The following is a 288,358-nucleotide window of genomic DNA, read 5'->3' as shown; positions in this document are numbered from 1 at the left end:
TCATGACGGAAATTTTGATAATATGCATGTGTGTATATGCCATTAAGTCGCAACGGCAAAGGCCTAAATCTTAAAGTCAATCTGAAATTATAACGTTAAAACTCACTCTTTTTTGTTCAGCTGCATCACTTTCAAAGCATGTCTTCTTTGGATTTTTTAAAGATTTAAGCTGAAGCATTAGGCGGTTTATTGTTTTTTCAAATTCTGCTTTTTCTTCCTAAAGATTATTAAGAGCTTGTTTTTAACTGAATATGTCGTTAAACATACACACACAAAACATATATATGAAAATAAACAAATACACAAGGCTAATTTTTGCACTTAAAACACTTCAGATCGAAGGCACATGGTGTTATAGACACCGATTCAGAAAGGGCTTTTTTAACCCTTGGCTTATAACAACATCTGTTCTCACTTGGAAAATATTTACATTTGAGTGGCAACCAAATTTGGCAGTTTATGGAAACTTAAAGTAGAATTATGATCACTGTTTGAAAATCTAGATCACTGCTAATTATGAACATAACAATAGTTAAGTCAATATTTCATTTATTTATGTCATTTATGGTCCTCCATTCTCATCGAGACACAAGGTGGACTATACAGTGTAAATAAATGCAATCAATGCCTGGGATGTCCAATAAATGGTACAATAGGCTAAACATTCCAGGAATTTGAAACAAGAAACATAATTTCAAATACAAAGATGAACCATTGCTGAAACAAAACATAATGATTTGATGCTGGAATTTTCCAGTAGGAGCTTAGCTACATCAACAGATAGTGCCCAGTAGCATAGTATACAGTCCCTGGCCCTTCATCAAAGCATCTTTCTAAGCCATTTCTCACAGCATAGCCCTGTTACCTGAGTAAAAAAAGCTGTCCTGAATAATTCACTTTTGCCCAGCTTGCAAAAAGCCAAGACAGTGGAAGCTCTCCTGACCTCTTCAGGCAAGCCATTGCACAAGGTGGGGCCACCACAGAGAAGGTGTACGTACAGGCAGCAGCTGATTTTGCCGTTTGCAGGGCTGCATCTGCAGAAGGCCCTCTGCAGATGAGCCAAGCTGCCATGGCGGAGCATGGGGAGAGAGGCGGTCCTGCACATACGCGGGGCCGAAGCCATGAAAGGCTTTCTAATTCATAGCCAAAACCTTGAATGGAGCCCCGTAACTGAGGAGTAGTCAATGGAGTGGCTGCCGAGTGGGAGTCATGCGCATGCTCCACCTAGCTCCTGATAACAACCGAGCCGCAGCATTCTTCAGCAACTGGAGTCTCTGAGCTGACTTTGAGAGGAGATCCATGTACAGTGCGTTACAGTAGTCTAGCCTCAATGTGACCAGATCAGCCTCATGAGTGCATGCTTCTACCCATCCGTTCCCAAGGGGCTCATGTTCAGAAACTCTAATTTCCTTTTAGCTAGTATTCATTCTCTCTTTACTTTTTTATCTTGTAACTTTGAGTCCTTGTCTGCATTTTACTCTGGAGTGGGGGCTGTAGTAAACAGAGTTGTTTCTTAGAGATCTTTGCACTGATTCTTCTCGCACCCCTGACTGCAAAGCCAGGGCTACCGCTTGTTGAGGCAGTTGTCCCCCTGGCCCAAGGAGAGATGCCTAAGGGGGGGGGAAACATCCAGGGGCGGTGGCGGGCAAGAGGAAGCTCCAGCACCCTACCTCGCAAGGTCAGTGGGAGAGAGGATACAACATGCACCTTCTCAACCACAGCTTCCCCGGTGGAGGCAGCATACCAGAGGGAGAAAGCCTCCTTGGTCAGGGGAGATGGACAGTGAACATTTAGGAAAGAGTTGCACTGCATAGAGGCCAAGGAAATACATTTTTGCCACCTTGATAAATCCAAAGGAATACCTTAAACTGTTCTTCTTTAGAACGGAGCTCCTTGTCCTTTTCTTTCAGCTGCTGTTGGAGCCGCTCTACAAGGAGTTCTGCTCGGGCAAGCCGGTCCATCAAATGAGCCACAGAACCCTGAAGATAGGAGAGTTATTGGATTGGAGTCAAGAAAAATGCAACACAAGCTCATCTAGTTTTGGAACAGAACATTTTCTACATGTCAATATACACACGAGAACTGTGCAGAAGTCTTTATGGATTCCTTAAAAACAAGGGCCCCAGCCCAGCCATTTCTGAAACAGGAATGGATACCACCCACACCTCAATGCGCGGTTCTATAGACAAGATGGGTGCTTGAGGGCTTTGCCTAACCTTATTTCCCTCTGACATTCCAACATCCTCATTCTCACAGAGCACGCCCTAGCTAAAAGCCTGTCCCACAATCAAGGACCATCAATCAGCTCTGATAAGTTTAGCCACTTCCTTGGAACACCTAATCATGATTCTAAATTCAATCTCCCACCCTGGAGAAACCCAATCAAAAGTACAGTTTCTTAGTGAGGCACCGGGAGCTAGCAAGCTACCTCTTTCTCATGTCCCAGTAGCAACAATCAAGGTCCATCCCAGGAGTTGACCTTTAAAGTCCTTTGTCTTACCAGGCTGCAGTCACTCTCCAGCCTAAGGGGCTATTTTCCCTATAAAAATACTGGCTCTGCCCCAGCCAAATTGTGCAGTATGGTGCACGCCTGTTACTGTTCCCTCAGAGAGACCCTCGGATCCTCTCCAGGCCAACTATGCAGGCCCTCTTACTCCATGGACCTCTTCTCCTCTGATGCTAACTATACCCCAAATCCCACACTCTGTTCCAAACTCTGGCTAATTTCCTAGGACTCTTTTGTGCTTGTGTAAACTGTTTAATTTGCCGTGTGTGTGTGTGCGTGAAGGTTTCCTCTTAAATAAAACTGATCTTTAATTTGAAGAACACCCATGTCTCGTCAGTTTCCTTGGGAAGGGACCCCATAAAAATTGGTGGAGGATCCCACTCATTTCCCCTCTCGCATAGCCTTCTCCTTGCTGCTAATTCACCCCCCAAATCGTTAGGAGACCACTTCCGGTAACACCCTCTCCATGGTCAAGCATATATAGACCAGTTATATTGGGAACATTAAGTCATCAAACATTTGAGAATTATTTGATGGTGAATTACAATGTATACAATGAAAGCAGAAGTCAAATCCTTTTTACAGTACTTACCCCAGATTTAGGGGCTGAATAACCATCAGCTCTTGACTTGTACATAGCCTGCGGAAGAGTATAAGGAATTTTAGTACTAGCTACATTTATTTCACACATTTTAAGCTACATTTTAAAACAAGCGTATAAAGGAATTTATAACAAGGCAATAAAACATCACCCCCTTATCCCACACCGGCTCAAAGTGCCAAGGGGGTGGCAACGTATGACTTACCATTCGTGGCTGTCGTACGGCTAAGTGTGTTGGGTTGGGGAAAGCAACGGTGAACTACCCTGCAAAAACTTCACTGCGAGACTCTGTGATCTCCCTCGACGCGCTATAGGGCAGAAAGGCCTGGAGGGGCACGATCTGCGGAGCAGCCGAGGGTCGGGCGCGACTGTGTGGCTTGGAATAAAACATCAAGAATAATTAAACGTTAGTGAAACAGTAAAAGCTAAAAGCCGAAGACTAAGGATCAGGTCAACAATTCAGATCCCACAGTATCCAACCCGTTACCCCATAAGACCCACAAAGCAGAGGGACAGAGGGAAGTTCTCCCCCCTGATGTTGCCCCAGCCACTGGCATTCAGAGGGCACGACCTCTGAACACGGGTGTCCATTTAGCCGCGCCTTTGACTTGGCAATTCACATTTCTTTAAGGTGTGAGAAACTGTCAAGATGGGCATTTCAATGAATGGATGTGGGAAATGGGGGAAACTGTGATACTTTCGGCAGTTGAGGAAGACCCATGAGTGTACTCACGGGGAGCAAATGGAAGTGTGACTGTGCGAGCGAGTGCAAGTGAAGTTGGAGGGGGCACATGAAATGAGGTTCACTCGAGCATGCCTAAGTACTTTGTAACGTGAAGAGAGCCTGCTAGTCTCTGGTTACAGAGGGGAACTCAAGAGCGATCCCTGAGACATGCAGACACGACTCTTAGGGATTTCCTTCTCCATCCTGTCTTCACCTTCTCCGTCTTGCAGCCACAGAGGCAGGACATGCATCCTGCATCTCTCGGCATCCGTCGCAGGTGGCTCAGCCAGATCCCCTCCCCCCAAGCTCTGAGTTTCGGTGTCTGAACAGAAAGTGAACCTGCTGGTTGTTTTCTCGTGGGGCAGCCCATTTCCAGCCCCCCCGGTAGGGGCTCTCCATGGTCTTTCCCAACTCTGCTACCAGAGGCCCTTTCTGCCAGAGGTGTGCAGGGCTGCATTAAGCCTTTTCTCCATGCTGCCCATGCCTTCCTCCTGCCCCCCATGCTCTGGGTGGCTGCATAGCCACACCCCCAGATGCCACATCCCAGAGCAGCATAGAGAAGAGTCTTGGGGAATCTTCCTCCTCCTCCTCCTCCTCCATCTCCCTCACGTGCACACACACTCTCTCTCCATCTTGCCACCCCAGAATAGAACCCAAATAGGAGGTCTTCTCATTAGTTGGGGGAATTAAGTTAAAGAAACACATTGAGTGGTGGGTAACTGGGATTCTCCATCTATGTTTATCGGGATTATTCCTTAGAGAAGTCTCAGATAAATCAGGCAGGTGTTCAACCGGAAAGGTTTTTTATTTACAGAGAAGTAAAAAGGGCAAACATACAAAAGCCACACAAAGCACGCATACCAGGCTAACTAAAAATCAAGGAGGAAAGGGGGAGGGCAGTAATTACGAGTCTTGAAGATAGGGCTCCAAGGAGACAGCAGCAAAAAGGCCAGCATTTCATGGACCAGTGTTTCACGGATCCAGAGCCCACACACACAGCACATGGCCGGGGCGCCCAGTTAGAGGGCGAAAAGCTCTGTGGGACAAGCTGTCCTCTTTGCCCCAAGAAGAATGGCTTGATGGCTTTCTCCGGAGGTGGACATTGGGCAGTTAGCATGGTTTTAAATAGGTTCGCAGCATTTTTTAAGGATTTGACTCTCTTGTTTCACTTTCAGCCTCGTTCTAACTATTCCTCTCATTTTTCTAACATTACCTCTTTTGAAATCAAATGGGATTTGAGGGGTAAATTTCCATTGACAGGAATCACTGAATTTAATAGATCAAGATGGGTAGCCGTATTAGTCTATCTGTAGCAGACAGAAATGAGCTGTGGCTCACGGAACCTCACACCTTACCACAAATGTTGTTAGTTTTATAGGTGCTACTGGACTCTTGCTCTTTTCTACAAGAGTTCACTGGTCCCAATTCCTACAACAATCTCAAGTCCTAGGCCTCACTCAGAACCAAGTTTGACTCACTCCCTTCTGGTTGGCTCTGTGATCAACCATTCCAGGGCAGAGTCCTTTATGATGTGAAGGAATCTCATTGCTACAGCATGAATAGAGTACATGTTTACCGAGCCAACATCAAAGTAGCTGACGTCACCCAGGATCTCAGCATCATTGGCTTCAGCCCCCTCCCAGCTCTAGATCAGCCTCAAAGGTTTGATGAGGTAGGTGATAGTACCCCCACACCCTTTCAAGTAACTCCTAGGGCCCAGAATCTCCACCCACACTGACTCTGTGGGGGAGTTCATCCCCCCAAACATTTTGGCTGCTTCCATTTCCCCATTCCACCATGTTTCTGAGACACCCACCCTGTCGAAATTGTCATTTAGCGCCCAGCTCGGAGGCTTCCAGAATTGGCATACAGCATCGGCACACAGACACCCATCATGTGCTCCCCTCTCCACCATCCAGTGCCCCCCTGGCCCCTCTCTTTCCACACACGGCTCTGCTTTGCCATCCTTCTCTCCACCCCCTGCCCCAGTTCTCCTGTCCTCCTTCCCAGGTCGTCTTTTTGGAATGGATTGCCCTGCACTGGTGGATCCATCATCTTTTCCTCTAGGATTAGTTTAGAAGTGGCTCTACCACCTTCAGGGCGTTATGTCCGAGCTGCCTGGTTCCCTTTTGGTTCAAGTGAAGCTCATCGTTCTTGTACTGCTTCCATATCTCCCATCAGCTTCTCCAGGTCAGCATCTCCAGCCTCAGGGGAGCCACCAACCCACACCCACAGTTTCTGTCCAATGGGCAGAGGACCAGGCATGTAGACCTCTCTGCAAAACATGGGAGAGCCCCAGCAACCCTCCTATCCTTCCCCTTGGTTTTTCACAAGTGTTTAAGGTGGAAATTGGGTGCTTACCTGTATCTGGATGTCAAGCTTAAGAAGTTGGACCACCACTATCACCACACCACTGTCACAAAGCCACTCCACCACACTGCTCTTTAACACACTGCTCAAACCACTCCACTCTCTCCACTCCGCTCAAACCACTCCACTCTCTCCACTCCGCTCAAACCACTCCACTCTCTCCACTCCGCTCAAACTACTCTCTCCACTCCGCTCAAACCACTCCACTCTCTCCACTCCGCTCAAACCACTCCACTCTCTCCACTCCGCTCTCCCCACATCACTCACACACCAAACCATACTCACCATACCACACTCATCATAAGACTTCACAATGGTGCACCTTGCTCAGCACAGGGCCTCACAATGGCCCACCTCAGTCAGCGCTGGGGCAGAGTGACCCACACTTTCTTGAATGTTTAAGATACTCAGGTTAATGCCAATAACCCTCAGTTATACCTGTCTGGCACCTAGAGCTGGTACAGAACACTGCAGTCAGAATGAATGAAAAGCAGATGGCACATCCAGGCCATGGTGGATTTATGCTGTTATCATTAAGAGGTGTTCTGCTCCAGCCACAGCACACAAGCACACTGTAACGGCAGCCATAAATGTGGTGTTTTGTATTGTATATTGAGAGTAACAGCTCTTTATTATGATAAACATCTTTATTGAAAACTGGAAGAAGACTAGACATGGGAGTGAACAGAAAAAAAACAGACATGGTGTTCGTTGTTCGTTGCCATCCATGAACAACAAACAATGAACATTGACAAACATGATCCTGTCATGTACATGTTCGTTGTTGGTTGTTCATGAGGGCCATCATGTGCTCCCCTCTCCACCATCCTGTGCCCCCCTGGCCCCTCTCTTTCCACACACGGCTCTGCTTTGCCATCCTTCTCTCCACCCCCTGCCCCAGTTCTCCTGTCCTCCTTCCCAGATCGTCTTTTTGGAATGGATTGCCCTGCACTGGTGGATCCATCATCTTTTCCTCTAGGATTAGTTTAGAGTTGCTTGTCTGCAGAGCGCAACACCCTGCAGGGGACGTAATGAAAGTGGCGGTCCCGCAGGTACACCGGTCCCACTCCGTGAAGGCCTTTAAACACCAAGGTTAACACCTTAAACTGGATCCAGGACTCCACTGGGAGCCAGTGCAGCCGGCACAGCACAGGATGAATGCGCGCTCGGATTGGTGTTCCAGTAAGGACCAGTTGTAACTTCCGGGTCAAGCCCAAGGGCAGCTCAGCATAGAGAGCTGCAGTAGTCTAGCTTGGAGGTGACTGTTGCATGGATTACTATGGCCAGGTCCCAGTTGCCTGCCCGGTTGAATATGAAAAAAGGCAGACCTGGCAACGGTAAGATGGATTGTCCAGAGTAAGTCAAATACAGCAGCCACCAGGATGGAGCTGAGGGACCTCTTCAGGCCGGCCATTCCTGCCCTCCTGCCCTCTTCAGGCCGGCCATTCCTGCCCTCCTGCCCTCTTCAGGCCGGCCATTCCTGCCCTCCTGCCCTCTTCAGGCCGGCCATTCCACATGGTGGGGGCTGAGACAGAGACTGCCCATATATGAATGGCTGTTGATCTTGCCCTTTCGCAGGGGGGCGCTTGAAGAAGGCCCTGCTTAGGTGAGTGAAGCTGCCATGGTGGAGCACATGGGGAGAGGCAGACAGGAGGGACCGAGGAGGCCACGAAGGGCTTTGCATGTGACAGCCAAAATCTTGAACTGAGCTGGTAATCTACGGGTAACTGGTGCCTGCCTGGCACTGTGACAAGAGCTCCCGGGTGCCTGAGGAACAGGAGTAGCATGCCTACTCAGCCTCCCTCCTGATAGTAATTGAGCTGCGATGCCATACCCCACCCGGAGCTGACTTTGAGGAAGGGCCTGTGTAGAGGGCATTACACAGCTGTCTCATCGAGATGTTGCTGTGGTGTGGATCCAGGGAGCCAGATCGGCTGTGTTAAGGTAGGGGGCCATCTGGGCTAAAGGAAGTTATTTTATTTATTTTATTTATTTTATCGTATTTATATTCCGACCTCCCCGCAAGCAGGCTCAGGGCGGATAGCAACATTAAAACATTTAAATCATTTCATTAAACATTAAACATAAAACATTAAAAGCACTATATAAAGATATTGAAAACAGCAGCACTCTTTTCTTGGTGGCGGCAACATCGTTGATTACAGAAAGTGCAACAGTGCAGTTGAGCAAGGCAGCAGCCTCAGAGCAGTGGTGGGCAGCTCTCATAGGGAGGGGAGTAGATGTTGTATCCTCCAGCCAGTGGAGGCCCAGCCTCAGCCATACGCCTGGCGGAACAAGGCCCGGCGGAAAGATGGTAGATCCTGCCAGGCCCTGGTCTCGGTAGACAGCGTTCCACCAGGTAGGAGCCAGGACTGAGAAAGCTCTTGCTCTAGTCGAGGCCAGGCGGGCCTCCTTGGAGCCAGGGACTGATAGCAATGTCTTTTCTCCTGATTGGAGGGTCCTCTGGGGAATATACGGGGAGAGACGGTCCCTCAGGCACGCTGGCCCCAGTCCGCACAGGGCCTTATAAGTCAGTACCAAAACCTTGAACCTGATCCGGTACTCCACTGGCAACCAATGCAGCTCACGCAATATTGGTGTAATATGCACCCTATTTGGTGTTTTCATAATGATGCCCGCCGCTGCATTTTGCACCAGCTGTAATCTTCGGGTCAGGCACAAGGGTAGGCCCGCGTAGAGCGAGTTACAGTAATCCAACCTAGAGATGACCGTTGCCTGGATCACTGTAGTTAAGTCACAGGTAGACAGGTAAGGGACAAGTTGTCTGGTCTGCCGCAGGTGGAAAAAAGAAGACCTGAAAAAAGAAGTTGGGGGAAAGGGTTTTCTATGGCTCCATTAATTTACGTCTCTACCAGCAGCACCAGATGAGGACAACCGCTTGGTTTTTAACCAAGTCTACCAGGTGCCTTTGAACCCCCTTGAAAGTGGGAAGCACAAAGTCCTTCAAGATCTCGTCCTTCCCATCCTCTATCGTTTGGCATAGGAACCGTGATTATAGGTAGTTGTGAGATGGTTCTGCTGGCTGGGGTGTGTGTGCAGGAGAGAAAATAATAAATCATACACTTAGCTTTATATTTGGAAAAGAAATGAGAGTTCTTTATGTAGGAACTCCATGCTCTGATAGGAAAGGAAGAGAAACAAATCCTACCTATCTAGTCTAAGGATGGACATGGATGGCAGGACAAGGCCTGCATCCGTGCTGCCAAGATGGAGGGAGAAGAAGGAGAGAGGTGTTGCCTGGAGCAATGCCAGGAAGAGAAGAAGTGAGAGGGAGGAAGTCAGGAGGAGGAAATTCTGAGAACAGCAATCTACATATCAAAGGACAGCCAGAGCAGTAAACAGCAAACAGTCAACGGAGTGCCCTGACCTCTCTATCCTTCTAACTCTTTGGTTTGTCCCCCTCTGAAACCTGAGGAAAGGGACGGCGCTGAGTCCTCCTTTTCCAACAGAACCATCTAATAAAACAGAAAGAACTGCTTTGTGGAGCTCCTTCTGTGGCTCTGAGCTCAGTGGGCTTTTCCTTAGGTGGAAGAAGTGGGCAGATGAGGGCCTCGTCTGTAGGAGGGAGGAGAAAGACGATTCCATGGATCTGGAGCCTGCCTGGCCGTCGCACCGGAGCAGTTCCTAAGGATGGTGCACTGCAAACTTTAATACGAGGACTTGTGCCAGGTCTGTTGACGTCCTGCTGTCTTCTGGGCCTCTATCAGGTCCTTCCACCATTCTTGTGTCAACCTGCAGGTAGAATTTGCAGAAGAGCTGTGCATCTTGGGGGGAGGAGGGCATCTCTTTCTCCTACCCCTACGGCCTCCTCCCTCCTCCTATACATACATCACGTTTAGTTCGCTTTTTTCACCGAGACACAAGACGGATGGTACAGTGTGAGCAAAATGCAGCCAAGATGATGGAGCATCCAATAAAAAGGGTGACAGGTTTGGACTGCAGAAATCTGAAACAAACCTGAAACAAAGTATAAGCATTTAAATGCAACATGCTAAGCAAAGCAGAAATTACACAGTAAGCACATTCTGATAGCAATGCAGAGAACGTAGCAGGATAGTCCACAGCCCCCACCCCTTGACCGGAGCATCTTTCTGAACCGTCTCCCTTCAGTACAGCCCTGCTACGTGTGAAGAGCCCTCCTGAATACCTCGGGTTTGCATAATGCGTGGAAAGCCCAGGGAGTGGGAGCTCTCCTGCCCTCTTCAGGCAGACCAGGGTGGGGGCTGAAACAGAGGATGCCCCTATCTGAATATATTTTTTTATTTTTTTATTTCAAATTTGTACTCCGCCCTCCCCGCGAGCGGGCTCAGGGCGGATAACATATTTAAAAAGTACAATTAAAAATACAATTAAAAGTTCATGTTCATTAAAAACAACACATTTAAAACAGGATGGTGGACAGCCTTCACAGGGAGGGTTTTACACACCCCTTTTTTCCAGGCCAGCAGAGGCCCAGCCTCAGCCACATGCCTGGCAGAACAACTCTCTCATGCAGGCCTGCCAGGCCTGATTTCAGCAGACAGAGTGTTCTACCAGGTGGGAGCCACGACCGAAAAGGCCCTGGCTCTAGTTGAGGCTAGGCGGGCCTCCTCGGGGCCAAGGACCACCAACAGCTGTTTGTCCCCTGATCGGAGTGTCCTCTGGGGAATATATGGGGAGAGACGGTCCCGTAGATACGCTGGTCCCAGTCCGCACAGGGCCTTATAGGTCAATACCAGAACCTTGAATCTGATCCGGTACTCCACTGGAAACCAATGCAGCTCGCATAAGAATGGTGTTATATGCACCTTATTTGGCACTCATGTAGTAACACGCACCGCTGCATTTTGTAACAGCTGTAATCTCCAGGTCAGGCTCAAGGGCAGCCCCACGTAGAGCGAGTTACAGTAATTTAGCCTAGAGATGACCATTGCTTGGATCGCTGTAGTTAAGTCACGGGTTGACAGGTAAGGGACAAGTTGCCTGGCCTGCCGCAGATGGAAAAAAAGAGGACCCAACAGCCACTGTGACTTGTGCCTCCATTTTCAGGGAGGCAGCCAAGATCACCCCCAGGCTCTTAACCCTCGGAACTGGCACTAACAGTGCCCCATCGATGGCTGAGAGCCAGAGTCCCGAACCTAATCCCCCGTGGCTCAAGTACAGGACCTCTGTCTTCGTCGGGTTCAGTTTCAGCCGGCTCTGCTTCAACCAACCAGTCATGGCTGCAAAAGCATGTTCCAGGATATCTGGGGCTGAGCCGGGCCAGCCATCCATCATCAGATACAACTGGGTGTCATCTGCCTATTGATGACACCCAAGTCTGAAACTTTGCACCAACTCGCCAAGGGGGCGCATATAGATGTTAAACAATAAAGAGGAGAGTATTGCTCCCTGTGGGACCCCGCACACCAAAGGGTGGCAGGATGACAATTTCCCATGTCCCGGACAGAACCCGGACTGGAAGGGGTCTGGGGCCGAGACATCCTTCAGGAAGTCCCACAGCTGTTCCACCACTGCCTGCTCAATCACCTTTCCCAGAAACAGGAGGTTCAAAACCAGGCAGTAATTGACCAGGTCAGTGGGGTCCAGCAATGGTTTCTTTAAAAGAGGCCTCACCACAGCTTCCTTTAATGGCCCAGGAAAAACACCGGCGCCTAAGGATAGGTTAACAGCTTCCTTTAATGGCCCAGGAAAAACACCGGCGCCTAAGGATAGGTTAACAATGGCCTCCAGAGAGGACCGTAGCCCCTCGGCACTGGCCTTTACCAGCCATGAAGGGCATGGGTTCAAGGGACATGGGGTGGGCCTAACTGATCGCAGGGTCCTGTCAATTTCCTCCCCAGAGAGTGGGCTGAAATGATCAAATATCGGCCCTGAAGACGGCCAAGGGGTCTCCAGCTTATTCACTGAATCAACTGTGGCTGGCAAGTTGCGGCAGCAAGACAAGATTTTATCAGCAAAAAAGCTCCCCAAAGCCTCACAGCTAATATCCAAATTCAAAATTTGACGGCCTTTCTCTGGCAAGGAGACCATGACCAAACCACATTAAACAATTTTGCCGGGCGTGAGCTAGCTGACGCGATGGAGCTGCATAAAACTCTTTCTTCACAGCCTTCACTGCCACCTCATAGGCTTTCATAAACGTCCTATAAGATGATCTTGCCTCTTCGTCCCGAGATCATCGTCACACTCGCTCAAGCTGTCTTAACTCCCGCTTCTTCTGACGGAGCTCCTCTGTATACCAGAGGAGTTAGCCGCGTTAGTCTGTAGTGGCAAAATCAAAAAGAGTCCTCTGACTCTTTTTGATTCTGTATACCAGGGAGCCCGTCTTGCACGGGGGCAAAGAGGGTGACAGGGGCCAATTTTGTCAATGGCTTCAGAGAGCCGGCACTGCCAGTCCTCCACCAGCTCATCTAATGAACCGCCGTGGAGCACTGGATCCCACAAAACATTCTGGAACCCAATCGGGCCCATAAGTTTCTGCGGGTGAGCATAAATCAGCTCACTGCCCTTGCGAGGGGGGAGGTGGTATCCCCATCCAAGCCGTCAGGACTGAGTGGTCTGACCACGGCACTGGTTCTCCCACTTCCAGATCTACATTAAACCCCATCCCAAAGATCAAATCTAGCGTGTGGCCTGCTTGATGTGCAGGGGCCGACACAAGTAGGGAGAGTCCCAGTGCTGCCATGGAAGACACCAGGTCCGCAGACTGCACAGAGGAGGCATCACCGAAATGGATGTTGAAGACCCCTGGCACCATCAGTCTGGAGTACTTCAAGGCCCACCCCGCTATCACCTCTAGCAGGCGCGACAGGCTATCTGCTGGTGCGCTAGGCAGTCGGTACACCAGACAGATAGCCAAACTCTCCTCGGCACTCCACTCTAGGCCTACACATTCAGTGCCAGAGATCTCAGGGGTGCGGAGTGGCCTGAAAGAGAAAGACTCTTGGGCAAGGATTGCCACCCCTCCCCCCCCCGACCTCCTATTCGGGACAGGTGGAGGACCGAATATCCTGGGCGGGGGGGAGTCAGTTCACCCAGGGCAACTGTTTCACCCTCCCGCACCCAGGTTTTGGTCACGCATGCCAGGTCCACATCACTCACCGCAGAGAGATCTTGCATCATTGTGGTCTTATTGTTTCTGGACCTGGCATTGGAACACATCAGTGTCGAAGGAAGGTTCTTTTTCCTAGCTGCGTCACCAGCGTTTCTCAGGATGGGACGCAGGTTAGAAGGGCACCAAGCCATTCCATATTTCCATGCCGTTCTCCACTGAGACCAGCTCCCACCGTCTTACCTCCCACGTCCCCAGAGGACTGGGATCTCTGACCCCGTGCTGGCCCCCCTCCCTATGTCCACCATCATCCAACCTACTCTCCATTCCCCACAACAACAACTGGTGAGCACAACATTAATTCATGCAACTGAGGCACTTCAAGATGTTCTTAAAGTAACTCAGGAACAGAGAAGGGTGGGGCTGAGAGGCTGGCTTCTCTCTCACAGGCAGGGAGCTGTTTGCTTTTCTCACTCCCTTCCTCTCTGGCAGCTCAGGCTCCTGGAGGCGGCGTTCTTAAGTACCTCAGGCACAGAGAAGGGTGGGGCTGAGAGGCTGGCTTCTCTCTCACAGGCAGGCAGGTGTTTGCTTTTCTCCCTCCCTCCCTCCCTGGCAGCTCAGGCTCCTGGAAGCGGCGTTCTTAAGTACCTCAGGCACAGAGAAGGGCGGGGCTGAGAGGCTGGCTTCTCTCTCACAGGCAGGGAGCTGTTTGCTTTTCTCGCTCCCTTCCTCTCTGGCAGCTCAGGCTCCTGGAGGCGGCGTTCTTAAGTACCTCAGGCACAGAGAAGGGTGGGGCTGAGAGGCTGGCTTCTCTCTCACAGGCAGGCAGGTGTTTGCTTTTCTCCCTCCCTTCCTCTCTGGCAGCTCAGGCTCCTGGAGGCGGCGTTCTTAAGTACCTCAGGCACAGAGAAGGGCAGGGCTGAGAGGCTGGCTTCTCTCTCACAGGCAGGCAGGTGTTTGCTTTTCTCCCTCCCTCCCTGGCAGCTCAGGCTCCTGGAGGCAGCGTTCTTAAGTACCTCAGGCACAGAGAAGGGTGGGGCTGAGAGGCTGGCTTCTCTCTCACAGGCAGGGAGCTGTTTGCTTTTCTCGCTCCCTTCCTCTCTGGCAGCTCAGGCTCCTGGAGGCGGCGTTCTTAAGTACCTCAGGCACAGAGAAGGGTGGGGCTGAGAGGCTGGCTTCTCTCTCACAGGCAGGCAGGTGTTTGCTTTTCTCCCTCCCTCCCTCCCTGGCAGCTCAGGCTCCTGGAGGCGGCGTTCTTAAGTACCTCAGGCACAGAGAAGGGCGGGGCTGAGAGGCTGGCTTCTCTCTCACAGGCAGGCAGGTGTTTGCTTTTCTCCCTCCCTCCCTCCCTGGCAGCTCAGGCTCCTGGAGGCGGCGTTCTTAAGTACCTCAGGCACAGAGAAGGGCAGGGCTGAGAGGCTGGCTTCTCTCTCACAGGCAGGCAGGTGTTTGCTTTTCTCCCTCCCTCCCTCCCTGGCAGCTCAGGCTCCTGGAGGCAGCGTTCTTAAGTACGTCAGGCACAGAGAAAGGCGGGGTTGAGAGGCTGGCTTCTCTCTCACAGGCAGGCAAGTGTTTGCTCTTCACCCTCCCTTCCTCTCTGGCAGCTCAGGCTCCTGGAAGCGGCGTTCTTAAGTACCTCAGGCACAGAGAAGGGCGGGGCTGAGAGGCTGGCTTCTCTCTCACAGGCAGGGAGGTGTTTGCTTTTCTCCCTCCCTTCCTCTCTGGCAGCTCAGGCTCCTGGAAGCGGCGTTCTTAAGTACCTCAGGCACAGAGAAGGGTGGGGCTGAGAGGCTGGCTGTTGATCTTGCCCTTCTGCAGGGAGGCCCTTTTGCAGGGGGATCCTTGAAGAGGGCTCTGCTCAGGTAGGTTTCTAGAAACATAGAGCAGAACCACAAGTGACAAAAGGCACAGATTGGACACTTGTCAGCTTCCCTCAAGTTTTGATGGGAAATGTAGGCATCCTGGTCTCGCCGCTTCGCTCTCTGACTGCTGTCCAATGGACTTTTCAACTGTCACTTGTCCAACATTCCGCCAAGCTGCCTACATTTCCCATCAAAACTTGAGGGAAGCTGACAAGTGTCCAATCTGTGCCTTTTGTCACTTGTGGTTCTGCTCATAGTTTCTCAGTTTTGGAAGTATTAGATACTGGATGTAACACCAAACTTTTGCAATCTGAGAGTAAATGGATTTTTGAGCTGAAGAGTTTAAGCCCTTCTGGATTGAATCAATCAATAGATTATTCCTGTTTTTTGGGATAGGATACCCCTTTGGTGATCCTCCAGCTTTGTTGGTCTTTACAAATGACCATTTGGAATTGTTTCAAGGCGGGTGTAAAGATTTCTAACTCTTTAAGCATCTTTGTAAGTATAAGTATTTGCCGGGGTGGTCTGATTGTTCTGTACATCATGTGACCAAGGGCGGGTACTATAAATAATGGGGCGGGTCGTTGAGCAGACCATCTGTCGATTAATTTGCGCTTGAAATTATTGTGGGGAGTGAGGAGAGATGGCATTGCAGAGTGAGTATAAATCCTTTGAATAGTGTTCTTGATTGGCATACGGGATATGTAGTTAGTATTCATCATTGTAATTTTACTTACCAGCCCATGAATACTAGCCCTGGAAGAAGAACCGAAACGGGAATTGAGAACAACAGCTGATGCCCGTCGGCTAGTTTTGTCTTATTAATTCCATTTCTGGACACATGGACTGCCTTTCCCCTGATTGCGCACTCTCCACCCTTGATTGTATATATATGAATTTGTGATTGCTCTTTGCGACGGACCTCTTTATTCAAGTGAAAATTCCGTGAATTGTGTTGCGCAACTTTGCACTTTTGCACTTTAATTATATAAAAATAATTTGATATATAACGATTTGCATTGCTCTCTGGTTTGTATTTCACGTGTTTTTTCCGGGAGCTTCCCTTTTGTTGTTGTCGCTATTCAGTGAAATAGAAACATAGAGGTGGAAGACACCCGCAAGAGTAATCAGGTCCAGCCTCCCACACAACATAAGACATTCACACCTATCCTTGCCCACCTTCCCCAGTGAACCCTGATCTATGCCCAGAGGACGGCACAAAAGCTCCAGGATCCCTGGCCAATCTGGCCCACAGGAAAATTCCTTCCTGTCTCCCAACTGGTGATTGGCATTACGCTGGATATCTAAGAAAGGGCCACGAGAACCAAGTACCGGCTCATCCCTTCCTGCCTTCCCACTCACAATCTGCCTAAATTCATACCGAGTCATAGAATCAGCATTGCTGATAGATGGCCATCTAGCCTCTGCTTTAAAAACGCCAAATAAAGGAGAAAGCACCACCTCCCGAGGAAGCCTGTTCCGCTGAGGGACCGCTTTAACTGTCAGGAAGTTCTTCCTAATGTTTAGCTGAAAACTCTTTCGCTTTGATTCGAACCTTTGTTTCTGATCTGACCCCTTGGGTCAACAGAAAACAACTCTGCTCCATCTTCTATGTGACAGTCCTTCAAATACTTGAAGAGGATTGTTGTGTCACTCCTCAGTCGCCTCCTCTCCAGGCTAGACATGACCAGCTCCTTCAGTCTTCCCTCATAGGACTTGGTCTCCAGACCCCTCCCATCTTCGTTGCCCTCCTTTGGACAGTGGTCAGACCACAGTTCAGGCTGAATCACCCATCCAGAAAGACCCCCCCCAAAAAAAAATTCAGTGCAAAAGAATAAGTCTTTCATCTGTGGGGGTCTGTCACTATCCGAGAGAAGCCGAGCACTGCCAAGGAAGCTGTGAAGTCCAGGGCTGGCCCTGATGTGAAACATTCAGTTTTGGATATTGAGTTCACCCAAAACAATCAGTCGAGGTGCCTCCAGGACCTCATCTGAGTGCACTTCTGCCAACTGTTTTGCCTCATAGTATTTACTTATACTGGGTTCTCATCAGCCCCCTTGATCTGATCTCTTTTGTCTCCAAGTCTGTAATTCGTGGCCTTTGGCTTTGATAAATAAAATTGGTGAGTCTCTTTTACCATTTAACTATATATTTTGGTTCAATTATTATGGGAAATGTTTGAAATAAATAATTTAATGTTGGCAATGCCATCTTTTTTATAGCACTGATTCTATGCATAATTGTAAGCTATGTTTGGGACCATCTTTTAACATCTTATTTGTCGAATCACTGGATGAAAATTTAACTACTGGAGTTTAAGTTCTTTGAACTAATTACACTAAGGTTTTTAAATGATTTATGAAATATTGGGATGTCTAAGTCATTTTGAATTTCATGTTGTGGTTTTGGTTTAAAATTTATATATAGCACTCCAGATTTTTTATAATCAATACATAATTGTGCATAATTATTCCATATGTTTAGTCTCGTACTCCTGTTTTGGCAAGATGGTGTCCTGAGCAGACACACCAGTACGGCACTCCATCTCTCATGTAGGTTTTAAGATAAATGATGTATTCTGAGCTTTGAACTCTGATAAGCTACACCTAGTTTGCACTTGTACTTTTTAAAGAGATTACCTTACAGAACTTGGTCTTTTTTGCCTCTTTGGACTGTTTACTTTTCTTCTCCAACCCCCAAAGAGGCTCCCCCAGTAAGTAACCAAATACAAAGAGTGGCAACCCAATTTTTATCAACTTTATAAACTGCAAAGTGACTTCGTGCTTAAATAGATAATGATAAATATTTCAAAGTATTACAAAAATCAATCCACATTCCACATTCAAGCTCTATTTTAATGGGGAAATTAGTGCGCAGCCTGGGTTTTAATGTAGTGTGGGTCTTAACCAACTATACCAGGGTCCCTCTCCAGACACTCGTGAAATAAAGAGGCAAACTAAATAACAATAAACGTGTCTTTACTGATAGTGTTTCGTATGCCTGAACTAGCACACACTTACAAGATTACACACAAGAGCTAAGAAAACAGAGTAGGAAAATAGAGACGGGTGCATTCGCGGGGAAGCCCACTTGAGAGCGATGGAACTGGGTGTACTCACAATCCCGGCGTGGAGCAAAGACGTAGCAGCGAGATGAGGTGGTCTAATGCCTGCACTAGACCCAAGGAAAGAGGCAGCAAGGAGTCTGGATAGGAATGGCACGTGCCCATGTGGCCTGGGAGACCAGCTTAAATACCCCAAAACGTACCCTGGGGCTGGTGCTGTTCCCAGTGGTTCTCACGGGTGAAACATAGGTGTTAATGGCTCTATATCTACCCTAGATGGGCCACTTAAGAATCTGAACATTTTATTGTGACACCTTGGGAAGAGGGGACAAAGGAGGGAGGGAGAGATCCGGGCTTGTTGAATGGATGTTCCAGCAAGCAGGGCTGGTCCTGATGTCATCAGCTCTGGAATGCGGAGGCTGCTTTGAGATGCGTCCATCAAGTGCTTAGGAGGGCTGGCACTTCGCTTCCGTTCCGGGGCGGCTAATATCTACATCCTCTCACAATTTTCTTTGTGCTAATAGTTTCGCATATATTGAATGTTTTCCTGTCTTCTTATGTTCAATCTCTAAACATGTAATATTTTTCAAAAGTTCTTCTCTAATTTTCTGTTTCTGTTTCTTCAAACCGGATGCAATAGATATCAACTTCCCACGAATAACTGCTTTCATTGCATCCCACTTAACTCGTTAAGCCACATTTTCTACTCCATTAAGTTCAAAATTATTTAATTTCTTCCTCTATTTGCTGTTTCACTAGTCCTGTATTTGCATGGAGTGGATTCTTCACTTTTTTTTTTAGTATTTGATTTATCGAGATATAAATTAGTTACTTAATTAAGTCCCCCCCCCCCATCACCACACTGCTCTCTTCGAAGGCCTGTAATTTGGAAAAAGTCTCTTCCAAGAAAGCCAGCTGCAGGGTATTAGGTGCATATATTGATGCCAACATTAAAGCAAAACCATTAAGATAGCCTTTCAAAAAAAGAAATCTACCTTGTGTATCAGAAGCTTTAACTTCAAAACACAGATCTCTTGCTACTAAAATAGAGATTCCCCCCCACACACACACACACACGCATGTTAGAAGCACCTCAGGCTTGATACTGAATATTAAAATGAGATTTAAAAATTGGATGCTTATTTGATCTACTGTGTGTCTCTTAAAGAAACACTATATCTGATTTTTATTTTTTCCAGTATGAAAGCAGGCGAGTGTCTTTGACTTTAATATTAATAGATGTAACTTCGATTGTATCACTATTGAGGTCAACAACAGCCATTCTGAGATCTTAACAAAAAATTTCCCTCCGCTAGACTAGAAGGATCCAGGCAATCCACCACACCCTTTGCCACGCCTTCTTGCCCCCTCCTATTTCTGTACCTGAGTGTACGCTGTCATCATTATTCCCATGCCTACATTTCACGGGAAAGAGAGTATCGATATCTACAGAATTTACCAGAGGGGAGGAGGAAGTTTGAGGGGATCTCCTCTTTATCACATTAGCACCCATTACTGCTTCTTCCATGATGTTATTTGTAGAAGACAAAATTGTAGGACATAAGTCTTCTTAACATCTTCTTTCTTCTTGAGGGACCTCCAGATCAATTAAAGCCCAAAGTGCTTCCTATAAAATTGTATTCGCTGACTTAGAGGAAGGATAAAGGTTTAGTTAAGACTGTCATCAAGTCCTGTGTTTCCAGCAAAAGATCCTTCCTGACAATTATTTAAATTGTGTCATGTTCCAGGGGAAATTACCATATTTTGCAGCATATTAACAGAAAAATCCACCAGGTCCTTCTTATCCATTCCTATACATTCTTGGGTTGCCACATTGCACCTTTGTTTTAGTATATAGAGATGCTAAAGCACCACCATGATAATTAAAGGATTGCCAAAATATTACAACTAGATTCATTAGAAAGGTGAGAATGATCAGATGCAGTTTCAAATTCAAGAAACAGAAATCATATATCCCTAAAGGAAGACTGAACATAAGGATTATCCAGGGAATTCAAATAATCAGCAAATTTTCCATTACCAAAAAATCCCACAGTTTCTTAAACCAGTTTAAACCAGATTAGGTTCATTCCATGATGTTGCAATAAGCGCCTTTGCCGCAGCCATCATAAAAGAGATCAAGATTTTTCTAGGATTTGATACAGAAATATCTTTCCATAGACCTAATAGAATAACTTCTGGTTGTAACAGGATTTTAAGGCCCGTGGTTTTAAAAATCTGAAAAGTGATCTTTTCCCAAAAGGATTGAATAATAGGAGAGCTCCACCAGCAACGAAAATAATTGCCAGAGTTGCCACATTGTCTCCAACGAGATGAACTATAGGTCTGCTTAATCCTATGTAATTGTACAGGAGAGAGATAATTTTGAAAGAGAGAAGCCGAATATTAATAGCTCTAGTAGAGTATACTCTAGACCTCCAAATACTTTTCCACTGAGCGTCAGAAAAAGACAATCCACATGATTGTTCCCAAAACTTCTGATATTTCCATGGTCTGTCCATCCTTTGATTGCAAAGAATCTGATACAATTTAGAAACAATACTTTTGCTCTTGAATGTCTCTCTACTCAAGATCACTTCAAATTTCATAAGATTTCTTTTTAAGAGCTTCTCTAATCTCTTTGCTTTCAATCAAGTGTTTAACCTAGAGGTATTGATACCACAGAAGTTTGATACTAGATTTTTCCTCCAATTTAGCTTTCTCCCTGATTTGGCCCCATTCAGTTACATCATATAGTCTATAGTTCTGTGATTCTCTCCACAGGCTAAATGGGTGCGGATCCAGCGCTGGGGGGAACCACTTTTGGGCAAGAAAAGATGTCACTGGTGAAAATTGAGGTGCTAGCCCTTTCCTATCCCTGTCCCATATACAAAGCGTAATAAGGCTTAAGACGTTCTGGATTTTAGGAGCGGGTCTCTCATTTCTCTCTCTCCAAACTAGGTCTACAAAGTGCCAGGGAGAGAAGTATGAACTCTCAATAGTAACCCATTGGATGTGAACATTTGGAAACATGATGGTAAGTAAATTTGCCAGATGGATTGCTGTATAATAATTGTATAATCTAAGAATAGCCAGTCCAGCCTCTCTAATAGGCCTAGCCAAACTCTTGGCTGACCCTGGGCTTCTTATGATCCCAAATAAAGTGGTTTAAGACAGATTGTCATTTATATAATTCTTGCTCAGAGAAAAACGTGGGAAGCATTCTGAAATGAAAAATATAAAGAGGAAGAACAAAAAATTTAATTAAGTTGATTCTTTTGTACCAATTAAGGCTAAGTTTCTGACTATCTATAAGAATCGCTTTAACCTCATTATCTAGATCATTATAGTCGCAGTCTTTTAAATCTTCTATTGAAACAGGAATTCTGATCCCCAAGTAGTTCCATGCCGTCTTAATGCATCTATAGGGTACCTTTTCCTTAAGTTTTCTTTGTAACTGTGGGGATAACAAAATGGGGAAAATGTCTGATTTACCAGCATTAACTTTGAACCCTGATATTTGACTAAAAGATGTTATGGTCTGTGATAAGGCATTCAGTGACTCTTCCGGGTTAGTGATATAAATAGCCATATAATCGGCAAACATATTCAATTTAAATTCTTGATTACCAATACTCACCCTCTGAATATCAAGATTGTTTCTAATCATTATTGCAAGAGATCCTATGGATAGAGCAAACAATATGGGAGAGAAGGGGTACCCCTGTCGGGTCCCGCTACCTAAGCCAACATCAGCTAAAAGAGTCCCATTCGCTAGGATTTGAGCTCTGGGATTTGCATATAAGGATTTTATCATTTGGCAAAACAAAGGGCCAAAGCCCATATATTCCAATAATTGAATTAAATACTGGATTTCTAATCTGTCATATGCTTTTTCTGTATCAAGAGATAAAATTAGAGATTCTATCAGAAATGACTTGCAGTGATTAATTATATTGATTGTCTTCCTAACATTATCAGCAATGTTCCTTTGGGGAATAAACCCCGTTTGGTCATAATGGATGTAGTTCTCTATAAACGAATTCAACCTGTTTGCCATAATGGCAGTGAAGATTTTCACGTCCTGATTAAGTAGTGAGATTGGTCTAAAAGACTCTGGAAGAGACAAAACTTTCCCTTTCTTAGGGATCAATATAATTTTGGAATCATACCAGGTCAGAGGGATCAAGCCATGGGACAGAACTGAGTTACGTGTCTCAGTTAAAGGATCTGCCAATATATCAATACATTTTTTATAGAAGTCAACCGTGAACCCATCCCTGCCAGGGGCTTTGTTCAGTTTTAGCTTCTTCACAGTGTTTACTACTTCTCGTTTAGAAATTGATTTTTCCATTAAGTCTCTATGTTGTTGTGTTAATTTCTGAATATTATTTCTGACAACATCAAAATAACTCTTAAAATTACATCTCAATGAGAAGGCTTCATACACCAGCTTTAGACTATAACTTAACAGCCATCCAATCGCCATGAAATGAAAAAAGTAAGAACTCTCTGCTATATGCCACACACCAGAATAGACTTTGAAACTTTCTAATGATTTGTTCCACCATAACCTTGTCACAAAAAGGAAAAAAGCAAACCTTAAATGATATAAGATGACAACAGTGTCTTCGCCAATAATGGGATCCCCCACCCCCTACCCACTCCCACCCCAGATCCAATTCCCCACCCACCATCCCCCTCTCTCCCTCCCCGACCCAACCTTAGAACAACAAAACAAAAAGTGCTCCCATCAAATTAGGAGCCACACTACACCCTCCTCAAGAGGTGTCTCCTCCAGGGACAAGACCACTGTCAAGGGGGGGGAACACCCTCTGCCTGGAGGTCCCTAACCACTTCTGGGGATGAAGCTGAGATGCCTCTTCTCCCCCACTGGTGTGCTTAAAAACAGAAAGGAAAGCTATTAAGAAGTGCATACATAGACTTCATCATCTACAGCATATTGCAGCAGGGAAGCCCAAAACATGTTTACTAATTATAGATACACAATCAGCATCACTGAATTTAGTCTCTCTTTCTTCTCAAGGTCCATTTTCAGGAAGATTTTCTTGCAGGGCGTCCATCCTTTTCCAAATCCTGGACCTCCAAGTTAAGGATCTCAAGGAGCTCCTTGCCAGAATTCGCAACCGAAGCTCGGATTCTCTTGCCTTGACGGATGACTTGGAAAGTTGTAGAAGATATCCATCTGTACCTGTTGTTCTCTTGGTTAAGCCTAGATGTAAACGGCTTTAAACCTCTTCGGTGGGCCTCTTCAAAACCCCGGGACCTCAGATTATTAAAATTAATTTTATTTTCCAAATCGATAAGCTTCGATTTGATCCAAGAGTCATCCGCCTACAAGTCTTTCATTTTCGACTTAGCTGCTATGCCTAGCTGCAATGCTGCATCTGCCGTTTCAGCAACTTTTTGAAGATAATTTTTGAACGCATCGAATTGATCAGGAATGGGATTACGCAAAGCTTCCATTCGTTTGGCAATTTTTCTTCCAGCAGGTCGATTTTGATAGCTATCTCATTCTCTTTGGCTTGCAGATCAGCCTCCCTTTCCCCCTCATTGCTAGCGGCAGCCATTTTGTGCATATTCTGTGCCTCACGGCCTGCGTCATTCTTGGCCGCCTCGGCTGGAAAAAAATCTTTGAGCGATGAGGAGGTAAGTTCAGCAGCCTTATTCTTGCCTCCCCCAGCCTTCCCCATCATCTATAAGTATTGTAGGTGCCTTTGAGCATCATTAAATCGGCAAACAGGGAGAGGACCGGTACAGCTCGAACTTCACGCGTCCGGTATCGACAGCGCAGCGCCCCGCCCCCCCAAAACTCTGAGTCTCATATTTGCGGTTCTTCAAAATGTACTGCCCGAGACCTCCTTTGTTCCTTGCGGCTGGGATCCTTGAGGGCTGAAATGAGCCTCTGGTGGCCTTGGCTCTTTTGAAGTCCCCTTCCAGAAATTGTAGGAAGTTTCTCATCTTTGAGTGTCTTGCTGGCAACTGAAAGTGAAGAGAAGGAGAGAGAGAGTCAATCAAAGCGCTGGGGGAAGGGGTGATGGGCCTTGTTGAAGCTAAATTAAGGAACCACCCAGAGAGGTGTTTTTTTCCTTACATGTTTTATTGTTTTATATCCTATTAATTATTATGGGTTTTTTTTTCATTTTTTCCTATTGTTTTCTGCGTTTTGTTCTGTGGCCATGGATACGAGATGTGATTTGATGCTGAGGTTGGGGTGACCCTCCCCCCTTAAAAATTATGAGTACCTGGGCCTTGGAAACCTCTTTTTGTGCCATGTCAACGTCCTGAAGGGGCAGATGTGTCATTTTTGTGTTGCAGTCTGTGGCTATGAACACGGTATGTGATTTGTTCGTGACTTTAGGTAAACCGCATGTAAAAATCTTAAGGAGGATCTGTACCTTGGAAGCAAGTTTTTGCTCCATTGCAAAGTCACAAAGGGGTGGGTCCCTGATTTTGGTGTTGCAACCTGCGGCCACGGACACGTTGACTGATATGATGGACAATGCAATCTCATACTGCAGCCGCAAATTGTATTTACCTAGGAGGCCAGAACACTCTCCGGCCACATTATACTGCAGTTTCCCTGAGCTGATCTACGTGAGCACTAGCTTCCGATTGGGCAATCGATTTAAAGAGTTGTTACTTACGTTTCTGAGTGAGTGCCATCATCTCACTGACCTTTTAAAAATAATTTCTTGGAATGCCTGGATCTTAAAAACAAAATAAAATCCAAATCTCTACAAAACTTGATTTTTGTGTTGCAACCTGTGGCCATGAACACATTGGCTGATATGATGAACAAACCGATCGGGCAATGTAGCAGCAAGCAGGATTCATCTCGGAGGCCAGGAACACTCAACTGCTGAATTATATTTAAAGAGTTGTTACTTACATTTCTGTGCAAGTGCCAGACTCTGTTTTTCCTTCTTTACAAGAAGATCTTGATGTGCCTGAATCTTCAAAACAAAACAAAAACCAAATCTCTATAAAGCTGATGCAATGTTGAAGTACGGTGCCAACAATAAAACGTGTTTATAACTTCAAGCATTAAAAACTAAAAATGTGAGCTGTATCAATGAATTTCATTGAACTCATCTTGGTTGGAAACAAGTTTGTGTTTAACTCAGGGTATCACAGAATCCCACAATTATTTATTTTTATACTGTCCACCTGAAAGCATTCAGATGTGCCCTTAAAACGTGTGTGCCTGTGTTGCCTGCCTGTCAGACAGCACACTGGCCACAACAAACGGTTATTTATTTATTGAGAAAGACGTTATGTTGCCTCTCCAGGGAACTGTCTTAGTAGGCTTTCAGAATAAAACCTAATAAAACATGAAACAATAATAGTGCATTAAAATTTAGCATTAAAACCCGCACTGGCATAAAAGCAGAGAGCAACTTAAAATGAATAACCATCTTCAGAGTAGGACACAATCCAAAGATGGTGTTCAGAGATCAGCCTCTTTAACACCATCTTAATTAAAAACCTTAATTAAAAACCTGGGTCAACAGAAACATTTCCCCATGCCCCAGACTTTTCCCCCTCCTGGGATGAAACATTAGGATCTTGTCCACCAATATGGGTGTGTGATTCTGAGACCACATTTTATCCTCCCACGACAACAGAAACATTTTGGCCTGGCACCTAAAAGAGAGTAAAACGGGTGCCAGGTGAGGCTCCAAGGGGAGGGCATTCCATAGGCAGGTTGCCAAAATCCCTGACTCGGATTGCCGGATCGGAACTGGCAGGCTGCACAATATAATAGGGGAGGAGGCGGTCCTTTAAGTATGGTGACCCGAAACTTTAAAGCTCTTTCAATTGTCTCTGGAAACAAATGGGCAGCCTCCTTTGGCACGGGAATGATACAGTTCTCTCCGCTGACAGAAGCCGGGCTGCTGTATTTTGGATCCATTGATGTTTTCAGGCCAAGGCCCTTGATGGAGTCCAAAAAACTCCTTTAAAAAAAGACACTGAGCTCCCTTGAAGTATCTGCTGTAAAAAATATCCCAGTGTGTAGAAAGGCACATTTTTTTAAATGTCCCACCTTACCACTACAGATTTCCCACCCCCACCCCGTGAGTCCTCACGGCTTGCGTCTCCTTTTCACTGAAGGCCCACTCACATTGTTGGGAAATCTTGTTTCCTGTAGGAGGATCTGCTGCCTGTTCCGCCTTTTCAGATCTTCCTCCTTCTCGGACCGAATATTATTCTATAAAGTTCAAGAAAAGACCATTAAAATGGGAGGATGCAAATCATACAGCTAGGTTTAACATCAGATACTGTTAAATTCTGATCGAGCTTACTGGAAAGTCACCAACAGAGGTTTGATAGCAGCAGCAGCTATTAAAGGTTTGTGCCATACTCAGCAATATGCCACCCCTCCAGCTAAGTAAGAGAGCACTTGTGTATATATATATGTTCATAGCTTAAGCATACTCTTCTCCCCTACAGTTTCTACTCCCACCATCAACATTATTCATAGTAAGTCCATAACCTGTAAAAATATTCAAAAAGCGTGATCGCTAATAACTTAAAAGATCAAGACCATACATTCCTTGCGATTTCACGAGAAGGCAAGGGTCTCTGGAAAAGTCAATAATGCTAGGAACAGTGGAAGGCAGTAGAAAAAGAGGAAGACTGCAAAAGAGATGGCTTGACTGAATAAACGAAGCTACATCCGCCTATTTGCAGGATCTGAGCATGTATGTTAAGTTTAGGATGTTTGGGAGGTCTTCCATTCATAGGGTCTTCATAGGTTATAAAGAAGTACCTTTGTGGGAAGTTGTTCATTCTTTTGAACACTTGGTTCCTCAAAGCACAGGAGTTTGCGGGGGAGGAGCATCACTTCAGGAAGCCTTTCCACCGTGTTTTCTGGCTTCCAATCTCTCCTGCCCTAAAAGTATTTAAATATGGAAGTTTAGCTTCTGATAAAACCAAGAGAGAATTATTGATGTTACATCGGTGCTATAAGACAGGCTAATTTTTCAACCGGTGAGTCTTTTAGAGTTCTTCTCAGTAGCCTAGGAATTAAAGACCTTTTATTCAATGGGGCTTAGGAGTAGTCACGGGAAAGGGGGTGTCCTTCCTTTATCCAGCCCTGTCCTCTCCCCTGCTCCATCTCTTTTTCCCTGACCTCCTTTCACATCTGCTCCCCCCTCCTGATTTTCCGTACCTTCACCTTTTCCAGCCCATTCTCCTTCTGTCCACCCCCACCTCCATTCTCTCTCCTTTATCTACCTCCCCACCTCCTTCAGCTGCAAAGTGGAATAAATGACAACAGGGCCGATTCCAGATGACTAACCTTAAGTCGCTTCATGCCGCCCTCTTCCGGATCGCGACGGGGAAAATGCGAAATATCGCGTTTCCTCGCGCAAGTTTTGCGCGACGACGCGCAAAACTCGCGCGAGGAAACGCGATATTTCGCATTTTCCCCATCGCGATCCGGAAGAGGGCGGCATGAAGCGACTTAAGGTTAGTCATCTGGAATCGGCCCTGATATTTCACAAGATAGTCTTGCGAGATCTTAGCAGTCGCTTTAGATTGCCCAGGCAAACACAGACAGGAGAATTTGGTCATCATGACTTTTTGTGTTTATTTTATCCCCCTCTCTCCCTAATTTTTTAATCCATATATGGGTGCAGGGCCACGACTAAATTATTTTTCTTTGAGGGAGGAGAAATGGGTTTAAATAGCTAAATATAGCCACTGATTTCCTCTTGAACTGTACAGGAATGCACTTTATGGAAGTCAAGAGATTAAACGTTTAAAGAATTACTTATATAATCTGAAGGATTTCATGACGGAAATTTTGATAATATGCATGTGTGTATATGCCATTAAGTCGCAACGGCAAAGGCCTAAATCTTAAAGTCAATCTGAAATTATAACGTTAAAACTCACTCTTTTTTGTTCAGCTGGACCGCTTTCAGAGCATGTCTTCTTTGGATTTTTTAAAGATTTAAGCTGAAGCATTAGGCGGTTTATTGTTTTTTCAAATTCTGCTTTTTCTTCCTAAAGATTATTAAGAGCTTGTTTTTAACTGAATATGTCGTTAAACATACACACACAAAACATATATATGAAAATAAACAAATACACAAGGCTAATTTTTGCACTTAAAACACTTCAGATCGAAGGCACATGGTGTTATAGACACCGATTCAGAAAGGGCTTTTTTAACCCTTGGCTTATAACAACATCTGTTCTCACTTGGAAAATATTTACATTTGAGTGGCAACCAAATTTGGCAGTTTATGGAAACTTAAAGTAGAATTATGATCACTGTTTGAAAATCTAGATCACTGCTAATTATGAACATAACAATAGTTAAGTCAATATTTCATTTATTTATGTTATTTATGGTCCTCCATTCTCATCGAGACACAAGGTGGACTATACAGTGTAAATAAATGCAATCAATGCCTGGGATGTCCAATAAATAGTACAATAGGCTAAACATTCCAGGAATTTGAAACAAGAAACATAATTTCAAATACAAAGATGAACCATTGCTGAAACAAAACATAATGATTTGATGCTGGAATTTTCCAGTAGGAGCTTAGCTACATCAACAGATAGTGCCCAGTAGCATAGTATACAGTCCCTGGCCCTTCATCAAAGCATCTTTCTAAGCCATTTCTCACAGCAGAGCCCTGTTACCTGAGTAAAAAAAGCTGTCCTGAATAATTCAGTTTTGCCCAGCTTGCAAAAAGCCAAGACAGTGGAAGCTCTCCTGACCTCTTCAGGCAAGCCATTGCACAAGGTGGGGCCACCACAGAGAAGGTGTACGTACAGGCAGCAGCTGATTTTGCCGTTTGCAGGGCTGCATCTGCAGAAGGCCCTCTACAGATGAGCCAAGCTGCCATGGCGGAGCATGGGGAGAGAGGCGGTCCTGCACATACGCGGGGCCGAAGCCATGAAAGGCTTTCTAATTCATAGCCAAAACCTTGAATGGAGCCCCGTAACTGAGGAGTAGTCAATGGAGTGGCTGCCGAGTGGGAGTCATGCGCATGCTCCACCTAGCTCCTGACAACAACCGAGCCGCAGCATTCTTCAGCAACTGGAGTCTCTGAGCTGACTTTGAGAGGAGATCCATGTAGAGTGCGTTACAGTAGTCTAGCCTCAATGTGACCAGATCAGCCTCATGAGTGCATGCTTCTACCCATCCATTCCCAAGGGGCTCATGTTCAGAAACTCTCATTTCCTTTTAGCTAGTATTCATTCCCTCTTTACTTTTTTATCTTGTAACTTTGAGTCTTTGTCTGCATCTTACTCTGGAGTGGGGGCTGTAGTAAACAGAGTTGTTTCTTAGAGATCTTTGCACTGATTCTTCTCGCACCCCTGACTGCAAAGCCAGGGCTACCGCTTGTTGAGGCAGTTGTCCCCCTGGCCCAAGGAGAGATGCCTAAGGGGGGGGGAAACATCCAGGGGCGGTGGCGGGCAAGAGGAAGCTCCAGCACCCTACCTCGCAAGGTCAGTGGGAGAGACGATACAGCATGCACCTTCTCAACCACAGCTTCCCCGGTGGAGGCAGCATACCAGAGGGAGAAAGCCTCCTTGGTCAGGGGAGATGGACAGCGAACATTTAGGAAAGAGTTGCACTGGACAGAGGCCAAGGAAATACATTTTCGCCACCTTGATAAATCCAAAGGAATACCTTAAACTGTTCTTCTTTGGAACGGAGCTCCTTGTCCTTTTCTTTCAGCTGCTGTTGGAGCCGCTCTACAAGGAGTTCTGCTCGGGCAAGCCGGTCCATCAAATGAGCCACAGAACCCTGAAGATAGGAGAGTTATTGGATTGGAGTCAAGAAAAATGCAACACAAGCTCATCTAGTTTTGGAACAGAACATTTTCTACATGTCAATATACACACGAGAACTGTGCAGAAGTCTTTATGGATTCCTTAAAAACAAGGGCCCCACCCCAGCCATTTCTGAAACAGGAATGGATACCATCCACACCTCAAGACAAGATGGGTGCTTGAGGGCTTTGCCTAACCTTATTTCCCTCTGACATTCCAACATCCTCATTCCCACAGAGCACGCCCTAGCTAAAAGCCTGTCCCACAATCAAGGACCAACAATCAGCCCTGATAAGTTTAGCCACTTCCTTGGAACACCTAATCATGATTCTAAATTCAATCTCCCACCCTGGAGAAACCCAATCAAAAGTACAGTTTCTTAGTGAGGCACCGGGAGCTAGCAAGCTACCTCTTTCTCATGTCCCAGTAGCAACAATCAAGGTCCATCCCAGGAGTTGACCTTTAAAGTCCTTTGTCTTACCAGGCTGCAGTCACTCTCCAGCCTAAGGGGCTATTTTCCCTATAAAAATACTGGCTCTCCCCCAGCCAAATTGTGCAGTATGGTGCACGCCTGTTACTGTTCCCTCAGAGAGACCCTCGGATCCTCTCCAGGCCAACTATGCAGGCCCTCTTACTCCATGGACCTCTTCTCCTCTGATGGTAACTATACCCCAAATCCCACACTCTATTCCAAACTCTGGCTAATTTCCTAGGACTCTTTTGTGCTTGTGTAAACTGTTTAATTTGCCGTGTGTGTGTGTGCGTGAAGGTTTCCTCTTAAATAAAACTGATCTTTAATTTGAAGAACAGCCATGTCTCGTCAGTTTCCTTGGGAAGGAACCCCGTAAAAATTGGTGGAGGATCCTGCTCATTTCCCCTCTCGCATAGCCTACTCCTTGCCGCTAATTCACCCCCCAAATCGTTAGGAGACCACTTCCGGTAACACCCTCTCCCTGGTCAAGCATATACAGACCAGTTATATTGGGAACATTAAGTCATCAAACATTTGAGAATTATTTGATTGTGAATTACAATGTATACAATGAAAGCAGAAGTCAAAGCCTTTTTACAGTACTTACCCCAGATTTAGGGGCTGAATAACCATCAGCTCTTGACTTGTACATAGCCTGCGGAAGAGTATAAGGAATTTTAGTACTAGCTACATTTATTTCACACATTTTAAGCTACATTTTAAAACAAGCGTATAAAGGAATTTATAACAAGGCAATAAAACATCACCCCCTTATCCCACACCGGCTCAAAGTGCCAAGGGGGTGGCAACGTATGACTTACCATTCGTGGCTGTCGTACGGCTAAGTGTGTTGGGTTGGGGAAAGCAACGGTGAACTACCCTGCAAAAACTTCACTGCGAGACTCTGTGATCTCCCTCGACGCGCTATAGGGCAGAAAGGCCTGGAGGGGCACGATCTGCGGAGCAGCCGAGGGTCGGGCGCGACTGTGTGGCTTGGAATAAAACATCAAGAATAATTAAACGTTAGTGAAACAGTAAAAGCTAAAAGCCGAAGACTAAGGATCAGGTCAACAATTCAGATCCCACAGTATCCAACCCGTTACCCCATGAGACCCACAAAGCAGAGGGACAGAGGGAAGTTCTCCCCCCTGATGTGGCCCCAGCCGCTGGCATTCAGAGGGCATGACCTCTGAACACGGGTGTCCATTTAGCCGCGCCTTTGACATGGCAATTCACATTTCTTTAAGGTGTGAGAAACTGTCAAGATGGGCATTTCAATGAATGGATGTGGGAAATGGGGGAAACTGTGATACTTTCGGCAGTTGAGGAAGACCCATGAGTGTACTCACGGGGAGCAAATGGAAGTGTGACTGTGCGAGCGAGTGCAAGTGAAGTTGGAGGGGGCACATGAAATGAGGTTCACTCGAGCATGCCTAAGTACTTTGTAACGTGAAGAGAGCCTGTTGTCTCAGGTTACAGAGGGGAACTCAAGAGCGATCCCTGAGACATGCAGACACGACTCTTAGGGATTTCCTTCTCCATCCTGTCTTCACCTTCTCCGTCTTGCAGCCACAGAGGCAGGACATGCATCCTGCATCTCTCGGCATCCGTCGCAGGTGGCTCAGCCAGATCCCCTCCCCCCAAGCTCTGAGTTTCGGTGTCTGAACAGAAAGTGAACCTGCTGGTTGTTTTCTCGTGGGGCAGCCCATTTCCAGCCCCCCGGTAGGGGCTCTCCATGGTCTTTCCCAACTCTGCTACCAGAGGCCCTTTCTGCCAGAGGTGTGCAGGGCTGCGTCAAGCCTTTTCTCCATGCTGCCCATGCCTTCCTCCTGCCCCCCATGCTCTGGGTGGCTGCATAGCCACACCCCCAGATGCCACATCCCAGAGCAGCATAGTGAAGAGTCTCGGGGAATCTTCCTCCTCCTCCTCCTCCTCCTCCTCCATCTCCCTCACGTGCACACACACTCTCTCTCCATCTTGCCACCCCAGAATAGAACCCAAATAGGAGGTCTTCTCATTAGTTGGGGGAATTAAGTTAAAGAAACACATTGAGTGGTGGGTAACTGGGATTCTCCATCTATGTTTATCGGGATTATTCCTTAGAGAAGTCTCAGATAAATCAGGCAGATGTTCAACCGGAAAGGTTTTTTATTTACAGAGAAGTAAAAAGGGCAAACATACAAAAGCCACACAAAGCACGCATACCAGGCTAACTAAAAATCAAGGAGGAAAGGGGGAGGGCAATAATTACGAGTCTTGAAGATAGGGCTCCAAGGAGACAGCAGCAAAAAGACCAGCATTTCATGGACCAGTGTTTCACGGATCCAGAGCCCACACACACAGCACATGGCCCAGTTAGAGGGCGAAAAGCTCTGTGGGACAAGCTGTCCTCTTTGCCCCAAGAAGAATGGCTTGATGGCTTTCTCCGGAGGTGGACATTGGGCAGTTAGCATGGTTTTAAATAGGTTCGCAGCATTTTTTAAGGATTTGACTCTCTTGTTTCACTTTCAGCCTCGTTCTAACTATTCCTCTCATTTTTCTAACATTACCTCTTTTGAAATCAAATGGGATTTGAGGGGTAAATTTCCATTGACCGGAATCACTGAATTTAATAGATCAAGATGGGTAGCCGTATTAGTCTATCTGTAGCAGACAGAAATGAGCTGTGGCTCACGGAACCTCATACCTTACCACAAATGTTGTTAGTTTTATAGGTGCTACTGGACTCTTGCTCTTTTCTACAAGAGTTCACTGGTCCCAATTCCTACAACAATCTCAAGTCCTAGGCCTCACTCAGAACCAAGTTTGACTCACTCCCTTCTGGTTGGCTCTGTGATCAACCATTCCAGGGCAGAGTCCTTTATGATGTGAAGCAATCTCATTGCTACGGCATGAATAGAGTACGTGTTTACCGAGCCAACATCAAAGTAGCTGACGTCACCCAGGATCTCAGCATCATTGGCTTCAGCCCCCTCCCAGCTCTAGATCAGCCTCAAAGGTTTGATGAGGTAGGTGATAGTACCCCCACACCCTTTCAAGTAACTCCTAGGGCCCAGAATCTCCACCCACACTGACTCTGTGGGGGAGTTCATCCCCCCAAACATTTTGGCTGCTTCCATTTCCCCATTCCACCATGTTTCTGAGACACCCACCCTGTCGAAATTGTCATTTAGCGCCCAGCTCGGAGGCTTCCAGCATTGGCATACAGCATCAGCACACAGACACCCATCATGTGCTCCCCTCTCCACCATCCTGTGCCCCCCTGGCCCCTCTCTTTCCACACACGGCTCTGCTTTGCCATCCTTCTCTCCACCCCCTGCCCCAGTTCTCCTCCTTCCCAGGTCGTCTTTTTGGAATGGATTGCCCTGCACTGGTGGATCCATCACCTTTTTCTCAAGGATTAGTTTAGAAGTGGCTCTACCACCTTCAGGGCGTTATGTCCGAGCAGCCTGGTTCCCTTTTGGTTCAAGTGAAGCTCATCGTTCTTGTACTGCTTCCATATCTCCCATCAGCTTCTCCAGGTCAGCATCCCCAGCCTCAGGGGAGCCACCAACCCACACCCACAGTTTCTGTCCAATGGGCAGAGAACCAGACATGTAGACCTCTCTGCAAAACATGGGAGAGCCCCAGCAACCCTCCTATCCTTCCCCTTGGTTTTTCACAAGTGTTTAAGGTAGAAATTGGGTGCTTACCTGTATCTGGATGTCAAGCTTAAGAAGTTGGACCACCACTATCACCACACCACTGTCACAAAGCCACTCCAGCACTGTCACAAAGCCACTCCACCACTGTCACAAAGCCACTCCACCACTGCCACAAAGCCGCTCCACCACACTGCTCTTTAACACACTGCTCAAACCACTCCACTCTCTCCACTCCGCTCAAACCACTCCACTCTCTCCACTCCGCTCAAACCACTCCACTCTCTCCACTCCGCTCAAACCACTCCACTCTCTCCACTCCGCTCAAACCACTCCACTCTCTCCACTCCGCTCTCCCCACATCACTCACACACCAAACCATACTCACCATACCACACTCATCATAAGACTTCACAATGGCGCACCTTGCTCAGCCCAGGGCCTCACAATGGCCCACCTCAGTCAGCGCTGGAGCAGAGTGACCCACACTTTCTTGAATGTTTAAGATACTCAGGTTAATGCCAATAACCCTCAGTTATACCTGAGAGCCGAACTGTCTGGCACCTAGAGCTGGTACAGAACACTGCAGTCAGAATGAATTAAAAACAGATGGCACATCCAGGCCATGGTGGATTTATGCTGTTATCATTAAGAGGTGTTCTGCTCCAGCCACAGCACACAAGCACACTGTAACGGCAGCCATAAATGTGGTGTTTTGTATTGTATATTGAGAGTAACAGCTCTTTATTATGATAAACATCTTTATTGAAAACTGGAAGAAGACTAGACATGGGAGTGAACAGAAAAAAAACAGACATGGTGTTCGTTGTTCGTTGCCATCCATGAACAACAAACAATGAACATTGACAAACATGATCCTGTCATGTACATGTTCGTTGTTGGTTGTTCATGAGGGCCATCATGTGCTCCCCTCTCCACCATCCTGTGCCCCCCTGGCCCCTCTCTTTCCACACACGGCTCTGCTTTGCCATCCTTCTCTCCACCCCCTGCCCCAGTTCTCCTGTCCTCCTTCCCAGATCGTCTTTTTGGAATGGATTGCCCTGCACTGGTGGATCCATCATCTTTTCCTCTAGGATTAGTTTAGAGTTGCTTGTCTGCAGAGCGCAACACCCTGCAGGGGACGTAATGAAAGAGGCGGTCCCGCAGGTATGCCGGTCCCACTCCGTGAAGGCCTTTAAACACCAAGGTTAACACCTTGAACTGGATCCAGGACTCCACTGGGAGCCAGTGCAGCCGGCACAGCACAGGATGAATGCACGCTCGGATTGGTGTTCCAGTAAGGACCAGTTGTAACTTCCGGGTCAAGCCCAAGGGCAGCTCAGCATAGAGAGCTTGGAGGTGACCGTTGCATGGATTACTATGGCCAGGTCCCAGTTGCCTGCCCGGTTGAATATGAGAAAAGGCAGACCTGGCAACGGTAAGATGGATTGTCCAGAGTAAGTCAAATGCAGCAGCCACCAGGATGGAGCTGAGGGACCTCTTCAGGCCGGCCATTCCTGCCCTCCTGCCCTCTTCAGGCAGGCCATTCCACATGGTGGGGGCTGAGACAGAGACTGCCCGTATATGAATGGCTGTTGATCTTGCCCTTTCGCAGGGGGGCGCTTGAAGAAGGCCCTGCTTAGGTGAGTGAAGCTGCCATGGTGGAGCACATGGGGAGAGGCAGACAGGAGGGACCGAGGAGGCCACGAAGGGCTTTGCATGTGACAGCCAAAATCTTGCACTGAGCTGGTAATCTACGGGGAACTGGTGCCTGCCTGGCACCGTGGCAAGAGCTCCCGGGTGACTGAGGAACAGGAGTAGCATGCCTACTCAGCCTCCCTCCTGATAGTCATTGAGCTGCGATGCCATACCCCACCTGGAGCTGACTTTGAGGAAGGGCCTGTGTAGAGGGCATTACACAGCTGTCTCATCGAGATGTTGCTGTGGTGTGGATCCAGGTGGCCAGATCAGCCGCGTTAAGGTAGGGGGCCATCTGGGCTAAAGGAAGTTATTTTATTTATTTTATTTATTTTATCGTATTTATATTCCGCCCTCCCCGCAAGCAGGCTCAGGGCGGATAACAACATTAAAACATTTAAAACATTTCATTAAACATTAAACATAAAACATTAAAAGCACTATATAAAGATACTGAAAATAGCAGCACTCTTTTCTTGGTGGCGGCAACATCGTTGATTACAGGAAGTGCAACAGTGCAGTCGAGCAAGGCAGCAGCCTCAGAGCAGTGGTGGGCAGCTCTCATAGGGAGGGGAGTAGATGTTGTATCCTCCAGCCAGTGGAGGCCCAGCCTCAGCCATACGCCTGGCGGAACAAGGCCCGGCGGAAAGATGGTAGATCCTGCCAGGCCCTGGTCTCGGTAGACAGCGTTCCACCAGGTAGGAGCCAGGACTGAGAAAGCTCTTGCTCTAGTCGAGGCCAGGCGGGCCTCCTTGGAGCCAGGGACTGATAGCAATGTCTTTTCTCCTGATTGGAGGGTCCTCTGGGGAATATACGGGGAGAGACGGTCCCTCAGGCACGCTGGCCCCAGTCCGCACAGGGCCTTATAAGTCAATACCAAAACCTTGAACCTGATCCGATACTCCACTGGCAACCAATGCAGCTCACGCAATATTGGTGTAATATGCACCCTATTTGGTGTTTTCATAATGATGCACGCCGCTGCATTTTGCACCAGCTGTAATCTTCGGGTCAGGCACAAGGGTAGGCCCGCGTAGAGCGAGTTACAGTCATCCAACCTAGAGATGACCGTTGCCTGGATCACTGTAGTTAAGTCACAGGTAGACAGGTAAGGGACAAGTTGTCTGGTCTGCCGCAGGTGGAAAAAAGAAGACCTGAAAAAAGAAGTTGGGGGAAAGGGTTTTCTATGGCTCCATTAATTTACGTCTCTAGCAGCAGCACCGGATGCAGGACAACCCCTTGGTTTCTAACCAAGTCTACCAGGTGCCTTTGAACCCCCTTGAAAGTGGGAAGCACAAAGTCCTTCAAGATCTCATCCTTCCCATCCTCACAGAGGTTGGACCGTAGAGCAGGACTTCTCTGGAAACTGTAGTTATGGCACCGACACAATGCAAGAGATCCATTTCAGGGTTTGAGTGAAGGACCAATCCCCGTATCTCAGAAATGGTCTTTTGTTTCATTTTCCACTCGACCCCTGGGTATGACCCCCACATAGGAATGTAATCTGCTTCTGGAGAGGAAACCAGCACTGATTATTAATGGAGAGAGGAAGTTTAGAGTATCTATTCAGCATTAGGGTTCACCGTTTTAAAGCAGTTCTTTTTGATTTGTGTGCTGGAAGAAACTGCGTTCTCTTGGTAGTCTGCATGGTTTTATAGCCAAGACAGGCAAGGACCCAGTGCGCAAGCAGTGGCCTTCAGAGATGTCAGGATCCCGTCAATATCCATTACTGTAACTGGGTGGAAATGGTCCGTAAGCAGGCCAGATGATCTATTAAGCAAGTCTCCCACCTATCACTGCCTATCACTGTAGGTCTTCCAATGGGCCTTCCAGCAGGCTCAATGCTTCTCCACAAGCCTTGTTGCATCTTGGGCACCCAAAAGCAAAAGAAGCAATCAAACATCAGCTCTGGGGTCAGGCCCTACAATCAGATAGGGCACAGATACAGAAATACCCAACAGTTCTGCAGCATGCTGATGCAGCTGACAGGTCTCATGGGCTCTCTGGTGTTTGCATGCACAGCTCCTTGACGCTCTCAGCTGGATGAATGAACTGCTTCCATTTGAAAAGCACTGAATTTAAGTTGGTCACTGATGATGTCAAAGTGCAGTTTCTTTGCCAACAGAGAGTCAAAACTGAAAATACTGGCTGGAACTAGAGTGGTGCTCCCTGCTAGAGTGGTCAGATCCAGTGAAAAGAACACCTCAGACCTCCATAAGAGGAGCCTGTCAGCTGTTGGGGGGGAGGGCAGGGATTGTCTCTTCGTAATCTCTAGAGCATAAAAGTGATTTTCAGCTCAAGGCACACGACTTATTGGGCTGTTTCAATGGTTTCTATCTCACCTTTCCACTGTTTAGGTCTTCAAGATGCTTGGTAAATATATCTCAACAAAGTGATTTTCAGTCCCAGCAGAGTGAGCTTCCACCCTCTCTGGTCCTTAGCACTCTGCCAGAAGGTGACCATGGAGGAGCCAGAGCACCTGGTTTTGTCCTCCGGAGATACTCCTTGAGGCCATCTCTGTTCTTCCCACAGCTGGACTCTTCACAAGAAGGGGTGGGCGAATTTGTCCTCCTTCCCTGAGATCCTACTCCTCCCAGTTAATTCAGATAACACCAACATGTAACAAGCTATGTCTACCACCTCGAATCTTTAGAGCAGATTCCTAAGTCAGGAAAGAGCAATGGAAAGAAGGCACTTAATAAATGTACAATTGATATGAGGAAAATAAATCTAAAGAGAGCTGCGAAAGAGAGTTTCCCAGTCAGCATCACCAAAACATATAACCCACAGTATATATTTTATTCTGACTCTGAGTCCAAGGGTGGTAATGATGTTAAAAAGCCACGGTTGTAGAAGGTTCAGCCACCTGTGGATGACATAGCAGCAGTTACAAATGTCTCCGTTGCTCTTAAGCGCTTTCATGAGTCCAGCTGGCTTTGTAGAAGTGGGACCCTTCCTCTTTTTCCTCAGCCGTCAGAGATCCTCCTTCAGGGAAGAGCCCCTCACACATATACAGTCTTGGGCGGGGAAGGGGGGCTAACAAGCCCAGGAATCTTCCTCCCTCTCAGCCCCTTCCTGATGTCACTGAGAGCCAAGCCACAAGTGACGCCTGACACAGGTTGGACGCTTGTCAGCTTCCCTCAAGTTTTGACGGGAAATGTAGGCATCCTGGTCTTGCAGCTGTAATGGAGAGCCAGGCTGTAAAACCCGGACGCTTACATTTCCCATCAAAACTTGAGGGAAGCTGACAAGTGTCCAACCTGTGTAAAGTGTCACTTGTAGCTTGGCTCTGAGCCTGCTGGTTGTTTATAAGCATCTTGAATGTTCTTGGCCATGTGGGTTGCCTGAGAGGAAAATCTTGCTGTAGAGCAGGGGTGTACGAGTGTACTTTCTGCGTGCTCCCAGTGCTGACGCGTGAACATCACCTCCGTGCCAGCCACAGCAGGGCCCCCTCATCGTGCCAGCCACAGGAGTGCCCCATGCTTTGCATAGGGCCAATTCTTTGAAAATCAGCCCCAAGCAAATGGCAGGAGCGCTCGTGTGGCTGGCACAATGGCGTCACTTCTGGAAATGACATTTTTGTGTTTGCCAGTAGCTTTTGCACCACATTTGTGCTCGGGGTGCCTCCTGGTGGTCGGCAGGTGGGCAAACTACTGAGAGGCTGCCTGCCACCTGCGGGCACCTGGGATCTGTGTGCTGGAGCAATGTCTTTTTGAATCTGCACAGCCAATCAGATCTCCAATGGTCAATCAGAAGCCCTTCTGGGCAAAAACCCCACTGGGCCCCACTTGGCGGGTACCAGGAAAGGTGTAATTGGGTGTTAAGGCATTCACAGGCACCATGTTGGGAACCTCTGCTATAGAGAGAAAGCTACGCTAGGCTGCCATTCTTTCCCGTCATTCATTATTGAATTAATTAAAAATGCGAAGGCGAGAGATAGGCGCTCAAATGCTGGAAGAGGTAAGCAGGCAGCAACCATTCAGTTAACTAAAATGATACTACTTTAAAAGCAAACCTGACAACAAAGAATGGTGAGCCATTGCTGTAGGAGGAAAGGGCAGACTTTCAGGAAAAGAAAAAGAAGAGTCCTGTGGTACCTCAAAGTCTAACACAATTTTTTCCAAGCAAGCTTTTGTGAGTCAGAGTTCATTCCATCAGATGCATGAAGTGTTCATCTGTTAGGCAGATATATTTATACTAACAGCTGCAAACAACAGAAAGGTAGAGGGGGGGATGTTAACCAGGTCAGCTTAAAACAATCCAAAGAAAAACTAAGCTGCTTATAAAACTGCACTCCTCCCAAAGATGCACAGCAAATTAGGATTAAGATAAACTCAGATCTAGTTCATGAAAGTGCAAGGCAAAACATGAGAAGCAGATCCAGCTAAGCCTTTTAGATAGTAGTAAAGGTGTAAAGTAGTAAAGCTACCTTTACCTTTACTATATAAAAGGCTAAGTGTATTTAAGACAACTCACTTCCTACCCACGTATGCCTCCAGAGGGCGCTGCTATGGAGGGAAGCCTAGAAGAGGAGGCTGTCCCTCCGCGAGTGTGCTGCAGCAAGAAGTCCAGGCTGGGATCAGGTGTGGAGCAAGGGGTAATGCCGCCCTCTACTTTCACCCTCCTGGGATCAGGAGCAGAGCAGGCGGCAATGCCCATCCCCGGCTGGATATTAGGGAGAACTTTTTCACGGTCAGAGTAGTTCAAGAGTGGAATCGGCTGCCTAGGGAGGTGGTGAGCTCCCCCTCACTGGCAGTTTGCAAGAAGAGGCTGGGTGAATCTTTGTCAGAGATGCTTTAGGCTGATGCTGCACTGGGCAGGGGGTTGGACTAGATGGTCTGCATGGCCCCTTCCAACTCTATGATTCTATGATTCTATTCACAGGACGACTTCCTGTCTGTGTTGTTAAGATGTACTGGAGCCGAGTTTAGCAGACAGAGGGCTTGTCCGCAACATCAGGTACAGAAAATGGAGTGAAATTCTTCCCTTCACTTGGCAGGACCCAACATGGGACTGAGTGGCACCTGTTGGCCCGTCTGCTTTGGCAAGGATTGTTCTGCACCCAGCCTCCATGTGGCTTTCTCAGCAATCTCAACTGTAGCATAATCAAAATTCACAGCTGAAATTCTCCTTTAGTTTTTTTGTCTGGCTGCTTGCTAAGATTCCTGCCCGCCTCTGTCTCTGGACTAGCTGAACACTCAAGATTCAATTGTGGCATCCATGATGGGAGGATAAGAATGACTGCTCGAAACAGATCACAATTTATAACATTTGTAATTTATTTAATTCATTAATGCTCACTAACTTGTGCTCTCTGTGACCGGAGGAACCTGAAAAATAAATCATGATGTAGGCTCCAGAAACTTAATTAAAGGATTCCATGTTTGGGCCATTAGCAGAGTCTATTGTTTGGCATAGGAAGCGTGATTATAGGTAGTTGTGAGATGGTTCTGCTGGCTGGTATGCGTACGGGAGAGAAAATAATAAATCATACACTTAGCTTTATATTTGAAAAAGAAATGAGAGTTCTTTATTGTAGGAACTCCATACTCTGATAGGAAAGGAGGAGAGACAGATCCTAACTACCTATCTAGTCTAAGGACGGACATGGATGGCAGGACAAGGCCTGCATCCATGCTGCCACGATGGAGGGAGAAGAAGGAGAGAGGTGTTGCCTGGAGCAATGCCAGGAAGAGAAGAAGTGAGAGGGAGGAAGTCAGGAGAAGGAAGTCCTGAGGATAGCAATCTACTTATCAAAGGACAGTCAGAGCAGTAAACAGCAAACTGTAAACAGAGTGCCCTGATCTATCTTTCTAACTTGCCCTCTGAAACCTGAGGAAAGGGACAGTGCTAAATCTTCCTCTTCCAACATCCCCTCTCACTGTCGCTTGGATCAGTCTATGAGATTCAGCTTGTCTTGCAGATTCTGAAAGCGAAGTTTTAGTAGCGGCTTGGTTAGGGTATCGGCAATCATCTCTCTGGATGGACAGTCAATCTTCTTCACGATGCCTTTCTGTTGTAGTTCTTTCACAACATGATACTTCGGATCTTGTACAACAGTGGATGTTTTCTCTCTGTGAGAGCTTGATTCAACTTTGATTTTCTTCATAGATCGTCACAGGTTATGAGATCTGCATTCCAGGATCTCCTAGTAGTATCTTTAGCCACGTTATCTCGTGGCAACATAGTCCAGCAGAGATCTATTCAGCTTCTGTTGAAGATTGAGCGACCATGTTTTGCTTCTTGCTTGTCCAACTTATCATTCCATTTCCACAGAAGAAAGTATGTCCACTGGTAGATAATCAGGTATTCAAGTCTTCTCTGTAGTTAGCGTCTGTGTACACAATTAGTTCAGATGTGCTGTTAGCTGGTAATTTGAGCTTGAAATATGCTGTAACTTTCAGGTATCTAACAAGTCTCTTGACTGCGTTCCACTCTTTGAAGGTTGATGCAGAAAACTAGAGTAGCTTGCCTATGGCAGCGCGATATTCGTTGTCTGTTGGTAGCTTCTTGGTATCATCTAGATCCTTTACGTAGCTTGGTTCCATAGGAGTAGCAACTGCATCTTCATGAAGGATATAAGGTCTTTGATCTTTTGCTCTTGGTTAATAAGGAAGCTTCCATCTTGTTCTCTGTAAAGTTGCATGCCTAGGTAGTGAGCGACGTTACCGAGCTGCTTGATCTTGACATGTTTGCTTCGGTGTTGTACAACTTCCTTGCTGTCATCTGGATTTTCAAAGGCCAGAACCAAATCATCTACAAAAATCAGCAGATCAGTCCATTTGCCATTCTTCTGGCTGGTGTATAGGCAATTCTCGCTTCTCTTGAATCCTGCTTGGATGAGTAGATTATGCAGTTTTAAGTTCCAAAATCAAGCAGCTTGTTTGAGTCCATAGATGCTGTTCTGTAGTTTGAACCCAAGGTGTTCTTGTCCTGTTTTCTCAAAGCCGGGGGGTTGCAGCATGTAGCTAGTTTGCCTTTTCCAAAGCGTAGTGAGCATAAAACAAGGAAGTCACCTGATTAATTCATTCAGGTATCTGTGGCCCTTTACCTGTACAAAGTCTAATAGCCTTTGAAATTATACAGTATTCACATCTCTGGTTAGTAGGGTTGCCAGGCCCTCTTGATCTCCCAGCGGGAGACTGGGGCCTGGTTCTCACCTTGCAGTAGCTTATGCGCGTGCGCGCAAGGCACGCACATGCGCTCCTGCAAGCATGATGACGTCACTTAAGGGAGTGACGTCATCACACGGCCCCGTTTTGACGCGGATTGGGCCCATTTTGGACCCCTGTGGAACTTGGGAGCATTCCTGCGCTCCGCAGGGGTCCACAACAGGCCCAATCCACACCAAAACAGAACCGATCCGTGCCAAAACGGGCTCAGATTGGGCCCGTTGTGGGCCCCTGTGGCGCACAGGCACACTCCTGCGCTCCACAGGGGCCTCGATCCAGGCCAAAACGGGCCTGATCCTGGGGCTGCTGTGCGCGGGGGCGTGCAGCACCACAGGGGGGCGCGCATGGAAGGTGCGCCCCCCCGCTGGCCAGGTAAGTGGGGGCGGGGGTGGGAGGGTGGGGATCCCCCGCCCGCACCGGGGGTCTGGCAGCCCTACTGGTTAAGTACATGACAATTTTCTAGATCAAGTCCATTTGCTAGGCCTTCCCTTTGCATTTGCAAAATATGTTTATAATTTGCACGTGAAAATCTTTCATGCCATTGCTGCAGACAAAGTTTACCAGCACAGGGCTGAATAAGATTGGCTTGCTCCTTGGCAGGCCCTGAATTACTGCATAGCACTCACTGGCTCTGTGACGAACTCACATGCAATTGAACAACGGCTAAGTCCTCCCCTTTGCCTCTCTGACCACGGAAGGCTGACTTCACTTGAAATCTGATCCATTCTCTTTCTCTCTCTGAAACAAATATTTTCTCTCCTGCTCTCAAAATGGAGCTTGTCTGCAAATTCAACAGACAGGCTTTTATCAATATTATGCAGTTCGTGCCTTGTATTGCATTCCTGCCTCAGAAAATTTACTGCCTGGGCATCTGAGACGGGTTTTCCAGCATCACTTAACTGGTTGAAGACATGCATTAACTTCCCAGCATGGTCGTCGAATGAGCGTGTCTCTCTACATTTTATATCTGCCAGTTCCCTTCTCCACTGACTTACAAAAGCCCAACCAGATCTCTTAGGCATAATAAATCACATTTCTCTTTGGCAGCTCTGGCACTACAGATCACTGCCTTTTGTTGCTCATCAAGGGTGCCGTTCATTAGACAGATTGCCTTCTGATCTTTAAATTCCCACTGGGGACTTGTAGGAGTAGGGGGTTCGTCAGTAATTCCCTCTAATATGCCATGAAGTTGGAGGGAGAGTTCCAAGGCTTCTTTCCAGGATTCATAGTTCCCAGGGGCCATTTCGTAGAAAAAGAGCAGGAGGGGCTCATTAGCATAACTCATTAGCATAACTCATCAGCATATGCCACGACCCTTGACATTACACCCGTGTCATTAGTATAGCTGATTTGCATATGCCACACCCCCTGACATCACCTATCCTGGCTGTTTTGGACCCAATCCTGGCCATTCAGGGCTGAAATTGGACCCAAAATGGCCAAAGGGGGCTGAAAATGGCCAAAAAGGTGCCCCAAATGGTCAGAATTGGGCTGCTGCTGAGCGAGAGAGTGATCCACCACCTGTCAGAGGCCCGATCCGGGTCATTTCAGCCCCAATCCAGGCTGAAATGGGCCCAAAATCGCCAAGGGTCAGGTGGGCGGGGCCACCTGACATGTGACGTCTTTGGGGAACTGCCGGAACTGCGTTCCTGCACGTCCCCCCTCGAAATGAGCCCTGAAAGTTCCCATTTCTTAGACACTCCAGTGGATGTGAGGCTTCAGGCAGGAGGTCCTTCCGGTTCAACCTCTCTTCCGAGGGAGCGGAATTGGAGTTCGGCTGGGAGTTGCTGGAAGATGCAGCCCCAGCTCCTTCATTTCTTGAGCTCATATTTTCCTATCGTTTCCTGAGCTTCTGTCAATTGCAGTTTCTCTGCTTAATTAGTAAAGCACTCAGCACAGCCTTAGTTTTGCTCTTTTCCACTTTTATGTTAGTCAGGGAGCAAAGAACTTGAGGCTGGTCCCATAACCTGACAAATAAATCATTCTGTAGGCCCCAGAAACCTCATTAGTGTCAGAGAAGCCCTGCATATCTGCCATGTATCTGATTGCATCTGTATCTGTTATATTATGGCTATACTGAGCCTCTGAGTGAGTGCAGAGAGGCACCTGATAGCTAATGTGCTGCAGTCAATTGTTTATCTCCACAGCAGAGATGTTTCCAAACTGTGTTACTCTGGGCCATTAGCAGAGTCTATCGTTTGGCATAGGAAACGTGATTATAGGTGGTTGTGGTTCTGCTGGCTGGTGTGTGTGTGCAGGACAGAAAATAATAAATCATACACTTAGCTTTATATTTGGAAAAGAAATGAGAGTTCTTTATGTAGGAACTCCATGCTCTGATAGGAAAGGAAGAGAAACAAATCCTACCTATCTAGTCTAAGGATGGACATGGATGGCAGGACAAGGCCTGCATCCATGCTGCCAAGATGGAGGGAGAAGAAGGAGAGAGGTGTTGCCTGGAGCAATGCCAGGAAGAGAGGAAGTCAGAGGGAGGAAGTCAGGAGGAGGAAATTCTGAGAACAGCAATCTACTTATCAAAGGACAGTCAGAGCAGTAAACAGCAAACAGTCAACGGAGTGCCCTGACCTCTCTATCCTTCTAACTCTTTGGTTTGTCCCCCTCTGAAACCTGAGGAAAGGGACGGCGCTGAGTCCTCCTTTTCCAACAGAACCATCTAATAAAACAGAAAGAACTGCTTTATGGAGCTCCTTCTGTGACTCTGAGCTCAGTGGGCTTTTCCTTAGGTGGAAGAAGTGGGCAGATGAGGGCCTCGTCTGTAGGAGGGAGGAGAATGACCATTCCATGGATCTGGAGCCTGCCTGGCACACAGGAGCAGTTCCTAAGGATGGTGCACTGCAAACTTTAATACGAGGACTTGTGCCAGGTCTGTTGACGTCCTGCTGTCTTCTGGGCCTCTATCAGGTCCTTCCACCATTCTTGTGTCAACCTGCACGTAGAATTTGCAGAAGAGCTGTGCATCTTGGGGGAGGAGGGCATCTCTTTCTCCTACCCCTACGGCCTCCTCCCTCCTCCTATACATACATCATGTTTAGTTCGCTTTTTTCACCGAGACACAAGACGGATGGTACAGTGTGAGCAAAATGCAGCCAAGATGATGGAGCATCCAATAAAAAGGGTGATAGGTTTGAATTGCAGAAATCTGGAAATGAGCAGAAATCTGAAACAAACCTGCAACAAAGTATAAGCATTTAAATGCAACATGCTAAGCAAAGCAGAAATTACATAGTAAGCGCATTTTGATATCAATACAGAAAACGTATTGATAATAAGGAAACTTCCATCTTGTTCTCTGTAAAGTTGCATGCCTAGGTAGTGAGCGACGTTACTGAGCTGCTTGATCTTGACATGTTTGCTTCGGTGTTGTACAATTTCCTTGCTGTCATCTGGATTTTCAAAGGCCAGAACCAAATCATCTACAAAAATCAGCAGATCAGTCCATTTGCCATTCTTCTGGCTGGTGTATAGGCAATTCTCGCTTCTCTTGCTTTTCTCCCTCCCTCCCTCCCTCCCTGGCAGCTCAGGCTCCTGGAGGCAGCGTTCTTAAGTACCTCAGGCACAGAGAAGGGTGGGGCTGAGAGGTTGGCTTCTCTCTCACAGGCAGGGAGTTGTTTGCTTTTCTCCCTCTCTTCCTCTCTGGCAGCTCAGGCTCCTGGAGGCAGCGTTCTTAAGTACCTCAGGCACAGAGAAGGGCAGGGCTGAGAGGCTGGCTTCTCTCTCACAGGCAGGCAGGTGTTTGCTTTTCTCCCTCCCTCCCTGGCAGCTCAGGCTCCTGGAGGCAGCGTTCTTAAGTACCTCAGGCACAGAGAAGGGTGAGAGGCTGGCTTCTCTCTCACAGGCAGGGAGCTGTTTGCTTTTCTCCCTCTCTTCCTCTCTGGCAGCTCAGGCTCCTGGAGGCAGCGTTCTAAAGTACCTCAGGCACAGAGAAGGGTGACGCTGAGAGGCTGGCTTCTCTCACACAGGCAGGGAGCCGTTTGCTTTTCTCCCTCCCTCCCTCCCTGGCAGCTCAGGCTCCTGGAGGCAGTGTTCTTAAGTACCTCAGGCACCGAGAAGGGCAGGGCTGAGAGGCTGGCTTCTCTCTCACAGGCAGGCAGGTGTTTGCTTTTCTCCCTCCCTCCCTGGCAGCTCAGGCTCCTGGAGGCAGCGTTCTTAAGTACCTCAGGCACAGAGAAGGGTGGGGCTGAGAGGTTGGCTTCTCTCTCACAGGCAGGGAGTTGTTTGCTTTTCTCCCTCTCTTCCTCTCTGGCAGCTCAGGCTCCTGGAGGCAGCGTTCTAAAGTACCTCAGGCACAGAGAAGGGTGAGGCTGAGAGGCTGGCTTCTCTCACACAGGCAGGGAGCTGTTTGCTTTTCTCCCTCCCTCCCTCCCTGGCAGCTCAGGCTCCTGGAGGCAGCGTTCTTAAGTACCTCAGGCACAGAGAAGGGTGAGGCTGAGAGGCTGGCTTCTCTCTCACAGGCAGGGAGCTGTTTGCTTTTCTCCCTCTCTCCCTGGCAGCTCAGGCTCCTGGAGGCAGCGTTCTTAAGTACCTCAGGCACAGAGAAGGGCAGGGCTGAGAGGCTGGCATCTTTCTCACAGGCAGGCAGGCAGGCAGGCGTTTGCTTTTCTCCCTCCCTCCCTCCCTCCCTCCCTGGCAGCTCAGGCTCCTGGAGGCAGCGTTCTTAAGTACCTCAGGTACAGAGAAGGGTGGGGCTGAGAGGCTGGCTTCTCTCTCACAGGCAGGCAGGTGTTTGCTTTTCTCCCTCCCTCCCTCCCTGGCAGCTCAGGCTCCTGGAGGCAGCGTTCTTAAGTACCTCAGGCACAGAGAAGGGTGAGGCTGAGAGGCTGGCTTCTCTCTCACAGGCAGGCAGGTGTTTGCTTTTCTCCCTCTCTTCCTCTCTGGCAGCTCAGGCTCCTGGAGGCAGCGTTCTTAAGTACCTCAGGCACAGAGAAGGGTGAGGCTGAGAGGCTGGCTTCTCTCTCACAGGCAGGCAGGTGTTTGTTTTTCTCCCTCCCTCCCTGGCAGCTCAGGCTCCTGGAGACAGCGTTCTTAAGTACCTCAGGCACAGAGAAGGGTGGGGCTGAGAGGCTGGCTTCTCTCTCACAGGCAGGCAGGTGTTTGCTTTTCTCCCTCCCTCCCTCCCTGGCAGCTCAGGCTCTTGGAGGCAGCGTTCTTAAGTACCTCAGGCACAGAGAAGGCTGAGGCTGAGAGGCTGGCTGTTGATCTTGCCCTTCTGCAGGGAGGCCCTTTTGCAGGGGGATCCTTGAAGAGGGCTCTGCTCAGGTAGGTTAGAGAAGCTGTCATAGTGGAGCATCAGGGGAGAGGCAGATATGAGGTCTGAGGCCATGAAGGGCTTGTTACCAGAACTGCTCTTTATTATAATGGGGAATTAGCTGCAGCAGTCTGTAACTATTAATATTAAGCGAGGATCATAACCTATGTTTACGGAGGTCCCGATCCCAGACACCCTAGTGAAAAAGAGGCAGACAAGGAGTAAGGTCCAAACACGTGTATTGAGTGTAGCGTAAGCCTAGCTTGCACAATCATACAAAGAACATACAAGGTCTAAGAAATACAGAGTAGGAAATACAGAGACGTTCGCATTAGCTGGTTCCCAACGATGATAGGGGGAATACTCACTTATCCTGAAGCGAAGCAGAGACACAACAGCGAGGTGGCCCAATGCCAGCACTGGGACCACAGACGGACAGCAAGGAAGTCTGGATAGGAATGGCCTAAGCCCCGAGTGGTCTGGGAGACCAGCTTAAATACCCCAAAACGTACCCTGGGGCTGGTGCTGTACTTGGTGGTTCTCACAGTCTAAAACAAAGGTTCTAATGGGCTACTGAATGGCTTGGATGGGCCACTTTGGTAATCAGATTGTGATAAGTGACACCTCAGGAAGAGGGGACAAAGGAGGGAGGGGGAAATCCAAGTGGGCTGAAAGGATGTTCCAGCGGACAGGGCTTGTCCTGATGTCATCAGCTTTGGAATGCGGAGGTTTCTTTGAGATGCATTCTTTAAGTGCTTGGGATGGTCGGCACTTAGTTCCTTCTCCGGGGCGGCTCCTAAGATATGCAGAGCGGGGCGAGGGGCTCTCGCTGCGGACGTGGTGTGCCCGCTTCGCCGAAATGGCTTCTCAAAGCAGTCTTCTTCCCAGGGTCTTCTGGCTGCCTGAGAACATGGATGCCGGCTGGGCATAGCTGGGGCTGGATAGCAGGCTGCCTGGTAGCGAGGGCAAGCTCGGCGACCGGCTCGCGGGAGGCTCCAGGCGGGAACTGACCAGGGAGCGCCTAGCCAGGCTCGCTGGAGGTTTCCCCGGCAGGCGCCCGGCTGCTAGCAGCGGCTTGGGCCCATATGAGGCAGGCTTCCATGGAGGCAGCGGGAACAACACTTTAAAACACAGTCCAAAGCAGGGAACAGGCACGGTCCGTGGCAGATGGCAATGCAGGCACGGGGCACACTTGTAGCAAGGTCCAAACGCACACAGGGAATTCCAGATATAGGTCAGGGCAGGGCTGCCCAGAAAGAGAGTCCTTTGTGCAGTTACCCAAACATGGAGTCAGTGAACTACACAGTCTATTGCAGCAGCAAGATAATTGACACGCAGGCAGGAAACTGACACGTGTATCAGAACACACACGTGCAAAGCAGTCTTTGGTGTAGCAGTAAAACAGCAACGCAGGAAACTTTAGCATAGTTCATAGCAGGCTTCAAAGCAGGGGAGGGGGCCTACTTGGCAACAATTCCCCCCCTCGGAGACCCCGGGACGTCAGGCGCGCGGGTCTCCGAACTTGACTTCAAAGGCGAGGTGGTCGGCAATGTCCGGTGGTCGAGCTTCGAGCGAAGAAGGAGTGGGAAGGGAAGGAGGGGGAGGCGTCACTCAAAAATTTAGTTTGGAGAACCACCTAACCGAATAAGTGCAATTTAGATCAGCCAATGGGCTGCAGGTCTCTGGGTTCACACCAGGGGGTGTGCTAAGTGCAATCGTCAGAATAAATAGTAATAATTCATAGCAATAGTAATTCATAGTAATAGGCAGCAATGATCAATTCATGCATATAAATAACAACAATTCATATTTGGGTACATTGATCAATTCATGGCGGGAGGTAATTCATACGGAATTCATGGTGGGTTAAAAGCATTAAAAACCAGGGGCAATTCATATACATGGATTAATTCATAAGCATAAGATTTAAAAGCAAGGACAATTCATGGTTCAATTCATGAATGCAGGGTTAAAAGCAATTCATACAAGGTAAAAGTGAAATGTGCAAGCAAGGCATAGACCAATTCATCAAGGGTTGAACAATTCATAGATAATTAAAACCATAAATACATAAATACATAGGATTAAAAGCAATGATTCGGGAGGTTAAAACCAATAAAAGCAGCAAGAGTAAAAGCAAGTGCGTGGAAACAATTCATGAGGGGTGAGCGGCGGAAGGGCTCATAGGGGGTCAGAAAAATAAACTCTGCAATTAAAAGACCAACTCATATAGTCAGATTAAAACCAAATTCATAGACTAGAACTGCCTCGGCGGAGGGAGTCGGGTTAGGAAGGCAATTCAAGGTTAAAATCAAATTCATAGGGATAAAGTTCATGGGCGCACTTGCAATAGATAGAGAGAGGGACTAGTTCGGGGCTAAATTCATGGGAGTAAAATTCATGGAAGCAATGGGAAGAAATTCATAAAACAATAGAGCAACAAAGATCACAGACGGCTCAGTCCGCAGTACAGCTGCTGGACTGGGTTGCATATTTACAAGAACAAGCAAGCTTAGTCCATGTGCTCCAAAACACACTTCCACCCCCCCTTGCTGTCTGCGTCAATCCACAGAGCAGGGTCGGTGAGCGGCGAGAAGGGCTTCAGGCACACAGTTCTAGTCCTCATGGAGGTGGCGCTGCTGGCAGTTGTTTGGAGACGGGCCGTGGGCTGAGAGGCAGAGAGATATGTCCCCCCCTAGTCCACAAGAGGGCCTCGGAGCGGCGTCCGGCAGCAGAGCGTCCATGGGGCCGGTGCAGGATTCATACACATAGTAATAAACATAATCATAGTCCATACCGGCACAAGCAATAAAACAAACAAGGGTTAAAGGAGGGCGCCAAGAATCACCATTAGGGCAAGAGTGGGTCTGGATTGTATCGATCCATGCGATAAGACAGCTGGAGTTGCTGGAGCTGTCGGCGGCTCCAACAGCCCAAATAAAGTAATGAGGCACATAACAAAACTTGAAAGGCCAAAATAACGACGATCGGGTGCAGGGCCAAATTGTAAATTCCAGTGGCAGTGGGGCTCCAACCAAAGAGGGTTTCCCACCACGAGTGCTCGCCGGTGGTCTTAATCCGCTGGACAAGATCCAAAATCTCCTTCCCGTTGTGGGACACAACCAACGCAATGGTGTCCCCGTCCCTCTGGATGCTCTGGAGGGTGCGGTGGAGCTGCGGGTGGGCCAGGAGCTCGTGGATCAATTCCAGACCGATGCCAAGGGCGACAGGCTTCACATGCCGATAGAGGGAGGGTGCCACCAGGATCTCTTCTTGGGTCCAGACCGGTACCGTGTAGGTGAAGTCGCAGGCTGCCACCGAAGACAGGTTGCAAAAGCAGCGATTGACTCCCGGGATCACGGGCTTCAGCTGGAACGAGTTCAGGACCACGAAGTCGCAGGCCGTTCGCACGCAGGCACATCCTTTCCCAATGTAGACCACAGCGGAGCTGTTCTCCTGGACGACCTCGAAAGGGCACTCATTGAGGGCGTCGATTTGCGGGGCTACACAGGGATGATGAGGTGCAAAGGCTTGGTCCTGGCAAATGAAGCCGGTCTGGTCTCGATGCTGGCACCCTTGGAGGCTGACGAGCTGCCATCCGGTCGGGGTGAAGCGGGCCCAATGGTCGGGGTGGCGGGCGTAGAGGACTTCGGTGTCGCTGACTTGGAGTCCCAGAGGCACGACTGGATACACATGGAATGACTCGTGCGCACTGGCCGTTAATAAAAATAATTTAAGCTCCTGGGTGGTCGGTGAGAATGAGGAATTTACAAGAGACCACCAGGATTCAAGCTCCAGTTCTATGGGTGACAATTTGGGCATAATCAATCTTTTAATTTCCAGGGGCAAATGCCCATCCGTGGCTTGCCGAATTAGCCCCATGGCCACAGCCTGATTTAGTTGTTGGGCTTGCATACATGCCATGGCTATTGACACGTTGCGTTCAAAAGACTGTGTCCCTTTGAGTAGCAGAGAAAAATCTCTTTCAATCTGACTCTCCCAGTTAACTAAAATGGAGCTGATCTCATGTTGCCCATTCGAAATGGAATTTAGGGACTGCACCACCGGTTTACCTAAGTCGGAGATGCTAGTCGTGACATGGGCAAACTTATTAGCGAGAGTCTCAATATTGACCGAATCCATGATTGCTAAGCCTCCGGCTGCAGGAGCAGTCCAGTCGGCAATGCTTCGTCTGGCACACGAGAGAGAGGGGGAGGGATCGATCCACAGTTGTAGCCATGCATTCCAACCCTTGCTACCGGCCTCCAGATAGGGAGCGCACTGCGGCAGCCTCTGGGTTACATTTAGTTCAGCTAAGTCTATGCGGATCTCTTTTAAAGACATTTGCGGGCGGACTAGAACTCTCTCTCGAATGTCAGTCTTCAAAACATGGGAGCCCACTATATGCGTGCCGCCTTGGCTCAATTGTTCATTGCTGGCAATCAAAGGGTCAATTTGGATGGTGTGGGTCTCCTGGGTCCGGATCAGCAGGGAGTAATTGCCTGGTTCATGAGTCAAATTTACAAAGAGCAGCCCAAGCCGGTGAAATTTCTCTACTAGGGGCTTGGTTTGGCATTCGGGCGTCTGTTGAACCAGTATCCAATCGGGCGGGCCGTGTTTGGCTAGGTCTTCCTCTTTTACAATCCAGGTCAAGTTCTCCCAGTGCTCTATAGCGAAGGAGAGAACTGCGCCTGAAGGGGGCGTAATAGTGACTGATGCAGGTTCAATGGCAGTAGTGCCTAGTAGGATGGTCATTCTGAAGGGGTCTCCTGCCTTCCATACTGCGGCCGACACTAGGATAACTTCACAGTATGGTCCGAAAGCCTCAGTGACAAATGGCGAGGTTTCGAAGTTGGCAGGGGTGGTATATCTGTCTACCACCGGGACTGCAGTGGGGGCTGGCTTGAGACGGGGAAGAAACATACAAGGAATTGGAGCAAGTGGTGACACTGTGTCAGTAGGTGAATAGCACACTAGCTCTTGGGACAGAGTTTTTACTCCCACACATAAAATAACAAGCTCTGGGGGTCGGATCCACTGCTCTTCGCAACTGCGGAAGTTTGTGCGATCCGTGGGGGTGGTCCTATTGCTCTGCTGCACAACTTTGCAGACCATCATTTCATTCCCTGCCAGGGTATTTATACATCTCCAGTGAGGGTAGGGCATTAATTTGGACGGGCGTCCCTCTATTAGGGTGCCTGCCAGCACGAGCAAACACAGAGTAGCCAGGTGCCTCATTTCCTGGCCTTCCTTTTCCTTTCTGTGGTGAAAATGTCCTGGGGAAACCTGCGGATATAAGTACGGGTTCCCTGAGTTTATTGCAGCAAAATGAATGAAGTGAAGTAGGGAGAAAGAAACGGGAGGGCGTTTTTCTGCCAGCACTGTCTATTAGGCGGGGTTCGAACGAGAAGTCCCAGAGCACTAAGCGAGCCTTCCAGCTTGTTGCTCTGGGGAACTCCTGTGCGAAGGTTTCTTTCTAAAGCGTGTATATTTCAGAGGGGAAACGTCTTTACGTCGAGCGAGGGTCGGCTGTGCGTTAGGCGGGATTATGCAAACTTGTCCCAGGGGTCCCTGGGTGCCTAGGCTATGTGGCCTTCAGGTGCCCCTTGCTCGGTGGCGGGCTACTTTTATTTTGCGGGCTGAGAGCTATCTGTCCGGCTCGGCCTGGCCTTGCCGTTTTAAAACGAAAAAAAACTAGAGAGCGGTTTCCATTAACTATAAGGGTTGCTGCAGACGGGGGCCCTCGCTTTAATTTTCAAAAATAGGCCTTCGTCATATGTTTGCAGGACAACCAATTTTTTGGGGGGGGCTCCCTCGGGAGGCCCCATTTTCTAGTTAAAAGAAAAAGGTACACTGGGCAAAAAGAAAAATACACTGAGCACAAAAAAAAATACACTGAGCAAGAAGCATACGGGTGTGGGGTATTTTTAGGTTGCCCTTACTTGGAAGGCCTGGCAGGGCTTTGTTAAAACTTCAATATGTCTCCCCCCCTTCTTTTCCCTTGTACGGTACGGGCAAGGGAAAAGATTACGTGGGGCGGGCGGCTGCTGGCGGAAAGGGCCGAAGTGGAGCCGAAGGTGCTCGGCGGCGTTTATCGAAAAGCGGCGGAGGCGGCCGAGATCTGCCGGCGCCACTGGGTCTGGGTTATTCAAGGGTCATCTTGGCGCAGGGGATTCTGGCTATGTAAATGAGGTACGCTGCCCCTTGTGCGTGGCGAACGCACCCCAATAACACATTCCAGAGGTAACATATTTACAAAATACTGGCGGGTCTTTTACTTTTGCACTAAAGCGTACTAAGTGGTGGCGCCGTATAGCAACTCACCATGACGGGTATGAACATTAGTAAAAGAGGGATGTTGGGCTATCTGGGGGACCTTTTCCAGGGGAGGCACGGCCCTCAAAGCCAAAGCCGACCATCATGCGAAAGCGTGGGTCTGGCAGGTGAGACCCCGAATCTACGTAGATGCGGGATCTTCACCAGCACGGCGGGTGAAATGTTTTCAAATACAGAGATCACCTTTATTGGTGTGTCTCCAATATTGGAAATGCATTCACTTTTGGGCTAAAGCCTCTCCAACCACCCTCACACAGCAAATCTCTTTTGCCTGTGCAATTTTTTTCCGAACATGCGGCTTACAATCCCATTAAGAATCACTCTCGGTGGTGGTCCTACTTGGCTTTGATTGCCGTGTCTCCTCCTAAGGGTCCCAACTGTGGGGCCCGCCTAATGAGGTCAAAGAATAGAATTGGAAAAACTTTTAACATTTACACCGATATCTACATATTCTACTATTTCTTTTATTCTAAAGCTACAAAGGTCTGGTCTAAGGGGACACACGGTATCTCTGGCCCAGGGTGGAGGGATATCTGGCGAATCACTGGGCAGAGGGGGGCTGGACTGGTGGAGGTTCCCCCAGGGTCGTACACAGGAGGGGCGGTTTGCAGCGGCTTCCCTTTCCATTCTTTTAACTGAGAGGCATGAAAGTATTTTAGCCACGTTCCTCCTGTCCTTCTCTGGATGGCTACCTGATAGACCGCTGGGGAGACTCTTTTTGTGATAGGGACTGGGCCTTGCCACTTGGCTGCTAGTGAGTGCGCCTTTTGCGAAAACTTCCTGTACAGAACGAGCTGTCCTTCCTCCCACTGCCTGGGGTTCCTGACCCATCCCAATTTGCGGTCCATATCCTTCTGAGCTGTGCCCAACTTCTGGGCCACTTGCATGTGGACGGCGTGTATGGATGAGAGCAGGTCTTGGACCCAAGCATCATTAATCACTACAGGCTGCATATCGGAAGGGAGCTGCGTATCTAGCCAGAAGGCTTCCGGGAGCTGCATTCTTCGCCCTGTCATTACCATATGGGGTGTGAGCCCGTGAACTGCGGTAGTGCCTCTAATGGCCATTAGGATTATGGGGAGTTTTTCATCCCAGTCTCTCCCGGAGGAGCGAACCATCTTGCGGAGAGCCTCCTTGAGGGTCCAGTTGGTTCTTTCTATGGCGCCTGAAGCTTGAGGGTGGCCGGCTATGTGGAACCGTTGCTGGATGCCTAGTGCTTTGCAAAGCTCCTGTGTAACTTCTCCGATAAAGTGTGAGCCTAAATCGGAGTCCATGACTCGCACAATGCCCCATCTTGAAAAGACATTGTTGAACAGTAGTTTGGCTGTGGTGGCTGCATTGTTGCGCTTGCACGGAAACGCTTCGACCCATTTGCTAAAGGGGTCTATGACAGTGAGGCAGTAGCGATTGCCGCGAGCAGTGGGGGGAAGGGGGCCGATAAAGTCAATTTGTATGCGAGCCCATGGTCCATCAATTCTCTGATGCTGGAGGGGAGCTCTAGGTCCGGTGGGGTCTGCATTAACCATAGCGCAGGACAGACAGTTGTCTACCCATTGCGCTACTTCAGTGCGCATGCCAGGCCACCAACCAACCTCTTTTACCCTTTCCAGAGTCAGATCCTTGCCTCGGTGTCCCTGCTCGTGGACAAACTGAATTAAGTCAGCCCTAACTTCCAATGGCACTACCCAATGGCGTTCGCCGGCTGCATCTACTGCCCAAACTATGCCTTCCTCTTCTCTGATCATGAGTCTCCCTGTCTGATCCCTTCCTGCGGCTAGGAGGTCAGTTATTTCTGGGTCAGATCGCTGCAGTTGTGCTAGGTCTAGTGTTCCTGCGGTTCCCTGAGCTTGGCTGCGGGCTTGTGCCCGAGTGGTGACAGGGCGGAGGGGACAATCGGTGGCTGGTTCCGGTGGGGGAGCACTTTCAGTGGCGGCTGCCTTGGCTGCAAGGTCTGCCTGGTCATTCCAATAAGCGGTCTCTGAGTTCGTCTTCTGGTGTCCCTTGACATGGGTCACCTGCGTTGGGCCTGAGCGAGACTGGAGGAGTGCTGCTACTTGCTGCCATAGCTGTAGGTGGGCTACGGGTTTCCCATCGCTAGCTCTCCACCCCTGATTCTGCCACACCGGGAGCCAGACCGTGGCGGCTTTGGCCGTCCAATCCGAGTCTGTGTAAATGGCAAGTGGGCTTTCTGGGGGCTCAAACTCAAGCACTGCCAGAAGCGCTTGCACCTCAGCCGCTTGGCTGGAATGGGGGCGGGCTGGACCTTTGAGGGTATGGGCGTCGCTCACTCGCACGGCGCCGTAGCCTGTCCGAGGGGAGCCTCCAACGTGAAAGGAGGAGCCGTCACAGAACCAGCATGTGAAGCCGTTCTGTCGGGCTTCCTCTAGCGGGACTCCCCAAGTGACTGGCCAGACAACCTGTGGTGGCGGGTCCAGGGGGCACTCGTGCTCGGTCCCGGTTACCAATAGGCCATAGGGGGCTGGTGGCTCAGTGGTTTCCTTTTTGAATTCTACTCCGCGGTTGACCAGGGCCAGGGTCCACTGGGCTATGCGAGCGTTTGAAACTTGTCCGTCTTGTATCTTTCCCGACAGGATATATTTGAGGGGCGTGTGAGTGGTTTGAACTATTGTGCGTGAACCTCCTATGATAAATTCCCAATGGGTCAGACTCCAAACCAGAGCAAGGCATGTCTTCTCGCATGGGCTAAACTTAGCTTCTACTGCGGTTAGGTTGCGAGAGGCATAGGCTACTACTCTAGCGGTTCCTGCTTGCTGCTGGGTGAGCGTGGCTCCTATGCTCTTGTCTGATACTGCTAACTGGATAAAGAAGGGCTGGGTAACATCTGGATGGGCTAGGGCCGGGGCTGCGGCCAGACTGCGCTTTAGCTCGGCTAAGGCTGCCTGTTGCTCCGGTCCCCACTCCCAGGGAGTGTTCTTCTTGAGGAGAGCATAAAGGGGGCGAGCTTTGTCTGCAAAGGACTCGATGAAGTCTCGGGAGAAGTTAAAAGTTCCTAGAAGGGCTCTGAGGGAGGGGACATCGGTGGGTGCAGGTAGCTTGGAAATGACCTCCATTCGCTGGGCGTCCGGGGTGCGACCCTCGGGTCCCAGGGTCAGACCCAGGTACTTGACGCTGGTCTGAACCAATTGGGCCTTTTCCCTGCTAGCCTTGAACCCAGTCTCGCGGAGGAGTTCCAGGACTTCCCTGGTGATTTGGCGGGCTAATTCTTCCGTGGGGGCGTGGACTAAAATGTCATCCACGTAGCTCAGTACGTGGGGCCTCGAGGAGGGCTGGAGGCGTTCCCACATCTGAACTACATGGGCATGACAAATGCTGGGGCTGGAGTGGAATCCCTGGGGGGTCCGCTTGAATGCGTATTGCTGGCCGCGGAAAGTGAACGCGAACTTGTACCAGCAAGACTCATGCAACCGGATGGAGTGGAAAGCATTGGCCAGGTCTATGACCGAGTAGAACCGGGACCCAGCGGCAATGGCCGTTAGGATCTCATTATACTTGGCCACAACCGGGGCAACTGGAGGGGTGGTGGCATTCAGGGCACGGAAGTCGACCGTCATTCTCCAGGTCACTCCATCTGCTTTCAGAACTGGCCACAATGGGGCGTTGCAGATGGACTGCATCGGGAGTATGACGTCCCACTCAAGGAGTCCTTCTATAGTCTTGGCTATCCCTGCCTCAGCTTCTGCTGGGTACTTGTACTGTCTTTGGGGAGGGGGGTCCTTTCCTTCAATTAGGACGCAGGCGCCCTTCACTATCCCACACTCGGCCTTGTCTGTCACCCACACTTCGGGAAAGTCCTGAACCCAGGGGTCTCCTGTGATGGGGGCGAGAGGAAGGGGGGCCTTGAGGGCTGCGCACCGATGGACTGCATTGACAAAGTCTGGGCCTCCCGGGATGCGCCACAGGAGCCCGTTCGCTAAGTCAATGGTCAGTCCCTCGGCACGGAAAAATGGCATGCCCAAAAGTCCATCGTCTTCTCCCCGGTTTGCGCACGCCGAAATCCGGGTGGCCAGGTTCCCAACGGAGAGGGGGATATCCTGCCAGACCGGGGATTCCTGCGTGCCGCCTCCAAAACCGGCGAGCTGCATGGTTGTGGGGGTCTGGGTGCCCTTTGCAACTAAGGTGGGCCGGAGTATATTAAGTGAAGCTCCGGTATCTATGAGGAGGGTGGCAGGCTTCTTCTTTTCCCCGGGAGTCCCGATCCCTGCCTTCACTGTCGGTCTCCCCCATGTGTCCGGCTTTAGTTTGGCAACTATGCCCACGGAGGGAGACTGGGACTCGGGGCAACCCTATTCTGATCCTGCACCCTGATCGGTAGAAGCGGCGCTTCCTCTAAAGGGGTTGTTGGGGCTCGGGCGTTCCCGAACCGCAGCTATCGGGGGACTCGAGAAGGGAGGGTCTGGCGGCAAAGGGGGCGCCGACGGAGGTACTGGGGGCTGCTGCTGGTCTTCCCATTCCATGATCGCTTTCATTAGAACGGACGTGGGCTTTCCATCGAATAGCTCCATGTTCGCTCCAATGTTTTTGAGGCGCATCCATAGTTCCCAACGGAGGGAGTCCCTGGACTGGGGCGTGCTGCCGCGGTCCCGGTAGCCCTCGTGGTCACCCTGCGATGCTCCCCAAGCATTAGACTGATCTGGAGGTGGGTAGACCTGATGGTGGTACGGGTGCGATGCTCGCGAGTGAGAAGGGGCTATGGGTGCATCCTGTAGTCGGGGCTCGTGGGGTCCTTGCTGGGAGGAGGAACTGTAACTCGGGGTAGGCGCAAAGGAAACTCCCGGACGGTAGTCCCTCGGTCCCCTTCCCCGGTTAAAGCTACTGCTCCTTCCCCTCAGGATCCCTCCCCTTGCCTCCGGATACGGGCTGCGTCCCTGTGGTCGGTACTGAGAGTGGGGGCCATGATTGGCATAGGTAACTGCACTAATCGGCTCGCTTTCCTTTCTACGAGAGGCCGGGGACTTCACATGGCGGATGGCGCCGGTCTCTCGCAACAGGCCAGCAATGCTCCTGATGCGGGATTCCAGCTCTCCCCATGTAATGCTCCCGGGCTCGACTCCTGCTAGCGCTAGGCGAGTGGTGCTGTTGAGTCCATCTATGACTGCCCTCCTGAATTCTAAGTCGTCGAAGTCCGGCATGTCGCTCAAATCTAAATCTACCTCGTCTGCTAGTTCGGCTAGGAGCTGTTTCCTGGCTAAATATGCCTCTGGATCCTCTCCGGGTTTTTGAGACTCTGCAATATACAGGGCTTTTAAACTCTTGGTGGGCCACAGGAAGGCGCACAACTCTTTCATGGCACCATACTGACTGCGAGTGGCTAGTCTCCGGTTAGAAATAAATGCGTTGAGGGAGGTGACTATTTCGGGGCTGGCACAATGGCGAGCCAGTTGAGCTACATCGGAGCCACTGGCGGAGGGCTGGGACATGGTCACGTGTGCAAACCATTGTATAGCTGAGTCTCGGTTCAGGGGTCCCATGCGGTCCGCTATGGCTTGGAGCTCATCGGGCCTCCAATTGCGGGTCTCCTTAACTATTCGGTCTGTCTTCCTGCCATCATCGTCTGTGGTGACAATTTCCTTGGTAGCTATCGGATGGAGGGGCTGTGGAGCTTCCTCGGGCTGGGGCGAAGGAGGTGACCAGTGGTCGGTACTACCTTTGGGGAGGGCCAAGAGGGCTGCGGGATGCACGGCGGAAATTACGGCCTGCTGCATTCCCAGGTGCTGTTTTAGGGCCTCTAGCTCCCTCTTACAAGCGGAGTGGTCTGCTGCGGCTATCTTTGCGACTTTCTGCTCTGCCATGAACTGGGCAGCATGGGTTAACTTTGCGATTTTCTCCTGACCTTCAATTACTGCGTGCTCAGCCATATCGGCACGAGCGGTGGCTACTTCAGCCTTGTGCTGGGCGTCCTGGAGGGCAGCGGCTAGTCCCTGCTTCTCCAGCATGAAGTTAACGCGTTCTGAACGCCACTCGGCTGCTTTTTCCTCATGTTCCTTCTTTTCTCTCCTTAGCTTTTCTATCTCCTGTTCCTGTTCTTCCTGAGCTACTTGGAGCTTATTAATTAGGGACACGCTGTCCTGTAGGGCGGTGAAAAGTGCCCAGGCTCCATACCTATCCTTCTTACTTGACCTAGGTTTCTCCTTTTCGCAAAAATCTTGGAAGGCGCTTCTGACTATCTGGAGCGGGTCGGGTCCCTTGAAGGAACCGGCTTCCCAAGGGCAATCTCCCTTCTTAACTAGCCACTTCTCCAGGCGGGGCACGGTGGGGGCTGCCCGGTACATTTTTTTCTTTTTAGTTTAAGGCTGATCTCGGGGGAGGTTAAAGAGTGGATCAGCGACACCAGGGGTGGGGCGATTAAAGCTGCTCAAGGGTTTTAACAACTTCTTCCTCTCTATGTCCCTTTTGGGAGGTTTATCCTTCCCTCAGGTCCTCAAGGGTTTTTACCAGGGGGTTTTAAGGTTCTACTTTTAGGTTCACAAGGGGATTTTTAAGGGTTCTACACTCGGCTCTTCTCCACCGGGGGAGAAGGAAAATTCCTATTCCCGTTTTAAGCTTGCCTACAAGCCACGGGACCAGGAAAAGCTTACTGGCTCAGAGGGTGCTCTCAAGCTCTCTAAGCCCAAGAACCAAAAACGCTCGCTGCTTCCAAGCCTCTGCTCAGAAGCCAAAGCTCAGGGGTCTCCCAAGCCTATACTCAGAAAACCAAAGCTCAGGGGTCTCCCAAGCCTATTGCTCAGAAAACCAAAAAGTGTTCCCAAGCCTCTGCTCAGAAACTGCAACTAAGGGGTCTCCCAAGCCTCTGCTCAGGCAACCAGAAATGCTCCCAAGCCTCTACTCAGGAACTGAAGTGCTTCCAAGCCTCTGCTCAGAAGCCAACAATGCTCTCAAGCTCTCTGCCCAAGAACTAAACTCAAAGTGTCCCCAGGCCTCGTGCTCAGAGACAAACGGTTAAACTGTCTCCAAGCCTCGACCAAAAGACTACAGCGCTCAAGGACTGCCTCTGCACGTCCCCAAGCAAAATTGCTCAGGAGTAAAACCACGGTACTCCCAAGCAGAAACGCGCTCAAGAGTTCTAACAACTCCCAAGCAGGGTGCGCCCAAGAGTCCCACTGACTCCCAAGCGAGGTGCGCCCACGAGTCTGACTTAAAACTCGCAAGCGGAAAGGTGCCCAAGAGTCTTCCTTAAAACTCCAAGGCGAAAGGCGCTCAAGAGTCTAACTTAAAACTCTTAAGCACGGTGCGGCCGGCTGCCGCGGGGCTTCAGGAACCTGGCTTTAGATTCCCAAAGCTAAACTGACTGAACAACCAAACGGACTAACGATCCCTTCACGTTTCCTCCGGAGCGGGGATTGAAGCCTAAGTGCTGGCAGGAACGGGGTTTGGACGGGCTTAGGAGAGACGGGGGAGGGCAGAAGAGAATTTTATATGTGCTGCTTCAGGATATATATATCTATAGAGCCTACTTCTGGGATCCCACCCACATAGACGCGTTTAGGCGGCCCGGAAGGTGGCCAGGAACTTCACCAGTTCAGAGGTCCTCACCCACAGTACACCGGTTATAACGGCTGGAGGGCCTCGCGGTGCACCACAAAAGGCAAGTAGTCCAAAGCTGGCTGAAGGAGGAAATGGGGAAAAGCCAACCCACAAGATAGAAATGCTCGCTAGAGCCACACACACTCACACTTTTAATTCCCTGAGCTAAATTGCACTCTTTACACTGAGGTCTGGAAAATTTTCCTCTAAGTCAGTTCGCCGAAAACACGCGTGTCGACTCACGTGCATTCACACGAACTGGGTTATGCCCGCATTCTCCACCAGTAAACTGTTACCAGAACTGCTCTTTATTATAATGGGGAATTAGCTGCAGCAGTCTGTAACTATTAATATTAAGCGAGGATCATAACCTATGTTTACGGAGGTCCCGATCCCAGACACCCTAGTGAAAAAGAGGCAGACAAGGAGTAAGGTCCAAACACGTGTATTGAGTGTAGCGTAAGCCTAGCTTGCACAATCATACAAAGAACATACAAGGTCTAAGAAATACAGAGTAGGAAATACAGAGACGTTCGCATTAGCTGGTTCCCAACGATGATAGGGGGAATACTCACTTATCCTGAAGCGAAGCAGAGACACAACAGCGAGGTGGCCCAATGCCAGCACTGGGACCACAGACGGACAGCAAGGAAGTCTGGATAGGAATGGCCTAAGCCCCGAGTGGTCTGGGAGACCAGCTTAAATACCCCAAAACGTACCCTGGGGCTGGTGCTGTACTTGGTGGTTCTCACAGTCTAAAACAAAGGTTCTAATGGGCTACTGAATGGCTTGGATGGGCCACTTTGGTAATCAGATTGTGATAAGTGACACCTCAGGAAGAGGGGACAAAGGAGGGAGGGGGAAATCCAAGTGGGCTGAAAGGATGTTCCAGCGGACAGGGCTTGTCCTGATGTCATCAGCTTTGGAATGCGGAGGTTTCTTTGAGATGCATTCTTTAAGTGCTTGGGATGGTCGGCACTTAGTTCCTTCTCCGGGGCGGCTCCTAAGATATGCAGAGCGGGGCGAGGGGCTCTCGCTGCGGACGTGGTGTGCCCGCTTCGCCGAAATGGCTTCTCAAAGCAGTCTTCTTCCCAGGGTCTTCTGGCTGCCTGAGAACATGGATGCCGGCTGGGCATAGCTGGGGCTGGATAGCAGGCTGCCTGGTAGCGAGGGCAAGCTCGGCGACCGGCTCGCGGGAGGCTCCAGGCGGGAACTGACCAGGGAGCGCCTAGCCAGGCTCGCTGGAGGTTTCCCCGGCAGGCGCCCGGCTGCTAGCAGCGGCTTGGGCCCATATGAGGCAGGCTTCCATGGAGGCAGCGGGAACAACACTTTAAAACACAGTCCAAAGCAGGGAACAGGCACGGTCCGTGGCAGATGGCAATGCAGGCACGGGGCACACTTGTAGCAAGGTCCAAACGCACACAGGGAATTCCAGATATAGGTCAGGGCAGGGCTGCAGAGAAAGAGAGTCCTTTGTGCAGTTACCCAAACATGGAGTCAGTGAACTACACAGTCTATTGCAGCAGCAAGATAATTGACACGCAGGCAGGAAACTGACACGTGTATCAGAACACACACGTGCAAAGCAGTCTTTGGTGTAGCAGTAAAACAGCAACGCAGGAAACTTTAGCATAGTTCATAGCAGGCTTCAAAGCAGGGGAGGGGGCCTACTTGGCAACAGGCTTTGCATGTGATAGCCAAAGGCTAACTGATGCCCACCTGGCACTGACAAGAGCTCCAGAGTGACTGAAGAATGGGGGTAATGTGCATGCTCCATCTAAAGTCAGTGTTATTATCTCCACAATACAGCTGGGGAACTGGGCTGAGAGGAGTAGCTGACCCAGGGCCACCTGCAGAGCTCACGGCAGGAGTGGAGTTCGAATCAGCAGAGTGCTGATTTGTAACCCAACCACTATGCTGCAGAAGATCATAGACAATGTCTTGTCTGATCGTCATTATAAACGGTAAATTGTATCAATTCATATGCTATGCTACCTGATTGAGTCTGTTGTATAAAAACGCTTTTAACTTGTAGATCAGACATATGAGAGATTTTTGTTTCTCTTCTTGAGCAAATTTCTTCATATGGCACTATCTTATGCCTTTTAATCAAAGGACCATCTCTCTCAAATCAACATACTTCCCATTTATTGAAACCTCCTTGCTTTAATACAGATTATTAAAATTTTCTCTACTGACCTCTCAGAGGAATCTCATGTTCCAAGCTCCCTTTGCAGCCTCAACATAGCTTGTGTTTGCAATTCTAGAAATTGCCCCAGGGCATTTTGGAATCCAGAAAGATCTGTGAGCCTCTGTGGGCAGACCATCTTATAGGTACACCCACTTTTTGTTGGGTGTTGGGGCCATATTCACCCTTGCCTTCAGTGAAATAGAAACATAGAGGTGGAAGACACCCGCAAGAGTAATCTAGTCCAGCCTCCTACACAACATAAGACATTCACACCTATCCTCGCCCACCTTCCCCAGTGACCCCTGATCTATGCCCAGAGGACGGCACAAAAGCTCCAGGATCCCTAGCCAATCTGGCCCACAGGAAAATTCCTTCCTGTCTCCCAACTGGTGATTGGCATTACCCTGGATATCTAAGAAAGGGCCACGAGAACCAAGTACCGGCTCATCCCTTCCTGCCTTCCCACTCACAATCTGCCTAAATTCATACTGAGTCATAGAATCAGCATTGCTGATAGATGGCCATCTAGCCTCTGCTTAAAAACACCAAATAAAGGAGAAAGCACCACCTCCCGAGGAAGCCTGTTCCGCTGAGGGACCGCTTTAACTGTCAGGAAGTTCTTCCTAATGTTTAGCTGAAAACTCTTTCGCTTTGATTTGAACCTTTTGTTTCTGATCTGACCCTTTGGGTCAACAGAAAACAACTCTGCTCCATCTTCTATGTGACAGTCCTTCAAATACTTGAAGAGGATTGTCGTGTCACTTCTCAGTCGCCTCCTCTCCAGGCTAGACATGACCAGCTCCTTCAGTCTTTCCTCATAGGACTTGGTCTCCAGACCCCTCCCATCTTCGTTGCCCTCCTTTGGACAGTGGTCAGACCACAGTTCAGGCTGAATCACCCATCCAGAAAGACACCCTCCCCCAAAAAACTCAGTGCAAAAGAATTTCATCTGTGGGGGTCTGTCACTATCCGAGAGAAGCCGAGCACTGCCAAGGAAGCTGTGAAGTCCAGAGCTGGCCCTGATGTGAAACATTCAGTTTTGGATATTGAGTTCACCCCAAACAATCAGTCGAGGTGCCTCCAGGACCTCATCTGAGTGCACTTCTGCCAACTGTTTTGCCTCATAGTATTTACTTATACTGGGTTCTCATCAGCCCCCTTGATCTGATCTCTTTTGTCTCCAAGTCTTTGTAATTCGTGGCCTTTGGCTTTGATAAATAAAATTGGTGAGTCTCTTTTACCATTTAACTATATATTTTGGTTCAATTATTATGGGAAATGTTTGAAATAAATAATTTAATGTTGGCAATGCCATCTTTTTTATAGCACTGATTCTATGCATAATTGTAAGCTATGTTTGGGACCATCTTTTAACATCTTATTTGTCGAATCACTGGATGAAAATTTAACTACTGGAGTTTAAGTTCTTTGAACTAATTACACCCAGGTTTTTAAATGATTTATGAAATATTGGGATGTCTAAGTCATTTTGAATTTCATGTTGTGGTTTTGGTTTAAAATTTATATATAGCACTCCAGATTTTTTATAATCAATACATAATTGTGCATAATTATTCCATATGTTTAGTCTCGTACTCCTGTTTTGGCAAGATGGTGTCCTGAGCAGACACACCAGTACGGCACTCCGTCTCTCATGTAGGTTTTAAGATAAATGATGTATTCTGAGCTTTGAACTCTGATAAGCTACACCTAGTTTGCACTTGTACTTTTTAAAGAGATTACCTTACAGAACTTGGTCTTTTTTGCCTCTTTGGACTGTTTACTTTTCTTCTCCAACCCCCAAAGAGGCTCCCCCAGTAAGTAACCAAATACAAAGAGTGGCAACCCAATTTTTATCAACTTTATAAACTGCAAAGTGACTTCGTGCTTAAATAGATAATGATAAATATTTCAAAGTATTACAAAAATCAATCCACATTCCACATTCAAGCTCTATTTTAATGGGGAAATTAGCGCGCAGCCTGGGTTTTAATGTAGTGTGGGTCTTAACCAACTATACCAGGGTCCCTCTCCAGACACTCGTGAAATAAAGAGGCAAACTAAATAACAATAAACGTGTCTTTACTGATAGTGTTTCGTATGCCTGAACTAGCACACACTTACAAGATTACACACAAGAGCTAAGAAAACAGAGTAGGAAAATAGAGACGGGTGCATTCGCGGGGAAGCCCACTTGAGAGCGATGGAACTGGGTGTACTCACAATCCCGGCGTGGAGCAAAGACGTAGCAGCGAGATGAGGTGGTCTAATGCCTGCACTAGACCCAAGGAAAGAGGCAGCAAGGAGTCTGGATAGGAATGGCACGTGCCCATGTGGCCTGGGAGACCAGCTTAAATACCCCAAAACGTACCCTGGGGCTGGTGCTGTTCCCAGTGGTTCTCACGGGTGAAACATAGGTGTTAATGGCTCTATATCTACCCTAGATGGGCCACTTAAGAATCTGAACATTTTATTGTGACACCTTGGGAAGAGGGGACAAAGGAGGGAGGGAGAGATCTGGGCGTGTCGAATGGATGTTCCAGCAAGCAGGGCTGGTCCTGATGTCATCAGCTCTGGAATGCGGAGGCTGCTTTGAGATGCGTCCATCAAGTGCTTAGGAGGGCTGGCACTTCGCTTCCGTTCCGGGGCGGCTAATATCTACATCCTCTCACAATTTTCTTTGTGCTAATAGTTTCGCATATATTGAATGTTTTCCTGTCTTCTTATGTTCAATCTCTAAACATGTAATATTTTTCAAAAGTTCTTCTCTAATTTTCTGTTTCTGTTTCTTCAAACCGGATGCAATAGATATCAACTTCCCACGAATAACTGCTTTCATTGCATCCCACTTAACTCGTTAAGCCACATTTTCTACTCCATTAAGTTCAAAATTATTTAATTTCCTCCTCTATTTGCTGTTTCACTAGTCCTGTATTTGCATGGAGTGGATTCTTCACTTTTTTTTTTAGTATTTGATTTATCCAGATATAAATTAGTTACTTAATTAAAGTCCCCCCCCCATCACCACACTGCTCTCTTCGAAGGCCTGTAATTTGGAAAAAGTCTCTTCCAAGAAAGCCAGTTGCAGGGTATTAGGTGCATATATTGATGCCAACATTAAAGCAAAACCATTAAGACAGCCTTTCAAAAAAAGAAATCTACCTTGTGTATCAGAAGCTTTAACTTCAAAACACAGATCTCTTGCTACTAAAATAGAGATTCCCCCCCCCCACACACACACGTTAGAAGAACCACAGGCTTGATACTGAATATTAAAATGAGAAGGAGAAGACTAGAAGGATCCAGGCAATCCACCATACCCTTTGCCACGCCTTCTTGCCCCCCTCCTATTTCTGTACCTGAGTGTACACTGTCATCCTTATTCCCATGCCTACATTTCACAGGAAAGAGAGCATCAATATCTACAGAATTTACCAGAGGGGAGGAGGAAGTTTGAGGGGATCTCCTCTTTATTACATTAGCATCCATTACTGCTTCTTCCATGATGTTATTTGTAGAAGACAAAATTGTAGGACATAAGTCTTCTTAACATCTTCTTTCTTCTTGAGGGAACTCCAGATCAATTAAAGCCCAAAGTGCTTCCTATAAAATTGTATTCACTGACTTAGAGGAAGGATAAAGGTTTAGTTAAGACTTTCATCAAGTCCTGTGTTTCCAGCAAAAGATCCTTCCTGACAATTATTTAAATTGTGTCATGTTCCAGGGGAAATTACCATATTTTGCAGCATATTAACAGAAAAATCCACCAGGTCCTTCTTATCCATTCCTATACATTCTTGGGTTGCCACATTGCACCTTTGTTTTAGTATATAGAGATGCTAAAGCACCACCATGATAATTAAAGGATTGCCAAAATATTACAACTAGATTCATTAGAAAGGTGAGAATGATCAGATGCAGTTTCAAATTCAAGAAACAGAAACCATATATCCCTAAAGGAAGACCGAACATAAGGATTATCCAGGGAATTCAAATAATCAGCAAATTTTCCATTACCAAAAAATCCCACAGTTTCTTAAACCAGTTTAAACCAGATTAGGTTCATTCCATGATGTTGCAATAAGCGCCTTTGCCGCAGCCATCATAAAAGAGATCAAGATTTTTCTAGGATTTGATACAGAAATATCTTTCCATAGACCTAATAGAATAACTTCTGGTTGTAACGGGATTTTAAGGCCCGTGGTTTTAAAAATCTGAAAAGTGATCTTTTCCCAAAAGGATTGAATAATAGGAGAGCTCCACCAGCAACGAAAATAATTGCCAGGGTTGCCACATTGTCTCCAACAAGACGAACTATAAGTCTGCTTAATCCTATGTAATTGTACAGGAGAGAGATAATTTTGAAAGAGAGAAGCCGAATATTAATAGCCCTAGTAGAGTATACTTTAGACCTCCAAATACTATTCCACTGAGTGTCAGAAAAAGACAATCCACATGATTGTTCCCAAAACTTCTAATATTTCAATGGTCTGTCCATCCTTTGATTGCAAAGAATCTGATACAATTTAGAAACAATACTTTTGCGCTTGAACGTCTCCCTACTCAAGATCACTTCGAATTTCATAAGATTTCTTTTAAGAGCTTCTCTAATCTCTTTGCTTTCAATCAAGTGTTTAACCTGGAGGTGTTGATACCACAGAAGTTTGATATTAGATTTTTCCTCCAATTTAGCTTTCTCCTTGGTTTGGCCCCATTCAGTTACATCATATAGTCTATAGTTATGTGATTCTCTCCACAGGCTAAATGGGTGCGGATCCAGCGCTGGGGGGAACCACTTTTGGGAAAGAAAAGATGTCACTGGTGAAAATTGAGGTGCTAGCCCTTTCCTATCCCTGTCCCATATACGAAGCGTAATAAGGCTTAAGACGTTCTGGATTTTAGGCGCGGGTCTCTCATTTCTCTCTCTCCAAACTAGGTCTACAAAGTGCCAGGGAGAGAAGTATGAACTCTCAATAGTAACCCATTGGATGTGAACATTTGAAAACATGATGGTAAGTAAATTTGCCAGATGGATTGCTATATAATAATTGTATAATCTGAGAATAGCCAGTCCACCCTCTCTAATAGGCCTAGCCAACCTCTTGGCTGACCCTGGGCTTCTTATGATCCCAAATAAAGTGGTTTAAGACGGATTGTCATTTATATAATTCTTGGTCAGAGAAAAACGTGGGAAGCATTCTGAAATGAAAAATATAAAGGGGAAGAACAAAAAATGTAATTAAGTTGATTCTTTTGTACCAATTAAGGCTAAGTTTCTGACTCAGTCTATAAGAATCGCTTTAACCTCATTATCTAGATCATTATAGTTGCAGTCTTTTAAATCTTCTATTGAAATAGGAATTCTAATCCCCAAGTAGTTCCATGCTGTCTTAATGCATCTATACGGTTCTTTTTCCTTAAGTTTTCTTTGTAACTGTGGGGATAACAAAATGGGGAAAATGTCTGATTTACCAGCATTAACTTGGAATCCTGATATTTGACTAAAAGATGTTATGGTCTGTGATAAGGCATTCAGTGACTCTTCCGGGTTAGTGATATAAATAGCCATATAATTGGCAAACATATTCAATTTAAATTCTTGATTACCAATACTCACCCTCTGAATATCAAGACTGTTTCTAATCATTATTGCAAGAGATTTTATGGATAGAGCAAACAATATGGGAGATAAGGGGTACCCCTGTCGGGTACCGCTACCTAAGCAAACATCAGCTAAAAGAGTCCCATTTGCTAAGATTTGAGCTCTGGGATTTTCATATAAGGATTTCATCATTTGGCAAAACAAAGGGCCAAAGCCCATATATTCCAATAATTGAATTACTGGATTTCTAATCTGTCATATGCTTTTTCTGCATCAAGAGATAAAATCAGAAATTCTATCAGAAATGACTTGCAGTGATTAATGATATTGATTGTCTTCCTAACATTATCAGCAATGTTCCTTTGGGGAATAAACCCCGTTTGGTCATAATGGATGTAGTTCTCTATAAACGAATTCAACCTGTTTGCCATAATGGCAGTGAAGATTTTCGCGTCCTGATTAAGTAGTGAGATTGGTCTAAAAGACTCTGGAAGAGACAAAACTTTCCCTTTCTTAAGGATCAATATAATTTTGGAATCATACCAGGTCAGAGGGATCAAGCCATGGGACAGAACTGAGTTACGTGTCTCAGTTAAAGAATCTGCCAATATATCGATACATTTTTTATAGAATTCAACCGTGAACCCATCCCTGCCAGGGGCTTTGTTCAGTTTTAGCTTCTTCACAGTGTTTACTACTTCTCGTTTAGAAATTGATTTTTCCATTAAGTCTCTATGTTGTTGTGTTAATTTCTGAATATTATTTCCGACAACATCAAAATAACTCTTAAAATTACATCTCAATGAGAAGACTTCATACACCAGCTTTAGACTATAACTTAACAGCCATCCAATCGCCATGAAATGAAAAAAGTAAGAACTCTCTGCTATATGCCACACACCAGAATAGACTTTGAAACTTTCTAATGATTTGTTCCACCATAACCTTGTCACAAAAAGGAAAAAAGCAAACCTTGAATGATATAAGATGACAACAGTGTCTTCACCAATAATGGGATTCCCCCACCCCCTACCCACTCCCACCCCAGATCCAATTCCCCACCCACCATCCCCCTCTCTCCCTCCCCAACCCAACCTTAGAACAACAAAACAAAAAGTGCTCCCATCAAATTAGGAGCCACACAACATCCTCCTCAAGAGGTGTCTCCTCCAGGGACAAGACCACTGTCAAGTGGGGGGGGGACAACACCCTCTGCCTGGAGGTCCCTAACCACTTCTGGGGATGAAGCTGAGATGCCTCCTCTCCCCCACTGGTGTGCTTAAAAACAGAAAGGAAAGCTATTAAGAAGTGCATACAGAGACTTCATCATCTACAGCATATTGCAGCAGGGAAGCCCAAAACATGTTTACTAATTATAGATACACAATCAGCATCACTGAATTTAGTCTCTCTCTCTTCTCAAGGTCCATTTTCAGGAAGATTTTCTTGCAGGGCGTCCATCCTTTTCCAAATCCTGGACCTCCAAGTTAAGGATCTCAAGGAGCTCCTTGCCAGAATTCGCAACCGAAGCTCGGATTCTCTTGCCTTGACGGATGACTTGGAAAGTTGTAGAAGATATCCATCTGTACCTGTTGTTCTCTTGGTTAAGCCTAGATGTAAACGGCTTTAAACCTCTTTGGCGGGCCTCTTCAAAACCCCGGGACCTCAGATTATTAAAATTAATTTTATTTTCCAAATCGATAAGCTTCGATTTGATCCAAGAGTCATCCGCCTACAAGTCTTTCATTTTCGACTTAGCTGCTATGCCTAGCTGCAATGCTGCACCTGCCGTTTCAGCAACTTTTTGAAGATAATTTTTGAACGCATCGAATTGATCAGGAATGGGTTTACGCAAAGCTTCCATTCGTTTGGCAATTTTTCTTCCAGCAGGTCGATTTTGATAGCTATCTCATTCTCTTTGGCTTGCAGATCAGCCTCCCTTTCCCCCTCATTGCTAGCGGCAGCCATTTTGTGCATATTCTGTGCCTCACGGCCTGCGTCATTCTTGGCCGCCTCAGCTGGAAAAAAATCTTTGAGCGATGAGGAGGTAAGTTCAGCAGCCTTATTCTTGCCTCCCCCAGCCTTCCCCATCATCTATAAGTATTGTAGGTGCCTTTGAGCATCATTAAATCGGCAAACAGGGAGAGGACCGGTACAGCTCGAACTTCACGCGTCCGGTATCGACAGCGCAGCGCCCCGCCCCCCCCCCCCCAAAGCTCTGAGTCTCATATTTGCGGTTCTTCAAAATGTACTGCCCGAGACCTCCTTTGTTCCTTGCGGCTGGGATCCTTGAGGGCTGAAATGAGCCTCTGGTGGCCTTGGCTCTTTTGAAGTCCCCTTCCAGAAATTGTAGGAAGTTTCTCATCTTTGAGTGTCTTGCTGGCAACTGAAAGTGAAGAGAAGGAGAGAGAGAGTCAATCAAAGCACTGAGGGAAGGGGTGAAGGACGTTGTTGAAGCTAAATTAAGGAACCACCCAGAGAGGTGTTTTTTTCCTTACATGTTTTATTGTTTTATATCCTATTAATTATTTTGGGGTTTTTTCCTTCATTTTTTCCTATTGTTTTCTGCGTTTTGTTCTGTGGCCATGGATACGAGATGTGATTTGATGCTGAGGTTGGGGTGACCCTCCCCCCTTAAAAATTATGAGTACCTGGGCCTTGGAAACCTCTTTTTGTGCCATGTCAACGTCCTGAAGGGTCAGATGTGTCATTTTTGTGTTGCAGTCTGTGGCTATGAACACGGTATGTGATTTGTTCGTGACTTTAGGTAAACCGCATGTAAAAATCTTAAGGATCCATGAGGATCTGTACCTTGGAAGCAAGTTTTTGCTCCATTGCAAAGTCACAAAGGGGTGGGTCCCTGATATTTGTGTTGCAACCTGCGGCCACGGACACATTGACTGATATGATGGACAATGCAATCTCATACTGCAGCCGCAAATTGTATTTACCTAGGAGGCCAGAACACTCTCCGGCCACATTATACTGCAGTTTCCCTGAGCTGATCTACGTGAGCACTAGCTTCCGACTGGGCAATCGATTTAAAGAGTTGTTACTTACGTTTCTGAGTGAGTGCCATCATCTCACTGACCTTTTAAAAATAATTTCTTGGAATGCCTGGATCTTAAAAACAAAATAAAATCCAAATCTCTACAAAACTTGATTTTTGTGTTGCAACCTGTGGCCATGAACACATTGGCTGATATGATGAACAAACCGATCGGGCAATGTAGCAGCAAGCAGGATTCATCTCGGAGGCCAGGAACGCTCAACTGCTGAATTATATTTAAAGAGTTGTTACTTACATTTCTGTGCAAGTGCCAGACTCTGTTTTTCCTTCTTTACAAGAAGATCTTGATGTGCCTGAATCTTCAAAACAAAACAAAAACCAAATCTCTATGAAACTGATGCAATGTTAAAGTACGGTGCCAACAATAAAAAGTGTTTGTAACTTCAAGCATTAGAAACTAAAAATGTGAGCTGTATCAATGAATTTCATTGAACTCATCTTGGTTGGAAACAAGTTTGTGTTTAACTCAGGGTATCACAGAATCCCACAATTATTTATTTTTATACTGTCCACCTGAAAGCATTCAGATGTGCCCTTAAAACGTGTGTGCCTGTGTTGCCTGTCTGTCAGACAGCACACTGGCCACAACAAATGGTTATTTATTTATTGAGAAAGACGTTATGTTGCCTCTCCAGGGAACTGTCTTAGTAGGCTTTCAGAATAAAACCTAATAAAAACATGAAACAATAATAGTGCATTAAAATTTAGCATTAAAACCCGCACTGGCATAAAAGCAGACAGCAACTTAAAATGAATAACCATCTTCAGAGTAGGACACAATCCAAAGATGGTGTTCAGAGATCAGCCTCTTTAACGCGATCTTAATTAAAAACCTTAATTAAAAACCTGGGTCAACAGAAACATTTCCCCATGCCCCAGACTTTTCCCCCTCCTGGGATGAAACATTAGGATCTTGTCCACCAATATGGGTGTGTGATTCTGAGACCACATTTTATCCTCCCACGACAACAGAAACATTTTGGCCTGGCACCTAAAAGAGAGTAAAACGGGTGCCAGGTGAGGCTCCAAGGGGAGGGCATTCCATAGGCAGGTTGCCAAAATCCCCGACTTGGATTGCCGGATCGGAACTGGCAGGCTGCACAATATAATAGGGGAGGAGGCGGTCCTTTAAGTATGGTGACCCGAAACTTTAAAGCTCTTTCAATTGTCTCTGGAAACAAATGGGCAGCCTCCTTTGGCACGGGAATGATACAGTTCTCTCTGCTGACAGAAGCCGGGCTGCTGTATTTTGGATCCATTGATGTTTTCAGGCCAAGGCCCTTGATGGAGTCCAAAAAACTCCTTTAAAAAAAGACACTGAGCTCCCTTGAAGTATCTGCTGTAAAAAATATCCCAGTGTGTAGAAAGGCACATTTTTTTAAATGTCCCACCTTACCACTACAGATTTCCCACCCCCACCCCGTGAGTCCTCACGGCTTGCGTCTTCTTCTCACTGAAGGCCCACTCACATTGTTGGGAAATCTTGTTTCCTGTAGGAGGATCTGCTGCCTGTTCCGCCTTTTCAGATCTTCCTCCTTCTCGGACCGAATATTATTCTATAAAGTTCAAGAAAAGACCATTAAAATTGGAGGATGCAAATCATACAGCTAGGTTTAACATCAGATACTGTTAAATTCTGATCGAGCTTACTGGAAAGTCACCAACAGAGGTTTGATAGCAGCAGCAGCTATTAAAGGTTTGTGCCATACTCAGCAATATGCCACCCCTCCAGCTAAGTAAGAGAGCACTTGTGTATATATATATGTTCATAGCTTAAGCATACTCTTCTCCCCTACAGTTTCTACTCCCACCATCAACATTATTCATAGTAAGTCCATAACCTGTAAAAATATTCAAAAAGCGTGATCGCAAATAACTTAAAAGATCAAGACCATACATTCCTTGCGATTTCACGAGAAGGCAAGGGTCTCTGGAAAAGTCAATAATGCTAGGAACAGTGGAAGGCAGTAGAAAAAGAGGAAGACCGCAAAAGAGATGGCGTGACTGAATAAACGAAGCCACATCCTTCTATTTGCAGGATCTGAGCATGTATGTTAAGTTTAGGATGTTTGGGAGGTCTTCCATTCATAGGGTCTTCATAGGTTATAAAGAAGTACCTTTTTGGGAAGCTGTTTGTTCTTTTGAACACTTGGTTCCTCAAAGCACAGGAGTTTGCGGGGGAGGAGCATCACTTCAGGAAGCCTTTCCACGGTGCTTTCTGGCTTCCAATCTCTCCTGCCCTAAAAGTATTTAAATATGGAAGTTTAGCTTCTGATAAAACCAAGAGAGAATTATTGATGTTACATCGGTGCTATAAGACAGGCTAATTTTTCAACCGGTGAGTCTTTTAGAGTTCTTCTCAGTAGCCTAGGAATTAAAGACCTTTTATTCAATGGGGCTTAGGAGTAGTCACGGGAAAGGGGGTGTCCTTCCTTTCTCCAGCCCTGTCCTCTCCCCTGCTCCATCTCTTTTTCCCTGACCTCCTTTCACATCTGCTCCCCCCTCCTGATTTTCCGTACCTTCACCTTTTCCAGCCCATTCTCCTTCTGTCCACCCCCACCTCCATTCTCTCTCCTTTATCTACCTCCCCACCTCCTTCAGCTGCAAAGTGGAATAAATGACAACTGATATTTCACAAGATAATCTTGCGAGATCTTAGCAGTCGCTTTAGATTGCCCAGGCAAACACAGACAGGAGAATTTGGTCATCATGCCTTTTTGTGTTTATTTTATCCCCCTCTCTCCCTAATTTTTTAATCCATATATGGGTGCAGGGCCAGGACTAAATGATTTTTCTTTGAGGGAGGAGAAATGGGTTTAAATTGCTAAATATAGCCACTGATTTCCTCTTGAACTGTACAGGAATGCACTTTATGGAAGTCAAGAGATTAAACGTTTAAAGAATTACTTATATAATCTGAAGGATTTCATGACGGAAATTTTGATAATATGCATGTGTGTATATGCCATTAAGTCGCAACGGCAAAGGCCTAAATCTTAAAGTCAATCTGAAATTATAACGTTAAAACTCACTCTTTTTTGTTCAGCTGGACCACTTTCAGAGCATGTCTTCTTTGGATTTTTTAAAGATTTAAGCTGAAGCATTAGGCGGTTTATTGTTTTTTCAAATTCTGCTTTTTCTTCCTAAAGATTATTAAGAGCTTGTTTTTAACTGAATATGTCGTTAAACATACACACACAAAACATATATATGAAAATAAACAAATACACAAGGCTAATTTTTGCACTTAAAACACTTCAGATCGAAGGCACATGGTGTTATAGACACTGATTCAGAAAGGGCTTTTTTAACCCTTGGCTTATAACAACATCTGTTCTCACTTGGAAAATATTTACATTTGAGTGGCAACCAAATTTGGCAGTTTATGGAAACTTAAAGTAGAATTATGATCACTGTTTGAAAATCTAGATCACTGCTAATTATGAACATAACAATAGTTAAGTCAATATTTCATTTATTTATGTTATTTATGGTCCTCCATTCTCATCGAGACACAAGGTGGACTATACAGTGTAAATAAATGCAATCAATGCCTGGGATGTCCAATAAATGGTACAATAGGCTAAAAATTCCAGGAATTTGAAACAAGAAACATAATTTCAAATACAAAGATGAACCATTGCTGAAACAAAACATAATGATTTGATGTTGGAATTTTCCAGTAGGAGCTTAGCTACATGAACATATAGTGCCCAGTAGCATAGTATACAGTCCCTGGCCCTTCATCAAAGCATCTTTCTAAGCCATTTCTTACAGCACAGCCCTGTTACCTGAGTAAAAAAAGCTGTCCTGAATAATTCAGTTTTGCCCAGCTTGCAAAAAGCCAAGACAGTGGAAGCTCTCCTGACCTCTTCAGGCAAGCCATTGCACAAGGTGGGGCCACCACAGAGAAGGTGTACGTACAGGCAGCAGCTGATTTTGCCGTTTGCAGGGCTGCATCTGCAGAAGGCCCTCTGCAGATGAGCCAAGCTGCCATGGCGGAGCATGGGGAGAGAGGCGGTCCTGCACATACGCGGGGCCGAAGCCATGAAAGGCTTTCTAATTCATAGCCAAAACCTTGAATGGAGCCCCGTAACTGAGGAGTAGTCAATGGAGTGGCTGCCGAGTGGGAGTCATGCGCATGCTCCACCTAGCTCCTGATAACAACCGAGCCGCAGCATTCTTCAGCAACTGGAGTCTCTGAGCTGACTTTGAGAGGAGATCCATGTACAGTGCGTTACAGTAGCCTAGCCTCAATGTGACCAGATCAGCCTCATGAGTGCATGCTTCTACCCATCCGTTCCCAAAGGGCTCATGTTCAGAAACTCTAATTTCCTTTTAGCTAGTATTCATTCCCTCTTTACTTTTTTATCTTGTAACTTTGAGTCTTTGTCTGCATCTTACTCTGGAGCAGGGGCTGTAGTAAACAGAGTTGTTTCTTAGAGATCTTTGCACTGATTCTTCTCGCACCCCTGACTGCAAAGCCAGGGCTACCGCTTGTTGAGGCAGTTGTCCCCCTGGCCCAAGGAGAGATGCCTAAGGGGGGGGGAAAACATCCAGGGGCGGTGGCGGGCAAGAGGAAGCTCCAGCACCCTACCTCACAAGGTCAGTGGGAGAGACGACACAGCATGCACCTTCTCAACCACAGCTTCCCCGGTGGAGGCAGCATACCAGAGGGAGAAAGCCTCCTTGGTCAGGGGAGATGGACAGTGAACATTTAGGAAAGAGTTGCACTGCATAGAGGCCAAGGAAATACATTTTTGCCACCTTGATAAATCCAAAGGAATACCTTAAACTGTTCTTCTTTAGAACGGAGCTCCTTGTCCTTTTCTTTCAGCTGCTGTTGGAGCCGCTCTACAAGGAGTTCTGCTCGGGCAAGCCGGTCCATCAAATGAGCCACAGAACCCTGAAGATAGGAGAGTTATTGGATTGGAGTCAAGAAAAATGCAACACAAGCTCATCTAGTTTTGGAACAGAACATTTTCTACATGTCAATATACACACGAGAACTGTGCAGAAGTCTTTATGGATTCCTTAAAAACAAGGGCCCCAGCCCAGCCATTTCTGAAACAGGAATGGATACCACCCACACCTCAATGCGCGGTTCTATAGACAAGATGGGTGCTCGAGGGCTTTGCCTAACCTTATTTCCCTCTGACATTCCAACATCCTCATTCTCACAGAGCACGCCCTAGCTAAAAGCCTGTCCCACAATCAAGGACCATCAATCAGCTCTGATAAGTTTAGCCACTTCCTTGGAACACCTAATCATGATTCTAAATTCAATCTCCCACCCTGGAGAAACCCAATCAAAAGTACAGTTTCTTAGTGAGGCACCGGGAGCTAGCAAGCTACCTCTTTCTCATGTCCCAGTAGCAACAATCAAGGTCCATCCCAGGAGTTGACCTTTAAAGTCCTTTGTCTTACCAGGCTGCAGTCACTCTCCAGCCTAAGGGGCTATTTTCCCTATAAAAATACTGGCTCTGCCCCAGCCAAATTGTGCAGTATGGTGCACGCCTGTTACTGTTCCCTCAGAGAGACCCTCGGATCCTCTCCAGGCCAACTATGCAGGCCCTCTTACTCCATGGACCTCTTCTCCTCTGATGCTAACTATACCCCAAATCCCACACTCTGTTCCAAACTCTGGCTAATTTCCTAGGACTCTTTTGTGCTTGTGTAAACTGTTTAATTTGCCGTGTGTGTGTGTGCGTGAAGGTTTCCTCTTGAATAAAACTGATCTTTAATTTGAAGAACACCCATGTCTCGTCAGTTTCCTTGGGAAGGGACCCCATAAAAATTGGTGGAGGATCCCACTCATTTCCCCTCTCGCATAGCCTTCTCCTTGCTGCTAATTCACCCCCCAAATCGTTAGGAGACCACTTCCGGTAACACCCTCTCCATGGTCAAGCATATATAGACCAGTTATATTGGGAACATTAAGTCATCAAACATTTGAGAATTATTTGATTGTGAATTACAATGTATACAATGAAAGCAGAAGTCAAATCCTTTTTACAGTACTTACCCCAGATTTAGGGACTGAATAACCATCAGCTCTTGACTTGTACATAGCCTGCGGAGGAGTATAAGGAATTTTAGTACTAGCTACATTTATTTCACACATTTTAAGCTACATTTTAAAACAAGCGTATAAAGGAATTTATAACAAGGCAATAAAACATCACCCCCTTATCCCACACCGGCTCAAAGTGCCAAGGGGGTGGCAACGTATGACTTACTATTCGTGGCTGTCGTACGGATAAGTGTGTTGGGTTGGGGAAAGCAACGGTGAACTACCCTGCAAAAACTTCACTGCGAGACTCTGTGATCTCCCTCGACGCGCTATAGGGCAGAAAGGCCTGGAGGGGCACGATCTGCGGAGCAGCCGAGGGTCGGGCGCGACTGTGTGGCTTGGAATAAAACATCAAGAATAATTAAACGTTAGTGAAACAGTAAAAGCTAAAAGCTGAAGACTAAGGATCAGGTCAACAATTCAGATCCCACAGTATCCAACCCGTTACCCCATAAGACCCACAAAGCAGAGGGACAGAGGGAAGTTCTCCCCCCTGATGTTGCCCCAGCTGCTGGCATTCAGAGGGCACGACCTCTGAACACGGGTGTCCATTTAGCCGCGCCTTTGACTTGGCAATTCACATTTCTTTAAGGTGTGAGAAACTGTCAAGATGGGCATTTCAATGAATGGATGTGGGAAATGGGGGAAACTGTGATACTTTCGGCAGTTGAGGAAGACCCATGAGTGTACTCACGGGGAGCAAATGGAAGTGTGACTGTGCGAGCGAGTGCAAGTGAAGTTGGAGGGGGCACATGAAATGAGGTTCACTCGAGCATGCCTAAGTACTTTGTAACGTGAAGAGAGCCTGCTAGTCTCTGGTTACAGAGGGGAACTCAAGAGCGATCCCTGAGACATGCAGACACGACTCTTAGGGATTTCCTTCTCCATCCTGTCTTCACCTTCTCCGTCTTGCAGCCACAGAGGCAGGACATGCATCCTGCATCTCTCGGCATCCGTCGCAGGTGGCTCAGCCAGATCCCCTCCCCCCAAGCTCTGAGTTTCGGTGTCTGAACAGAAAGTGAACCTGCTGGTTGTTTTCTCGTGGGGCAGCCCATTTCCAGCCCCCCGGTAGGGGCTCTCCATGGTCTTTCCCAACTCTGCTACCAGAGGCCCTTTCTGCCAGAGGTGTGCAGGGCTGCATCAAGCCTTTTCTCCATGCTGCCCATGCCTTCCTCCTGCCCCCCATGCTCTGGGTGGCTGCATAGCCACACCCCCAGATGCCACGTCCCAGAGCAGCATAGAGAAGAGTCTCGGGGAATCTTCCTCCTCCTCCTCCTCCTCCATCTCCCTCACGTGCACACACACTCTCTCTCCATCTTGCCACCCCAGAATAGAACCCAAATAGGAGGTCTTCTCATTAGTTGGGGGAATTAAGTTAAAGAAACACATTGAGTGGTGGGTAACTGGGATTCTCCATCTATGTTTATCGGGATTATTCCTTAGAGAAGTCTCAGATAAATCAGGCAGGTGTTCAACCGGAAAGGTTTTTTATTTACAGAGAAGTAAAAAGGGCAAACATACAAAAGCCACACAAAGCACGCATACCAGGCTAACTAAAAATCAAGGAGGAAAGGGGGAGGGCAATAATTACGAGTCTTGAAGATAGGGCTCCAAGGAGACAGCAGCAAAAAGGCCAGCATTTCATGGACCAGTGTTTCACGGATCCAGAGCCCACACACACAGCACATGGCCGGGGCGCCCAGTTAGAGGGCGAAAAGCTCTGTGGGACAAGCTGTCCTCTTTGCCCCAAGAAGAATGGCTTGATGGCTTTCTCCGGAGGTGGACATTGGGCAGTTAGCATGGTTTTAAATAGGTTCGCAGCATTTTTTAAGGATTTGACTCTCTTGTTTCACTTTCAGCCTCGTTCTAACTATTCCTCTCATTTTTCTAACATTACCTCTTTTGAAATCAAATGGGATTTGAGGGGTAAATTTCCATTGACAGGAATCACTGAATTTAATAGATCAAGATGGGTAGCCGTATTAGTCTATCTGTAGCAGACAGAAATGAGCTGTGGCTCACGGAACCTCATACCTTACCACAAATGTTGTTAGTTTTATAGGTGCTACTGGACTCTTGCTCTTTTCTACAAGAGTTCACTGGTCCCAATTCCTACAACAATCTCAAGTCCTAGGCCTCACTCAGAACCAAGTTTGACTCACTCCCTTCTGGTTGGCTCTGTGATCAACCATTCCAGGGCAGAGTCCTTTATGATGTGAAGCAATCTCATTGCTACGGCATGAATAGAGTACGTGTTTACCGAGCCAACATCAAAGTAGCTGACGTCACCCAGGATCTCAGCATCATTGGCTTCAGCCCCCTCCCAGCTCTAGATCAGCCTCAAAGGTTTGATGAGGTAGGTGATAGTACCCCCACACCCTTTCAAGTAACTCCTAGGGCCCAGAATCTCCACCCACACTGACTCTGTGGGGGAGTTCATCTCCCAAAACATTTTGGCTGCTTCCATTTCCCCATTCCACCATGTTTCTGAGACACCCACCCTGTCGAAATTGTCATTTAGCGCCCAGCTCGGAGGCTTCCAGCATTGGCATACAGCATCGGCACACAGACACCCATCATGTGCTCCCCTCTCCACCATCCAGTGCCCCCCTGGCCCCTCTCTTTCCACACACGGCTCTGCTTTGCCATCCTTCTCTCCACCCCCTGCCCCAGTTCTCCTGTCCTCCTTCCCAGGTCATCTTTTTGGAATGGATTGCCCTGCACTGGTGGATCCATCATCTTTTCCTCTAGGATTAGTTTAGAAGTGGCTCTACCACCTTCAGGGCGTTATGTCCGAGCTGCCTGGTTCCCTTTTGGTTCAAGTGAAGCTCATTGTTCTTGTACTGCTTCCATATCTCCCATCAGCTTCTCCAGGTCAGCATCCCCAGCCTCAGGGGAGCCACCAACCCACACCCACAGTTTCTGTCCAATGTGCAGAGGACCAGGCATGTAGACCTCTCTGCAAAACATGGGAGAGCCCCAGCAACCCTCCTATCCTTCCCCTTGGTTTTTCACAAGTGTTTAAGGTAGAAATTGGGTGCTTACCTGTATCTGGATGTCAAGCTTAAGAAGTTGGACCACCACTATCACCACACCACTGTCACAAAGCCACTCCACCACTGTCACAAAGCCACTCCACCACACTGCTCTTTAACACACTGCTCAAACCACTCCACTCTCTCCACTCCGCTCAAACCACTCCAATCTCTCCACTCCGCTCAAACCACTCCACTCTCTCCACTCCGCTCAAACCACTCCACTCTCTCCACTCCGCTCAAACCACTCCACTCTCTCCACTCCGCTCAAACCACTCCACTCTCTCCACTCCGCTCTCCCCACATCACTCACACACCAAACCATACTCACCATACCACACTCATCATAAGACTTCACAATGGCCCACCTTGCTCAGCACAGGGCCTCACAATGGCCCACCTCAGTCAGCGCTGGGGCAGAGTGACCCACACTTTCTTGAATGTTTAAGATACTCAGGTTAATGCCAATAACCCTCAGTTATACCTGAGAGCCGAACTGTCTGGCACCTAGAGCTGGTACAGAACACTGCAGTCAGAATGAATTAAAAGCAGATGGCACATCCAGGCCATGGTGGATTTATGCTGTTATCATTAAGAGGTGTTCTGCTCCAGCCACAGCACACAAGCACACTGTAACGGCAGCCATAAATGTGGTGTTTTGCATTGTATATTGAGAGTAACAGCTCTTTATTATGATAAACATCTTTATTGAAAACTGGAAGAAGACTAGACATGGGAGAGAACAGAAAAAAAACAGACATGGTGTTCGTTGTTCGTTGCCATCCATGAACAACAAACAATGAACACTGACAAACATGATCCTGTCATGTACATGTTTGTTGTTGGTTGTTCATGAGGGCCATCATGTGCTCCCCTCTCCACCATCCTGTGCCCCCCTGGCCCCTCTCTTTCCACACACGGCTCTGCTTTGCCATCCTTCTCTCCACCCCCTGCCCCAGTTCTCCTGTCCTCCTTCCCAGATCGTCTTTTTGGAATGGATTGCCCTGCACTGGTGGATCCATCATCTTTTCCTCTAGGATTAGTTTAGAGTTGCTTGTCTGCAGAGCGCAACACCCTGCAGGGGACGTAATGAAAGAGGCGGTTCCGCAGGTATGCTGGTCCCACTCCGTGAAGGCCTTTAAACACCAAGGTTAACACCTTGAACTGGATCCAGGACTCCACTGGGAGCCAGTGCAGCCGGCACAGCACAGGATGAATGCGCGCTCGGATTGGTGTTCCAGTAAGGACCAGTTGTAACTTCCGGGTCAAGCCCAAGGGCAGCTCAGCATAGAGAGCTGCAGTAGTCTAGCTTGGAGGTGACCGTTGCATGGATTACTATGGCCAGGTCCCAGTTGCCTGCCCAGCTGAATATGAAAAAAGGCAGACCTGGCAACGGTAAGATGGATTGTCCAGAGTAAGTCAAATGCAGCAGCCAGCAGGATGGAGCTGAGGGACCTCTTCAGGCCGGCCATTCCTGCCCTCCTGCCCTCTTCAGGCCGGCCATTCCACATGGTGGGGGCTGAGACAGAGACTGCCCATATATGAATGGCTGTTGATCTTGCCCTTTCGCAGGGGGGCGCTTGAAGAAGGCCCTGCTTAGGTGAGTGAAGCTGCCACGGTGCAGCACATGGGGAGAGGCAGACAGGAGGGACCGAGGAGGCCACGAAGGGCTTTGCATGTGACAGCCAAAATCTTGCACTGAGCTGGTAATCTACGGGGAACTGGTGCCTGCCTGGCACTGTGGCAAGAGCTCCCGGGTGACTGAGGAACAGGAGTAGCATGCCTACTCAGCCTCCCTCCTGATAGTCATTGAGCTGCGATGCCATACCCCACCTGGAGCTGACTTTGAGGAAGGGCCTGTGTAGAGGGCATTACAGCAGTCTCATCGAGATGTTGCTGTGGTGTGGATCCAGGGAGCCAGATCGGCTGCGTTAAGGTAAGGGGGCCATGGGGGTAAAGGAAGTTATTTTATTTATTTTATCGTATTTATATTCCGCCCTCCCCGCAAGCAGGCTCAGGGCGGATAGCAACATTAAAACATTTAAAACATTTCATTAAACATAAAACATAAAAAGCACTATATAAAGATACTGAAAACAGCAGCACTCTTTTCTTGGTGGCGGCAACATCGTTGATTACAGAAAGTGCAACAGTGCAGTCGAGCAAGGCAGCAGCTTCAGAGCAGTGGTGGGCAGCTCTCATAGGGAGGGGAGTAGATGTTGTATCCTCCAGCCAGTGGAGGCCCAGCCTCAGCCATACGCCTGGCGGAACAAGGCCCGGCGGAAAGATGGTAGATCCTGCCAGGCCCTGGTCTCGGTAGACAGCGTTCCACCAGGTAGGAGCCAGGACTGAGAAAGCTCTTGCTCTAGTCGAGGCCAGGCGGGCCTCCTTGGAGCCAGGGACTGATAGCAATTTCTTTTCTCCTGATTGGAGGGTCCTCTGGGGAATATACGGGGAGAGACGGTCCCTCAGGCACGCTGGTCCCAGTCCGCACAGGGCCTTATAAGTCAATACCAGAACCTTGAATCTGATCCGGTACTCCACTGGAAACCAATGCAGCTCGCATAAGAATGGTGTTATATGCACCTTATTTGGCACTCACGTAGTAACACGCACCGCTGCATTTTGTACCAGCTGTAATCTCCAGGTCAGGCTCAAGGGCAGCCCCACGTAGAGCGAGTTACAGTAATTTAGCCTAGAGATGACCATTGCTTGGATCGCTGTAGTTAAGTCACGGGTTGACAGGTAAGGGACAAGTTGCCTGGCCTGCCGCAGATGGAAAAAAAGAGGACCCAACAGCCGCTGTGACTTGTGCCTCCATTTTCAGGGAGGCAGCCAAGATCACCCCCAGGCTCTTAACCCTCGGAACTGGCACTAACAGTGCCCCATCGATGGCTGAGAGCCGGAGTCCCGAACCTAATCCCCCGTGGCTCAAGTACAGGACCTCTGTCTTCGTCGGGTTCAGTTTCAGCCGGCTCTGCTTCAACCAACCAGTCATGGCTGCAAAAGCATGTTCCAGGATATCTGGGGCTGAGCCGGGCCATCCATCCATCATCAGATACAACTGGGTGTCATCTGCATATTGATGACACCCAAGTCTGAAACTTTGCACCAACTCGCCAAGGGGGCACATATAGATGTTAAACAATAAAGAGGAGAGTATTGCTCCCTGTGGGACCCCGCACACCAAAGGGTGGCGGGATGACAATTTCCCATGTCCCAGACAAAACCCAGACTGGAAGGGGTCTGGGGCCGAGACATCCTTCAGGAAGCCCCGCAGCTGTTCCACCACTGCCTGCTCAATCACCTTTCCCAGAAACAGGAGGTTCTAAAACCAGGCAGTAATTGACCAGGTCAGTGGGGTCCAGCGATGGTTTCTTTAAAAGAGGCCTCACCACAGCTTCCTTTAATGGCCCAGGAAAAACACCGGCGCCTAAGGATAGGTTAACAATGGCCTCCAGAGAGGACCATAGCCCCTTGGCACTGGCCTTTACCAGCCATGAAGGGCATGGGTTCAAGGGACATGGGGTGGGCCTAACTGATCGCAGGGTCCTGTCAATTTCCTCCCCAGAGAGTGGGCTGAAATGATCAAATATCGGCCCTGAAGACGGCCAAGGGGTCTCCAGCTTATTCACTTAATCAACTGTGGCTGGCAAGTTGCGGCAGCAAGACAAGATTTTATCAGCAAAAAAGCTCCCCAAAGCCTCACAGCTAATATGCAAATTCAAAATTTGACGGCCTCTCTCTGGCAAGGAGACCATGACCAAACCACATTAAACAATTTTGCTGGGCGTCAGCTAGCTGACGCGATGGAGCTGCATAAAACTCTTTCTTCACAGCCTTCACTGCCACCTCATAGGCTTTCATAAACGTCCTATAAGATGATCTTGCCTCTTCGTCCCGAGATCATCGTCACACTCGCTCAAGCTGTCTTAGCTCCCGCTTCTTCTGTCGGAGCTCCTCTGTATACCAGAGGAGTTAGCCGCGTTAGTCTGTAGTGGCAAAATCAAAAGGAGTCCTCTGACTCTTTTTGATTCTGTATACCAGGGAGCCCGTCTTGCGCGGGGGCAAAAAAGGCGAAAGGGGGCGATTTTATCTATGGCTTCAGAGAGCCGGCACTGCCAGTCCTCCACCAGCTCATCTAATGAACCGCCATGGAGCACTGGATCCCACAAAACATTCTGGAACCCAATCGGGCCCATAAGTTTCTGCGGGTGAGCATAAATCAGCTCACTGCCCTTGCGAGGGGGGAGGTGGTATCCCCATCCAAGCCGTCAGGACTGAGTGGTCTGACCACGGCACTGGTTCTACCACTTCCAGATCTACATTTAACCCCATCCCAAAGATCAAATCTAGCGTGTGGCCTGCTTGATGTGTAGGGGCCGACACAAGTAGGGAGAGTCCCAGTGCTGCCATGGAAGACACCAGTTCCGCAGACTGCACAGAGGAGGCATCAACGACATGGATGTTGAAGACCCCCGGCACCATCAGTCTGGAGTACTTCCAGGCCCACCCCGCTATCACCTCTAGCAGGCGCGACAGGCTATCTGCTGGTACGCTAGGCAGTCGGTACACCAGATAGCCAAACTCTCCTTGGCACCCCATTCCAGGCCTACACATTCAGTGCCAGAGATCTCAGGGGTGCGGAGTGGCCTGAAAGAGAAAGACTCTTGGGCAAGGAACAGAGAAGGGTGGGGCTGAGAGGCTGGCTTCTCTCTCACAGGCAGGCAGGCGTTTGCTTTTCTCCCTCCCTCTCTGGCAGCTCAGGCGCCTGGAGGCGGCGTTCTTAAGTACCTCAGGCACAGAGAAGGGTGAGGCTGAGAGGCTGGCTGTTGATCTTGCCCTTCTGCAGGGAGGCCCTTTTGCAGCTCTTGATCTTGCCCTTTTGCAGGGGGATCCTTGAAGAGGGCTCTGCTCAGGTAGGTTAGAGAAGCTGTCATAGTGGAGCATCAGGGGAGAGGCAGATATGAGGACTGAGGCCATGAAGGGCTTTGCATGTGATAGCCAAAGGCTAACTGATGCCCACCTGGCACTGACAAGAGCTCCAGAGTGACTGAAGAATGGGGGTAATGTGCATGCTCCATCTAAAGTCAGTGTTATTATTTCCACAATACAGCTGGAGAACTGGGCTGAGAGGAGTAGCTGACCCAGGGCCACCTGCAGCGCTCACGGCAGGAGTGGAGTTCGAACCAGCAGAGTGCTGATTCGTAACCTAACCGCTTAACCACTATGCTACAGAAGATCATAAACAATGTCTTGTCTGATCATCATTATAAACGGCAAATTGTATCAATTCATATGCTATGCTACCTGATTGAATCTGTTGTATTAAAACACTTTTAACTTGTAGATCAGACATATGGGAGATTTTTGTTTCTCTTCTTGAGCACATTTCTTCATATGGCACTATCTTATGTCTTTTAATCGAAGGACCATCTCCCTCAAATCAACATACTTCCCATTTATTGAAACCTCCTTGCTTTAATACAGATTATTAACATTTTCTCTACTGACCTCTCAGAGGAATCTCATGTTCCAAGCTCCCTTTGCAGCCTCTATCAATAATATCAGTTATTCCATTCCAATAATGATCAATCACATCTCTATCAAAATACATAACTATAATTACAAAGATCATATCTCCTGCTTGACAGCCATAATAGTCCATTTGATGTCAGCCCATGATTTATATTGTACTGTCTCTTCTATCCCTTTCTTGTAGGTGTGCAGAAAATAAATGCGCCAATGGGAACGTTGCTTCAGGTAAGTCTTAAATATGAAAAAGCAACTTCTAATCCTTTTTCTTTTTCAGGTGGAGCTACAAACAAAACAGGAGGAAAGTGTATACGTTCCTGGCCCAACAAAGGGGCTGGCTAATTTTCACACATTTCATATGAATACTTCTTCAGGGGCCATGTACCCAGTCCACCATGAACTAAGCAAAATCAAAGGCAAAAAACTCTCAAGTGCTGATCTTGGTGCACCTCAAATTTCTTTGCAAAGATCCGCAGCTGAATGAGTAGCTTATATACTAGAAAACACTCTCCACCTTTGCTGATACCAATAAGCCTCCCTTCCTGTCAAAATTTCTGAAGAATACTCTATCTGAAGTGATGCTTATTGGGAAGACAGAGATCTTGAAGGACATTGTACTCTCCACTTTCAATGGAGTTCATCTGACCCTTGCAGACTCGGTTAAGAGCCTAAGGGTTATACTTGACTCAGTGTTATTTCTAGAAAAACAAGGCTGCGGCAAAAAATGCTTTCTACAACCTCACTCTATCCTGGAAGATGGCTTCTTATCTTGTCATGGCTGACCTGGCCACTTGGATCCATGCTGTGGTAACATCAAAGCTTGACTATTGTAATGCTCTATACATAGGTCTCCCATCTAAGTTAACGAGGAGGCTCCAATTAGTGCAAAATGCTGCAGCTCGACTGTTATCAGGAGCGAGCAGGAGCATGAACCTCACTCCCATCCTATAGTCGATTACCATGCGCAGTTCAAGTTATTAGTAATTACATACAAAGTTCTTCACGGCTTTGGTCCGGCATACCTATGGGACCTCCTCCCTCCCTATGTTCCTCCACGGCAGCTTTGCTCATCTGAACAGGGTCTCCTGCAGGTGCCCATACACCGGCTTTCTCAGTGATGGAATGACTTGCCTGAGGAAGTCAGAAGAGCCCCACTCTCCTGGCTTTTTGTAAACAATGCAAACCCAAACTATTCAAAAAGGCTTTTTACTCAAATGAGAGGGCTGTATGGTAGGGATAGGGTCTCAGATGCTTTGCTAATGAGTTAGGGGCCATAGACTTCATCACTATATTGCCTTACATATTATCTGCTGCTTTAAACATGTACTCGTATGTACTACCAGTGCTCCATGTTGTCTGTTAGTTCTAGAATTATGTTCTGCTTCTGTATTTTTCTCTGTAGTGGATTCTTGCTAATGCTGTTTTTAAAACTTGTATCTATTTATCCTATGGCATTGTTTATGGAAATGTCCTTGATACTGTATTGAAATGTACTTGATGCTGATTGTACTAATCTCATAATGTGTAATCTGCCTTGAGTCTCAGTGAGAAAGGCGAACTATAAATGACATAAATAAAAATCTGCATCCAATCTCTAAAGAAAGTGCTCTGCAGATGTGGGCTCCGTGCCACAGAAACATTATTTGGCCTTACAAGCTGATAACATTGTGCTAGTCTATGCTTTGGACATTACACAAACATGAAAAAGGGAGTCTAAGCAGGCCCGTTTCTAGTCGCTTGCCCACTTATGGTGGCCCATTTGCCATCTGCTAAAGTCCATTCCTTTTCTGTAGTGGCTCTCACCTCGTGGAAGGGATCTCTGAGGAGCGGAGGGGGTTCCATCTTTAAAAGCTTTTAGAAAGTACCATGAAACCATTTTATTTCTGAGAGCTTAAGTTGTAGCCATTTTCTTGTGGAGGAGGGTTAATCAGATTTTATTGTATTTTGAATGTTTCGAATATTGGAATTATAAGCAACCTTGACGCACAAAGGAAAGGAAGGGTATAAATATTTTAATAAATAAATAACAAAAAGTGAATCACTCTCACTTCTGGACTCTCCCCCAACATGCCATAGCATCCTCAGGTGCTCTCAGAGAGGTACCTCCAGATAAAGTGTCTGTTTCTTTAAGAGGAGAGAGTAGAATTGGAAAAGAGTATCCCTATTTTCTCCTCCTTTTTACTGTCTTCCTGGCAACTGAAAGTGAAGAGAGAGAGTCAATCAAAGCACTGAGGGGAGGGGTGATGGATGTTGTTGAAGTTGAGGAACCATACATAAAGATATTGTTTTCATTACATGTTTTATTGTTTTATAACCTATTAATTACTTGGTTTTCTTTTTCTTCATTTTTTCCTATTGCTGGATTGGAACTGGCAGGCTGCTCAATATAATATGGGAGGAGGCGGTCCTTTAAGCATGGTGCCCCAACACTTTAAATACCTTTGAATTATCTCTGGAAACAAATGGGAAGCCTTCTTTGGCACGGGAATGATATAGTTCTCTCCGCTGACAGAAGCCGGGCTGCTGTATTTTGGATCCATTGACGTTTCCAGACCAAGGACCTTGATGGAGTCCAAAAAACTCCTTTAAAAAAAGACACTGAGCTCCCTTGAAGTATCTGCTGTAAAAAATATCCCAGTGTGTAGAAAGGCACATTTTTTTAAATGTCCCACCTTACCACTACAGATTTCCCACCCCCACCCCGTGAGTCCTCACGGCTTGCGTCTTCTTTTCACTGAAGGCCCACTCACATTGTTGGGAAATCTTGTTTCCTGTAGGAGGATCTGCTGCCTGTTTTGCCTCTTCCGATTATCCTCCTTCTCGGACCGAATATTATTCTATAAAGTTCAAGAAAAGACCATTAAAATGGGAGGATGCAAATCATACAGCTAGGTTTAACATCAGATACTGTTAAATCTGATCGAGCTTACTGGAAAGTCACCAACAGAGGTTTGATAGCAGCAGCAGCTATTAAAGGTTTGTGCCATAGCAATATGCCACCCCTCCAGCTAAGTAAGAGAGCACTTGTGTATATATGTTCATAGCTTAAGCATACTCTTCTCCCCTACAGTTTCTACTCCCACCATCAACATTATTCATAGTAAGTCCATAACCTGTAAAAATATTCAAAAAGCGTGATCGCAAATAACTTAAAAGATCAAGACCATACATTCCTTGCGATTTCACGAGAAGGCAAGGGTCTCTGGAAAAGTCAATAATGCTAGGAAAAGTGGAAGGCAGTAGAAAAAGAGGAAGACCGCAAAAGAGATGGCTTGACTGAATAAACGAAGCCACATCAGTCTATTTGCAGGATCTGAGCATGTATGTTAAGGTTAGGAAGTTTGGGAGGTCTTCCATTCATAGGGTCTTCATAGGTTATAAAGAAGTACCTTTGTGGGAAGCTGTTCGTTCTTTTGAACACTTGGTTCCTCAAAACACACGAGTTTGCGGGGGAGGAGCATCAATTCAGGAAGCCTTTCCATCTTGTTTTCTGGCTTGCCCTAAAAGCATTTAAATATGGAAGTTTAGCTTCTGATAAAACCAAGAGAAAATTATTGATGTTACATCGGTGCTATAAGACAGGCTAATTTTTCAACCGGTGCGTCTTTTAGAGTTCTTCTCAGTAGCCTAGGAATTAAAGACCTTTTATTCAACGGGGCTTAGGAGTAGTCACGGGAAAGGGGGTGTCCTTCCTTTCTCCAGCCCTGTCTTCTCCCCTGCTCCATCTCTTTTTCCCTGACCTCCTTTCACATCTGCTCCCCCCTCCTGATTTTCCGTACCTTCACCTTTTCCAGCCCATTCTACTTCTGTCCACCCCCACCTCCATTCTCTCTCCTTTATCTACCTCCCCACCTCCTTCAGCTGCAAAGTGGAATAAATGACAACTGATATTTCACAAGATAATCTTGCGAGATCTTAGCAGTCGCTTTAGATTGCCCAGGCAAACACAGACAGGAGAATTTGGTCATCATGACTTTTTGTATTTATTTTATCCCCCTCTCTCCCTAATTTTTTAATCCATATATGGGTGCAGGGCCACGACTAAATTATTTTTCTTTGAGGGAGGAGAAATGGGTTTAAATTGCTAAATATAGCCACTGATTTCCTCTTGAACTATACAGGAATGCACTTTATGGAAGTCAAGAGATTAAACGTTTAAAGAATTATTTATACAATCTGAAGGATTTCATGACGGAAATTTTGATAATATGCATGTGTGTATATGCCATTAAGTCGCAACGGCAAAGGCGTTTTCAAGGCCAGCAGAGGTGGTTTGCCAGTGCCTTCCTCGGCAGAGTCTTTCTTTGCAGTCCTCCATCCAAGTACCGACCCGGCTTAGCTTCCAAGGTCTGATGAGATCGGGCTGTACGATTTCAGTCCACAGCCCAAATTTTAATAGCCAAAGGTAATTTGAAAACATGCCAGAGACTTTACAAAAGAGTTAGGCTATCACTCAGTTTCTTTTCTTCCTAGACTTAATTCCAGTCAGAGAGAAGGCATCACCTTAATCTCCTCTGCCCTTGGATGATCCTTTTCCACCCAGCCATTTTCTTTCACATCTAACAATAAAACTGAAACGTGTTGGCCCCAATCCAATCCCAGTTCAGGAGCATCATAATTGTAGCAGTTTTAGGGTATAAAAATATAGTGCTCAGGACACCTAGATTTTGAAAAGAGTTTATCCTACCTGCTGCCCAGTGATTTCACAGGTCTCTCGAAGACCTGAGATGGCTCCTGCCCCGCTTCGTCTTTGGCTTCTTCTCAAGCACAGTAACCCCCAATCATAACCAGATTTCAAGGGCCTGAGCCAATCTGAAAGTTTTTACTTACCAAGTATCCATGTTAAACAGCCTTATTTGACTGTAGTATAGGTAACTCTAGTATACAGGTAACCCCCCCCCCCCAGTATTGATTCACCTTATTCTTGGGTCACCAAGCAAACCACTGCGGGGGGTGGGTGGGTGGGTATGGATGTATATTCTGTAAACACACACGAAGAACATGCATACAATTAAGGTCTAAATCTTAAAGTCAATCTGAAATTATAACATTAAAACTCACTCTTTTTTGCTCAGCTGGACCACTTTCAGAGCATGTCTTCTTTGGATTCTTTACAGATTTTAGTTGAAGCATTAGGCTGTTTATTGTTCTTTCAAATTCTGCTTTTTCTTTCTAAAGATGATTAAGAGCTTGTTTTTAACTGAAAATGTCGTTAAACATACACACACAAAACATATATATGAAAATAAACAAATACACAAGGCTAATTTTTGCACTTAAAACACTTCAGATGGAAGGCACATGGTGTTATAGACACCGATTCAGAAAGGGCTTTTTTAACCCTTGGCTTATAACAACATCTGTTCTCACTTGGAAAATATTTACATTTGAGTGGCAACCAAATTTGGCAGTTTATGGAAACTTAAAGTAGAATTATGATCACTGTTTGAAAATCTAGATCACTGCTAATTATGAACATAACAATAGTTAAGTCAATATTTCATTTATTTATGTTATTTATGGTCCTCCATTCTCATCGAGACACAATTTACACATACAGTGTAAATAAATGCAATCAATGCCTGGGATGTCCAATAAATGGTACAATAGGCTAAACATTCCAGGAATTTGAAACAAGAAACATAATTTCAAATACAAAGATGAACCATTGCTGAAACAAAACATAATGATTTGATGCTGGAATTTTCCAGTAGGAGCTTAGCTACATCAACAGATAGTGCCCAGTAGCATAGTATACAGTCCCTGGCCCTTCATCAAAGCATCTTTCTAAGCCATTTCTCACAGCACAGCCCTGTTACCTGAGTAAAAAAAGCTGTCCTGAATAATTCACTTTTGCCCAGCTTGCAAAAAGCCAAGACAGTGGAAGCTCTCCTGACCTCTTCAGGCAAGCCATTGCACAAGGTGGGGCCACCACAGAGAAGGTGTACGTACAGGCAGCAGCTGATTTTGCCGTTTGCAGGGCTGCATCTGCAGAAGGCCCTCTGCAGATGAGCCAAGCTGCCATGGCGGAGCATGGGGAGAGAGGCGGTCCTGCACATACGCGGGGCCGAAGCCATGAAAGGCTTTCTAATTCATAGCCAAAACCTTGAATGGAGCCCCGTAACTGAGGAGTAGTCAATGGAGTGGCTGCCGAGTGGGAGTCATGCGCATGCTCCACCTAGCTCCTGACAACAACCGAGCCGCAGCATTCTTCAGCAACTGGAGTCTCTGAGCTGACTTTGAGAGGAGATCCATGTACAGTGCGTTACAGTAGCCTAGCCTCAATGTGACCAGATCAGCCTCATGAGTGCATGCTTCTACCCATCCGTTCCCAAGGGGCTCATGTTCAGAAACTCTAATTTCCTTTTAGCTAGTATTCATTCCCTCTTTACTTTTTTATCTTGTAACTTTGAGTCCTTGTCTGCATCTTACTCTGGAGTGGGGGCTGTAGTAAACAGAGTTGTTTCTTAGAGATCTTTGCACTGATTCTTCTTGCACCCCTGACTGCAAAGCCAGGGCTACCGCTTGTTGAGGCAGTTGTCCCCCTGGCCCAAGGAGAGATGCCTAAGGGGGGGGGAACATCCAGGGGCAGTGGCGGGCAAGAGGAAGCTCCAGCACCCTACCTCGCAAGGTCAGTGGGAGAGAGGATACAACATGCACCTTCTCAACCACAGCTTCCCCGGCGGAGGCAGCATACCGGAGGGAGAAAGCCTCCCTGGCCGGGGGAGATGGACAGCGAACATTTAGGAAAGAGTTGCACTGCACAGAGGCTGAGGAAATACATTTTCGCCACCTTGATAAATCCAAAGGAATACCTTAAACTGTTCTTCTTTGTAACGCAGCTCCTTGTCTTTTTCTATGAGCTGCAGTTTGAGCTGCTCTATCAAGTGCTCCGCTCGGGCAAGCCGGTCCGTCAAATGAGCCACAGAACCCTGAAGATAGGAGAGTTATTGGATTGGAGTCAAGAAAAATGCAACACAAGCTCATCTAGTTTTGGAACAGAACATTTTCTACATGTGGAGAAGTCTTTATGGGTTCCTTAAAAACAACGGAGTCTCATATTTGATGCTCCTCAAAATGTCCTGCCCGAGAGCTTCTTTGTTGGGCGGGACTGGAAGTCTTGAGTGCTGAAATGATCCTCTGGTGTCCTTGGCTCTTTTGCAGTCCACATCCAAAAATGGCAGGAAGTTTCTCTTTTTTTACTGTCTTCCTGGCAACTGAAAGTGGAGAGAGAAAAAGAGAGTCAATCAAAGCACTGAGGGGAGGGGTGATGGACGTTGTTGAAGCTGAGGAACCATACATAAAGATACTGTTTTCATTACAGGTTTTATTGTCTTATATCCTATTAATTATTTGGGTTTTTTTCATTTTTTCCTATTGTTTTCTGCGTTTCGTCCTGTGGCCATGGATATGAGATGTGATTTGATGTTGAGTTTGGGGTGCCCCTCCCTCCTTAAAAATTATGAGTACCTGTGCCTTGGAAACCTGTTTGTGCACCATGTCACCTTCCTGAAGTGGCAGATGTGTCATTTTTGTGTTGTAGTCTGTGGCTATGAATACGATATGTGATTTGCTAGTGACTTTAGGTAAACCTCACGTAAAAATCTTAAGGATCCATGAGGATCTGTGCCTTGGAAACAAGTTTTTGCTCCATAGCAGTGTCATGAAGGGGTGGGGCCATGGACATGTTGGCTGATATGATGAACAAACCGATCGGGCAATGTAGCAGCAAGCAGGATTCATCTCGGAGGCTGGGAACACTCAACTGCTGAATTCTATTTAAAAGAGTTGTTACTTACATTTCTGCGCAAGTGCCATCATCTGCCTGTCCTTTTTAAAAAGATGATCTTGAAGGGCTGGGTTTTCAAAACAAAACAAAACCCAAATCTCTATAAAACTGATGCAATGTTAAAATACGGTGCCAACAATGAAACGTGCTTGTAACTTCAAGCATCAAAAACTAAAAATGTGAGCGGTATCAATGAATTTCATTGAACTAATCTCGGTTGGAAACAAGTTTATGTTTAATCACAGAATCCCACAATTATTTATTTTTATACTGTCCACCTGAAAGCATTCAGATGTGCCCTTAACACGTGTGTGCCTGTATTGCCTGTCTGTGAGACAGCAGATTGGCCAAAACAAATGGTTATTTATTGATTGAGAAAGATGTTATGTTGCCTCTCCAGGGAAATGTCTCAGGCGGCTTTCAGAATAAAACCTAATAAAGACATGAAACAATAATAGTTCATTAAAATTTAGCGATAAAATCCAGCACTGGCATAAAAGCAAAGAGCAACTTAAAATGAATAACCATATTCAGAGTAGGACACACTCCAAAGATGGTGTTCAGAGATCAGCCTCTTAATTAAAAACCTGGGTCAACAGAAACATTTTGGACTGGCACCAAAAAGAGAGTAAAATGGGAGCCAGGTGAGGCTCCATAGGCAGGTTGCCAAAACCCCTGACTCTGATTGCTGGATTGGAACTGGCAGGCTGCACAATATAATACGGGAGGAGGCAGTCCTTTAAGCATGGTGTCCCAAAACTTTAAAGACCTTTGAATTATCTCTAGAAACAAATGGGAAGCCTCCTTTGGCACAGGAATGATACAGTTTTCTCTGCTGACAGAAGCCTGGCTGCTGTATTTTGGATCCATTGACGTTTCCAGACCAAGGACCTTGATGGAGTCCAAAAAACTCCTTTAAAAAAAGACACTGTGCTTCCTTGAAATACCTGCTGTAAAAATTTTCCCAGTGTGTAGGAAGGCACATTTTTTTTCAAAGTCCCTCCTTACCACTATAGATTTCCCACCCCCACCCCGTGAGTCCTCATGGCTTGCGTCTTCTTTTCACTGAAGGCCCACTCACATTCTTGGAAAATCCTGCTTCTCATAGGAGGAGCTGCTGCCTGTCCCGCCTTTGCTTGATATTATCCTCCTCCTTGGACCGAATTTTATTCTGTAAAGTTCAAGAAAATACCATTAAAATTGGAGGATAAAAATCATAGAGCTAGGATTAACATCAGATACTGTTAAATTCTGATCGAGCTTACTAGAAAGTCACCAACAGAGATTGCCCATTTCTGCTGCTCCACTTGGAGGTATTGTGTGCACATGCAGAAGCAGAAAGAGCAAAACTCTGCCCACAAACAGGTTAAAATAAAGGCAGGAGCTCTCCCTCAGCAGCAGCTTTCTGAGCCCATTTCCACTCTTTTTTTATAGAAGTCAATCCCAGAGTTGGCATGTGTCTGTATGGAGCAAGGGTTATTTCTGTAGATAACTTCATAAAAGAAGTAACATGTAGAGTGACCCACAGTCACCCCTTTCCCTCTCCAACCCCTCATCTTTTCTCCTTTCCACCATCTGGCTTACCAAACGCAAAATGGTTAGCAGCATAACCAGAGTAAGGGCTGTTAAGGAGCTTCTCAAGGAAGTCTTGCACTCCCCAAGTAAAGATACCCACTTCCACTTGAACACAAGCAATCGTTCCTCCACTGGTTTTCCACTGCACAGTCAAGCACAGTGACCCCCCAATCATAACCAGATTGCAAGAGCATGAGCCAAGCTGCAAGTTTGTACTTACCAAATATCCATGTTAAACAGCCTTATTTCCATGTTGTTTAGGTAACTCTAGTATATAGGTAACCCACCCAAAACTTTTAATACACCTTATTCTTGGGTCACCAAGCAAACCACTGCGGGGGGTGGGTGGATATGGATGTATATTCCGTAAACACACACGAAGAACATGCATGCAATTAAGGCCAGAATCTTGAAGTCAATCTGAAATTTTAACATTAAAACTCACTCTTTTTTGCTCAGCGGGACGAGTTTCAGAACATTTCTTCTTTAGATTTTCTACGGATTTTAGTTGAAGCATTAGGCTGCTTATTGTTTTTTCAAATTCTGCTTTTTCTTCCTAAAGATTATTAAGAGCTTGTTTTTAACTGAAAACGTAGTTAAAAATACACATGCAAAACATATATACGAAAATAAACAAATATACAAGGCTAATTTTTGCACTTAAAAAACTTCAGATAGAAGGCACGTGGTATTATAGAAACCTATTCTGAAAGGGCTGTTTTAACCCTTGGCTCATAACAACATCTGTTCTCACTTGAAAAATATTTAAATTTGAGTGACAACCAAATTTGGCAATTTATGGAAACTTAAAGTAGAATTATTATCACTTTGAAAATCTAGATCACTGTCAATTATGAACATAACAATAGTTAAGTCAATATTGCATGTGTTTATTTCTTTATGTTATTTATGGCCCTCCATTCTCATTGAAACACAAGGCAGATTATACAGTGTAAATAAATGCAATCAATGCCTGGGATGTCCAATAAACCATACAATAGGCTAAGAATTCCAGGAATTTGAAACAAGAAACATAATTCCAAATACAAAGATGAACCATTGCTGAAACAAAACAATGATTTGATGCTGGAATTCTTCAGTAGGAGCTTAGCTACATGAACAGAGAGTACCCAGTAGCATAGTATACAGTCCCTGGCCCTTCATCAAAGCATCTTTCTAAGCCATTACTCACAGCATAGCCCTGTTACCTGAGTAAAAAAAGCTGTCCTGAATAATTCAGTTTTGCCCAGCTTGCAAAAAGCCAAGAGAGTGGAAGCTCTCCTGACCTCTTCAGGCAAGCCATTGCACAAGGTGGGGCCACCACAGAGAATGTGTATATACACGCAGCAGCTGATTTTGCTGTTTGCACGGCTGTATCTGCAGAAGGCCCTCTGCAGATAAGCCAAGCTGCCATGGTGGAGCATACGGTGTGAGGTGGTCCTGCAGATATGCAGGGCCGAAGCCATGAAAGGCATTCTAATTCATAGCCGAAACCTTAAATGGAGCCCAGTAACTGAGGAGTAGTCAATGGAGTGGCTGCCGAGTGGGAGTCATGTGCATGCTCCAACTAGTTCCTGATAACAACCAAGCTGCAGCATTCTGCACCAATTGGAGTCTCCAAATTGACTTTGAGAGGAGATCCATGTAGAGTGTGTTACAGTAGTCTAGCCTCAATGTGACCAGATCAGCCTCAAGTGCATGCTTCTACCCATCCATTCCCAAGGGGCTGATGTCCAGAAACTCTAATTTCCGTTTTGCTGGTATTATCTCTTTACTTTTTATCCTGTTTATACTTTTGAGTTTTTGTCTGCATTTTACTCTGGAGTGAGGGCTGTAGTAAACAGAGTTGTTTCTTAGAGATCTTTGCACCAATTCTTCTCGCACCCCCGACTGCAAAGGCAGGGCTACCACAATCCTTGTTGAGGCAGTTGTCCCCCTGGCCCAAAGAGAGATGCCTAAGGGAGGAAACATCCAGGGGCAGTGGCGGGCAACAGGAGGCTCCAGCACCCTACCTCACAAGGTCAGTGGGAGAGAGGATACAGCATGCACCTTCTCAACCACAGCTTCCTTGGAAGCAGCATACTAGAGAGAGAAAGCCTCCCTGGTCGGGGGAGATGGACAGTGAACATTGAGGAAAGAGTTTCACTGCACAGCGGCCAAGGAAATACATTTTCGCCACCTTGATAAATCTAAAGGAACACCTTAAGCTGTTGTTCTTTATAACGCAGCTCCTCACCCTTTTCTTTGAGCTCCTGTTGGAGCCGCTCTACAAGGTGTTCTGCTCGGGCCAGCCGCTCAGTCAAATGAGCCACAGAAGCCGCACAACCCTGAAGATAGGAGAGTTATTGGATTTGAGTCAAGAAAGATGCAACACAAGCTCATCTAGTTTTGGAACAGAACATTTTCTACATGTGGAGAAGTCTTAATGGGTTCCTTAAAAACAAGGGCCCCACCCCAGCCATTTCTGAAACAGGAACGGATACAAACGGTGAAGTCCCCGGCCGGCTCAGGCTGCTCTGGAAAGAGCAGACCCAATTATGTGTGTGGAACCACCCACTGCCTATGAAACACTTTTCAGCATGTTAAGCGACTCTGTCTTTTAAAACTGAAGTATAAACGTACTCAACTTTTAAGGAAGTTGAAACCTTGTCAGTCTTTTGTCTGTATGTCTCAAACACTTGAATGAATAAGGTTTCTTCCAAGGGCTATTGTGCACAACCCTGAATATTACCTCAGTTTTTAAAAATTAAGATACATGATTTGTTTTTTATATTTATTTTACTTCATTCATACCCTGCTTTTATCCCCAAGCAACCCCCCCTCTCCCCGCGAGCAGTCCATCCAGGCTTCAGATATATTTAATAACTGCTTATGAACTGAAGTCATAAGCCCCTTTGACTCTAATGCACTTCTTGCCGCAGTAAGCCCAACCTCCTAACAGAGAGCACAGAACTCATTGTCAGCTCCTGGCCAGGAGACTGGAACGCACATCTATGTGGATGGAATACCGAGGAATAGGGTGTCACTTTCTCCTGCCACCCAAGCCTCAACACATGGTTCTATAGAAAAGATGGGTGCTTGAGGGCTTTACCTAATCTTATTTTCCTCTGACATTCCAACATTCTCTTTCCCATGGAGCATGCCCTAGCTAAAAGCCTGTCCCGCAAGCAAGGACTATCAATCAGTTCTGATAAGTTTAGCCGCTTCCTGGGAACATCTAATCATAAATCTAAATTCAATCTCCCACCCCGGAGAAACCCAATCAAAAGTAGTTTCTTTGTTAGGCACCAGGAACTAACAAGCTACCTCTTTGTCATGTCCTGATAGCACCAATTAAGGTACTCAAACCTTTTGTCCGTCCCAGGAGATACATTTAAAGTCCTTTGTCTTCCCAGGCTGCAGTCACTCTCCAGCCTAAGGGGCTATTTTCCCTATATAAATACTGGCTCTGCGCCAGCCAAATCGTGCAGTATGGTGTGTGCCTGTTACTGCTCCCTCAGAGAGACCCTCCGGTCCTGGTACCAGGACATTCCACCAAAGACTTAAAGGTCGCTGTGGTTCAACAGAAACCTTTCAAAAACAAAATCCAACGGGAGGCTGCTGAATTGGAATTCATATGCAAATTTGACTCTGTCAGGATGGGACTGAATAGAGACTATGAATGGTTATCACATTATCACAGGTAACAGATTTCCTTTACAGAGGCGTGGTCTGGGGGAGCCCAGTGTCGCCTGGTGTGGGCTTTTGGGGACCACAGCTCTCTTTGTCAGACGCATCTGGCAGGGAGAGCTGTGGTTATCGAAGGCTTATACTACATAGGAATTGGATACTTTCCAAACAAACACGGCAAACTGACTCCACACCAAAAGGAGATGTTTACATTTACTAGCAAAGGAATGTTTGGGTTACCTCCACGCTAATTGCATCCTGTCCCCTTGTGATATATGTCCCCTTCTTTCCCTCTCTCCCCTCCTCTTCTGTATGTGGCCAGTTTGGATCAGGCATCTGATGAAGAGAACTTGATTCTCGAAAGCTTATGGTACAATAAAATTGGTTAGTCTTAAAGGTGCTACTGGACTCTTTTTGATTTTGCTACTACAGACTAACACGGCTAACTCCTCTGGATCTTCTCCTTTGATAGTAACTATACCCCAAATTCCATTCTATTCCACACTCTGGCTAATTTCCTAGGACTCTCACGTGGAAGCAGCTAAGCATGTAGAAGGTACAATTCTGTAAAAGTGGTCCCATTTGCTGAACTAGGACAAAAATAAAAGGGAATTACTTTTTGTAATAAACAGAATGTTGCTTAAAAAAATCAAGATAGTAGTTTGTGAATTTTTTAAAAAATCCTTAAAACTTTATATAGTCTGTTCACAACAATTTTCATCCTGTAAGCAATGCTTAGGAATGTAAGCCTAAGTACCAAACAGTGCAATCCTAAGAACACTTTCCTGGGAGTAAGCGCCATTGAATAAACCTGAGTAGAATGCTGAGTAGACCTGTTTAAGATTGCTCTTGAAGCCTATTAAGAACTGTCAGTTGATTTTTCCTAAGAGGATCTGTTCTTTGCCCAACATTGGGGAGAACATTTGTCTTTAAGGACTCAACCGGATGGGAGTTTCCACGTTCTTAATTAAAGCAGTAATTCACTTGCAAAACCCCTATGAGAAACACAAGTGTCCAATATGGTTCACATCAATCACTTGGAACACCCTTGGACGAAGCACTGCATCTGCCGAATAGTCTATGCCCATTTCCTCTGAATGAATCTTAAAAGTAAATCCCAAAACATCTGCATAAGCCTCAAAGCCCATAGAAGTGATTAACACACAAAATGCCAATCCTGCCCATGTTGATTCATAAGTAAGGCCCACAGATTCTAGACCTGTGCATGTAGGATTCCTGCCCTAGCTACAAACTAGGCTTAATTCTGAGAACGTAATAGGAAGACTCTGGTTTGGACATTTCCTGAGACGTTCTCCCTGAACCTTGGGGGTTTTCACTGCTCTGTTTATTCATCTGCCTCACTGAGGTGTTGGTATTTTATATGCACCACCAACATGACAAAGCCACTGAGGATGCAGGCAGAGCCAAAAACCAGGAAAGTGATGCCCAAGAATGGATTTTTGCCCCCCCCCCCAGGAAAGTGTGCTAAAGATGACCTGCTTGCTGCCGTGGAAAGAAAGGACGGGGTAATTGTAGGTGATATTGAGGGAGTAGTTGCCCTGGGGCAGTTCTGTGGAGAAATTGCCCAGGCGGACACGGGAGAAGAGTTTGCAGAAGGTGGGCAAAGCGGCGATCCTCATCCAGACAATGAAGTCCTCGTTGACAAAGCCCGTGTTGTTGGGGTTGCCTTTGCCCAGACAGAAGGGCAACTGGGCTGGTTGGCGCGCCCTGGCTCTGTCTCTGAGGGCCCAGGTGCCGGAAGTAGCAACCCAATCGCTCTGCCTGGGCTCTGGGGCGGCTTCGCTTAACCCTGCCTGGCTGTGCTCCCCTTTTGCTCCAGTGGGAAGGCGCCGCGTCTCACTTCGGTTGTGGCGCCCACACCGTCTCCTGCGTCCCTCCCGGGGAGCTGGCAGTGGCCCTTCCTTCCCTTTGGGCTCGGGTCCTGCCGGCAGCAGCGCCCTGGACTGGGCGGACCTGAGGGAGCCTCTGCCCTCCCCTCGGGGCAGCTCCAGAGGGAGGGCCGGGAGAGGCGCCACAGACGCGAGTCCAGGCAGGGGCGCCTTCAGACGTGAACCAGAGGCCGCCGCCGCCGCCGCCGCCGTGCCCCGGAGCCGCTTCTTCACCTGCGCCTGAAGCGGGGCGCCTTTCGCGGCCCAGGGACGCTGGGCTGCGGCCCCGTCAGGCTCGGGGGGCTCCGGGCCTCCGCCTGCGGGCCCGCGCTCCCCCGGGAGGCTGCCTGGCCCTTCTGGGCCGCTGAGGCCCCGGCGCCGAGGAGAGGCCCCGAGGCAGAAGGCGCCTCACGGCTTCCGGGACGAGGCCTCCGCTGGCGCCGCTGCTGGCGGGAACCGGTCCGCGATCCCTGGACGGGAGACGAGCCTCGCTGCGGACTGAGGGTCGAGCCGAGCCTCGCGGGAAGCGGCGCTTCGGACCGGGGTTGGCCTCCCACCGCCCCGCCCTTCGTCGCTCCCGCAGCCCCCCACACCTGCGCAGGTGAGGCGGGGCGGGGCGGCCTCCCGTGGTGCTCCTCGCCTCGCGCGCGCCGCCCCCGCCCCCCGGCCGCCCGCGCTTTTCTCTCGGCCCCAACCGTCGCGGCCTTCGCGGGCAGCAGGGGGCGCCTCTCGCGCGGGGCGGATTTCTCCTCAGCGCCTTCCTCGCCGCCTCGGGGCTGCTGCTGGATGGCGCCTTTTCTGGCAAGGGCGCGTCGCCGGACGAGCCATGGTGGGCAGGAGGAAGCGCCGCCGTCGCTGGTACCCCCCCCCCTCCGCCCCCTCATATCGCAGTCTTCATTCCCTCCCCCCCCCCCGGTGAACATCCATTTTATAGCCTGCCCTCAGGACAACGTAACGGGCGCTCAGAGCCGCGCGCGCTCTTCTCGGGCTTTCGCAACAGCCCTCATAAAGAGCTCCCGGTCCCTGCTGGCTCTCTAACGGGGCTTTGGTTTTGGGGCGCGACTTTCTGGACAAACGCCGACTGGAGTGGGAGGTGGGGGACCCCTGCGTTTTGAAAACGATGGGAACACTATGCTGCTAACCTGGGGAGGTAAAATAAAATGCAGTTTCAATAAAGCTGAGGTGTGTGTGAAATGACCTAAAGCAGAGCTCTTTTAGCCCTTACTGTATATGGCTTAAATATATAGGGGCAATAATGAAACACCAGAGAGACGACATTAAGCAAGATTCTTCCTATTTTAATTTCTGCTTAAGGCAATAGCCGCATGAGCAGTACTTGACAGATTGATAGATGGATGGAAAGTCGGACGGATGGATATAACCCATTCCGTACATAATCACTTGTTACTCATGGCTTTATCCACCAAACCAATGTGCCTTGAGCCCTTCTAAGGAAGAGACAATAAACTATTTCCTTTTGTTCTGAAACAAAGTTGTTCATGTGCATTTTGTGGAAGGGGAAGCAATTGGAATTACCTCAGATCCCTATTTTACCTCCCCAGGTTAGCGGCACATAACCCAGCATAGTTATTTATATTAACCTTGGCTTACTGACCACTCACAACCCAGACCATAGCAAAATCCACTCAGTGAGGGTGGGGCACCAAGAAAGCATCCAGCTGTCACAGCTCCCCTTTGGAGACAAAAGCCAGGTACAAACAAACTCAAACAAAAATGTAAAAATAAATAAAAACTTTGACTATCAGATGGGAATTAAGCAAAAATGTCAGCAAATGGTTGGTGTTTGGCTGCATTTATGCAGCATTGCCTGAAATGCAACCATGCTGCTAGCCAAACCAAAGATTCACCCAGAGGTTAAAAATAAAGTCACATGTATCCTATGCATTTTTTTAATATAGTAATTCAAGGTGCAAAATTGCTATCAGTGTTCATATATATATATACCGATACAATTGCTATCAGTATATGTATACATATATATGTATGATATATATGTATATTTGAAAAAAAAGTCCAACTGGTGAATAAGCATGAAATAGAACTGGTAAATATCTGTTGTTTGACTTGGATCTCTCATATATTTTTGAAGGTCATTGATGCTGATGTAAGCTGTTAATTGAAGTGACCTCCAAGGGCTGCTGCAAGATAGGAGAGCACCAGAGCCAAATGCTACAACGAAGAGCCAACAGGTTTGGGTAGCATATTTTCAAGTCACATTTCCGTTTCGCCTTCAACTTCTTTATAGGTTTTAATCTTATAATAAATGGATAATCGTTAGAAATTCAGTAGCTCATCACCATGTTGGTTAGTTCTGACAATAGCATTGCTCTGTCTGCTGACGTTAGTGCTGACGGAATGGCATTGTGTGTGTGTATAGAATATTGGTAGCACTTTTGTACTTTGAATTACTATATACAAAAAGTAAAAAAATTCGTAGGATACATGTGACTTTATTTCTGGTGAATCTTTGGTTTGGCTAGCAGTTTTGTTATGCCCGGTGGAGCCCTTTTGGTTAGTGTGAAATGCAGCCATGGCTAAAGGCTTGCATGTTGGGTTATAATGTGGACTTGATCCTTAGGGACTGAAAGGTGCCACATGCTCCTTTGGAAGTGAGGCAGCTTTGGATTTGGTTTCTCATAACCAGTTACCATGATGTGTACTGTGATCGTGTCTCCGTCTTGTGCCTTTGTAGTGCTGCTATCCCAGAACCTGAATTCTGATGATCAGGAGTTGGTACTGAAGGCTTTGAAGCATGTGCCTGAGAGCCAGCTCCACAAAGATGGACTGAACACACTGAGACTCTCTCTTGTGAGAGGAAACAGCAAAGTTGTCCATGCAGCCAGGAGAGTATTGAGCAGCTGGTGTATGTGAACCTAACTGATAAGGAGGCTGTGTGGGAGTTAACCAAACAAAACCTGATGCTGTGCAGTGAGTACCCTGCTGCCTGGCCAAGAGCCTCTCCCCCTCCCCCCGTACCTTAGCAGATGGCTTCTTTGGCAGCTTGGGAGGAGTTGAGGTAGGGCAGGTATAGGTTCATGCCCTACAGGGAAGCTATACAAAGCCTTTGCTAGCTTCGAGGTGGGGTGGGGGTATAAAAAGTTGAGTTACCCCTGCGCCTCTGAAAACATGAAGCTGTCTTATACTGGATCAGACCATCATTCAAGGTAAGTATTGTTTACGGATACTGGCAGTGGGTCTCCAGGGTAACAGGCAGAAAAGTGTTTTCACATCACCTGTTGCCTAGTCCTTTTTAACTGGAGATGATGGGGATTGAACCTGGGATCTTCTGCATTCCAAGCTAATGCTCTACCACTGAGCAATAACCTCTCCTCTTTGCTGGGTTTAATGGCTGAAGATAGACTACCCTCCACCTCCTTTGCCCTCTGATGTGGGGACCTCCCGGTGGAGAATGCTAAGCCATCCTTGTTTATCCTTTGTTAGATGGCACTGAGATACATCTGATTGGCTAAGTAAACCTCTGAGTTATGAGGAGCCTGCTGCACGGGTCAGGATGACGTTGGCCAGTTTGTTTCCCCCTCCTCATCCCACCAATGAGTCCACCCAGCAGGTGAGTACAGATGGAGGTGTGTATGTCCATGTGGTTGGCAGTGAAGGCTGTTTTGAAGAATTCTCTCTTAGAACTTTTCCAATGCCTATGTGCCAAGATACCATGATGATGATGATGATGATGATGATGATGATGATGATGATGATGATGATTTATTTATAGTCCACCTTTCTCACTGATATCTAAGACAGATTACATAATGCAAGTGAATACAATATAATATATTGTAATCTAAGCTTGGACATTCATAGAGCAAAAATACTGTAGCTAGGATATTCAATGAAAACAGATACAATAGAGTATATTAGCTGCAAATTTGAAAACTAGCAGAAAGCCAAATACATGGATTAAACCTTTCTGAAGTAAAACATAAGTAATTAACATGACATCTTTATCAGCATCAAACTACGCAGCAGGAGCACATTTACATCAGCAGGCAGTACGCAATAGCCTAGTCTATAGTCCCTGTCTCTTACCAAGGTAGCTCTTTGAGCTATTTCTTATTATAGCTCTCCTGAATAATTCAGTCTTGCATAGTTTGTGGAAAGCCAAGAGAGTGGAAGCTTTCCTGACCCCCACAAGCATGCCATTCCACAAGGTGCCATGACAGAGAAAGCATGTGTACGGGGAGTTGTTGATTTAGCCCAGCTGGAGGGTGGTATCTGCAGAAGGCCCTGCTCAGATGAGTGAAGCTGCCTTGGCGGAACGTAGGGAGAAATGAGGGCCAAGGCCATGAAAGGCTTTGGAAGTAATATTCATGAGCTTGAATTGAGCCCAATAACTGATTAATAACTAATGGAGCGACTGCAGAATGGGAGTGATATGCATGCTCTGTCTGTCTGTTCAGCATTCCCCCACATCAAGCATGTTGCTATTACTGTACTGAATAGTTTGGCTTCATAATACCAGAAGTGGCCTCGGTTTAGAAATGGGAATACATATCCAGCAGGGCATGTTTGCAGCATTTCCGAGAGCACCGCTTTCAGTTTCTCAGAGGCTATACTGTGTAGCTTTACTTCAAAGCAGCCCCACCTCCTTTCCACAGAGAAAGCAATCAGAATCCACTATGGCAGTTCAAAAGTTGCAGGTATCTTTAGGGGAATTACATGTCTGGGTCAGGATATTTTTAGTCAGAATATACAGTGAGGACTTTGAGAATGCCACTGTACAATATGGCTGTCTCTCAGAATGTGCCTATTAACACCATACAAAATCGTACATTATCTCCCCTAACTTTTCCCTGTAGAACAGAATTGACATCTCTACCTGCATGTGAATTGCTTTTGATAGTGGATTAATCGTTACACGTCTCCATGTGATCCTCAGCAGATAATGAAGGTTCCTATACATCCACAGATAGAGTGGAAGATGGACAAGAGGTACAGCAATCTAATCCTGACTCTCAGGGTAAGTACAAATGTGAAAGTCTGGGTATTGTATTACGTAATTAATACCATATTTCTGTTTTTGCTTGGGTGCCCCCCACCTTTACCTTTGCACCCCACCCTTGTCTTCACCATTGCAAAGTCAGCATTGCACTGGTTTTGTGAACTCCTACCTCGTTCATTCCATAACAGGAGATGAAAATGGTGTGGTGATCTACCTGCCAATGATCCTGGGAAACTTCAAAACAATTCAGGCTAACCTGTATGTCACTCATTCTTGACTTGACTTGACAAACACCTTATTGTGTAGATACTGGGCATCAGACAACTGTACGCACATTAGATACTGTGATGCTACTATAACCATGTCCCGCCACACTTTTTGTACAAGGGAGTGTTTGTATCACATTTCTTTCAGTGCAGATGATAAAAAACTGTGCTGTGATATTCATGCATCTATTTCGTTGCTGGTGCGCAAAAGGAAAATTAGGTCCAGTTGTAACTCTTTGTTGTTCTGAACAAATGCCTTTCACATTTCAAACATCAGTCCAAGAGTATGACTGGCATGGCAGTTTGAAATGTGAGAAACTTGTCACTTCGTTTCATTACGGTTTTGTCTGCACAGTGGCCACTCCCCTTTTCTTTAAACATTTTCTATGAATGGAATATTTCAGAGCTTGTTCAAATTGTTCAGCAGTTGTTCAGATTGTCAGCAAATCATGCTGTATCCCTGCAAAAAGTGTCAAATTTCATGACACGCTGTATCCCTGTAATTTTAACAAAGTCAATTTACCAAGTATAAATCCTCCACACATGACCTCCCCTTACTGCTTTGCATAATATTAACAATTTATTGCTATTTCACGCAAAACAGAGCTGCAGAGCAGGGCAATGTACTAGTGATATCCAATGCTGAACTCTTCCCCAGCAGCTCGTCTTGCCGATGCCAGAAACATGAACAGACCCTTTGCGTTGCTTCATGACATGGCAGAGAAATTGATCACACAATGTGAGGGGGAGGAACCATCGAGAATCATATCAGAAGTTATCAGGGGTTCTCGTCAAAACAGTGTCACGCTGCTCCCTCTGCATCACAAGGCCTCATCGAGACCCTCCACAGGCTGACACTCCTCCTCCTGCATCATCTGCCCATGGAAAGTTTCTCTGAGTGCCAATGTACATGGCACAGAAAACAGCAGTAATCTCTTTCCTGTGGGTGGTAAAGGTCTGTTGCCTCCAGTTAAGTATGGTTGCATCACGCTGTTCGGAGGTTGCCCTGTGCATAGGTAGAAACTGTTTTTCTATTTTCTATTGGTAATATTGTTGGTAGAGAAACAGGTATTCAACTTGTTCCCCATGTGGTTTGACTGGTTTTGTTACAGTAAAGCACAATAACTACAGTTTTCTGGTTTTAAAAAAGATCTTTTTCAAAAACTAGGTAAGGCAAACAGCGTACAGTGCTTAGAAAACATATTTTCTTTCCAACATTCACTCGGTAATAAATAACAGTCATGTAATAAGAAAGATCTAAATAATCAAGGAACATTGGAATCTTCAACTGTTTACAGTATAATTCCTCCCTAGAAGCTGAGGGTGCAGTACTGGCTGAGGCACTTTCCATGCAGGCCACTTTTCTTTCAAGTTGGGCCAATTAGTAAGAATCTTGTTATTAACTCATAAGGCTGTATATGTATCCAACTTTAGTTTCTCCCATTTGATTAGCAAATCCAAGTGAAAATCTTGCAGTTTATCTAGATTTCTTGCAGCAGAAGCAAAAGGGGTTATTCCCCATGACAACTTTGTATTCAACTTATCCCAGCATTGTAAAAGATTATTCATTACAAAATTGTTACTCTTCTAGAACTTTCCCTTTTCTGTTTTCTTAATCTGCAAGTGATGAGAAGACACTCCGCAATCCATGCTTGCTCAGTTGCAATTTCAGAAGGGTCCTCAAGTTCTAACACCCATCTGCTGGTCCAAGATGATAGTGCTGCAGTGTGACATAACTAAATATTAGGTGCACAACAAGGCACCCTAAATAAGGACCTGAGGAGTTTGGATTGGGTTGCTTCTAGTTTAGGGAAATTTCTGAATAAGCATATCTATGAACCATACATGAGATGGGATAATCACCTTATCCTGAAAGACTTTTATTGCATATGGTATATGAGAACCCCCTTTGGTAAAGAAAGAATTTTAAAATTGCTGCAACCACTCTTTGGGCATTCTCAATTACATAGGAAAGCTGAGCTCTTCATAAGCCAGATGATTCGGAAAACTACTCCTAAATAATTGAATGTTTTAACTTGATCATTCTCATGACTGTCAATCTGCCACCTGTACTTAGTATATTTTTTGGAGAAAAAACAATTTTGGTCTTGGAGAAATTGATTGTTAACGTCTCCTAGTAAGGCGTAAATGTCCAAAGGGCTCTTCTGAGCCCTGCATTGGAGTATGATAGAATGATCATTGTCTGCCTGTAATAGTGTGGCAGTTGGTCTGTTTGCCAGATTGGGTGGATGGAAATCTGGATTGGTTAAGGTTTGCACCATAGAATGTATATAAAAATTAAATTACAAGGGAGCCAGGATTCATCTTTGCTTCACGCCTCTCCTGACAGGTACCAAATGGGACAAATAACCTGATGGGTTGCATCTCATTGAAAAATAATTGTTTTCATGTAGTGTATGTATAAGAGAAAACAGTCTATGATCTATTGAAGAAGCTTCTAGTTTTAACTGTAGTCTGTCTCGTGAGATATTGTCAAATGCCATTTTGTGGGTGACAAAGGCTGTGTAAAGTGACCAGGCAGTATATTTCTCCACCAGATGATGTAAAATCAGACACTGATCTATAGTGGAGCAACCACTACTAAATTAAGAACCAAGAAAGTTAAAGAAATCCCAATCCATGGCCCAAATATTAAAATTACTAAATATAGAACATAAATATATATCAATATACAAATATAAATGTATTTATTACAGGATAATGTAAAAAGTATTACAGGTCCAAATATAACCTCAATTCAGATTAAAGTGAGACAAAAAACTCAATCAAGAACCTGATGTGACCTTCACCAAGCGTGTTTCGGCCATGTGGCCTTCTTCAGTTGTCAAGGATTACACAGTAACTGCAGACAATGCAATAATATGACAAGAATTGATAAATAAAAGCAATATAGGACCAAGTTGGAATTATGCTAGAAAGGGGGGCAGGGAGAAGAAAATTATTGATTATTAAACTTGGTGCAATATTTTTACTACTTTTACTATTATAACATAAACATGTATTTTTCTTGCAAAAATTATTGAAAATAATTTATTTCCAATTAATATCAATAACTCAAGGCATCAATAACACAATATGTACTTTAAAAACCTCATTTGGAATCACCTTCAGCCCTAGTCAGGTACATGTGTCTTCGTTGGTAATTCAATTGTGTACTACTAAACTACTACTAAAAAGCTATTAAAAGCGGTACAAACTACTAAATTATTACTATACTGATGTTTAAAATGGTACAAACTACAAAACTCCTATAAAGCAGTTTAAGAGGGTACAAGCTACAAAATTACTACTAAAATCTATTCAAAGGGGTACAAACTACTAAACTACTACTATAAAACTGTTTATAACTCTTTAAACTACTACTACTTCTATAGGAGTTGAAGGAAGATGGTATCTCCTCATTTTTGCAGGCCAGGGAGCCACTCCATTTCCTCATCGGCTGTAATAGAGAGGGTGATGAGGGTAGAGAGGGTGGAGGTCTGGGCATTGGTTCTGGGATTGGGGGCAGAAGAGGAGGAGGGGAGGGAAGGAGGGGGTGGTGGAGGGGAGGTTTGGGGATCAGGAAGCCATTCCATTTCTGAGTCATCACTGGAAATGGAGTAAGGGATGGGGACAGAGGTGGAAGTGGAGGAGGGAAGAGAAATGGGATGTGGCCCCGGAAGCCACTCCATCTGTTCCACCCAATGCCATCTTCTTTTCTGTTGGGATATGAAATGTGGAAAGCATGGAATTGAGAAGTCCATGGGGCACCCTGCAAGGAGTAAGTCTCTACCAGCCCTCTGCCTCTCTAGCTCTCCTATTAGCCCTCCAGACATACTTCTGGAAACCTCTGCCTACAACTTCCTTCTTCAGGTCAGGAAGCTGTTCATTAGCCTGCTTCATCTCCAGTAAAGCTGCAATAGCTATTTCCAGACTTATCTGCATGGACACACCTGAAGAGAAGCCCTTAAATGCTTTTGAGATTATGTCTGGAAAACTCCTCTTTGGGATAAATATTTATTGTGCATATGCTCCCCCACCCTACACAGATATTGATAAACAGTTAACTGAGCCATTTACATTTCATAACAAACTTTTCTTAACCAATCTCAAATGTTAGGTAAAGTTTTAGTTTCCCATTATTCAGTAATCCATATTCTAGCAGCTGTCAGTTCAGAATTGAAATTCTGTACTTTTGTTGGGGCATAAAAATAATTTCTCTGCCAATGTGCCCAGTAAAGACACCACATACAATCAAATGAAGTTGATATGGGGCCTAATAAACCTACCTCTAGTGTGGGTACCTTACCTAATGAGCTGTCTGAGGCATGCTACCCTGCTCTACTTCCTAGCACAAGGTGGTGTTCATGCCCCTGAGATTTTGCTAGCCTGCCTACCCAAGGGATGTCCAGGGGAGCTGTAATTCCACCATCCTCCCCCTGCAATGGTCAAACTAGCTCAAAGTGATGATGGCCCAGCACGAAAACTTCACCATGTGGGTGACATTGCAAAAGTGTCCTCAGTGATTGCAAGACAACCCCAAACAAAACTGCCTGGTGCACCCAATGATGACAAACTGGTCCATCAGGGCTTTAAAGTTGTCATTGATGAACTTCTGGAACACCATGGGGTGTTAAAGACAGGCCAAAAGGCATCACCAGGTATTCGAACTCCCCATACTGGGTGCAGAATAGAGTCTTCAACTTGTCCCCTGTCTGTATGCATATCAGGTTGTATGCCCCACAGAGATCAAGTTTGGTTTAAACTCTTCCCCCTTCAGTTGCTCCAGCAACTCTGGAAACAAGGGTAGCGGTCATGGACTATGATCCTATTAAGAGGCCAATATTTGTTACACAGGGGCAGCTCTTCACTCTTCTGTTTACAAACAAGACCGGTGCCGCCATTGGGGAGGTTGATGGGTGTATAAAACTCCGCTGTTGGTTCTTGGTCAAGAAGTCCCTCAGTGTCTCTCATTTTGACCCAAACAGGGAATATAAGCACCCAGCAGTCAGGGATGCTTCTGGCACCAATTTGATTGTGCAGTCATAGGGCTGATGTGGGGGGAGCTGATCTGCCCCCTTCTCAAAGACATTCTGGAATTTAGCATACACTGCTGGAAGAGTCAATGGGGTTGAGAGAATAGTGGCCTTCAACATGGTTGGCAGGGCTTTGTGGGGGCATGGGTTCCTGAACCGTATCTCCTGCCTGCCCTAATTGATCTCTGGGTTATGCATTTCCAGCCAAGACATCCCTAACAGTAGGGGGAACAAAGGCACACAGGCAGTGTCAAAGCAGAGTAGCTGCCAACGGTCTTGAATGTACATAGCCAAGGGTAGGGCCCATGACAGGACCAGATCGCAGAAGCTGCCCGTCAGTGGCCTCAACTTGCATGGGGGGGGGTCACTTTCCAGTGCAATGGGACCTGCTGCTGTTCGGCAAAACTAGCATCCTTATAAGAATGCGATGCCCGCGAGTCCAGCATTGCCTGAGTCAGTATCCAGCAGTCAGGGAACTGGAGCTTTACTGGGAACAGGAGGGGTCAAGGACCTGCACTGGGTGGGGAGGCTTTCCAGATTCTGCTGCTAGCCCCACATAGCAAGGCCCGTTCCAACTTGGGGCATGGAGTTTAACACTTGCTTCCAGGGCTTGAGCAGCAGCTTGCACAGTGCCCTTTGCTGCCACGATATAGGCACAGATTCAAGGAACAGTGCCTCTCCTTCTCCCTTGACAGCTGCGATGGAGCAGCCCCCAGCTGCATTGGTACCCCTGCTATCTCTGGGGGCAGGGGCAGGCAGAGGGCCTGAAGGAAGCCTCCGCTCCACTGGTCTAGGGTGAGTCCCAAGGTGGGCCTGTGTCTGGTTCTTCAGGCTCCCGTCAATTTGCATGCAGATCTAGATCAGAGTAGCAAGAGTTGTGGGAGGGTCCACCTGAGCCACTTTGTCCAACACCTCCTCTAGGTACTGGTCAGTCAGAGCAGCCTCATTCCACCCCAAGTCTTGGGCCAGTAGCTGGAATTCCGTGGTATAGTCTGCCACCAAGCCTCTCCCCTGATGTAAACGTCTGAGGTAGTGATTAGTCCACTCCTCCTTCTGAGGGTTGGCAAAGTCTGCACTCAAGTGGTTTAGAAAGTCTGAAAAGCTTGTCAGCAATGGGGAGCGGGATGGCAGCAGCGGAGTGGCCTGATCGGCTCCCTTCCTCTTTAAGAAGCTCAGAATGAAGCCGACCTTGGTCTTATCATTAGGAAAATGCCTTTCCTAAAGCTTAATGCACAGCTTGCACTGTGTCAAGAAAGCAGAAAAGTCTTCTTGAACACCACCCCCAACATCACTGGGGAGGCTAATGGGGTATTTTCCTTGGGGGGGGGGGTGCAGCAGGAGCTGCAACAGAAGCAGCAGGCCCGGTACCAACAGCTTGTTCTTGAAGCACAGCTACAGCATCCGTCAGTTCCTGTATTCGGCCTTGTACTGCTTGATTCTGGGCAGCTGTGTTTTCCTTACTGCTGCTAATTGAAGTGGATGCAAACTGCACTGGTTGCCGGGCTCCAGTATCAGGTTATAGGGTCTCTTCCAGTCTCTCTTAATAGCAAGGCCAGGGAAAGTTCCAAAGTCAGGACATTCAAGCTGAGCTTAGGTCTTCCAATAATCAATCCAGGTAGTGTCAGCAGGTCAGCATCTCAATGTACACGTTGCCTCATCCGGAGGCTTTATAGTCTGCATGCCCATACATCACGCAACTAGCCAGCTTCTCAGGCACAGTCCTGTAAAGACTCATGTTCACTGTCGGCTGGCAGGTGGCATTGAGTCAACAGGTGTGCAGTGTGCCTTTCTGCATGTAATTCTGTCTTTAGTCTTCTACGGCATTCTTCTCATGTATTTTATGCCATCACTACCAAACAGGGAGATTTTGGTCTCATCACTCCAAATAACACTGTCCCATTGTTCCGCTGTCCAGTTAACATGGGTTTTAGCCCAGTTTAATCTTTTCAACCTTTGTTTTCGTGGAATTCTAGCATTAAGACCAAATTCCTCCAGTCTGCATTGAACAGTCCTTGCACTCAACTTCACATTGAATTGCGCCATTTCGTTTTGTATACACCCTGATGATTTTCTTCTGTCACCTAGGCTCAGTCTCTCAATTCTTCTATCATCCCTTGCATGTGTGTGTACCTTTTCCTTCCTTTACCAGTCTGGTTTTGTAGTGACTGAGTTGCCTTATACCTCTTCAGAAATTTAGAAATGCCACCTTTGGTTTCCACCAATTTTTCTTCTAATTTCTTCATAACTGTAGCCTTGTTCACTTAATAGTACTATTTTACATCGTTTTCTGGGTGACCAGTCAACTCTTTGTGCCATTTCTTTAATTTTACTACGTTTTACAAGATCACTGAAGGAAAGAACACAAAACAAACCAACCAACTTGATAGCAATCACATGACACACTGACAAATGACCTCCTCTCAGCTCCAATACATGACATCAATAGCTGAATCCTACTGTGACCTGATTGGCTCATTGCCAAAACAAGATGACACCTGATTGGCTCTCTAAAGACTTATGCTCATTGGCTACATTCAAATGAAGGAAAGCTACTTCATATCAACGTAAGCAAGTTGTGCTTCCTTTTCCTGGTTATTTGGCTATAACATTTGATAGAATACAGATAATTGAACAACCTTTATTGTATTACATTCTTGATTAAATTCTTTCCATTATTATATAATTTTATGGTATTACTCCCCAAAAAAGTGGTGTTATGAGCCATCAAACCTCAAAAATGCACTTTTTCCGAAAGGTTTCCACAATTTTGGCCAGTAGTATAAAACATTAAAATCTACTACAAAAATACTAAAAACTACTACTAAAATCAAACCACTAAAAACTAACTGCTACCAAAACACCAAAAACTACTATAAAACAACAACAATTATTCCTAATTCTACAGGAGCATTATTTTTGAGGGCTGGGGAGCCACTCCATTTCGTCATCTGCAGTAAGGGAGAGGGTGATGTGGGCAGAGAGGGTGGACAGTTGGGTGCTGGGATTGGGATTGGGGATGGGAAAAGAGAAGAGGAGGGAAGGAAGGGGTGGTGGAGGGGTGGTTTGGGGTCTGGGAAGCCACTCCATCTCCTCCTTGGTATTAAGGGAGAGGATGATGTGGGCAGAGAGGGTGGACAGTTGGGTGCTGGGATTGGGATTGGGGGTGGGAAAAGAGAAGAGGAGGAAGGAAGGGGTGGTGGAGGGGTGGTTTGGGGTCCGGGAAGCCACTCCATCTCCTCCTCGGTATTAAGGGAGAGGATGATGTGGGCAGAGAGGGTGGACAGTTGGGTGCTGGGATTGGGATTGGGGGTGGGAAAAGAGAAGAGGAAGGAAGGAAGGGGTGGTGGAGGGGTGGTTTGGGGTCTGGGAAGCCACTCCATCTCCTCCTTGGTATTAAGGGAGAGGATGATGTGGGCAGAGAGGGTGGACAGTTGGGTGCTGGGATTGGGATTGGGGGTGGGAAAAGAGAAGAGGAGGGAAGGAAGGGGTGGTGGAGGGGTGGTTTGGGGTCCGGGAAGCCACTCCATCTCCTCCTCGGTATTAAGGGAGAGGATGATGTGGGCAGAGAGGGTGGACAATTGGGTGCTGGGATTGGGATTGGGGTGGGAAAAGAGAAGAGGAGGGAAGGAAGGGGTGGTGGAGGGGTGGTTTGGGGTCCGGGAAGCCACTCCATTTCCGAATCATCGGAAATGGAGTGGGGGATGGGGATAGTGGAGGAGGAGGGAAGGGAAGAGAGTGGTGAAGGGGATCATTGGGGGCCCGAAAGCCACTCCATTGGCTCGCTTTTCCTCCATCTTCTTTTCTGTTGGGATATAAAATTGGCAAGGAGAGAATTGAGAAGACCATGGGACACAATGAGGAAAGATCACCTGCAAGGAGTAAAGCTCTATCAGCCCTCTGCCTCTGTAGCTCTCGCATCAGCCCGCCAGACATATTTCTGCAGACTTTTGGTGTTGGGCTTGGGACTGGGGGTGGAAAAAGAGAAGAGGAGGGAAGGAGGGGATGGTGGAGAGGTGCTTTGGTGACCGGGAAGCCACTCCATTTCTGAATCATTGAAAATAGAGTAGGGGACGGTGATAGAGGTGGAGGAGGGAAGAGAGTGTTGGAGGGGATGGTTGGGGTCCGGGAAGCCACTCCATCTCCTCCTTGGTATTAAGGGAGAGGATGATGTGGGCAGAGAGGGTGGACAGTTGGGTGCTGGGATTGGGATTGGGGGTGGGAAAAGAGAAGAGGAGGGAAGGAAGGGGTGGTGGAGGGGTGGTTTGGGGTCCGGGAAGCCACTCCATCTCCTCCTCGGTATTAAGGGAGAGGATGATGTGGGCAGAGAGGGTGGACAGTTGGGTGCTGGGATTGGGATTGGGGTGGGAAAAGAGAAGAGGAGGGAAGGAAGGGGTGGTGGAGGGGTGGTTTGGGGTCCGGGAATCCACTCCATTTCCGAATCATCGGAAATGGAATGGGGGATGGGGATAGTGGAGGAGGAGGGAAGGGAAGAGAGTGGTGAAGGGGATCATTGGGGGCCCGAAAGCCACTCCATTGGCTCGCTTTTCCTCCATCTTCTTTTCTGTTGGGATATAAAATTGGCAAGGGGTGGTGGAGGGGTGGTTTGGGGTCTGGGAAGCCACTCCATTTCCGAATCATCGGAAATGGAGTGGGGGATGGGGATAGTGGAGGAGGAGGGAAGGGAAGAGGGTGGTGGAGGGGATGGTTGGGGACCCGGAAGCCACTCCATGGGCTCATCTTCCATGGGCCGCCATCTTCTTTTCTGTTGGGACATAAAATTTACTACTAAAACTCTAAAAACTACCTACTAATTCTACGGGGTTTTTATTTTGGGGGGCCGGGGAGCCACTCCATCTCCTCGGGATTGGGATCGGGGGTGGGAAAAGAGAAGAGGAGGGAAGGAAGGGGTGGTGGAGGGGTGGTTTGGGGTCCAGGAAGCCACTCCATTTCTGAATCGTCGGAAATGGAGTGGGGGATGGGGATAGTGGCGGAGGAGGGAAGGGAAGAGGGTGGTGGAGGGGATGGTTGGGGCCCCGGAAGCCACTCCATTTCTGAATCGTCAGAAATGGAGTGGGGGATGGGGATAGTGGTGGAGGAGGGAAGGGAAGAGGGTGGTGGAGGGGATGGTGAGAAGAGGAGGGAAGGAGGGGATGGTGGAGAGGTGCTTTGGTGACCGGGAAGCCACTCCATTTCCGAATCATTGAAAATAGAGTAGGGGACGGTGATAGAGGTGGAGGAGGGAAGAGAGTGTTGGAGGGGATGGTTGGGGACCCGGAAGCCACTCCATGGGCTCATCTTCCATGGGCCGCCATCTTCTTTTCTGTTGGGACATAAAATTTACTTCTAAAACTAAAAACTACCTACTAATTCTACGGGGTTTTTATTTTGGGGGGCCGGGGAGCCACTCCATCTCCTCAGGATTGGGATCGGGGGTGGGAAAAGAGAAGAGGAGGGAAGGAAGGGGTGGTGGAGGGGTGGTTTGGGGCCCCAGAAGCCACTCCATTTCTGAATCGTCAGAAATGGAGTGGGGGATGGGGATAGTGGCGGAGGAGGGAAGGGAAGAGGGTGGTGGAGGGGATGGTTGGGGGCCCAGGAGCCACTACATGGGCTCGCTTGTCCTCCATCTCTGTTGGGACATAAAATTGGAAAGGGGAGAATTAAGAAGACCATGGGACACAATGAGGAAAGATCACCTGCAAGGAGTAAAGCTCTACCATCCCTCTGCCTCCCTATCTCTCCTGTCAGCCATCCAGACGTATTTCTGCAAACTTCTTGAGATCTTCTGCCTACAACTTCAATTCACGAAGCTGAGGCCTAGCCTGCTTCATCACAAGTTATGCTGCAATACTTCCTCCAAAATTACCTGCAGGGACATACCTGAAGAGAAGCACTTAAATGCTTTGAGATTATTTTAGGAAACTCTTCTTTGGGACAAATATTTATTTTGCGTATGCTTTCCCCACATAGAAATTGACCTTGGGATTCATCCTAGACCAGTGGGGCAGAGGCTTCCCACAGCTCCTCTGCCTGTCCATGCCCCAAAAGCGAGCATGGAGGGGGCAGGGGAACCCTTGAAGATGGAGGCTACTTGACTGCGGCTGTCTTTCAATGCATGCTAAGAAAAGCTGCGGGAGAGTGAGGCTGGGGTGGCCAGGCCTGGGGGGCTTGATAGCAGGGGATGGGGGGTGAGTACACACAGGGGGGATCGCTTGCGTGCATGTGCAGAGTGCACATGCTCTGGAGGACTTGCTTGTCATGCCAGAAATGACACATGACAAGAATAGTGAGAAATCCATACATAGGCATCTGTTTCTGAATCTCTACAAATGAGAGCCAAGCTACACGTGACATTTTTCACATGAAGGACACTTGATCGTTTTCTCACGTCTTTCTGGGAACTGAAGTCCCTCTCCCCTGCCACTTTTCATTCTGTTCCTTCCCCTCTGTTAGAATCGCTGCCTGAAGAGACTGAGAAAGCCAGCGGCAGTGGCAGCTTTTGCAAATCATCTTGCTTGTAATTTACCCGAAAGACAGTTTTTTGCTGAATAAGTTGCATCTTATGATCCATAGAAATAAGCAGTGTAGCATTTAAGCCTTATCCCATTGCTTTGGAAAAATTAGGGCTCTAACTCTATTCCATTCCATATTTGTTAACTAGCATCAAATATTGATAAAGAAATATTGTTGGTCTTGTTCTTTGTATAGATTAAATCATAGTTTCCAAAAATGGGGGAGAGGGACTCTGAAATCCTCAGTACGGCAGGGTTATATTCGGATATCAGGAAATGTTGTGATTGTACATACTGCTGTTCAACAGAAGTTGACAAATATCTAGACCTCAGCTGAGAGAATGACAAAAACTCATCATCATAATTTATCTATTGGTCCAAAGTAAAAATCCCCCTATCTGGTCCAACCTCCCAGAGAAAAGATTTCCTCCTAATTTTTAAAACTGTATTGGGCCGTTATGTTAATTTAGCAAGTAAAAATGGGTGAATTTGATATTGCCGTGTCATCATGTGCCATAGGCTTGGGCAATAATTCTTCCTGTAATGAAACCAGTAGAAGCATCCCATTCAACAGTACAAGTACAATAGCTGTTCCTTGGTTGATATTCAGGTATTCTGATAATTCAGTCACCATTTGAGTTTTAAAATGTTCTGCATTAAGAAGAGAAACACTAAAAGACCACATGCCAGGAGGTCTAAACCAGTATGAAAATGGAAGGGCTAGAACTGGGAGCATTATCAGAAATAATTGCATCTGTGTCATAGGCTATAATCTGGGGCATCAAAGAATCTTAGACAAGATAAGAAACAAAAGAGATGAAGCAAGAAACATATAATCTGTATCCCTTGGATGCGTGTACCCGGGCAGTGCTTCCGTGCTCTGCAGCAGCCTGACTTGGCCCGAATCCAATGGCTATGGAGCATGGGAGCACTGCTGGGGTGGTGCAATGGCCCCTGGAGTGCTCTTGTGCTCTGCTGTGGGCCTAATCAGGCCTGTTTTGGGCTGAAATTGGTCTGCGGTGCACAGGAGTGCGCCATGCCACCCTAAGAGCATGCCCTGGGAGGTGCATTTCCCTATCTCCTGGGTGCCTGCCAGTGGTGAGCAACCACTGAGGGGTTTGCTACCTCCTGCTGATTGCTCAGCGATCAGTGGACAAGGGGGCAAATCCCCAAGAGTTTGGGAACTCTATTTGGGAATCTCATTTGGCCACTAAAAGAGACTTATCTAAAACCTTAGCATTCTTGGTTAATTCTATTAACCTTGGACGGTGAGTTTCCCCCCAAAACCTGAAAGCTTGCACCTGCAACCCTGGTTCATGCCATGATTGACCTATGAAAGTAGAAATTGGAGGTGCAAGCTTGGCATGCCAACTATCCCATTTTTGAAGTGAATTTAAAAGGAAAGTGTTACCAACAACAGAGTTTGGTCATTCCTTTGGATTATTCCAAAATATTTCAGGCAAGGTTTTTGAATAAACAAAACGCTGCTCTATGTGTATCCAATCTAAAGTCAGAATTGGATTTAGGTTTTTTAATAGACCTGCTGGGAGTGGTGCATCTCGATATAATTTTAGATCTGAGTAACTTAGGGCTTACTCAGTGTGTTAAAAATAATTCTAGGTTTTTTGTTGTTCCATACAAAGTCATTAAAAGATTGTTGAACTTTCTTAAGAAAAGAGTTTGGGAGAGGATTTGGGAAAGTTCTAAAGAAAAAAAATAAATTTATGTAGAGTAAATGATTTAACTACATTTGTTCTCTAGCCAGGAAAATTGTAGATTGTTACAATGCTTAAAGATGATACAAATGACACATGTCCAGGAAATTATGTTTAAACAAATCATTTAAATCAAGGGGGATCTTGATCTCCAAATGATGCTAGAATGTGGAGAGCCATTTGTAATCGTCGGCCTTCTTGATTTAGAAGGTAGTCGCTTGGGAAAGATGTGTGGGAAATATTTCTCTTTTATTTTGGTTAACTTGAAGTCCTGAAATTGCTGAGAATTGAGTAAGTTCTGTGTCAACAGCCAAAATGGTTTGTAATGGGTTAGATAAGTATCATATTACATCGTCTGCAAACAGGCTGAGTTTCATCTCCTTATCTTATACTTTGATACCAAGGATTTTGCAAACAGGCTGAGTTTCATCTCCTTATCTTATACTTTGATACCAAGGATTTGGGGGTTCTTGCGGATAGCTATGGCTAGGAATTTAATAGAAAGTCTAAAAAGCAATGGTGAGAGTGAACAGCCTTGTCTGGTGTCCCATGACAGCAGGAAGTCTTTTGAAGATAGGTTGTTTATTCAGATTTGGGCTACTGGAGAGAAATAGGGGTCTTGAATGGTGCGTAAAACACATCCCCCATATTCCATGAGACTCTGGAGTGAAATTAGGTATTTAGGCTCTAGTTTGTCAAAAGGCCTTTTCTATACCAATTGATAGTATAAGAGATTCAATTTTATTTTTCCTGCTTTAATTTATGATGTCAAATGATTTACGGATATTATCTGTTGTATTTCGTTTTGGCATGAACCCTGTTTGGTCTTGGTGAACATAATGTGTGATGAAAGAGTTTAACTTATTAGCAATGATGGGTGTAAATATTTTTGCATCTTGATATATTAATGACATTGGTTTGTAAGAACTTGGGTTAGTTAGCTCCTTATCTGGTTTTGGTATGACTACTATTCTGAAAAGCAGCCATGATTAGGGAACCCTGCCAGAGAATAAGACATCATTGCAAACCTTGACTAGGGGATCTATAAGGATATCTGCATATTTCTTGTAAAACTCACTTGGGAATACATCTCTGCCCCGGGATTTGTTGTTTTTCGAGCATTTGATAGCAGTTAGAAGTTCTTGAGCTGTGACAGGGACTTCCATTAGGTCTCTGTGTTCTTTTATAAGTTTTAGAAGGGCTGATTTAAAGATCAATTACTCCCCAATCTGATGCGAGTTTGGATTGGAAGATGCATATAGAACCTTATAGTAATTAACAAATACGTTCAAAATTTGAGAAGATTTTGTTACAATTTTTTAATTAGGGCCAGTAATGTGGTTGGTAAAACTTGAGGATTTCTTTTGCTTGACTTTCTAGGCTAAAAGGTACAAAGACCTGGGATGAGAATGCCAATACTTCTGTTAGAAGTTTCCAATGTTTCCAAAAAATTTCTTCTCAGTTAGCAAGTTTGTATAGCTATTCTTTTACTTACTGTCAATTTATGCATTTGTTCCAAATAGGTTATTTTGGAGATTATTTCTTCTCTGCCCTTTCCTTTTCCCTTTTATAAGAAGAGGCCAAAGATATAATTTTTCCCCTAGTCACAGCCATCATTGCCTCCAAAACAGCCCCAGCGCCAAGGTTACCTGCGCCTGAGGCAATCCTTGCGCATGTGATGACATCATCGCGCAGTGCTGCCGGGGCCATTCACCGGCGGGTGGCTGGAGCCGTGCGAGGAGGCCTGCCTCCAGCACCCCCTCCTGCCCCGTGGCACCTGTGGCCCCCCGCCTCACGGCCTCAATGGTGGCACCGGCCCTGCTCCCAAATTATTGCAGAAATGACTCCACAGTCAGTATTATCTTTAAAATATGTCTATATAGAGGAGTTTCTAAACTTACAGTATTGTTATATAAGAATAAAGTGTTGAATCTCCACCCTGCAGTATTTGTATCATCCTTGCCCATTTTTAGTACACAGTCTAACCAAGGATGATCGGATCATATCTTTTGGCCAATGGATGTAGAATGAACTAGATCAACTAGATTTCTAGAAATTAAGATGTAATCTATTCTGGTATGAATATCGTAGTGTACAAAAAATAGTCTGGTTCCTTAGGATGTTGAACTAGCCATATATCTTCCAATCCAAAGTTGTCAAAGATTTTAGTTCAGAAGGACTTTTAGCAGTATTTGTCAAATATGCTCTTCACCTGGATCTATCAGTTGTTATCAACTATGAGATTAAAGTCACCGCCTATTAAGAAATCACCCATACCCAAAGTGATTAATTTAAGCGATTAATTTCCTTCAAAAAGGAAATTTGATTACAGTTTGGGGCATAAAGTGATGCAAGAGTAATTTGTCTTTCCCCCAAAGAACCCGTAAGAAAGAGATAATGACTTTGTGGGTGTAATTCATTTTATTTAAGAGAGAATCTACAATTTTTGGAAAGTAGGATTGCCACCCCACCATATTCAGTGGACCCAGCCTCATGAAATTACTGGGCGAACCATGAAGTCTTAAAAATCTGGTTAGAACCAGGCTTAAGATGTGATTCTTCAAGGAATACAATGTTTGGTCTTAATTTAGTTAGATTAGTTTGAATTCTTTTAAGTTTAATTTTATTGTTTAGCCCTTTATAATTTTAGCCCTTTAACAATTTTATTGTTTAGCCCTTTATAATTCATAGATAAGAGTTTAACTTTATTAGCCATTGGCAAATTCATTAATAAGAACAGGAATCAAAATTTTTAACCATGTTAGTAATGATCGTATTGATAAATTGATTGGCTGTTGAAATTTTTGGGAAAATCACTAAAATTACTTGTAATTTGTAAGGGAGGACCATTTGGATGCACCACTCCAGCTGTATTCGTTGAAGGAGGTTGTGATTTCTTTGGGGATATTTGATAGCAAGAACACTGTTCCAAGAAATTAATTTGCAAATAGGATTGACAGTAGTCACCAGTTAAAGAATGTTAATGAACTCATATCTGCTCGGTAGTGGATTAAATAAAACAGAAGGAAAAATTTAAATCGTTTGTTAAAATAGAATATACTTCTCAATTCTATCAATGGCCAATTCCTAACCTTTTGTATTAGGAATAAATAGTGGAAGGAAGACAGTAAAATAACTACCTTTAGATAAAATTTGGTTAATCTAATGAATAAGTAACCATAAAAGTTGAGGTGACCAACAGGTCAAAAATATTGCAAAAACACCCAACAAGACTGGCAACATCAAACATTAGTAATAAACAATCATATTACTGAATAAAGAATTGAAAGGAACAGAATAAAACAATCTTTTATAACTAATAATAGGCTGACCCAAGCCCTCTTGGCTGTTAAGAGTAGTTCTCAACTAACCCACTGTGAAAAAGGAAATTTAACAACATGAAAAAACTAAAAAAAGGAATGCCCATGGAAGAAAACTCAGAGCACTATATTCAATCAGGAGAAGATAATCAGTATTCAGATTATGCGGAAGCCTGTTTGTTCCAATTTGCCCATAGATTAAGATTTTCTCCCATATTTGGAAAGGGATCATTTCCCCCTATTTTTATGTATTCATCTGGACCCTGAAGATCTCTGTCTGGTGTCAAGATATCCTATTTTAATTGCACCTCTGGAAAGGTATGGATGCTGGGTAAGATGGTCCTCTGAATTAGCCCAAAGGGTAAAAGAAATTTTAACCCTTGGAAAGTTGTCTGAATCTTGCTGACCATCTGCGAATTAGATGGTCATTTATGATCCCATAACCAATTATGAAAACCTTATACAAGAACTAAAGCCACTTCTCTTTTATCCCCATAGTACTCCTATCTATGAAATTATATAACATCTCCAAAACATGGTTTAATTCAAGTTATGTGCCAGCAAAAAAAGAGTTAACATATATCAATAGTATCTGATTTTTGAAGAAAAGAATAAACGGAAAAGTTCCGCTTCAGTTGCTGACCCAATAAAGAGAATACAAATACTATGCAATAAGAAGGAATATGCTAGAGAAATATGGCGACGATTCAAGCAGCAAAGGTCAAAAATACATCCATTTTTCGGAAATTAATTACTGATACACTCTCTGGAATCAAGCCCTTAATATCTTCCTGTATACCGCCTGACCAGTGAACCTCTTTTTTCAAAGAGTTATATGAGGATGCTGTGCAGAGTTCATTTCCATTACCTATAGACCATACATCTAAATGGCCCCCTGTAATCTCACATGAGATCAAATCCGACATAGAGCGATTGAAAAATACCAAAGCACCAGGATATGATGGTATTTCACCAAAACTTTTGAAAGAAAATAAGACTAGTGGGCCTCTTTTTTGGCCCCTCTTTTTACTTATATTGATGACTAAGGCTGTGCACCTAAACAATGGGGTCTGGCCATAATATTTCCCTTTTATAAAAAGGGTAAAAGCGAATCTATCAAACTACAGTCCGATTAGTTTGTTAAATATTATTATTAGTAAATTGTACGCAAGGCATCTCTTAGATGAATTTTAGATTAGCTTGGTCAAGAGAATGTTTTAGTAGTAGAGCAGGTGGGTTTTAGATCAGAGAGATCAACACTTGATCAATGTCTGATTATTCAACATCTTATTGAGAAATACTCATCCAAGGGAGTAACTTCACTATATGATTTTTTGTGGATTTTAAATCTGCATTCGATTCCATATTAAGAATTCAGCTATGGGACAAATTGTCAAAGTCATCCATAGACAGAAGACTCCTATATTGTTTATGGGAACTGCATGATCAAACTCTTTTAAGAGTTAGATGTAGCAGACAAGGGCATCTTACTGAGCCTATTCAGCTTAGACAAGGATACTTACTAGCTCTGATTTTATTCATTTTTTTATATAAGCAATTTATCTAGCTAGCTTAATACTCCTGAACTCCATCCCCCTAAACGTGGGAGTGATCTGTATCAATGCTCCTGTATGCTGATGACACAATGCTACTTTCAAGAACTCGGGTAGGTCTTAGGAGAGCTCTTAGGAAGCTTTCTTCATACTGCGAAAGTAAATTCCTTACCATCAACTACCAGAAAACTAAAATAGTAGCTTTTGTGAATACACCAAAAAATAGATCATGGTCAATCGATGGTCATCAGATTGAGCAAATTAAATTTTTTAAATATTTTGGAGTAGTTATACAAGAATCAGGTTCTAGGATCAGTCACAGTAAATGTACTTCCAATCAATGTACTGCCAATCAAGGAGGAAGACTAGCAAATACTATCACAAAATTCTTCCTATCACAAGGGCAACGTTGTGTGCCTGCAGCCCTTAAGCTATTTAGGGCTAAAGCGGTGCCCCAGTTATTGTATGGGACATTTGTAGGGCCTCCCACCTGATGTTTCGCCCCACAAGAAAGAGTGCAATCTAACTTTTTAAGGACAATTTTACAGATCCCCAGGCATGTATCTAATGTTAGGGTAAGACTGGAGACAGGTAGCATTAAAGTTGAAGCATGGGTATGTATATCATCCATATACATGTGGCTGAAGGGACATTTTAATCCCAAAGGCCTACTCCCATTTATAAACAGAGACCGCTTTTAATCTAAGTCTTGGCTTAAGTCTGTTCAGAGTCATATTAGTAGAATTGGCTTATCTCTTCAGGTCCTCCTATCCTGTAGTTATGATCAGGCAAAGAGATTAGTAAAACAGGACAGAGGATATAGAACACCAAACTGATATTGCTAGCTTACAAAATGAGTATGTGTGGTCAATTTTTCAAAATACTGTGAAGCAAGCAGTTTACTTAACATCCTTAGAAATAAATAGGTTCAGAAGAGCATTTACTCTGGCGAGGTGCCTGGCCCTTCCTTTTGCCATATTGGAAGGCAGATATAATCTGGAAAGACTTTGCTCCTGTCTGTTAAAAGAGTTGGAAACTATAGAGCATATGTTTTTTAGCAGCCCATATTATAGGGAAGTTTGTAATGAGATGATCATACCGTTATTAGGTAACTGAAAAAGCTAGACTTGATTACCTTCGGTCTGATAAGAATGCCAAGTTTACCTATCAAGTAGCCAAATAGCGTTTGGTGATATTCAGGTCTTGGAAATTTTAATGTACTGATTTTAATTCCAATAGTTTTATTTGTTCTGTTTTTATGTTTTGAATTCTCTTTTAGTACAATGATGTTATATGATTGGTCAAAAGACTGTAAATAAAGAAATGAATGAATATCCACGTGTGTTGTAGTATGTTATTGGGATTCCCAGACATGGACTTTGGGATCATGCCGGGGAGTGGGCGAGGTGTAAGGAAAATGCTCAAACAGGCTTCTAAAGGTAAAAGTTTGATACTTTGGTTCAGGCTCTTGTCTTTGCAGGCCTGTGCTAGGCCTCTTCTGAGAAAAACATACCTTAGCCTGCTAATTGGATACACTTGTGGGTTGTTCAGTTCTCTTGAGAAGATGTCCTTGAGGAGCTTGGAGCCTGGTAGCTGAAGTCATCTGTAATCTGCACTCCACATAGTTTCTCATGCTGTAATGTCAATTAAATGGCTGATCCCTGAATGATTCCTTGGTTTGGTGGGCTGACCACCCCAAGAACTCAAGAAATCTCATTGTCTCTCGGCAAAGTTCAATACCTTTACCTTCCAGCCATTTTTGCCTACCACTGTGTAAGAAGAGGAGCTTCTTAGCTCCGTGCCACTCTGTCATAATAATAATAATAACATTCGCTTTATATACCGTTCTTCAGGACACGGCCACTCAGAGCAGTTTACAAAGTATGTTATTATAATCTCCACAATAATAATCACCCTTTGAGATGGGTGGGGCTGAGAGAGCTCTAGAAGAGCTGTGACTGACTTCAAGTGGAGGAGTGGGGAATCAAACCTGGTTAGATTAGAGTCCCGTACTCTTAACCACTACACTTGAGGCAGGTGCCGCGAGGCCGGAGGGCGTGCCAGGGCGGAGGTGCTTGCCGCTGAGCTGGTGTGGCTGGCCCACAGCTGCTGCAGCTGACCAGCCCCACACCGCCGCTGCTGCCATCACATGCCCCCCGGCTGGGTGCAGCAGCTCCGGGCCACGCACGGCAGGCAGCATAGTCGGCGTGCGGAGCATGGGCAATCTGTGCGCCGCCCCAGCCACCTGCCGGCCAATGGGCCCGGCTTTGCTGCGTGATGACATCATCATGCAGTCTGGGGGTGTGTGTGCCACCCATGGGGGGAGGGGCTGCGGGCGCCAGAAACTCTGGCACCAGCAGTGACTATACTACACCAAACTGGCTGGCCAACAGAGCTGGCTGGCATGGATGGACTCTTGGCTAATGCCTTGGTAAGAACAACCAGCTTTGGAACCAAGTCAGATAGCCAGCTTGCATTATTTAGATTGCATTCAGAATAGCTAAGCTTTATTTGTTTGGGTGCCTTGCCTAAATGTCTGTCAAGAGTGATTCCTGCTTTGCATACTCTCCTATGTTCTTTAATAAACTACAATTATAAATTTTATCTGCCTGTCTCCAGAGTTACTTGCCAAAGGTATACATGCAGAGTGGACCTGAGGCTGAGGTTAGCATTTTGATTGGTTCTTGAGGATTGAAAATGGCTGCTGCTTCCATCTGTTGGCAAGCGGGCGTGAGCCTTTTGAAGGACGGAGGAACTCCTTGCCTGGCAAGAAAGACCTATTTTCTTTTTCTGTCTGCCTCTCAGATGGAAACTCTGGCCTGGACTGGCAAGAATAGACTTTTAATGTACCTTTAGTGAGAGCTATTAATTTGGAGTTGATTTAGTGGGTACTAGAGAGATACATTTGTAGTATTTTAGTTAGTTAGGTTTTAGTTTGAACAGTAACGCCCTATGTGTTTTGGACCTTGCCAGAATGTTTATTCCACTAATCGAGAAATTTTATTGCATGTGGAATAGTGTTTTAATGTTTATTTATAATATTTTTATTGTTTTTAAACTGTGTTATAAATTGTATGTTGTTACACCGCCCTGAGCCCGTCTAACAGGGAGGCGGCCTAGAAATGCAATAAATAAATGTTGATGAAGGGTGATTACTTCTAGTTTATTGTCTTTTGGTTTATTTGTCAAAGGTGTGCACACAGTCATAGGGACCAGGTGGCTTCTTATGTTATGGACTAGAGTCCCCCAGGTACTCTTGGAGGTCTTGAGCTGACTGGTTTCAGTAGTTGGGCTAGAGTGGGGGGGCTTCTAGCTCTATACACCAAGCCACTTGACCTCTCATTGGGCCAGCACCTTTCAAGCCTACTTCCACTCTGCCTTGCTACATACCCTGCGGTGTGGTGCTCTTGCTGTGCCCAGCCATACATTCATCTTTTGGCTTTGTCAAATGCTTCCTGTTCTGGACCCATGTTTCCTCTTCCCCTTTGGATTGTCTGCTGCCTGGAAGTTCTGACCCCTGCTTTGGGATGTGGAACCCTTGCCTGAACCTGCACAGAAAGGTAGCTTACTCTGCCCTCTTTGGCCTCTCACTTCCCCTTCTTGAGTGGAGTACAGTGCACAGAGTGTGAATACTTTGGAATATCTGACTCATGATTGTTAGAGACTTGTTGAATGGTCAGTATTATTTTGACTGCTTGAGGCGGCTAGTTCCCCAATCTAGAGATTTGTATTGCACTCAATTAACTTTGTTCTGATTTCACTCTACCCTACTTCACAGTAGTTCTTCAATGTAGAGAGCTGCCTTAGAACTGTTGCATTGGGTTACTGCTCAGATGGGGCAGCATTCATTTAAGCAAAGGGTGGAACCAAAGCCAGCACCTCCTCTGCCATGACAGGAGAAGGGTTTTTTTCCTTACGTTCAGGCAATTTTAATGTGGTTTCAGGTAGAAATAAAAAGTGGATCATATTCACACACACACACACACACACACTATTGGCTGGTCTCCCTAACCACACATGATAATGACAGCCAAGTGAGCTTAGTGTGTATAGGAGCGAAAAGAAGGTGGCCAGGCACAAATTCCCTTCATCACCTCTTCATGAGAGCGGAGAAAGAATTGTTCTTAAGGCCCCGATCTGAGGAAGAGGTGGGTGAACAGTTCTCTGCCCTTCCCATGTCTCTGTAGATGGGCTTTGTCACCCATTTGCTACTGTGGGAGAAACTGACATGCAGTTTATACATCAGGATGCTCTGGAACATCTGCAGATACCTGTAATCCAGGGAGGTCATTGCTCTGTGTAGGCCAGGACAGTGTAATCTGAGTGCAAGTGGCTCTCTAGGATTTCAGGCAGAGAAAGCCTTTTTAGTAGTCTGGCTACCCAAAACCCTTTTGGGGACGGAACTGGGGACTTTGCACATTCAAAACAGATGCTCAGTCATTGAGCCATGGCCCAGATTCAGAGAAACCCTAATAGTTTCCTCTACTCCCAATCGAACTTGCCTGAGCCCTTTGGTACTGAAAAATGAGTCTGAAGGGAAACTACATTCCTACTGCCAATTGCTACTTTGCAAATGAAGAACCCCCTGGTGGCAGGTGTGTATTTTTATAAAGAAATAAGCCAGCTGAGGTAGAGCCAATCAGCAGCCAGTGAAAGATGGAGGGATGATATTGGTGAGAGGGCAGAAAATCATGGCTGGCTTGACCAATTAAAATCCCTGCAGAAAATGAGGGTATCTCACATGAAGGCGCCATCTCAAAGATGCTGTTAGTGCAACCCATGTGGCCTCTGTGCCCAAACATGAGCCCTTTCCCTCATGCAAATGGTGGCTGTTAGCTCACCAACCCTAAAATGCAAACGCAGAGAAGCAGGCCAAGGCGCTTCTGTGCAGCTGGTATGGCAGCCACAGCATGGACACAGTAGCATGCATGTTAACAGACAGCTGACCCAGGCAGAAATCCAACAGAATGGTTCTTTAATGTATTCTCTAGAGAATATCTGAGCTTCACAGTATGAAAATGTCCAAAAGCAGAAGTCCTCAATTTCTCTTAAGGAACAGGGAATCCACTGGGCCTCCCAATGACCACTTCAGCTGCTCACCCTCTTTAACCTTCCCAGTAGCAGGTACGACACAAAGAGGCTTCAGGCCCTGCAGAGAGAGTTCAGGTGCCTACAGGCGCAGCCGCTTGATATCTTCGCTACGGAAATCCATTCGGAGGGCAAGTACTTGGCGGACCTCCGCCGGAGTGAGGCGCCAAGTCAATGGGCCCGAGTTTGGTCCCCAGTAATCCAAGATCTCAGTCACCTAAAAAGGAAATAAGGAAAGTGAATTTTTTAAGAAGAAGAGAGAGGGCTCTGCCACCTGCTCCCCCCAAGCAGAGTGGCATGCTTCAGGTGGCACCAAATATAGCACTTGTGCCCTAGAAACCACCAACAGGTCAGAAGTTGGCCTCTATGAAAGGCTCGAAATAAAAAAGAATATGCACCCTGCATGTGCTCAGAATCACATGCTCTTCGACCGGTCTGAAAACCAGCAAGCATGTGATGCAGGAGGCCTTGGATGCAAAAGGCCCAAAGCCAGCATTTGGGACCTGAATGCTGCATCTGATCCCCTCCCTCAGCCAGACACTTGCAGAAAGCCAAAGCTGGCCTACCCTTTCCAGGTTAAGGATGGTTGCCATTTGGGAGAGTCGAGCAAATTTGTCACGGATGGTCCATGTGGTCACTGTAGTGAGATAGGCGATCAGCGATCGCAGCTCTTTGTCAAACTGCAGGCCGCCAAGCTGGGAAAATAGAAAGGCACTCCCCTCAGAGAATGTCCCACACTTCAAGGAGAGAAACTTGCCATGGGCACGCACAGCAGCTAGTCATCTTAGCAAATCAAGGCCCAAATGGCCACACTGAGTGCTCCACTTAGTTCTAACTGCAATGGCACACAAAAGCCTCCCTGTGTGGTTCTGCTCATCACGATATTTGCTTTAGTACTCAAACCATTTGAAACAGACTCTTGCAAGGACAAGAAGAAGGAAGCTGGGAACAGTGGCAGTCAAAGGGCTGTGAGATGGAGAAGTCATGGTGATGGGCAGTCCCCAGAATCTTGGCTCTCAGAGGGCTAGGAACTTGGTGATAATTTGAAACATGATATCATTAGAACCCCAAATCCATTAGTCCCACAAATGCTCTGGCCATCTTCTCCCCCCTCTCTGTCATGCTTAATGTCACACACAAAAGATGACTCAACAATTTCACGGAGACATTGTGCTCTCTGGCTGTGTATGACTTCTTCAAAGGAAGCTGTGATCAGTACTCAGCAGAAATTATGTTGGTTAAATAAAACTTTTAAAAATCCTCCACTCTTGTATGGGTTTTCTGGAGCACATTTTGGGAAAAGACAGAATTGGGAAGAAATGGCATGAGAATGAGCCCTAAACCACAGAGAGTGACAGGAAGCTGAGCAAGAAGTGAAGCCAGGGCCTACCCAGTTTCCATCCAAAACCAGTTCCAAATGATTTCTTACAAGTTCAATGGAAGCAGAAAGGGAAAGGCCTCATGATATGTTAGTGCTTGTGCAGCACAGAAATCACAGTCCTAAGCTGCTGCCTTTTCAGGGCCAGGTTTGCCTTATTATTGTTACGATTCTTCCTTTCTACCCTCATCAAAGCCACAAAGCTGTCTCAAAGATTAAGAACAAACATAGTACAGACACTTCCTATAACCTGTTAAAACCAAACAAAAGGCATCATTAAAACAAAGAAAATGCACAAGGGAAAACATAAAAACCACTAAAAACAGAGCAGGAAAGAGTCATCACTGAAGGAACAGAAAAAATAAAAACAAAAAAGTAATCACCCACTGGTAGTAGATGGCGACAGAAGGGGATTTGCTAAACTGGCATGACTCTCCCAGCCCTACGGGAGCCACGGTTGACATTGAGCATTTTCACAACTGAAGAGAAAGGGCCTAACTATTTCCCACCTGCTAGCTCTGTCCTGCTGCACAGAGATGGTGATCAGAGGCAGGAAAATTGACCCTCCCTCTCCTAGGATTCTGGGCACCAGAATAAAGCCAGCTTTGTCCATCGAAGAGCAATGGCTGAATGGTGGTTCCTAGAAATGATGGGAGGGCTCTGCAGGGGCAGGAACCACCCACTAGCTCTTTCTGACCCTCCTTACCCTGCTGAATGTAGACTTGAGAACCACTTTCTCCATCTCAACGGCAATGAGTGTGGTCATCAGGCTGGTCAAGCTGTCGTAGATCACTGGTGACAGTCCCAGCTGCAGATGGAGAAGAAGGCTTTGATTTGAAGATTATGTGGTGCAAAAGAGCAAGTAAGAATAACCCTGTCCCAGAAACAGGAACACTTAAGGGCTGGGATGCTATGATGCCCAAAGTGGCTACAGAAATGCATACAATCTGCTACCCAGGACAGTTTCTATGGCAAGAGAAGCCTAACCAAAGGGAGCATGAGTGGAGCATGGGGGTTGAGGCTGTGGAGCAGCAGTTCTATGGGTTGCAAGGGGAAGGCGGCCCATGGGCAGGAGACAGAAAAGGACAGGGGCAGACTGTCCCTAGCCAACATAGTTCCAAAGCCTGGCCTAGGTAGGTGAGACCAAAGAGGACAGGCCTCAAATAAAGGTGGCACTGCCTACTGAGCCGCCCCAAAGCCTTGGGCTGTCCCACAGGCCTGTTGAAGTCTCAGGTCTGACTCTGGTCTCGGGGAGACACTTTTACAAGCAGACAACTTGGAGCTCCACTTCCAGAGTGGCAAAAGGACTCCCAGAGGGAAACCAGGAGCTGTTGGATGAATGAATGACTCCTCCTCCTCAACTAGAATCCTTTAGCATGAAAGCAGCAGAGGGTGCCTGGTTTGTGCGGTGTCATTTATGCTGTGGCTGGCAGCAAGTGGGCTAGGTCTACCCTCTAGATCTCCCTGCCCAGTTCCAAAGGGGGAGAGTTCAATAGTCAAGTTCACCCTGCGTACAAGGACCAGCAAAAAAGGGCCCCTTCCCAAACAGCTCTGCCTCTTCTGCCCAGGGAAGCACAGGGAAAGTCACTGCAGAAGAGGCTCAGAGGGGCTGAGGCCTGTCCCTTCTCCCACCTGCAAAGTGCACTGTGAGCACCTTGTGAAGGAGGCCCAATGGAAGTGGTGGAGAGGAAGCACTTTGCATTGACCTGACTGGTTTTTCAGGGTCCCAAACACACCTTGAATTCTGTCATTTGTTGCTCCAAGTTAAGAATGAACTGCTGGACCCAGGGATCATTGGCTTCATAGTCGTTGAACTCTTCCTAAAACGGAAACAGAATGCAGATGCAGACATCACCGACTCCCACCAAGCCACTACATTGTCAGGCATTGTATTGCTTGATATGGTAGTTAGAGGGTTGGACTATGACCTCGGAGACCCAGGTTCAAATCCCTACTCTGCTGTGGAAGCTGGTTGGTTAACCTTGCAAGCCAGTAAAACAGATTAAGCCTGGGTGACCTTGGATCATCACACACTCTTAGTTTAACCTATGTCAAAGGGTAGTGTTAATGATACAAAATAAATAATTAGCGCCTGACTGACTATTATTGTTCCACTTTCAGGACTACCCATTTCCTTTGGCAGGCATCTGACGAAGAGAACTTGATTCTCGAAAGCTTATGCTACAATAAAATTGGTTAGTCTTAAAGGTGCTACTGGACTCTTTTTGATCATGTATTCAGTAACAGAAGGGACGAGACTGGCAATCTTTAGTTTAAAACAGGGGTCCCCTGGGCACTATGGTGCCAGTCAACAACTTTCCTGACACCCAAGTGGCTTCAGATTGGCCACTGGAGATTTGATTGGCTGTACAGATTTTTTAAAATATTGCTTTGACAACAGCTGCAATTACAGCACAAGGATCTTCACTGTGTGACTGGAAGTAAGCTGTAACAGGCATTTTGTGGCTTGCTCTGTCTCCTACAGAAGCCATTTTGTAGCTGCAATCACCACATGGTGGCAGCATTCCAAAGGTGCCCACAGGCAAAAAAATGTTTGCCCCCACCCCACCCCCGGTTTAAAGTGCTTTATATTACAGGAATTTAAGTGCTTTATAGTACAAGAATCCAATAGAAAGTTCACCAAACAGATGCTTAGAAGAAAAAGCCTGCTGGTTCCATGACACCATGCGTCGGTCTGTGTCACTCAGCTTGCCATTCAATCAGTCAGCCTTTGTTCTGATGTGGCACCTACTTGCTTGTTCCTCTCTCCCTTGCTTGCTCGTTCACCACCCCGTTTTGCCCCTCAACCTTTCATCAGTTGCTCAACATCCTGTAGCCTCTCAACCAGGGCATGTATAGGCCTTGCACCACTGTATATCTTCTGTATCTTTTTTAAAAATGGCACTCTGTTAGCTACCATGAGCTTTTGGGAAAGGCAAGGAGGGACATTCTAATAAATTATTAAAAAAGTAAAAGACACTGTTTGAGATATATTATGTTCTGAGGGGGATACCCATGAAGTTTCTGTAGCCCAAACACTGGTTGTTGCCAGCTCTTTATTACAAAGTGGCACGAACAAGGTCTCATAAGAAGTAATAAATTCACAGAGCAGCAGCCTGCCCAATCATTCTTGTGTGCTGGCATAAATCAGTGCATCGTTCGCATTGGGATTCCTGGCAACTATTCGCCTCTATCATTTCCCTTTTTGCAAAGGGAAATCTCAAACAAGCCCTTTAAAAACCAGCCATTCCCTTCTCACACTGGGTATTTCAGCATTCTTCCCACCTCTTTAATATAACTTAAGTTGAAAGACTGGATTTTTCTTTTTGGAAGAGCTCTACTTGATTTCATACTGAGCCACATTTGACTTTGGAGCTACCAGTTGCAGGCCCCTGCCCTAGGCACATAAACCATTACCTGCCTCATTCCACACTTTTCATGAGAAACAGTATCTTGTGCACCAAGAAAAGAATGCACACTGGCACACTGCCTTACAGTTTTAGGTGGTTTGGATTCCTCTGTAAGTTGCGTAGGTGCAAGGTGTGTGGTCCCACATCCCCTTCTCCATGCTATTCTGGAGAGCCAGGATAGCTAGTTTGGTGTAGTGGTTAAGAGCGTGGGACTCTAATCTGGACAACCGGGTTTGATTCCCTACTCTTCCACTTGAAGCCATCTGGGTGACCTTGGGTCAGTCACAGCGAATCTAGGAGCTCTCTCAGCCCCATCCACCTCACAGGGTGTTTGTTATTGTGGGGATAATGAGAACATACTTTGTAAACTGCTCTGAGTGGTGTTAAGTCATCTTATAAATCGAATGTTATTGTTATTATTATTATTCAAGTGCTTCTGAAGTGCAGGCGGCAGGACTTACCTCCTCGATGTTGTGGGAGACGGACAGGAAGAGATTGATCCAAGGTTTCACTTGCGGTTTGATAGCCGAGGTGGTGAGCTCATTTAGCCCTTCCTGGAGGCGAGAAGGGGAAAGTGAGAACAGGCCAGCCGTCCCAGGCAAAGGGCCACATGGAATCCAGGAGTCCTCTGGCTAAGTAAGAGCTGTGACCGAGGGACCTGGCGACATGTTACAATTCTGCTGCAACACAGACTTCTCTCTGTCAACACAAATGTCTGGCGTGAACAACCAAACTCAGAAGGTGCTCTTTGTGGAAGGCTTCCAACTGAAGCAGCAGCCTAGTGAAAAACGTGGGGAGTTCCCCTGCCATTGTAGCCTAGGAAGGACAGCCCCCTTTTCAAGAAACTCCAGAGGGAGGATGCCAACATACAGACTGTCCGAATGCAGGCCCTGACCTGGTCGGGTTGCCAGCCTCCAGGTGGGTCCTAACTAGAACAACACTGCCACCATGATTATCTAACTACACTGGTGAAATCATAAATTAGTCATAAAACTCATGAATCATATAATTCAATATTTCAAACATATACCAAATGAAACTGTGCCTCAGCACTGGCCCTGCTGGCTCCAAGGGGAAGCATTTGTTGGCCCTGCAATAATAAGAATTCACTTTGGCATGACGTATTTTGGACTTTTCCACTATTAATGACTGTATAACTTTGAAAACAGCAATTAGAAAAAGTTTTGTGGGGCAATGTGCACATTAAGAAATGTATACTCTACTGGAGCACTGTGCACTTTAAGAACTGTATTCTGATAGGATGATTTTTTTGATGTACCACCTGTTTATAGGTCTATGTGAAGATTCTTTGAGGGTACATTTGGCACCTACTTGCTTTATCTTGAATGATTCTTTAATGGTATATGTTTGAAATACTGAATTATATTTTTCATGAGTTTTATGACTAATTTATGATTTAACCAGTGTAGTCAGATAATCATGATGGCAGTGTTGTTCTAACTAGGATCCTATTCTGTGATTTTTAGTACTAGCCTCCAGGTAGGGGCTGGAGATTTCCTGCAGTAACAACAGAGGCCAGTTCCCTGGAGAAAATGGCTACTTTGGAAGGTGGACTCTGGCATTATATCCCTCTGAAGTCCCTTTCCTTCCAAAATCCCGTCCTCCAAAGACTCCACACCAAATCTCAAAGTATTTCAAAAGAGGGAGGTGGTACCCCTATGGCCTTTGGGATGGCATTGCCAAGGCCCTTGCTAGCACCCTTAAATCTAACCATTTGGCTCGAGCCAGGTGCTGAAGCTTGTCATCTGGGTACTACAGCCAGAGTGTAGCTCCAGTGCCTTCTTAGCCAGTGCACAGGCAGTTTCTCTGCCCAGAACAGATAACTCGCATGGCTTCCCTGAGGTCTGCATCTCACCCTGTCTCGGCCCATCTGCTTCCAGCACTGGCTTCCTTCTGCTTGCCTGCATTTTTTCAGAAGTGCTGCAGTTTCCATCCTGGTACCGCAGTCCTAGCTGAACATGTCACATCTGCTTTTGTGGGGGCAGCCCAGCATGCCAGCGTGAGATTGATCCATGGGAACTGGCCCCAGACAAGGAAGCTCTATTCAAATGCTATGAAGATGTAGCCAAAGGGCCTTTGGGCCATCTGAAATCTTAGTCTCTCTGAAAGACTTGGTCTAGGATGGCTTGGTGGAACATCATTTTAAGTGCAGCATTCTGGACTTCAGCTAAGGAGAGAAAATCAGTTGGGGAGATGGGAACTACTCCCCTTTAGACCCCGTCTGGGCTTTGCACACAAGGAGTACATGCACATTGTCACATGTGCAAGAGAGAGACAATGCATCAATGGGCACCATTCCACCCACCATAACTATAGGTTAGAATCATAGAATCATAGAGTTGGAAGGGGCCATACAGACCACCTAGTCCAACCCCCTGCCCAGTGCAGGATCAGCCTAAAGCATCTCTGACAAGTATTCCTCCAGCCTCTTCTTGAAAACTGCCAGTGAAGGGGAGCTCACCACCGCCCTAGGCAGCTGGTTCCACTTTTGAACTAGGTTGGGCAATGCTTGCTGAAATTTCAGAAGACAGAGAGAGGAGGGCCTAGTGAGGGCTGAACATGATAGTCCCTGCCCCTCCCCATGGTGACCTATGTAAATTTGCTCATTTGTGTAATGTATACAGGTGGCAAAACTCTGCTGGGTGCAGATTTTTTTATCTTTAGTATGAGGAATATCAAGCTTTTATAGGCTTTGGAGGACAGCCTGTCTAGGGCTTTGTCCAGTAGCAATGTTAGTGAAAGAACATTTCCTTTTAACCCTTTAATATTCAACAGCAAAGCAAACAGCCAGTTCTGGCTTTCCTCCACCTTACAAGAGCTGGATGGGATTCGGACCAGTCAGGGAAACATCACCTCTGTGTCTACTAGCAGCCCCGATTTCTAAGCAGCAACTTTGTTGTGTTTGTTGTTGAGGACAACTAGCCTCGAACTAGCATGGACAGCACTGGATTAAGAGATTCCTGGAGATCTGGCGGTGAAGCCTGCTGAGGGTGGAGTTTGGGAGAGAGAGGGAGCTCAGAGAGGATGTGATCCATAAAGTTCACCCTCTGAAGCTGCCATTTTTTCCAGGGAAACTGACCTCTGTAGTCTGGAGATAAGTTGTAATTCTAGAACTTCAGACCACACCTGAAGGTTGGCAACGCCCTGGAAGTACCTATTGTTTTGTAACTGATCCTTGCCCCCATGGCAGCTATTTTGAGGTGGTGCCTGTTACCCTGTCTCAAAATTTCACAAGCACTTGTGGGGCAAAAAGGTTGAAGACCCCCCTGGCCTAGATAGGCCCAGGCAGATCTTTGCTGCCATGATGCTTTGAAAAGAGAAAGTAGAAGCAGACCCTTTTTTGTGGGAAGCTAAAACCTTTACCTGTTGACACGTTCTGTGCCATCTGAGCATTCCTCTGTGCAGAATCTACAGAGAGGAGTGGTCTGTAGCTGCTGGCTTGCCTAGTAAAAGGCTGAGGCTGCTTCGCACATCTTCTGGCTCAAAACTACAAGAACAAAGCCAAGGCCAGAATCCTCAGCCACAGCCGCTCCCCTCATTCCAGGCTAAAGTCTCTCTTGACCACTACATTGCCTTGAGGCCCTTACTGCCAGTGCTTCAGCCTGCCCTCCCACCCTGGTCTGTAAAGCATCAGGTAGTCTGCAAGACAATGTTGGGTTCATTGCTCGGCTATCAGCAATGCTCAAGGACCACAAAGTTTACCTGCAGCAGGTCTCGAAACTTGTGGGAGACGGCAGCCATATCGGAGAGGCAGCTGTCAATCTTGGGCTGCGCTTGTTCACCCCCAAAGCCTTGCTGAAACAGCTTTGCACAGTCACTCTGCAGAGAAGCACAAATCCAGGGGCTGGAGTTATTGGAGAGCCAGTATGGTGCAGTGGTTAGATTGTCAGATGAGGATCTAGAAGACACAGGTTTGAATCCCCTCTCTGCTATGGAAGCTTGCTGTGTGGCCTTGGGCCAGTCACACACATTGTCAGCCTAATTTACCTCAAGAGATTGTTGTGTGGATAAAATGGCAGAGAGGAGAATGATGTAAGCTGTTTTGGATCCCCATTAGGGAGATGAAATGAAATGCTGCCCTCAAGTCATAATTGACTTATGGCGACCCCCTAGAGGGGTTTTCATGACAAGAGACTAACAGAGGTGGTTTGCCATTGCCTGCCTCTTCAGCCCCCGTCTTTGTTGGAGGTCTCCCATCTAATTACTAACCCAGGCTGACCCTGATTAGCTTCTGAGATCTGACAAGATCAGGTTCACCTGGGTATCCAGGTCAGGGTCATTAGGGAGACAGACAGGGTATAAATGTAGTGTGTGTATACATGTATGTACACTAGGTATTTAATCCAGCAGTTTATCTGAATAAACATTTTACTTCTCCATTTTTTTGGTCTGTGTTGTAGGTGCTGATACCCATGCTAAACTTTGGGGGTGGGCCAGCTTTGAAATATAAGGAAACAAAACAGTGTTCTTAATTTAGACTATGGAACACTGTTGCTTTTATTAGCAGGTAGGTGGATATTCTTCGGGCAACAAGAAAGCCTCTGTAAAGCTAGAGTATAAACAGTGATAGAAAAAGTGGCTGCTGATGGGGGAAGGTTCACACACCGTACCTCCAGAGTCTTCTTCAGGGTCATGATGTTTTCACTGCACACCTCCACATTGTTTAATGTCACCTTTAAAAAGAGAAAAGGAGAGAAAACATCAGAATATGCAGTTTTCCATCCTTGGTACATTCACAAAGAGTAACATCTACCCTGCAAGCAGCACAGGGCATAAAACCCCTCCTAAGACTTGCCGCCAGCAAGCTGAGGGCCAGGAGATCCATTCCAAATTGCCTAAACAGATGTTGCTTACTGGAAGAGAGTGGACTGGCCATGGAGATGCTAGCCTGGGGGCAGAAGTTCAGTGGGGGAGGTGCTGGGAGACCGTGCATGCGCGTGCACTTGTGTTTTTGCAGAGAGAAAAAAACACACAGAGAGAGGAAAAAATTAAGGGTGGAGAACAGGACTTGTATCAGCAGTTGTCTCTCTTCTTTCTTCCCCAGAGGTGGTGAAGAAGCCCATTATGCTAAAAAATAATGATCACCCAAGGCAAACTTCATTGTAGTGGTGGTTCAGCAATTATGAACGATTGGTTTAAATTTGGTTTAAACAGTGGAGGAGAGGCAGCCCTCCACATCTGAGGACTGCGACTTCAGGACACGAAAGCTCTGCTTGCTGAATGTGACTTGAAAATGCTTGGCTGGCTGACATGAGGGAATAGTGACATGTTACTATTACAGGGAAATGCAGAGCAATCTTGCTGCTGTACATACGGGAGAGGGAAAGGCACTCGCGCTCTCTTGGCATTTCCTAGTACAAAACCTCATGCTCTGCTTCTAGAGACCACAACCATCCTGGCTTCCAGGTAGAACCAACCCTTGTGCCAACCCTGCTATCATCCTGACATCATGGATTCTGGCCAATGAGTCCTTGCTCCTATTTCTCCCACCATGTCCTCAGCCCTGTGAAAAACATGCAGAATTGTGTGCCCACCAGAAAGGACTGCTTGGCCTCATCTGTGCTCTCGATGCCTTTGGTATCGAACTTGCCCTGCTGAAGGCTGCTGTGCACGAGGCTCACTGCGCTGGTCACACCCCTCTGGAAATCCTGGAAAGTGGTGGCTGGGAAGCCCATCTTCAGCTTGTTGCATAGAACCTCCCTGAGAAAGGCAGGAGACATCACCAGGATCAAGATTCTCTCCCTGCCCTGGGACAGTCAACCTCTCACTTTGGGATGACATGAACGGATGATGGAAGGAAGGGCAAGGGGGCTACATCAATGTCCTCCCAGGCATTAGATAAGGGGAAGGAGAAGAAATATATTATCTCTTGCAGCAATATTCACTCAGTGGCTTGGGACCCATATATGGCTCCTCTGACAGTTGTCCCCCAGAGTGACACCCGCCCATGTTTCTAGGAAGTAGGAAAAGCCCTTGCCTGGTGGGGAGTTGTGGCTGGCAGCTGCTTCCCACCTTGAAACAGCCAGTACCAGATGAAGGGGTAAAGATGTTTGCCTCCCTGAGGAGCAGGTTTCATGCCAGGGATGGAAGTAAAGGTGACTCCTTTGGTGGACGGTAATTGCAAACGTGGCTCTCCATAAGCCACAGAGTAAGTACCATTGATCTACTCAGAGGAGCATATGTGGTTCTCCCCTCTACCCTCACAACCATGTGGGGTAGGGCATTAACAAGACAAGAGATAATCTGTTATATACTGAAGCAAACCCACACACTTAATTATTTGGGGGTGTTGGTCCACAAGGGATTGAGCATGCTCATTTTTCACACAGGCTAAGCTGGGACACAAAGAAAGCGAGGTTGCCTGGGAGGCATGTGCCACTAGCACTCTCGCTTGCTTCTCTCCGTTCCCAACTCACATACCTGAAGTCTGACTCCAGCTCGGTGATGGAATGGTTGATCATGGCGCAAAGGCAGTCAATGCTGGAACTGGAGAGGGCCCTCCCAATGCATTTCTTCACTATATAGAAGACATCATCCACCATGCTGGAGGTCAGCTGGCCCTTCTCACATGTGTCCATAGCCACTGCCTGGGAGAAGAGTCAAAACAGCAATGACTCACCTCGGCTATGATTCACCATGGGCCATTTCCTGGCTTCAGAGACCCGACAGGTCATGTAGTGCCCAACAGACAGCCTCACCCACGGCCCACTCATGCTTCCATATCCTTTGATATCCCCCAAGAAAAGGGAATCTGTTGGGCATGGAGGGAAACTCCAAGGTGTCGTCCCCCCTGCCCGCAGCTGTACGTCTTCTGTGACATTCACGCTGCTGCAGAACTTGGGTAAGAAACCCACCAAGCCCTCAAATGCCAGACATTCCAAGTGCAGTTCCCCGTATCTCTTTCCACAGGGAGCTGCTCCAGTGCTAGGTGGCAATGCTCAGAATGCCCAATCCACTCCCCGTCATCTATGCCATGCTTAAGAAATGCTGAATGCATCTCAGAATTATTCCCCAGGCTGTAGAAAGAGGCTGCAACTCTAAGCAGCCATCCCCACCTTGTTAACCGTCTCTCTCATGAAATACTCTTCCATGGTGATATAGTAGCCAATCAGCTCCTGCATGGTGCGGCTCAGTAAGCAGTTGTTGAGCAGTTTGTCCAGGCACTTCTGGTGCTCTGTGGAATATAAAGGGAATGACAGCCACTGATTAAGAAATGGTGTCATTCATTGTGCGACCCATGCAGGCCCTTATGAGAAGTTCCTTGTCCAACTTTGTCCTCCTGTAATCAGCAACACATCTCAGTAGGGGTGTGTGTGTGTGTGTGGAGGGGGAGCTCAATGAAGAAACTGGCAGGAGGGTGACCAAAAAAGTAAAACAAAACTCAAAATCAAAATCCCATGCCAAATAAACTTAAGAACTGTGCTGCTGATTGTGTTAAAATTTGACCTGACCCCAAAAAGGATTTTTTCAGTGTGGACAGAGAAAAGTACTGAATAAAACATGGACTACACACAAAGCACTTAATATTTCGGCTGGAAGTGCACAAAAGTAAATTTGCAATATTCCTGGACTTGCATATTTTCAACCATCTCACTTCTTAATATCAGTACACAATTTACCTTCAAGCACCATCACCTTGCAGAACCTCAGTTCACAATGAAAAGTCAACCGTGACTTCAGGTCCACCTTGGGGAGGGCCCTTTCTCTTTCCCCAGGACGACACTGGTATCTTCTCCTTCACCACAGTTACAACCAGAATGTGCAAAGAGCCGAACGATGCCCCCACACCATACCCAACCAAGGAGTCCACGCTTACCCACCAGAGAAGGTCACTCCTCATTAGGGAGAGTATTAGGACCTTGTAGAAGCCTCTAGGACATTTATTTATTTTTATTTCAAATTTGTATTCCGCCTTCCCCGCAAGCGGGCTCAGGGCGGATAACAACATATTAAAAATACAATTAAAATACAAGTAAAAATGCATATTCATTAAAAACAACACATTTAAAACAAGATGGTGGACAGCCTTCACAGGGAGAGTTTGTTGCCAAGCAGGCCCCCTCCCCTGCTTTAAGGCCTGCCATGAACTGTGCTAAAGTTTCCTGCGTTGCTGTTTTACTGCTGCACCAAAGACTGCCCTGCACGTGTGTGTTCTGGTACACGTGTCAGTTTCCTCCCTGGGTGTCAGTTACCTTGCTGCTGGAATAGACTGTGTAGTTCCCTGACTCCATGTTTGGGTGACTGCACAAAGGACTCTCTTTCTGGGCAGCCCTGCCCTGACCTGTATCTGGATTTCCCAGTGTGTGTTTGGACTGTGTTACAAGTGTGCCCCGTGCCTGCATTGCCATCTGCCACGGACGGTGCCTGCTCCCTGCTTTGGACTGTGTTTTGTGTGCTGTTTCCCCTGCCTCCATGGAAGCCTGCCTCATATGGGCCCAAGCCGCTGCTAGCAGCCGGGCACCTGCCGGGGAAACCTCCAGCGAGCCTGGCTAGGCGCTCCCTGGTCAGTTCCCGCCTGGAGCCTCCCGCGAGCCGGTCGCCGAGCTTGCCCTCGCTACCGGGCAGCCTGCTATCCAGCCCCAGCTATGCCCAGCCGGCATCCATGTTCTCAGGCACCCAGAAGACCCAGGGAAGAAGACTGCTTTGAGAAGCCATTTCGGCGAAGCGGGCACACCACGTCCGCAGCGAGAGTACCTCGCCCCGCTCTGCATATCTTAGGAGCCGCCCCGGAGAAGGAACTAAGTGCCGACCATCCCAAGCACTTAGAGAATGCATCTCAAAGAAACCTCCGCATCCCAGAGCTGATGACATCAGGACAAGCCCTGTCCGCTGGAACATCCTTTCAGCCCACTCGGATTTCCCCCACCCTCTTTTGTCCCCTCTTCCTGAGGTGTCACTTATCGCAATCAGATTACCAAAGTGGCCCATCCAAGCCATTCAGTAGCCTATTAGAACCCTTGTTTTAATCTGTGAGAACCACCAAGTACAGCACCAGCCCCAGGGTACATTTTGGGGTATTTAAGCTGGTCTCCCAGACCACTCGGTGCTCAGGCCATTCCCTATCCAGACCTCCTTGCTGTCCGTCTGTGGTCCCAGTGCTGGCATTGGGCCACCCTCGCTGCTGTGTCTCTGCTTCGCTCCAGGATAAGTGAGTATTTCCCCTATCATCGTTGGGAACCAGCTAATGCGAACGTCTCTGTATTTCATACCCTGTATTTCTTAGGTCTTGTGTGTTCTCTGTATGCTTGTGCAAGTTTAGGCTTACGCCACACTAAATACACGTGTTTGGAACCTATTTGTAGTCTGCCTCTTTTTCACTAGAGTGTCTGGGATCGGGACCTCCGTAGACATAGGTTAAGATCCGCGCTTATTTTAAGTTACAGACTGCTACAGCTAATTCCCCATTATAATAAAGAGCAGTTCTGGTAACAAGTTTTATACACCCCTTTTTTCCAGGCCGGCGGAGGCCCAGCTTCAGCCATATGCCTGGCAGAACAACTCTATCTTGCAGGCCAGGCGAAAAGATAGTAAGTCCTGCTGAGCCCTGATTTCAGCAGACAGAGCATTCCACCAGGTGGGAGCCAGGACCGAAAAGGCCCTGGCTCTAGTCGAGGCTAGGCGGGCCTCCTTGGGGCCAGGGACCACCAACAGCTGTTTGTCCCCTGATCGGAGTGTCCTCTGGGGAATATATGAGGAGAGACGGTCCCGTAGATACGCTGGTCCCAGTCCGCACAGGGCCTTATAGGTCAATACCAGAACCTTGAATCTGATCCGGTACTCCACTGGCAACCAATGCAACTCACGTAAGAATGGTGTTATATGCACCTTATTTGGCACTCTCGTAATAACACGCGCCACTGCATTTTGTACCAGCTGTAATCTCCAGGTCAGGCTCAAGGGCAGCCCCGCGTAGAGAGAGTTACAGTAATCTAGCCTAGAGATGATCGTTGCTTGGATCACTGTAGTTAAGTCACGGGTTGACAGGTAAGGGACAAGTTTTAGACTACAACTGGGTATCTTCAAATTATTTGGGTCACTCTTTAATGTTTTGCCATGTGACTTTCCAATACTGACCACTTCTTGCTCATGACAAGAACCTGAATAGCAGCATTCTCCCCCAAAAGTACCAAAGACTAGTAATTTCTTGGAGAATCCTCTCTTACAGAATCTACGACCTCTCCATATGACCATCTGACTGCAGCTAATAGGCATCCTGGTAGTTTTGCTTACAACAAAGTAAGAAGAGAATACAAATTCTAGTGTATGGTGAAATAGCCCCGCCAAAATGTCATCTGCTGCCAGAGATTATTTCCTAAGGCAAAAGTCTAATATCCAACCGACCCAGCTCCTGCTTTTTAGGTCTCTGTGACTTTTGTCAGGATAATTTGCAGTAGATGAGGAAAAATACTTGGCTCTTACAAAAAAAGGGCAAAAAAGAAATGTTCAGAATAAAGGCCGGAAGTAACGTCTTAAGAGCAGGTTGCTACACGGATTAGAATACAGGAAGCTGCCTTATATTGAATAGGACCATGCGTCCATCAAAGTCAGTACTGTCTATTCATTCTGGCAGTGGCTCTCTAGGGACTCAGGCAGAAGACTTTCACATTACCTGGTTCTTTTACCTGGGAACTTCTGCAAGCAGCTTCTTTGTCACTGGACTGCAGTTCCTTCCCTCTAGAGGAACTGACAGATAGAACAGTCTTGTCCAGTGAAATAGACTTGCAGGAGCGGACTCCTTAACTGTTAAGCCAGGGGTCACCAAACTTTTTAAAGCTTTTGGGCACCTTAGGAATTCTGAGGCAGAGAGGTGGAGGCAACCACAAAATGGCTGCCACAGGAGGCAAAATCAACAACAAAATGGCTGCCACAGGAGGAGGAGGAGGAACCACATACACACAGGACACCTAAGTACAGGGTAGAAGTGAGGTATTTTAAAAAATACTGCAAAAGAGGAGTGAGAGAGTGGGTAAAACCAACACTGTGACAGGAGCTACTGCTAACATAATTTTAATCTGCGAAGCGAACCAAATCTTCAAAGGCCAATCAGAAGACCTGCTGGGCAAGAGCCCCATACACATTCTAAAAACACTTGGTGCGTGCCAGGAAAGGTGTCGGTGGGCACCTGGCGGCCTCTGTATCATGCCATTAAAAGGTACGCCAAATTCACAACTTGTGGCAAATGTTTGAGGTTTTTACCTTGCTTTACCTCCTCTGAGGCCGAGGAATCTCCCACTTCAAAATCAGAGACAATACGGCGCTTAATGAACCTGAGGTACAATTCACTTCGAGCGTTCATCAGGGTGACTTCTGTTAAAATTGGGTCGAGTTCTCTGCAGGAAGCCAAGTAAGTGTTACCAGCACAGCCACGGAAGGAGAACAGCATTTCTGTACAAACTGTCTGGCAAAATAAAGCCTATGCAAAACTTCTGGGCCACTTATAAGAATCACAAGATCTCAACCTCTCACATGAAAATGACATCCCTAAACTTCATGTTTGCAAAGTCAGATTTTTAAAATGGACTATGATGTGTTCAAAAGACCGCTCCTGGACTCTGTTGTTACAATTCACCATCCCACTCCTTTTCTTATAATAGTGCTAATATTACAATATAATAGTGCTACAGTATGGCCACAACAGAAACACAATGTCAAGGGAAGACCACTGAGTTGGTGCCAGTGTTGGGTAAGCCATCTACAGTCATCCTCAAGTATTCTCAGCATCTGCAAGTCAACTGTCGGCAAAATAAGCTTCAATCAATCAGCATTCCAATCGATAAGTATTTCAAGCTTTGCAGGCAATACACTTATCCTTTAAGGCACGTTTCCTACAATTTTGTCAAGAAAAACTTCCCCCTTCCCACCTCTGTCAGAGATCATGCTGGACAGCAAAGTATAAGGGCAGCATTATTACCTCCTGGGAAAGGGCCCTGAATGAGTTTCATACAAATGGGCCTGTCTGCCTCAGAGCCTGTGCAAGATTTAGAGCAGAAGCGAACTGCAGTAGCTCCTTAAAAACCAACAAGTTTTACAGGATATTTCAAGAGTCAAGCTCCCTTGTCAGATAATTGACTCTCAAAAGCTTTTACCCTGGAAATCTTGTCAGCATTAATAGGCTATTGGATTTGAATCTTGCTCTTCGAATGCAGTGCAGACACACACAGAGCTACCTACCTGAATCTGTGAATTATTTAGTAACAGGACATGCAGCTGAAAGAGAGAAGGACAGAAAAAATTATCAACGTACCTTGGCTCAATTTTTTCACCAGCTGAACTCCTCATCATGCTGTTCTGAACCTGTTGAAACTGCAAGCAGAAAAGAAAGAGAAGTGCCAGAAAATAAATCTTGCCATTAAAAAAGTGTAAAATCCCATTAGAGTTTAGTAGTACCTTTAAGACTAACTATATTGTAGCATAAGCTTTTGAGAGCCACAGCTCTCTTCATCAGATGCAACTCTCGAAAGCTTATGCTACAATAAAGTTGGTTAGTCTTAAAGATGCTACTGGACTCTGCAATTTTGCTACTGCAGACTAACATGCCTAACTCCGCTGAATCTATAACCAGGACTCATTTTGAGGGGGAACGTGCAGGAACGCAGTTCCGGTAGTTCTCCAAAAAGGTCATATGTCAGGTGGCCCCGCCCAACTGATTTTGGGCCTGTTTCGGCCTGGATCGGGGGCCCAAAATGGTCAGGATTGAGCCTCTAACTGGGGACCATTTTGGGCCCAATTTCGGCCTTGAATGGCCAGGATTGGGTTCAAAACAGCCAGGATAGGTGATGTCAGGGGGTGCAGCATATGCAAATCAGTTATGCTAATGACAGACTTCTGGTGATGGCAAGGGGCGTGGCATATGCAAATGAGTGGTGCTAATGAGTTCCTGCAGCTCTTTCTACGAAATGACCCATCTATGACCATTAAAGAGAAATGGTCTAAGAGCCCAGAATGAGAAGCAAAATGGCACCCTCTGTGACAGAGCAGTACAGTACTGGAAGATACTATTCACAGAGGCTGGAGAATCTCCTGCCACAGAGACAAGGGCCGGAGTGGCTATCCAGGCAGAAGAGCAAAAGGCTGGACTTGATTCACTGATGGATCCCTTCCTTCTTCAGGATTTTACTGGGATGTTCTTCAGCCACTAACCACCCAAGATCACACCAGGTCTTTCGGCAATCTCCTGCTCTGTTAGCCACAGGATGGAAATGGGGAACAAAGGATCTGAGCCCAGCAACACACAAGGAGACACATATGGTCTGTCCTCAGCCAGCCTCCTGAAAGCATCAACCCCAGACTCCCCCCGCCACAAAGGGGTCTTATCAACCCTGCAAATCAAAGGAAAGCATCACAGAATCTGACTGCGGTAATTTCCTGCATTTCTTGCTCAGCCCACACTGACGATCCCATCACCTGTTTGTGATAGTCTCTCTGCTGGATAAATTTGTCCACGACCGTCTCTACTTGCTGGTCACATTCTACTTGCAAGTGTTTGATCAAGGTGTACAGCCTGCCTGGCCCATAGTAAGTCTCCACAATGGGTTGATGGGACTCCACAATACGTGCGATTCCTGTAATAAAGCACAGTACCACAGGCTATATTCAGTCCTGGGACAGGGATCTGGAACCAAACCTCCGGGCCAGATATTGACCTCAAACGTTTTGCATCCTTCCTCTCTTTCCAAGGTTATGCAATGCTCCTATTTAACTGGTGCCGTTCCTAAAGCTACTCTTCAAGAACCACATGGCCAGGGAGGGTCTATCATATTTACCTGGACCTCTCCAGGAACTTCCTTTCAGCATGGGGAAATATGATCAAATAAAGGGACAGCCCCGGGAACTCTGACCCTTCTTCTCTGACACAACAGGAGGGGCAAACCAGACCTAAGAAGAGCCGGTCAAAAGGGATGAGCGGAATAAAAACTCGCCACAACTACTGCTCCAAAGCCATCATTGAGACCGTGCACACTTACCCAAACAAGCACTTTTTCCTTCTGACAGCATGATCTGTGGATAACTCTTTCCCAATTTGGGAGACACTGAACCAAAGGCCACGAGAGACATGCCAATAATGCTTGAGATGTAAATGTTATCTTTCCCCCCATCTCAGAACAGAATCGGTGTTTGGGGGACACAGCCACAATGGCAAAGGTCTAACCAGGGTAATTATTAGTGGGAATCATTGCAATTCCAACCATGCAATGAGAAGAGTTTGCTGCCTCACCCCTATTTTGGGCAGGGAGGAACAGGGGATTCGCCAGGTGGCGTCAGATAATGAGGCTACGAATGGTGAAGGAAACCTCAGACATCCATGTAGTATAAGCATGCAGGGCTCAGTTGCTGGGGAAGGAGCAGGAACAGAGCAGGCATCCTGTGCTATCTTAGGGAAATAGCAGGTTAGTGACTTTTGAGAGGACTGAGGGAAATATCCCACGAGACAAACGAACTCTCTTTCAATAGAAAAGAACAACAGTCCAGTATCACCTATGAGACTAACAACATTTGTGGTAGTGTATGAATTTTTGTGAGTCACAGCTCACTTCTTCAGATACCTTCAGGGTAACATAGTTCTTTTAGTCCATACTGTAAATATTCATAATTTGTTAGATTTCTTTTCCTTACCTACAAAATCAATAAGAATGAAACTTTCTAAGGAAAAGACAATAAACTTACTACTTTCGTTGTGAAACAAAAGTGGTTTGGATCACTCCGGGGAAGTAGTCGAAATTACCTGAGATTCCTATTCTACCTCCTACTGAAATTGCAGCACATCACTCAGCATGGTTATTGATTAACATTGCCTCACTGACCACCGGTAACTCAAGCCAGAACAAAATTGACTTGGCCGCTGCTACTGGAAGTGTGACGAGAGATGGTGAGAAGCATCGAAAGCGCCTGGTTGTCACATCTGGATGCCAAAAAGACACATCTAACTATGAAGTTGTTGATATATAGGCAAAAAAAAAAGTGGGGGTGGATGGTGAAGAATGTGTGGACTTAGCCAGGCACACGAAGAGCAAGCCATGCCCTAGCGGCACTGCCTGTACCTCAGGCATCCTGTGTAACCTTAATGGCAGATAACCAGTCCAGCAGGCCAAGCAAAATGGTCTGGCAAGCTGCTGTTCAGCTTACATCTGGGGGGGGGGTCACCTAGCCTTGAATTAGGTGATTACCTTCAAAGAGGAGGGTCAGCGTGTCTGCAAAGATAACAGCAGCCCTGCGGTCACTCATGTCTGTCTTCATCACCAATTGCAGGTTCTCCTCTGCCTTATCAGACACCTGAAGAAGAGGGGGAAGGTATATGGCCTGCTTTGTTCCTGCGCAGCCCTAACCCGCAGCCATGCCCATCCCACTTTCCCCACAGGAGATTGCTCTCCTCTTACGGTATGCCCATATAACCAGGAAGGCAAGTCAGGAAACCTGGCACAGGATAATAGCTAGAGGCAGATAGAAAACAAGTGTCCCATACTGCAACCTAGAATGACTCCATAGAGAAGGTTCTGGGGGGAAACAACTTTCCCCCTCTGCCTTCCCTAAGCAGGTCATTTGCATAGCCCCAGTTCTGGGAGACAGAGCTGGTCAGCAAAGGGGTTGCAGGAGAACTGGGCCGTTTCCAGACAGCTTACCTGCACCTGGGACGTCGCACCATGTTGCGGGGAAAACATGATATTTCACGTTTTCCCCGCAACGTGGTGCAACATCCCGGGTGCAGGTAAGCCGTCTGGAAATGGCCCTTGTGTGGTGTAGTGGTTGGAGTATCTGACTGGGACCAGGAAAACCCAGGTTCAAATACACAGTCAGCCGTGGAAGGTCTGAGCAATCTCTGAGAACAATCCAGAGCATGCAAGTCTATTATTCCATTGTACATAAAGACACCTGGATGGGGAAAGGGGGGTGGCTTTGTACAAAAAATTGTTTTAAAAGTAAAGTTAGCGAACTAAAATATGTTTCAGCAATTACCGAAAGAGGTGGACCAAAATAGTCCTTGCCTTTAAAAGATACTGGCCCCTCAACTTCCCTGCACCAACTCAAGGGGCAAAAAAGGGCAGCACCAGGGGGCAGCCAGGGCAGTGGACTCTGTTCAGCTCCCGAGGCTATGCCGCTGAACTGCTAGAACAGGAACAGCGCAGCTTAGCCATGCCGCAACAAAAAAGCTCAGAATGACTTCCAGCTGGGGAGAAAGCCACTGCTGCTGGTAGAACTGGTAGACTCAGCCTGCGAACCGTGCTGCTTCCAAGTACCTGTTTACAGAGGTAATCTGAGAAGTTGCTCAGTCCTTCTTCATGCAAGCCCAGCAGGGGGAAGATCTTGAAGAAGCGTTCCACCTGGGGCAGGTCTCCCTGCCTTGTGGCTTCGTCAAATTTCTCGGTCACAATTGCTTTCAGACGCTGTTCAGCCTCCTGCAGGAGCTTCAAGTTGGCATCAATTATACTGCCTGTCCAAACACAAGAGCCTGTCTCAGTGCCATGTCAGTCCCTCAACTCTCAAAGCAGGTTGAAAAATTAAAGCATTTTTTCCTGCTTTTACTAAAAACCATGTGGATATGGGCTCTCGAGAGTGTGAAAAGAGACTATGAGCTGATGGAGATGTATTTCCTCTCCCTCTAATGCAAAGCTCAACTAAGATGTCTAGATTTTTTAGTACAACTGAGAGAGAGAGAGAGAGAAAGAGAGAAAGAGAGAGAGAGAATGAATGAATGCGACATCTCTCAGGCCTACAAGCAGCTCTTAAGACGGCATCCCTGAGAATCAGCAATGCTTTATTCTGCTTAGAGAGTGGTCACGATCTCAATAAAGGAAAACAATCCTTCAGTCAGGGTTTACAGCTCACAACAGGTTTAGTGTGCTACAGATAAATATGCAGGAGGAATTTTGAGAGCAGTGAGCTGATGAATGTGAACCTGGGGGAAAATGTGGGTTCTAATTCTGACTCTGCTATGAAGCTCTCTGGCTGGCTGGGTGTGGTTGTGAGATATCTCCCAGACAGTCCTTGAAAGCAGAGCGAATAAATAAGTTAGTAAATAAAATTAGGTACCCTCTCGGCCTTGCCTGCTGAGTTCAATGACTGACTTGTCCAATGAAAGATAGCGATGGATATGAGCAGCTGCTTGCTCGTAATCTTCATTCCTTAAAGCCGTCTGGACTCCATCCATGCAGAACTTCAGGTCCAAAATGTCATCTGCTCTCTGGATAGCCTGATAGAGGCGGTTCTTCAAAAAGAATTAAATCAAGTGCTTAACTCCACCTTAAAGGCTCTACTAACAAGAGGGGTGTCTGGTGGTAAGAAAGAAGCAGAAGAGGCTGATGTGGGTTGGGCGGGTAACAAAGCTGTACTCAATTGCATTTGATTTGTAGATGGTCCACACTAAACTCACAGGATGTAACTTATCAGAGCAGAAGACTGTTCCTAACGTTTTGCAAAAACAGGAGTGCCAACAAGACCTTTCTCCCCAGAACTCACTTTGCCTAATAACTTTGCAGACATATTTGCAATAATTGGGATAAATCAGTGGACTTCTTGAAATTTCAGAGCAGGGCCTGTCTTGAAACTGCACAGAAGTCATCATTAAAAGTCAGCATAAGTACATGAGAGGAGGATAAAGAGGTCTGACCTCCACAAAGGAGATCAAAGAAATACCGATGAGGGAGGAAGGAGGCAGGCTGAGTGGAACACTGTGATTCTCTTTCTGCTGCCTCTTGTACCGCCGGTTTGCAGACCAATTATAATTAAAGAGCCAAGCTATGTCAAAATTTAGATTAAGCAATGAATAGAGAACCATAACTGACACATCCTACTATATAAAAGGCTGTGTTCCAGACAACCCACTTCCTACCCTGGTGTGCCTCCTGACGGTGCTGCCATGGAGGGAAGCCCAGAAGAGGCAGCCCGCCCCTCCGAGTGTCAATGTCTGCCCCTCACCTTCACCCGGCCAGGATCAGTCACAGAGGAGGAGGCAATTCCTGCCCCCCTTCACCCTGCCAGAATTAGGTGTGGAGCAGGTTGCAATGCCTGCCCCTCTTTACCCAGCCGGGATCAGGTGTGGAGTAGGACGCAATGCTTGCCCCCCTCCCCTTCACCTGGCTGGAATCAGGCGTAAAGCAGGAAGCAATGTCCGCCCACCCTTCACCCGGACGGGATCAGGAGCGGAGCAGGAGGCAATGCCTGCCCCCCCTTCACCCAGCCAGAATCAGATGCAGAGCAGGAGGCAACACTTGCCCCTGCCTTCACCCAGCCGGGATCAGTCACAGAGCAGGAGCAATGCCCACCTGCCTGCGCTCCCCTTTATAGAGCCCATTGTATTTTTCCCACAATGGGCTTTGTTACTAATTGATTAATAATCTATGAAGTTTCTGTGGCCCAAACACTGGTTGTTGTAATTCTTTGATCAGAAGCGGCACACATGAGATCTTACCATAACTAATAACACCATAACTTACACAATGCACGATTGTTTTGGAATGCTGGCATAAACCCATGTGTGGCTGAAATCCTGACATCTGTTCACTTCTATCCTTTCCTTTCTGGAAAGAATCTCTAAGAAGTCTTTGCTTCACATTCTGGTTGTTGTAGGATCCCACCTACCCCTTCAATATACCTTAAAAGATTTTGTTTTAGTTTTTTAAAGAGATGTGTTCAGTTCTGCACTAAGCCACATTTCACTCTTATGTCCTATACCACTCAGAGATAACCCCTTAACACACAGATTGTCGCTTGTAATGCCTGATCCACCTGATTGCAGCTATAACAGACCCCCCCCCCTCCACACACACACACACATGCACCTTTTGTATTTCAACATCCCAAATTCTTGCTTTGTCTGGTTACCTTGGCAAGATCAAGCTGCCGGACTTTGCTGCTGACGTTCTCTGCCAGATTGCAGGTGAAGGTGATTGTTCCAGCTAACTGCTTAGCGTCTCCTTCTATCAGCTGCAAGTTGGGACTGGAACACGAAAGGCAGGCGAGAGTGGGTAGCATATTGGGGAAGGGGGAAAATAATGATAAACAAGCGCAAATTCAATTTGGCAGCCTTCCAGTTCTATATGTGCCAGCCCTCTCTGGGACTTGTTATGTGTTACTAACCCAATGCGATGAAGGGCAACCATCTTGCTCTCGACACTACTTTGTTGGTCCAATAGCATTTCAAGCTCTTCCTCCACTGCTTTCTGGAGAGAAAAAAAGAATTGGAAATTTAATCAGTTGCCAAATTATATAAATTCCAGAACCCAATGGGATAACCACAGAAGACTCTGTATTAGCTAACAGCTCCTGAAGAGTGGGACACACTACTGCCCCAGGAAGCTTATTTAGCTTCCCCCTTGGTGGTGTTGATATGATCTGCTTGGCTTTTTTATTAGATCTGGAATCCCTGTTTATCTGCTAAAGTTACTGGCTCTATTTTTAATCTTTGGATATTTAGTTCCATTCTATTTAAGGGATGAGGGAGAAAAGTAAATGGGCAGGGGAAGAGAAACAAGGCAGTTTTTCTGCTATTGTGGTTTAAAGAGATGTTCTTTGAACGTGGGTATTTTGATATGGGTGGTGGTTGTAAAAGACTACCCAGAAATTAAAACTGGTTCAGAATTTAGCAACCTGATTATTGTCAAGAGCTAGCCAAGGGAAAACATCTGACCTATTTTAATATAGATACAATAGCTACTGGATTGTTTCTGAGTTCAATTAAAGGTGATGGTTTTGATCTTTAAAGCCCTTCACAGCCTAGACCGACATATCTAAAGGTCAGTATCTATGCATATGTCCCCATGCAGCCACTTTAGTCTTCAGGTTGATGATTACTCCCATTTTAGCTCACTCTACATTATTAATTAATTTATTTAATTTATACCCCACCTTTCTTCCCAACGGGGACCCAAAGCAGCTGACATTGCTCTCATCTCCTCCATTTTATCTTCATGCCAACTCTGTGAAGTAGTGTAACTAGCCCAATGTTATGAAAGTCCAGTAGCATCTTAAAGACAGTAATTTATTCTATTAGTATGGGGATTCAAACCTGGGTCTCTAACCAAGGGGTCACCAACCTTTTTGAACCAATGGGTATCTTTGGAATTCTGACACAAGATGATGGGCGCAACCACAAAATGGCTACCATGAGAGGTGGAGCCACATGCAAAGGAAGCCCAAGTACAGGGTACAAAAGGACTGATTTTTAAAAAATACCCTGAAAGGAGTGTGAGAGAGAAAAAACCCAACCCAGTGTCAGTAGCTACAACTGATATTATTATTTTATTTTGCACAGCCAATGAGAAGCCCTTCTGAGCAGAAGCCCTACCTGGCTCCACCAACTTTCTAAGAACACTTCTTGGGTCCCAGGAAAGGTGTCAGCAGGAACCATGGAGACACTGTAACCAGAGCTTTTTTTCTGGGAAAAGAGGTGGTGGAACTCTCAAGAGGGAAATGAGGGAGAAACACATGGGCCCCCTTACAAAACGGCCATTTCCTCCAGGGGAACTGATCTCCGTCTGGAGATCAGGGGGCGGGGCCACTGGACACTAGAGGTACCGGAACTCCATTCCACTGTGTTCCCGCCAGAAAAAAGCCCTGACTGTAACACTGGCTCTACTAGAGGCTGTGGTTTCTTCTACAGTAGCTCCTGCTAACAGCTACGATGGCCCTTTTGAACCTATTCTTGTGGATGCGGCCAGGAGAAAAACAGCTGAGCGCACTGTCTAGAGGACTCGTCCTCCAGTCGTTAAACCCTTTTCACATCACTCCCTGAATTAACATCTCATATAAGGCATGCTCAGACACCAATGGCACAAGCCCATTACTTCTTCACTCAAGGAGTCATGAAATTGTGTCGGAAAGAGAACTGGACAGATTCATCAAACAAAAAATCCATCAATGTTTACTAGCTGATATAATTAAAAGAAATCTCCATGGCCAGAGACAGGGGACATCAGAATAGCAGCTCTAGGGCTAGAGGTAACCTGTTGCCCCTGTGCTGGACCTGATGGGCTAAAGGACTGATTTACGAGAGCACTTTTTATATTCTTTATCTAAGAAAATGATAGTCTAGCAACTGTGTTGCTTGAGCGGTTTTCTCAGGGGACTGATGCATGTTGAGGGCAGCTCAGTGGTAGAGCTTCTGTATAGTCCATGCAACAGCCCTAGTTCAGTCTCTGGCATGTCAGAAGTCGGAAAACCTCCTCACCCAGAGGCAGTAAACCTCTGTATACCAGTGCTACGAGGATATCTCAGATCTCTGTGTTTTATTTGTTACCTCTGCAGGGCTACTAGTTGGCCACTGCGTAAGGTTGCACTAGATCGACCACTGATCAGACCTAGTGCAGCACCTCTTATGTTCAACCACACTGGCTTCCTTTCAGGAACATGGAGGCGACATATGTGGCAGAAGGGATGCCTTGGTCCTCTGATGGGAGTGCAGCAGCTTTTCTTCCCCTGATGCTGCTATTGTGCAACTGTTGAAAGGATCAGGAGAACAATGCTGGCCCGACACATCCAGGAGCCTCTTCTCTCCCACATGAAATGAATGCATGAAGCTGAGCTAGACTAATCATAGATTCATAAGGTTGGAAGGGACCTCCAGTCCAACCTCTGGCACAATGCAGGAAATTCACAACTACCTCCCCTCACCCGCAATGACCCCTACTCCATGCCCAGAAGATGGCAAAACATCTTGGGGCCATGGATAATGATCTACCAAAGTCAGAAGTGTCAATTCTGACCGGAAGCCTCTTTCAGAAAGTAGGTCTTTCACATCACCTACTATCTGACCCTTTCTCGGTGATGATGTCCGAGATTGTACCTGGGACCTTGTGCGTGCCAAGTGGATGCTCTACTGCTCATCTCTGGCAGTGGCTTTCTAGGGTCACAAACAGAAGTGTCCTGTGCACCTACAGGACCTACCTACCTGTGATCCTTGAACAGGACATAGCAGGGACTGAAAGGAGGTGCTCTACGGCTGAGCCTCAGCCCTGCCTGAAATCCAGGCTAAACCTTTCTGAGGTCAGGACTTACTGAAAAGAAAGCATGCCTAGGATGCCTAGACTCCGAGTGACTTCTATCGCAGAGGCAAGAGTTTTATTTGCTGGCCTCCTACTTGCATGCTTGGGCTGCAGTGCAGTGTACACCTCCTTGGAAGCAAGGTCCAGTGATCTAAATTACTGCTGACACACCTGCAGAACTGGGATGTGCCCCACTAATAGTGCAATCCTATGAAGCCCTGCCTTGTACTCTCAGACCCTTGGGTCCATGAAGACCCTTGGGTCCTTGTCTACCTGCCTTGGAAACAGCACTCCTGGATCTCAGGTGGAGGGCGGTTTTCACATCATCTCCCACCTAATGCTTTTAACTGGCAATGACGGGGATGAGTGAGATTGAGCCTAGGGCCTTCTGCAAACGAGATGCTCTGCTGCTGAAACACAGCCCTGCAAAGGAGCAATTGAGTTAGTCTGTTCCTGATTCTTTTCATGGGAGGTGCCGGGGACTGAATCTGGGATCTTGTGCATGCAAGATCCCAGCCACAGACCCACCACCCCTGCAAGTCAGCGACAGCGTCAAGGGATTGCCGCACCTCTTCCGCGCACAGGCGGCTGTAGGCTGCCTCCAGGTCGGGCAGGTCAGTGAGCGCGCGGATCTCCTCCATAGGCAACGCTGAGGAGGACCCGCCGGAGCGAGCCAAAGACGGAGCGGCAGGCGCCGCCATCTTAGCACATCACATCCGGGCCCTTGGATTTGAAGGCAAAAGAGGCGGTGCCCTAAGCAGAGCCTCGAGGAGGCGACGTCGCGTTTCATGCCGAGGCGATAGAGAGGAAATTCCTAGAGCTACTCCGTGCTGAGGCAGGCGAGCCGGCGCGTTTGAGCGCGGGCGCTGTGGGCGCTCAGGCATCGCGACGGGCAGCCTGCGTTGCGCGCGCGGTGTGTGGAAGGACCCGGAGCTGGCTGAGGCGATGGCGGGCGTCTGAGCGCGGGCTGTGGCGGCGGCGAGGTCTCGGGGAACAGGATCCGCTGCCATCCGCGCCGCTCTTGCGGGGAACGCCGCCAGAGTCCCCGCCGGCGGAGTCGGGATCTCCGGCAGGGCCGAAGGGGGCGGCAAGGCCCGCGGCTTGCAGAGAGATCAGCGCTGGCGGCCGTTACTGAGCGACGCCAGAGCGGGAAGAAGCGAGGCCCTGCTGCGGGCCCACGTGCGGCCTGCGCCTCCGTGCAGAGAAAGAGGGTCTGTATTGCTGGCCGCGGCGCCCGAGCCCATTGCTGGAAAGTAAACCTCGCGGAGTTCACTGCGGCTTCTTCCCCAAACGCGTGCCTGAAGGGCCTGGCAGCCTCCAGGGGAATTCGGTCACAGAGCTCACCGGATTTCTCCCGCTGCAGACTCCGTCCCCAAATCCGTATGAATTCCCCAGACCGGAGTTGGCAACCCTACTGCGCTATTGATTGTTACTCCAGTCTAAGCTCATTGGTTTCATTTGGCTTAGGCTGGAATCGCTCTTCTTAAGATTGCCCTTGTAGTTGCTGCTCCCGGCAGTGGATGCCTTGGAGAATGCTTTGAATGCATCCCCACTCCCCCCTTCGAGTGGCTGCCCCTGGGCTGTGAGCACTCCTGCCCAATATTTTTTTGCCCCCGCCCCTTCCAGGTTCACAATCTGCTCTGGTGTAGAATGAAATTAGAATGTATTTTTAAATACTTGTTTAAGCCGGACTTTCTGGAGTATGGGGGTATGACTGGCACCTTTTAGGGGGGAGCTAAGTCCTGCAGGTGGAAATTGGTGTAACTTTATATCGGAATACTAACACTTTTTATTTTATTTATTAATTTATTAAACTTTTAGTATGCTGTCTCTGCAAGCAGACTCAGAGTGGAGCACAACATAATAGTATAACATAAGACTAAAACAATGGTAGCAGTTACAGTTACATTCAACATCAGCTGAGCACACACAGTGCATCCCCCTTTTCTAAATATCAGGGCCTGTGGGGCAGGGTGACCATCCACCTGATGACAAACTAAATCAGGAGGGCACAGTGGTATTTTTTTTAAAAAATAGCACTGTGTTTAATTACACTTTCATTCTGCTTTCCCTCCGAAGCTCAGGGCAGTATGCAGATTGTTTCCTCCATTTTATTCTGGTGATGACCCTGTGAGATAGTTTAGACTGATGAACAAGAGGGTCTTTCCAAGTTCCCCCAACAAGGTGCAAGAATGAATGGGAATTTGAACCTAGATCTTTCCAGAGCCTAGTTCATCCACACGTACCTGATGATTTTTCAAATGGTCCTAAGAGAATTATTTTTGCTTAAAACGTAATGTTGTTGAGACTGTTTTTCATGGATTTATTTAGGCGGTGACTCCTATTATGGATGCTGTTTTTTTCCTTCCAGTTCGTGAATCCCAGCTTCACTGCATTTTGTTTTACTACGAATCTTTGCTGTTAGACCCAAATTCTCTTGTTATATTTTGTAACCCATTTGCTGATTGAATAGTTTTGTTTTGCTTTCCTGTCTTTGCTGTTAGATTCAAATATTGTTATCATTCAGATGTTGTGGCCTGGTTATTGATTAACTGAATAGTTTTATCATATGTGTAATCAATCTGCCGTGTGCCTCAGTGAGAAAGGTAGACCGTAAGTGAAAATAAATAAAACAAAATCAATAGCAAATAAATCTTAAGAGCTGCAAAAGACTGGTGGGAGATGGTCATAAAAACTAATGTTAGCAGAGGTCAAGTGTTTCTGTAAGGTTTTTTAAAGCTTGGTTTTTGTTGTAAGCTCAGAAGCAGGACTCTTCCAGTTTTTCTGATCATTGAGCTCCTAAAGCTATTTGGAGTCCTGCTCAGCCCTTTCAGGAAAACTTTGCTTCCTTTGATATGATCATTTCTACTTTTAACAACGGGCTAACCTTGCATAACCATTTTACTGCGCAGGACTGGGAAAGAGCATCTTATTTTGACTTTTTAGACTTGGAAACATTCCTGTGAGCCAAACCCTGAAATATTTTTGAGCTAATGTGCATTTATCTAAGATTGTGAGTACTTTTCGCATAAAATATGTAGAACTGTTCGATGTTTTTGTTTCTACCAGGTGGACTGAGGTCAGGTGAATCCATAATCTGTCGCCACCATGTTCCTTTACAATCTGACTTTGCAGCGAGCCACTGGTATCAGCTATGCTATCCATGGCAACTTTTCAGGTACTGGGCTTAATGTTACAGTGTTTGTGTTTTCTAAAGCTGTATATTGTCATTATTCTTAAAGCAGCAGTGATGTCAAAAGGAGGAGAGCGGAAGGGGACAAGAAATGGATGCCAGGGAACACATCGGCACCACACGGGGGTTTGCTGGCTTGTGGAATAGGAGATTGAGAGTATTTGATGCATTAGGATGCTGGAGCAAAATGCTCTTCAAAAGTCATGTGGTTGTTTAGAGGACCACCAGCCACAAGTTCAGGAATGTGACGTCCTGATTTCTGGTCTGCTCAGGCCTGCCTTGTAATTAGAGAACAGCTGTTCTTATGTTCTCTGTTTTGTCTCTTGCAGTAATGAAAACGTCTTACACGAGAACGCTCGAGTGTAGAGAGATGCAGTATTAGCCAGGAAGTATAGTTTAAAAATAAAGTCTGAGGCTCTGTCAATTTCACTTCTCTACAGAGGCTGCAAAGATGGCTCTTCAGAATGTTTGTTAATTTCCTCTTCTCTTCCCTGATGGGGAGGTGAAATCGACAGGGCCTTTGGGGAGGCAAAGGGGAAATTAACAAACCCTCTGAGGAGCTATCTTTGCAACTCTGTAGAGAGGTGAAATTGATCGAGCCTTTGGCTCTGTCTTTTTAAACTATGTGGCTAGCATTGCATCTCCCCACGCTTGAGCATTCTCGTGTAAGATGTCTCGTGCAGAGAGGCTCCCAGTCTGTTGGGTGCCTTGGAACTCATGTGCAGTGTGAACAGTGAGGTCCTTAGATGTCAAGCACTGATGCCTTCTGATGCTCCTTCCTCATGGCAGTCCTCTTTGTCTTTAGTTACTAATTAGCTTTTCTTTGTTCCCTGTAGGTACCAAACAGCAAGAGATTGTCGTTTCTCGAGGGAAGATCTTGGAATTACTTCGCCCTGATCCAAACACTGGAAAGGTTCATACCTTGCTGACGGTAGAAGTGTTTGGAATCATCCGTTCCCTTATGGCCTTCAGGTTAACTGGAGGAACCAAAGACTATATTGTGGTGGGCAGTGATTCAGGACGCATTGTTATCCTGGAATACCAGCCCTCTAAAAATGTGTTTGAGAAGATTCACCAGGAAACCTTTGGCAAGAGTGGCTGTCGCAGAATTGTCCCTGGCCAGTACTTGGCTGTGGATCCTAAGGGACGAGCTGTCATGATCAGTAAGTAGGCACAAAATTAATGAGCGGAAGGCTGAAAACATGGTCAAGGAGCTATTGAGGAAGTATTTTACCCATATTGCACCAGGATGGGGCTTGGGAAGATTGGCTTTTCCGAACCCAATTAATCTGCTGGTGGCTGCAGTGATGTTTTAATCACTGGTTTCCTAACTTGCTGTTAGCTACTGTGCAATGCAAACTGGACGTGTTCTCAACCAGCCAGTGTGACGAAGAACTTTGAAGCCAGTTGTAATTCTGAATACTTCCTTATTTCCTTACGGTGCATGCTTCTGCAATTGTAGTCTTAGCTTGGGTTGTGTAAACTGAGCTAGATCCAGTGGCTTAAAAGTAAAAAAGACAGCCTGGCTCCAGTTGGAAGAGAGGCAATTGAGTTCCATCCATTTGGTGCAGTCAGTTTCCCTTGGCCTGAAATGATGATTAGGTATTCATGTCTCTTCTCTGAAATACTCCGTGAAGACATTGGATCCATTTCTGATCAGGTTCACATTGTAAGTACAGGTTTTCCATTTGTATGCATCTGCCAAAAAGACAATACTTAGCAGAAAAGCCGAGTGGTAGATGCAAAGAAGGAATCAAATAAAATGAATGAATGGGAGCGTGCAATTAAGTGTTAACAATAAAAGTGGCTTATAAAAGCTGTCCCTTTAGCTTAAGTTTATAATGAGCCTCTTGTGATGGTATAATAATTAGGCTAAGGAAGTACCTGCTTGCCATGAGAACGGGGGTACGTATGTGAGCAACAGAACACTGCCCTTCCTTTACACAGGGTTGCCCTCTGGTGACTGCATGTGAATAGCGCTCATTCTGTCTAGCCTTAGAGAAATGGTGGTGCTGTGTCATTCTGCAGAGGGTTGCAGGGCTTGCAGGCTGCCCTTCTTACTGTTAGTTTGGGGCCGTGCTTATTTGCATAGCTAGTTTGCCACTCGGGCATGCAGAACTCCTGGTGTGGAAGGTAATGTTTCCTTTTTTTTTTGACTGTAGGTGCCATTGAGAAACAGAAATTAGTTTATATCCTGAACAGAGATGCCGCGGCTCGACTCACCATTTCTTCTCCATTAGAAGCCCACAAGGCGAACACCTTAGTTTACCATGTAGTTGGAGTAGATGTTGGGTTTGAAAATCCCATGTTTGCTTGCCTGGAAATGGATTACGAGGTACTAAGAAGATGGTCTCTCAATTAGTACAACTTAGCCAAATGTTTGTCTGCTCTGTTCGTCTTGTCTTACGTGCAACTATTACTTAGAAAAACTTTGTTCCATCTTTGCATGTTAATTGTCCAAGATTTTCATTATTAGACTACTCATGCATCTTTTTGTATGCTAGTTGTTGTTAATAATGTTTCTTTAATCCTGTAAAATAGGTATCGGTAAACTTGACTTTCTGATGATTGCCCTTCTAATAGCAAAATACCCTTTTATTAAGTGAGCACACAGCTTGAGTTTGCAGTAGCAGCTTGACCTTAAGGCTTGTGGTAGGTCTTCGTGAAGAGAGGTGTTACAGTGGAAAAAGCCATTAGTGTGTCGGACCAGAGAGACCAGGGTTCCAATCCCTCTTCTGCCATGAAGCTTACTGGATGACCTTTGGCCAGGTGCTCCTTTGTCAGCCTAACCCTCTGTGCAGGGTTGTTGTGCGGCACTGTGAAATGGCAGTGTGGAGAACCATGTGCATGCCTGAGCTTTTAGGAAGAGCAGGATAGAAGTGAGATTGATAGACATTTTATGAACCTTGAGATCAAGGGATTTTCCTTGGGATGCTTGTTTTTGTGATACTCACGTTACGTGACTAAACATCTGTGGGGCAGAGAATCATCTCACACAAGAGTTCTTAACGTGTGTTATATATTATATTTCTGGCAACGTTTAGAGAGGTTAAGAATTCAACATGGCCTTTTTGAGGTGAGGAGGAGAGAAGGATGTGTATGGCTTGCAAAGTTGAGAGCTGTAGGATTCTCTAGTTGCTAACTGCAAGTTGAAGCTAGATAGGGAGGGGGGAATCAGATTGCATACCTGAACACAGAGCCTTGCTACACCACCAAGTTCAGTAGCAACAGATGCCAGGAAGTTTAGTACAGCCTTCAAAATAAGGTGTGTGTTGGGGGGAGTCCCCCTCTCCTCCTCCTCCTCCTCTCTGCTCTGTCTCTGCTCCATTCTTTTCTTGACCAGAAGAGCATCAAGTGACAGCAGCCCCTGAGGAAACAGCAGAGCTCTGAAGCATGTGTCATAGGAGAGGAGAACATCTCCATAATGCTTTTGAGGGTCTTAGCAGAAGCTCAGTGCATTATTTTGGGAGCTGCCATTCTTGGCCACGAAGGGCATTAACAGGTAGGCAGCTTTGGGAATGATGGGAGCCTAGGTGTGCTTGTATGAAGGCAGCTGGTGCTTTCATTGGGTGAAGGGGTGAGTGTTACATTGGAGGAGATCTCTTATTCAGGCTTATCTGTTGTGTGTGTGTTTGTTACATATGTATGTTTTTAAGTTTATGTAGATTTCAAGTGTTCCTGTCTCTTAGTCAAACGGTGAAATTGATTTCTAGCTGATTTTTAAAATTCTCTAGGAAGCTGACAATGATCCCACAGGAGAAGCAGCAGCCAATACCCAGCAGACATTGACATTTTATGAGTTAGATCTGGGATTGAACCACGTGGTCAGGAAATACAGTGAACCCTTGGAGGAACATGGCAACTTCCTTATAACAGGTACCACCTTTTCCAATAAGCCAAAATTGCTGGTGATAATTTCATGCTTTGATCATACTTGATTTGATATTGGAGTAGAGATGTAAAATTTTAGGAAATGTTTGGAACAGTGATGAAATTTTTTTTCTCCCCCTGGAAAAATGGACATTTGGGGAAGAATTGAAGTATACACAAAAATATTTCTTCAGTGGTCTCCCAGATTTCCATATTTTTCCATGAGGGGAAGAAAAGCTGCTTATGAGTCTGGGACACGAGCAGAGTTTGGAAGGAGGGGGGGGGTGGTCCTCAGGCTGGCTTACCTAGCTGTTTAAATGTGGCTGAAGAGAAAATATTTTCTGTTAAACCCTCGCTCCTTTATGTTTTCCCCCTCCCCTTTCTAGTATAAAAAAAACTTTTTCTAATTCTGTGAGTGATCAACAGGAGCTTTCAGTTGATTTCTCATAAAACGTTAAATGTTTTTTAGTCCCTGGAGGTTCTGATGGTCCCAGCGGGGTGCTCATTTGTTCTGAAAATTACATCACCTACAAAAACTTTGGTGACCAACCAGATATTCGATGTCCTATTCCTAGGAGAAGGGTAAGAATCTCTTAGACAATCTCTAGGCAGTTGGAAGAAAGAAATTGGGAAATTTGTATGCTATGCATTCTGACACACACATGAACCGAAAAGTGCAGAAAGCCTAAAGTAATAGATTCAGTTTTTGCTCACAAATATACCTTGGAACCCTTAGTTGCGGCATTGGGGGTTCGTGTCTCCTGTATGCCTCTGTCTGCACCTCATCTTACCAATCCTTCACTTTCTTCACTGGTTTGTGAGTTGTGTCAGTCCCTGGCAGGTGGATCCCTCAAGTCCCTCTGTAGTGAACACATGTTGGTTCCATAAGTACTAGCTTTATTAGAATCCATACAGTTCAGGTCTGCACTCCATCATGGAGTTTGACAGAAGTGACAATTCGGATCAGGCAATCTCTATTATACTTCATTTTCCCGTGCTTCAAACAACTGTTAGAGTTTTGGCGCGCAAGCTTACATAAGTTCTGCGAGAACCAACTTAGTTATGACTATGAATCAGACAACAACGATTCCCAGCATCTGGGGAGAGTAGCTGAAACTGGCGTTTAGACACTTCAAGGTTACGGCTAGCCAAGACGTGCATATTTCTCTAAGATAAGGGAGAGGCCCTTGCTTAGGTCCTCAGTAACATCTGCACTACAGTTATGCAGGAAGAGAGAGAGACAGAGTGCATATAAATTAATACACAGCAGCCTGGCTTTATCATAATGGCAACAGTAGTCAATGACAAGTGTCAGCAACACAATCATGGCATGTATGTAGACAGACAGACACGACAAGTTGACTCAGAGTGTGGAGTGTCCATGATGTCCTCCTCTGATCATTATGCTCTTAATAAAAAAAACCTCTCTGGAATCTGAAACTGCATTGAAAATGTATCTAAAGCTTCCATTTGCTGATGTCTAGTTAGTTGAAGAGAGGTCTTTAATACTTTATTAAAATACATGTACCCAGTCTTCCTCAATATGGCATGTGCAATAAATTCCAGTCTGTCATTGCACAACTCAGCTGGCCCTTAATAATAAAAGGGCTTGGGCAGGTCTCAATCCTTTCTGCAGGTAGAAGTTCTTAAAGAGCTGTGGGTAAAGGGGAGGGTGCATCTGAGTAGCTGATCTTGCTTAATCCTGGCTCACGTTCTCCCCTGGGAAAGCAGCCACATCTGAGGTTTAAGCAGAAGGTCTTATGACAGTGGCTTTAGCTCCCATAAGGATGGAGGAGCTGCTCACATCTGCAGCACAGATGAGTTTGCATCTTTGGGAATAGGCAGCAGCCTGATGTGATGAGGTTATGTCTCTTCTCTGAAGTTTGCCGTGGAGATGACATTCCCTTCTGATCGAGCTGCCATAAAACAGTTGCATTGGAAGCGAAAGTTTACTGAGAAGTGTTCCTGAACGCTTGCATGAGAGTCTTGCAGAAGTGAGGATAGTTTCATGCCAGAGAGGTACACAAATTAGAGTAAGAGAAGTCAAAAGGGGGGGGGTAAGCAGCAGGAGATGAGTTTTTGTGGCACAAGTGGAGTGAGGAAGGGGGATGTGAGGAGAGTGGGGAGGTACTGGTGACGGATGGACAGTTTTTATAAAGTGAAAGGACTAGATGCTTGATCTTGATGTGGAGTATGTGCAGAGCTAGTACAAAGAGTGAAAACATTGGCCGTGGTGGGTGAAAGATGAGGTTGCCAGAGGAGTCTTGCATCTAATGGGAAGAAAGAAAGAAGCCAGCAAAATGGTACAGAGAGAGAGAAATTTTGGAGATGTTCAAAAGGAATACATAGTAGGATTCAGTGACTTGCTTGGTTGATATAAGGAGAATTAGTTAAGAGGAAACCAAGTACCTCAAAGATGATTGGGCAGTGGTTGATCTCCCAGTAATGCTAAAGAAAAGTACTGGAGGGAAAGGAGCTTGGTAGAAAAATTAAATAAGAGTAAAGTCGTCCTGGAGAAAGTGTTTGGCGACTGCAGTAAGAGCTGGATTCTGCCAGGAAGAAGGATGGGGAGGTGGTGAGAATAAGTCCCTCACCCAAAGTGTTAGCGTGGCAGGCAGCTTTGAGCAACGATACAGTCAGGCTGCTTTTTGCCTTTTGGTGCCTGATGCCATGTTCCCTGTGACAGAATGACCTGGACGACCCTGAAAGAGGCATGATCTTTGTCTGCTCTGCTACACACAAGACCAAGTCCATGTTCTTTTTCCTGGCTCAGACAGAGCAAGGTGATATCTTCAAAATCACTTTGGAGACTGATGAGGACATGGTGAGTCTGGACAAGCCTTTTGCTGGGGTTTGAGTGGGAGAGAATCTAGATCGCTTGACTGAGCCAATCCTATTTGACTCACACAATAACATCTTGGCGGTGGTGGTTGTTGCAGGTCACAGAGATTCGACTGAAGTACTTTGACACCGTTCCTGTTGCTGCTGCCATGTGTGTCTTGAAAACGGGCTTCCTCTTTGTCGCTTCTGAGTTTGGCAACCAGTAAGGAAAATCTCTTAATTTCCTTATCTGGCTGTGTCGAATGTTCCAGTTTGGCATTCTGCAAGCATACGTACACCCTTAGCTGCCCTTAGGACTCCCCTCCTTCAAATCTGGTGATTGTTAGTGTGGGGGAAGTGGAAGAGTAAGAGAAGGAAGCCCTGCATTCCTGCATCCTGTCATGGGGGAAATGAGGGGATGAGTAGCTAGTGGAAGAGCTGGGGCAGCTGCTGGAAACCTGGGTTCCCTGTAGGTTTTAAAATTCCTGGTGGTCTGCATATGACTTGCTTCAGACCAGATACTGAGGTCGGGGTGTGAGTGTAATCCCAAGGGTCTACAAAGTAAGGACGGACTTGACAGTCAGCCCCAAATTTATGGTTGGCAGGATGTTGCCTCCCACCCAAAGGGGAAAGGGATATGTCTGGCCCCTGACTTTGGGTTGTAGTAGAGCTGTAGCCATTCAGGAGGATGCTTTAATAAAAGGATACGGGATGATCATTCATCTCTGTGCCTAAAGAGAAGAGCTTGTCCTTAGTTATTCACAGGTGCTTGGAGTGCCTTGGGCATGCAGTGCTGATCCCCTTCTCCAGTCGTACTCAGGAGGACGATGGGGCTTTTTCAGTGTTGCTGGAAAGGGCTAGGGGGCACTTAACATGGGCAAGCCTTCTGCTGTAATTGAATGCTAAAAATGTTGCTCTTTGAGTTTCAGAAAATAAAATCATTAACATTTGTTCAGCACTTGCAGAATGGGCAGGACTAAAATTGTAGTTAGTTTCCATTTTAAAAACGGTGTTTGGCATGGCCGCTGTTCTTGCACTGCACCTCCAGAGAGTTGGTCACCTCATGGTGTGGCACTTCTATAACTGGAAGGAAAAGAACAAAGGCTGTACAGCTCCCTGTACTGTTTGTCATGCCTAGAAGCAATTGGACGAGGGCTTTCAGTACAAACCCCGTGCACTTCCAAGCAGAGCTGCTCCAGTCTAAGCCGATCCAATCAGTGGGCTGAGACTGAAGTAACTCTGTTTAGGATTGCACTGTTAGTGCTTTCCTTACTCAAGGCGTTTTGTTCAAGCAAGCAGAAGCAGTCTTAGCTCTTGCCCAGAACTGAAATAGTAAAGTGATTGCTTGGATCCAACCAATTTTTCCATTGGTGAAAAATGGAGGGGAGGCTGCCCTCTTTGACCACCAAAAAGGCAGTGCTGGAGCTCATGGGACCTACATGGACAGAAGCCATGTGAGGTAGGGGCTGGTAGTAGGAAAGGGAATTGAGAGAGACAAAGTGGGGGGGAAACTTGGCTGGAGCCAATCCATTGTGAGGCTTTCCTTCATTGATAGCACTCCTGCAGTCTCCCTCTTAATGTCTGCCCCCCCCTCCCAAAGTAGGTAGTCATGGCGGTCCATACCCCAAACCAGCATCCGTGTAATATAGACCAACCAAAATAACACAATATAGTGTGCAACCTTTAGCACAAACCAGAACTTTTAATCACTCTGGATGTTGTTCTTAAAAAGGGAGCAGGATCTGTCAGGTCTCTTCATCAGAATGCTTTGCTAACCTCAGTGGGTGTAGGATGTAGCTAGTTGCTCTTGGCATGCTGGGAATGAGAAGCAGAAAACAGAAGACTTCCGGTTGAAAACTTAACGAGTAGCTGATCAAATATGTCTTTCATTGGTAGTTACCTGTACCAAATCGCTCACCTGGGAGATGATGATGAGGAGCCAGAGTTTTCCTCTGCCATGCCGTTGGAGGAAGGAGACACTTTCTTTTTCCAGCCACGGCCGCTCAAGAACCTGGTGTTGGTGGATGAGCTGGACAGCCTGTCTCCAATATTGTGCTGCCAGGTATATTGGATTCTAGTTTGCTTCTGTCCTGTATCCGCTGTGATTAGGCTGCTGCATTCACTATTGTCTTCATATGTTGAGCAGTGCCTAATCAGCTGTACCTTGGCATGACTTCCTGGGGCTTCTGAAGCGCCATGCCTCTTGGGTTTATTTTGCTAATTGTGCTTCTGTGTCCCTCTTGTAAGGTGAGCAGGGATGTGTTTGGCATTTAGTTCCTTATTAGAAGCCTCATGGCAGCAGAAGTACAAAAACAATGTGTTTTGGAGAGTGATGTGTCCTAGATCACCCATTGAGCTGAATGGCTGTGTGAGCTGTTGAATCTGATCTTCATAGTCCTAGTCTCCCCCAGATCTTTGTTTGCCATCTTAATTTTTCTACAGGATTTTCTGAGGGCCTAGGAAAGGAAGCAAGATTGGGTCTATTTATCCTTCAGTCTGCATGGAGCAGCATTATAAATCTGCTAACTTAACTGATGTAGTTCTTCCATCCCTGCCAGTTCTTGGGACACTTTGCTAGAAGTGGGTGTCTGAAGGGAGATAATTCTGTCACAGCAGTAAGAGACAGCCACTGGCTTCTCTAAGTACAGATAACCAACGGGACAAAAGATTCAAGAACAAATCTAGAAGTTGGCAGCCCTGAAGCAAGTAGCTGTCTTAAATTCATAGTGCTGCACAATATCTGGCAGATATGAAAGTGTGCAGGGTTAGTTCAGTGTGCTCATGCTCTGCCATAACCCATTAAATGGTGCAGCTGTATTCAGATTAAGTTTCAGTGTCTGGTTGACATTTTACAACTTGCTCTCCCCAGCTCTTGTTGTGGGAGAAGTTGACTTGGTGACTGACAGCCATTTACCATGGTATTGTGTGCTACTTCCTGGGAAGTTGTCTGTCCAGCCAGTTGCAATATGACTTTTCCCACCAATCTGTGAGTTGATACCAAAAATCCCTGTGCAGTAGAAGTGGTAAAATATGTCTCATTATGTGGCAGAATGACAGATTGTCTAGGCAGTTGCTGTAAGATTAATTTATAGTAAATGTTTGAAGCCATCTGATGATGTGGTTAATTTTAACAAAGCCTTGAGCTGCTACTGAAAATATTCTCAATCTGCTCACACTTTCACTGTGTACAATAATAGTATTATAATAATTCATATGCCATTCATAACCATTAGAGTAAAATGTGATTTTCCAGTATGCTGATCTAGAGGGAACAGCTGATTTTAGTGGGGCGTTCCCCCCCCCCCCCGTTCCTTAACATTGGATCTGTTTGGCTTTGTTGGCAGATAGCTGATCTTGCTAATGAAGATACACCCCAGTTATATGTGGCCTGTGGAAGGGGACCTCGATCATCGTTGAGGGTCCTCCGACATGGACTTGAGGTAAGACTCCTAGTGGTTGCTAAATATCTGCCATATGTTTTGTTGCAAGTCACGCAGCTGTAGGGCGACAGCGTTAAGGGATTCTTTTTTCCCCCCTTCGGGTTGCATCTTTATTCTGTCGCTCCTGTTGAACAGACAGCATGGCCTGATATTTTAATCTGCCCAAATCTGGCAGGAGCGTTGGGGTGCAATTATTTTCCACAAACAGATCAATGCCTTTATGAATTTGCTTCTGGATGTTCATCTCCTGTGAGTTGTGGCTACCTCTGTGTTAGCTGAGAATGAATTTGCTGATTTTATTTTGAAGCTGGTCACCATAAGCTGGGTGATGTACAGTTGAGAGAAAGTCTTAATTTATGTCCACTGTTTGTTTTCCCCCTCTTCAAATGTATATGCCCTTATCATGACCCATCTAGACAAATTGCCAAGTTACACCGTTAGAAGTTAGGCAAGACCTATAGCTTGACTGAAAAGCACGTATTTTATAAGTAGAAGGTTTACTCCCTGACATCTCCCATGCAGAGGCCCTGGCAAGAGCAACTGGGGTAGACAGTACTTTGCTTGGTAGGCCAATGGGCTGATGGTACACAGCAGCTTTCTAAGTTTATAGTGGTGCTCATGAATGGGGGCTGTGGCTTCAGTTCTCTCCTTTGCAGTGCCAACCACTAGGTTGCTTTATTTGCTGTAGAAAATATCTGGTCTAAGCTTTGAATATCAAATGAAATGTTTTACCCTCCTAGGTATCTGAGATGGCCGTCTCAGAGCTGCCTGGTAACCCCAATGCTGTCTGGACAGTAAGAAGACATGTTGAAGGTAAGAGTCTTACTGTGATATAAGATGCCAGGAAAAGGTCGTGCCAAATTAATACACTCGACATTCAGAGTCGGGGTCCAGAATTTCGCTGGTCATTTCAGAGCCATCTTACTTAGTTCAAACTGCCGGCAACCCAGAGTCTAGAGAGTGTCCGCTTCTCCAGATCAGTTATCAGGACTAACTGCTGGCATTAAGTTTAAAAATGCAAGTTTAAGTCCTGTTTTTAGAAGTAATTGGAAATGTGATGTGGAAATCACAAAGCAGGCCAGTGAGTGTGGAGAGAGATCTGCAGTTTGTGAGGTTTGAGAAGCTGTTTGCAGATCCTCTGCCTGGAATTTCTCTTAGTACGCGTTGGCATCAGCTTCCCGTTATGTGGACTACAAAGAAGCACGTGTTGTATGAAAGGAACCGTGTTGGCCTGTGCTGGGGCAATTCTGGGAAACGGCTGGTGATGTGATGTGTTCTGTATTCTGCTTGGCAATGTTGCTGTTGAAAGTCACGGGCACAGATGTCCTTAGCTGCTTTTATTGCTTTATCACTGACATTGGATCAAGTTCCGAAGCCCGCCCGCCAGGAATTGCCTCTGTGGGGCAGCCCTTGGCTTGCTTAACCAACTTCTGTTTCCAGCGCCCAGTTCCTGAAATCAGTGCCAAGCCTGATGAAACTGTGAGCTGAATTCCAGAGATTGCTTCTTAAGGCAGGTTGCAGTATGATGTGGCTTGGCCCGACAGTGGAAGAAGGGGCATTTAGTGCCTAGGCTTTCACTGGTAGCAGTTATTTCTCAGAATGCCTTCATGGACAGCCAAGAGAGAGAAAGAAATGGCTTAATTGCAGGTGGGATTTTATGAGGAGGGGCCATTGCTACGTGGTAGAGCACCTGCTTTGTATGTGGAAGGTGGCTAGTTTAATCCTTGATTTAAAATAATCTCGGGTAGCAGGTGTTCAGATAGTCTCCTTGGGATTCTGGGCATTACTGTCAATCAGTTGATAGTATTGAGTTAGGCAGACACTTGGTATAAAGTGGCTTTATAAAGCATACCGCCCATGTTAATTTTTTTAATTGCAAGAAATGTAGTGTCTTGTTCCAACAGTTTTGTTTAAGTAAGAGCTGAAGACAGCAGTTCTTCCCTGTTGATTTCATTTGGAATTTTATGTTATTCCACTCCTCCCTTTCCATATAAGAAGTATTTGTAGTTACAAAAAAGGGGGAAAAGGCTTAAATGTTGAACCTAAACAAAATAAACCTCCCTAATTGCAAATGCAGAAGGCATATATGATGGTGTGTGTATAACTTGTTCGTATGCTATTTATGACACCATAATTGGGTCACGCTTTGGTGGCTTTTATGCAGGACCTATGTGTTGCTATCGAAGCTTTTCCCAGCTGCAGCCCAGCATCTTCCTCAGAATATTTTCAGCATTTCAGGCCTTGATACGCAAGAATTGCTTGATATCTACTTCCTTGTTGATGGCCTGATAAGGCTGCAGAAAGTTATGTTATGGTTTCCTCTTCTGCATTTGCTGACTTTTCATGAAGCAGAACCTGTTCTGTACAGATTTCTTTCTCATGTGATAATAAAACTGTAAATATGTTGCATGTAGACTTTAGCGTTTCATAAATAAAGATGCTGGCAGGCCCAGTTCTTACATTACCGTATAATGGTGTAGAGATACCCCATGAAGAGACTTTTCATTCGCCAGGTGTTGGAATGTGTTTCATGGCCATGCTTAAACATCAGTAGTTTGCTTTGGCATGGAATGTACCACTGTTCCTCATCTTGTAATGGATTAAAGCAGCAGAAAAGTAGTACGAAATTACATGGTCAAATTGGTTCATTGCTAGCATGTCATCATGTCTGTGTACCTGTCCTGTAATTCTGAATTTCCTTCTTCTCCCATGTACAATAAAGCACTTCAAGACAAATACTAACCTTGGCTGGTATGTGGTGCATCATACTACCAATACCAAGCCTTCTTTTTTCTTCCACAGGTGGCTGGTGGTGGAGGTGCTGATTCCCTCCCACAGGTGTGTACCTACAGCTAGGGGCCTTTGCACTGTGGCACAGGTTGACCAGGAAAGAGAGAGGCAAAAGGCTCTTCTGTGTTCTTACCACAGACACAGTCCTATCAAACTTTCTACACATGGGCAGGCATGAATATTTGTGCCTTTTATTGCCCTGCCTACAGACCTCAGCCTTTCCTCTGAGGTTTTGGGATATTTCCATCTGTGGTTGCTACTGGCAACAAGCAAGCCTGTTTGGGCAGCCTGAAAGGGAGTTGTCCTTGTTGGGATCTCGGTCCAAGTGGGAGCCGGAATAGGGCCGCCCCATTCTGTCGGCCTGCTTGTGCTGAGAGCTCAGGCATTGTTTGAATGCTACGAATTGGACTTACTTGGCCATGTTGGTCTGGAGTGGGAGAGACAGTGGGCTTGGCAGGTTTTTTTTAACTCACCTGGGAGAGTCCTCACCACTACCCAGGTGGATGGGAGGCAAGGGTACGTGCCTGTATGGTGGTGATTATGGTGTGTTTGTGCATGGCACTCCCCGCCCCCCAGGTGTTTTGAGTTGGTGAACTTTTCCCCTGGGGGCTTCTGTGCTATGCTTACGCCAGTGTCCAAAGTAAAGGGTGACCTGGTAGTAAGAGCTGCAGTAGAGGAAGCATGATGAGGGATTAGCCTCAGATGAATAGCCTCTTCCAGCCCTTCCTCGTCCAGGGCTACACTAGTTACTGTGCCAGTAACCTGTATAGTCTGAAGTGAACACCAGATCTCTAAAGGTGAAGTTAATCTGTATTCGGGATTTAATTCTGGGTGAGCGTGCCAGTCTGTCTTGTATCACCAGGTGTCTCAAATCTGTCAACCTGGGTTCTTGCTTTAGTTAAGCAGCCAAGATTAGACAGATCCCTGTAGTCTCTTGTGATTATTTTGCATTGTGTAGCTATCTTATTCAGTCATGCCAGAACTCTGGAATTTCTATACCTGCTCATGGATGACAGAGAGCAGGAATTCCATTAGAATACTGCCTAACCTGCTTCCAAGCGATAATCTTTGCTGAGCATGTGGGGGGGGGGGTGTTCCTTGTTTGGGGTAGTTCAGGATTCCATGACCTCCCATGACCATAATGGGGTTGCCTCAAAATATTTCTGACCCTGTATATGTAGCTGGATCTGGGGTTCTGCTCTGGATGTGGTGTTGTTGGGGTAGGAGTGTGCCATCGTGGCAGTGGTGGGATAGGGGGTGGGGAGAAGTAGACTGTGCAAGTAGCTACCTAGCAGAAGGTCAGCCCGTTTGGGGCAGATCATGGCCTGGAAGATACCTCCCCCCCCCTCCATTTACATCGCTCTCAGCTCCTTGGTGAGAGGAGAGTCCTAGAATGTCGGGGCTGGGGCATTACGATAGCACCTGAGGGCAGTGGCAGCTGAGTGCTCCGTTTGTGTCTGCAATCAGGTGAGCTGCCTTTGCATTGGGCTCTGTGGAGGGTGCGGAGGTAGTGCCAGAGGTGGACTGCACCTCTCTGCTTTTTGGAGCAGGCCTGCAACAGCCTCCCTTTTTTGTTATCAGCTGCTGGGCTGCAGGACGTGGAAAGCCTCATGGGAGCTTGGATGCAGAATTGGGGGTCATGAACCAAAGAGCCAGTTGTATATAGGAAAAAAGGGCAAATAGAAATATTTTAAATAAATGTCAAAGAAAAGGGAGCCAGGAAGTTAAGACTAAAAGAAATGCTATTTAAAATTGCTACTGCAAAGTCTTTGTGCTTTGTTATAAACCCCATCTTGGGGTGGTCTTCCATTCTCTGTGCATTCACAGATGTTGGGGTAAGAGTCATAGCATCAAATCTACAGCAGCAGCAACAATTTCTTAAGTTATTCTGGGAAACCTAATTCAAGGAGGCAAAACAGCGTCCAGCTCTACCTTGGTCTGTAAATGAGGCGCTCTGCGTGCAAAAGGATCTCTGCTGTTCTTGCAGTCATCATAATAGGCAATTCCTACCAAGGACCTGTGGCTGGAGAGTCCCTTTCTAGCTCTTGCACCACACCACCGTTGCTAGCACTCTTGTTGTCTTTTAAGTAAACCAAGGAGGAAGTAGACGATGCCCAGCTTCCTTTTGTGCTCCTTGCTTGCCTGCAGTAGCACTCAGCACAGCTGGGCAAACTGCTCAAAGGGTCCGTCATCCTGGAAAGCAGTGTGAACCGCATTTTCAGTGGGTTTAGGCCTCCATACCACACGTTCTGGTGGTGGGGGCTGCAGAGTTATATGGCTAGTTGCATCTGGATTGAATGGAGCAGGGTAGGCCCCTTTTAAGATTCGAGCATCAGCATTCTAGCTTAGCACGCACACTTCTCATTTTGGGGTAGGCTAATCCATTTACGTCCAGCTTACTGTTGGTAGCCTGGATGCTGCCTCCTGCCTTGTCACTGCCGATCATTGGCTCTAGTTGAAATACTTGTGTGTATGTAAGCTAATGCATCCTCCTCAGCAGCCAGAATTACTACAGTTGCTTTCAGCATGACAAAGGAAAGAAGCAGCTACCTGGTGTGGGGAAGCAGAGGCTAACTGGACTGTGGGGATGAGCGCACAGCACCCTTAAATGTCTCCCTCCTGCTGTTGGATGAGATTTGTGCTGTTTTTGCAGGCATCAGTCACCTGCCTGCCTGCCCAGTTTCCTCGCCCAGTTCTGTTGCTGTCCAAAGAGAGATGGCCGTTTTGGTCCCACTGTCTTCTTAAGCCCACCTGATTTCCCAGTCATGATTACTCTGTGAGACACACTCTCCCTTGCAACCTTGCTTGTCATAGACACTACACCAGGGTTTTATTTTTGGGAGAGAGAGAAGTGTTTAAAGAAGAAATCTGAAGATTATATCTGGGCCCTGATATTTAAGGACGTCCCACTCCCATGCCTACCTGACCACGGGGTTCATCTTGGAGGCTCTACTTTGGGTTCCCCCCCCCCATCTGAATCTGGATGGGTGGCAGCCTGAGAAAGGGCCTTCTTGGTAGTGGCACCAAAATTATGGAATTCCCTACTCAGGGAGATTAGTCTGTTCCTGTCTATCATCTGCCAGCACGTGAAGACTTCTCTAGCGTTCTTACTGACCCTCCCATCCATAAGGCTTTGTGTTTTGTTTTTAATTGTTTATATATATTTATGCATGGATATATTTCGCATTGTTTTCATGGGGTTTTTTTTTGGCCCCACTGGGGACCCTGTGCTGGGTGAGAAGGCAGCTTAAAAATGGTTCAAATAAAGTTAAAAGTATTCTGGATTGCAGTGGGTAACTCACCCTGTGATTTAAGCCCCCCCCCCCTTCACATTTTTATTGGGAAGATTTCCGTATAATATAACTTCCATTGTGTACTCTGGCTGACTTATAAAGGAAAACAAAAAAGACTGACCCCTACTCATGTGCCAGAGGTGTAATACAAAAACAGCAATAAAGCAAATATTAAAAGGATTGCATTTAACATTATAGCTCAAAATGGGTAAGGATAAAATACATTGTCTAGGCAAATAAATAATAATGTCTTCAGCCAGTTATACAGTAATACAAACACTCATCAAAATGGCCAAGCACACATTAAGTATAATGTGCATAATTAATTTTGATCTACAGTTGGGTTTTTGCTTCTCAGCAAGTGAGAAAAAAACAATTCTGCTGTTGAGATAGAGCCTTCTGTTTTAGTACTTTGGGCCTCCCTTTTTTCTTACCTGATCAGAGGAAACGGATATGTCGTTGTGGGTGGGGTAGGAACTGTTTCACTTCTATACTAATCTGGATGTTTTTGAATGCCAGCCAAATGGGATCACTGTATAAATGGAGACAAGGTCAGATTTCTCATACGGTACCATCTCTTACTTCCAAGTGTATTGATTTATTATCATCTCTTGTCATTTGCTCTTACTGAAGAGGCTGATCTTGTTATCTGCAGAATATTTTGCTTGAACTTCAGAGTAGAGATAGGACCCATCAACCTCTTTGATTTTCTTAGTGAGTGGGGTAGAAAGGCCGCCGTTGATACGTTCTGGAATCCGACTTGAACCCTTCTTATGAGCTTCTGCGTAGTGATGTCTAGGATTGTTGCAGCATTTGAAGAATGTTTGGCTGTGTTTGCTTTTTTCTTGAGCCCCTAATATGGATGACCATTCTCCCCTCCCCTCTGCAATTAGATGAGTTTGATGCCTATATCATCGTGTCCTTCGTCAATGCCACTCTGGTACTGTCTATTGGAGAAACGGTAGAGGAAGTGACGGACTCTGGATTCCTGGGCACCACACCCACCCTGTCCTGCTCATTGCTGGGGGATGACGCCTTGGTGCAAGTAAGGGTGCCTCTTATCCCCTTGTCCGTTCTCCGTTCCCCCCCCCGCTCCCCTTTCATTGTGTGTCTTCCAAGGCTTTCCCGATGTTTCAGCTCATCAGATGAAAACACTTTACCGTTTCAAGTGTTGTGCTGTTTTGCTGTGGTGATGTTGTCATCATCTTTACTCTGACTGGATAACTTCTTTCACTCCTTCTCCCTCGCCTCGTTCTGTCTTTAAAGACACTACACATACAAAACTGTTAGGAATACTGATCTGCAAGCAGGCAGGCTACAGGGAAAAGTTGTAGGATCACATCTGACCTTGAGATGGATGGGTTGTGAAAGTGAAGACCGATCAGCAAGTGAGGTGGCATTTTGGGGTTGTAATTGCTGTCACGGGGCTCAGCGGGCTTTTCCGTATGGGGTTTTTCCCCCATTGTTTCTGGCCCTGTGCAGCTTTGATGTATCGCCTGAGTTCTGTCTGCGTGGTCAAAATAACTCTGTTAGAATTGCTTCCCATACTCTTTCAGCTTCTGCACGGTGAAACTTGTGCATCTGCTGCAGAATGGATTCTCCTCTGGGTTTTCTGCTTTCTTCTCCCTGCACACATAACCAAGTTAAAAGATTTTTTTGGGCTGAATGTTTTCTTCAGTGTAAGCCCCGGCCCTGCTTTCCTCCCTCCCCTTTGTCCCCCTGAGTCCTGATTGGTTGAAAAGCCATGTGTAACCACACTCCCCCCCCCCCGCTCTTGGCCCTTGCCCTTTAAAAAAAAGTCATTATAGTTTGTGTTGTGTATGTATGCTAACCTCAGCTGTATGAAGTAAATCATTTCATCAACTCAAGGTATTTAGGATAACCTTTTTGTACAGGAGTCTCTTTGTTTCCTATTTTTTTAAAATAAACAACTTTTATTAATTATAAACAGAAACAATAACAATAAACATTAAATTGCCAATACATGGAGTAATATATTGGTTATACAAGCTTGCAGGTTTCGAAGAAAAACATTTAAAACACTTGCTTACTATAATTTGTAGTTCATATACCACAAGAATAAGTCACAGTATATTGTTTCCTATTTTTTTTAGTCCCCCCCCCCAATTTTAACAACATCACCTCAACATTATTTTTTTTAAAAAAAATTAAAAACTTTCAGTGTTGGAAAAACAACAACAACCCTGCAATGGCTAACAGAAACTCTGCAGAGAGCCCTGAATCCTGCTTAACATTTCAGCTTCTCTCCAGAATGCCTCAGCCAGTCAACACACAGAGATTTTGTTAAATTTGAGCTCATATTACAGCATCCAGTCATTGGCAAGAAAAAAACACAGGTTGGAGTAGGGGTTATCCACAACCCTCTCTAACGTCCAAACATTACAACGTTGTAATGCATGTGCAAAAAACAAAGTTCCCACGCTGATGAAACCGCTGACATTGTCTTCCCCACAAAAGCCACAGGAGAAATAAGGCATTTTTCTAAGTGTAAGAATAAAAACCAGACGACACCCTTTGACTCCCTCAAGTGCAGAATTATAGAAGCCCAGAGCAGATCTCATCTCATGGGCCACATAGCCAGAAAACTCACTGTAAGTGAGCATGCGTAAAAGCCGGTGGCTTGCTCTGATATAAGTGAAGGAAGAAGGCTTGTGTGACCCGTTCTTTGGGAGACAGCAGGAGCGTCTTCACATTTATTTTACTTATTTATTTAACTTATATCCTACCCTTCCTGCGAGTGGGCTCAGGGTGGCTTCCAACAATATTCCAATAAAGATACAATAAAAAACCCAGATAACACCGGGGGTGGGGTGTGTGTCAGGTGCCATTGATCAGGCTACTATAAAATCACTATAGACCACGGGCACCGCCATGATGTAAATCTGGGGTGGCTGCAGAAGGAGGGCATGGCGATCAGAAAGGGGGACACAAAGCTGGCTCCTAATCAAACGCCTGGCAGAACATCTCCGTCTTACACTTCTAACTATTTAGAAGGAATGGGCAGTTGGGCATTTTTCATGATTGTCTTTATAGTATCCCAGATGGAGCCTAGTAAGTTTTACTTGCATTGTTGACATAAGCCATGGAATTAGCTGCTAAGGCGATCCCTGTTTTTCTCCCTTCAGGTTTATCCTGATGGCATCAGGCATATCAGAGCAGATAAAAGAGTCAATGAGTGGAAAACGCCAGGCAAGAAAACTATTGTCAAGTGTGCTGTCAACCAGAGACAGGTGGTGATAGCGCTGACAGGTGGAGAACTCGTCTATTTTGAGATGGACCCGGTATGTGATCGAATGCCATCTGGAAATGTGATCTAGTCTCTGTAATGGCAAACAGAACAACTCTTCAGACATGCAGTTGCAACAGGGTTTGCGTAGAAAGTAGTTCTCGTCTGCATTTCAAGCAGAAGCTCTGTGTTGCCTTTTGCATTGTGAACAGTAATGGCAAATCTGTAAAGAGCCCTGTTAAAATGAACGGGAAGTTAAAAAAGATGTTGCTGCAGAGAGCAGTCTAAAATGTCATGTTTTTATTAAAAAGCTTATTTCGCTCACGTGCTGGTGTAGGGACATGTCCAGAGAAACTCCTACCACAGTAAACTAACCCGTGGTTTTTAGAGTGCTCCACAATTCTTCTGTTTCTTTTCCCAGCTGGAGTAGCAGAGGTGACTTCAGCATTAGATCTCAGTACCCTGTTACTACAGTGTAGGTCTGTCTTGAAACAGTGGGTGCTTTGTCAAAATGTGCATCTTCCCACACCAGTCAGGGCAGCTGAATGAATACACGGAAAGGAAGGAGATGTCTGCTGATGTGGTGTGCATGAGCTTGGCCAACGTCCCCCCTGGAGAACAGCGTTCCCGTTTCCTTGCAGTTGGGCTGGTGGACAACACCGTCCGCATCATTTCGCTCGACCCCTCGGTAAGTGCGGCTTGAATTCACTGTGTGTGTCTGTGTCTGTGTGTGTATCTTGTTCTTTGTGGCTGCTTACTGTAAAATTTGGTTTTAGAGTGGCAGGAGGTTCCAGGATGGCATCGTCACAGGGCTTGTTTTTCTAGATGAGGGAACAGCGGCAACTTCTTTTGGAGGCTTCTTTAACGGAATATACTTTCTCCGCAGAGTGCTTCTCAACTGGCAGTCTATGTAACACTGGTGGGGGAGCAAAAGTCTAGATGAGATGCGGGATTTTTTTTTTTAAACAATTACTGAGAATTCACTCTTCCTCGAGCCGCATCTCCACCTGCAAGTGTAACTCCTGGCTGATTCTGCTGGCCGTGGATTATCCATCTGTGACCTTTTGGCACGCTAGTAATAGCCTTGGATGTTCCTCCTAATCCTCCATTCCCCCTGCGCACCAGTAAGTGTGTTTGATGTGCTGCTTCCTGCCGACTCTACTTGGATCCAAGATGCTTCAGCCCCTGCCCTCATCCCCTCATCAGTTTAAGTCACAGCATTGTACCAATTCTCACAGCATCCAAAGAAGGCTGCGGGTGTGGTCTCCAAGTATATTTTAGTCAGCAGAGCCAGCCTACGTTTTCCAACCCATGAGTATGTATAGGAGTTCCATTTGTTGCTGGGTTAGACGCATGCCCCTTTCTTCTGTAGCTGGAACTCCACATCGTCTTCTTGGCTTCACCGTTGTCAACTGAGGTTGGGTTTGTGAACCCAGAAGTAAATATTAAACAAGAAACTTATTAATTTTAACTGAAGGTACATTCATGAATGAAACTTTGTCTTGTAACTTTTATGAGTCTATTTTATTTGTCTAGGAACTGATTATGAGCTATGTTATGATTTAATGTTTTACTTACATATCTATAACACCATTTACATCATTATGTAACTTAATCACTCCATTAGTAATTAAAATTATTATTTTTGTTTGTATTTTAAAGCCATAGCAATAAAGTAAACTTCCCACAATATATAATAATAAATAAATGTGTGCTGTCAAGTCACAACTGACTCATGGTGACCCCAGGACCATGGGGCTTTCAAGACAAGAGGGGGTTTGCCATGGCTACCTTTCTTGGGAAAAGTGGGCTTTTTGTTCCTATCGTAAATGGGACCCAGGTCTTTGACAAGAATGTTTGGTGGAATGTAAGTTATGAAAGGTGAAGCATTGCCCTAAGGGACAGACCCTCAATACTCGTGTGCACAGTTAGTGGCCTCAACAAGATGTATCTGTTTTGATCATATCATGTTGAAGGGTGGGAGAGCACATCCCCCCCCCCCCCGTATAAATGTTGGAACCTCAGGCAGGAGGCTTTGATCACCCCTTCTTGCCAAATACTGGCTGTGAATAGTTGGGGAGGTTTTTTTCACAGGAGGAGAAGTTCACGTGTACAGTTCTCCTCGTCTTTCCATCTGTCTTGCAAAGAGTGACGCGCCCTTTCTTCCGCAGGACTGTCTGCAGCCTTTGAGTATGCAAGCCCTTCCTGCCCAGCCAGAATCGCTGTGTATTGTTGAGATGGGCGGAGCTGAGAAGCAGGATGAGCTGGGGGAAAGGGGGTCCATTGGCTTCCTGTACCTGAACATTGGCTTGCAGGTAAGGAGTTGATTATCTAGTTCTCTTTGCAAATAATTCCTGCCTTAAAAGGAAGGAATCATTGCTGAGTACTTGTTACAGGGGACAGCACTGAAGTCATTGACCTTTGCCTTTCCGCCATTCCAAGTTCCAGACACCCCCATTCCATGCAGTAAAAATCTAGTCTTTTCTCCATTCTCTTTATATCTCTGCTCCATGTCCATGTCAGTTGCTCCCCTGAATTCTTGGGGCAAGGAAGTGGCTGAAGTTCCTTCTACTTTAAGGCAGGCTTGTACCCCAGCAGAAGCAGAACTATTCCGCTTCCTGTCTCTAATAGAGATCTTAATAGCGAGGGCTTGATGTGTGATCTACAGATAGATGGCTGTTGTGGGTTTTCCGGGCTGTATTGCCGTGGTCTTGGCATTGTAGTTCCTGACGTTTCGCCAGCAGCTGTGGCTGGCATCTTCAGAGGTGTAGCACCAAAAGACAGAAGTCAGAAGACAGAAGTTACTTCTGTCTTTTGGAGCTACACCTCTGAAGATGCCAGCCACAGCTGCTGGCGAAACGTCAGGAACTACAATGCCAAGACCACGCTAATACAGCCCGGAAAACCCACAACAGCCATCGTTCTCCGTCCGTGAAAGCCTTCGACAATACATCGATCTACAGATACTTTGCAGGCCATATTCTAAAAGGTCCCTGCCTCCTTTCTTAGTTCGTAAAAAGAACAAAGCACGCTTCACTCTGTGTCTGTATTTGATGATGCCACAATAGAAGCTGGGGAGGATCCAGCGCTGGAATTAGGAGGCGCAGAGATGTTGGCAGAGCACGGTCATGAACTCACGTGGGCCATCTTCTTTCTTCCTTTTCTCTCTGGGGTGCTGCTTGGCCTTCCCAATCCAGAACGGTGTACTGTTGAGAACTGTCCTTGATCCAGTCACTGGAGATCTTTCCGACACAAGAACCAGGTATCTTGGCTCTCGCCCTGTGAAACTCTTCCGGGTCCGCATGCAAGGACAAGAAGCGGTGAGTGAGGAGGGAGCTGGAAGGCAAGCGTGGAGTTTGGTTTCTTGGCCAGGTGAAAATAGGGGGCAGGGGAGGAACAAGCTAGAGACTTTTATGGACATCTGTGTGTTGGCCTGATGATGAACTTGGATCCATTTGCTTACAACTATATATTTTATTTGCCTCTGTGGCATATAGAAGAAACGTGTATGTTTCATAGTGGATATTTGTAATGAGGCAAATTTTGGGAGAAGAGGTGATCTCTCAGCCTGCTTCTCCAAACTATTAATGTGCAAGGAGGAAGCTCCCTGTATCTTTTATTGGGTCGGAGGAATCTACATCAGTTACATGCCTGACTCCTCCCCTTGTGGCACAGTTATTGTATAGAGGTGCTCTGGGACATAAATGTAACTGATTACATCGTGCAAAGTCTTGAAAGCTCTGTGGTTATGTCAGTATTGTGGATCAGCTGTTCTGAAACTACTATAGAGGGAGAAACTTGGCTGTGTGTGGGCAGATTTTGTGTGGTTGGAAAAGTGCTTAAACTAGAACTTGTCATGGTGGTGTGTCAGTCAGTGCAAGTCCTGTGTCCCAGTTTTGTGCCCTTTGTATGGTGTGTCTGTTGTCTCCATGTTCCTGAACTGTCAGTAATTCTGTGACCAGAACAAATTCTAATTTTTTTGCCAGTTGTACTGTTCAAGTCTTATATACTAATTTTGCTGAATGTTCAAAGTACTTCAGATAGGTTATACTTGAAATCCTTCCATCAGCCCTTTAGAATGTTTAAGAAGTCTTATCCTCATAATTGGTGGGCTGTGGCTGAGCATCTTTCCTAAGTACAACAGTGAGTTCATGGCTGAAGGAGAAATTAATTTAGGGATACCCCAGGTCTTAATGCCCATGTAACGCAAAAATTATCTCATGTACCTGGGGAAGCAGAATAATGCACACTGAATTGGCTCCAAGAAGCAAGAATCATGGCTAACCTGGCAGGCTTTTTTCCTCCTTCCCTAGTTTGTGGCTACTGAGCACTGCTTTGCTGATTTCATTGTGTTCATTCAGGTTTTCAATCTGGCAGCATTTGGTGATAAAGTTGTAAGGCATGTCCTTGGCATACTGGTTAGAATATGTTGAAGTTCATCCAGAAATTTCTCTCCTGCTTCTGGTTTTGGAGATGTGTTGGTGGATTGCCAGCATCATGGTTTTTGCTTTTGGGCTCTGCTGGGTTGGCCGAGGGGAGGGCCTTGGGCAGACGTCTTTCGTACACAATGTTTGGTTGAGATGGCTTGCCTCTTGCTTCCAGCTGAATTTGCTCTCTGTCCTCCTGGTCTAGGTGCTGGCCATGTCAAGTCGCTCATGGCTGAGCTATTCCTACCAGTCCCGCTTCCACTTGACCCCTCTCTCATACGAGACATTGGAGTTTGCTTCTGGCTTTGCCTCTGAACAGTGTCCAGAGGGCATTGTTGCCATCTCCACAAACACACTGAGGTATGTATCGGTGGAAAGGGAGGGGAGGGGGAAGAGTAACTGGGACCAGCATAAATCTACTTTCTGTCCCCAACTGCTGTGCCAGCAGGGGACTTGGTATTTGGAGAGATCTACGTATGCAGTAACAACATGTCAGAATCCTCTACAATGTGAAGTTGGTTCAGTGTGGTCTCCTTTGCAGACAGCTGCGCATGCAGCCCCTGTGTGTCATTCAGGCACACCTAGTCAGTCACTTGGAGGGGACTTTTACACACCACTGATGGCTAGGCAAGTGTGAAATGGCACAGTTGGTGAAGGCTCAAATTACTCCTCTGCTTTTCCTTTATGGCTGTCAAGTGTTTCTCAAATAGCACCCCTAATTTCCCAGCTCCACTCCCCAGTCATTGGTTCTGATTTCAGAGTGTGGTGGGCACTGGTCTTCAATATTGCATGGGGGTTGCCTGGCACTTGTAGGTACCAGCAGGACCTTGTAAAATAATTGTAAAATAAACCTGCTTATGCCCTCTGTTGTAGGAGTGGGGCAAGGTTCCCATTACTTGGTAGAAAACGTCCAGGATCGTATTAACTGCCAAATTCATCTTAGCACCATAGTTGACTGCCTATCAAGGAACTTGCATTGGTTGCCGGGGTGGGGGTGGGGCGATGGTTTGTCAGCCTCTAAAATCACTCCACTCCCCAAGATACAAGGACAGATGGACTCACGTTCTCGCTGTATCTGAAGTGGGCTGTGACTCACGAAAGCTCATACTCTGCAACAATTTAGTTGCTACTGGACTCTTTTTTTCTCTGGCTACAGACAGATTAACACAGCTACCTGTTTTAAAAATAGAAGCTTTTCTTTTAGTTCTGCTTCATCGGAGGAGAGTATTCTGTAGAGTTAGCTCTGCCGCTTACTCAGAGGGGTAGAACCATGCTAGTTTCCTTAAGCATGTCTCATGAATAGTTGGACAGTCTCATTTAGGGATGGCCCCCTCAGTTTTCTTTGAAAGGAACTTTTTAAATTCTGTTTGCATAATGGTGAGTATAGTGTCAGTAAATTGCAACTAGACTGTACCGACTGGCTGGAAGCAACACGTTGAGTGAGTGAGTGTGAGTCCTTCTGCTAACTTCTGATCACATTTTTGATCCCATAGAATTCTGGCATTAGAGAAGCTTGGAGCAGTCTTCAACCAAGTGGCCTTCCCCTTGCAATACACTCCCAGGAAGTTTGTCATTCACCCCGAGAGTAACAACTTGATCATCATTGAGACTGACCACAATGCTTACACAGAGGCCACAAAAGCCCAGCGGAAGCAGCAGATGGCGGAGGTAAAGGGAATGCTCCTGTGTGCCAACGGAAGAGCAGTGACCGCTAGATTCTATGACCCGGAGTTCTGTTTGCTTCAACACTGTGCTGGTAGACTCCATGCAGGCTATATGATGCTGGTGGGGGGCGGGGAGGGGGCAAATCTTTCCAGTTCCTTTGCTGGCTCCTTTTATGGCAAAGGCCCCTTAGCACTCATGGTCATGTCAGCTGGCAAAGCCAAGTGTTCCTTGACTTCTTGCGGAGGGAACTGCTTCTGGATATATCGTTGGTAACCTTGGCGAGAGGGGTACGTGTTGCCTAACTTTAATGTCATACCTTCTGACTGCCTGATCAGGAATGTCCAATTTGGAGTACTTCCTGTCATTTCACAGCTCAGTGTAAGTCGTGGATTCCACTTTCCTAGAGGATTTGTATTGCGTTGAACCAGGAGATGCTTCAGAAGCCTGGAATGTGACGAGAAGTTGAGAGTTCCCCCTCAGGGTTGTTCACTCACCTGCCGAGGAGGCACTGTCTTTCAGCCCTGTCCTCCCCTTGAAGGAAGGCACAGCCTGTGAGACTCTGGGAGGCACTGAGGGCTTCCTTCTGAATGAGACAGAGGTTCTCTGGGAGGATGCAAGACTCCCCCACCTCCCTGACTTGGCCTTAAATGAAGGTTGCCTGGAGGAAGATGCTTCCTGACCACCAGTGATGTTGCTGCCTTTTGAATTCCCCACCTGGCAGATTGGGGTGTGCCAGGCTCACGTGGAGGATGGTGAATCTCTCTAATAAGCGAGTGCTGTGGCTGGAGGTTACGGCACAAAGCAAGGAGGTGTGTGTGTAGGCAGTCGCATGCAGTTGGCTGAATGCAGACAGCTCTGGCTTCTTCTATAGGGATGATAAAGAGTACCTTTCACCCTGTTCTGTATTCTCTCTGCTTTCCCAGAGGGTTCATGCTCTAAGGCATCACACGAAAATACTCTGGCATTCTACCCTGCTGTTCTTTCTGGACAAAACGTCGCTCTTTGCCAATGCACTGATTACTTCGGTGTAACCTTATTGGCTTTTTGGTCAGACTGCTCTTCTCTGATCCTTTGTGTAAGAGTGTCATAGAAAGTGGTGATTTGTTCACTGTAATTTGAACATCGCGTGTGTGTGTTTGATTCCTCCATATCATAGGAAATGGTAGAAGCTGCAGGGGAGGATGAGAGGGAGCTGGCTGCAGAGATGGCGGCAGCATTTCTGAATGAGAACCTTCCGGAGTCTATCTTTGGTGCCCCAAAGGCAGGAAACGGGCAGTGGGCATCAGTCGTCAGGGTGATGAACCCCATCCAGGGCAACACTTTGGATCTAGTCCAGCTGGAGCAGAATGAAGCTGCCTTTAGGTAAGGAGGAGCCCGTGCCACGGAAGGGAAGGGCCTCTTTGAATACCGCCCCTTGTGCTGAATGGCTGACTGGAGCGTACGACTTGTCTGAGCATGCCCGGTAAATGCATCAGTCACAGAACGATTCCTGGCGTTGCCGTCAGACGGTAGCTGTGTCCATTCAAAAGAGCAAACTGCATATTTCCCCCCCTGAGAACATTCAGCACAATTGGATCATGATAGAGTAACGGACAGTCCAGGCACCTGTCTGTTGTTTGTGTTTAACAATGGTGTTTCTGTCCCGTACAAAGCGCTGAGGCTTTCCAGAAATCCTCTTCCTCCCTTTTTTTCTTCGAAAGGATCCTTTGCTGGGTCTGCCCAGAAGAGGCAGATCTGTTGATCCCTTTTCCAGTCACGCTCTGGATTGTCTCGTTCTCAGTGTGGCTGTGTGCCGCTTTGGCAACACTGGTGATGACTGGCATGTCCTGGTGGGAGTGGCGAAGGACCTGATCCTGAATCCCCGCTCAGTCGCCGGAGGGTTCGTCTACACCTACAAGCTGGTAAACAGTGGAGAGAAGCTGGAGTTCTTGCACAAGGTAAGTAAGTGCCTGATGGAGCTGGGCAGGGTGGGGTGGCGGCACGGGAAAGAGTAACCGCCAGCCTTCCTTAGAAGCGGCAGAGCACTGGGCAGGGTCCCGCCTCCTCTGTTCGCATGTTGCTTTCGCCTAGTCCGGGTTTGAGGCACGCTGTTGCTGCTGCGTAAGGGAGGGTGTCTGCATCTGCCACTCAAACTGCACTTGAAATGCAGAGATCCACCACTAAGTCAGACTAGAAGGACTAATGGTCTGACCTTGTAGAAGGCAACTGCATGTGATTGTATATAGAAAGATTTATATCCTATCTACCAAAGAAGTTCTTGAGTCAGCTGCAAAATCTGAATTTGGCTTATTTGACACTATCCAGACGTTTGGGAAATCGGTTCTCTGTCTGCTGGAGGCAGGCTGTTGAGAAGAGGGACTCCGCTGGGGCTTGACTAGCTGCCTTCTCCCTTCTGCATTGTGAATGGGAAGGATGGTCTGTTATTCTACAGTAGCAGCATCAGTCTTCAGACCGCTGGTGGCTCTGAGGCTCCTACAGCCTGCCAGTGGGCTCTCTGCTTCCCCTGCTAGTGCGCTGAGGGTGTTTCCCTGCCCATACTCATAGGAAGGAGTTGGCTGTCAAAAGCTTTGAGTTGGTTTTGCCGCAGTCCTTGGCATGAGTCTGTCCCGGTTGTCTAATACCCACTTCTCCTGTTCAGACCCCAGTAGAGGAGGTTCCTGCAGCTATTGCCCCCTTCCAAGGCCGAGTGCTAATCGGTGTGGGAAAACTGTTGCGTGTCTATGACTTGGGCAAGAAGAAGCTGCTCCGAAAATGTGAAAACAAGGTATTGCCTTTGGTCCTTGAACTGGGGAGCCTGAAGGGCAGGTTATTGTTCCGCCCACTTTGTTTTTCCTTCCTTGACACAAGCGAAAGGAAGCAGGACAGGAAGGGCTGCTTTGGTTTTCATTGCTGCCTCTGCCTGCACATTAGTTACTGTTGTTCATCTACCAAACAGTGTGGGCGTGTGCCACAGCTGCTTTCCTTTCTCCACCAGTGGAGGATATCCTTTTAACACTGGGTTCCACCTCCTCCTCCTCGCTTTGCAAGGCGGGGCATATGCAGATCTCCAGAGCTGAAGGGAACACTGAAGCAGCACTTTGGAGACATGATGTTGGAATTCTGTGCACAGAATGCTGAGAGCCAGCTTGGTGTAGTGGCTAAGAGTGCGGGACTCTAATCTGGAGAAATAGGTTTGATTCCCCACTTGAAGCCAGCTGGGTGGCCTTGGGTCAATCACAGCTTCTCGGCTCTCTCTCAGCCCCACTCACCTCACAGGGTGTTTGTTGTGGGGATAATAATAACATACTTTATAAACTGCTCTGAGCGCAGGGTGGCATATAAATGGAATATCATTATTAGGAACTGAGTGGCTGTCACATCCAAGTACTTCCACTTCAGTTGCTGATCCCAACTTCCTGCTGTCTAGTAAACTTTAGTGCAGAAAGACATACAGGGAGGTTTTCCTGTTCTGTCCTTGGCTCTCCTTAAAACTTGAGAATGTCTCCTGCAGAGGTGGTTCCTGACTTGGGAGTGCCAGGACTGGGGCTGGGGGCCAGCATATGTAGAAAGAGGGTCCAGAGAAACCACACACCGTCCAGAGAAGTCGTTTCCTTGCTGTCTGCCCAGCCATAAGGGCTAGCCTTGAGCCTAGACAGCAACATTGTTTGGGTGCCCTTTGTATGGTGTGGGGGTGGGTCAGGAATGGAATTTGGGAACCTCCCCACCCAGGGCAGAAGGTGCATTCAGCAGGCTCTTGTGATCTAGTCCCCTTCACGGTCTTTATTCGTAAGTCTGGCTTGCTTTCCTTTGCACAAGCACATTGCCAACTACATCTGTGGGATCCAGACCATTGGGCACCGGGTGATCGTTTCAGACGTCCAGGAGAGCTTCATCTGGGTGCGCTACAAGAGGAACGAGAACCAGCTCATCATCTTTGCAGATGACACCCATCCGCGCTGGGTCACCACTGCCTGCCTCCTGGACTACGACACTGTGGCCGGAGCCGACAAATTTGGCAACATCTGTGTGGTGAGTCTTGCCATGAGGCTGGGTGGGAAGAGCTCTCTGTTGTGCTGCTGTCATTTCCATGGGATGTCCACTATGAGAAAGGGGGGGGGGTGCTGGGGGATTGCCAGGCCCTTTGCTGTTGCCCAGCTGTGAGCCAGCAAGGCCTTGGCTTCTGCTGGCTTGAGGGAGGCCTGTTCTTGCTGCACCTTCTTGAGTGATTTTCCGTGCGCACCTGGCGACCTCTTGCCCTTGCTTGCTGTGGGCCTCATATCGGTTTATCCCCCGACGTAGGTGAGGCTGCCTCCCAACACGAACGACGAGGTGGATGAAGACCCGACTGGCAACAAGGCTCTGTGGGACAGGGGGCTTCTCAACGGAGCCTCGCAGAAGGTGACTGGGGGGGGGGCAGGAAGCGTTCTGTGTGGAGGGGGCGGTTCTTCCTGGATGGGCAGTTGCCAGGTATTGATGAGAGCAGCATGCTTTTATTTTTGCAGTGTTTTAAAAAATGCAAAAATCATGTGGAGCCTGGTTTCAGGAGTGAGAGCAGCAGGAGCCTCTGCAGGGCTTTGCCTTTCATCTGTGGCCAGGAAAAGCCTTTTGAAAATGCATGTGCTCCTCTGCTGCTGCTACGGACAGATTCCCTGGCAGCTTTTGCTCCCCTGAAAGACTGCATGCATCTGGGGTGGCTTATTTCAAGGGGTGGCCTATGCATAGGAGGTGTGCCACAGCTGTCCACTGAAGCGCCGCTTGTCTGACTTTCAGGCAGAGGTGATCATGAACTACCATGTTGGAGAAACAGTGCTATCTCTGCAGAGGACCACGCTGATCCCGGGGGGGTCTGAGTCCCTTGTCTACACCACCTTGTCAGGAGGCATCGGCATCCTAGTCCCATTCACATCACACGAAGTAAGAACAGGGAGGCAGGTGGTTCTCATCTTGCTCCACTGAACTGTTCGAGCCTCAACGGAAGGGGAGGCTTCTCCTGGGTGCTCTCAGCTTTGTTTTACTGCAGTTGTGGCTTCAGTTTGGTTTTATTCCACATCGCCAGGGAGGCTGTGCCTGGGCCTCTTGGCCTGCCTGCTGCGGCTCTTCCACATGCGGCATCTGATCCCTGGCAGCTTTTGTGGGCATAAGTGCCAGCCACTTCCTCTGGCATTAAAGAGGATGGTTGTGCTAATATAGCCATTTGGAGCAGAGCTCAAATACAGCTCAGTGGTGCTATAAACCATACCAGATTTGCCTGTCCAACGTAAAGTGGCTTACATTTTAAAATGCTTTTTGTTTTCAGGTTTAGAGTTGACGGAAGAGGTCACTTGGGTTGTGCCAACCCTCCAGGCTGACCTGGAGCCTATAGATAGTGGTGGTTACAAAATCTTCTGCCAAAATTCTCCCTGAATTTTGACCTTCCATATTACTGGAAATACTTACTGGAGTACAGCCCATGATGTTGGAATCAGGGGTTCTTCCAGAATTGTTTCAAAATGTCAACAGAAAGTTGTTTCCCCTTTTTGTTTTATGCAGTTTTTGCAGTATAAAAAAGAAATCCCTTTAAAATCAAGCCTTTTTTGTGTCATGTAATTAGTTTTTTAAACAAAGCATGCTAGTATTGAAGAGGTTCCTTATTTTTTTAAATGATGTGGATGATGTGAACTGCATACATTAAAATGTTAACTCTAAATACTGAGTTTGTCAGGCTAAGATATTAAGTTTTTTCTTTTCTTGCTTTTTATGTTGCACATGCAGAGAGAGAGAGAGAGAGAGAGAGAGCACTTGTGCTTATTCCCAACATTAAAAAAAAATGTTTTTCAGTACTCGGGTGATTTTAAAAGGCCTTTTCTGATCTGATTTCAGGGCCACTGTTCTGCTCTTTATACTTCCGTGGAAGGGCAATAAAAATAAGTACAATTTTTCAGGGAAGAAGAGCTGTTTAATATTTAAACGAGTATTTCTCAGTCTCAAATATTTTTCCTTCACAAAATCTATTACCAGCTTTCCCAAATCCATCCTCCTGTGCAGGAAGAGAACCAGAGCCGAACTTGGGCACAGCAAGAGAAGAGTGGAGCTGGGCATATTCTCTCCTCTTGAGTTCTCTTATATCTCTGTGACTTCTTGCAAAACTGTTCCTTCATTGTGTTTTGCTCTGTTCAGGATCATGACTTCTTCCAGCATGTTGAGATGCATCTCCGGTCTGAGCATCCTCCTCTCTGTGGAAGGGACCACCTCAGCTTCCGTTCCTATTACTTCCCTGTAAAGGTAGGTCTGGGTCTGTGCTGATCAGCATGGGGGGGGTGGATTTTGGACCTAATGGCTCTCCTCCTCTCCCCTGTGGCCCTCCAGGCAAGTGAGAGGGACCATAGCTCCCTGATCGAGCCTATGTTTTGCAAGCAGAAGGCTCCATATTCAGTCTCTGGCATTTTCACTTAGAAAGGAGTCCTTCTACACACGGTTGACCCTTGATTGACAAGTGGTTTTTTGCACTTTGGGAGTTTGCTGGCAAACCCTGTTTTCTGCCCTTCCTTTGCATCTGCCAGGTTTTGTGGTCTACAATAACCTGCCCTGGTGCTTTTGCCAATGTAGTAATTCCCTTCCTGTGGAACGTACCAATTCTAAAACAGGCACCTTCTTCCTCCCACTAGAATGTCATTGATGGGGATCTGTGTGAGCAGTTTAACTCCATGGAACCCAACAAACAGAAGAATGTGTCTGAAGAGCTGGACAGGACCCCACCTGAGGTGTCCAAGAAGCTAGAGGATATCCGCACTCGATATGCTTTCTAAGCAGGAGTACATTCTGGGACTTGACTAGGTTTTTTGTTCCAAAGATGCATTGTGGAGAATACCATCCCCACCTCTGTCCTCCCCTTCTGGCTGGATTGTCTCAATTTGTCATAAGCATATTTTGTACATGCCATTCTAGGTGGGGGTTGGGCTCTCCGTAAGAGGCCCACATTTGACCCCTCCCCCCTTAAAGAGTGTTCCAGACGTCTTCAGCTCCTTTCTGTGAACAGTTGACTAGCTACTTCTGCTTCCTGCCTTGGTTCGTTCTTCTCATCAAAGTGAAACCCACAGTGTAAGTCCTTTTGGAGTTTTTGAGTGTTGAAACGCAGGTAGGATGGGGATGGTGGCCTTTGCCCTCTTGCTCCCGTGGCCAGTATCTGGGAAACCTTGTAGTCTTTGATCTGTGCATGTTTGTAAATACAGTTTCATACAACATTAAGCTCTTGTTTGTTGAAGAGATGGCTCATCTGGGCCAGGTTTAGATTTTTCATAAAGACTGTAGCACATTAATTAAAAGCCTGGTTGATAAACTTGTTGCCTTGCATATTTTCCCATGATCGTTCTGACCAGTTCTTCTCCCTCTGAGATGGAGGACATCTTGGGTGATTCCCACTATCCAGTCGGGGAGGCAGGAAGTTGAATCTTCTTCCTCTTCCTTTGGAGTGTGTGGGACCACCCTCTCTCCTCAGTTCTGTTCCTGCCTTCGAGGAGAGCTGTTCTCTGCTAGGCTAGCTCTGTTGCCTTGTTCCTTTTTTTTCTCACTGCCCTTCTCTTTTCCCTTCTTTTCTTACTTCAGCTCCCTTTTACTTCTCCAGTTCTTTCCTTCCCTTCTTGGTTAGGGAAGTCATCTATGGCCTCACAGGAGTCATTGGACTCGGAGGACAGTTTTTTTGGAGAAGACGACAGGCCGTCCCCATGGAGCCGTCCTTCTGGCGGCGGGGACAAGCCCAGCCAGTGTCGGCATACCCCCTCGGATTGCCAGCCCCCCCCCCCCCCCCGGTGAGGAAATGGTGACAGTGGAGACTCAGCCTTCTAAACGGGCCCGTCTGTCTCAGGGCTTCTGCTACTGCAGCGCACCAAAGTCAGTCGACTGAGAGCAGCGCTGCGTGAAGCAGCTCTTCTTCGGCGGTAGGAAAAGACGCGACAGACGTTTCCCCACCAAAACTGGATGACGTGCTTGCCAATCTCCCGGCGGGAGAAGTGCAGCAAAAACGGCTTTCTGACGCTCAGAGCTCCATCCAAGATGATCAGCAAGGCCAAGTAAGTGCCTCTTCCTACCCCTTACCTCCAGAATTCCTGTCTGTATCCTCTCAAGAAGAATCCACTTAGACGTGCAGCTACACTCAAAGCCATTCAACACTTACTGGACATCAAGGCAATGGAACCAGTTCCCCTCAACGAAAAAGGAAAAGGAGTATATTGGATCTTTTTCATGGTTCCAAAGAGGAACGGGGATTGGAGATCCATTCTAGACCTGAAATATGTGAACTGCTTCATCAGATTGTGCCACTTTTGTATGGAGATGTTGAGAGGTATTGCAGAGGCACTGCAACAGGGGGAATTCCTCACCTCGATAGATCTGACAGAGGCATACCTGCATGTAACTATAGCCTCGTCTCATCGTCAGTTCCTCAGGTTTTGCGTGAAGAACGTGCACTTCCAGTTCTGGGCAATGCCCTTCAGCCTTGCTACAGTGCCAAGGGTGTTTACCAAGCTTCTCATCGTCCCAATAGTCAGGCTTTGATAAATGGGTCTCCATCTACCCCCATATCTGGACGATATACTGATAAGATCGGACACTCAAGAAGCCTCTCTCAGGGACACAGCACTTACGATCCATTTCCTGGAGAGACACGGCTTCCTCATAAATACTTCCAAGTGCTCACTGCAACCGTCTCAACGCCTGGAGCACTTGGGCCTGATAATAGACACCCAGGGAGCAGGTCGCCAAAACCAAACAGAGGGTCCCTGCCATTGTCAAACGACCATCTTCCCTCCTGATGGATCTGTTGAAGCTTCTGGGGATTTTGATGGCGGATGCAGAAGCTGTTTACTGGGGCTGTTTCCACACCAGACTGTCACAGAGTCTACTTCAACCTTTCCAATTTCAGATAGCTCAAAAGAAAGCCATCAGAGTGCGGGTCCCTCATGTTGTCAAGAAGAGCTTACAGTGGTGGACTGTCAATGCAAACCTCCAACAGAGCAAGAATTTCCTTGCTCCCCAATTCACTCAGCTATTCATGGACGCCAATCTGAAAGGATGGGGAGCCACGCTGAACGGGTCTCTGATACAAGGACAGTGGTCCGTGATGGAGAGGTCATTACCAATCAATGTCCTGGAAATGAGAGCCATCGATCTGGCGTTAACACACTTCAGAGACCAGATAGCTCAGCATCATGTTCTGATTCGCATGGTCAGTGTCGCCGTGAAGACCCACATCAACAAGCAAGGGGGAACCAGGTCTTCAAGGGTACAACAGGAAGCTTCCAGGATCATCACCTGGGCGGAGACCAATCTGCAGTTGATCCAGGCAGAGCACATCAAAGGTATACACAACATACAAGTGAATTGGCTAAGTAGAGAGTGCCTTCACCCGGGAGAATGTTCTCTCAAGAGAGAGATTTTCTGCCTCATTTCAGCCCACTTCAGGAAGCCTCAGGCAAATCTGTTCACCTCCCACCTGAACTGTCAAGCCCCCTGCTTTTTCTCGAGGTACTTCCACCCAGAAGCAGAGGGCACGAATGCACTGACGTCCCCTTGGCCAGAGGGTCTCCTGTATGCCTTCCCTCCACTTCCGATACTCCCCAAGGTGCTCAGAAAGATAGTGGAGCAGTGGGCGATGGTGATCCTGATTGCACCATGGTGGCCACGGAGACCATGGTTCTCAGCTCTGCAACACTTGTCAGAGGAACCTCCGCTTCGACTTCTGGTTCAACCGGATCTTCTGCAACAGGGACCATTATGGCACCTCACCCGGAGTGGTGGTCTTTGACCGGGTGGAAATTGAGAGAGGATCTCTTCGCTGTAAAGGCTGCCCGTCGGAGATCATAGAGACGCTGCTAGCTTCCAGGAAGAAGTCCATGACCAGGATATACAACACAACCTGGAAAGCCTTTGCCAGATGGTGTAGGTGGAAGAAGGTGGACCCTCTACAGTCTTCCTTGAGAAACTTTCCGGGTTTCTTACAAGAGGTTCTGGATAGAGGCCTGAAACTGACGACTCTGAAGAAGCAAGTAGCAGCCATCGGCTCGGTCGTCCCAGTGACGGAGGGATTACCCCTTGCATCTCATCCTCACGTTCACAGGTTCCTTAGGGGAGCAACCTTGCTAAACCCTTTGACGCTACACCGATTTCCAACCTGGCGTCTACATGCGGTATTGACTGCGCTTACTAGAGCACCTTTCGAACCAGTGAGAGACATTTCCCTGAAATGGTTGAAACTAAAGACTATCTTTTTGGTGGCCATCACCTCCGCTCGCTGTATCTCGGAGATGAGCGCCCTGTCTATACGACCGGACGTGCATATTCCGTAAGGACAAGGTGGTGCTGAGAACGGATCCAGCTTTTCTACCCAAAGCCTATTCAAAATTTCATCGATCGCAAGAAATTAATTTGCCTTCATTTTGCCCAGACCCAAAACACCCGAGACTGGCACAGTTTAGATGTGCGGAGAACTCTTACGACTTACCTTATTAGGATGGATTCGATATGTCAGACGGACTCTCTATTCATTAACATCTCCTGTCCTAAACTGGGACAACGTTATGTCCTCAGCGGCGATTGCATACAGCATCAAGTCGTGCATCAGGGAGGCCTACAAGGCCCTGAAACTCGACATTCCGACTGGAATTATGGCACACTCAGCCAGGAGTGCTGCGACCAACGCTGCTCTTCGAAGAAATGCTTCCATAGAAGACATATGCAAAGCAGCTACTTGGTCCTCGCTTTCTACCTTGGTTAAGCACTATCATCTGCACACGTACTCATCAGCAGACACAGCATTCGGCAGGAGAGTACTTCAACATGTAGTAGACGACGAAGAACAGACCTTTGGACACTTACCGTGAAGGGTCCTTCTCCTCGGAGGTCAGGAAGACATCTTGCCCTCCCTAGATCTTTGCTTTGGAAGTAATGGGCCTTCAGTGGAGATTCAGCCGATCTTCTCCCCTTTACTGCATGGTTCAGTCTATCTTGCTGATCTTAACCTCTTCTGTCTGTTTTTTCCCTTCTACCGTGCATAGGGCTCTTTGAAGTCACAGGTTAGTCATAGGTACAAGGTGAACACTGCTGTTGGGAGCCACCCGAACTGAGGAGAGGGTGGTCCCACACACTCCAAAGAGGAAGAAGATACAACTTCCTGCCTCCCCGATTGGATGGTGGAAATCACCCAAGATGTCCTCCTGACCTCCGAGGAGAAGGACCCTTCACGGTAAGTGTCCAAAGGTCCGTTTTCCTGGGAAAAGAAAGGGGGAGTGTCTTCCTTTTTAAAGCTGGGCTATCTCCTAGGAATGGTTGAGTGTAAATGGTATTTTGAGCAAATCAAAAGGAGAGGTGGCAGATCTGCAGGCAGGTAAACCTGGTGCTAATGCCAGATGAAAATACATTGGTGTAGATCAATTGGGACAGCACATGCTCGCAGTAGCAAAACTCAGGGCTGCACCAGCCAGAACAGCTCACAAGCCCCTGTTTGTTTCTTATAGGAACTTTGCTGACACAACGAAATGCTGCTTCCCCCACCCCTTGAAGCCTCCCACCCCCCATTACAGCAAAACCGGCAGACCTTTCTAAAGGCTCTTAATCCCTTTACTAGACATAGTTGGAAGCAATTGATTTAAAGTGTGCTTAAGAAAGCAGATTCCCACCATTGGGAACTACATTCCTTACGGAAACTGCACAATGAGCTCAGAGAGAGGTCCACTTTGTTGGGTCTATGAGGGTGTGTGCAGAGGTGGTTTTTTTTTTAAGTCTGCAAGTTTGGTAGTTGTTTTTAAGTAGCTGCTGGAACCAGTGGCCAAGCATGCTGTCTTGCCATTGGACGTTTCTATGCCCATCTGGTCTCCTAGCTTCACACGGAAGGGGGCGGTCTAATTGTCTGCATTTTGGTTCCACCTCTCAAGTCTGGGTTTTGGTAAGTTGGATTTCTAACATGCTGCAGTTTGCTGGCCAGTGCAGGTTGGAATAAAGCTGGGCCGAAAAATCTGATTTGTTAACCTGTCTTGCTCATGGGGCCATTCAAAAACAAGCCTAAATGAAACAGACTAGGTAGCAGTTTCATTCCGGTTGGTAACCTTGACCCCCTTAATCTCAAATCAGTTTCATCCTATGTGCAAAGTGTTCATTTTTAAAATGACTTGCTGCTTCACCTTCTAGCTAAAATCAAGTGTAGAAGGAGGGTACAGCCCATTTCCCTTTCATTAACCAAGGCCAGCTGCCATGCTTTTCTTTAAAAGGGTCAGATATTACCTCTTCTGCAGCTGTGCAAAACAAAGAGGCACGGAAATCATGATGGTCCCCCCCCCCCCGCCCTCATCCAGCAGTGAAGGTGGTAGAACCTGATACCTGACTTTGGTAGACAGGGGAGTTGGGAGAAGGCGCCTCTAGAAAAACTCAAATTTGTGCCTCAGTAAAAGCCACATTCTGCAACCGGAGAAGCCAAACGAACTTCCCTTTTTTCTTGTTCATGACTTGGCTTCCCTTAGCTTATAGAGGCTGCAGACCTACCATTCTCTCTCATGCACAAAGACCTTGTCAAATTGGGCTACATAAGTGGTCTGGTGTGTAGTGTTTGAGTGATGAATGTGTACTGGTATCCCACTTCTGCAGCTTTTTGGGGAAGACTTTAATAACTGTCACCTTTTAGCTGTTTTTGTATTTAGCATGACTTTAAATAAGCTTTCTGCTCCAACTGAGGAGGCTCTTGGCATCAACTAACAATGCCACATCTGGGCCGAAAAATGTTCTTGCCACTTCTGCCCTTTGGCAGCTTGTCTTTACAGGAGACCTCCTCGCTGCCTCTGCTTAATGAAGGGAAGTGAGCACAGGGCACGTGTGAGTTCCCCAGCTTGGGGGAGGGGGGGGACAGGGATGCAAGCAGTAGTGCCTGAACCGCAGCAGCCTGCAGTGAGGAACTTAGTTGAGGCCTCAGATTTGAATCTGGTGGTGCACTTGAGGGTAGTCCCATGGGGCAGCACCACCTACCTGCTCACACACCCAAAGCAGCAGCAGCAGACGCTATTTCAGGCAGTGCCTCTGGGAAGCCGGCAGCAAAAAGCTGAGTAGTAGCTTCTCTGCCCATCCCTGGGCTGGGCTGACGTGGGCTGGTAGCGCTGCCTGCACCATTCAGGTGTTACTCCTGCTGGTTTTCCTCCGCTCGTTGCTGGTGTGTGCAGGGCATTCTCCTCCGAGGTAGCAGTAACTTTGCACTTGGGGGGGGGGAACCCTTCGTTTTAGTCTTTCCAATTGAGATAGAATTATGTGCTTCATACCAAAATCCTACTTCTGCAAAAACCAATCCCAAATTAGAATAAATGGGTGATAGAGGGGGAGAGTACAGGGCGCATGTGAGAAGTAACGTCGTCTGTCTTGCAAAAAAGGGGAAGACGGGGGCAGGCCTTTTTTGCTCACGTGCTGCCTTGTTCAGGGAAAGAAAAGGGCACAGGCTGGGGAGGGAAAGAAGAGACCTCTTTGTATTAATTACAGTACAACTTTTATTAATACTGGAATCTTCACAGTGCATTCGTTACTTGTAGCAGTGACTATTTTAAATGGAGGAGGAAGTTGGGGTAGAAACTCTTTTAAGAAAGAAAAAAAAGTTGTGGGAAAGGCTAGGGGAGTGCTAGAAGGGGCAGGGGAAATAAATTAAAAAAGAGAGGAACAAGTTACAACAGCACCAGAATAGTTACGTCAGTTGAAAGACATTTTCAAAGGGGTTCTTTTCTCTGTACAAAAATGAAAAATAAAAAGCAAAATGCAAACATTTCTCACGGTTGTAATCTCTGGTCATGACACAGCATGGAGCGCACAAGAGGACTGGCAGGTTAGAACTAAACTCTTATTACTACGACAGTCGAAGAGAAAGAGGTTACATGACACACACGCCATTCCCCCCTGCAGCATGGGGGGGGCAGGGTTTTCTGCAGTGGAGCTATGTACATCAGCTGTGCTTTAAAAGCGCTGTGGGATGGGGGAGGCACAGCAAGAACAGGAGGGGGAGAGGGTGTGCTTTCTCAGAGTCCTCTGGCAGTCAATTGCGTGCAGACTTTTGGGTGCCCAGTAGTCTACCCCCAAGGTTGGGCTTCTGTGACTGGTACGCAGATTGGTATGTGGGAGCCTGGCCATCTCCTACCCAACAGAATCACTGCCCTGTGTCTCTAGAACTGAGCTTGGGTTATATTACAACGGTGCCAAACGGCCTACTCAAATTCTCCTGTCTCTCACATTTGCCTATAGCCATTTCAAATGCGGGTGTGTGTGTCTCTCTCCTGTGATCGTTCCCCCTAAGCAGCAAACACAGTTTCTTTCTTTTGCACCGGTGGATGGTTTGCACTTCAGCCTGTCCAAGAGCCTGTCCAACAAAAATGGAACCTGGGCTGGTACCTCTTCCTCCTTGTGTGGAGCAGGTGGGTGTGAGTTGGTGCTGATGCTCTTACCCTGGCAGCATGCAGCCAGTCTTGAGAATTCTCTTTCCTTCAGAAAGGACAAACTCGCGGGAACCAGCCTCCCCCCTCCCATCTTGTTTCTCCAGCATGCTGGATGCCACCCCATCCTTCCTAGCCAAACACAAGGAAAAGCTCTCTCCCCCTCCCTCCTACAGTCAAGTAAGCCATCTGCCTTCCACCTCCCCACCTTCCGCTTTTCAGGCCTGTTTTCTCATTCCCAACATCACATGCCATTTGCCAACAGACTTAATCTCTGGACTTTCTGGAGAGCAGGGAGCACTGGTGGTAAGAGGTTCCCCTTGCTGAAAAGGCACAGACCGACCTTGCTGCTCAGGCTCCATCGCTTGCCCTGGCTACGGAAAGCACTGGCAGAGGGTGTCCTCCCTTCTCTCCCACTGAACCTCTACTGCCAGCCTGACATTACTTCCTTCACCCTCTTCCCCCCAACTTTCAAAGAACTGTGCCTATGGGGCAACAAAACAATGAGCCCAATTTCCAAGGCAAGGAATACTAATAGCAGCCTTGTTTGAGCAGGCAGCAGCAGACGAATAGCTGTCCCTAGATGTGGGATTCATGAGGAAGTGCCTGCCACTTATGGCCCCATACTCCTTTCTCAGGCTCAAGGATCTGCTCTGTGACTGAGAAAAGTGGAAACAGATGGCCGTGGGGAGGCTGAAACATCTACTCTGGGAACAGAGTAGGCTCAACACCCCCCCCCCCCCCACAGTACCCCTGGGCCCATACGAGCCAATGCCGGCAGCACACTAGGCACAGTCAGGGCTGCCTCTGCCGAGTCCTTGACTGAGTAAAGCAGCTTGGTGGCTCACAACCAGCGCTGCAGGCCATGAATTGACTGAAGCAGTGGACTGATTGTCAAAATAATGCCCATTTCACTCCCAAGACTGGGAAAGTAATCAGGAAAAAACCCTTTGGCAGGGGTGCCAGAATGGGTTTCAAAGTGGGCTGTGCCACATCTTTCCTTTTTTCTTTGGGGCCCAAACTTGGCTTTCAGAATAGAGCTGCCATCCCATCCTACTTTTTTCAACATGTTCTCTGCCATTCTCTTTCAACAGTTATTTTTATACCATTTGTTTCTCCTAATTGAAAAAAGACACTACAGCTCTACAGGCAATCCCAGCCAATCAGGGATCACAGACTATAAGGTTTTAGGTGGGTAATCTAATATGGCAATGCTGCCGGCAGCAGCCACGGGGCTTCCCCCAGTCACATCATCACCTATGTCACTCTGCAAATACTTTTGACGAAGCTTGACTCTCAAAAACTTATACCCTGGAAACGCTTGTTGGTCTTTAAGGTGCTACTGGACTCAAACCTTGAACACTGTCAAGAGTATCTGTAAAAAGTGGCTCTGCAGACATCCCTGCTCATCCAAACTAAGGCAATTCTCCACAAAGACAACAGCTGCAGCTGTTGGTGCGGCAACAAACACAGCCTTGAGTAGGCTTCCCTCTATCTTCCTGCCCACCCACTGGACTTACATACCACATGCACCGCTCTTCCACTTGCCCAGGGGCCTCTTTGCCCCACAGTGCTACTGACCATCCACCTACCCACATACTTACACATTCCTCAGCCACTTGCACTCCACACCCGCACCCCTGGGGCGCTGCAGGCGTGGCTCTGTGGAAAAGTACGGGCCAGGCCCTGCAGGCATCACAAGGGCAAGACAGCAGCGGCAGGCCTCTTGGCGTCCCTCCGCTGCTGCTGGGCAACCCTCACAGGGACCTAGTAAAAAGCCTCCCACTCCATCTCCCAGGGTGCCAGCGGAACTGACCCAGATAAAAGTTCTGTGCCAGTGACTACGCGGAAAGCGTAGCCACGCCCAGAAGGGAAGTGAGCTCTCCGTCCACTGGACAGCCACGTTCTCACAAGGCTCCTGTTTGCTGCTGCTTCCCCAGCCTGAAGTCCAGCTGTACTATCAGGAGCCATCTTTGAACAGGGCCAGATTCTCTGGGATCATTTGAGTTGATGGAACCACCTAGGAAGTCTTTTGAACCAGAGGAGACAAAAAACCAGATGATAGAAACACAGAAAAGACGACAGTGGAGGGAAGGATTCAGCACAGGACTTAATGATACATCTGTTCAGAGGAGGCACAAGCGTTTTCGGCACGAAATGGCCCCTGCCTTGTGCTACAACTGCATTGGTGGTGTGTGCCTTATGGCTGATAAATCCAGTCCAGGTTTTCACTCCTCCCTGACAAACACACAACAACAGGGAATTGCTTCTGAGTGGTGCTGGCAGAAACTGGTTTTTATAAGCCAGGAAGAAGGTGCAGAAGGGGGAAAGGAAACCTGGGAGGGCGGCACTTGAAAAACAACATATAAAATAGGCTCCAAAATCAGTTCAGCGCCCGGTTGTACCCTTCCAAGTTTGTTCATGAAGGTGTTTTCGTATTAAGTCTCCATTCAAATCTAACCTTTGATGCTATGTCCATAAAGTGGCTTTGCCTTTCTGTGGTTTGTTAATTCTCTTCTTTTTGTTGGGGTGGTTTGTTCCTGGTTCAGTCCTGACTCCACGCTGGGCTTCGGACAGGCAGCCAGATGCAGCCCATCACAAAATCCGTGGCGCTGACCTGTCATTGGTGATGGTCCTGCGAAGGCGCACCCCACGGCGGATTGCTACTAGCATGTCTTCAGCAGGGGGGTCACTGGAGGCCGCTGGGGGAGGGAGGGGCGTCTCCTCCCCAGGGCCAAGGGCAGACAACACAGTGGGGAAGGGAAACTGACCCTCCCCAAGCGCATGTGCGCTGGCCACCAGCTCACCAATCTTTTCTACCAGGCTGTGGCGGTTGGCTGCCAGCTGCTGGTCTTCCTCCTCAGTGGAGAGGTGCTGCCCGGCCCCTGCATACACGGAGATCTCCATGACACTGCTGCCCCAGGCTGTGTTGGGCAGGCTCAGCCTCTTGGGCGAGGCTTTGGAAAAGTCCAGGGCGTTGGGCGAGGCATCGTCGGCATAGAAAACGCATTCCTCACTGCCCACCCGGGTGGGGCCAGTGTAACCAGGGGAATCAGGCACTGTGGGGGTCTTGACAGGGACGATGGGGGGTCTGATGGGGATGGGGCCGGCGCTGGATAGGGTCCGGCGTACCGTGGGCTTAGTGGAAGGCGTGCGGCGGATGGTGGCCACCCCTGGGGTGGCACCAGTCGGCATGGCAGTACCAGTGGGCAGGCCGGCGGTAGAAGCTGGTCGTTTGGTCTGGATCATGCGGCGGTAGTTCTGCGCGATGTTGCTGTTGCGCGGGATGGTGGAGGACTTGTCAAAATCACTCTGGCTCTCGCCTTCGACATCGCCGTTCACCGAATAGCAGTCATAATCTGAGCCTAAGTGAGGAGACAGAGAGCCTCAACATGCTTGGGATCAACTGCACAAAGCAGGCACAGCATAATCATACCATCCAGAAATCAGCATGCCATGCAACCACACACGCTTCAAATAAACAGAGCTTGGTCTGGTCTCTTCTGACTGCCAGTGGCTCTCCAGGGTCTCAGGTGGAGGCCTCTTGTATCGCTTACTACTTGATCCTTTGGGGACTGAACCTGGGACTCTACCACTAAGCTCTGCTCCTCTCTTCTTTCTAAGGTCCAACCGAGTGGATTCTGAGACAGGCAGCTCCCAACTTCTTTTGGAATGTAAAAGAGTTAGCCTCTAATTAGGAAGGCTGCAGGTGACAGGAGGGCAAATGCTGTAAAGGACAGAGCTATATTTTATCTTTCAATTTGCTTTAGTCATTTCATACGCCTATACCTATAGTGGAGAGTGCCCGCCTGCCTCTGCAACCCTGGTCTTCGTTGGAGGACTCCCATCCAATCACTAACCGACCCTGCTTAGCTTCTGAGATCAGGCTCAGTTCAGGGCCTATTATACCTATGTTGTTCAATAAATGATCCCATTCATTTCAGTTAAGTTAGGGACTCTGTTCTCTTGCTAGTTAAATTTTAAAAAGGGATGTTAAAAAAGACCCAGATTTTCAGGGGGCAGTTTCTACCCTTTTTACAAGAGGCCAGCCTATGAAATGGATACAGAAGACACACAAAACAAAATGGTGAAAAGCAGAACTAAGTGTTGTAATCTCATATAATGTGGGTAGAGCAACACATTACACCAGAGAGAAAGAATTCCACGCAGCAACGGGATGCTATTTCAGAGAACCACATGCATGTTCTGGCAAGAACTTCACCTGCACAAATCCCACTGAACCGTGCAGGAGCAGGGAAGGCTCCTGGTGGATTGTGCCAATCCGCAAGCATTAAAAGAGAGCCAGCGTGGTGGAGCACTCGGGATGTCAGACTAGGATGTGGGGGGGCCCAGGGCTGAATCCCCACTCTGCATGCTCGGTGACCCTGGGCTGGCCAGTCTCTCTTGGCCGAACCTACCTCTTGCAAGGTTGTGAGGATAAAAGGAAGAATGATGTGCCTCGCCCTGACCTCCTTGGGGGGAGTAGGGGGGATAAAAATGTACCAAAGAAATAATAAAATGTTTGAACTTTACTGTGCATTATTTTGGTTGAGCACTTCCTATTTCCAACATTAAAATAGGCAACACTTTTAAAAATACCATTTATTGATTAGTAATATTTAGTATGTATGCCGCACTTTCAACAGGGCAAGTGCTCTGTAATAAGCGCTTCCCTAGTTCTCATAATGATCCCTTCACTGTAATTTATTGGCAAGACGCAGCCTTGCCCAGAAAGTCCCCTCTTTTCTTCACTGGAAAGGCCTCTATGCAGGGATTTCCTTTCTGCAGGTTCCTGGCATCCTGTGTCCCTACGCAGCCCCCCCCCCCGCCCCCCCTGGAATCCCACCAAGTTACTGGCCGCATCACACTTCATTCACTCCACACCTCCTGGTGTCCCGCCAGTGGGAGAAATGTACCTTGCGAGGGGATGGTGTCCTCGGAGCAGGAGGGCGTGGTGGTCTGCGTGCTGTAGCCGCTCGAGTACTGCAGGGAGTCCCGGCTGCTTTTCTGGTGCTCCAGGCTCAAGCCGCGGGTCAGCACCATCGCCAAGTCACTGGCCGCTGGGGACACCTCCTCACCGTGCTGGGGGTGCAAAAACAAAACAGGCTTATGAACAGGTGACCTGGTTCACAGGAAAGCACGCTCCATCATCATCCTGGTAGATCTCAAGCCCACAGAAGCAGCCATGAGCCAAATTTATTTACTGGCTTCATCTATACTCTGCCTTTCTCCCAAGTGAGAACTCAGAGCACCTTACACAGAAAGAAACGCACAGCTGGAAGGGACCCCAATATAGTCCAATATCCTGCCCATGCAGGAAATTCACAGCTACCTTCACTCCCCCCAGTGATCATGTTCTCTTCTCCTCCAAGGTCATCCAGCAAGTTTCAATGACCAAGCAGGGACTCAAACTTGGGTCTTCCAGATTCCCATCTGACACTCTTAACCACTACACCAGACTGGTTCTCCATGTGTGGGGCTGCAGGCATTGGTGAAGCCAGAAAATGAGCAGAGATGGAGGCCAGAGTCTCTTGTGGAAGAGGGAGGGGATGTCAGAGAGGACACTTATTGGGGAGAATTAGCTTGTGACATAACCTACTGCTCCCCACACAGGGTATTTTTTCCCACCAAATGACCCTCTGGCTTCAGAGTGCAACAAGAGAAAAATTATTCAGAAGTAGCCAGGGAGGAGGCATTTAAAAGGGAAGAACAAAAGCCCTACTTCTATTCCACCCCTTCTACCTTGTAACTGCCCCCACTTGCCTGGGGCAGGATTTCTGCCTTGACTGATTTTGCTCCCCATACCAAGCTAGATTCTGAAGGAATTTGGATTTCTTAATCAAGGGCTAGGAAGATGGGGATACAAAGAAAGGAGGCTACTGAGACCAAAGGCAGGGCTTGGAAATGCTGCTTAGTTTGCTGCCACGGCTTCTCCAGGCATTACCCACCTCTCTGGAAATCAGAATGGCAACCAATTATGCCAGTGAACCCCGAAACTAAATAGCACAGGGATTCAGATGTACAAATTCTAGGTATCTTCAAATCACTTCCTATGCCATGTGCCGATTTTTGCAGACCCCTAAATGTGGGTATGGAGCAGAACCAACTGCACAAGAGCACTGCCCACACTTAAAACAAGCAAGACTTCTGCAAAGTTGGGGCTGCAGAGTTTGTTAAGCAGGTGGTTCTCCTGGAATTCTCAGCACCTTTCAGTACCATCAACCATGGTAACTTTCTGGACAGGTACAGCTGGGACAGGATCACAATCTCCAGGCCACTGAGATGAGTTCCCCTGGAGAAAACGGCTGCTATGAAGGGTGAACTCTATGGCATTATACCCCACTGAGGCCCCTCCCCAAACCCTGCCCTCTCCAGGCTCCACCCCCCAAATCTCCAGGAAATTCCCAACCTGGGCAGGACCAGGACCATGTGGCAAAGGCTGACAGATTTTCACTGGTTCCATCTTTCCCGACTGAAAGTGTCGAGAAGGCGGTGCTGGAAGAATAACACTGCGCCCCCGTTTTGTTTTTTTTGGCCAGTGGTGTAATGCACGATTCTATTTTGTACCAAATGGAATGGTGCCATCAATATGATCAGGGCGCATAGTTCTGTCCCCTTTCCATCTTAATTCCAGGAAATTGAGGAAATTCTTAACTGGCATCTGGAGGGAGTAAAGAGCTGAATGTGGATCAAGAAATGCAACCGCAATTCATGTTGTTTGGCGGTAGAACTAATCTTGGTTTAGAGGTTTAGGTCTACAACTATTTCTTTGTAGATCAAGGTTTGAAGTCTAGGATCCAATTGTCTGGATCCAACTCTGCTGTTTCAGAAAAGGCTGTGGTTAGGAATGCAATGTGCAAAGCTGCGGGTGCTGCTGAGGAAGGTGGATCTGTCTACAATCACACAAGCCTTGGGAACATTCAAATTGGATGACAGAAAGACGCTCCCTGTGGGGTGGCCCTTGATAAATGCCCAGAAACTCCAACTCATGCAAAGCACAGATGAAAAGGTCTTAACTGGGTTATACTGCAGATGTCATATATCACCAATATTGTACCGACTGCACAGGAAGCCAGTCTGTTTCTAGCACTGGAACTGGCTTTTAAATCCTTAACACCAGCTTTATACAAGAGTGCTACATGGATTGCCTCCTCCCTGACAAGTCCACTTCTGCCCTCAGATCATCTGCTAGTGCCCCTCCCTCAAATTGAATCCAGCTGTACCTTGGCAGCTATGGAGGCTGGTGACATGCGTGGCCTTGATCCTTCCTCCAAGCTCATGCCTGGATATACCAGGGTGGCAGAGCCCATCTCTGCCTCCCGAAGATGCTCGACACGGTCCTTCCTTCGCTGCAGTGTATTTACCACTGGCTGCTCATAGAGGGTGGCTTTAGACCAATCCTGCAAAAACCAAGAGGAGCTTCAATATAACAGCACCACTGAAGGCCCTGTAGCAAGACCCAATATAAGCAAATGATGGTGAGTATGAAAAAGGGCAAAGATGGGTGATGCAACCAGAAGGAGGGAGATGGGAGGGGTGGCAACATGGTAGAAGGAGCAGAAGGTCAAAGTGATCAATCACAAAATGGCCTGGAAACCATTTTGCTCTGTTGGGCTGGCTACTAGGAGCATCCTGATTTGCCTCTTATTAAAAAAACCCTTTCCCCATAGAGACAGAGTGTTTCAAGAAGGCCAAGGGCTACCAGGCAGAACTTCGGGAACCTATGGGTTGCCTTGCCAAATGTTCAAAGCGACTGACAAGCAGGTCTGGTCCTAACCTCAAGTGCCCTCCAGTGCTGGCATGGAGAGCTTCACCTCAGGCTGCCCTACAAGAATGCCCATTTCTTGGTTTTGCAAAATGATTCGTTCTTTTGTGCAAAGCAGAGCAAAATGCAATCCCGAGCCCCTCTCTCCTGAGCCTCACAGCCACCTGGCACTGCCACGGCTGGGCAGACAGTTCTAGGCTTCCAGCTCCCAAGTGGCTACTAGTAGTGTGGCCCTTGGCACCAGCAAGGGTCCAAGGGCAGCTTTTGGTGGTTATGAGGCAAGATCATAACTAGTACTACTAGTACTACTAGTGTACTACTAGTACTAGTACTACTAGTGTGGCCCTTGGCACCAGCAAGGGTCCAAGGGCAGCTTTTGGTGGTTATGAGGCAAGATCCTGCTCCTGCTCAGAGAAGAAAGGACAAGGACTGGAGGCCATGGGGAAGGGTAGGGGGCCTGGTGGTAGAAACACATCCTATTTCCTGTACACGTGTCTAGCAGAATGTGCCTGTAAAAGTCTATGCTGAGGACCAGAAATCTTGTTCTCGCTCTCTTTTTTCAAAGTGACGGGAAAAAATGCTCAGGGTACTGCTGAGCCTGCTACATTCTGGCTTAGACTCTAAGACTTGCAGCCATCATTAGGGCCTGGCAAATCCCCAGACATCAGACTTCCCAGGGTCTAAACTCACCAAAACATGAGGAGGGGAAGGGGTGAAAGCTAGGGATTGCTTGCAGGGTATAGGCTACGGGTAGTTGTATACTAGAGTCCTGCTGGGGTGAGAGAGAGCACACAGTCACAGCAACTCCAGGATCTCACACAGCATGTTCAAACGAAGAAGTAATTCCGCAGCAATGTCTAGTTTATGGCCATGTTTGCACAAGAGGCTGAACAACTGAACAAATCCTATACTTCCAACTTCTGTCTGTTCTCCCAGAGCGAGAAGGATCCTGCCTCTTCCCAGTGTGCTTCTCTCTTGATACTGATTTCTGAAAGTACCAAAGCATGGCCTGAAACTTGCCTGAAATCCTCATCAGAAAGTCTTTCTCTCCACTGACACAGTACTTGGGAGAAAGGCACTCTGCAGATGCACAAAGGAATCCTCACTGCTCCAAAGGTGTAAGCACTGGGGAAAGACTCTAGAGCACCATCTATTTATTTATTTTATTTATGTTTATGTTGTTTAAGCATTGGGTCCAAGAACAGTGGATCTCTGGCTCAAATAAAGCTGCGGCATTAAGACAGACTAAGAGTTTTTTCTTGAAACCAGATTCAAGGAATCTCCGAGGCACCCTCCCAAGTTGAAATCTGATCCTTCTTGGCAAGGGAGGGAGAGAAATGCACTCTCCTCCCTCCTTTGGGTACCACCAAAAAATTTGGGAGCAGGACAGAACGGTGGCTCTCGCACATGAATGGCTCCTGAGGACAGCCTCCGAGGCTGCCTGTCCTTATCTGCTGAGAACTACCCACAGGGATGGCGCTGCCCTTGTCTCTCCCAGGAGAAGGAGAACCCTTACACCAGGGGTCCCTGGCCTGGTTGGGCCCATGGGCACTTTGAACACACTGTGGTCACCATAACAAAATGGTTGGACCAATCACAATTAGGTCCTCAGGGGCCTAATTCTAATCACAAAACACAGGGCAGTTCTGCAAAATGTTAGGAGTTTCCAAGCCAAGCATCCTCTGTTTCTGAATGGGGGCTCCCAGCAGACACAACGGAGATGCGTCTGAAGTAACTCCTGCACAAGTGAGGAAAGCCAGGCCCGGTTCTTTGCTTGGGGGAAAAAATAAGTGGGTATCAGCGATCACATTGGTGGGCACCACGCCGGGGATCAGGGCCTTAGACTATGGTAGGCAGGCTGAAGAAGCACTGTGGCAAAGCCAGTGGGAGCTGAGAAAGGAGACTGGGGGCTCCTGCTCTGGCCTGGGAGGAGGTGACCTGTGATCCCCCGGTCAGGGTCTGGGAATGGGCCCACCGTAAGATACACACCAGGCTGAGGCTTCTTCGGGAACTTCCTTCAGTCCTGGCCCCGTGAGCTACACTCAGCGGTTTCCACTGAAACACAGTAAGAAGCCACGGTGAAGAGAACCCACAGCCCAAAACGATCTGCCATCACCCCGAATCAACCTGCATGGGGGAAGGGGGTGCTTCGTGGCAGCACAGTGGGTGGAGCTGCAGAAGAAGCCAGAATCACGCCGATTGTCAAGCCAGTTAAAATAATTTAGAATCAAAGCACAAAGCCAGCCAACAAGAAGTGGGAGCAGATCAGGAGTGAAAATGGAGGAGGAGAAGGAAATTAATGTAAGTTTGTTTCCCAAGGAATCCACAGCATGCTAAAGCCCACCAGAGCATCAGCCACTGGTAAGGGTGTCCCAGCATCCTGGGCATGAAGCAGGGCAAACAAGGGGGGAGGAGGTCGGCAGTGCAAGCGTCACCTTTCCCCCACCTGACCACACCTCTGCAGTTGTGCTAGCACTAACCGAGGTTGGGGAGTTGCATTCACTGACAGACTGGCAGGTTTCTGAGGCCTCGGACGAAGCAGAGCTGGAAGACTTCTGCCATGCCCAGAGTCCGATCAGCAGGAGCAAAACAGACATATGCAGAGAAGGAAAAGAGAAGAGACTTGGTTATGCAGCTGTGGGCAACAAGCAACAGGCAGAAAGAGCGAGAGAGAGAGAGAGACATCCTACTCAAGGACGGGGCAGCTGGTTTCCAAGTGCCCGCAATATCTGGTAGACAGTGGTAGGCAATACAAACATTAGTGAATCCACCCCGTGCACTCAATGAAAACCCACAGCATGCATTTCCAAACCTCTGGCAGAAAGAGGGGGGGGGGGAAATCTCACACAGGACTCAAGACAGGAAGAAATGCAGCTACAGAGGTTGGATGGCCAAGGCCCCTCTGTCAGGGGAAACTAACAAGGCAATGCAGGTGTGGCAAACCACCACACATGCCTTCTTTGCATGCACCAGCCTACACTTGGGCTCTCCTTGCCCAGCCAGCAATTCAGGCCATGCCTCAGTAAGGTATTTTACACCACTTCATTCTTATTAATCACATACGTAGATTTTTCATAGGTGGAAGTATTTCTAAATCACATTTTTTTTAAAAAAAGCAGACTCCAACCAAAGCAATTTACGCACACACGTGCTTCGCAAGTCTTGGATACAACCAACAGGGAACTTCTCCCACACACGTCTGAGGGGGGAAAGCTGCGTGCTGCCTGCATCAAAGGGGGTGTGGGGGTGGGGGGGGAGTGGAAAGCCTTGCGAGGGACCCCTGTTAACGAAGGCGCTGGCAAGGCTGGGCTTTGGGCGTTCTAGAAGAGTCAGATTCTGCAACTAGGCAAGGAGGGGGGGCTCCTGGGCTCCTGTGCAGCTCCGATTCATTTCAATCAGAGGGAGCAGGAGAAATTGCTGCTACTTTATGCCCCTCGTTTCATAGAATCATAGAGTTGGAAGGGGCCATACAGACCATCTAGTCCAACCCCCTGCCCAGTGCAGGATCAGCCTAAAGCATCTCTGACCAATATTCCTCCAGCCTCCTCTTGAAAACTGCCAGTGAGGGGGAGCTCACCACCTCCCTAGGCAGCCGATTCCACTTTTGAACTACTCTGACTGTGAAAAAGTTTTTCCTAATATCCAGCCGGTACCTTTGTGCATGTGATTTAAGCCCATTGCTTCGGGTCCTACCCTCTGCTGCCAACTGGAACAGCTCCTTGCCCTCCTCCAAATGACAGCCTTTCAGATATTTAAAGAGAGCAATCATGTCCCCCCTCAACCTCCTCTTCTCCAAACTAAACATTCCCAAGGCCCTCAGTTTCTGTTATATCCTCCAAGAAACCTGTGTATGAGAGGGACCACATTTTTCCTATATATGATGGGGCAGTTACATGTTTCTACCCCATTCATGTCTAAAAATTTGGGGTGACTGAAACTTGTTTAAAAATAAAACATGGGATACTAAGCCCTGGCCCCTCCTTCATTGTATTGCTTGAAGCACTTTTCTCCCAGCTAAGCTCCAATAACAGTGCTGGGATGGACTTAAGATAAAAACTCTGGAAATCAGCAGAATACAAGTAAACATGCTGGGGCGCAGGCAGTGAGACACAGTGGTTGGAGTGTCAGAACAGGCTCCTGGAGACCAAGTTTCAGATCCCCACTCTGCCATGAAGCTGGCTGCAAGACTTTGGGGCAGGCGTTCTTTCTCAGCCTCACCTAACTGGGGAACTGGGGAACCACATATGCTGCCCTGAGTTCCTTTGGGGATGGGAAAGATAAAAAAAGCAGTAAAGAGATACAGAAATAGGACAGAGTTTAGTCCCTCCACCTGTATGCTCCATTTTCTGTAAAAATAACACACCCTGTCCTCCTTTCTCCACACTTTATATGTGAATAGAGAAAACTGGCATGTGGCTGTCTCACTGGCTGAGGGCTGAAGAAGAGTAAGAGCCACGTAAGGAGTCCAACATTATTATGGCATGTCATGAGCCGAGAGCTCTTTCTTCCCCAGCTACTGCAACACAACATCATTCTCTCGAACAAGGTGACTCCCGGCTTTGCTCGGAAAGGAAACAGGCCCCACACCTGGCTTGTTTTGTTCATGGATATCACCCCCACCCAAGAATCACATTAGTCTGAACCCTGCTGCCCACAAAAACCTTGCCTTAGCAACAAGGAAAGTCCTAAACTAAACTGGAGTCTCGACTATATACAAGGGCAGGTTGGGACATAGGGACACCATAGTACCCGTGGCCCTTATAATAACAACAACAACATTCGATTTATATACCACCCTTCAGGACAACTCAATGCCCACTCAGAGCAGTTTACAAAGTATGTTGTTATTATCCTCATGACCCTGTGACTGTGGGTGGAGCCGAGAGAGCTGTGATTGATCCAAGGTCACCCAGCTGGCTTCAAGCAGAGGAGTAGGGAATCAAATGCGGCTCTCCAGATTAGAGTCCTGCCGCTCTTGACCACTACACCAAACGGGCTTGCCTTCTGCCTCATTCCTCCTCCCATTCCTTCTTTCACCCCTGCTGATGCATCTGTTTTCAGAATAGCACAAAAGAAGGACTCCCCCCTCCCTCCAAAAAAGCCGGTCTCTGATCCAAGCCCCTAGGCCTGGCTCCTAGTGCAACACCAGGGCAGCAACATGGCCTCTCTGGGATATAAATCATCCGGCCCCAAAAGCAGACACTTGAGGCAGATGCAAGATCACCCTGTGCATTTCAGTGCAAGCAAGCCCTGCAAAAACAAAACAAAAAAGAGAAGATGCAGCGTTCCTCATGGCCAACCGGGTGCGCTTCCCAGCTAAACAACGGGGATGCAGTTAAATGGATGCAGGACTGTCATTTGCCCTACAGCTATTCCCCCCTGAAAGCTTTTCTATGGACACTGGATTTGGGATGCCAACAGCAGAGTAACGGTGAGGTCAGTGTGGACAGGGAAGAGCAGGTCTACACTTCTTGTTCCTTTAATTGCCATCCCAGGGAATCTACCTGACTGGTGATGTCCGAGGGCATCGGCGAAGGCGGCTTGGAGAACATGGCATCCTGGGAAATGAAGCCAGAGTCATGCGACGAGACGCTGGACAGGCGGGTGTTGGCATTCACGGGCTGTGCCAGGCTGTGGTAGTAACAGATGGAATTTGGTGAATAAGTTTCAGAGAACCCAGCGGGGCCCTCCTGCTGCACTATTAGCATGGCTAAAAGGGTGGCAAGAGGAGAAGTCATGGAGGAAAGGCAAAGCATAGAAGGGGGACAGCTGGCCAGTAGGAAAGGCCGAAGGGTGTGGGGCAAAGGGAGGAAGGGCGTAAGGAACAGACCACTTTCAAACAAAGATCCACCACACACACCTGTGTATGGGAGGGGGAAAAGGGGGGGGAAGACAGCCAGGAAAGGAGAACGGGGGATGAGAGGGGGCAGGCACACCTCTGCCCATCCAGTTTCAAGGCTAGCCAGTCTTCGGGGCCCACGCTGCCATTCAGACTGCTCGCTAACCCTTATTGTTCTACCTCAGCTATGAATCTTCATACATTTAATGGCAGCAGTGATTATGAATCACTTAACCTTTACTGGAGTCCCCTTCCACAGCAGGTGAACTACAGCAAATGATGAATAAACCCCAAACCACCTCCTCTGCCAAACGTTGACCAGAATAAATGTACACCAAACATATAAGCAGCTTCACGTTTTGGCAGTTCTTTCGTAAACGTTTCTGCTGGATGCCAAACTGCAATCCTGAAAGCCAAGAGGACCCGAACTCCGTGCTTGGCGTTCTTCTACCAGAGCACATGACTGCCACCACTATAGAGAAGCCCGATTAACAGGAGATACTGATGGGACAGGAGGATTTACCTGTGTGAAGCCGCACGTGCTCAGTGATCCATTTAAACTGGGCCTTCATTCACTAAGCACACAGTATCAGCAGGCCAGAGATTCATAGTGCAGGCGGACATTTCGATGGAAGGGGCTCAGGTTAAAGGAGACATTGGATGTGTGCAAAATTACACAGACAGGATCTTGCACTCCACTGAGGTATTGCTTGAATCAATCTACAGCTGGTTAGCCAGGAAGCTCTTGTCACATGGCAGCTCAACCAGGAGGCAGCCTTTTCACCTCAGAGAGACTACTGAACTGGGCTCCCTCGGGATGCGATCACGGGCTCTCCCCGTAGGTCAACTGAACTGGTTAAAGAGCAACTGCAGGCTCTTCTCTCTGCAGAGATTCCGTTGTGTGTTCCCTTCTCTCAAGCAGTAAGTCATGCTGCGTTCCTGCCGGTTACGCCACACATACCTGCACATGCTGGATTTGCGGGACCCGGAACTGCTAGGAGACGACGGCGGAGTCTGGTAAGACCAGCTGTAATCAGAGCCCTTTAGATCTTTGATCACCTGCAAAAGACGCCACGTTGCAGTACTCCACACATCACTGCCCAGGCCCCCCAACCCCCCCCCCCCCGCCAATCTTGGGTCACTCAGCTTTACGCAAATGAGAGAGGCTGGGGCTCTTTCAAGTTATAAAGTCCTCCCCCCCCCACCACCCATGGCCGTTACAGGTCCTGCTGATCAGACAGGCTCCTGGAGTTCTGTGTTCGCAGCTTAATTCCCAAGTGCCTGCGGGGCCTGATTCGGCTCATGATGCACAGGAACAGTGGCGTTCATCTTTCTCCTCCGCATTGCTTTCCTGACCTGAGATTTGTTCCACTGGGAAACTTGCATGTCCTGATGGCTACATGTAAGATTTTCCAGTGTGGCAAACAGCGGTTCTCTGGGGCCATTCCGAGTTGCCAAAGTGGTGTGCACATGGAAGGGGTAGTCTCAACCCCCTTCTCCCCACAGTCTCACTCTGCATCCTTCACAAACAACCAAAACACTGCGCGGTGTTCCTCCTTTGGCCACCATCCCCTTCACCAAGGCAACCAATAGAAGGAAGAGCCAAGCAGGGCTGACAAATAGGGACAGCAACCTCTGACGATGATAAAGGGAAGGTCGGATGAAGTCATATGGCTCTCAGTAGACCACTGGTCCACCAAGACTAGTTTCACCTGGTGCCTCTGATGCTCTTCTGGGGGCAATTTGTGCCAAATATGTGGGAAGCAACTAAGCCACTGTTCCCCACAAGTCCCTGTTGTCACAGCTGGGAGAATAATTGAGGTAACCCATCATAAAAGCATTTTTATGAGAGAAGCAGTGTTCAAAAGGACAATTTTAAAAATGCCTGGAAAAGCCCTTCCGATTCCCAGCCCCTCCTAAGGACATCTGAGGCTGCTGCTTCTAGAGATCAGATGCTGGGCAAACAGGACAAGGGGCCCCAAGAAGATTCTCCCTGAGAGAGACTCATGGGACAAGTGCTAAACTCATGTGAGATCAGTATTTGGCTTGGCTCACTTCCCTGAGACGTATGAAGCTCAGCAGGCCCCCTTCTACAAAGCAGGCGCTCACTGCGTTCAACTACCTTCTGGACTCACCTGTGTTCCCCCACACTCCAGCCATAAACCTGGAAGAGCACCTCCTATTTCAGTTCAGAAAATACTGCACTTTGGCTGCTTGGAGTCTGGGCAGCACTGAACTAGGAGCCCCCAATCACTCCTCCCCAGGCATTCTTACTTGTTCACTGGCTGGGGGCAGTTTGTGAGGCTCTGCGGTCAGCACCACCAGATCGTCGATAATGCCCTGCAGATGGGTGATCTCTCCCAGCATAGTGATCTCTCCGTTCTGAAAGAGACCAAAGAGAGAACTGGGCATTTCCTTCCCACTGGGAAAAGCAAAATTTGTTTCTTCTGAAGCCTCCCATGAATCATAAATACCTCGTTGATGTGGGGGAAACAGCCATCAGGACTGTGGGGGGATGAAACCAGATGAGCATCCAAGGACAGCCCGCAAGTGAACTAAGCAAATGCCAGGGGTGCCAAAACTTTAGTGCCAGTTGCCTCAGTGGTGGCACTTCCTTGGAAAGAGCACCCTTGGCACGCACAGAGGCAGCTTAACAAGCTCACATTGGGCAGTATTCCCACAAGCGAGACCTTTCTTCTCTCTTTCAGTTGCCCTGGCCAGGATAGCTCAGGCAAGCCAAATTTTGTCAGATCACAGCTGGGTCAGCCTGTGCATTAATAAATGTACAGAATATTGCCAAAGACTCTACGCAGTCAGGCAATGGCAAACCACCTCTGTTCACTTCTTTCCTTGAAAACTCCAGCAGGGGTTGGTTTAAGTCGGCTACAACCTGATGGCACTTTCCAGCACCAGCAGCTGCCCAAGGGAGGAAATGAAAGAGCAACTGACACAGAGACATGTTTGATGTGTGTTTCTAAGCTAACCAGGAACTATGGGAAATATTTAATCCAGGTTAACGACTGCAGAATACAACGGTGTGATGCTTAAATAACTAACATTTAACACGATTAACTCTTGATCGTTTGATGTGCTTATGTTATGATGCTCAGCTTAGTTACCTGGGAAGAGGGGTAGAATACAAAATTTCTCAAAGCAGCACAAAAGAATCCATCCTATACTGGCCTTGAGGGGACTGGATACAGGGAATGAATGAGAGCAAATGTTTGGAGCTTGGAATGGGCCGAGTTGGCTTCTGGGGGTGGGGGGTGGGGGTCTTCTACCCCTTATCTGGGTCTGACAGCTTCGGCTTTCCTTGTTCCCAAGAAGCTGAGCCCTCTGCTGACTCAGCAGTGGATGCTCTGGCAATATAATGAACAGGCCACAAAGTAGGCAAAAGGAATATCCTTTCCCAAAGCAACGTTGAGTTCTGGGTGCAGGAATAATTATGTAAATATGTCACACATGCATGAACGCGCTTACTGTGCTCAACCAAAGCTGGAAAGCTTCAATCAGCGCAAAATGAAGCAACAAGATTGCTGACCACCACAAATCGCTGCAAACATGTCTTGCCTGCATTAAGAGAGCTACACCCAGGGCTCATTTTGAGGGGGAATGTGTCGGAACGCCATTCCGGCAGTCCCCCCAACAGGTCACGTGTCAGGTGGCCCCACCCACCTGACTTTCGGCCATTTGGGGCCGTTTCGGCCTCGATTGGGGACGAAAGGGCCCGGATCAGGTCAGTGCCGGGCAGGGGAACCCTCCCGTGCCCTGCATCGACCCGATCCCAGCCATTTTGGCCCTGATCCGGACCCAAAATGGCCACTTCCAACCATTTTGGGCCCATTTCCGCTGGGATCGGGGCCAAAACAGCAGGGATCGGGTCAGTGCCGGGTGAGGGAAACCTCCCCCACTCGGCACCGACCCGGTCCCAGCCGTTTTAGCCCGGATCCTGGCCCAAAAGGGCCCCAAATAGCCACTTCTGACCATTTGGGGGCCATTTCCACTGGGTTTGGGGCCGAAACGGCCCAGATCAGGTCGGTGCTGGGCGGCCATTTCTGACCTGGTCCTGGCTGTTTCAGCCCTGGTCCCAGCTGGATCTGGGCCGAAAATGGCAGTTTTGGGCCATTTGGGGCTTATTTCGGCTGGGATCAGGGCCAAAACTGCCAGGATCGGGTTGGTGCCTGGCAGGGGACCCCTCCCCTGCCTGGCACCAACCTGATCCTAGCAGTTTTGGGCCAGATCCAGGCCAAAATGGCCATTTTGAGCCCCTTTCAGCCTGGATTGGGGCCAAGGGCCTGATCGGGCCAATGCCAGGTGGGGGAACACTCCCCCGTCTGGCACCAGCCGAATCTTGGCCATTTCAGGCCAGATCAAATCAACTATGCTAATGACACACTTCTGGTGATGCCAAGGGGTGTGGCATATGCTAATAAATGATGCTAATGAGTTCCTGCAGCTCTTTTTCTACGAAATGATCCCTGGCTACACCAATTCATATTAGAGCACAATTTAAAACCCTATAAAGCTTGGAGATAGGATATTTAAAGGACCACTATCTCCACCCATGGGCCCTGCCTTTGGTGAAGATCTTGGGCTCTCCTTTGACTGCCTCCCCTCTCACTTGAAAGTACAGCGGGTGGCTACTAAGGGGGAGGGCACCTTCTCCACAGTGGCACCTCTCCTCTGGAACTCACTTCCCAGAACTATTCACCTGGAACCTAGTCTTTCTGGTTTTAGGCACCAATGAACATTTTCCTATTCACTCCATCATTCTGCAGGTTTTTTGTCTGGCCAATTTCTGTTTTATAATGGATAGCAGTTTTGCGGGAAGGTATACTTTAATATTTTAAATGGTTTATCTAGCAGTGGTAAACTGCCTTGGAAGCTGTAGCTGACAGATTGCCAGATTCAAATTTACAAATTAACCAATTAATTAATTAACATCCCCATTTGCACTGATATCTTTGTTTATAGGTTTGCAAAGAAAACCAGTGCAGTACAACTAGGAAGAAAAAGAAAAGGGTCTCACATAAAAAAAAAGCACAGCTTAGTTTTTTTTGTGGAGGGGGGGAGCCACATACCACCACAGGCTGCAAGTACGCGATGAAGGTGCAGAATCGGCCACGCTCCTCAACGAGTGCCTTGCGGACAGCTTGTTTTTCTGTCTCTTCCAAGAGGAGATACATATCGCTGACGTCTTGGAGTGCATTGTCCAGCTGTGGCTGCAGGTCCCCCTTCCCTACAAGAGCAAGGAGGACACAAACATATCACCCCCTCTTCACCCACCAACCCCAAGCCCCGTCCTAAAGGCACAGATCTTTGGGAGCTCTTCCTTGAACAAACACACATACTGCTGGTCACGGCTTTTTTTCTGGGAAAAGAGGTCGTGGGACTCAGTGGGTTGCCAGCACAGCGGGCAACTCCTGGAGGGAGTGTGGTGCCCCTGGTACCACATGTACCACTCCCAAGATATTATGTATCAGGTACCCCTGGTACCACTCCCAGGACCGCACAATGATATCACTTTGGGTCAGCTGGAACAAGGAGGGAGTTTATTTTAAGTTTAAATCGCCCTCAGCAAAAATGGACACATGGCCAGTGGCCCCGCCCCCTGATCTCCAGACAGAGGGGAGTTTAGATTGCCCTCTGCGCCACTGGCGTGGAGGGCAATCTAAGCTCCTCTCTGGAGATCGGGGGGCGGGGCCACCAGCCATGTGACCATTTTCAAGAGGTGACGGAACTCCGTTCTGCCCCGTTCCAGCTGAAAAAAAGCCCTGCTGGTCATGGAGAACATTAGGGAGAATAAAGATATCTTCTCGAGGGTGGGTGGAAGAGGGAAAGAAATGCCCCAGCCAAAAAGCAAAGACGTGTTCCTACATTTTTATTGTTTTCCCTGTTGTCATTTGTGTTTTCTCAGATCTGAAATGAATTGAGAAACCAAGTGCAATCATTACAGAAGAAAGGCCTGAAGTAGAATTTCCTCTATTAGAAAATCTAGAGAACTCTGCGGCCACCCTCACAAAACCATGGTGACCTCTGTTCCGGGTGGTGGGGTGCAATTGTTACATTAAAAATTTGCTTGAAGCCAACCATATCATAGCAGGATTCAAGATCCCCCCCAAAATAAGCAAAACACTGTGTTCACAGAGCAAAGAAGCCTACACTGAGACATGTTATTGTGATCAACCAGGCCCTTAAAAGTTCATATGGCAATCAGAGTTTACACCACCACTCTGGATGGTGCAAAATGGCCCATGATAGATGGGGACATCTCTATATAGGTTAGCCCTTTTCTTTGCTTCATCCCCCCCCCCTCCCCCGCCACCATTTCATTCTCCCACCCTCTGTTCTCATGCAGCAAGAAGAGTCCAGTTTACCCAGGTAAATGCAGCCTTAGATCAGTTTCTTTCAGAGCAGCTAGCGGCAAGAGCTAGGGCAACCCTGCTCGACAACCCGGTCATAGCTGGTCTCTTATTCCCCACTCCCTGAATGTCCACAAACCTGTAATAGCTGGAATCTACCTCATCTTCCAACATCTAATCCCATTTGTGACATCATAATAAAAAAAAACACAAAGTCTAGATTCATTCCAGGTACAACCCTTAGAGTTATACCCAGCGTGGAATTTAGTTCAAAAGAGGGTTTTGCACTTTTTGTTGCAAGACGAGCCGGGGGACGGGGGGAGAGTGATGGGGCAGAGCATTAGGTGACTCAATTGCTTGGAAGGGCACGGAATTTATTCTAAGTAATGTAAGATCAGGAATCCAGGGGCAATCAGAAAACTGTACATGTACATGTTTACACACATGCTCACATACACACAATCCAAAAGTTCTGCCAAATTACACAAGTCAAAGAGCACCCTTAGGACCAGGGCTCCTCCTGGACTCCCCCATGCTAGCAACCATAAATGGCTCACAGACAACAAAAATGCAGGTGCCAGGTGCAATCCAGTGCTCTGACGGATACAGAGATCTATGCTCCAGCACTGGGGATCACTTTTTGCGCAACCATGTCAGGAAGCCAAGGGTGGGCACTGCTGGCATTCAGACAAACGTCCCCCCACCGCAACCACCACCACCATAATGCCACATGCAAAGACAGTATAGCAAGATGACCGAGCAGCCAGGTGAGTGAAATCTCCAGCATGGGAAAGAAAAGTGATGGCTGGAAAAAGTGATGGCGTTGTAAATAGGGAAGTAAAGGAGGGGGAAGCCAAGCAGCTGAGAGAGTGGGGGCCAGGATTATGGGGAGATCCTGCTGAGATCCTGCTGATCTGCTCGGAATCAGCAAACCTTCAAAAAGGGAATTGCAAAAATAAGCAGCAACTGACCAGACTAAAATCCTTGTGACAGATGAACGGCCCCGGCTAGGGAAAGGAGGCCCAACCTTACTCCAAAGAGGACCCCTCAGCTCAGAATTCTGCATTCACTAGCGGGGGTGTGAGCCTTGGGGAAGGTGGATCTCAGCATCTGCTCCGTAGTCATCCTGGAGAGGTACAGGAGAGTCACAGAAAGAGATGGGGGATGGGGGGTTGGTGATGGGGTAGGTAAGGCCTGAAATGAAACCCTACCGCAATCCACGAGCTTTCAAGTGTTCGTACCATGCCCACCACCCTGAGCTCATAGCAGGGTCTGAATATAAACTTGCAAGAAAAATTAACTGGCTGGAGGAGCGTGCCTTCAAAACGGCGGCAGCCCCATCCAACAGCCAGAGGGCCATCTGGGTGCATCTCTTCGAAATCAGAGAGAGATTCACTATAGCAAAACCATCAATAGCCTCCTTCTGGAAAAAACAATCACGGCCCTCATTGGATCACTGGCTTTCTAGACGGTGGGATCAGCTTATTATAGGTAAAATAACAGATACTTTGTATCAGCAAACCAATATTTCATCCTCATCTCATTTTTATGAAAAATGGTGGCCTTTCTTAGACTTTATTGATAAGACAGAAGTACATCCTCCAAACCGTTTGTATCAAAATATTCTAAAAGTTTAGATCCACAAGTTATTTGACTGTTATTTGTATTCTATGGATTGCTGTTTGTTGTGAATATTATAGACTACAGTATTTAATTGTTTAGACATATATGTAAGCTATCTTATTATATATCTACATTGTTACTTTATGTATTTGTTGGTTAATGTTCATTGTTGTTCTTCATATTGAATAATTTTTTTAAAAAAAAAGAAATCAGGGAGATGATACTGCAATAATTTCAGAGAAAGGGGGGAACAGAAGGAGGCCAACTTAAGCCTCCACAGGCAGTCTTAATCCAAACTTTAAAGGATTTGCTGTATTTACTCAAATGCAAGACTTGGTTTTTTTCCCTGCAGAGATGCCATAAAAGAGATGGGGTTGTCTTAAATTTGTGTACAAGTTACCAGTTATGTTCAATATTAAAAATCTTTTGGGGTAGAACATTTGGGGAGGGGGTCGTCTTACATTTGGGGTCATCTTCCTTTTGAGTAAATGCGGGAGGATTACTCTGTGTTTGGGCTGCCTGCCAATAATAATCCCACACGGGTGGAAGGATCTTTTTTCCGCTCCTCCGCCCGTGGTCTTCTTGCATAAAGGACAGCATAAACAATACCATGTTAATTAGCCAAGATGATCAAGCAGCTTTCCCCCCTCATTTACAATTTTAATGGCAGCCCGTGTGAGGTAGTGGTTGAGGCAGCCCAGTAAAACGGAGCAGACTGTGGCCTTTCTGCCATCAAGCTATGGAGCACACCCCCAGATTCATCTAGCTTGCAGGACTGGTGAGAGGGCAAAATGGACTAGATTATATAGGCCACGCTGAGTCCATTGGAGGAAGGGCAGGAGAAAACCGTACACACACACACACACACACACGTGGAGTGGCCGTCCGCTGAGACAGACTGTTAGTCTCTCGACTGTTAGTCTCTTGTCCGCTCTGTCACCTGGTTCTCCAGGGTCTCAGGTGAAGGTCTTTCCCATAACACTCCACCTGATCCTTTTAGCTGGAGATGCCAGGGACAGAGCCTGGGACCTTCTCACTGCAGAACAGATACTCCACTACTCAACCAAGGCCCCTCCCACAATCTGATAACTTCCACCACTTCTTTATTGCCTCTCCTTTTGCAACTGTGGCAAGTGGAGATCCGTCCAGAAGTAGAGACAGAGGTGCACACTCTCCAAAAGAGAATACATTTGAGGCAAGCACTCCGGGACTTTTGGCACCCTTGGCCTAGTTTACCATGGTGATCAGGCTGGGCAGGACATTTGAGGCAAGGACATTTGAGGCAAGCACTCCGGGACTTTTGGCACCCTTGGCCTAGTTTACCATGGTGATCAGGCTGGGCAGGACATGTGTGCGTGGGGTAGGAGGGCAGAGCAGTGCACACTAGGCTTGCTTGCCAAAATGCCAGAAAGGAAGTAGCTTGACCAACCATTACTCAAATTTCAGATGTTAACTCAACAGGTTGTCTTAAGTTAGGGCACTCTCTCTTGGATTTAGTTCCCCACCTGTGATGATCGGGTTGTTGTCAAGGCTATTGAGGGAATAGGAAGCACTCCGAAACCCTGCAGAAATGTTTGCCGTTTGCTTTCCCAACATGTGTCCCATCTGCAACACAGTCTTGTGTTAAGTTGGTGCACTGTGATCTTCAAGAGGATCTTCAAGAGCGCTGGGGCTGAGAGCAGAGAGTGACTCCACCCAGTCTGCAGCCCTTGATCCAGTTTCAAAGTGATGACCCCCCCGCCCCCCCCCCCAGCATCTTACTTGCTGCTCAGATATTGGTTTCATTTCAAGCCCAACCTAGATTTACAGATAAGTTAAGCAAAAGGCTATGAAAGGGTGGACAGGGAGGCTTGATAAAGCTGGGTTGGCAATGTCTGACTTACCAAGAAGTTCTACAGGAAGGATGTGGAAAGGAGGGGAGAACAGAAAGAGGCAGAGAGAGAAAGAAGAATGTGTGAAAGGCTGATGTAGAGAAAGTCATTGTCTCACTCCAAATTGGGAGCCACAACCCCACCCACCAAGTAAAGGTCACCCCTCCTTTCTTCCTCTCCGCTTAGGCCAAGCATAAGGCAAAAAAGAGCGAGCTGGGAAACCCCATTGTCCCTTGCTAGGCAGATACGGGCAGGAGCTAGCCAAGGGGGAAGGATCTCCAGGACAGGAAACCACAACCATCTCAGAGCCAAGCGGAGAAGTATGGGCATGGGCAGCCAACCGATGTCCCCTCGCCAAGGACACGCCGTCCTTGCACTCAGTTTCTGTGCCTTGCAAGTGGCAGTGGATGAAGTCAATCAATGAGGCGGGAACTTCTGAATGCAAAATAACACGACATTTTACTAAACATAACCAGATGTATCCCTTCTCACGTCTGGTTGGCCTTGGAGGGGTTGCTGTGGGACCAGTGAAGTTGGTATTACACAGCAGTGAGAAGCTCCTCAAGGAATTTGTTTCTTAGGAATGCTCCCTTTCCTTATGCAACCCCCCCTCCTTCCCCCCCCCAAAACCAGTGCTTGAAATCTCTTCCCCGTCAGAGAGGGCACTGGGGCTGGTCTCTGGCTTACAAGCCACCCTCCTTCCACTGTTAGTGCCCAGTACACTAAGTAGCATTTTGCATTTCCACTGCAGAAAAGAATGACCTGGATTGTCCCATTTCGTGGCTATGAACATAGGAAGACAAAGGCATCAAAGACCAACCAAGCACAGCATCCACAACAACAGGACTTACATGGACCACCATTAAAAAATGACCGCTAGGAAGTCATTTACATGGTCTACGGAGACAGCAGTCACTCTGCCTCCCAGACAAAGGCAGACAACCCTCTATGGAATCTATAGGCACCTAGTCTTTCCTGTATAAATACACAAATTCAGCATTAAAAAAGTTGAATCCTGGGATCCTTATTATCAAGGGTCTATTATTCAGTCTCCTCCTTGGCTTCTGGGATTTTCAGTGGGCACTGCTCCCACACTATTACCTCTAGCTAGAAACTTGTTTTTAAACAAGTTCGATGCTTTTCCTGCTCTTAGACAGATTTACATTATACCTGCAGCCATGGGGAATGGTCTTTAACCAGGCAGGCAAACAGCCCAGAGGAAATTTTTAGGACTGCAGATGATCACAGAAACTCATGCAGACTTTGGCCTCCTCCACCTGACCAAGACCCTAAATGAAAGTTTATTTAACATACTGATTAATCCAGCTTTGCCTTATGGAGACTTGTGAGGCCAGAAGTTTCCTTGCTCCAAGCACACCAAAAGCAGGGGGGTATCTCCTGACATAGGGCAAGAGGCTAGAGGGATCTGCAGATAATTTTTGTCTGCTTCCCTTCTCTGGGGATTGCCTTCTACTGGTGGCTCCTTGGTGCTGCACTATTCACAGTCCGGAGAGTCTCCTCTCCCCAAAGAGTCAGATCTTCTGAGAACAATGGAAGTATACTTCCTCCTCCAAACAAAGTTAGTTAGAAAGATCGTACAAGCCATCTTACCTTTGCGGGCTTTCTTCTGCAGCTTCAGTGTGTCAGAGGATTTCTTCTTTATCTCGTGACGGGCTCGTTTGTATTCTAAGGTGACATGAGAGACGTAGCACGGTCGAACAGTCTTTCATGGATGCATAGCCTCTCTCTTGTCCCTTTTTACCCCGACTGACTCCTCCCAAATAACCAATTTCTCCCAAATCCATGCTGTATCTCAAAATGACCTTTAGAACGAGATCTGTGTATTGTGGATTCACCCCAAGGGGTACAGATCGATAAGTGAGAGGGGTGTCCCCCCCCCCAGTATCCTCAGGAAACTACAACTTCCAGTATTCCATTTGGACCACCCTTTTCTCCCATTGTGGGTACATATGCACTGCTAGGGAGATAAGAGTACACTTGAATATAAGACCACACAGAAAGTAAGTGACTTGATCGTCCCCATGTTAAGATGTCTTGTGTAGACTCTCAATTGCAGTTTTTAAGTACAAAAGAAAGAAAACCCAATTCCTAAATGCAAGGAAAAAGTTGTGCTAAAAATCAACTGCTACTCAGGTGAGAATCGTAGTGGGTGTGCTGTGAGATACCAACAGCGCTAAATTAAGGAGGTTTTCTAGTCCTACAGCCCATCTACAGAACACCCCTACTGCGCTTAATCGGGCTTGTTCCTGAGTTGTTTAAAACGGAAGGTGTTCTGAGGCAGAGGGAAAACAGAAAGTTTATTCACGTTAAAAAAAGAGTAAGATCTGGTCTTATCTTTCTTTCAAAACCGTAAGAAAAGTTGATTCTTCGGTCCCTTCCCAAAAGCTTGGGTGTGACAGACACATCAGCTCAAGCCAGTGCGGCTTAGTGGTTAGAGTGCTGGACTAGGATGCGGAAGACCTGGATTTGAATTCTGGCTCTCTCACGGAAGCTTGCTGGGTGACCTTGGACCAGTCACACACTGTCCGCCTATCTACCTCAGAGCAGCCTGTTGTTGTGTGGATAAAGTAGAGGAGGGGGAAATGATTTAAGCAGCTTTGGGTCTCCGTTGAGAAGAAAGGTGGGGCATAAATAAAGTAAGTAAATAAAGACAGAGGAATAGAACCAACACCATGGAGAAGATAAAAGCTTGTTCGAGACTGGAAAAACGGCGTCATCTACTAAAAGTAGATGCAGAGGAGTTAGCCATGTTAGTAGTAGTCAGAGTGTCAGTAGTAGAGTGTCAGAGTAGATGACTACTCTGACATATATCAGAATATATGATGCATATTCCCAGTTACATCGGGCACTCTGGCACTATTCCAAATAACATTCTGGTTTACTGTTTAGTAAATTTTAGAGAAATGTAGGCCAAAATTTGTTATAGGTAAAAACATAATTGAGAAAGAGGCTCCCCTATTTGATATACAACTGGAATCCTATGTGTACTAATTCCCAGGGCCACTGGAGCACAAGAGCATCAGGAGATAAACTCCGTGTTTTGTGACCTTGACCTATTCTACAGTAAGATCCAACAGCTTCCTCAAAACTGCAAAATTTCATACCAACAGAGGTTTAATAGGCTTAACATCTAGGAATGAAGCCCAGTTATCAGTTTAGTGATTCAACAAACACAAACTGGCTGCATTCCATCTGGGAGCCTAAAACCCAAAGTTCAAGAAAGGGGACCTAAAACGAGCAGGCAGACCACTCGTAGTAAAACAATACGCAAACCACCTCCTGGTTACGATGAAACTATGGTGAATAACACCACTGCTAAAGAACCATCCGGCTTGGCACTTTTGTATTCAATATTAGATCACTGTTTATTTAATTCCTCAAAAAACAAGTTGTTGCCAGCTTTTATGAAATCTTCAGAGATATTCTTGATTCTATCAACACAGAAAGGTTCTGGCAGAAATTTTATAACATCTATACTGACACCCATTTGTTGATTCTGATAGGTTGTAGGATGGTTCACAGACACACAAATTCTCTAACAACAGAACAATTCCTCTTTACTCAGACCAACCCAGACGACATGCAATAACGAGTAAGCTTTCAGGGTCCCAGGACTCTTCCCCAATGGGCTTGATGATTGGCACAAAAAGCTAACGAAGGGAAGGAATGGGAAATAAGAGCACTTTTTTTAGGGCATGCTGGAAAAGCACCAAGTCTGCATTTAGAAACAATCTTAAATTGCACCCGGCTTCACTGGATTAGAGGGTGCGGAGTGCAAAAGAGCTTTTGAGAAGCTCCAGAAACTACTGGGATGGAAAAAGAGAAATCCTCTGGGAATTTCTTTACCATTAATTCCTGTTCTCCAGAAAAGGTTAGGACACAGGTGGGCTAAGGACAAAAGGAATCAGTTTGACTTCCTGAGCTCTACTCTGGAAAGCCACTTGCTGTTGTATACCTTTTGACTTTTTTCCTGCGGTGACATACTTCAGGATGCTTGGCCTGTGGCTGCTTGGTCAGTGCCCTAGGCCTGCGTGTCTTGAACGCACTGAATTCTGGAACCACATGAAACTGGGATGGGCCTGATGCCTGAACTGCCCAGTCTCCTATCCTTCCTACTTTCTCAGGGGCTGTCTGTGCCTAGGAACGAGGCCAGCCAAAATTATAGGCCCTTCTAATTCTGCCCAAGTGGAGCTATTCTTTCCCTGTGCACACCTGGAAATATTGAAGCAGGGAAGACATACCCTCAACGGCTTGTAGGTGTCACTGTGGCCTTATAGATCACTGTTATATTTTGCCATGTAAATAGTTCATTTCTGCTCATTAAGGTGTGGTTTTGAATACATTTACAGGGGTTAAAATGCAGTCCTCTACATAACAAAGGAGGGGGACTCGATGGGTGAGTAAAGCATGCTATGACTGGATAGTAGCACTGCTGAAGGGGGTGGAGTGAGATGCAAGTTTTTAGAGAATTGTTCTGAGGGAAGGAGCTCAGTGAGTTGTTCTTATGTTAATCAGAGTTGTTCTGGGGGGAAGAGGGAGCTGTAACCTGAGGGAGGTCTGTGTGTTCTTTTCTTTGTTGGTAACATTAGCCTAAGTGGCAACTGGGGGGAGATAAGTCTTTGTGACTGAGTCCGTTTAGAAATGTTTGAAGATCTGTACCTATCTTGACACCATTACACTTATGAACTATTTTGAAACCATTAGACTTATGAATTACTCTGAAACTATTTTGCAATGATCAACAACATTTATTTCTGTTTAAGTAAAGTTTTATCTAGAAGAAAGGATCCCTTTTTACCTCACATGCGTTGACCAAATATAACAAAGCCTTCCTATATTACAAGTTAAACTGAGAGAGAAATAAGGCAAGAGCCTTGGGTGGCAGCAAAATCCTTTCGGGGAAAATAAGGGAGGCATCATAATACAGGCCATTTCAGAGCTTTATAGTGAGGTGCCATTACAGGTGTTACACACCTCAGGTCTCACAAAAGGAACAAAACGCCACAGTCATAGAGTAGGGGAAGAGAAGGACTCTTTAGAAGAATGTCCAAGGGCTCTGTGGACCCCACATGATGCCACTATGGCTAGGCTATCCCTTGCCTGCCAAGCCCTGAAGCAACTGTCTCTGGTGAGATTTGGGTCTAAATGGATTCAGCAGGTGCCTAAACGCCTGGTGATAAGCTGGAGGCACTCCACCATATGCCCCAAGTGACCAGTGCCACGTTTCCATGGTGGATACGCCTCAGTTGAGTCTGCTCACCATCACGAGGGCAATGTAGGAGAAAAGGTTCCAGTAGGCATAAATAGTGAGCATTCAGCCTTCTGGAGACGTGTGCTCCAATCCAGAATATTGAAGAAGCCCAGGAGAAAACCCACAAGCAGGGAAGGTGCCAGATACGTCTTACAGCCTTCTGTGACACTGTGAAGTAATTCTCACAAGCATTCTAAGCAATGCATTTTATAAATTGTTACTGTTATTAACGTATCGTTCTTCATACCTTAGAGAGACATCTGTGACTAGCTGGTACATACTAAACGATACCAAATTTATTTTATTTGTATAAGCACTGGATTTTTTAATATCACACCCCATCCCATCCCATCTACCTGTACTGCGGTTTCCACTTTTTTTGCACTCTGTGGTGGTGCGAGCTCTTTCCTTTTCTGTGGTTTCTCTGTTGTTTTAATTCAAAGGCTCTTTTCATGCCATGATGAAGGCTAACATCCAAGAGCACACTTTTTTCCTAGATCAGCACTGACAAACTTCCACCTATGATCATGTATTTGTTAATGCAAATGAGGAGTGCCACTCAGCAGGTAAAACACAAAATCTACTCTATCAGTTTTATCTGCTCTAATTTTGTAATGAAAAAGACAGCTTAACAGTGCTGAAACTCTCATTAACAATAATTAAGGCACCCCTCAGATGGCTGGCAAACAAAGCCACCCCTTCCACTCACAGCTAGCCAGCAGCAGAAAAGCTTGTTGACTGTTTTCTTCCCTTTTCCCAGGAGCAGGTGCAGTGAACCTTTTTAGCTTTTTTCATGTATCCTCTAGATACTCCTCTTTCTTCTCCCAAGTAAGCGACAAGCCCCTTGCAACTTCTCTTTGTGGGTGGAAATTTGTATGAACTACTTAGCACCGTCTGTGTGCATAAGCAAGAAAGACGGGGGACCCTGCCCCAAGGAGCTTACATCCCTATTTCCCTCCTTTGATATACTCCCTGAATATCTCTCCAGGTTTCAGACTCCATCCATGGCTGTGGCCCCAGAAACTGCACTGTCTCACTTGAGCACGTGAAGCTGCCTTACACTGAATCAGACCATCAGTCCATCAAAGTTGGCCTGGCAGTGGCTCTCCAGGGGCTGAGGCAGAGGCCCTTCACGTCACCTGCTACCTGATCCTTTACCTGGAGATGTCAAGGACTGAACCCAGGACCTTCTGCATGCCAAGCAGATGCCCTACCACTGAGCCGTAGCTCCCATCCCTGTTGGTCTCTTGGCTGTGGGGTGCTACCTGGGCAGCTCTGCACCCCACAACTTAGACTCTGCAGGATCGGGTCTGTTTCTGAGAGTTACCTTTTGCGTGGTCTTTGTCAAGCTGGTTAGCAGTCTTCTTCCAGTCCTCTATCCTGTCCTGCAGAGGATTAATCAGACTCTCCATCAGGGCGCTGGAGCAAGGAGAGATACCAAGGAGAGAAGTTAGAAGCGGTGACAGGGAGAAGAGTGCAGAAGAGCAGTTAGGTTTTTTTAAAAAAAACCTCAAACGTTGCTGCCGCTGGCTGTCCTGCCCACTCAGGGAGAAAACATCCCGGCTACTTTTGCAGCCCCCATCTGAAAAGAATTGGTTCTTTAAACTTGAGTCAAGACTTTAATTAGAATGATATATAAAGTAAGGCAACAGCTGCACACAACCAGGAAGTGGAGAGAATTTGGGGAGGAGATGCGTCTCAGACCCAAGACCCTGGAGAAGCTTGAAGAAGCTTCAGAAGCAACAGCCAGTTATTCAAATCCAGAACCTTCCAACTTTTAACATGCTTGAAAATATTTGCTCTTATTTAGGTCTTCGTGCTCTTCACTCACAGTCAGACAAGCACTGCACCATGCTGCTCCAAATTTCTCTTTATCAAGGGATTTGGACCTTCTCTACTTCCTTCTCTTTGTGGTCTCTTATGTTACTGGGATAGATTATGGGACGCAGACGGTCTTCTCTGGACTAACTTCTGACCACCTCTTTGCAATCTGTCTTCAGGTTGCAATCTGGATGGCCAGTGTGGTGTAGTGGTTAAGAGTGCGGGAACTCTAATCTGGAGAGCTGGGTTTGATTCCCCACTCCTCCCCTTGAAGCCAGCTGAGTGACCTGGGTCAGTCACAGCTCTTCCAGAGCTTTCTCAGCGCCACCCGCCTCACAGGGTGCTTGTTGTGGGGATAATAACAACATACTTTGTAAACTACTCTGAGTGGGTGTTAAGTTGCCCTGAAGGGAGGTATATAAATCAAATGTTGTTGTTGTTGTTATTCAGACAAAAGTATCTAAGAAGTTTTACTTCAGGAGTTCATGGTAATATTTCAGCTGACATTTAGGACTACCATGGTTTTTATGGCAGTGTGCTTGCCTCATAAGAGGCCAAACAGGGGGCCAATCCACATCTTAAAAAGTCCTCATACCCACCCACCCACCCCAGTCACAAAGCCTGTTATGAGACACACTCTGGCAGTTCCATGCTGGGAACTTGATTCCAGGGGTCCAATTCAGACTGGGGTGGGGTGGGGGGTGGGCTTCTTCCTGTGTCATTTTCCTGACCTAAATGGTGCACGGGAGGAGGAACACTTCAATCCCACTTCCCTGTGTGCAGGAGCTCCCATCCAGATCAGTCCTAAGTGTGGATCAAGTTCTGCGCATGGAACTCCTGAAGTATGCCTACTGACAAGACTTGTGGCAAGCAAAAAGGGGAGCACTAAATCTACAGAATAAATTTTCTGCTAACGGAAGGGGGAGGGGGAAGTGATCTCTCTCAACTACCCCTTCCTGCAGCAGACCCCTGATTTGCCCCTCACACCATTCCTGAGGTTCTTCTGCCTCCCCAAAAGCATTGTGAGGAGATCAATGTGCTGGGCAGGGGGGAGAGACAGGAAGCACCTGCCCTCAGCCGAACATTTAGTCCAGATCCAACCCACAGACTTTATAGTATGTGACTTGGCTCTTAAGTTTGGCCTCTGCTCTTCCAAACGGGTAACTATTACTAAGGGTTGCATCAGATGCATACTTGGGCTAAGATTCAGCAGACAAGCACCCCTCCACCACATTCATAAAGGGACACACAGTGCAAATGCTTCACACAGCACAGAGGCCAGACTCATGCGATTCTTCCCCTCGCCCTACCCTTGGAGTGCCTACATCCTCTTCAGCCAAGAAAGGCAGGCTATAGATATGAAGCAAGCAGCAAGTAAATAAACCATACCATATGTATGTGGCAAAGGTGGGCAATGAATGACTGGCCCAAGACACAGCAAATCTGTGGCTGAATTTCCCAAATCCAAGGCCAACTGTCCATTCACTGGACAATAATCGCTCCCCAGCGCAACCGGCCTGAATGTACATAACTCTGAGCGCTCTTCAAACGTCCTGCTTATTTCAGCACAAATGGCCACACCAGTTTTTAATGATTCCCTCCTTGGAAAGAGGCGCCTGGGACAGCAAACACACTCAAACGTAACCAAAATGGAACTTACTTGGTAAATTGCCTCAGCTTGGCTTCAATGCTGCGGTGCCGCATACACATCCGGGTTAGTGCTGAGCCAATGTCCCTCGTTGCTCCTGAGGTGAAAAAAGCCAACCTTCAGATTAAAATGGTTAATAAATAGTATTTTTGAAAACAAAAGCATTTCTGGTAACTATCAGAATCAGCATAATCTGAGGTAGAACAGCAGATGCTAGAATGTCTTTAGAATATTTTTTTCTCACCCTCTTTGCTGTTTTCTCATTTTGATATTTGCTTAAAATGGTGTTGTGTTACAGTTCCCTTGTTTCTTGGGTAGTCAATGTTGAATGCTACGCTATTATTAAAAGAATATGTTTGTTTTTGCAAAACAAGAAAAAAAAATCATCTACACACATAAAAAGCATTTCCTAGGAGGGAAGTCCCACTACGTTATCTATCATCTGCCTCACAGGGCGCTATAATGATCTCTCTGGAGGCAGACGCTTCAGATGGCGGACGTGGAGGTGGGGCAAACCCCCACCTTTCCTGCCCTCCGACGGGATCTAGATCATTCTCTTCACCTCCTTGCTTCCCCAGATCTCTTTAACAACATCATGCAAGCTGCTTGTCAGTATCCTCTCAAGACAACTCCTGCTCATAAGAACTCGGTCGCCATTTTGGGTTGCCTGTTGTTAAAGGTAGGTAAGTTGTTAAGGCAATAGGGTTGCCAGATCCAGTTTGGAAAATTCCTGGAGATTTGGGGGGTGGAGCCTGGAAAGCGTGGGGTTTGGAGAGGGGAGGGACCTCAGAATGGTATAATGCCATAGAGTCTACCCTCCAAAGCAGCCATTTTCTCCAGGGGAACTGATTTCTGTCACCTGGAGATCAGTTGTAATTCCGGGAGATCTCCAGCCACTGCCTGGAGGCTGGCAACCCTATAAGGCAACCAAAGTGGCGGCTGAACTCTTGTGAAAGGATGAACACTTGTAAGAATGTGGAAGCCATATATCCCATGTGTGGCTTGCTGAGCTGTTTTTAAAAAGGACTGAGGGGAACAAAGAACTGAGGTGAAGTTTCTGCTGCTCCTGTGCGAGGTAAGGATGTGAGAACTGCAGCGGCCATTCCCTCTGGCAGCAAAACGTCTTCAGGTTGCCACACTGTTATCCAGCCAATCTTCCAAGGAGCTCAAGGAAGTGGTTCTCTCCTTCTCCTTTTCATCTTCACAACTCTGTGCAGTAAGTTAATCTGAGAGGGAGCAACTGACCCAAGATTACCCCGCAAGCTCCAGGGATGAACAAGATTTGAACTCAGGGCCTAACTACATGCTACATTTTCCCCAGGGATGTCAAGAGATGTCTTGGTTCAAGAGATGTCTTCTGGAGTTCAATAGATGCAAGATAGGCCGTTCCCACACGGCTTACCTGAACCCAGAACGCTGTGCAGCATGCCGAAAAAAAACGCGGAATATCACGTTTTCTCGCGCGTTTTTTCAGCATGCTGCGCAGTGTTCCGGGTTCAGGTAAGCCGTGTGGGAACGGCCATAGTAAAGAGTCCAGTAACACCTTTAAGACTAACCAACTTTACTGTAGCATAAGCTTTCAAGAACCACAGCTCTGATGAAGAAAGCTGTGGTTCTTGAAAACTTATGCTACAATAAAGTTGGTTAGTCTTAAAGGTACTTCTGGAGTTCCACATTCCCCAAACATGCAGCGGCTTGATTCAGACTGGAACCAAGGCACACAACAACAACAAGTTTAGCCCTTCCCTGCCAGCTGCCATTTCCCCAACCTGAATCAGCCCGAGGAAGCTACATGTTATGTCTCCCCAATGTGGCAAACACTAACTCTCTCTAAGGCTGTTTCAGGTTGGGAAAACAGCATGGCATCTCTCAAGCCCACCCAAAGGTGTCCTCAAGGAAAACGTAACATAGTTAGGACCTCAGGTCTTGCCAGTGATAGTCTAACATCACAACTTCTGCACCACATTGGCTGCCACCAATCAAATCCAACACACAATCCATAAAACCCCTATCATGGATGTGGAAACTTGAGTTTGAGATAGTGACTTGTCCCAGACAGCTGGAGGAGGAGGATTGGAGCATTTGAACACTGCTGCAGCCTTAGAAATGTCTACTTCTGACACCCGTGATCTTCTGCTATCCAGCATATGCTTTCACTAGAGGTCACCACAATAATTCAGTTACTCTGCAAACTGGGGAGGTCTGAGAATCAACATGCTGAAAGTTTAATCAGCTGTAACACTGCTTGCTGCACAGTTTTTGTAGCTGAAACCTAGGAGTATAAATAGTAGTTAGTCAATGTAGTATAATGGTCACAGGGTTGGATTACAACTGAGGAGATGCAGGTTTGATGCTCCGCTTGGACACGGAAACTCACTAGATCACTTTGAGCCAGTCACACTCTCTCAGCCTAACCTACCTCATAAGGTTGTTGTGAGGATAAAATGAAGGAGAGGAGAATGATGTAAAACACTCTGAGGAGAAAAGTGGAATACCTAATCTAAATACATTTGTCATTTTGTATTCAGTGTCTAACTTGGGTGCTTTCTCCACAGGACTGAGAACAAGATCCTCAGCATTTAATTTTTTATTAAATAGTTGATTAAATAGTTTTATTTAATAAAAAAGACAAAACAAAACTACACTTACACAAAAACTAACCAAACAAAAAAATCAGCTGACAAACCAAAATAACAAAACATACGAACCAAACAAAACAAAAAACACAGAAAACAAAGAAAAACTATATAAACTAAAAGAAGGCTTCTGATTTTCTCCATGACAAATATAAGTATCATTTTCAAATTTTCTCTTATTCTATGTCAAAGATAAAGGCTCTCTTTTTGCTGAAGTCCAAGTTCCTTAGTCCATAAATCCACAAATTATCAAATCATTATTAACTATTTCATGTAAAAAGTATCTAGGGGGTTTCTATCTGACAACAAACAAAGTTATTGTCTTCTCTCCGATCAATGAAGTAAGTTTTGCAACCATTGCAAATTCCAACACCTTGATCAACCATCTCTCCATTGCAGGCAGTGTTGGACTCTTCCAATTTTGTGCATATAATAGTCTTGTTGCTGCAATCATATATAAAAAAAACAAAGTTCCAAAGCTTCTTTCCAACGGAATATCCATCATTCCCAGCATCTTCCCATTCCCAGAAGATTCTCAGCATTTCAGACTCCACTTAGGACAGGCTAATTCAGGACTTGGCTCCAAATGCAGCAGACCTGCCCATACCTTATGAAGCCTTACTGAAACCAACAAGAACTGGTTTTGGTGTGCAAAAAACTGCCTTGAAAGCCTTGCATTTTCAATTCTACTTTTCAAATACAAGCTTTTATTTTATTTTATTTATGTCATTTATAGTCAGCCTTTCTCATTGAGACTCAAGGATTACGTAGGGTGAGATTCGTACAATCAGTATCAAAGACATTTCCATACAGTATCAAGGCTATTTCCATAAACAATGCCATAGGGCAAATATATACAAGTTTACAAAAACATTGCATTGGCAAGGATCCAATTCAGAACTGAAGAAATGCTGAAACAGAACATAATTCTAAGACTGACATTAGACAATATGAAGCACAGGTAGCTATACAGGAGTACGTATTTAAAGCAACAGATAATATGTAAGGCAACATAGTGGCAAGGTCTATGGTCCCTAACTCATTAGTGAAGCATCTGAGACCCCCTCCCTACAATACAGTCCTCCTATCTGAGTAAAAAGCCTTTTTGAATAATTCAATTTTGCATCGTTTGCAGAAAGCCAGGCGAGTGGGAGCTCTCTTGACCTCAGGCAGGCTGTTCCACAGGGTGGGGGCCACCACAGAGAAAGCCCATCTATGGGCTGCTGTTGATTTCACCCATGTGCAGGCTGGCACCTGCAGGAGACCCTGTTCAGATGAGCGAAACTGCTATGGAGAAACCCAGGGAGGGTGGCGGTCCCAGAGCTTTGTATGTGATAACTAATACCTTGAACTGAGCATGGTAACTGATAAGTAGCCAATGGAGTGACTGCAGGATGGGAGTGATATTCATGCTCAACAGTCAAGCTGAAGTCAAGAACAGGGTACATCGGAGGGAAAGCACACAGCACTACCTGGCTGCTGCCTCTCCTCCCTTAAACGGACTTAGCAATCACAGCTGCAGGGAAGGAGTCCTCAGCTAGAGTTGGGTCCAGGCATGGGGGGGGGGGGGATGCCTGGCTGATGCCACCCTTCCCTCAATGGATATCCATCAAGGCTGGGTTGGGATTGTGTATTGACCAAGAAAACACTGAGTTTGGAATGGAGAAGAAAGGCCAACAGGATAGGTAAAGGTGGTCCCCCTTTGCAAGGGGGGACGTTTTCATGGCAGACTTTTTGTTACAGGATGGTTTGCCATTGCCTTCCCCAGTCATCTACACTTTACCCCCAGGAAACTGGGTACTCATTTTACCAATCTCAGAAGGATGGAAGGCTGAGTCAACCTTCAGCCAGCTACCTGAACCTGGCTTCTGCCAGGATCAAACTCAGGTTGTGAGCAGAGCTTGGGGGTAAAGTGTAGATGACTGGGGAACGCAACGGCAAACCACCCCATAACAAAAGTCTGCCAAGAAAACATTGTGATGTGATCCCCCCCCCATGGGTCAGTAATGATTCGGTGCTTGCCCAGGGGACTACCTTTACCAACAGGATAGATGAGAACACTGTTCATGTACTACTCCTTTCTGAACTCTGCACAATACTTGCCAGGAGTACATTAATGCACAATTAAAATTCTTGATCCTAATCAGTTTGCATAAGGCACAAATTAGGCCGCCCCGGCCGTGGGATTTGGGAGAATGCAACTTTTAAATATTGTGTGTGGGGCGGAAGGGGGGGGGGGAGATGAGGCTGAGAGAAAGTAGCTTACTTAAGGCCACTCAGCAAACACACGATGGATGGAAGAAAGATTTCAATCAGGACTTCTCAGCTCAAGTGGTTTATAGCCATTGTAAAGATTAAGAAATCTGCAAGCTGACTGGCTAAGCAAGCAGCACGTTACAGAAGAAGCGGTTTTCTCCCCATGAATAAAATGCTAAATTATTGAAAACATTGAAATTTTAGAGACCACCAAGCTGCTCACAGTGTAGTATTTCAATCAAATGTTTCCACCCTTCTTTAGGATTACGGCTCACTCCTTTTCCAGGAATTGCCATGTGACCCAAACTAGTCAGGCTGAAGCTCAAAGCCCAAAGGGCAGAGACTCAACTGAACCTCTAAAGCCATGAATTCATCTTTTGTTATTGTACCAGAAACTGGAATGCATGATGAGGAAAAAAGACACTAACAATAAAGGAATTAAAAACATAATTACATAAATGTAGAAGAAATTCCCCCATGGAAAAGCAGAGAATCAACTCTTGCTCAAAAGGGTTAGAAACAGACGGGCACGAATCTCACTGCAGGCCTCTTTCAGCTAGAGGCTGGCCTCAAATCTTGCCACTGGCTGCCTCCCAGCCGATCCAGGACACAAGCTTCTAGGTCAAGTTTTGCTAATTGCTTCCAAGCCCTCATTCACATTTAAAAAACCCCAAAACACTGATGTCATATGGTCTCCTGAGCTGCAATCAATTCACAAAATGTATAGCTCATATTTTGTTGCTATTGACTGGTCTCATCTCAGCCTTTAATATATTAGTGGCCTGATAAATAGTCACAGGGGTTTCCTCAGAAAGAACGATTTGCTCTTCTGCCAGTCCAACATTCTTCCACGTACAAAATACCGCATCTCTGGGTTTGGGTCCCTTTCAATGCCTTCACAGACTTTGTGTTGCTCCATTTCCTTTGAAGTCATTGCCACTGACTTGTGAACCAACACAGGCAGGGGGACACTGCATTGCCAAGCTCCTGCCTCCAAATTCTGTGAGGACACAGACTTCAGGAGTCGGCTTTGCTTCAAGCTGGAAATGGCCTCTCCACTGCCAGGAAGGCCTGTTTGTTCTCAAAAGCAAACAGAGTCCAATCCAGACAGAGGAAGGACTGGATGGCGGTCAACACCCCCAATTAGGGGGCCGGGATTCCAGAAGCCAACAGAGGCCACACGTAAGAGTTAAGAGGAGGCTGGGGAGAACTTCACCAGTCTTGCTCAATGCCCACCCAATCCACAAGTCTCTCTACAAATTCCACCCCGACCACTCTGTCTGCAGCTTGTTCATGGCCTGGTTGGGGTCTGATGTTGCCTTTGCTCAGGACTGATTACTCAGGCAATCTGTTTGGGAAGATTCCTCGGCAACAAAGGCTTGCACGGCAAGAGCCTGACAGGCTTCCTGCCTGACTGTGGCCATCTGCTGCATTCCTATAGGTCTATTTTGCCTACGCTTGATGAACCAATTCTGCTGCAAGGAATTCCCTGGTTATCAGCTGAGCTGCCCGTGTAGCTCTCGTTACTAGGATGACACCAGAGGGTTTTAAGTCATGGATAGCCTTACTTTATTATTTCTCTGCACTGTTTGCAGACAAAAAGGGCTTTCATCCTTTCCTCTGTTCCTTCTTGGGAACTTGTTTCCTCTCTGGGAAAAATGCAACAAGCCCTGTCTTCGCTAACTGCATTTCACACACCCCTTTATTACTGTGGGGTTATGGTGTATACCGACTCGAGCCACCCCACCTGCTGTGCAGCTGTAGCAGAGGACGGAAGAGGCTGACTCACTTCCTTCACATGCTCCCTCAGCTCCACAGCCATTCACAAAAAGAATTGAATTCCACCCACTCGCCTTTCCTGGATCTGACAAAGAGCCCTTCCTCTTGTCGCTACTCGCACCGGGTCAGCCCAACACGTTTCCCCCTCTCCACCCCAACTGTATCACCGAATTCAAATCTATCTCCTGCTGCAAAAATCTCCTAACAAGATCTCCTAACAACTTTGGGTGCACACATTTCAGAGCAAGGACAACCAGACTGACCCAGAGCATATGCTCCAGTTCCCCCCCTCCAAACTTCCTGTTAAAAATAATGCAGTCCCAAAGGTTGTCTGTCTCTTGTCCAGGATGGCTCTGGGCATTTTGGACCCCCTAAAGATTAAAAATGGTGCTGCAGTTCCCATCAATCCTTCAACAATATTTGCACATCAAAATGAAAGATATTTTGTTATGTATTGTTTATTGTTATATATCGTTATCTTACTGTAATTTTGAGCGTTATAAAGTTTCAATAATTTTTTTTTAAAAGGGGGGGAAAAGCAAGTGATCCAAGACAATTAAAGAGAAATGACTGGATATTGTGAAAAGGTAAATAACTTTGACGCTTATCATGTTAAAGAAAGTAGCAGCAGCTGCAAGAGGAAAAAAATGAATGACTTAGGAAGAAAGAGGTGGGAGGGGTGTCAAGGGCGATTCTTGACAGAGGGGTGAGGAGGAAGTGTCTGCAAAAAAGATGGAGAAAACAGAGATGAAAAGACTATGTTTCAAAAATCCAAGGAGGAATAGCTCATTCTAGAGGCAAGGTGAAAAGGGAGGCAAGAACTGGCTCTGTGAGCCTGAGGGGCTCCAACCTTTTGTCTTAGAGCTAAACTACAAGAGACAAATTACACGAGGATGCTCACGTGAAGAGAGGTGCAAGGTTAGCCAGGAAGCTGAGTTTTAAAAGACAGTTTGGTGCTGTCAATTCCCCCTCTCTACAGAGGAGATTGCTCCTCAGGGGGTTTATTTATTTCCTCTTCACCTCCCAAAGGCTCTGACAGTTTCACCTCCCCTTCTGGGAGGCAAAGAGGAAATAAACCCCGAGGAGTGATCTTTGCTGGCTCTGTAGAGAGAGGGGAAATTGACAAGAGCCTTCCGATCTGTCTTTTAAAACTCAGTTTCCTGACTAACAATGCGACTCCCTTGAGTGTCCTCGTGTAATTTGTCACTTGTAGATTAGCTCACAGTTTTCCAAAGCACAATAATAATAATCTGGATGCCATATTTTGAACTAATGTTTTTCTTGAGCAGCTCCATGTATTATAAACCAATGTACTGTGCTAATCCAACCTAATCACCAAACCATGAAGCAATGTGATGTTAGGGTTAAAAGAAAAAATACATGACGAATTATACCAGAGTGAACACTATTGGAAAGAAACTGATTTTATTGCAAAATGGTTACCATTCATTGAATTCATTTCCAATACAAATCACTCTCCACCTAAGCATTTACTTCTTGTTACTCAGATTTGAAGCAACGACTATCAAATAATTGAAAAAAAAAGTTAGGGTTAAAGTGCTGAACTAAGACGTGGGAAATTCAGATTCAAACTTCTACTTTGATAGCCCTGGCGAGCTTTGTTTCACAGACTGGGCTGTCCTTTGGGGGGGCCAGCCCTTGGCAATTAGATTACGGTATGTCTGGAAACATCACTATATTGCAATAAAAATTAAATTTCAGAACCATTAGAAAAATGAGCATCAAGTGCCCAAGGCACTCATTGGTGACCCCGTAGGGATGGATCCAGCAACCCATCAGTGGAAGGTGCTGTGGGTTATGGACCTTCCTCACTTTCCCCTCCCCTCCGCAGTCCCTTCTGACACCAGGGAAGCTGAGGGGGAAGGGGGTAATACACTTTTCTGCCAGCAGAGCGCGCTAAGGGGAGAAGCCTAGACTGGCAATCGGCTATTCCTCTTTGCAGGTCCTGCGGCCCCAGGAATCAACTTCCCCAGAATCAGAAGGGACTGGAGTGGGGAGCCGAAACTCAAGAAAGGAGCCTAGAAAGGATTTGATACTTATTTGATTTTTTTCTTGCCGATTAAAGCACAACTATGATAGTCAGGGCGCTGCACCAGGAGGCATTCCTGACACACCAGGAAATCAACAAGGGAAAAGCAAATGGGAAAGAAACAGGCCAGGAAGCAACAGAAAGAGGATAAAAGTTTTCAGTTTACAGAGAGCAACCTGATAATTAGCAAGATACACCCTTGTTACCAGATCAAAGAGGGAAAAAAAATAAGAGTGATCCGGCATCTTCAAGTATGAACCTAACCACATTAATTTGAAAGCAATTTCCACAGACCTTATTCCTGTTTAAGATTATCAGACTTGAAGGAGAGGAGAATGAAAACACAAATGTCATGGGTAGCTATGAAAAATGCCATTTCCTTGACCCCATTTATTTAATTCATTAATGCTCCACTTGTTAAGCTGAGAGACTGGCCCACAGCAAGCTTCTATGGCAGAGGAGGGATTCGCATTAGGGTCTCCAAGATCCTTGTCTGACACTCTAAGCAGTACATCAACTACACAGGGAACTAATATGATGGTTCTGCTCAGATAGAACAGCAAAGTAATGTATTTTCAGCTTAATGTCTCCGGAACGCGGGCAGAATATGTCCCAGCTCTCACGGACATGACTTAGGTATGTGGCTTGTTCACTAGCATCAGAGTGGTTTGTTTTTCTTTGGCATATGCTGGAGGAGTTGCTATCTTTCTAAAATAGGTGAGTACTGCTTCAGTCCTCAATATCTATTTTGGTGACTTCCTTGACTTGCCCTGGTCGTCTTCTCCAGCCACACTTGTACCACAAAATTAACCTGGCTGACACAGCTCCTTGGAATTAATGCCAGGAACCAGGGCTTTTTTTCTGGGAAAAGAGGTGGTGGAACTCAGTGGGTTGCCCTGGGAGAAAATGGTCACATGGCTGGTGGCCCCGCCCCCTGATCTCCAGACAGAGGGGAGTTGAGATTGCCCTCCGTGCCGCTCCAATCTCAACTCCCCTCTGCCTGGAGATCAGGGGGCGGGGCCACCAGCCATGTGACCATTTCCAAGAGGTTCTGGAACTCCGTTCCACTGTGTTCCTGCTGAAAAAAAGCCCTGCCAGGAACTGTGAATCTGTGAGGCCAATAAAGATCATTGGCGAAAGAGTCCTAAGGATCACTCCTTCACAAAAATCACAGCTCCTACAGTTCCTGTGGATATGGAATCACAACGAATCAACTGGTTTACGTTTGTAACGTAATGCTGTCATTGTCCTCTCTATTTCTAAATTATTCTAAGCATTCACTTCTTTACAGGATATAAGGCAGGGCACAGATACTTTAAATAAATCTCCTTCCCTTCCTTTTATATATAACCCAGTCACTCAATTTCATACTGTCAATCAAAACACTCTTATAGCCATACATGTGCCAGCACAGTGTAGCAGTCAGCGTCAGGCTAGGGTCTGGGAGACTCAGGTTCCAATCTCCACTCTGCCATCGAAGCTTGCTGGACAACCTTGGAAGGGTCACCATCTCTCAACCTAACCTACCTCACAGGGTCGCTGTGAAGATACAATGGAGGAGGGGAGAATGACACAAGTGGCTTTGGGGGAGCAAAGTAGGGAACGTATATCTAAACAAACGTAGCTTGTCTTTTCAGACACACAACTAGGACTACTGAAGTTGGGTGGATGGATGAGATTTTGATGTTCTTTCAATGCTCACAATTCTAATATGTGCATGGTTAGAGAGGAGGAGATGGGGGGAAAGAAAAGAGTAAAGAGTGACAAGAACAAACAGGCATGAAGACAACCTGAAGCCATTTCTTAAGGACTTATCCCACGACACCAGACATCATTCCTCCAGATTCAGCAACGTGCCTGGGAGACTTGAGCATGCAGCAGAATTACTACACCGAAGGTCTTTAACCTGCATCAGGGCAGTGGGCTAGTGTGTCTGCAACAAATCTGATTCCACTTCAAGCTGCCTCCTCCTCTTTGCAGAGTTCCAGATGGCCTAGATGCAAGAAGGCGGCTGGAAAACAGGAAGAGGCCATCTGCTGCAGAGAAAAGCAGCCAGGTTTGTATGGAGCAAGGTCGGGTGCAGCCAAAATGGGAGCCCTTGAATAGCCAAATAAATCTCCTAAATGCACAACGACTGAAGCCTGAACAAGGAACTCAATGGCAAACGTGGGCTTGTGTCCCCTTGAAGACCACCCAGGGCTGCTGATTTCAGGCTGTAATCAAAGCATTCTGGTTAAACAAGCACAGAGTATTATAATTCCCCCCCCTTTATTTAGCAAACTGTTCCAGATAATTCTCAAGAGTCTATATTTTGGTACCCTGCTCGGAACAGTAGTACATCTTCCTCTTTGGCTGCGCCAGGAGAAGTACGCAGAGCGAAGGAATGGAAGTCATCTTCAGCTCTGCTTTCAAGAGACGTCCTCTTCACAAAGGGCAAAAGTACTTGGGAAAGCAGGGAACAAGAGCCCCAGTAATGTTTATATGAACAACCAATTCAGAAACAAGGATGCTCCCTCTACTATACTGACGAACTAGTTCCCATTACGTCTAGCTTTCCGTGTGCAGGAAATTGTTCTATGGAGGATCATCTACCAGGCACCCCACCTCCCATATGCTGAAGTGGCAAAGTTAGTTTTCCAGTTTCAGCTGCTATTTGCAATGAAGCCATTGCACATTTCCTCACTGCGGAATTCTCAAAAAGTCACTATCCACAAGCAAGTCCAGCAATCAAATGGTGATTTTTATGGTCAACATTGCCCGAGCTTCCCCTCCCCCATCCTGACCTCCTTTCCAAATACCAGCCTGGTCGGGCTCACTTTTCTACCCCCTAGAGTTGAGTCTCTGGTAATCCCCTTACACATCTGCCCATGGCTTTCCTTAATTCCCAAACCTTAACAGGGAATTCTGCTGATATGGGGGAGGTGAAAGACACACATGCAGAATCTGCAGAGTTAAGTCCTTGCAAAGAGTCCTCGCAACATCAAAAGCCAGAATTTGGGCACAGAAGTGGAGTCTCTCTACACGAGACATCTGACACGTGAAGAACAGGTGTCCGGAGATGCAATGGGGGCCAGGAAGGGTAGTTTAAAAAGACAGAGCTAAGGGCAGGGCAAAGGCTTTGCTATACACTGGAGCTGTGTGAAGGGGCTGTGAAATGCCAGAAGGGAAACTTCAGCCCATCATAACCTCTCCAGGTCCAAGCCCGGCTCTGGAGGGCAACTCCAGCCCCATTTCCATTCCTTGCTGCTCTCTGGCTATGATCTCACACTGTTTTAGACTGGAGAGATGAAACTGGAAGAGCCTCTGGGAGGGAGAGGATGAAATTAATAAACTCTCTGAGGAGTGATCTCAGCTGGATGTATCTTTTAAACTACGTTCCTGCTAACACTGCGTCTTCCAACATTTGATGAACAGAGAGACTCGTAGACACAGATATGTGTATGCGTGTGCGCATCTGCATTCATGTCCATGAGTGTGTGGAGCCAGGGCATGTTAAGGTGGGGCCCAAGCCCTTTGGAGTGGGGGAAACAGCTCTCCACTAATACTTGGCAGTCCCACAGACTGTTTCAAACTATGGCATTGTTTAAATCTTGTTCAGAGTCCTCTGTGCCTTTGCACAGGAGAGAGAAAAGCGGACCCCTCCTCATCCACTAAGAAATTCAGGGCAGCAGCATGTGATTATTTTACCCTCATAAGACAGACAGAGGTTGTGTTTTGTTCACAATCACCCAATAAGTTTTGTGGTTGAGCAGTGAATAAGATATGCATTGTCACAACACCACTCGAGCTCTCTATACAACTTTGGTCTTCCACCTATAAGACCGGTCCAATTTCCAGTATGTGCAACTGTGGGGTTGCTTGACAGAAGCAGCATATTCTGAAAGTTTTGTTTCTGTATCATTTTTTAAGGCACTTCAGGCATCATCTTTCCTAGCGACCACACCATTAAACTGGGTGTAAAGAAGGCTTTCATAGAAAAGGTACTGGTACCTTGGGAACCGCCAAGGAGACAAGTTTGTATCAGCCTTTCCACTGTGAAACTGTTGTTTCTCAGTGGAGCATAGCCTGTGTTTTCTCTCTGAAACTTACTGGAATTGGGCCCTAGACAGACACAGCATATTCCTGAAGCTTTTTATTTTATTTTTTTAATTTTTTTATCGTATTTGTATTCCGTCCTCTCCGCGAGCAGGCTCAGGGCAGATAACAGCATTAAGAACATTTAAAACATTCCATATAAAACATTTTAAAGCATCATACAAAAATATAAAAAATAGCAGCACTCTTTTTCCTGATGGCGGCAATACAGTTAATAACAAATAATGCAACAGTACAATTGAACATAGCAGCAGCTTAAGAACAGTGGCGGGCAGCTCTCATAGGGCTGAAGTTCATTGCTTCAAGATATGATGGTGAGAACTGTTTCTGTTTGGACTTTCTTGGTGGCCACTCCCGTTTTAGGAAACTGGCTTCCTGAGGACGCAAGGAAGGACCCACCTTTTCAAAGATTTCAGAGGTGCTGTAAAAGTGCAATTTTTCCAACATGCTTTCGGTGACTCATGAGTGGAGTTTATGGTCTGCTCTTTTCACCTGTATTTCTGTTGAATTGATATTTTACTTGGTTCAAAGCCACTCTGAGTCTCATTGATCAGGAGATAAGGGGGATATAAGTATTAGAAATAAATTCAGCACAAGCATTTTAGAGTGGATTAAAAAGAAAGGTACAATGAAAGTCCTCAACTTATGGTCACTCATGGGATTGCTGCCCAGAATTGCCCACCGTGGCAAGGTGATCACAGCTCACCCCCCAAACATCTGAAACTCTCTACCATGTGGGTCTCTGTGGTAACACCCACCACCACCAGTAATCATTATACAGCTGTCTAATAGGACAGGACAAAGTAATAACATACAGGTGGTCTATAGCTGTTAACAGAAATGAAACGTCCATGTTCAGAGGCAGTATTTTTAGATGCTGGGCGCAAAACAAAAAGGAATATTCTGTGCCTTCATGGCCTGCTTAAGACCTCCCCAGAGGCATTTGGCTGGTGACCTCTGCTGGAGATGGGCCTTATTTAGTCATTTAGACCTTACTTTTCTCTCCAATGGGAACCCAAAGCAGCTTACAGCATTATTCGTTTTATCCTCACAACCATCTCCTTATGAGGTAGGCTAGGCTGACAGAGACTGATTGGCCCACGGTCAGCCAAGAGAGCTTGTGTGGCACAGTGGGCCTGAACTGGGGTATCCCAGATCCTAGCCTGGCACTCTAACCACTATGTCACACTGTCCTTGGTTCGATCCCACAAAGCGTATCAAAAGGATATGAAAAATGCCATTATTTTACTGCTCTTTAACCTTCCTGGGTACAAAGCATGGCTAAAAGTGTGTCATGGAGTTAATAGCCAAGTGAGTTTGCGTAACTGTCTACCAGTTTGGTGATCACTTTTCACTGGTACCATTTTGTTCTCCGGATAGAAAGCTAAGCAAGGAGCCTAGAAAATGTGTGGCTGGTCTTGGAGCCAACGAAATCCTAACCCCCACCGATATCCAAGAGGCTTCCTGTCATACACTGTCCTACCTCGTGTGTTGGTGGCCATGTCTGCAACTTTCTGGAAGGCATCCAGGAAGGCTACGGCAGCCAGCACTGTGGTCCTAGAGCAAAAAGAAACAAGAGCGTAAGAAATGGGGGTACTGATGCTCTCCGGACTGGGCTGGCCGAAGATGTTTGGCTTCCCCAAGTGGCTGCACGAAACAACCAGAGATGATCACTCTGGGATCTCTTGCAGAGGATCCGGGGATACAACCCTGATTGTGCTCAGCTTATTTATTTAAAACATTTATATGCCCCCTTTCCACCCAAATAGGGTTCCCAAGGTGGCAAAAATCAAGGCATTAAAAACATTAAAAGCAGTGTTAAAATGTATATATCATTTAACAAAACAGTAAAGACATACAGACATACAAAAAACACAACCAGGGAAGAGGGCCAATAAAAGTTTACTGAGGGTATGCCGGACAAAACAGATCCAGAGGAGTTAGCCGTGTTAGTCTGTAGTAGCAAAATCAAAAAGAGTCCAGTAGCACCTTTAAGACTAACCAATTTTACTGTAGCATAAGCTTTCGAGAATCAAGTTCTCTTCGTCAGATGCATGATCCGAACTCAAAACAGAGTTACTGGCATTTCAGCCGAAACCCACAAGTACTGCAATCACCGGCAGGCTTCTTTAACAGATCAGGACTAGAGGTGTAACGCTGAAAAAGGTGTCCTAATTTACCTTTAAAACTCTGAGGACATCAAACTTTCTTTTGACTAAGGTTGCCAACCTCCAGGTGGTCGCTGGAGAGCTCCCTGAATACAACTGATCTCCAGGCCATACAGACCAGCTGCCATGGAGAAAATGGCTGCTATGATATTATACCCCAGCTGAGCTCCCTCCCCTCTCCATCCATCAATGCCCAAATCTCCAGGAATTTCCCATCATGGAGCTGGCAACCCAACTTTTGACAGACTAATATTTTTTACCTAATACTATAAAGTGGGTTTTGCTGTGGGGAACTCTGGGATTCTTCAGAAACTTCTCAAAGGTTCCTGAGAAGGCTGGTAGTGGCAGAGGGGGTTTCTTCAAAGATAGTTTCCCCCCTCAAGGCAGATCATCTTCCTTCAGAACGGCCAACGGGGCCCTGTGCACACGCTCCATGGGTGAGGTTCAGCAAGCCTCGACCCCACTGGATGGCGTTTGCACCTAGGACTCAAGCCAGAAAGTGGCAATTCCCCAAGCGTAGATATGAACAGTTCCTGGTGATGGGAAGTTTCAAAACAGGAGACCTGAGGCTACACAGCAAAACGTCTGAATTTCCAGAACAACCACATTATAACCAGAACAACCATAATGCAGAATTTTATAAAGAAAAGACCTTATTTAATGGGGGGAGAGGGAGCAGTTTCAACCTTGAGGCAAAAGGCACTTCACAATTTAGTTGATTGTCCTTTATTTAATGTCAGACCAACTACTTGCCGAGCTAGGCCCATTTTTGGAAATTAGAAAGCCCACAGAATCTTCAGAGCAGCAGGCCATTAAATGGCCTCTGGCCGAGTAGGACTGCCCAGGACAAATGGCCGAAAGAACGTTTTGAACCCTTGTCTTCCAATCAGCTCTGGAAACAGATCCGAATACCTGCTGGATTTTCAAAAGAGAGAGCTGCCACTGTGTCTTTATACCAGTACGCTTTGGTACAATCTCTTATAATCGCCAAGTGTGATTTAATCTAATTAAGCCTGTAGAATACCTCTTGAACTCCATCTCTAAGGCTGTTACAAGCTACACGCTGAGCAGTTTTTTCCATCAATGGCCTGAAAACATCTCTTCCCTCTTTTCCCCATTCCTTTTAAAAATACAGAATGGCTGAAGGAGAGTTCTCAGCAAAGCAAAAGCTTCCCGATTAGTTTAGGACACTTTAGTTCATTCTAATAAAATCAGTAGCACTGATTTTGAGCTTCTTCTTTTTTTGATGGACCAACAAGACTCCTTGAATTTTTTAATCTTAATCTAGAGTAAGATTTTACTTCAAGTCTGCCACAACTTTTTGAGTTACAGTAAAGTCCAACAACCTGTCCTTCCCATAAATCGGCGATACTTGCTCAGGGGTTTGGGAGCTCCATGCACTTCTTTAACATGCCATTGTGACTCTTGTGAGCATCATTCTCCAATGTGGCACCCACCACATGTTTTAGGCTGGGCCTGGTAGGGACTGAAGCTCGCACTGGGTTCCCACCTTAAAACAAGCCACCAGAAAAGCTGCAAATCTCCTTGAGGTGCAGGCATTATGCCAGGGAGGGGAAGTAACAGCGGCTCTTTTGGTGGCTAGTAAATGTGAATCTCTGTGAATCACGGAGTGGGCACCACGGCCATAAACCAATCCTCCTCTAGACTAAACAGGGAATATAAATAGAACAAACAGGGCAAGTTCACTTCTAGAAAGAGGAGAGAGAAAAAGGCTGAGATGGAAAAGAACAGGTGTCCAAGCAAAAAGGCAAGAGGGAGAGGAATTATATTGTTATTATTTATTTAACTTATAGTCCGCTCTCCCTGTGAGCAGGCTCAGAGTGGATGACAACAATGTTTAAATTTGCATTAAAAATTTCCACTTAAAACCATAAAAATATATAATTCAGTAGTTAAAGAACAGCACTAAGTGACGGCCCATATTACCCAGCCCCCATAATTTCTAAAACATTTCTGGGGGGGGAGGGGGAGGGACAGCAATGGTCCAGCAGGTGGAAAAGAGAAAAACCGGGAAGGAGTTACATTCTCTTTCTCAGGTGGCCAGCCGGAAGGCTCATCCATAGCCCAGCCTCAACCATATTATATTGAAGTTCTATAAAGTTTTCATAAAATTTCAGAAAGTTCTAAATATTCAGCCCTAATGCCACTGAATTTCATTCATTCTTTTTATGTATGAAATGCTATTTTTTCCTACGTTCAATTATTTTTTTTTTGTTCAGGTTTCTCTAAGTGGTGGAGTCATGGCTTCCTAGCACAGAAGAAAAAAGACATTCAGCAATAACAAGCCTTGAAATCCTGACATTTCTGGCTTTCCCAAGTGGCCAAGTATCAGGCAGAGTCTGGAGTACAGAATCGAGCATCTGTGGGCCAACCAAATTCGTTTGTTTCTCCACCTCTTACCAGCCAGGGGTGATAACAAGCAAGGTCATAAATGTGTGCGGGAAGCACAGCACAGCACTAGGAATTATTATGGTGCGTAAGACCCAACCTATGGAAGTAACAGGAACTCACAGGTGGGTTTTTCTTTCGGTATAAGTTGCCGTTCTAAAGACCGCTCAGTTAACTTGAGATGGCTTGGCAGCTTTAAGAACAGAACTCCGCTATGGTGTTTTTATTTGCAGGCTTTCTTCTTCATTTAATCTGACTGTAGGTCAGCAAAGGGATGAATAAAAGAGATGTCCGTGCCTGTGGAAATAAATCAAATTCCAAAATGTGGGAAGTTGCCTTCCTCTAGCACAGCTTTACACACTGTCCTTAGGATCCAAGCTGATTATTTCCAGAGGCTCCAATGTGCCTAAATCATCAGGGCCAAACTTGGCATGACGGTTACATTTCAATTGTAGATATTGCCAAAATGCTAATTTCTTTCTTTTTTTTTTTTTTGAAAAATTTTTATTGGGTTAGAATCCATTATTTCCACATTTACATTCAATTTTCCCCAATTTTTTCATCTCTAACCCCCTCCCTTTCCCCCCCCTTTTTGTTGACTTCCAACAGCTTTCCAACCCTTTGTCCCCTTTCCCTTACTTTTATTAGCTTCCTCTATCTAAAACAAATATATATTCTCCATTATTCTAAGCAGTACATCCTTAACTATTTTTAACATTATATGCCCAAACTGTAAGCCTTTGTTTCCATCTTAGATAAACAATTTATCCCAATTTTTCAATTTCAGGTATTTCTATATATCATAAACCATATAGATCATACATTCGTTTATATCAAACAATTTGACTTATTCTCTATATATATTACTCATTCTATCTTTTTATAATAGTTCTATATATCTCTCCTCACGTAGACAATCAATTTGACCCATCTATATCTTCAGACATTCAGTTTGGTACAAAACTTGTCAGAAAAAAAAGAAAATATTGTTAGTTAATCGCTCCTTATATTTAGTCCTTATAATTAATTATTTTCTCTATGTTCTGTTTGTTAACCTATATATATCTATATATATGTCAATCTATTAATCTGACTGCTTATTAATTCACATTTATCTCTTCTCCCCCCGGTAAAGTCTCCCCCCTCTACTTCAATACTTCAGTAGTTCTCAAACTGCCACAGTTTTCCTCCCACCTCCCATTTCTTCTCCAGGTATTGTTTCAGCTTCTCCCAGTCTGTGTTGAACTGCCCTGAGTCCAGATCTCTCAATTTTCTTGTCATCTTGTCCATTTCAGCCATATACAGCAATTTGTAAGTCCAATCTTCAATAGTTGGCACTTCTTGTACTTTCCATTTTTGCGCATACAAAAGTCTAGCTGCTGCTGTCATATAAAATATCAACGTCCTGTGTTGGGCTGGAATTCCCTCCATTCCCAAGTTCAGTAGCAGGAGTTCTGGGTTCTTATTAATTTGAAATTGTAAAATTTCACTCATTTCTCTTATTATTTCCCCCCAGTACTGCCTGGCTACCTCACACGACCACCACATATGATAGAGGGAGCCCTCATGCTTCTTACATTTCCAGCATTTATTAGAAGTATTCAAATTCCCTAGCGCAATCTTCTTTGGTGTCATGTACCAACGATAGATCATTTTATAAATGTTCTCTTTGATATTAATACATGTCGTTGTCTTCATTGTAGTTTTCCACAAGTATTCCCATGCCTCCATTGTTATTTCTTTATTAAAGTTTATAGCCCATTTCACCATTTGTGTTTTAACTATCTCATCCTCGGTATACCACTTCAACAGTACTTGGTATACCTTGGATATTCTTTTCTTATCTTCTTTAAGAAGGGTCTGCTCTAGTTCCGAATTCTCTATTCGTATACCTCCCTTTACAGAGTCCGAATTATATAAGTCTCTGATCTGTCTATACTGGAACCAATCGTAGTTAGGTGATAGTTCCTCTTGTGTCTTTATTCTAAGTTTGGATGCTTCAGTTTTAGTTATTTCTTTATACGTTAAACATTGTTGTTCATTATCAACAGCTCTCGGGTCTATCACCTCATATGGAACCACCCACAAAGGGGTTCCTTCTTGTAGATAAATTCTGTACTTCTTCCAGATTATGTATAGACTTCTCCGAACAAAGTGATGCAGGAACATCGAGTTGACCTTTACTTTGTCATGCCATAAATATGCGTGCCATCCAAATATTTTTTTATATCCCTCTAGGGCTAATAGTTTCTTGTTCTTTAATGTCATCCATTCTTTCAACCAAACTAGGCAGATTGCATCATGATAAAGTCTCAGATTGGGCAGTTGCATTCCGCCTCTTTCCTTTGCATCTTGTAAAACTTTCACTTTCACTCGAGGCTTCTTGCCTGCCCAAACAAAATCTGATATTTTCCTCTGCCATTTTTCAAATTGTTTGGAGTCTCTGATGATTGGTATTGTCTGTAGCAAAAACATTACTCTTGGTAACACATTCATCTTAACTGCTGCAATCCTGCCCAACCATGACAAATTCAATCTATTCCATTTAATCAAGTCTCTCTCTATCTGAGTCCATAGTTTTTCATAATTGTTTTTGAATAGATCTATGTTCTATGCAGTTAATTCGACTCCCAAATATTTCACTTTACTTGTTACTTCACAATCCGTTGTTTCCATTAACAATTGTTGTTTCTGCTTAGTCATATTTTTGCATAATATCTTTGACTTCTTTTTGTTAATGAAGAAACCTGCCAAGTCTCCAAACTCCTTGATCTTATCTATCACTCTTGGCATGTTCTCCAATGGGTCCTCTACAATTAACATTATGTCATCCGCAAATGCTCTGACCTTGTATGAATAGTCCTTTATTTTTATTCCACGAATTTCATCATCTTGACGTATTTGTATCATCAGAATCTCCAATACTAAAATGAACAACAATGGAGATAACGGGCAACCTTGTCTTGTTCCTTTACTTATCGTCAATTTCTTGGTCAATTCATCATTCACCACAATTGCTGCAGTCTGGTCTCTATAAATTTCCTTAATTGCTCTGATGAATCTTTCTCCCAATTGTAGCTTTTCCATAGTGGCAAACATAAAGTCCCAGTTTAAATTGTCAAACGCTTTTTCAGCGTCAACAAAGAAGAAACCAACCTCTTTGTCACAACGCTTGTCATAATATTCAATAGCATTGATCACTGTCCTTAAGTTGTCTCTTATTTGTCTGTCTGGCAAAAAGCCTGCTTGTTCCTCCTCTATGACTTCCGAGAGCCACCCCTTCAATCTCTCCGCCAATATCTTCGCAAAAATTTTATAGTCATTGTTGAGTAGCGATATAGGTCTATAATTTTTCACATTAGTCAGGTCTTGGCCCTCTTTTGGGATCAATGATATATTCGCTTCACTCCAAGTTTCTGGAATCCTTTGATCCCTTAAAACCCCATTCATCACCTCTTTTAGGAATGGTGCCAGTTCATTAGCCATTGTCTTATAGAATTTAGCCGTAAGTCCATCTGGCCCTGGCGCCTTTCCTAGATTTGCAGATTGTATTGCCTTACTTATTTCCTCGTCAGTTACTTCACTATTCAACTTATTTCTCCAAGCTTCCGAGATTTCTGGAAGTTTGGTTTTCTCCAAATATGACGCTATTGATTCTTTGTTTACTTCTTTTTTATTATACAGCTTAGCGTAAAATTTATAAAAGGCTCTACTAATGGTAGCCTGCTCCAAATACGTTTTGTTATCTTCGCAAATTTTATTTATTATCTTCTTTTCCCTTTTCTTCTTCAATTGCCATGCCAGGTACTTCCCAGGTTTATTAGCACCCTCAAACGCTTTTTGATTCAGTCTTTTGAGATTCCACTCCAATTCTTTATTGCTCATTGCTGTTAGCTGTTCTTGAAGTATTTTAATTTCCTGGTATACCTTCTTTTTCCCTGGTCTCTTTTTTAGCTGTATTTCTTTGGCTTTTATTTTCTCCTCAATCTCTTGTCTTTTCTCCTCTTTCTTCTTTCTTGCTCTACCATTTAAGTCCATTAGTATGCCCCTTACAACCGCCTTGTAAGCATCCCAAACTTTATTGGTTGGTACTTCTTTATTCACGTTGTATTGTATAAAAAACTTTGTCTCTCTTCTCAGTATTTCCATATTCTCTCTTTCCTGTAACAAGTCCTCATTTATTCTCCATGCTTTCCTTTTTCTCTTTTTTCCAAATTTCCACATAATTGGGTTGTGATCTGAGCCTACCATAGGCATTATTTCTACCTCCTTAGTCCATAATGCTAAGTCTTTTGAGGCCCAGATCATATCAATTCTTGATAATGTAGAATGCCTTGCAGAATAAAAAGTAAACTGTCTGCTTTTAGGATATTCTCTCCTCCATACATCTTCAAGAGTCTCTTGTTGAATCAACTCAAAAAAAAGCTTTGGTAACAGTCCTCTTTTCTTTTGTGCCGTTGTAGTCTTTTTGTCTAGTTCCAAGTCTGTCACTCCATTGAAGTCTCCAGCAAGAATTATCTGGTCGTATGCAAGATCGTCTAAATGCTTCCTTAAATCCTCAAAGAAGCTTTCTTTTGCACCGTTAGGTGCATAAAGTCCGACTACCAACACTCTCTTTAAATTCCAAATACATTCCACTGCTACAAATCTAGCTTCCACATCTCTCATAACAAATTTTGGCTGTAGCTCCTCTTTTATGTACAACACCACTCCTCTTTTTTTCTTGTTGGAGGCCGCTACATATTCTTTGCCCAATTTTCCAGATTTTAAATATTTTACATCCTGCTTTCTGATATGGGTCTCTTGCAAACAAACAATGTCACATTTTTGTTTTAGTAGCCAGTGAAAAGTATTTTTCCTCTTATTCGGTGAGTTTAGTCCATTTACATTCCAAGATAATACTTTACACTCCATACTCATGATCTTGTTGGTAAGTCTTTTTCATTGTCCTTAATAAATCGCTCCATCTCTCGCTCAGATCTGATGCGTTTTTTGGCCCCTCCAAACTCAAAGGACACTCCTTCCGGTAACTCCCATCTGTACCTGATTTTCATGTCCTTCAAAATCTGAATTAGCACTTTATATTTTTTCCGGTCCAGTAACACTGATCTGGGCAGTTCCTTCATTATAATAATCGTCTTGCCATCAATCTCCAATGGATCTTGAAACTGTTTTGTCACAATCCTCTCTTTCATATTTCGTGTTGTAAACTGCACAATCACATCTCTTGGTAGTTTCCTCTGGGTTGCTATTCTCGAATTCACACGGTATGCCACATCTAGGATAGCCACAACTTCCTCCTCCTCCTTCCCCAGGTACTCAGCCAACACCTCAGTCATCTGTTCTTGCGCTGACTTTCCTTCCACTTCTGGCAAGCCACGAAAACGTAGCTGCTTCTCCATATGTTTAGTTTCTGCAACTGACATTCTCCCCTTCACCAATCTCATCTCTGTTTGTTGCGTGTCTGCTAAATTCTCCATCGCGTCTTCTACTGTTTTAACTCTCTGCTGCGTTCCTTGTAATTCACTTCGTATTGTTTCCATACCTTTTTTCACTTCTGACAGCTCCAATTTTACTGTCTGTGTAACCTCTTTAACCTCTTTTATCAGCTCCAATTTCGTGTCCTTAAGTTCTTTAATCATATCTAAAAGTTTTTTGTCCAGGTTTTTATCCAGGTTTTCTATTGCCGATTGCCACTCTTTTTTTGACATTGTGGGGCTTGCTTTAGCTCGCTCCCACGAATCCGCTCTCTTCCTTAACTCCGTGGCGTAAAATTTAACGTTTTTCTATTTTAAATGTCCCGGTCTTCTTATAGGAATTAAATTTTAAAGAGTCCAAAATGTCGGGCGTCTTTTCTCTATGGTTTCTCTATGATTTTGTAATCCAAGATGGCCTACTTCCTCTTCTGCTGAAGCCGCGACCCTTCCCCTTTCAAAAATGGCGATTCCCTACTTCCTGCCCTCCAGCAAGGGCCGCTTCTCTCCAGCCACTCTATTGTTATTACGCACTTCCTGTCTCCCGTCTTCCCACAGCAGATCTCGCGATGGTGTCTTTTTCTCACAGCTCCAAAGCCACAGGTATTCAAAACAATAGTCCCATTTCTTTAATAACTTCTTTAAACTTAGTCTCTTTTTAAATTCGATTCCTGCCGAGTCTTCCCCTCCTTTTCACTAGTCTGTTGCAGTTTAAAAATCTACTTTTTTTCCTCTCTGTTTTTATCAATCTGTCCCGTCTCAGAAGATAATGATCTTTACCTTCTCTTCACTTTTCTCGGGTTGTAATCGCTGTTTCGATTTTAAGTTCTCCTCTCAGCTTCTTCCCCCAATCGATGCTTGGGTATGTAGGTCTTATGCCAGCCGAATTGGCCCCAAAACTGCCGCAGAGATTATAGCCGACCCGTCGCAAGGTGGGACCTCAAGGATCGGGGGGAGACTCGTTGTATGGAGCCCCCCCTCGTCCGAGATCTAGCTCACCCTAGGGTCTTGAGCGTTCTTTGCCTGCTCCCCGCCTGAGAGCAGTCGGCCGCGGGCTATTTTCACCCCGCCGGCCGGTTAAAACGGCAGTCCGGTCAGCTCCGCAAGTGGAGCTGCGTTAGACCTCCATGGATCCCAAACAGGAAGTCAAAATGCTAATTTCTGTGGTGGATGGGGATGGCATCAGCTGATGAAATTCGGCTGGCAGGTCTCCAGGAGTTTAAATCTGCCATGGCCCTCCAGCAACTGAGGTAATGACGTGAGCCCAGATTTAGCTTGGGAATTCCAAATGGCTGCGCTTTGGCCTGTTTTCACATTGTAGGGCTGTCAACCTCCAGGTGAAACCTGGAATTCTCCCAGAAGTATGACTGCCATTTTCTCAAGGGGAATTGATCTGTGGTCTGGATATCAGATCCAGAGGGTAGACTCTATGGTATCACAAGCCTGTTGAGCTCCCTCTCCAAACTCTGTTTCTCCAGGAATTTCCCAAGCCAGACTTGACAACCTTAAATCACAATGGGATTGCCCAGATGTGACGAACTGCACTTTGCAGCAGGTTTCCACAGTGCAGCAAAAACAGAAAACTGGGAAGGAAAGGGTTAACTATTCCCTGGAATGGAGAGCCTGAGTGACAGGCTGCTCCTTCTTCTCTGACTGGTCAGTTAGAACCAGTCTGAAGGCAGTCAATTGGTTTCTGACAGGATTTTTTGAGTCAGTCAGTGAATATGAGTAAGTCTGACAAGAAGGTCAGACAGGTTCCCCTTCAGAGTGAAGGAAAAAAACTCTTTTGCCTTAATTGTAGTATTACTGTCCTGAGGAAGAATTTTAAGAATTCAAAGTCTAAACGTCAGCATAAGCTGAAGCAAGCTTTACACAGACACGAGAGAATTAGCAACGTATTTTGGCGAGAGTGATTGGGTAGTGGGTTGACTCCCTATCAAGCCAATAAGAAGAAGGGTTACATCTTACGAGGAGATTAATTCCTGCCCAGTTTCTAAGGGGAGGTTGGCTCTGAGGAGGACCCCTGGTCTGTAGTGAAGGGAAAGTGGTTTTATACTAAGTCTGGGAAACCTGAAAAGTGATAGGAAACTTTTTAAAGAAACATTGTTGCTGTAACTAAATTACTAAGTAAAACACCTCTCACTGTTAAGAACCAAGACTATATGAAAATAAGCTTCAAGGATACTATTTTGCCTGTTACAAGTATATTCTGTAATATCAACAACATTTGATCTCAGCATTTTCATCCCCTGACTACACTTACTCAATCCCTGCCTGTTAAATAAAGTTGTTATTTCTTTTTGAATGTTATACAGTCAATAGTGCCAGTTCCAAGAACGAAAGGAAGGAAGAGGGCTCCTGCCTTTGCCCATCGAGTTCCTGGGCTGGGCTAAAAGCCAAAATTATATCTGCCTGCTAGGGTGGGATAAATAAGACTTTCGAAACCACAAATATTAACATGCTACTATGAGCTGCTCAGCCAAAGCAGTGGAATTGAATTTTGGTGGGAAAATCTGCCTCACAGCCAGGAGAGTGAAGGGAGCCCATCATACCAGAATACAAAGTCTCCTTGAGAATTTGGTTTGTAACTTAAAAACAACCCCAAGTCTCTCCATGTTATCTTAACAGCCATCATATGATTGCGTTTCTAAGATACGAAGAGCCTAGCATTTTCCAGCCTACCAAGAGATATATTTGAGGCTTGCTGGCAATACAAGCCTCGTGTTTAGAGCCAGTATGGTGTAGTGGTTAGCATGTCAGACTAGAATCTGGGAGACCCTGATCCTAGTCTCCTCACTCTACCATGGAAGCTGGCTGGGTGTCCTGGGGACAGTCACACACACTCAGCCTAACCTACTTCTCAGGGTTGTTGTGAGACAAAAATGGAAGAAGCCACTTTGGGTCCCCAGTAGGGAGAAAGTCAGATATAAAAGAAGTAAATGAATGAAATGTACTACTTATGGAACCAATCACAGCTTCTCATTTTTAACAGTAGTGCCCAGGTACATTTGCATAGGGACCCACAGAAGTGGGCAGAAAATAAAAATTTTCAAGGGGATGGGAGCAAATAATGACAGTTCACACCACAAGTACAAAAGAACAATGTTGATTATTATTAGGTAAACAAACTCAACCAGTTTAGGTGCTACCTATCCCCACTCAGGCTTGCCATACTGCGACAGCCCCCCACCCAATCTTGGCAGACTAATATGCACATTGTTGTAAATTGTTTGATGATTATAACCATCAAGCACATTCATTGTTGCATTATCTTCCAATTGTTGCATCACCCAGAAGACCAAGGATCAAGTGGCAGTTTTGGTTTGTGCTTCACAGACAACTGTAAGCCCATTCAAAGGTATTTTGTTACCCCAAGCAAGGCAGTATTTTCTGCTTCTTCTCCCACTGTACGTTCCTAAGTAGCACAACATGAGATCATGGAAAATAACCTAAAATTTCTGGGGATATACTATAAAATAAGCGAGCATTACCTTGGCATTTCAGACAGGATGATGAGGAACAGAGACCCATCCGAGGGCCAGCTTGTGAGTTCACAGAGGAAGCGAGATTCAAATCAGGCTCTTTCCTAGGTCACTCACAGCCACTCCAGGGGACCAGCTGTCTTTCCTCACCAGAGTCCCAAGAATCTGAGGCAACCAACAGCTAAGCATGCGCTCAAAAGCGCAACGCTGGATTCAGACTGATTTTGAGCCATGGCCAACCAAGCAAGCTAGGAAACACTAGAAATCTTAAAGGATCATTTATCCAAAATTAACCACCTCTGATTGTTCTTGAACGTAACACATTTCAGCATGCAAGGCTGACAGTCAGCAATACTGACTCACCCTTCACTTTATCCTGGGGTAAACCAGCGCATACAATAATAGTAGGGTTGGTGTGAGCCTTTTATACACCAGCCCTCCCCACCTGCCTTCTTCAGCTACCATTTTCCCCATTGCTTTTTTTCTCAAGCCTCTATCTCCTTTTCCTGCCCTCCCCTCTGGCACCTTTACCTGAGCCCAGTTCTGCTTCTGCCCTGTCCTTCGCCTCCTTGGCCCTTGTCTTCCTTATTCTTTAGATCGCTTCTCAACCCACCTGCTAGCACAGCTTCCCCTTCACTTGAACTGCTGCTTTAGTTCTGGCCCAACTCTGCTGGCCTTTAACACCTGACATAGCCTGCTTTCACCTGCAATGTTTGTGAAGATCCTAAGGCATCACTTGTGCCAATCAGAGCCTAAGTTTCACTATAAAACTGTAGGAAGGAACAACCCTCAATAGATCAAAACCCCAAAGCAAAAGAGCGGAGGGAACCCACAATAAAGAAACTCTACAAATATCTTACAAGGACTCACAGCTGGCGACTCGACAAGGAGCCAGCTAATAACTTGTTTCGTGACTCTTTCTCAGGAGTCGCTCAACAAAAACACCCAAGTCATAAATTCCACCATGAAGCTGAAAGCGGCTGTCTTGGCTGTCTTTCTGCTATACGAGATGTACCACCAGAGAGCTTCATGGTGGAATTGATGACTTGGGTGTTTTTGTTGAGCGACTCCTGAGGAAGAACTCCTTGTCGAGTCGCCAGCTGTGGGTCCTTGGACCCCATTAACAGCACCTGACAAAGAAAAAACGAAGAGGATCATATTACACTTAAAAGATTACACTTGATTCACTCCTAGTTTGTGGATACTTACCTCCATTGCTTGATTGCTGAGCTCGTTGGAACGCTGACACCACTTTCCTCCTTTTCCTTTTGTAATTGACATGGAAAAGCTTACACCTTGTTATTAATTCATTGTATATTTGGTGCTATATTGTTTATTAATTGTTGACTGATGTATACTGGATTGTTTCTAATTTTGATATTCTGATATATATACATTGTACATGAGGTTATTCTTACAAAACTGCATAGCACTTTGCACTTTAAGAACCGTTTCTCAATACACTTTTTGTAAGATATTTGTAAAGTTTTCACTATGGCTGCCTGAGCCACCCGTTAAAAAATCCTTCAACACCTAAAAATATAGAAGGGAGTCTCCAGGCTACGCAACAGACTTTCCCTGACAAACATTTTAACATTCACCATCCAGGGAGAGGGGGGAGAGAACACAGAGCCAGGCCGAGGGAGGTAGGAGAGCTTGCACACGTGATGCCTTAAGCCCCTCTTGTATGTGGCTTGGCTCAAGTCAATCACTCCTCCTCCCTAGGCAACCCCACTGCTTTAACCCTTCCCTCCGAAACTGGCTCTGAGCTCCCGCGGAGCTCTTCTGTGCGTGGGAAAAGCAAAGGAAACGCAGGGCTCTCTCTCAAGATAGCCAAGGAATACAAAGACAGCATTGGGAGTGCGCAAGAGAAGAGAACACACAACACAGTGGCTGAGGATGTGGAGGGGGGAAAAGAACACACAAGAGAGCTTTTAAAATCAATGGAAGGCCGAGAAACACAAGCAAAGCCACGGGGCTATTAATAGGGTGGCTGAGCAACGAGTATCCGGCTACTGGAAAGTGAGTGTGGACAAGCTGAAAGGGCCTCTTTGTAGCTGCTCTCGACCCAGGAGAGGAGGTGGCCTGCAAGCAGAAGAGGGAGAACTCCAAAATCTCCCAGGGAACAAGCAAAGCAATGGTGAGGAACAAGGCTAAGGAGCGGGGGGAAGGGGGGGAATGAAGACATGCAGAAAGCAAGGAGGACCAGTGGCATGCGGCCCTCAAGAAGTGGAATTGACTGAGAACTGCGCAAACGCTGCCCAGATGCCCTGCAGGGCTGCAACTTTTCACCGTAAACGGTTGAGGCTCTAAAACCCATTCTCTTTACATCTGTACTGCACTGCGTGGATTGTGGCAATGTAGGTTTAAGAGTTAATTTCATCAAAACGTTATTGCAATGGAGAATCCATGTTCAGAGGCAGTATATCTCTAGACACATTTGCAAGGGAGGCTTTGGTCACTATGCCCCTGCTGTGGGCTTTATGGAGCCTCTCATCAGCCATGATGGAAGATGCCAGGCAAGAGGGACTGATGTTCTGATCCAGCAGGGAACTGAGCCTTAACAAGATGGTTGATTGATTGATTAGATTTTTAGCCCTCCCTTCCTGCAAGTAGGCTCAGGGCGGGTTACAATCATAAATAAATTACAATAAATAAAACCAATAAAATATATCTCAGTACCAACATGGATTTCAGCATTCCAGATGCCGCACCCTTCCCTCTGTCCCTGCCCACAGATGCATCACAGAAGACAGGCACTGCATCTTTCAAAAGCATTGTTTTAATTTCATTGTGGACTATAAATGGCACAGGAGGCACTAAACTCTTCCTGAGTGATTATTTTCTTGATCAAAATCACCCGTCAGCCGCTTTTCTCCCCCTCAGTTACAGGCTGCTCTGCCCTTTCAACTTCATCATCAGCTAAAGCAACCTACATTTCGTATGGCAAAGGGGTATTAATGCACACCTGTAGATCATTGTAACCAAGGTCAAAGGTTTCCTAGAGTGAAGGGAAGAAAATATACATCCAAAGTGCTCAAAGTAGCTATTAACAACAAGATTCATTTAAAATTTGCCTGAAGAAAAGGTTAAAAGCCTCAGAGCAAAGTCAATTTACTTCTCATACCACCCTCTGTGCAGATCAGCAGGTAAAAAGCTGCACATTTCTCAATACGATGCTTTTAAGTGGAATCGCCACCGTTATTTATCAGCCAACAACCCGACAACAGTCAGCTGTGCAGAACTAAAGCAAGTTCTCTTCCAACGTGGAATCTGCAACCATAAACCGGAGATAGGAAAGGCTCTATCCCAAAGAGAAAATGGGTAAAGGTGAAGAAAGGACCCCCTTGCCCAAGGGAGTAGGAATACAGGCTTCTTCAAAGTACCTGTACCTATAACACCTGCTCCTGTGACTTATTAAGAGAAGAAAAAGAGATGCATGCGGAATAGACAGAACTGTTTCAAATGAATTTAGACGTAGACTGTGATGGACAAAACCCTAGCCCAGCCCCAAGATATGACCTTCCTGGCAGTAACAACTTTATCCTTCCCATTTCTTTTAAAACTTCTATAGAATTAAGAACAATACATCAATTACTTCCTTATGCTGGACTAGTCACAAACTGAACTGAAATACAGCCCTGCTCCGATATCTATGGCAGTGCTGGACGCCCAGCCGACTGCTTGGATTTAGAAGGAGGCCAAGGAAAAGACAGACAGGCACTCCTAGGCTGGCTGAAGCAGTCCTGAAAGCACAGAATGGGCCCACCTGACAGGACAGCTTCATTCGAGTGAGGCACAGTAGAAGTTAAGATTCCTCATTTTGTGCAAGACACGACATTCTAAGCGTAATCCTGTGCTCGTGGGAAAGAATGGGCTTATTTTCCCTCTATGCCCTGCACAACAACCTGCTTGGTTTCCATTCAGCATTGAGACAGAGAAGCTTGCTTTAAAACAAAAGATGGAAGCAGGAAAGACAAACAGTCCCGAGGTCTCTGGGGGTGAGAAGCAGTCAGTGAGTGGCTGTGCAGGCTCCAGAGAGGAACTCACCGCAGTTGGGAGTGGAGCTTCGTTGCCTTGGAGTTGAAATCTTCCCAGATGGGATAGGAACTCTGGAACAGAAAAGGAGAATGGCATGAGCAAACATGTAGCTGTTCTGCATTCATGATTCGAACACTCAAGAACAAACATTAAACAAACCGAACCTGTTTTACATTAAGCTGAAAAACCTGAGCAGTTTCACCCTTTGGTGCTCCCTTTCAGGAAGACTCAATGCGACAACTTCTGCAACATGGACTTTGTGCCATTCCCAGGGAAGAAGCATCCCTCTTTGACTTGTGTTCCTGACCTCTCCTAGAGAGGAAAACTGGTCATTGCCACCTGTCTCTCTTAAAGCATATCGACCATTTTTCAACTGCCCGTCATGGGCGCTAAACTTAAAAGGAGTTAGCATACCCAGATTAAGCAAAATCCCCCCAAACCCAAAGCCCCTTTTATTAAGAGCAAAGTAATACACCACTTTGTGCAAGCTTCAAGTTCTCCAGAAATTTTCATTAGGCTGGTCATTAAAAAAAAAAGTGGGGGGTGAACACCCTATGCCCACTGAACTCAGAAAAGCATTCTAACAGATTGTAGATAAAGAGCCTAAAAGTTTGTTCGTTCTTTTTATCATCCAACCGAATGAAGAACTGTAGAGAATCTGAAAAGATGTCTAATATGTTCTGTCCTTTTGGCCAGTCTTAATAAAAGGCAACAGAAGGCTTTTGTTTTTGCTACCTATCAGCGTGGCTACCTCCTTTTTTGCCCAGTTTAGCAGGGGACCTGACCCTTAACTACAGTTAACAGCTGTGCTGATGGAACTCTTACCAATGGCTAAGGTAAGTGATGGGAATTTGGACTGGTCGGGATAGGAAGGCATGACCCCTCAGCAACTTAGCAAAGGTAAAATATCACCTGTGTTGCACGCAGCCCAGCAGGTCTTAATCCACTGCGTGAGCTCAGCAGGTGACCTTGGGTCAGCCATTCCTCTCAGCCACAGCTCCCCAGCTGTATTGTGGGAATAATAATAACACCGACTTTGTTCTCTCCTCTGAGTAGGGCACTAATCCATCTAGAAGTGGTATATATACAGTTATTATTATACTTTCTGCTTGTCATGAAATACAAAGAAAACTCCCTTCAGCAGTTGCCTGTACTATTTCACTCAGAGCACACAAGCCCTGTTCCAATTGCTGCTGGCAAGGCAGATGAGGGTATGGCATAGTGGTTTGAGAGTGTTTGCATTAACAGACTCAAAAGCTGAGAGCAGAGAAGACAAAATAGCCTGAAGATCTTTGCATATACCAGTATGGTGAGAATGTCAGACTAGGATCTGGGAGACCCAGGTTCGAATCCCAACTTTGCCATGGAAGCTTGCTGGGTGACTTTGGGCCAGTTATACTTTCGCACCCTACCTAACCTACCTCATAGGGTGGTTGCTGGGAAGTTAACATGGAGGGAGGGGGAACTAAGTAGCTTTGGGTCCCCACTGAGGAGATAAGTAGGACGCGTGCACAGAAACAGCATAGAAACATTCTTGCATACGAATGTCTGCAGACAAACCACCTATTAAAGGTAAACGAACATGTCTTGTAAGAAGTTGCCAATGCTGGCCAGAACCAAATTTACCTACGGTAGTTATAGAAAAATATATTGAGATAGTTAAACATTGCTCAGGTTCAAACAGAAATATGATAAAGTTTGTGATAAGGTTATTGGCCAGGGTGAAGGAATGAATGAAGTAACACATCCTATATTCATTTTTTCCTGCTATGGACTTTTACAGTTTTGTTGATCGCACTGCAGAAATTGAGCCCGCAAGAAGAAATAATAGAATCAGAACTTGGAAATATCAGACGGTCCAATTTCCTTATAGGGAAACTAGCAGCACACTTTGTAGGAGGGGGGGGGATATTTCCTCTATGCTTTCTGCAAGGGACAGCAGCTGAACCCCGGCAGAACTGGGGAGTGGCTTTAATGTCAACCCCCCCCCTCCCCAACACACTCAGGTTCAGCTGCCAGAAGCCCACGTTCCTTGCATTGTTTCCCATCCATTTTCATCTTGACAGCAGAAATCTTTCAAACCACCCCAACTTCTCCCAAGCATTAATGCTTCTGCACCTAACAGTTTGAAAGCCAGTTCACAAGTTTAAGTCCTTGTGTCCCCTCCCCCTCTGCATGCTGCATGAGTTCCATGTTTGGAACTGAATTTCCTGACGCTTGTACGCCCCAATTTAGATCCGTGTCCTGGCCCATGGGGGAGAGGGGACAAGCCCAACCCCCGTGGTACTGTTTCCCCAAAATTAAAAAGGCCCCAGTAAGCTGCAATTTGCCCTCTTTGAAAAATGTGCTGTGTGTAAGTTCCATGGGATTACTGCATGTTGGGAGGAAAAGCTTCAGTTTCCACTTATCCATCATTCCGATCCAAATCAGGCCTTCCACATGCCTGAGAATTAAGTTTCAAGCACAGAACTCCTAGAATGTGTGGGAGGACGCAAAGATTTTGCAAGGTGTGAACTGAACCCTGAGAATGGAGAACAGCGCTGAGAGGGGCTTCAGCAAGCTAGGCGTTTGAGCGTGATCTGTTTGGAGAGGGAGAAATAAGCCGCTACTAGCTGCACGAAAGAGCAAAGGAACTCTGACCTGGATAAATGAAATAAAGTCCTGCCCTTGAGTCATAGCTGACTCAGGGTGACCCCAGTGGGGTTTTCACAGCAAGAGACTAACAGAGGGGGTTTGCCATTGCCTGCCTCTGCGGCCCTAGTCCTCCTCGCTGGAGATCTCCCATCCAATTACTAACCAAGGCTGACGCTGCTTAGCTTCTGAGATCGGACAAGATCAAGGCTGACATTTTTTTCTTCTTCCCTATGCCTGTTAACATCTACAATAAAAGCAGGATTTCAAGAGGCCAAACTTTTCCATCACTGCAACTCCATGCCAAGAAGAAATCCAGCACTTGACCTTCTCCTTGTCATGGCGCTTCCTGAAAGCACAAGAACCCATAGCAGGGAACCTGCGCTAGCCGGGGAAAATCTTGCCCTTCCATATGCTCCACTGTACCTGTCAGTGCCACTGCCGGGCTAAGACCAAGGCCGGCACCAACAGGCTGATGCACCAAAAATACCAGCAGGGAGCTGCCCAGGGTCGCTCCCTTCCAGGGAACCAGAGGTTTTCTTCAAAAAAAGAAAAAGGATTCCGCTGCAAAAATGGTGATATACTGGAGGGAGAAGACAACTTCATGCCCTCTGATGATACTTATTGTTTCAAAGCTACAGCGCATCATTTCTCACTGTTACTAATATACGCCCGATTTATATCTAGTGTCATAGCATTTCGACAAACGGTGCCTATCTTGCGGGTAGATTTTTCTCTCTCTTCCTTCAGCACTAAGCACCACCATCCCCCCAACTATTTTGAAACCTTGAAAACTACTGGGAACTAGATTGAATGTCAAATGGAGAGGAAAATAAAACAGCTTTGTAGTGCCTAATTGGAACAACATGCACTGTTGAGATGGTAGTCAGATGTACATACTGAAGTCAAGTTTTCCAGATGTATTTTGGTTGGGAGACAACACTTTTAGGGTGCACAGGACAGTGAGCCATCTGGGAACATGACAAGTAATCTGCCAGAGCACACCCCCTTGGAACGTACCGCATAGTTTATGTGGTCAGAGCCAGTTTCTGGGGTTGGAAATTTGCCAAGGATCCACGGGCCATAAAAGTCTGTCTGCCCCACCATTCTCTCCTGGCATCAAGTATTTAAAGTGGCTCAACGTAGCAAGCACACCATGCTGCCACCAAGTTTGGCCACAACAGCTCTTAAGATAGCTTTGCCTCCAGTAGCTTCTAGTGCCTACAGAAACAAGTTTATTCATGCCACTGAAAAGTACGTAAGATGGGCTCTCCCTCTAGTACAGGGGTGGCTCAACTGCAGCTCGGGGGCTGCATGCGGCTCTTCTTGACATATTGTGCGGCTCCCTGAGGTCTCTGAGTATCGCCATGGCTGTACAGTTTATTTTAGTTTAGTTTATTTCCTTCCTTCCCGCCCTTCCCTTCTTTCTTTCCCTTTCCTTCTTTCTTTCTTTCTTTCCATTCTGTAATATTTTCAATAAAAATGTTGAGGTTGCCAGGTCTGACTCAGAAAATACCTGGGGACTTTGGGGGTAAAGCCTATCAAGGATGCGATATCAATTTTGTTAAAAGTCAGGTGATGGCACTTCCCAAGCTCCACCCCTTCAGACTATGTCACTTCCAGCATACTGCTCCAAACCCCCACCCCTTCCTGTGATGCCACTTTCAAGACACTCCCCCAAACTTGCCTCTTCCTCTGAAGTCACTTCAATGCATCATGCCTTGCGGCTCTCAAACATCTGACATTTATTCTATGTGGCTCTTACATAAGTTTAGCCACTCATGCTCTAGTATGACAAAAAATGGAGGAAGTCAACAATGGGTCTTTACCTTGAACCCACAGGAGGCTAACATTTTTGCCTGAGGATCTCAAAATCCACATCAAATAGTCCAAGTCCTCTGAGCTGTGATCTCAAACCCTAGCTCTATAAAAGCTTCAGAACAAAAATGGAGCGGGGTGGGGGCGGGGGAACAGAGAAAGGGAAGAATTCCAGGCCAACTTCAACAGCTGCTCTGGTTGACTTCCTTTTTTGTCTCTGTACTCCCTGGTGACAAAGGCAAAACACACTGAGAAGGACTGACTGCGGATCCCTCCATATAGGTGAGAAATTTCCAGAAACACTGGAACAGTCGGGAAAATACCCCCTTTTTGGTTCCCTCTTCTACTAGAAAACAGAAATTTAAATATATGCAATACTTACTTTATCAAGCCTAAACTTTTGTTTTACTACTTTAACAACAATAAAAAACCATCATTTTGCACTTCGTTCTAAATAGAAAATACACCCAATGCTACAAAGAGAAACAAACTGCAAAACAGCTGTACTCTCTGCTATCTTTACCACATGGACCTCTAAGAGATGGGGAAAGAATAAACATTGAAAATCAAAAGCACCGGTTTTACAGTAAAGAAAAGGAGGTGTATTACTTGTACAGAAAGCTTCATATTTCCAACCTAATTTGCAATCAAGCTATACATCATAACATTGAAAACATCAACTTCAATATTACATTATCACCACACACATATACATTGGGCAAAATTAGTCACCTTTAAACAATTTAGCCTCACCCCCCTCCAAAACAAAAGCTCTCCACGAAGTTTTTCATTTTCCATCCATGCCTTCACATCCCTATCTCCAAATAGCCACTAAAGCCAAGAACAGCCTTTTGTTGTGCAAAAGGAGTCAGCCCTTAGGCAAAGAACGGCTGTGTGCTCCAACAGCTAGAGTTGGAACACACAAGTGGCACAGAGAGCCAAGCCACAAGTGACGCCTGACACAGGTTGGACACTAGTCGGCTTACCTCAAGTTGTGATGGGAAATGTAGGCATCCTGGCCTTGCAGCTGTAATGGAGAGCCAAGCTGTAAAACCAGGACGCCTACATTTCCCATCAAAACTTGAGGTAAGCTGACAAGTGTCCAACCTGTGTCAGGCGTCACTTGTGGCTTGGCTCAGAGTCTGTCTAAACTCTTCTACCAGAGAGGAGATTTCTCAGTTCCTGGCTGCCAGGTAGAGTTGCCAGCTATCACTACCATTACGGTGGTTCTGATTTAACTTCAGTCTACTTACTGCCAACTGAAGCTTGACAATATATAAGAGCAAACTTTGGGACATGATGAAAAGGCAAACAAAGGTTTAGGAGCTATCATTCTCTTTCAGATCTCTAGGCCACAGTTTCTGCAGAGTGACATAATACACAGCTTGAATTTAAAAGAGGGAGAAAATCTGTGGGACCCAACAGAAGATATCCCAACAAGTTGGCCAACAGAATCCTAAGAGCAATCAGACCAGAGGTCCAGCAGAAGCCCGTTACATGCCCAGGAGAACCCGATAGGCACAACAGACAAGCAACCATCCCCTTCAACATCTGATATTCAGTAAACAGGACTGCCATGTGTGGTGGCAGGATACTATAGAACTCTTGGACTTCTACACCATATGCGAGTGAAACCACGAAAGAGTCCTGCAACTTTAAAGATCTCAGACTCCAAAACATCACACATGACCAATGTCAGTGTGACCAATATTATGAGAGGTTGACTAATATCAAGAATACTATTTTGCCATCGAATTCCTAGGCAAAAATAGCTGACTGTGCAGTTTCCATCTCCATACCCAAGGAGAACACTAGAGTACCATGCATGCAAGAATGGGGATACCAGATTACTACCTGCTCAGCAAATTCACCCCCCCCCAAAAGGGCAGAGAGGGCGGTCCGGTGCTGGAGATGCCGTTCCTAGGATAAAGGTTGATCGCTTGCAGTCTGACATTCTGCCCTTCTGGAGGGGGACAATTATTAATCCTAACCTGCTATGGACCCAAGGTAATTTGTCAGGCAGAACAGACACAGCCTCATTGCAGAAGTCATTTGTATAACCACCTCAGTCTTACAATGTACAAACTGAAAGTGTTCAATACAAAACAGAGGACACACAATTCAATGGTTACCATGCTGTGCTGATGAAGAGGTGTTTTTGCAGAAGGATCTCAGACCTTGCTTCTAGTAAATACTTACTGAAAAATGGCGAGAAGAAAGGGTACCGTGAGAAATATTTACCAGGGAGAACCAGTAAAGTACAAACAACTCCATGCTTACACTACCTTTAGTCCAAGCTTTCTACTTCCAATGTATTCTTTCTACACTCCAGCAGCTCTCAAGCAAAAACAGTTGCCCCTTTTCAAGAACCTTGCTGAGAATATCACTGCAACAGCACGTCATGGGGAAAATGGTAATAGCAGGCAACTGAATTTGAACAATCTGGTGTTGCCATGACAGAAGAATCCCTGGTAAGCCAGGCACGCAGTTCAAAAACCATTCTTTTATCACACCCAGAAGTCCTGTGACTGGGGCAGTGCACAAACATATCCCTGCCGCTTACAATGAGTGTCCTCTTTCCTTTGAAACTAAAATGGCTCAGATTTGGTTCCTATCTGCTTGATCTTCATAGTAATGTATGAACAAGCTTTTAAAGGTTTATGCAGCCAAGCAAAATACTATATGGCGTAATTTCCCCCCAAAATTCTCTGCAAATAGAGGGCAGCTTAGTTTTAAGTCATATTTCAGATTTTTATCCTGTCTTTCTCCAGAAAAGTTCAAGGGATAGTGGTTCCCTATTGCCAATTTCTCCTCACTGTGACCCAGTTGTTAAGATGACAGAATTATCTGTGGTGCTTCACTGCAAACCAGGTGTTTGAATTTGCATCTCCCCAGTCCCAATTTGGCACTTGAAATTATCACCACACTGGCTTTCGGCTTAACCTCACACAATTGCAACAAAGAACATTCTTCAGACTAAAATGGTCAGGAAGACGGTCAGTGTTCTTCGCCCCTTGGTCCGGCCTTCTTGCTGGGTCACCAGTCCCATTTTCCCTACTGCCTTTTGGAAGCATCTGCTGCTTAATGGTCCAATGGTCCCAGCTTCTCTCTGCACGCAGTAAGAAAAGCAGCAGGTCAGCAACAGGAGATGCCTCCGTGGGGGAGAGGACCCTTGGCTAGGCTCCTGTACTTGGTTGTACTCACCTTGAGACTGGCAGTGTCCTAACACTGGCTCCTCCTTTTCCTGTCACATGACTCATGTCACGAGACTTCCTGTCATGGTTGCACTTTAGCAGGTCCCAAGTTTGGAAAGTTCAAGGCAGCTGCTCCATCACGTGTCATAAAATCACCTCAGGAGATGCTCCCCTCCTTTTTAAAACAGGGCTTGCAAAAAATGCCTGTACTGCAATTGCATTTTAGCCCTTTCACAAGTTACAGTAAGTATACACACTCTGTGAAGAGATGTAGCAGACCAATTTATCCGAACCTCATTAAAGCTCCTGAACGGTCCAGTATGTAAAATCTATTTCCTAAAACTTGGATAGCCTCAGAACTTCAGAAGAGAGGCTGGTTCTCAGAAAAAATTATATTTAAAGTGGGTTCTTCTTGTTTAACTCTTCCTATCAAGATACATAGAGACTTCTCTTAGAATTTAAATCTTTACTCTTTATTGAAATAAATCCTAATCCTTTAAATTAAGCATGATACTAAAAATGTAACTGCACACTAAACTAACTCCGACTAGTGACGAACATATGCATGCAATAAAAATTAAATCTCTTAATATTTCTTAATCATAACTGTGAATGATTTAAAATCAGATCATACTTTGTCTGCTAGGAAAGGCACTGGAATTTCATAAACACAGAGAGACATTCATTTCCCACCTAAAATCTTCTGAGTGAGATTTCCTCCACCAAATCCCTAGTTTCTGATTTTAGTGACATTCTTGTATACTGAATGGCATTTGCTATCTCTAGAGGCTTAAGATCTTTTACATGTAATAATAATATAAAAGTGTGATCGATCTTAAATTCTGCCGATTCTTCATATTTTTCATCATGTGACATTTTGCTAAAGCCAACTTATGATGCCACTGTGCACCTATACAGATAAGATCCTATAAATCTTTGAAGATACAGACAATAATACTACAAACTAGATTAACAGATTACACTGAGTCTTTTCTCGCAATTAAAAAAGCATTGATCTACTCTTTTTCAACTACTTTTAATTTACTGTCAAAGATAAAAGAATATCTGTATTTTTCCACAACCTGCTAATGAACTTCATTAAAGGTCATACACAGTTTGCTAAAATACATGTGTAAAACTGCAGCATGTATGATTAAAATCAAATCTCTATGACATGGTGTACATTTGATTTTTCTTTGTCTGTGCAGTGAGCTGCATGTGCAGCTGAATGTGTGACTGAAATAACATACATCCAGGTACTGGTACCTGGTTTCATTTGTAGTGTATGCATGTTGACTCTTTCTTACAAACAGACACATGCACGTGCAGGCTGTATGTGCATTCGCTGTAACTTGAGACAGGGTTTTATGATGTTACATTCTAGAATCAGAAATACAAACTAGGTAAACTCCCTGCACTTGTACATAAAAACACAGGAAAACACTTTCTTGCAGTAATCTGATAGCTAGATGCAGGCTTCTAACAAAGTAATTCCCCCAAACTTAGAGCCAAACAACAAGTGACGTCTTACACAGGTTGGACACTAGTCGGCTTCCCTCAAGTTTTGACGGGAAATGTAGGCATCCTGGTCTTGCAGCTGTAATGGAGAGCCAAGCTGTAAAACCAGGACGCCTACATTTCCCATCAAAACTTGAGGGAAGCCGACTAGTGTCCAACCTGTGTAAGACGTCACTTGTAGTTTGGCTCTCACTTCTTCAAAGTTTGCTCCCATTCACTGAAGATCTCAGGGAACCTTAAGGCCTAGAGGCCTGTTTGGGGAAGAACTCTTCCTCCAGAAAAATCTCAAGAAAAGTTACAAATGTTCAGACAATGCTGTTTGTAGTATTGGCTTTTGTCAACTTTGTAATGGCATAGAGTCCAGTAGCACCTTTAAGTCTAACCAACTGTATTGTGGCATAAGCTTTCAAGAATCACAGCTCTCTTCATCACATGCATCATCAGATGCATCTGACAAAGAAAGCTGTGGTTCTCGAAAGCTTATGCTACAGTAAAGTTGGTTAGTCTTAAAGGTGCTACTGGTCTCTTTACTATTTTGTGACTACAGACTAACATGGCTAACTCCTCTGGATTTGTAATGGCATAACTCTTGAATCCTGTTCCATTAAAGGATTTGATGACCAGAAGAAACAACCAACTGGTAGATGTTCCCCTGCCCAAAAGAGCTGATATAAAGAATTATCACTTAGCCATAGCAGTGGACAAATTTGACATGCTCAAGTTGGACCAGTTTGACGCTTCTCTGCCCTTGCAGAGGGGCATGGAGTGGAATCACACTAGCTGCCTATCTTCTCCTCCACGGGCTGCATCCAGTCTAAATCTTCCACAGATGGAAGGCAATTCTGTACAAATGGAGCTTTCCTGCCTTCCTCTCCTGCTGCAGCCCACAGCTCTGCCCTCCCCAAAATGTTGCTCATGGGGTACAGGGGACCCTTAGGAATGGCAAGTGGTGCAAGCTGAACATCTGTAGCAGGGAAGGGGAATTGGCAGAAATTACATCTCCTCTTCTGTAAGTGCAAAATTTAGCTTAGATCCATCCAACCACTTGCACTAACTGGTTCTATGCACAAGAGATGATCTGCTTCTTCTGAAGCTGCAGAATGGGTTTTTTCCCACTCACTCCTTCTGAAAACTCAAGCTTTTGTCTGTAACCACTTTTAGTCCAGGAAGGTTTCCAAAGCCCCTTCCAGTCTCCTCTGCAACAGGAGCTGGCCCTTCGAAGGAAAGGCTACCCCAGCTACAGAGGTGCCGTTTCTCTCTGCCCATGCTGGTCCCAAGCAGCCAACGACATGCCTTTCATTTCCACTACCCCCCAAGCTCACTCTCCTCCACTTGCTCCCCCTCTAGACAGGCAGGCTGCTATGTCTTCAGCCAAGTCTCCCTAGAAAGTGTGTAGAGGGCTATCAAACAGTCAGGCACAGAATTCTTCATTCCCCAGCTCCTTGGCTGAAATAACCAAATTACTGAAATTGGGAAGTGAGAAACAAAGCTCTGTGGCTACCACAGAAGCCCAAAAGCCTTGGCAAGGAGAAGTGCTGGGGACTGCTGCCCCATCTTTCCGCATCCTACTACCCACAGCTACGATTCTCCGCACCCATTCTTACTTCTTCTTGCCTGCTATGCCACCAACATATCTCGTTCAACATCACTGCAGTACAAACCTCACCACTGAGCTGATGAAGCTGTTGCCACAGCACAGAGCATGCTTTCCCTGCTTGCTACCAGGTGTTCTGAACCTCCCGCAATCGACACGTTCCATGCATCCACCCCTGTGCAACCGGCTATTCCTCCACGTGACCTAGAAGGGTCAGCATAGGTGGCATGCAGCTCCCATCAGGGCAAAAATGGCAGCCCTCCAGAATTAAGACATGGGCTACTATTCTGAGGAGGATACAAGTTACACACACCTGTAACCATGGCTTTTTTTCTGGGGAAAGAGGTGGCAGAACTCAGTGGGTTGCCCTCGGAGAAAATGGTCACATGGCCAGTGGCCCCGCCCCCTGATCTCCAGACAGAGGGGAGATTGCCACCCGCGCCGCTGAGGGCAATCTCAACTCCCCTCTGTCTGGAGATCAGGGGGCGGGGCCACCGGCCATGTGACCATTTTCAAGAGGTTCCGGAACTCCATTCCCCCTGAAAAAAAGCCCTGCCTGTAACCAAATGGATTCTATCACTCAGTTGGTGTGCAAAGAACTTTCCTTGTCAACTAGAAGGGCCATTTTGTTGAAGAGTTTGGTGCAATCAGGAGACAACATAATTCATTTTCTTTACAAGAAATTTCATCCTGTGGTGGCCAATCTGCATGGTGACTGCAGTTGTAACATTTTTGGAAATTTTGAAGTCATGGTGTGGCATTTTTTGCTGTTTTTTCTAGGGAAAAAATGGGAATTTGGGGGGGGGGGAGTGGAAGGTACTACATAACACTTTCCTATCAAACCTAAACATACTTTGCTTATTTAACAACATAAAACACATCCTATATAGCTCAGGATATTTATGGAATTTAAAAGTATAAATGCCTTAGTTTCTAAAAGCAAAACTGGAAATACATGCAACACTAAAGCAAGACAGAGCTGCATACTATGTTATCTGGATCATATTTCATTCCTTGCAAAAATCTATTTCCGAGGAATTTTATTCACAGCTCCCCTAAACTTTCCAATTTTTCCCATGGGCAAACTGGAAAAACTCCTCAGACATTTGCATGCTAAATATATTGAGTAAAACCTTGTCTTCAAAAGCATTTCACTCATCTCAAAGAAAAAAAAATTGATTGTTTTAAAGTCCCCAAAATGTTCATCAGAAAAATTCAGAGAAAGTCCTTGGGAAAAACAGAGAAAACCGTTTCTCTGGGCCTCCACATCTCTGATGGTGATCCGCTAACCAAAAATGTGTGACGTTTTGTTTTACAAAAGGAAGCTTCTAGGGGTGTTGCTGTTCTCAAGGTGGAGTAGTCTGGCTCAGGCACCATATCAACAGTAGTGAGAGTCAAAGGCTCACTCTTGGATATATTAAAGAATATGCAAATTCCCACACTGGTTTTCTAAGAAAAATACACAGCTAAGTCCGCTAGCATGAGGGACACTTGTGGGTTCAGGTACTGTTCTCTAGATTCTTGAAAAGTGATTCTTATCGTGTGCTGCGTATCCGCCCATGATGTAATTCCCAAGGCCCTCATTTGCAGTTAAGAATCTAACAAGTGCCCAGAAAGTCGGCATCATATTACTGAGATAATGAATACAGGAGCACAGTTAGAAGCTAGCATCGGCACGCCACACTCCGGCTGCATGGCTGCCGACACTGGACAGCTGCAATCATGGAATACTTGGGCTGCGCTGCAAGCAGAAGTTTCTTACTTAAGAGAGTTGGGAAGAAAGTTATTTCCATGGGGGGGGGCGTGATTGGTACACCCCAGAGAAATCATCTTTGAAATATTAATTCTTAAACATAATCTGGGGGCTGTGACTAGCTGGTCACCTCTGGTCTACAGTAGAGAAGGGCATGAACCGTACGAACCAAAGTTTGTCATAAACCGTGCCTTTTTTTTTTTTTGGTTTGGTAACCAGCGGTTCATGGGAGGGCATTTCTGATGAACCACGGTGATTTTTACGCTGGTTCGTTTGGTTCGTCACTGCCAAACAGCCTGGCACTGATCAATCAGTTTCCCAGGCAATGAGGGGGGATGGGCTTTCTGTAGACCTTCTGTTGCCCTGGAAGTGACGTGTTCACGAACCAGTTCGCAAACCAGGCAATTTCATGCCGGTCTGTGGTTCGTGAAACACAATGAACCGCAACAAACCACAATTTCCCGATTCGTGCCCATCTCTAGTCTACAGGTAACAAAGTAGGGGTACTTTTAGGGGTTGGGGCAACATTTGTCTGGGTTCCAAACTTTTGCTGACTTATTTTGCATCAGTTCTTTGCCCATCCATCTATCACACAAACACACACACACTTAGATAACCCACTCCCCAAGCTGATGAAGACAGCTTTGACTTTCAAAAGCTCATACCCTGGAAATCTTGCTGGTCTTTAAAGTGCTACTGGACCCAAATCCTGCTGTTCTGCTGCAGACCAATACAGCTACCCAATTGAAACCACATCTCAAACATATTTTTAAATACAATTAGAGCAGACAAGCTTATTATTTTCCGAATCTCAGGATATGATAATACATTCATTCAAGGCGGTGTCAATTCAAAACTGTTGCTCTGCAACCAAGCCAGATTGGATCTTTTGGAGGAGATGGTTTTAGGTGGGTATCTATGTTGGTCTTGAGTAGAACAGTAGGATTTGAGTCCAGTGGCACCTTGGAGACCAACAAGGTTTTCAGGATATGTGGCCCCTTCGTCAGATATGAGTAGGAATGGAGATTCCTGAACCATTATATGCCAGTCAATGTGGGTAGAGTGCTACCTGCTTAGAACTCTCCTCATGGAAGGCACCACATTCAGCCACATGAAGTGGACATCTACACTGCATTATACTTTTACATTCTGGTGCCCTCCCTGGTTAACACCCCACCCGCTTCTGGCTGGGCTATAAAGGCTCAGAGTTCTCCATTCCTACTCAAAGAAGGGAGCTCTGAATTGAAAGCTCATACTCTGAAGATCTTGTTGGTCTCTAAGGTGCCACTAGACTCAAATCCTGTTCTTTGGTGGAGATGTTCAGTATTTGCTGTCAACACAAGCAGAGGTTTGGAACCTCTGGGAAAAGTTCACAGATAAAAGTCTTGCAGCCATTCCCCCTGGCCCAAGCCCACCCAGTTTAGTGTCATAATCCAACGTAAGGACTAAGGGAGAGTCGACAGGCTCAGGTTGTATGCAGAACATGCAAAGCTTTCCAGCGGTTTCAGGGCTCAGGATAAGGAAGAGTTACTTTCCTCCTAGAGTTAGCCAGAAAAATTTGCCTCCCTGAGTCCTGCCAAGATGGACGCACCACTCAGTCCTCCTGGGACTGTCTACAAGCCCTAGCAAATAAACTGTGCTCCCTTTTCTTTGGAAACTGGAAGAGCTCCTTGAGACAGAGTTTGTGTCCCAAAGAAGATGAGGACAAACAACCACCCAGGCTCTTCCCTGCTCCGTCTTCCTGCTGCATGTGAAGAGGTAAAGGGGCCGGATGAATGGCCACATCACCACACTCCGGGGGGGGGGGATGAACGGCCACATCACCACACTCCGGGGGGGGGGGGGATGAATGGCCACATCACCACACCCCGATCTGCCAGGCAAGGACTGCTGCTGACCCACTCTGCTCTCTTTCCCAATTTGCAAGGACAGATGGCAGGGAATTCAATTCCTTCAGAGACTGGACTGCTGGAAAAACCATTTGGCAAGATGGCAAAACCTGCATCTGGAGTGGCAAGAATGATCTCCTTCCCCTCCTCTGTAGCTACACAGGCAGAGGGGAGAATCCTTCAGACATTCTGAGATCACAAGAAGATTTACAAGCTTCACCAAAGTTTTTTGGGGGGGGCAGGAGGTGCCTTCCAAGAACAGTAAGGCAATTCTGATATTCCCAGCCCTCAAAGCTCTCCAAATTCAGAACAGATCTGGCAGTTTTAGTCAGAAATCTGAACAGGACTGATGGCTAATTTGTAGATCTTTCCATTTCCTGCACTTCAAGAGTTTATTTCCATGGATGGATTTTGTCATTTCTGAGAAGGGGACTACGCAGCTCAAGACTGAGGAGGGATTGAAAGGACGCACACAAAGGTAGTAGACAGGGGCCCTTCGGCTGACACATTCCAAGACTTGAAAGATTTGCAATCAGGGAAGAGAGTTTCCATTTCCATAAGGCAGGAGGCCTAAATATATCCCTCCAAGTGTATTTATAACACACATATGAGGGAGCAATAGGCATAGAAGCTGGATTTCCCTCTCAGGCAAGCTATAAATAACAGCTAAGTCTTGGGATAAGGCTGATGTCCTACTCCCACAACAGCATCTGTGCAGGGTTACGAAGCACCGTTCAAAAAGAAAAAAGAGCACATAAACACTGAGAACAGGGCTATCTATGTGTGTGTGCAGCCACATCCAGTTCTGTAGTTACTTTCAGCAAAACCAAACCACTTTTTCAGTAATGAAATACATTTGAGAAGTGCCCTTACTGCTCTTCATCCAAATTTACTTTTATTTTCCACAGCCAAGCTCTGAAAAACACTCGCTTCAGCAAAAGCTACAATGGGCAGTGCTGACCGGCCAGTACGCATTATCGCCAAATGAACTTTCTTCCCATCTATATTAAATAATAAAATATGCATATGATAGAGGACAAATTTAAATGAATAAATGTACATCTGGCACTTTTTGCACATTATTTGTTAAAGGTGGGTCACTCATTGGAGCAGGGCTGGCAGCTGAAACAGTTGTTTACACACACACAGAAAAACTGGGAAGAAACTAGGCTTGTACTATTGCTGAGGGACCAGCGATATTTCCATTGTCATATTACAACTGTATTTTAGATGCACAATTTCCACATTATCCCAAAGAGTCCAGGCAGGGATATTGGGCTTGCCCACGTCTCCCTGTCTACTGACAACGCTGCCCACCTGGCCTTTGCAACCAGCTGGCCCCAACTCCTACTCAAAACATCCTAATATAAAAAAAGAAGGCAACAGCAGAACCTCTTTCCAACCTTCCTTTTGGGGGACGGTGGCTGAAGGAGCTACCAACTTGTAGCTTCCAGCACACCTCTCAGGGAAGATTCCCCCAAATCCATTTCAGTGTCTGAAATTCCAGGTTGTGGCAGGGGCCAGGAACACTTTTGACCAGCTCTGTGTCGCAGTCTTCTGACAGTTTAGGACTTGCTAGCATCATCTGTGCCTGTGTCATCTTTAGACCAGACTGAATAAGGCTCCGCAACACTTCTATTAGCACGGAACATAGAAGCATGCCCATCGGAATGATTTCAAAACATGGATTGATTTCAAGCGGGCACTGGAATCCAGCTAACTTATATCTGGACCAGAATACCTGGACAGGAATACCTGTCCTAAGCCAAGCCTCAACATATACTATGACCACGGTCCAAAGATTTATTCTGGAAGGTCAGAAATCCCCTTGGGATACATTAATGGCTGGCACAACTGGCTGGGACAGTAACAGTTCCTATTCAGAAAGTGACACAAGCTAAAAGGGAAAAGGCTATGGCTCAGTGGTGAAACATCAGCTTGGCATGCAGAAGGTCCCAGGTTCAATCCCCGGCACCTCCAGTTAAAAGGACCAGACAGTAGGTGGCATAAAAGACCTCTGCTTGAGCCCCTGGGCAGCCACTGCCAGTCTCAGTAGACAATACTGACCTTGAGGGATTGACTCAATATAAGGCAGCTTCATATGACACAAGATGCAACTGGAGTCTTTTTGTAGAATGCTCTGGAGAAATAGGCAGGTTTGAACTGGGTCTCTACAGGGACACTTTAACACACCAGGCATGTATTCCCTTCACCTGTCCACTCATCTCGGTATTATTGCTGATCATTTATTTTACAGATGTAATACGCAAAAGGTGTGTGATGCCATCTGTACAGCAGCACCCTCCCCTACCTGAGAGCCAGGCTAGTATTCTGCTCATGCTAAGAGAATGCAGCCTGGCCCAACCAAAATCATCAAGAACCTTGCAGCACCTTAAAGACTAACATGCAGCAAAGCTTAGCTAAGATCTGAGTGATTGGAGTAATCCTAAACAAGGGACACCAAGAGCACAAGAAAGGTGATGGATGGAACTATGGAGTAGGGCAAAGAAAAGAAACAAGGAAAAGGGAATCTGACCGTGAATAATATTAGCATCTCTTTAAGAGGAGTATAAGACCATCCACTCCTGCCAGAAGAAACGATGGTTGCTTCTTGTTAGGGAATTTTGGGGTAGCCCCCTTTCTTCCAATTAAACTGATTGATCTGGACTGCTCAGAGCTTGCAAGAAAATCCTTCTACACCCTATGATTTTCTGTTCCTACAATTGTTTTTATAACATCATAACACAGAGGCCATATACAAAAGGCACAGTGAGTTTGCTTCCACTATACACCGAAGGTTAGAAATTGTTTATATCGGGAAATATTCCGCTCCAGCCTTGGCTATTATCTCCCAGTTATGTTTTGAAATCTATGGTGCCATTCAAGAATGTTCGTCTTACTGTGTTCCTTTTTCCTGGCAATGACCTGTCAATCTACACTGTTCAAAAGATCATGTACCTCAACTTGATTGCTTGTAACAACTGGCTGTTTGTTTACAGAACTGTATGAGAACTTATAAACGGTATACATTTTTTTCTGTGTTGATTGAAAGGTATAAAATACAAGTGCCGATGCTTTCCTGCATGCATTCAGTTACCGAATTGACTGCATCAAGGCTTACTACTAAATAAACCTTTTTACTTCTATGATCACCAAGTTTAAATGCCTTGAGTTATTTCTCAAACTTGTAGCAAAGTGGGGAAGTTTACAATTGGCTAAGGGTGTTGATTTATTTCCCTCATTACTCTCCTAAGGCATTTTGATCCGTAGGAATATTGCTCTACATAAATGCAATGAAAGATCAAAACTCTGCCAGGATTGAGTGCTCCAACACAGTCACTTCTTTTGAACCCATGCTGACTGGAAACAGACGTGCAGGGCCTTGAAAAACCCAATAGACAAGAGAATATTAACCTTGTGATTTCACTAAATGAGACACTAAAAATGTGACTGATGCAGTCTGCCACCCCATGACAAGCTTTACAACAGTGAGCAAGCAGAAATTAGGAGACGACAAAAGCAACATTCAGAACACCTGGACTGGCAAATTGCTAAATATTTTCAGGAATCCCAAGACAAGGAATTTTATTTTAGGGGCCAGCAGAGCTGGTGCCTTCTAAACAGGAAGCTTTTTGGATTTTTCCTGAATACCCACAAAATCTTCCAGAAAACGTTTACTTTCTATGAAGATATTTTTTCCTTCTTTATTAAAATATTTTCCATTCCCAAAGTGATTACACCTGGATAAAAACTTCAACTACAAAATACAATAAAAATAATAAAAATCAAACATGCATTAGTTTAGAGTTAAAACTGCAAACAATCAACAGGCATGTTTGTGTGAGAGAAACCCAAACTCACAGCAGATCAGAAAAATATAAAGACCTACCCACCAAGTGTACTTATCCCAGGCTCACAATTAAATAAAATAAAAGCCTGGAAAAAAATGCCTAAGCCTCCTAAAAATGTGAAGGGTTGGTGCCAGATGTGCTTCCTGGAAAAAGGAATTCTGTTATTTGGTGCCACCACAAAAAAGGCCCTGCCTGTCAAACCCTCAATGTTAGAAGCGCACAGAGCAGAGTTTTTTCCAGTGTCCTCAGTGACCAGCAAGCAGCTCATGCTGGGGAAGGCAGTCTTTCCAATACCCTGATCCCAAACTTCTGAGGGTTTTAAGAGTCAAAGAGAACACTCTGAACTAGACTCAGAAATGAGGTAAGAGAGAATGAAGTTGGCTCAGAATTGGTGCAATACGATCCAAGCAACTTGCTTGAGAAAGCAATCAAGGGGCCACATTTTCAAACACCTGAATTTTGAGATCTTTTCAAAGGCAGTCCCACACAGGCTGCACTGCAGTAACCCAGTCTGGAAGCTACTGAAACCTGTGCGTAACTGTAGCCTGGCCAGATTCTTGGCACCTGAGTGGATAGCAGGATACAGGAGCCTTGGAGAAAACAGAGAGTGAGAAGCAAAGTTGCAAAGCCAGAAAACAAGGAGAGACTCAAACTGACTCACTCTCTGAACATGCTTACAGCTGCTATACTTGCCTACCATTAATAGCTACGTTTCTCTTAAGATGCACATTGTTAAAAATGATGCGCTGAAGCAACTGATGTATGTCTTATGTCTTTCCAAATCTAGGTTCCTGTAACAGGTGGGGACTGTTCCAATCTAGAAAAATGTTCTTTAAAAGAAACAGTTTGGTAACCAAGTTTTGTACTTACTACAGCTTGTACGCAAAGGGCCTTCCTTATAAAACAGTGAATAAGCATTAAAGAACAAAATATTTACCCTTCAAAAGAGAATTAAAGACCCCCTCCTCCATCTAACATAGTCTACAAAGGTTTACAACAGACATTTTCAATATATGAAAACAATGGCAACACAATGGGGGGAAAACCTGAGCAAGAATCAAGTCACTGGCGCACAAAACACACAATGGCCTCCTCTTCCGGCCACTCCCCAAAAAGGACAGATCTCTGTAAACTTTTATGCAAAGAAACATCTCAAGATGACTGCATTGTACTGAAATCAATCCAACACCAAGACCTCAGAAGAGCACCTTTTCCTTCCTTCCTTCCACTCTTTTTACTGGAGATGCAAATGAACCTCGAATCTCTTGTAACTTTCTGCTAAAACACCAAAATACGGGCTCACCAATTAATTCGATGCATCGTTGCATTCAAGAGGGAAAGACTGCCTTTGAGGTACTCAATGACAATCCTGCCCCGTAGACCCTTTAGTCTAACCTACCTCACAGGATCGTTGTGAGGTTAAAATGGAGGAGAATGATGTACGCTGCTTTGGGTTCCCACTGTGGACAAAGGTGAGAGCCAGTTTGGTGTAGTGGTTAAGAGTGGCAGGACTCTAATCTGGAGAGCTGGGTTTGATTCCCCACTCCTCCACTTGAAGCCAGCTGGGTGACCTTGGGTCAGTCACAGCTCTCTTAGCACCACCCACCTCACAGTGTGATTGGTGTGGGGATAATAGTAACATACTTTGTAAACCACTTTGAGCAGGTGTTAATTTGTCCTAAAGGGCTGTATATAAATCAAATATTTATTATTCATTATTATTAAATGAAGTAAATAAATACGTTAAAAAACAGAGTACACAGGTAGTACTAAGGGAGAAGAGGAAGGAGCCGAGCTTCCAAATGGGTGCCTGGCTACAAACAGGTATTTGGACAGACCAAGCTGTTTGCCTTAGAACTGCAGGGGAGCCAAGATGGTGAGATGAAGGTGCTTACGAAGGAAATAAGAGACAAAGCAAGCTGAGTTTTTTGGAGGGACACACAGAGGCTGGGGAGGGCTGAAAGTGTGTCCAGCCCTATCCAAGAGGACACTCTTTGCTCAGCACTCATGACAGCAGAGATCCTGGAACAATTCCAAACTTCCCCTTTGTTTGCTAGCATGAGTCTGCAGCTAGGGAAGTACTCTGCAGAGGGGGAAACTCCAGTTCTGGCCCAGCAGCCACCTGCTGATTTGACTGGGCTTGTTTCATCCTATCTGAAGTAAAGCTTGGATCAAGTAGAGCAAGGCTGGAAATGATCAAGTGCCACTTCCGTATTGCTGAGCACAGGGGATTTGCATCCACTCTTCGTGCTCTTCCCTCCCCACTGGGTCTGCAGCAGCTAGGGCTTCTTTTTGGGATGTCGCAAGTGCCCATTTCTGCTCTCTATGATATACTGGCAATTCCCCAGATGCTACCACCAGAGATGGGCATAAACTCATAACCTCTCCAAATTCTACATATGGCCCACCTGACCCAGTGATCTGTATTGGGGCAGGAGATGCTTGTATGGATTTTGTTCTGATAGGGGCCAGAGTTCCTTACCAGATTATGTCCAAAGCAGCAACATACACTTTTTCTATGTTGTAAATGCCCATATCCACAAACATGTTGTGCTGAAACTGCTTGGCCAGTTGAGGGGAGGAGGACACGGTAGGGAAACCTTAAACAGGAGGACTGGGGACAGAAATGGGAAGAGCTGTGGAGGGCTCTGCCTGCCAGACTCACAGGCCACCCCTGTATATAAGCTGGTGGGCTGGACATCAGCCCTGAAGAAGTCATGTCTGCAGGGGGGCAGAATGCAAGGGTCTCAGTGCAACTCACTGTCACAGCCTACAGCTGTTCTGGTAACATGAGTCAAAAACACGGAGCACTGATGAAACATGTACAGCTGTAAGCGCCACTGCAGTGGCCTACAATGGATATAACCGTCATGGCATATCTGGAATTGCAGAGTGCTACTCATAATCTAAGGCAGTTTACACTGCCAGATCTTACTTTCTTTTGGTGTATTTAGTTCTCTCAGAAAACAACAGAAGAAAGAAGAAAATGGGGGGTGGTATGAAAATATACACTTGCAATGGTAAATTGTGTGTCTCCTGTTACAGATGCAAAGTACTACAAAAGGCCGAAGGACAGCCAGCCAAAAATACTGGACAGCGGCCATTTATTTTAAATTGCCTCCCAAAGAGGTGAACGCTTGCCAGAAGCTCTTCCGACTTGTAGCTCAGCCAGTGTGGTGTAGTGGTTAGAGTGCTGGACTAGGATCTGGGACACTTAGGACTCTGCCACGGAAGCTTATTGGGTGACCTTGGGCCAGTCACACCCTTTTGGCCTAACCTACCTCACAGGGTTGTTGTGAGGATAAAATGTGAGAGAGGAGAACAATGTAAACAACTCTGGGTCCTCACTGGGGAGAAGTAAATGAAGTAAATAAATAAAAATGAATAAACAGCTTATCCTGCTTTATTCTAACTTCACATTGTTTAAAAAATGTGCTTGAAGAAAGTGACACAGCGAACGCAATCCAAGCAAAAGGAAAGTGCAAGGCACTGGATGAGATCCAAAAGGCAGAGGGAGGCCAGACTGTATCATCTTAGCAGGTCATGCACAAAAGGAGGAACCGGAAGTCAGGCAAAGTCCAGGTTCTGGCTCAGTAGTCCTTCTCAACATCAAAGGCCCTGGACTGCAGCTAAACCTACCAAGAGCACCAGATCAAAGGAGCTTACAGAAGGCAACAGAGGGATCTGGCACAGATGGCAGAATCAGGCAATCTGCCACAGAATGCTACCATCCCCCCAGAATCCACATTTTTATTTTTTAAAAGGAAAAGTTTTGAGTGTTCATTCTCCTAAATGCCTAAAAACCAAATTCCAGTTTCCCTAAAGACACAGCACCTCCCTGAAAGCCAACAATACATTGCCCAATTTTTTTTCCAAATCCTGTCCAAAAAATTCACTTAGATGTACAAAGAAAAAATATACATGTTATTAAGCAAACTGATGACATCTGAATCGTGTTGTATTTTAATGCAAAAACACAGACTTCATAGTTTGAAGGTGCCAATTATCATCTGGTACAAACTGGAAGGGGCAGACTGTCTGCACCCAGTTTACCCTTTAGCAGGATCCACAGCTCAGGTGGTGTAAATCCAGGTCCTCTCAAGTCCTCAGGAGACAAAAAAAGAAGTCAAGCCCATCCGCAGGGGAGAAATGGCAGCAGGGACCTGCCCCACCCCAGCAAAGGAGTATCTCATTCTCAAGGAATATTTTTTTTTTTTAACTCAAACCCCAAACCAGGAGCCAATGCAGTCCGTCCAGCGGCTCAAGGACATATTTAAGACTGAAGAGCCCCAACTTCAAACACCCATGAGGGCATCTCAGTGGGGTGGTCCAGGGCATGTTACCCTCTAACCTACCTCACAGGGTTATCAGGAGCATGAAATGGAAAGGGGGAGAATCATGGCCTTGACAGTAGACCAAAAAGGTGGGCGTTAAGGGGCAATAGGGGAACTTACAGTTGGCAGCAGAGTACTATTAAAAAGTTCCCCTCTCAAGTGGGATTAAAGTGAGCGTGGTGTAGTGGTTAGAGGTCAACTTGGGCCACATATGCTCTCAGCCTAATCCATCTGACCAGGTTTTTGTGAGGTAAAATGGAGGAGCAGAGAATGTAAACCACCTTCGGCCTCTATTAGGGAGAGAGACGGGGTATAAATAAATAGTCAATAGAGCACGCGTGGCCTCCAAAGGGGTGTGTACTTGTGCTACATCCCACTTCCATAGGGCCAGACAACACTTCTGGGAAATCCCTTGGAAGCAGCGCTCCTGAGCCCAACGAGAGGCGGAGGCAGGAATGCTGGGCCAAGAGCCGAAGGGGCCTGAGTAGCTGCTAAGGGAGGTCACCTTGCTGCCTTGTGGGCCTCAGTCCCCACGACGGGTCTCAAGAGCCAGGGGCAGGCCGGGGCCGGGAACTCCAACCGGGGAAAGCCCCTTCCCTTCTAGGGGCGGCCCAGGCCAGGCCCGCCCTGACCACTGGCGGCCTTTACCTGCGTCCCTGTGAAGGGCCCAAGGGGCGAAGCCGGGAGAACAAGGTCAGCCAAAAGGCATCCAAGCTCAGGCGCCTCAGCGGCATTTCACACCTCCGAGCGCCCCCAACGCGGGGCTGAGCGCTGTGACCTGCCCGGGCCAAGCCGGACGCTTCTCTTCCGCGGCTGGGTCGGGCTACCACCAGCCCTCCCGAAGAGCGGGTTCCGGGCCGCCCAGCGCGAACATCTCACTGAGGCGCGAAGGGGAGGCAGCCGAAGGCCGCGGAAGGGGGGCCTCTGCGGACAGGCCGCGCTCCAAGCGAGCCAACCTGCCCCACCAGAGCTGCCTCTTGGCCGCCCGGCCCGACCCACGCGAACGCGGCGGAGTTTAGGGTTTCACGCCCAAGCCAACTCCTCGCCGGGCCATTTCGGCTCCCGAAGCGCATTCAGTGATCTGCGGCGTTTCATCGCCTTCTGTGAAAAGAGCCTGCATGGAAAAGACAAGCGCTTGAGCGGCGCAGAGGCGGCCCTCTGCACATGCCCAGGGGCGCGCGTCCTCCTCTCACCGCCGGGGGCCCGCAGAGCGAAGCGGCGGACGAGCAGCCCCGGCGCGCCAGGCGATCCCCGAGCCGCCCCCCCTCCCCTCCCCTCCCGCAGCGGCGGCCCCGCGTCGAGGCGGGGGGGGGGCGTAGCCTCCACGCCCCCTCCGCCGCGCGAGCCCCCCGGAAGGAGCCCGCCGACTCCACCGGGGCCGCCTGGGACGTGCCCGGGAGGCGGGCGGCGCGGCCGTGGGGAAAAGGCTGCCCGGCCACTCCGGCGTCTGGGCGAGGGGCGACAGCGGCGGCTCGCAAGCAGCTGCTGCAAGATGCGGCCGCGGAGGGGAGGGGGGCGGCTTGTTTACCGGGCGAGAGCCGCTCCTCCTGCGGCAGCCCCTCGCCTCTCCCCTCCCCTCCCCTCCCCCGCGGCCGGAGGAGCCCTGCCTGCCTCGGCTTACCTTCATGTCGTTGACGATGGCTTGGAAGAGGCCGCCCAGCGCGCCGCACTCCTTCTCCGCCGTCTCCATGGCGCGCCGATCCCGGGAGCCGCGGGGAGGATGCAGCCGGCGAGGACGGCGAGCGGCAGGCTGCGGGCAGAGGAGGAGGCGGAGGCGCGGCCAGGCCCCCCCCCCACCGGGCGGGCTCCGAGCGGCGGCGCGGCGGCCTCGCCCCGACCAGCCCCTTCGCCGGGCTCCTCGCTCAGCGGCGCGGCGCGCTCAGCCTCGGGCGGCTCCGCTGCGCCCCGCGGTGCGAGCCATGGCGGTGCGGGCCGGCGGGCGGCAGCAGCAGCAGGGGCCGCCGCGCGGGCGGGGGCATCCGGCGCAGGGAGACGCCTCGACGCCCGCCGCGGCCCCCGAGGAAGAGGCGCGCCGGGAGGGAGGCGCGGGCACAATGGAGCCGGGCGGCTGGCGCGGGGCCCGAGCGGAGCGGAGCGGAGCAGGCGGCCGAGGGCAGGAGCCGCCGGAATCCGAGAGGGGCGGGGGGGGGCGCCAGTCACGTGGGCGGCGCGGGAGGGGGCGGGCCGCGGCCGCAGGGAAGGAAAGAGGCAGCGCGGCGGCGGCGGCGGCT

The 288,358-nt window shown here is 46.5% G+C and overlaps 3 protein-coding genes, 1 long non-coding RNA gene and 1 other non-coding gene across 11 annotated transcripts; 3 read left to right on the top strand and 2 right to left on the bottom strand.

Moving 5' to 3' along the window:
* Positions 1 to 103,001: 103,001 nt before the first annotated feature.
* On the top strand, positions 103,002 to 111,007 carry LOC129343931 (uncharacterized). Of its 6 annotated transcripts, XR_008598351.1 has the most exons (6): positions 103,002 to 103,388; positions 104,670 to 104,769; positions 105,273 to 105,508; positions 106,022 to 106,164; positions 107,475 to 107,555; positions 108,465 to 111,007. It is a non-coding gene; the product is annotated as an uncharacterized LOC129343931 (long non-coding RNA). The 6 variants fall into 6 exon arrangements; XR_008598352.1 differs by having other exon boundaries at positions 103,002 to 103,160; positions 105,273 to 106,164; XR_008598350.1 differs by having other exon boundaries at positions 105,273 to 106,148.
* A 19,887-nt stretch (positions 111,008 to 130,894) lies between these two features.
* COG4 (component of oligomeric golgi complex 4) lies at positions 130,895 to 158,532 on the bottom strand. Its single transcript, XM_055000913.1, has 19 exons — positions 158,377 to 158,532; positions 154,905 to 154,987; positions 154,650 to 154,764; positions 152,859 to 153,033; positions 152,066 to 152,259; positions 150,998 to 151,103; positions 149,238 to 149,395; positions 148,078 to 148,136; positions 147,030 to 147,163; positions 142,889 to 143,007; positions 142,254 to 142,420; positions 141,368 to 141,533; positions 140,444 to 140,506; positions 139,536 to 139,652; positions 136,274 to 136,366; positions 134,139 to 134,222; positions 133,109 to 133,210; positions 131,591 to 131,719; positions 130,895 to 131,241 (listed from the first exon to the last, which is right to left on the bottom strand). Exons 1-19 carry the CDS (start codon positions 158,506 to 158,508, stop codon positions 131,107 to 131,109), a joined length of 2,331 nt encoding a protein of 776 aa, XP_054856888.1. The 5' UTR covers positions 158,509 to 158,532; the 3' UTR covers positions 130,895 to 131,106.
* Positions 158,533 to 158,659: 127 nt separating this feature from the next.
* SF3B3 (splicing factor 3b subunit 3) lies at positions 158,660 to 193,911 on the top strand. Its single transcript, XM_055000364.1, has 26 exons — positions 158,660 to 159,018; positions 160,877 to 160,985; positions 161,837 to 162,163; positions 163,163 to 163,335; positions 164,735 to 164,876; positions 165,340 to 165,452; positions 167,557 to 167,694; positions 167,810 to 167,913; positions 169,587 to 169,752; positions 171,035 to 171,130; positions 171,871 to 171,943; positions 178,107 to 178,258; positions 180,360 to 180,515; positions 180,993 to 181,148; positions 182,632 to 182,775; positions 183,658 to 183,780; positions 185,093 to 185,247; positions 186,381 to 186,555; positions 187,709 to 187,914; positions 188,333 to 188,489; positions 189,191 to 189,316; positions 190,348 to 190,560; positions 190,831 to 190,929; positions 191,302 to 191,445; positions 192,688 to 192,792; positions 193,176 to 193,911. Exons 2-26 carry the CDS (start codon positions 160,916 to 160,918, stop codon positions 193,314 to 193,316), a joined length of 3,654 nt encoding a protein of 1,217 aa, XP_054856339.1. The 5' UTR covers positions 158,660 to 159,018; positions 160,877 to 160,915; the 3' UTR covers positions 193,317 to 193,911.
* On the top strand, positions 162,583 to 162,664 carry LOC129344356 (small nucleolar RNA SNORD111). Its single transcript, XR_008598385.1, has one exon. It is a non-coding gene; the product is annotated as a small nucleolar RNA SNORD111 (small nucleolar RNA).
* Positions 193,912 to 200,120: 6,209 nt separating the features above from the next.
* On the bottom strand, positions 200,121 to 287,905 carry MTSS2 (MTSS I-BAR domain containing 2). Of its 2 annotated transcripts, XM_055000351.1 has the most exons (15): positions 287,749 to 287,905; positions 263,555 to 263,616; positions 247,455 to 247,528; positions 233,168 to 233,252; positions 231,014 to 231,105; positions 226,026 to 226,100; positions 219,640 to 219,797; positions 216,833 to 216,940; positions 215,520 to 215,617; positions 214,224 to 214,350; positions 211,200 to 211,274; positions 210,709 to 210,774; positions 208,178 to 208,354; positions 205,871 to 206,036; positions 200,121 to 204,319 (listed from the first exon to the last, which is right to left on the bottom strand). In XM_055000351.1, the coding sequence occupies exons 1-15, from the start codon at positions 287,815 to 287,817 to the stop codon at positions 203,550 to 203,552; spliced, it is 2,202 nt and encodes a 733-aa protein (XP_054856326.1). In that variant the 5' UTR covers positions 287,818 to 287,905; the 3' UTR covers positions 200,121 to 203,549. The 2 variants fall into 2 exon arrangements, with proteins under 2 accessions (XP_054856326.1, XP_054856327.1); XM_055000352.1 differs by lacking the exon at positions 210,709 to 210,774.
* Between the last annotated feature and the right edge of the window lie 453 nt (positions 287,906 to 288,358).

Source organism: Eublepharis macularius, chromosome 16 (assembly GCF_028583425.1).
Source record: "Eublepharis macularius isolate TG4126 chromosome 16, MPM_Emac_v1.0, whole genome shotgun sequence".
Lineage (NCBI taxonomy): Eukaryota > Metazoa > Chordata > Lepidosauria > Squamata > Eublepharidae > Eublepharis > Eublepharis macularius.
Note: the sequence above shows the minus strand (reverse complement) of the source record. Positions and strands in the feature narration are given on the sequence as shown.

Bases quoted from the DNA above. Each gene is read 5' to 3' on its own strand.
- COG4 (XM_055000913.1), bottom strand. From the start codon at position 158,508: ATGGCGGCGCCTGCCGCTCCGTCTTTGGCTCGCTCCGGCGGGTCCTCC. The intron at 139,653-140,443 runs GTACGGTGTGTG...GCTTCTCTGCAG, and splicing joins CCCTGAAGAAGACTCTGGAG to AGTGACTGTGCAAAGCTGTT. The intron at 131,720-133,108 runs GTAAGGAGGGTC...CTATTTTCCCAG, and splicing joins TCAAGTCTACATTCAGCAGG to CTTGGCGGCCTGCAGTTTGA.
- SF3B3 (XM_055000364.1), top strand. From the start codon at position 160,916: ATGTTCCTTTACAATCTGACTTTGCAGCGAGCCACTGGTATCAGCTAT. The intron at 181,149-182,631 runs GTAAGTGCGGCT...TTTCTTCCGCAG, and splicing joins TCATTTCGCTCGACCCCTCG to GACTGTCTGCAGCCTTTGAG. The intron at 183,781-185,092 runs GTGAGTGAGGAG...CTCCTGGTCTAG, and splicing joins GCATGCAAGGACAAGAAGCG to GTGCTGGCCATGTCAAGTCG.
- MTSS2 (XM_055000351.1), bottom strand. From the start codon at position 287,817: ATGGAGACGGCGGAGAAGGAGTGCGGCGCGCTGGGCGGCCTCTTCCAA. The intron at 219,798-226,025 runs GTAAGATGGCTT...TTGCTCTTGTAG, and splicing joins GCAGAAGAAAGCCCGCAAAG to GGAAGGGGGACCTGCAGCCA. The intron at 210,775-211,199 runs GTTAGTGCTAGC...ACTGTGTTTCAG, and splicing joins AATGCAACTCCCCAACCTCG to TGGAAACCGCTGAGTGTAGC.